At 37.4% G+C, this 288,358-nt stretch overlaps 12 protein-coding genes and 1 non-coding gene across 29 annotated transcripts in view; 8 read left to right on the top strand and 5 right to left on the bottom strand.

Annotated features, from left to right (window-relative positions):
- The window catches only part of phka2 (phosphorylase kinase, alpha 2 (liver)), a 30,998-nt gene extending 9,668 nt beyond the window's left edge, over positions 1-21,330 (bottom strand). For 3 of the 5 annotated variants that reach the window (XM_034011649.3, XM_034011651.3, XM_034011652.3), the window contains exons 1-22: positions 20,908-21,123; positions 20,473-20,618; positions 16,848-17,006; positions 15,951-15,998; positions 15,414-15,582; positions 14,728-14,810; positions 14,142-14,222; positions 13,722-13,820; positions 11,547-11,693; positions 11,333-11,386; positions 10,728-10,850; positions 10,079-10,174; positions 9,574-9,681; positions 5,807-5,885; positions 5,454-5,588; positions 4,902-5,011; positions 3,076-3,220; positions 2,794-2,872; positions 2,318-2,487; positions 686-862; positions 355-437; positions 10-143 (exon numbers count right to left, since the gene is read on the bottom strand). In XM_034011649.3, coding sequence (XP_033867540.2) covers positions 10-143; positions 355-437; positions 686-862; positions 2,318-2,487; positions 2,794-2,872; positions 3,076-3,220; positions 4,902-5,011; positions 5,454-5,588; positions 5,807-5,885; positions 9,574-9,681; positions 10,079-10,174; positions 10,728-10,850; positions 11,333-11,386; positions 11,547-11,693; positions 13,722-13,820; positions 14,142-14,222; positions 14,728-14,810; positions 15,414-15,582; positions 15,951-15,998; positions 16,848-17,006; positions 20,473-20,550 — 2,357 coding nt within the window. In that variant the 5' untranslated portion in view covers positions 20,551-20,618; positions 20,908-21,123. Of the gene's footprint in view, positions 1-9; positions 144-354; positions 438-685; positions 863-2,317; positions 2,488-2,793; positions 2,873-3,075; positions 3,221-4,901; positions 5,012-5,453; positions 5,589-5,806; positions 5,886-9,573; positions 9,682-10,078; positions 10,175-10,727; positions 10,851-11,332; positions 11,387-11,546; positions 11,694-12,437; positions 12,539-13,721; positions 13,821-14,141; positions 14,223-14,727; positions 14,811-15,413; positions 15,583-15,950; positions 15,999-16,847; positions 17,007-20,472; positions 20,619-20,907; positions 21,124-21,290 lie in introns of those variants that run through there. The other 2 variants (XM_034011650.3, XM_059028937.1) reach the window with 2 other exon arrangements.
- Positions 21,331-25,240: 3,910 nt separating this feature from the next.
- On the top strand, positions 25,241-43,288 carry LOC117406597 (AP-1 complex subunit sigma-2-like). Of its 4 annotated transcripts, XR_009329375.1 has the most exons (7): positions 25,241-25,396; positions 26,654-26,832; positions 29,285-29,393; positions 29,703-29,840; positions 35,633-35,738; positions 38,760-41,879; positions 42,296-43,288. XR_009329375.1 is itself a non-coding variant. In XM_034010741.3 (5 exons), the coding sequence occupies exons 2-5, from the start codon at positions 26,654-26,656 to the stop codon at positions 42,341-42,343; spliced, it is 474 nt and encodes a 157-aa protein (XP_033866632.1). In that variant the 5' UTR covers positions 25,241-25,396; the 3' UTR covers positions 42,344-43,288. The 4 variants fall into 4 exon arrangements, 1 of the variants encoding a protein (XP_033866632.1); XR_009329376.1 differs by lacking the exon at positions 35,633-35,738; XR_004544969.3 differs by lacking the exon at positions 38,760-41,879.
- A 927-nt stretch (positions 43,289-44,215) lies between these two features.
- LOC117406595 (U2 small nuclear ribonucleoprotein auxiliary factor 35 kDa subunit-related protein 2-like) lies at positions 44,216-53,573 on the bottom strand. The gene is made up of 11 exons (XM_034010739.3): positions 53,475-53,573; positions 52,700-52,779; positions 52,100-52,169; positions 51,686-51,794; positions 50,532-50,618; positions 49,245-49,283; positions 48,741-48,856; positions 47,956-48,169; positions 47,608-47,663; positions 47,148-47,257; positions 44,216-45,618 (listed from the first exon to the last, which is right to left on the bottom strand). Exons 1-11 carry the CDS (start codon positions 53,513-53,515, stop codon positions 44,696-44,698), a joined length of 1,845 nt encoding a protein of 614 aa, XP_033866630.3. The 5' UTR covers positions 53,516-53,573; the 3' UTR covers positions 44,216-44,695.
- Positions 53,574-62,475: 8,902 nt separating this feature from the next.
- On the top strand, positions 62,476-70,552 carry LOC117406502 (collectrin-like). The gene is made up of 6 exons (XM_034010579.3): positions 62,476-62,628; positions 62,975-63,033; positions 63,902-63,987; positions 65,930-66,046; positions 69,294-69,488; positions 69,694-70,552. The coding sequence occupies exons 1-6, from the start codon at positions 62,562-62,564 to the stop codon at positions 69,833-69,835; spliced, it is 666 nt and encodes a 221-aa protein (XP_033866470.1). The 5' UTR covers positions 62,476-62,561; the 3' UTR covers positions 69,836-70,552.
- A 3,070-nt stretch (positions 70,553-73,622) lies between these two features.
- On the top strand, positions 73,623-91,233 carry ace2 (angiotensin I converting enzyme 2). The gene is made up of 18 exons (XM_034012285.3): positions 73,623-73,810; positions 75,998-76,153; positions 77,532-77,625; positions 78,095-78,238; positions 78,682-78,797; positions 80,656-80,761; positions 81,588-81,685; positions 81,954-82,123; positions 83,506-83,732; positions 84,244-84,388; positions 84,931-85,029; positions 85,390-85,512; positions 86,106-86,284; positions 86,675-86,733; positions 87,470-87,570; positions 88,064-88,180; positions 89,314-89,508; positions 89,814-91,233. Exons 1-18 carry the CDS (start codon positions 73,634-73,636, stop codon positions 89,920-89,922), a joined length of 2,415 nt encoding a protein of 804 aa, XP_033868176.3. The 5' UTR covers positions 73,623-73,633; the 3' UTR covers positions 89,923-91,233.
- A 101-nt stretch (positions 91,234-91,334) lies between these two features.
- LOC117406507 (uncharacterized) lies at positions 91,335-98,471 on the bottom strand. Its single transcript, XM_034010586.2, has 7 exons — positions 98,409-98,471; positions 97,756-97,874; positions 96,672-96,768; positions 94,213-94,582; positions 93,034-93,171; positions 92,650-92,789; positions 91,335-92,003 (listed from the first exon to the last, which is right to left on the bottom strand). Exons 1-7 carry the CDS (start codon positions 98,421-98,423, stop codon positions 91,779-91,781), a joined length of 1,104 nt encoding a protein of 367 aa, XP_033866477.1. The 5' UTR covers positions 98,424-98,471; the 3' UTR covers positions 91,335-91,778.
- Positions 98,472-101,295: 2,824 nt separating this feature from the next.
- LOC117406727 (cytoplasmic tyrosine-protein kinase BMX-like) lies at positions 101,296-118,382 on the bottom strand. The gene is made up of 21 exons (XM_034011003.2): positions 118,181-118,382; positions 116,968-117,128; positions 115,186-115,290; positions 114,573-114,654; positions 113,781-113,900; positions 112,200-112,261; positions 111,171-111,352; positions 110,209-110,268; positions 109,927-109,986; positions 109,642-109,683; positions 107,584-107,649; positions 107,039-107,093; positions 106,482-106,561; positions 105,996-106,123; positions 105,802-105,867; positions 105,262-105,433; positions 104,317-104,533; positions 103,811-103,875; positions 102,931-103,049; positions 101,542-101,699; positions 101,296-101,361 (listed from the first exon to the last, which is right to left on the bottom strand). The coding sequence occupies exons 2-21, from the start codon at positions 117,103-117,105 to the stop codon at positions 101,296-101,298; spliced, it is 2,043 nt and encodes a 680-aa protein (XP_033866894.1). The 5' UTR covers positions 117,106-117,128; positions 118,181-118,382.
- A 905-nt stretch (positions 118,383-119,287) lies between these two features.
- zgc:113276 (uncharacterized protein LOC553748 homolog) lies at positions 119,288-138,316 on the top strand. 4 transcript variants are annotated; one of them, XM_059028933.1, is made up of 10 exons: positions 119,288-119,442; positions 121,846-122,063; positions 125,933-126,105; positions 128,541-128,756; positions 130,639-130,942; positions 131,335-131,468; positions 134,048-134,287; positions 135,290-135,451; positions 136,587-136,676; positions 137,475-138,316. In XM_059028933.1, exons 2-10 carry the CDS (start codon positions 121,874-121,876, stop codon positions 137,652-137,654), a joined length of 1,689 nt encoding a protein of 562 aa, XP_058884916.1. In that variant the 5' UTR covers positions 119,288-119,442; positions 121,846-121,873; the 3' UTR covers positions 137,655-138,316. The 4 variants fall into 4 exon arrangements, with proteins under 4 accessions (XP_058884916.1, XP_058884917.1, XP_033866444.2 ...); XM_059028934.1 differs by having other exon boundaries at positions 121,866-122,063; positions 137,475-138,315; XM_034010553.2 differs by having other exon boundaries at positions 121,863-122,063; positions 137,475-138,315.
- A 1,704-nt stretch (positions 138,317-140,020) lies between these two features.
- Positions 140,021-178,618, top strand: pir (pirin). 2 transcript variants are annotated; one of them, XM_034010425.3, is made up of 10 exons: positions 140,021-140,331; positions 141,536-141,663; positions 142,320-142,412; positions 145,971-146,051; positions 150,676-150,882; positions 159,976-160,060; positions 164,817-164,861; positions 174,514-174,596; positions 175,029-175,095; positions 176,642-178,618. In XM_034010425.3, exons 2-10 carry the CDS (start codon positions 141,571-141,573, stop codon positions 176,755-176,757), a joined length of 870 nt encoding a protein of 289 aa, XP_033866316.1. In that variant the 5' UTR covers positions 140,021-140,331; positions 141,536-141,570; the 3' UTR covers positions 176,758-178,618. The 2 variants fall into 2 exon arrangements, with proteins under 2 accessions (XP_033866316.1, XP_033866314.1); XM_034010423.3 differs by lacking the exon at positions 140,021-140,331 and adding an exon at positions 140,364-140,539.
- A 675-nt stretch (positions 178,619-179,293) lies between these two features.
- Positions 179,294-191,412, top strand: vegfd (vascular endothelial growth factor D). Its single transcript, XM_034011106.3, has 7 exons — positions 179,294-179,934; positions 187,543-187,744; positions 188,189-188,379; positions 188,739-188,872; positions 189,544-189,638; positions 190,516-190,708; positions 191,050-191,412. The coding sequence occupies exons 1-7, from the start codon at positions 179,842-179,844 to the stop codon at positions 191,153-191,155; spliced, it is 1,014 nt and encodes a 337-aa protein (XP_033866997.3). The 5' UTR covers positions 179,294-179,841; the 3' UTR covers positions 191,156-191,412.
- Positions 191,413-192,993: 1,581 nt separating this feature from the next.
- Positions 192,994-193,065, bottom strand: trnae-cuc (transfer RNA glutamic acid (anticodon CUC)). Its single transcript has one exon. It is a non-coding gene; the product is annotated as a tRNA-Glu (tRNA).
- Positions 193,066-193,510: 445 nt separating this feature from the next.
- LOC117406946 (phosphatidylinositol N-acetylglucosaminyltransferase subunit A-like) lies at positions 193,511-202,694 on the top strand. 5 transcript variants are annotated; one of them, XM_034011413.3, is made up of 6 exons: positions 193,511-193,697; positions 195,791-196,572; positions 196,940-197,072; positions 197,254-197,386; positions 197,878-198,084; positions 198,449-202,694. In XM_034011413.3, the coding sequence occupies exons 2-6, from the start codon at positions 195,858-195,860 to the stop codon at positions 198,740-198,742; spliced, it is 1,482 nt and encodes a 493-aa protein (XP_033867304.1). In that variant the 5' UTR covers positions 193,511-193,697; positions 195,791-195,857; the 3' UTR covers positions 198,743-202,694. The 5 variants fall into 5 exon arrangements, with proteins under 5 accessions (XP_033867304.1, XP_033867305.1, XP_058884913.1 ...); XM_034011414.3 differs by having other exon boundaries at positions 193,514-193,625; XM_059028930.1 differs by lacking the exon at positions 193,511-193,697 and adding an exon at positions 193,780-193,947.
- Positions 202,695-203,445: 751 nt separating this feature from the next.
- On the top strand, positions 203,446-219,525 carry LOC117407468 (ankyrin repeat and SOCS box protein 11-like). Of its 2 annotated transcripts, none has more exons than XM_034012539.3 (8): positions 203,446-203,813; positions 212,090-212,169; positions 213,577-213,684; positions 214,069-214,219; positions 215,850-215,984; positions 216,409-216,600; positions 217,594-217,714; positions 217,955-219,525. In XM_034012539.3, exons 1-8 carry the CDS (start codon positions 203,636-203,638, stop codon positions 217,962-217,964), a joined length of 975 nt encoding a protein of 324 aa, XP_033868430.1. In that variant the 5' UTR covers positions 203,446-203,635; the 3' UTR covers positions 217,965-219,525. The 2 variants fall into 2 exon arrangements, with proteins under 2 accessions (XP_033868430.1, XP_058884911.1); XM_059028928.1 differs by lacking the exon at positions 203,446-203,813 and adding an exon at positions 210,089-210,403.
- The last annotated feature ends 68,833 nt before the right edge of the window (positions 219,526-288,358 follow it).

Genomic DNA, 288,358 nt, shown 5'->3' with positions numbered 1-288,358 from the left:
CAGACTTACTTTATGACATAAAGGATGTATAATATATCTGCTTGATCTTGCAGAGTAGGACATTCCTTCAGTTGTTCTGCAAGGGACTGACAGTCAACATTGCCATGCCTGTCCCTGGGCAAGTGCAGATCAGAGTCTGGATCCTGTAAGACACACACACTATCAGCTTGGTTTCAATGTTTCAATCTTCCTTCTCTTATGAAACATGCAATAACAAAAAGCAAAAAGAGAGGCCAACGATTTGGACTGCTCCAGGGCAGGCTTACTGGTAAATTAAAGATCTACATTTTAGTTCCTATCTGCATTAAACATAAATTACCGTTCAAGCAGTTAGTCAAAACAAATCCCACCAACCTTACGTGGCTGTGCGTCAACCAGATTCAGTGACTTCCGGTGTTTTTTCAGGACATTAGCAGAAGGCAAATACATTGAAACTTCTATATAAAAAATAAAAAAAGGAAAAACTATAAATACAGAAAACATTACCAGGCAGAGTCTATAATTTTAAAAATAAACACAACTGTACTCTAATGTTGTTTAAAAACTCTTATGGTGTTTAAAGGTCAGCACACAGGGTAAGCAGTAGCTGGTCCCTAATTGAGAATTTGTTTTCCTGGCTGGCTGATATACAGTAGGAAACAGTCATCATAGCCTCCGAGTCCTACAGAAAGGAAGTGAACCTTACTGGGTACTTCGAGCCCCTTGGCCTTGGCCACCATGGAGAGAATGTCCCGGGTGGTGTGCTCCGCACTGAACACGTGGTGCTGTCCGGGCGTCTGGCAGATCGGGGGGAGGTGGGATTTTGGAGCCGTGCTTTGAAGCAAGTGTTGAATATACTGATCAAGCTCATCCTTGACATTATCTGAAAAGAGCACAAGTGTACTGAAATCTGAAATGTTGATTATAAAAATCAGAAAACACATGTCATACACATTAGGCAACTCTTTCACATACCAAGCGGAAAATAACGGAAAACCAATATCTTACCATGTTGACAAATGTTCTATTTTCTATTTAGAGAGGAAAGATTAGCAGCTAGATGCGTAATGGCTTCCATAATGTTATTACATCAGAACTTGCATTCTTGTTATGAGGTGTAAAACAAATAGCAATAAGGGTCTGGAGTACAGTGTTACATAGGAGGGTTGCACTGGACTGTACAGAGCAACTTGCCTGGCTTCCCTCTATAATCAGTTATGAATATGATGGATGAATAATGAACATTACATTTCTTCTTTGAATGTGGAAAAACTGTAACCACTACACCACACACACATGATTGGACGGTATAGGAAGCACACATGCTTAAAATCAGAACCATGAGATTTTTAAACATGTGGAAAAAACTTTTTTAACCTATATGAGTATATGTGTAGCAGTGCCAGCCAACTGCATGATCCTAATCGAGGTTGTTACTTTGTTTTCTGAACTCGAGTGTGACCCTTCAGCATGGTGATTATATCAACAGGTTATACAATAAATCAGTGGAGCAGTGCTGGTTACCCCAGAGAGCAGAGCATAAGTGCAATTGAAAACACACATGGAAATCCAGCTGGCTGCATTTCCAACAAAGAAGCAAAACAAAAATGGAAGAGCTTTTCAGCTTATTCCAGTTAACATGTTTTATTTTTTAATGTTGGCTGGGAATAGCTTACAAACAAGTGCACAATTATTATCCATTTACAATCAAAATAGTATGACTGGGTGGGAAATGTGTTCTTCACTTTACCACCCAAACTGCGTTCCTCCAATGGTGATTGCCAAGACCAGTATCATATATATATTACATACTAGCTGAAGTACCCGCCGTTGCCCGGGGAAATTCGATATTTTAAGATTTCATGCATGACAAATTGGGGAACGGAAGCCTTATGGTTTCCTATAAGTTACCGATCTTGGGTGTCGCACAATGCACTCTGACCCCTCCCTTTTTTAAACTTTATATTTTTTTGTTTTTTTCCAATTTCTGATCTTTTTATTTATTTATTTTTGGTTTTGTGGGTTTCTTTAATTTGAGATACATGTTTTATCTTGGCAAGGTGTAAATTTGATTAAATTAACTCTTAAGTTTCTTCATTGACTTTATCAGGATTGTAGACGTGCTGAGAGATCTACAAGCGTTGAGAGATCTAGAATCGAATAAATATAAGTGCTGAGAGATCTAGAATTGAATAACTACAAATGTTGAGAGATCTAGAATCGAAAAACTAAGCGCTGAGAGATCTAGAATCGAATAACTACAAGTGTTGATAGATCTAGAATCGAATAACTACAAGTGATGAGAGATCTAAAACTGAATAACAGGTTTTGACAGTACCTTTATTGATATCATCTTGTGGATAGCCTCCGTGCTGGTATTCATCGTTGTCGATGCTGTCACAGTCCTCCTCGTCCACTAGCAGCTGGTCGTCGCAGCCCAGGTCCAGAAAGCTCAGCTCAGTGTGGAAGGAGGTGGTAAGAAAACTGGACAGCTTGCCGGTCTGGACCCTGCACAACAAAGGCAACACATCAGGCACTGGACAGCCAGGGCCGTCCACATAACACAAACGAAAGGGGGGTTTCTACAGCATGCAGTCATTAAGAAAAGGGCATGGCCTAGTTATATATAAGGATACAGTTACGTTTCACAACATGTATTATTACTATTTGTAAATATTTCTCTGTGTATAGTCTTTGCTTGTCTACAATTACTATAATACAGCAATCAATGCTGTAGTATTTAAAATGCTCCAGTGTGCTCAACAAGATTAATCAGCAACAATGAATCAACAAAGCTCTGGTCCGGATCGTGACCTTGCCCCGCCAAGGTACCCATCCTGCAGTTTTCTGAGTGTGGCGAGGATAGCAGGGTCAATGTCAGTTCCGCCCTCAGCTGAAAGAGAAGAGACAAATCTGTTATTCAATCACACATAACATCAAATCTAAATTCATAATAACAAAGTGTCATTTTTGCTTTGCTTTCTGAATACAAAGAATATCAATAAACAAGGCACTATGTTTGAGTGTTTATGAAGTTACATATCTTTCTTGTTTCATTACCAGATGGTAACAGATTAAAGAAGCGAAGATCCTTACTGAGCATGCTGTGCGTGATGGGAAAGGTAAGGGTGGGACGCCCAGTCATCCTCCAGCAGGAAGTGAGGTACGCCAGCTCAGTCCGCAGCATCTCTGCGATCATGCGATTGTCCAGAGCCAGGTAGAAGTGGTGCTGGTCAATGAACTGTGTGGATATGGGAAGGTCAAGGCATATCGATAAACAAAACACGAAGAACTGGCCTACTTTAACAAATATAGATAATTTTAAAAGTAAAAGGAATACACCATACAGGAAATACAGGATAAATGATGGTTATGCAATCAGCATGGAAGAGGGGGTCTTGGTTTCAGTTCAACTCCTCCTACATGGCACAAGGCGGCCCCAGCTCAAAGAAGGAAGCTGGTAGTCAACGAGGTGCAAAAGCAGGAGGAGAGGATGAGGTGTATAAAGGCCATTTCCCAGGCCAAACAGGGAGAATGGATGAGATGGGAGAGTGTGGAACAATGCAAGATTGGCTGGCAAGACCTATGGTCAATGGAACAGAGCAGGATCAGTTTCCTCATCAGGTCAACATATGATGTTCTCCCATCACCACAGAACCTAAATCTCTGGGTAGGAGAGGATCCCACATGTCCTTTGTGTTCATCACCTGCAACATTAAGGCACATTTTGACAGGATGTAAGGTGGCTCTTAGCCAAGGACGGTTTACTTGGCGCCATGACCAGGTGCTGCGATGTTTGGCCTTAGCATTGGAAGACAAGCGTAACATGACCAATAAGTTGCCACCTGTTCCATCAAAACATAACACACAAAAGACAACATTCCTCCGCCCAGGAGAGCAACCACCAAGAAAAGGTGTTAAAACCAATCCTCGCCCAGGACAACTGGAAGCTGCTAGAGACTGGAAAATGCTGGCAGATGTTGGTCAACGGCTTATTTTTCCACCTGAGATTGCCACCACTAACCTTCGACCAGATATTGTCTTGTGGTCTGGATCAGCACGCCTTGTTCACCTGGTAGAGTTAACAGTGCCATGGGAGGACGCTGTAGATGAGGCGTATGAGAGGAAGAAACTGCGGTATGCTCAACTAGCCACTGAAGCGGAACAGCGAGGATGGAGAGTTCGGGTTTACCCAGTGGAAGTGGGTTGTCGAGGATTTGTGGCACACTCTACAACCCGGTTTCTCAGAGACGTCGGATTCCGTGGCCAAGAGTTGCGTCGCACAGTGAAGAACTTATCTGAAGCAGCAGAGAGGAGCAGCAACTGGCTGTGGTTGAGACGGAAAAATTCTGGCTGGGGACAGGTAAGTAAGCTGGGCTGAGTTGAGTGGGGGACGGAGGGGGGTGATGCTGGGACGCCAGAATCACCGTCGAGCCCTCTTGAGGTGTCGTGGGCTAGTCGACGAAACACTGAGGATGGAAGGTGCCCACTTGAAAACCCCAGAGATGTACCCTACTTAGCTCAATCCAGACGGTTGTCATGCTGATGCGCTGGGGAGGCCGCACTTTGGTTGATCCCCGGAGCCAGCATCGCAGCCGTTGTGTGTGCTGATGCGCCAGGGAGGCAAAATAAGCTGATCCCTGGAGCCAGCATTACACTTCAGCCATTAACACCAGACAGAAGGATATCTACATCATCATATGGAAGGAAACGTAAATGGATGGAGACGCATATGGATCACATTAGTTTACTGTAAAGCTACGTCTTAGTTGGTGCTTATCTTGGCGAGAGCCGAGTTCAAATCAGCATGAAGTTTTAACATCTACTCTCGTGTAATGGAAATCATAAGGCTATACCCCATTGCTGTAAAATGCTCTAAAAAGTATAGCTATGTCTTACCCCTTAGTGCCCCTTATGCTTACCTGTGGAATAAATGTATAGATGCGATTTCTAATAACATACACCTTAGAGGTTCCAAGAACACCAATGTGTCGATACGGTCGACCACTCAGCTTTAACTTCTTGCTATTACCTAACAAAAAAGTGCAAGAGAAAAAACAAAGCATTGCTCATTATAACCTAATCCAGTTGTTTCAAATGAAAATACTCTTTAGTGATCTAACACTTTTGCCTGAATCCCTTCATCCCTCCCAGAAAAACCTACAGGGAGTTAACAACAAGTATATCAGAAGCACACTGTACATATCAGTGGCCACAGCTGTAGGTACACAATTACTTACTATCAACACAAGTACTACCAGTATCATGAGAAAGTAGATCTCCATGAACCTACCGAACCCTTATACACGTTTACCATGGTATTTTTGCATGATATTTTGCACTTTTACCATGCTTTTCCTATGGTTATACTATGTACAGTATTTACCATAGTTGACCATGGTTTGCCATGTTTTTATATGCTTTACCATACCTCTCTGTTTACAATGCTTACCTATGTTAAAGGGATTACTTACCTAGCTTTACATAGATGTGACTGAGAATGCGGGCAGGCTGGACTTGGATGGGGTGCACCTCAGCAATGGTCTCCACCTTAATACCATACTTCTGCAGGAGTGTCTGGATGTCTTTGGTTTCTGCCAAGATGGACACTGAACACAAAAAAAATTAAGATTTATACAGGAATACACTTAAACATGTCACCTGTTCAATGTTTTCAGCAACTTTTTTAGTTTAATCATACCAATCAGTCTAAAAAGAATAATAGTCTTTTTCACATTACCCGAAAGCAAGGCATTCATATACAAGCACAAGTAAGTTATATGAATAAAAACATGCACAATGATTTGAAACAATATGGGTATCAGACCTTGCACAACAACATCCGGTTTGAAAGATGTAGAAAATCTTCTGTTGAGGGGGTCAATCTCACCTGCGGCCAGAAACCCCTATAACAACAAAACAAAATGTGGGCTTATTGTAGGAATCAAAGTCGTCTTTCTTTAAAGCAAGTAGGAAAGGTAAGTGGTTGTGGTTTTGTTGTAGTTTGCCCTGTTAGTTTCTGTTTTTAGTCTGGTCTTACAATACCAACAGTATGCTTTTGAATCATAAGAACATAAGAACATAAAAAAGTTTACAAACGAGGGGAGGCCATTCAGCCCATCTTGCTTGTTTGGTTGTTAGTAGCTTATTGATCCCAGAATCTCATCAAGCAGCTTCTTGAAGGATCCCAGGGTGTCAGCTTCAACAACATTACTGGGGAGTTGGTTCCAGACCCTCACAATTCTCTGTATATCCATGTACACAAGTCATTGTAACAAATACACACTATCAATATCACACTATCACTGGTGCTGTTGTTTCTGGGCAAACATTGTTTCCTACAATAATAATAAATTTACAACCAATAATGACAAACAATGTATGAGAAAATACAAAAGCCAATCACTTTGCAAGGATTTAAATAACACAATAAAAATAACAGTTAGTTTTCATGAGAATAGCACTCATAATAAACACACATGCAGTGGTTCATCAAAACTGAACACATCCTTAACTATAGAGCTTTTATTGTAAGATACTCATTCAGTTCATGGTCTGAGAACTTGTGCTAAGTCACGACCATACCAAACACCATCAAAATTGATGGGTGTTTCCTAAGACATAGCTAAAAGTGTGCAAAATAAAACTTGTTGCTTCAGTAGTCAACAAAACTAACCATCAGTCTGATTTCAGAAAGTGAAAGTGAATTTCAAAGATAAATGCGCTTTACAAATCCTTTAAAAATACGGGTTTGAAAAATGATCAAATGTATTTTTTTTTACCATATAAAGACAGAGGGACAGTCAAATTTAAAGACATTTGTTCCAGACATGTATGCCATTAACTAGTTTTTTTTAAGTGTTTTTTTTTTCTATTTTTATTTTTAATAAAATCTGATATAAATAGATACTACAATAATTCTGAAAACATGTTTATACCAGCACATGCCCAGCTTGCTTTACCTGCTGTATGTACGTTATTTAGTACAAACAGGAAACCGAATGCTAATTACCCGGAACGTGATGTTGCAGGATGCAGGCCGCAAGGCTAGATAGAGGCCCTGTCTCAGGAAGGCTCCTTCCTGTTCATGTAAAATCGTGTCAGACTGCTGGTTTTCTTTTACAATTAAGGAGCAATTAGGGACACAGTTCTTGAGGGAACACTTAATGAAGCTCTGTCATAGTTACATAGCCTCACATTCTCACATGTGTGCGACAGATGTAGAACCGTTTCATTTAAGTTCTCATTTTATGGCCCCCTAGCAACTCTTTTTACATGCCAGGCCATACATACAGGTGCAATTAAGGCTTTTTGCTAAAGTTGTCACTAAGCCTCCTTACTGCACAACCTTAATGCTTTGTTAAAATGTTATTTTGGTAAGGATATCATTAATACTACTACTACTACGACTACTACTACTACTACTACTACTAATAATAATAATAATAATAATAATAACTGAAAACCTGCAGAACTGCTCTAATGCATCATGACCTACAATACAGAATATGTTGAATACTCTCTTTTACGAATGGTATTAGCCCTTTATGCATGCTTAAATGCAAACGCATTCCAGCAATACAGTAGTCCAACAGTACATATCGTGTTTCTTTCTTTTTACATTTTGTTTGTGGTAATTTGTGTTTCAAAGCTGTTATTACATTTAGCAAAATGGTGCACAAGTGAATCCTGTTGCACTTTTTCCATTACATCCATTATAGAAGAACAAGGAATTATGCTGAAATGAAAAAGCAATGAAAAAAAAAAAAGAAAGTTTTTTTTTTTACTTAAACTTTAATTATTGACCACATCTCATTTAAAGTGAAAATTTGATTGTAACACAGTTAGCAGCTGTGTGGGAATTTGGGACATGACCCAGCAGTAGGCTGGCTAGGACCACATCATTTGTAAAAAAACAAAATTACAAAATGTTACAATCAAATTACCTTGTTAAGATTAATTAATTTGATTAATTTCACATTTATCCAAAAGTGTTGCCAACAGCTTGATAGCTTGGAATTGCACTTGGCAATCTGAAATTAGTTGCACCAAAAACTTTCATACATGACTGTCTTAAATCTAAATGTTTTTTTTGCATTAGACCTATTGTACATTACTCCGCAGTCCACAGTATGACTCTTCTAATTTTCAGACAGTGCTGCTGCCGGTAACCATGGAGACAGAAAGAGCTCAGTAACAGTACCGCATGTTCAGGAAGTCTGCTGGGAAGGACATTAAGACCTGGCAGGATGTACTTTGTCCTGGCTAGTTTATTTATTTATTTATTTATTTGATAGTTTTTGGTCAAAATAACAAGAGAAAAAGTCTAGACATGCATTTTAATTTTTTTTTTCTTCAAAATACTGCCTGAATTGCTGTCTGGTTTTAAATTTGCAACACTTTGATTAAATAAATCTGTCATGAAAGACAGAAATAAGGATGACCATTTAAGATTGGAGGCTCTCTTTGTAGGGCAAATGAAAATATTTTCAGAAAAAAAAAGATGTACAGCATAAAACTAGCCAGAAAGGACACCAGCACAATCTTTTAAATGCTCCTTTCTACAACAAATTGTACCTTGATTGTTTTAGACCAATTACACATATTTGTTTCAATATTTGATTTCAAAATATGGCCTTTTAGGACGACATGTTAAATGGTTACATATCTTTTTAATTGCGCAAGCGCATCTACATTCTAGCAGAAGGTGATAAATAAGAACAGAACTTGCATGGTAACTATAGCAACAAGTGATAAAGACCAAGGCCAGGTTGACCTAGAATTTCCAGGTATTGGTGCCACAATTATTTTTGTTATTGAAGCAACAAGATACTAACGTGTGTGTAAGTTGTAAACACCCTCAAGGTCACAGAAAGAGCAGTCTTCATTTCTGTGAGATTGTCTAAGTCAGACAGAGGAGAAAAGGAGAACGCACAAAACAAGAACTGGAAAATATCAGCTCTCACTTAAATCCAGCTAAACACCCCAAATAATTAAATAACCTTGGAAGAAGACCTGAATATTGTTAAAAAGGACTAAAATGAACTATATTAATTGGAATCACCATTGAAAAAAAGAAAAGTGAATATAATAACGAATCAATTAATTATGAACTGAATTGGCCTCCCGGACTAGTTATTTCAATGTGAAGAAAATCTTCCATTAAACAAATCGAGTTCTCCATTAAAGTAAAAAAAATAGAAAAGGGTTACAGAAAATATTACAGAATGTTATAAATGTACATTTGCAGAAAGGTTGATGTTTGTGAAATGTAAAAGGGTGTACTATATCTTGTTGTTTCAATCCACAAAGGAGCTAAAATAATACTTTATGTTGTGTGATTTACTGCTCAATTGTTTCTCTCAGCAATCTTAAACTCGAAAGGAAGACGTTTATAATTACAGAGTGCTAATTAACTTAACAAACCATTACACCTATTAATTAATTGTATCCTTAATTTGGGTATTTAACAAGAGTTCTTGCTACAGCCAGAGGTGTCCAAATACATTGAAGGCCAGTGTAATTCACCACTCCCCAGATACTGAAGTAAATAAATGTATTTGCATACTCCAACCCTACAGGCCCTGTATGTACCTCAGCCAGCAGACTGCCCAGGATGTAGAGAGACTGGCCCCACATGTGAGGGAGTTTTCCTGCTGGGACACGGTCCACTGTGTGTGGGTTCCTGTACTCTTCCTCAACCTGTAAATACACAAACACACAGAACATTCATTTCTAAATATCACATTTCCAAAAGTGTCCTGCAAAGCATACAATAATAAAGGCTAACAAACAACTCAATTTGCTGTTTCATTTCATTGACTTTTGACGTATCACTCTAAATGACTTCTGTTGCTCCAAAGAATATCTCCTCATACTTCATACTTCCTGTGAGATGAAACAGGATGTGTGGCTTACTTCGTTACCACGGTTACTTCAATATGATGTTGATAAATTCAACATTACAGTGGAACACCCATTTGAAGATCCATTTTACAGAATAAAAAACAAGAGAAGTAACTGAAAACTGAAACCTGTGATTGCTGTCCCTGATCCCATTTATACTAACACTGAAACTGAGAGAGGTGATGGCTCCTACCTTGTCTGGCGGGACTGCGTAGAGTTCAGGCACCAAACGTATCCCATGCTTTCCTCTAATGAGAATACCCTCAAGGGCGTCTCTGTACTCCTGTACCTGTGAACAGCCAGCAAGAAATCAAGACGCTAGCAACATCAATAGCTCTAATCTTAATGTTGAAGTGAAATTGTGTTAATAGGGCCCAATGTAACCGATAAGTAAACATTATACTAAAAAACGAAACTCTTGAAGCTCAAACACTGTAAAGCCATAAATATTTGCAGCCAAAATATTTGGCCAATCACACCCATAAAATCTGTTTTGCTCTAAAAACGTTGCCAACCTGTTGCAATATACGAAGTATGCATTGTTAGTGGAATTTGATATTCGTGCCAAAAATGATTGAGTTTTTTTTTTCATACGTGAAAAACGCATAATAAAAGGCTTGCAGATATTTATGGCTTTAGAGTATATAAACAGCATACGCAGTGTGAAGTTAGTGCAGCAAATGTTATGAACAAGGAGGTAATAATGAAAACAGCAGGATACAGCCCCACCTACTGTACGAACAAGTGAATAACAGATTTCTACAAACTCATTTTAATCAATCTAGTTATCCAAAAATAAAAATAGCCTGCCTATGATTTTTGGTCTACAGACTCTATCTTACCTGCACCTGGTCACCATTAAATATACCATCTAATATCAGGTATGTCCAAAAGATTGGCCATTCACATTCTATGTTTTCAAACAGTTTCAGCTCAGCAGGGTCATAATGCAGCCTGTTGGGGTCCTAGGATAGAAATATTTGTTTTAATCCTTCAAAAATATCTAGATACCAGAACTACAGGGGCTTGCTTAAAATGGTAGTGTTTTTACCTGTGTCTGAAATGGATTGAAATAAAGTATTCTTATATGGTTTTTATTTTATCTTCATGACATACTGTATGTGATAAATGTAGGTTTCATTTGGAAAACCTGTACAATGTTACCATTGTTCTCAATAGAAAGTTGTATAATGATATGATAAATTAGCCCATTTCAGCAAACAGATGTATCTTTTCAGATCAATTAGAAAATGTGGATATGTGTATACTTAATATGAAAAAAAAAACATTTTCAAATTCTTTTAGATTTTTCTAGACATTATTGAAAGCTACAAATGTTGAGAAGATTGCTAATGTATGTCCACCTAAGGGGTAATAATATCTACATTAATTGGAGCATTAAGCATAAGCTTTATATATCTGGTTAACCATTTAACAAGTTCAGTACCTCTCTTGGCGTTTTATATCCATCTCTTAGAAATCGGCAGCAACCATGACGTCCCTAAAGAAATTATTAATAAAACATTAGCAATTAAAGCAGTGTAAGGTCTCTCGTCAACTGCAAACAAACACAACTAGGTCAATAAAGTTAAAATAGCATTTCTTGTGAGCAGATTGGCAGATAAATAACAGAGATTTCAATGAAAGAGTCCCTGGCTTACCTGCAGTTTAGTTATGATTTCATTTTTTGTCACATTAACAAGGTCCATGTTTTCCACTGCAAAGGCTGGGAAGGAAATAACCGACAGGAGTCCAGAATCGATCTCTTTAGATGTTGAGGCTCTGGGCAGCATTGAGCAAAGAATAGACTGCAAAAAACATAATCACAATACAATATACTGTATAAGCACATAATCACAATACATTATACCGTTCAGACCCACATAATGATGTGGTACAGCCACCTGAAATGTCTTTTATAATAGGAATGACATACAATCATATTTGAACAGCTCTGGAGGTCTGAACTTCAGACACCAACTATCATCATTATAAGTGATGATTCCCAAACCAACAACCACCAATTTATTCATTCGTTCTTTAACCAGGAAAAAAACCATTGAGACTGAGGCCTCATTTTCAAGGGTGCTCTGGCAAGATGACCAGAAACAGACAGCAGTAATTTCATATCATTAAAAACAACATCACTCTAAAGACAATATCATATATTCAATCTGTGATAAGAAACATTTACACTTTGACAAATTCTTGGAACCTACTGATTAAAATAAATGTAATCTTTATTATGTATCCTAAAATAAATGGGTTATTTACCTAATGCACTCATATCCCAGACACTCTGGTCCAGACTGTTCCATGCCCTAAACGGAGCTGTAACTAAATGCTTATCAGCCAACACAAGACTGTCACTTGAAAAATAAGTGTAAGACTAGGAGGTAAGTTTACTAAAGCGTTGCACCTGGCACAATAGTTGCAAACCAGTTGCAAATGAGTCTGAAGTCTAGGGTGAAATGTACTAAACAAGCGCAATGCTATTAGCGACTTTTTAGGGAATGCTTTGCGGCAGCAGTTTCTGTCTGTGGTGTACTTACAAGCCTTGAGAACACATTTCTGGTTTCCCCAATGTGTTGGAAGCAATAGACTGCACACATGTGCCACTAACCCCTCCAGCTCATTCTGAGCATCTGTATAGGAATAGGAAACACACCTATTCAGGTGGTTTGTTATTGTGCATAATTTAGCACCGCACCTCTGACTAACTAAAATAAAAATGGACAATATACATTTGGTTTATAGGCTACTAATGATAATATGAATTAGTGGTATAATGCAGAATGTATGTATGTCTTTTGAAATTTGTATTAGCAAGAATTGACTGTCCTCCTGTAAATATCATAACTTGTCAATGTGGCACCATGGTCTATTTTGTGTTAATTATCTAGGCTGCCAAGCTATTAATAATAATAATTAAAAAAAAAAAAAGTTAAAATCATTTAGTTTCAATTTAAAATAATCTTTTATTCGTGTACAATGCAGCAACATGATTTATTTTGTGTTACCATACTGATAGCCGACAGGCTAAAGTAAAAAGAAAGTGCGCTAGGTACTCATTTGATTTTACTACTGTACTGTATGCTGTATCGGCCTACTGTACAGATTTATATTTTTACATAATGTAATGTGTCATTGGTTTTATTTCAGTGCAATGATTTGTACATTTAAAATACAATGAGCACTATAAATTTATGTGTGTGCAACTGTATGTCGGATAAACATATCTGGTTTAGCGAGGGGCTACTGTATGACTATGCTTTTTGATAGAAGCACATTTTTTATTTAGGGGTATTAAAATAGGTAAAATGAAGACTGAACAGAATCCATTGTGCAGATGATGTTTACATTTAACAAAAACAATGTTGTTTTATTCATGCACTTCTATTTTGCTAAAGTTAGTCCTGGTCAGTATACAGAACGTCTAATCAGTGCTGCAGTGAAGTTCAACAAATGTCCCAGTTAGAAGGGTTAGAGGGTACCTTGCTATAATGTAGTACAGTAGGTGCTGTCATTCTGGTAAGAGGCTAAACAACAGTCCTGTCTGGGCAGTAATGATCCAATGGAGCTTTTTCCCTAATGTTCTCACTAAATCCCAATATCGGTACAGTACAGCATATGCAAATTGCATGTTATTGTGTGATTTTAGACCTGGTTTGGCCTGTGTGGAGCAGTATAAGCTAAAGCTGTTGTCCATTGTGTGTCTGTGTGTGTGTTTATATTACTGTATGTGACTGCATATCCAACGAGGGCTAGCGTTTGACACATGATGAAGCTCTTTAGTTTAACTCATCTTGAATATTGCATTAAGGTTGTGCTGTTACCTGGCAGTGTTCTACTTCATCGGGAAGAACGTGAATGACTGACTTTGGCCCCCCGTGTGCTCCAAACAGGTCCAGCTCATCGATGGCTTCAAGGGCTGCCTGTACAAACACACACACCAAACACACTGGAGTTAACAACACAGGCTTGCACTGTGCCCTGCATTCAATTTATGTAACAACAGGCAGGAAAAACAGTATAACAAATACAAAAACAAACCAAAAAAGGAACTAAGTTTTCTTAGTTTTGAGATAAAGCTGCATCTTTACTATTTGAATTTTTTATATATATACATGCCTGTCATACATGAAAACAGTTTTACCCTTAACTTTTGCAGTAGAGACCGCCTTTTGTGGAAGTATTAACAGAGGCTACATATCCATGTTGTCACATACTATAAACTATATGAAAGGTCCCAGTACCTTGGCCATTCCCACAGAGCTGCCATTCAGTTCTGCTATTCCCTGGTTTGTCTTGTCTCCACGTTCCCACATTCCATAATCCTGAAGAAACAAACGTGACTTTTTTGTTTTAGCTGCTTCTGGACATATTGGAGTATTATACTATCGGTCATCACCACACACCACTGTTTTAAACCTGTGTTTTCAAGAGTTGAACACTACAAAAATGAGTAAGTACAGTAATCTAAAGTCTATAGAAACACTGCCACCTCCTGGAGGGAAAAAGAACTTCCCCTTCATGTTTGATATGGCAGTATTTGGAAGCAGCATGGGTCAGGGACATAAGATCAATGGAGTCATTTCCAGAATGCAACTGAAAGATAAAAGTGCAAACACTAACCCTAACCTGAACCCGAACCCAAACCTGATTCTGTAAAAACTGAAGTGATTCATTTAGTGCATCATGAAGGACTTCAGCCTCCATTCACTGATAGTATAAAGCCTTTGTAAGCACAAAAGCTCATAACTGCTAGCTTAAACATGTAACAACAACAAATAATAATCACAATGAGAATTAAGAAAAATAATAACATTTGTGTACACTTACTGCAACTTTGTAGGCCGCCTCTATATAAAATACAAGGTTCTGTACAAAGGCTACTTCATCCAAATTAGATATGATGCGTAGACCTGAGGGGGAAAAAAAATGGTATCTATGTACATCAGAGAACATTTCAATATTGCATGAGTAATTTCAACTATTTCATTTTACTTTTTCGTTCTGCTCTCTTTCTTCCTACGTGGCAATACACCTTCTAATATGCACAAGAGTAGTAAGCAAGACCAGAACAGCATTCTGTTATTATAATGTGGAACATGAAAATTAGTGTATCTCAAATGAATATAGTAATAAAGCATGGGAAGAACAAACATATCTTTACAGTAGCACATCAACAAGAGTAATAATGTTGCTATTGCTAGTAAGAGTTAATATTTTTTGTTTTCAATCTTCATTTAACACTTTGAGTGTCACTGACGTGTTTTGCTTTATAAAAAAAAAAAAATTAGATGCTGTTTTCAGGTACAATATATTCATGATGTACCCTTGTGTCAAGACTTTTAATAAAAATTAATGATTTTGTTTTAAAATCATTGCTTTTAAGACTAAGAGGCAGGAACAAGGAAACAGCACCTGTTCTTGCACTGGACTAATTGCATGCTCCTGTTCGCTTGTAAAAGAGTTGTGTGTGTTCACTTGTACTTTTGTATACAAGGTAAGTCAGTATCACTGACCTGCAGCTGTCATCTGTGCCAGGTAGAGCAGATAGAGAGAGGTGGCATCCACTTGCAGATGCCCCCACTGGTCATCCCCCACCACAGTGCTGCAGGTCGAAGTGTTGTACTTGGCATGGAGACAGTCCTTTGTACTCTGAGTGTGTTTGAACTTCTCCACTTTTTCTACCTGCAATGATATCAGCACTGAGATTCTCAACATGACACAACTTAGACTCTTTCTCCTATTCAAAAAGTTATATATTATTACTTTTTTTTACATTTCTTTATGGCCATTTATCAATACAGTATTGTATATTTTGAACTGCCTTTATTATATATATATATAAAAAAATGTCATTAGCACCATGTTTTTCTGATAAAGAGAAAATACACCTGTCACAAAACTAGAAATAAACAATTAAAGAATACCTAAGAGCCCTTGAGTTAAGTTGTCAAAGTGTTATAACTTCAATGTGTGTTTTCCTCCTTTCAGAAAGTAAGAGTGCCAGTGGTGCTTTGGAATACATTTACGTTTCCCCTCTGTTTGAAGCTTACCTGTCTCATCATGCACTGCAGTAGTCCCTGCATTAGTTTAACAACACTCTGTAATACAAAACAAAATCATTTCTTAGTGCCTTTTCCGTACTCAAACTGACAATGGGATGGGTACTACTGAGGGCTATATTTATTAAGGTTTTTTACACCATTTGTTTTGTTTTTAATGAAAGGAAAATGTAACTCGTAAGGTTACAAAAATAGAATAAACCAAACAACTTTGGCACTTTGAACCTTGGAACCTTCACAGTTGTATGGTACTATTTTTTTGAAGGTACAATTGTTATTTAGCTACAGCACTTGCGGTTCTTCAACACAATCTGAAATATTCTTGTAAGCCCATTTTAAGAAAGCTGAACGTTTTAGTATTAATTATGTCATTTGAATTTTTAAGGAGAATTTCTCTACCTACAAGAAAACTACATGTAAACCCAAATTGCTGAAAAGGTACTACAAAAATACACTGGCAAAAAGGTGAGACCTGTTTTTATTTTTGCATATAAACCAAGCGATCGATTGCTTTTCATATGAATGTCTACAACCTGAGAACTAAAATATGTACAATACAGGTGAGGGTTGGGTCAATGTGTTGACTGAACTACTGTAAGTATGGTTATAGTATACACAATGAGAAATAGACATATTTACTATTATCAGTTCTTCCTATTAAAGGAGTGCTACCCAAGATTTTAAAATACATTGCTCTACCTATTATTAATATTGGCATTTGGTTATTTTGCTTGTTTTGTTTTATACTTTAATCAATGATATACTGTACAGTAGAAAATCAAAACCATCAGAAATCGGAATGGGTCAGAAATCCGTTTAAGCTTGTAATACATTACGGACATGTAAAGCACCGTGCAGAACTGCACAATGTTCTGGCTGCTGTTGTACCTGTTCCAGTTCGTACGCTTTGGCTTTGTCTTCGTCCCGGTCAGCGTTTTTCCGATAAGCCATTCCCAGCCCCCAGACAGCCAGTATGCTGTACACGTTGTCTCGGACCCAGGCATCTTTCTGCTCTTTACTGGCTGACAAAAGCCCTGTCACAGGATTCTGAAATGCGGAAAACAAACTCCATTTTGCAAAGAGCAGCTGTGTTGTATCCAGCAGAAACATTAAGGGTGCTGTTTGTTGGTTAATGCACAATTAAAAAATAAGAGGGGGACATTTCATTTTTTAATGATGTCAGTCACAATGGGGTTAACTAAAATGGTTTCTACTGAACCAATTTAAACAGTGGCAGATCTAAACACTGACACTGTTTAGATGATTAAAATAAGGCTCCAGAAATCAAACATTTAACAGTGCATGGATGTGAGTCTCTTCAGAGTATTTCTGTCTATAAAAAATATAAAACCAGGAAGGCTCCTATTTGAATTATTTAAGCAGCAGAAGGATTTGACTTATCACTGCTGTTTTGATCACCCGAATAGAACCCAAAGGGGGTTGTGCATAAGATCAGGCAGTGTTTCCAGACAGTACTGGCAATTCCCTTTGACAGTTTTTTGACCCATTCATAAAATAAGTCAGGATACAAATTATGATTTGTGGAGACAAGACAGTGGTTTATCGGTTTATTTCCAACATCCAATGAAATTGTGTTTTTAAATGACTCTTCATATAATTGACTATAGATACCAAGCAGTTCACAGATAAATGGAAAGAAATATTAAACAGTTAACTTAATAAATGAATGTTACATCAAAGGTTGTGCCTAATGCTAAAATGATATCCCTTTTGAATAAACACTATTATATCATTTACTTTCAGAAAAATGATGTAAGCTTACTAGACATAGTACTTAATATATATATATATATACACACACACACATATATGAACATGTTACACATGAAAAATATTTCCCATGACCTGTTTTTCCTGTATGCTTTGCAGACATGCCCTGTAGCGACATGTTTAGTCCCTATTCTGGCCCTCTGTGTTTGCCTAGGCTTTTCCAACGTTGTCAACAGGACTTCAGAGCTGCACATTCCACACATAGCTCCCTAGTTAAGTCCAGTGAGGAATTAACAGTCGGTGTGACTATACATAGATCAGCGACAGGCTTATTCCTTGATTCGCCTTGGGATTGTATCCAAATAAATACTCAAACATTGAAACAGAATATCATGTGGAAAACTGCCTCTCTGGATCGTGCAAGCAGCCAGGGATTTCAGTGATGTTTTTATACTACGTCCTTACCTGGGATTTCCTCAGGGAACCATTCTGGTTTTAATGCTAAACATGACTGCTAGCTTTCTGTAGTATCATTATACTAGCTTATTGTAGTGAAAGATATATAGTTATTAAGTTAAGGCAAGGGACCAACTAAAAGTGGCCATAAAACTAAAGGTATAGAGAATTTCTTGTCACAAATGAGGTGGCTAAAGCAAGGTTTTACTGCATCATGAGCATATATATATATATTCAATTTGAATTTAGAAAAATCTACTTTGTGATTCATATTTTGTATGGTTAAGCCTCTGCCTTCCATTCTACAGCTGAGATTTCACTTTGCTGGGACTCAGTGGAAGATGCTAAGAATATCTTCCTATTTCTTTCACTGCTATACAATATTACAGTATTATATTACAAAGGACAACACTGAAATATATTTCTGAAACATATGTTGTACTTCCAGAGTAAGTCTATACTAAGCTGAAGTGTATTTGACATCTGCCACAGGTAAGTCGTTTTGCTCAGTACTATCTTTAGGGTGAACTTTGCTCAGGATATCTGTGCATGTTTAAACCACAAACAGAAAGCCCTAGTGTTGTAGTGGGGAGTTCTACCTTACTTTGTGGTATAAATGTCACCTCCTGCAATTCTGGCTGTTCCAACAGAACTCAAAGATTTTGTACTGGAATTTTGGAATTTTGACAAATTCTTAACAGTGATTGTTTGATTTATAATCATACATGATTTATAATTCAAAATACTATTTCTGTTTTAGCATTTCTGAACGCTTTGGTAGTTCATGACATAAATCCTGTACAGAAGTACTTTTGGGATCTGATAGCCAGGATCTTACATAGCGACTGGACTGTGAATTAGTGGGACACGTGGTCAGTGGAACTTAGTTTTGTCCAGTGACAGTGGGACAAAAAATGAGAAATGTCTGCCTTAACTGTCAAAAGGGTGTCGTGAACCCATGGGCTGGTTTGCTGAACCCCCAGGGACTATAACTAGGTGTTATCCCACACAGTTATACGAAACTATTTGCTTAAATGCTTTAGAACATTTCCTTCAGTCTGCTTAACATATATGTGTATACTATATTGTACAAAAACAGTGCTAAAAATCTACCAACGTGTTGGTATGTATATAACCAGAGGGATTTGTGATTGCATGACATACATTTTTACTGTATACAGGAAAAGGGCTGTATGTAAAGATCTGTCTGCTGCTGGGGGTGGGGGTTGGTTCCCAAGGCCGGGGAAACATTCATGTCCATGAACACTCGTTAGATGTTTGAGTTTACTGTATTTCAAATGTAACACTTAATCCCTGGAAATCAACTCTGCTGTACATTATGGAGGCTGTGTGGTCCAGTGGTTAAAGAAAAGGGCTTGTAACCAGAAGGTCCCCAGTTCAAATCCCACCTCAGCCACTGACTCATTGTGTGACCCTGAGCAAGTCACTTAACCTCCTTGTGCTCCGTCTTTCAGGTGAGACGTAATTGTAAGTGACTCTGCATCTGATGCATAGTTCACACACCTGAGTTGCTGTAAGTCGCCTTGGATAAAGGCGTCTGCTAAATAAACAAATATATAACAGTGTGTGCAAATTGAAAGGGGTTATTGCAATGAATACAATTTCACATTTCAATGATTTCATTTAAATGGAGTCCTCAATTATACATAATGTCACAGGAGGTATAAACCTACAAGGCAGTCTTGCATATATCATTAAGAAGTAAATGGATTATTAACATTATCATTAACTGCATCACCTGTACTGTTACTGCACCTTACAGGATGATGCAAAAAAAGGTAATTTGCACAGAAAATACAAAATCTGTGTTTTAACCAGGGACTAAATACAATACAAAAAACAAGGAACCTGGAACCTGGCTAATCCCAACACCAATCAACACAAACGATGATTTGCTATTTTGTTCCCCATTAATATCAAGTACCTGTAACGCTGCATTAGCTAAATTATTATTATTTATTTCTTAGCAGACACCCTTATCCAGGGCGACTTACAATTGTTACAAGATATCACATTGTACATTATTTCACATTATACAGATATCACATTATTTTACATACAATTACCCATTTATACAGTTGGGTGTTTACTAGAGCAATCTAGGTAAAGTACCTTGCTCAAGGGTACAACAGCAGTGTCCCCTACTGGGGATTGAACCCACAACCCTCCGGTCAAGAGTCCAGAGCCCTAACCACTACTCCACACTGCTGCCCCTTAAATAAATCTCACTGACTGACAGCACTGTATGCAACGACCTACCTATATTGTGGCGAAGGAAAAGAAGAGAAGGCTTATTGTTACATACCTGGTGGCATAGAATTGTCTGCTGTACCAGCCTGGCATAGCCGTCCAACCTCACTCCCGAGTTACTGCGGCTTCGCATCTCTGTTGCTTTTTCACCTGCCCAACTATACTGGACGCACTCAGTCCGACAAGTTCCTAGGCTTTATCCTAAGGAGGAAAAAAAAAACAAATAAACACAAAAGCAAAATGTTACTGTGGCCTTCCTGGCATACGTGTAGCAACTCACAAACGCTTAAGTGTCAGTGACATTTCTGCTGCAGCAGCAGCCGCAGTATAGATAGGATTGTATCTACTTTTACATCACACAGTCGTCACCAGCTCACAAATCATCTGTCACCGCTGTTGTATTAAAATATTTTTTTAAACGGAAGCAGAAACATTATTTATAGAATATCCTTGTTGACAGCTAAATATGCAGTGAATGTACGGAACTTACCCAGCCGAAATCTAATTTTGACATAACCACGGACATGTCATGCTGCTCATATAAATGTATTATCGGGCTACAGCAAGCAACGTTTGCGAGGCTGCCGTTTCTTCATAAATCGACAGGCCATTAGTAGAGTTCTCGGAGGTATTCTGCAACAATATGGGTTGAGCCCTATGGTTGAGCCTCTCCAGCATAGTACATGCCAGAGACAAAGTGGACAGCGCAAAATAGACAGGTCCTGTTTTGTAGAACTTGCAGTGCAAATAGATAACCACAATTTAAAAAAAAAAAAAAAAAGAAAAAAAAGTCTTCCAAGAGGAACTCTGCAAGTAGGTTCTATCAGATGCCATAAATAAATCATAACGTTAGTAAATAGCAAATGAGATTACCTTCTCTTGACGTTTTGGTTTTATTCATCTACACCCCTTCCCAGACCTGTGATACAAAGTACAGTAGTGCCTAGTATTACCAGCAGAGGGTGCGCCTACCCACGAAACAGAGAGGATTTGGATACTATTGATCTCACTATGTAACACAGTTTTTGTTCCTGGGTAGTAAGTGTTATTTCCTAATTGCTTATGCCTCAAAAGTATAGAAAATGACTATTATTCCCCACAAACTTTGCTTTTGTGACCGGACAGTGATATTTTGAAATATACCTATTTCCAATGAGAAAACGGGCAAATTTGTGTCTTTTCGTCCACATAGTCAGAAAAAAACAACATATGAATCCAAATGAACATGTATTTATACTAAAGTAATACAAAAATGACTACAAAAGATTTAGAAGTGAGTAGTTTTTTGAGATTTACGATCTCAAAAAAAGCTCCTTGGGGAATTCATTGCACTGCAGGATCTTCTTTATCTGTGGTCCGACGAAGACACCGGCTTTGACCTTTGCCTCAGACAGTTTAGGGAAGAAGTCTTGAAGGTACTTGAAGGCTGCCGACTCCTTATCTAGAGCTATGACAAATTGTTTCATAAGGCCCCATTTGATGTGCAGTGGTGGCATCAGCACCTTCCTGGGGTCCCAGCCGTACTCATCATACTTCAAGGCGTCCAGCAAGGTCTTGAGGCTGTTGTAATCCTTTTTGAGGTGCACCGAGTGAGCCAGGGGAAGAGACAGGTACTTGTTACCATTATGCAGCAGCACGGCTTTGAGGCTCCTGGATGAGCTGTCAGTGAAGGACAGTATAACGAGAACATGATGGGAGACTACATTTGGGGGCTGGTTCGTGAAAGTGATTTACAGTATAATCGTAAATCTCGAAAAACTACTCACTTCTAAATCTTTTGTAGTCATTTTTGTATTACTTTAGTATAAATACATGTTAATTTGGATTCATATGTTGTTTTTTTCTGACTTTATGTGAACGAAAAGACACAAATTCGCCCGTTTTCTCATTGGAAATAGGTAAATTTCAAAATATCACTGTCCTGGTCACAAAAGCAAAGTTTGTGGGGAATAATAGCCATTTTCTATACTTTTGAGGCATAAGCAATTAGGAAATAACACTTACTACCCAGGAACAAAAAAAAAAAAAAATTGTTACACGGTGTCTTTATTGCTAGTGTTTTGGACAATTATTATTATTATTATTATTATTATTATTATTATTATTATTATTATTATTATTATTATTATTATTATTTTCATCTCTTATATCAACAGGAAAGTGGTGCAATATGATAGAAGGCAGCATTGACATATACAAAGCTCATGGGTTATAATAAAATTACATTTTTATGAGATTTGTCTGCAATCAAAGTCAATAAACTACCGTCCAAATTGTTACTAACATTATTTCTATTAGCTCAAATGTATTAACTTCCTGGAAGGGCACTGAACTCCCATGATGTAATTGTCTCAATGAATGTATTGTGGAAGTAACTGTTTAGGTTGATTGGGAGCAGGGCTGCTCTGTGTGTGTGTGTGTGTGTGTGTGTGTGTGTGTGTGTGTGTGTGTGTGTGTGTGTCTGTCTGTCTGTCCTAAACTCCACTTAATTTCCAACTGTTTTCTCTCGTACTGGTTTCTGTGCTGCGCTTAAAGTATTGGTTAGGGTTAAATCATGCCCTACCTAATTCTTCTTTGTTCTAGACTAATCAGATTCAACCTATCTTCATAGCTCATTCCTTTAAGATCTGGGATTAGTCAGGTTGCTCTCCATTGGACTCTGTCCAGGACCACAATGTACCAGAAACTGACACAGTGCTCTAAGTGTGGTCCTATCAGTGCATTATACAACGTCATGATAGCTTCCTTGGATTTGTACTTGATACGTTTGGCTATACTGTATACCTAAGCATGCTGTTTGTCTTTTTAATTGCCTCTACACACTGGCTGGTTGTTGACAGCGAGGAGTCTATTTCAACACCATGCTCTTTCTTATGATGAGCCTGTTTCAGTTCTATACTGCAGCCTATTCTTTTACACTGATTGTGATGAAAGAAATGATAAACATTCTGATAGTAAGGGTTTCTTATATTAATAGAAAAGCTTGGAAAATATGTGTCACGATCTCACTTAGATTGGTACATGTGTGTGTTTATTCTGCTTCATTATATGTATTACACAGATGCCTAATGGAAACAGAGAACTCCACCAGAAGCGAGTACACAAGCCTGTGTTTCAAACCTCAAACACACACGTCATCACCCAGTGCGAGAGTTTGATGAGACTGAAAAGGCAATGTTTGTGTTGTACATCTTGGTGTTTTGATTCTGATAGTATAAATACAGTGAGTTACTATGCATGTGTTACCTGATGCCAGACATGGAGCTATAAGAAGTGAGGGGCATTAGCTCTTGAATCGAAACCTAAAGCTCACATCACATCAACACCACTAACCCCCTGACTGCGTGCATCCCAGTTTGCTACTTAGTTACAAAGTCAAAGGAACACATTAACCTTTTGAATCCCCTGAGCAGTCATTTGTACAGAAACAGCTGACGGGGCTACAAGCCACATCAAAAAAGACAACCTAAAACAATGTTCCAGTAAAAAAAAGGGAATATATTTTTTGCTTTTCTGTAGACACGAATTCCAGTCCAGTTCTCTGAAAGACAAGACTGTTCAAGACATTGTGTCATCATGATCCTCCTGGCTAGTTGGCACACACTCTGAGGATATCACAAATTATTTGTACTTTAACATAAATAATCTTTCATGTTTGACAAGGGACAACTGTGAGACCATCAGGTGCCCACAGAGCTAATTTAAATTCTGGCTTCTTTACAGAAGCAACTCTGGCATAGAATGTATGACAGGGATGGACAAATCCTTTCCCTCACACGAGTTCTGTTTTTAAACCTTTCCAAATTAGGTACATTATTACAATCATCAGATCAGGTGCCAGGTCATTATCTTGTGACACCCAAAGTGCTTACAGTTATAGGCTTAGGGTTAAAGTTGCTTAACCTATTTAATTTCAGGATGCAGTTGTGAAACAAAAAATATGAGACATCTGATGGCAACACCACAGTTTACAGTCATAAAAATGGGCAATCTTAAAAAAACGAAATAACTGTAAGTAAAAACTTGGGCACCAAATCTAACATAAATGGCTCTTCCATTATGCTTTACTTTACTTGTATTGAAAAGCTACTGCAAATGAAAGCATAACAACCTGCAGTACCATCAACTCAAATGTATTTTTATTTTTATTTATTTATTCAAATTATTTAGTTGTCCTTCAGGACAGGTTTACTCCACTGGTGAATTATTATACATTTTGCTGGCAATAACTTTAGCATGCTCTCCCTTTAGTTTAAACTTATACCACTACATTAGACACTGCTATTATTATTATCATTATTTATTTCTTAGCAGACACCCTTATCCAGGGCGACTTACAATTGTTACAAAATATCACATAATACATTATTTCTACATACAATTACCCATTTATACAGTTGGGTTTTTACTGGAGCAATCTAGGTAAAGTACCTTGCTCAAGGGTACAACAGCAGTGTCCCCTATTGAGGATTGAACCCACAACCCTCCGGTCAAGAGTCCAGAGCCCTAACCACTACTCCACACTGCTGCCCGAAAACAATTCTGTAATAACAATTCTGTAATAACAGTAGCAAATTGCATGACCTTTATATGACGCAAGTGTTGCGAAAACACCATACTACACTTGTATTATTTTATATTATAACGGGGATGGAACAGTTGACGGTGGCGATGATTGACATACAGCAGAAGAAAGCCTACCAAAGACAGAACACCACCAGCCCCTTCTCAGCGTGAGGGTAAAGGTTGGAATAACGGATTTTGAGGACCAATTAAAAATCGAATACTGAGGGGCTAAACCAATCAGTGAAAAGGTGGTTCGCTGACGTCCCTTGCGTGATCCATCTACAAGGAAGAGGGGGACAGACAGGAGAGAGAGAGAGAGGAGGGGCATTGTGCAGATACAATTAAGAAGTAGATAATTGGTCCTTTTAGATCAATGTATGTTTTCTCGTAGGCGGCTATAAATAAAGGTTACGGTAAGTTATTTTAATCTTCAAACGTTATTTAAATTGCATTCTTTTGTGTGTCTCAAACGGCGTGACAAATTGTATGTTGTGTCTGTCAAAAAAAAAAAGTCTAGACGTTCTTTTTGTGTGTGTGCGCGCTTGGCTCCGACTACGTACAACAACATGGGGATTGACGGGGGAGGGAAACTCAGCTTTATAATGATTAATTCATTTACATGCTTTCTTATGTTTCTGTTTTTTTATTTTTTATTCTGTTTATAACCGTGTGAAACATACTTGGCCACTTGCTCTGTGTGGCCTGCTCGCTATTTTCATTTTTCAACAGCACTAACGTAACCGTCCTGAACAAGAAATAGTGATTGATCGGTTCTTGGATGGTACTGCTGGCGTACACATTCATTTTTTTGTTTTGTTTAGTTTTTGTTGTACCTTGTTTAAATGGAATAAAAACACACACACACACACAATTAGATAACTTGTGTGCGTTCTAGTAATATCGGTTAATTTAGCCTAGTTATAGATCATAAACAAATAATTAAAACGAATGCCGAAATTTACATTTATTTTTCCTGCTGCATTTATCTAGGAACGTAAGTAATAAATGCACTTGTAATTTTAAATGCAGTTATAATACGTGCATATGCACCAGTATGGGGCATTACACGACTCAGTTTTCATTAGCCAGAGTGCATGTGCAAAATAGTTAAACGGTAAGTGAACGTAATAGCCACATCACCGTCGATAGCGATGTGAACCACTGGAGAGCTTTACGTTAACTCGTATGGATTTAAGTTTTATATATATATAAAATATACGCGCAAACGGTTTATTTTGCTATGCAAATCTAATATGTGTAATGTAACATTAAAACAAAACGACAGACTCTAAAAGAGGAGTGATGGTCGACACACCATTGCCAGGTGCTTCAGAATCCTGGTCTGTATTGATGAGAAACGGTCAATGTACCAGATTGTGCAATGTGATGCACATATATTGTATGATGTGTATGTAGAAAAGCACAGCACCAATACAGTTCCCACTCATCCTTGAAGCTATTAGTAGTTATCTGCCTACTTTTCTGTTGGGTCATTTTATGAAAGCATAAAAATCCTTTTTGGTGGGTCCATGTCAGAGCTGAGTAATTCAGAGGTAACATATTTTATTTTATTTTTTTTACACAAACTTCCAGCACAACCACTCCATCAAAGTAGCAACTTGTGGTGCCGCTGTAAACAAAGCCTTGCATGTATTTCATTCCCTTCTCAGATGCAGTTCATGCTGCTTTTCAGTCGCCAGGGGAAGCTGAGGCTCCAGAAGTGGTATGTCCCGCTGTCAGACAAGGAGAAGAAAAAGATCACCAGGGAACTCGTGCAGACAGTATTGGCCCGGAAACCCAAAATGTGCAGCTTCCTGGAGTGGCGTGACCTCAAGATTGTTTACAAAAGGTTTTGATATGTGCTGATTTATTACTAAAGCAGTTTTTAAAGAAAAATATACAGTTTTTAACAATATATAGAGAAACTAGTCTTCAAAAAGATGTATATTTAATGCTTAAGAAACTAATATTTAAACACTTTAACCTTTTCCATTGGAGTAATGTATACTCTTATACAGATGAAATCCCATTCCATATACAAGACAAGACAAGATCCTAAAATTGGCAGTTTTTAAAATGTATGTCTGTTAAATTGCTACTCAATGGGTCAACAGCTCCACTGTACTGAATATTGCAAAAAAATGAAAAGCATTGATTATTTTTTGGGGTCTAAATTACTTACTGTGCTAAAAAATTAATTTCTGTGAATTATTTTTCTGATGGTCATGTAGAGTACCAACTTCAAAATGTTTTGTTCCTTCACCCACTAAAGATGGGTGATTATTATAATAATCAGTGATTTTTCTTCGCATAACCACTGATATTTTCATGTAAGTAAAACTTAGCTAAAGCTTTGATTTATTTTAGATTTTTTTAGTGTGGAATAAACCTGGTGGCTTAACCAGGAAGGGTGTTCCAGACTTTTACAATTTGCTCAAATTCTAATATGATCCTATCCATGTCTGTGTTAGTTTCTTTGACAATGCTAGTGGTGAGGATCGTCATAAGCAAAAGTTGCTGCTGCTATGAGACATAAGCTGAATCAGCTGATTTCCAGATGAGTGAGGATGGAATCACATGCTCTGATGCGCTCACTGAAAAAGAAAGAAGCAATTGCTTGGGGATGAATATTTCAGTTTTGGCAGCTCATCCGTTGAGATGAGGGGCAGGGAAATGGTTACATCACTATTGTACTGCTACAGATTTGTCTTGAAATAGCAGATATTTTGATCACTGGTTTATTAAATAAAAAATCTGCCCAGTGTGTTCTTTTGTAAGTTGGTATCAATTTCATGAAAGCAAATGTGCCTTCTGGTAGTAGCACAGCAGCTGTGCTGCATAATGCCACAATAAATCATTTTTCATACTTCATACTAATGATGACAATACAATGTATTGTTAACCTTGAAAAACCATACAAAGGAAAATGGAAACCAAAGCAATAACTAATTCTGTCTGGCTCACTGGTTTCCAGCATTTAAGCATCTGGCAAAGTTTGAAATGAATTAAGAGCTGCAGTGACCCATAAAACTTTGGATGAGCATGTAAACAAACTAGAGAATAAAGTTCTTCTTTATAAATTACAGTGTATAAAAGGATACGTTTTAGGAAAACCCTAAGAACAAACCACAAATTCAAATACATTTAAAACACAAGTGTGGTGAATACACAGCTTGTAGTCAATCAATAATGGTGTCCATCTTATTTGCTGCAATATGCGGATTATGGTTTCTCTATGTCCCTTTATCAAACTGTCAACTCCAGCAAACATTTGCATAGAGCCAAGGGTACGTTATACCTGGAATTTAGGCTCAATATTGATACAAATGGTTGTAAAACAGTTGTATGAATTACCATTTATCATAATATAAAAAACATATACCTGAATTGAATGGTTAGCTTATATATACATATACTGAAACCAAATGGCTTGTTATATCATTAATGACCTCAGGATGGATTACTGTTAGTTAATGCATGATGGCTGTGTGCCTTCATACAATAACAACTTAAACAGTATAAAATTATTCATACAGCTTTTTGAATGTTAATAAGGAGTGCACCAAGCACATTCAGATATTGAGGAAAAGGACCATATAGGGTCACCAAACTAAAAAAAGGTTTTTATTAGGGCTCCCGAGTGGCGCATCCAGTAAAAGCACTTGCGTAGAGTGCAGGATGCGCCCTTTAGTCTGGACGTCGAGAGTTCAGAGTCCAGGCAATTCCTTTGTCTACCGAGGACGGGAGCTCCCAGGGGGCGGCGCTCAATTGGCTGAGCGCCGCCCGGGGGGAGGGAGGGTTAGGTCGGCCAGGGTGTCCTCGGCTCACCGCGCATCAGCGACCCCTGTAGCCGGTCGCCTGCGGGCTTATCTGTAAAGCTGCCCAAGAGCTGCGTTGTCCTCCGACACTGTAGCTCTTGAGTGGCTGCATGGTGAGTCCGCAGTGTGAAAAAAAGTGGTCGGCTGACAGTGGGTGTTCGTCTTCACCCTCCCGAGTCAGCGCAGGGTTGGTAGCGATGAGCTGAGCATAAAGGTTTTTATTTGCCGAAGCTTAACCAGCGCAAACCAATTAAAATGGATGTACTGTGTCTAGTTAAGGAAGGAGATGAGCCAAGACAGTAACAGATTAATTGCTTTAACCAACGTTTGCATAATCGGTAATGGGTAATACTGAAAAGTGATAACCAGATAAGAAAAAGGAACAGTGCTGTGATACATGACCCATCACAAGATGTATTATAATTTTTTGTAAGTGTTTTGGAACAAGTCTTATTTTTTTAAATATTTATTTGTAATTTTCAGGTATGCTAGCTTGTACTTCTGCTGTGCAATTGAAGATCAGGATAATGAACTCATAACTCTTGAGATAATTCACCGTTACGTAGAGCTGCTGGATAAATACTTTGGCAGTGTGAGTTGAGAGATTTTCTTTTTCCTTTTTATCTTTGTTTTACCCTAGGTAATTAAATAACTGCAAAATATATAGGGGTAATACCAATGGGGCATCTTTTCTAAAGTCTGTAAAATGCAGATGGATAAATTCAGCTAGTAACATTGTGAGTCTGCTGTGCTACCCACTATTTGTCATGGTGGGGAAAAAATGCCACATTTCATGTATGTTCTGTTTTACAAAAGAGAAGTTTCTAGAATTGGAGACCCTCTGCAGACCTTAGTTTGATATAGACGCATCCTGTAAGTGTGCTTGTGGTTTACCTTGCAGGTGTGCGAACTTGACATAATCTTTAACTTCGAAAAGGCGTACTTTATCCTGGATGAGTTCCTGCTGGGTGGTGAAGCTCAGGAGACCTCGAAGAAAAATGTCTTGAAAGCCATCGAGCAGGCAGACCTGTTGCAGGAGGTAAGATATGGAGAATTCCCTCACCTCTGCACCTTCGCATGCAGTGCCATTGAGAGGAACCCCCACCACCTCCTTATTTCTAACCCTGAGTTAACAGTTGATTTACTCAAACCGTACAGCAGCCCACAGCAAGTGTCTGCTTTCTGCTCCCTTTCTTTCAAGCCTCCCCTGCTTCTCTGTACAGCTCTTGCTTTGCTGCTTCAAGTTGTCCTTTCTGTTGCTAGATTCCAAATGGAGGCAGAACTGTCCATACAGTGCATATCACTTTTACTCGCATGCTTAAAGTGCTTTTATGCCCACTAGGTGTCTTTTTATCATTTCAGTCTCACTTTCAAATGGACATTCTTTCCATTGATGTATTCAAAACATATTTATGCAAAACTAGATGGGAAAACTGCATTTAGTACGACAGGATTTAAATGTGTTTTTTTAATTGACGTCTTGAGATTTGTGCCTAACCTCCTCCTGCTTTATCCCAGCGAGCTTGGCATATTGTATCTTGTTTCAGACCTTTTATAAGTGAAATATACTGTACAAGCCATAACATTTGGGCTTTTCACCTGACACCTGTGCTTCTTTACTGTTCTATCGCTGAAATCCAGAAGCTAGACTCACTTCTTTGAATCTCTTCAGGTATACTTAATTAACACTGTTTAATAAAAACTAAACATTATAATACCCTAGATTTATTAGTAGAGATAACAGGTTGTATGGAGTAGTCATGTGTAGTAGTGGTACATAGATAACTTTAGATTAACAGCTATATATTAAGGGTCTGAATCTGTTTCATTGATCTAAACAGCGGCTGATACACACACTGTTGCCTTTAAAGGTGCTGCTTAGTGATGTTAGTAAAGGTGTCAAAAAGCCTGACTAATATGATATTAGAGAGGGACTATTTGGATCTGACACTGATTAGATCATTAAAATAGACCCCATTTAGTAATAATTCAGAACGGTCCCTTAAATAGTTTTTTTTTGTTCGTTTTTACAATGTGCACTCAAGTAAAACACTGTTCCATTTAGAAAGATGTATATCGTTTAGCTAAAACTAAAATCAACACATAGGAAATGTTGGTACATTTAACAGTAGGTACAAATAAACATACAACTGATGTATGAATAAGTGTAGAGTGATTAATTGGAATTCATTAAGAAATTGTATTTAAATTAAACAACATTTAAACTAAAACTACCTTTTGAATAACATTTCTGTAATCAAATATATGAAGGTTGATTTTTAAAGCAACATTTATGTGTGATTGTGGTTAGTGTTGGAAAATGCTGTGTAACTTTTATAATGTGTTTGCTGTTTTGATTATTTTTTTTTAGATTCATTTTCCCTTGTTCACATATCCTGTGTCATTAAACAGTGTTAAATTGGAACCAATCTCCTTGACTGGCCAGCGCATCAGTTAACAGTTACAGTTACTGGAGCCTGTTGCACATCCAAACATCACATTTACCCAGACTATGCCACAAGTCCCCTATAGCCAATGCTTTAGTAAGATATGAAGAAAAGGTTGTTCTATGGAGACATTTATTAAATTTTAGACTGAAAATGTTCATCATGTTCCATAAAGGTGCTAGTAGGTATTAGCATGTGAATACAGTCTGTGTTCAGAATTGGTTATGTTTGTACTTTGTATATGCAAAATTAGAAGAAATATTTCATTTTGAAAACCTAGACCCAGCTCTTCCCTAACAAGGTTAAACACGACTGGGGGAAAAACCATTGAACCATTGTGTTTTTGTTTTTTTTTCTAACTATACATTTTTCTATTATGTGGATTTTAGGCAGCTTTTTTTCTTCCATTTTAACCTTTACATCATTGGCGTATACCCGTCTTCATACCACCAGATTTCCTGGTTGTGAACTGATGACTATGATTGCAGATCCAGTATTGCCAGAAATAGTAATGTATTTTGAAGAAAAAATGTGGTGTAATTAGATTGAGAGTATTAATTGAGCCTCTTCCTGTCTGGTATTCACTGTGTTTATATTTAACAGGATTACTGTGGCTGTTGCACTATTAAAAAAAAATGACATAGAATGAGATTTTCATATCTTAATCAACAGTAAATAATACACCATAATAAAGCAGTAATTAGAAAGGGATCAAACAAAGCTCAGATTTAGATTATATACTGAAAGTTATTTGTAATGTTTTTTTTTTTTTTTTCCAATTAGATTTTCAGTTTTATACATAATGTTTTTTAAGGGCTGCTAACTGATGTACTTTAGAGTAGTTGCTGACTTAGCATAAAAATGATCAATAACCTATGTTGCACAACAGTAACACTTACATTCTTTTTTTCCAAAGCTGAGTTAATTTGCGAACATATTGCATTAACAGTATTAATAATAATAATAATAATAATAATAATAATAATAATAATAATAATAATCTTTTTTATATAGCGCCTTTCATAAAATAATATCGCAATGCGCTTAACAAAAGTGAAAAACAGAAAAAATAAAACAAACATACACAATATATTAAAACAGTTAAATTAGGATTTTAGTAGTTAAGCAAACCCATTAATTTGGAAGAAAACCTTTTTAACTGGTGTGTCTGTATGATCTTTAAATATCGCAGAAATGTGATGTGAAAATATAAGAACGGTAAGATTACCATCTGATAAAATTGGTTTGTCATCACCAGAAGAGAATACATCTGCTCAGAGTACCCTGAAATCAGGAACAGAACCAAACTAATTACTGACACACACCCTCATGAAACTGAGGTTTCATCCAGCTAATAAACTGCTTGGGTACATCAATAGGAAACTGCTTGTACTTGAGCTGTAACTAGGTAGTGTTTGAGAAGAGAATTTATTTCTTAAAAGGCAGGCAATTAATTGTTTGCATTTCAATTCTTTTTTTTTTGTAATACATCACACAATACATTTATTAAACAGGAATAACATAAACGGTCTTTAAAATACACAATAGGTAAGTGTATCTTTACCATCCCTAATTAGTGATTGTGAATTTCACAATAATTAGAAAGGATCTGTTGTCCGTTTTAAAATAATAGAAAGACATTGGCGTTACTAAAGTAGAATTGCTTTTATGTTTTCAGGAAAAAGGAACACACCCTTTTAAATAGTTTCTTCTGTGGTAGAGCTTAATGTGGCTCCAGTCTTATTGCATAAGAGAAAAAAAAAAACTCTAACGTAATTGATTTCCGCTTTTCAAAGTGCTAAGCTCTGCAAGTGTATTTTAAAGGATGGCATGTAACCACGTTCCCAGAAGCCTAAGTTTTTGATCTTGTAATGCCTCTTCACTCTGCAGTTCCCTCCAGGACTCCTGGCTTATCGCATTTATCGCTATAAATGAAAAAAAGATTTTGTTTGCTATCCAACCTTTGGTGTACAGTATAGATGAGGCTCTGTGAAAATCCCAGTGTCACGGGTGAAGTATCATATTTTGCGGAATGTGCACAGAACTATTTTATAAATTTATGCGTACAGATTATTATTTTTTTTTTTAAACAGCATCATCAAAATGAATGTCAACATTTTTCAAGCACTTTACAATAGCTTGTGAAACAGTGTTAACAGCCTGTAGGTAAAGTGCATCTGCAAGGACAGCTTTCAGTTCTACATCTGATGCATGTTCACCATTTAGGCCTTGCAAAACAAATACAATGTGAAACACATACTGATCTTGGGCATCAGTGGACTCGTCGCTGACCACTGACAAGCAACTATGGAATTGGTAAAACAGTCTCCTGATTGTGATACTTGGCACCTTTAGGTAAGTATTCACGTCTCAGCTAGGCTGATGAAGGAATCGTTCCACCGTTTGCTACACTCAGTATGAAGAATTTATGTAAAATTTGGTTGTCCAATTTTTCAAGAGGGATATTTGCACGAACAAACGCCTCTAAGAAGTCAAATTTGAATGCGTTTCGTGCTTCACAGTTTTCAGTGGACTTTTGGAAGTCGCTTTTTGTTTCTTTGCAAGTAAAGCAGTCGCGGTACTGCTCTGGATTTCTGCCTTTCTCTTTCAGTGAATATTTGAATCTAAATGCCTGTCAGCAGATGATTTTCGGTAGTGATCTACAGTAACGTTGCAGAACGTACAGTAGAGCTTGCCTCCATCGCTGTGTAAAGTCCAGGACAGACGGGTCCGGCAGGTTACCGCTGGACATTTTCAAGGTGTGATACCGCTAGTCTGCACCTGGACACACAGGAGTGGTATGCACTACGTAACTTCAGTTTAGCGATCAGTTTAGCAAAGAAACATACAATACGTTGCTGACCGCAAGTAGCCTACTACTAAAGTGTTAGAAAATATATCCTTTTACAGCCAGTTTAATAAAAATAGTAGTGAACTACAGAAATAATAAAGGCAAAACATAATAGTATCAAATTGGCTACAGGAAGGATGCTTATCAGGGGCGATGTATAAAATATTGACTTGCCTGTCCTTGTATGAAATATGGGAGGAATTAAACGCTTCAGTGTGCTTGGACACCTCCGTAGACAATAGTTTCATTCGTGAGTTTTCCTGGCAAGCACATGTTGTCAGCCCTTAGTTGTGATTGGTTAAGCAACCGATGATGCTGCGCGACAGCCAGAAAAAAATCGCTCTGGATTCAATTTGAGCGGTGTGACGGGACTAGCGGTATCATCCTACGCTGATCTGTCCAACACAATATGAAAGCAGTGGCAGCAATACAGGCGGCAAAATGCCTCGCGTGCCGTGCCGCACCGCGCCTCTCTGTCCCGGGCTTAAACTCCTGCTGGATATTGCTTTATGCGATCTGCTGCAGACATGTTTTTAGCCTTTTTAGAGACATCCATTTTCTTGTTTACAGTGTGTAGTATTTTAATTTCCCACCTAGATTGAGTATAGTCACATGACATAATCAGTACACAGCACTATGCATGGCGAATAGTACACGCAGGCACACAGCAGAGCTGTACGGTTTAGTTAATGTAATTTTTTTTTAATGAAATACAGATAATTATGAAATTACTTCTTAAGAATATTGAAAAAAATTGCAATATTTTTCAATATTCTTAAGAATTTCCGCGAAGTGGGTGAAATCGCGATTTACACAGGGCCTTGAATAACCTTTATCTACACAGACATGTATTTAAAGCATATTGAAGCAACTAAATTATAAAACACATTAAAGCAATTTAACTATAAAAGCACATTGAAACACAATCTAAACATAATGAAAAATGTATCAATCAATAATCTTTTACATGATTAATACCTTAAGAAGAAAGCCATTACGACAATAGCTGCTGTATGAGTAAGGCTGCCTATAAACTCATTCATTGGCTATAGAGTAGTATAGTACAATGGTTTATTGACAAGTCTTTGTCAGTATATTTAAGTTTCTGTTTCATAAAGTTCCCAATGTTATGACAATGGCTTTGTTACACCTGGTAAGTTTAAAATCCAGAAAAATGATTTTATTCTACACATTCTCTGACAAAATTTGTTTTTGCTTTTTTGAATTCCAACGGAGAAAATAAAACATTAACAGCAATAGCTAGCTACTAGTGTTTTTTTGCTAAATGGTAACATTTTGCTTATGTCGTTTTGATGTTAAAAAAAAAAAAGGACTCTTGACACTACCTGTTCCTCTATGATTAAAAATCCACATCCGTATAGGAACTTGATTATTATGTTAAGATACTTATCTTGCAAGATATTTTCGTTTTATAAGCGAGGTGCAAGCATGAAAAGGTTTGACCTTGGTTCCAAGATCAAGTCACTGTGTCATTTAAACTGAGCACAATCTTGCTTGATTTTGTGTTTGTAGAGCCAGAATGAAGACTGGGGAAGTATATCAACCGACGATGTCTTATAATTGGGAGAGATCTGAGGCTTTGACCTCTTATGCTCCCCATCCCCCTTCCAGACTATTGGTAAATACCATATTGACCCATTCAAGTAGCATGGGTGAAAAGGGGTGCTATGCAGTTTGCATGTGGCATTGGTTGAAACATTGCCTGATAAGACCGGGCGAATAGAAAGCCTCTGTCCAGGTGTTGGAGTTTAAACCTGTTGCATGATGACATTTGGAGAGTGCCTGGGGGCCTTTTTTATATTATTTTTCATTTTATCATTAACATCTTTGGTTTGCAGTGGTGTTCTTATATTGTCCCTTTTTAATAAACCTTTTAAAGGTCTCTGCATTGGTGGCTACATATTTCGTCTGTTTCATTTTACTGATGAGGCCAAAACAATCATAATCCTGTTAGAGGTTTTTGGGGTCTGTCAAATACACTTTTCCAGCTGACTTTATATGTGTCTTTTAGAGTATGTCCAATAAAAATAAACAAAATTGCATGCTTTTATATTTTTCGTTGTTGAATTGACATTGTTTTTGCCTGTGTTCTACCATCTTGGTAAGGCTATGTTTTTGCAGTGGTGTGGCGTTTTAATCTGTGGTTTAAAACATAATGCTATCTGTATTGTATTTACAATTTTATATCTGTATATATCTATTTATCGTCAAAAGAAAGTGCACCAAACAACAAATATTTGATCTGAGGGAATTGTTTCTTAAGCCTTTAAGGTTGTCATAGAATGATTGTTTGCTCAAATCCTTTCTGTTCTAGCTGGTTCCATTTACAAGGTTACACAATGTGCTCTGTGAGGAGAATACCCTTGCTGCATTGTTTATAAAAACGTGGTGGGTCAGTGCATGCAGTCAAAAAATGTGACCTTAACTTTAGCAAATTCCTGATAGCACTGTAAAAGCATCCACACAATGTAGTTTGTGCTTTACATTTGGGGGACCCTTACGCACTGTTGCCATAGCTCTTTCTACTCAAGCTATTCCAAAGTCTGGCATAACCATTAATCTTGAACACCAAAGGGGTTATTCAAAACTTGGTAAGTAGATTTTGAGTAACTTATTTTTTTTGCAAAATCTATTTCCTTATTGGCATTCTGTTGGAATTCAGATGGAATTCACCTTTCGTTCCAGGCGTTTCATTAACTTGTTTTAACAAAAGCACGGTTATCAGGCTTTGATAATAACCCCCAGTTAAGGAATTGGTATGGAGTAATTATTTGCTAGCTCTGTGACCTTAAACAGTGTAACATCTGCAAACACACCTCAATATCCTGGGTACCCAAGCTGCTGCTGTAGGACTGCAGAACGACTGGGTGGGACATTATTATTGTTATTATTATTAATAGACATACTGTACTAGTCGTGACGAAATAATGTCTCACCTATTGGTTGTAAATGTATCATTTTTGGGGTACCTCTACACTTGTTAATTAAAACAGTTTGCATGGGACAATCATCTGTTCAAATATTAATAATATAGGGGTCTGTAACAGGCAAAACATTCCCTTCACCCAGTTGTTATGTATTAATTCATCCACTACTGTTCCAAAACCTCTTGGAGGGTAGTGTAGTGTATGTGCACCATCTTGGATCTTTAGAAGCCAACATCAAATTGTTTTCTCTGCAACTTGGCATGTTTTGTTAACACTGAAAGCAGCATTTTTCTTCCTTGCCTTGTGTGCACCAAAGCATCAAATGTATATGGAAATGCCCTTTTAGTTAAACTGATGACGATAATCTGGCATAGAAGCATGACGCTATTGAGATTATCTGTTGACGGAAGGAAGCTTTGAATTATAAAACAAATCACCACAAGCTCTATGACTTGACTAACTTTGAATAAAAACGGTGTAAGCAAAATGTGCATAGCAACCATTTTTTTTCTTTTATGAAGTAGGGGCATTTAATGAAACTTAAACAAGGATCATGAAACATATAAGTCGAGACATTTTAATGGTACTTTTAGTTAATATTCCGGTGAAACAACATGGTGCTTATTAAACAGTCTTTGAAACTGCTTGTTTGGAAAGTCCAGAGGGGTAGTTGTAAATCCCTTTTCGGGCTTCATAACATTTTGTTGGATGAGGTTAGAGCTGTGCTGATTATTAATAGCTGGTGGCATGGAAGGTATGCAATCGTATAACAAGTCTTTGGAATGGTTCCATGCAATCATACTTGTTAATAGGCCTGGTAGGAAACAATAGCAGGCCTTTCTGCATTGCAGTGTCAGTACTGGATGTTCACAATGCTGACATCTACTGCTCTTTTCCATGTCCTGTTTACAGATCTAGGGGCGAAAGGGTCTCAACTTCACATACAAAATAAATCGAAACAAAGCGGTTTCATGCTTGCATATCGTGTGTGTAATAAAAAGGAGCATTTTTCAATAATATTTACATATGGCATGTTAGATATTGCATTCAGTTGTCAGTCATCATCTTAAAGGAACAGACTGTTCCTAATAAAACAACCACTGCCTCCATATTTGGTAAAATTCCATCCTGTGTAACTCCATACACCCTGTTCTGGTTGACGCAGCTTGTTCGCTACCTGCATTCAGTGTTCAGGGTTTTGTGTGCATTGATTTGTGTGTTGGAGTTGTTGCAGTCCTGTAGCCATCTATCCCAATCCCTTACCAGTCCTATAAGACTGCATGTAGGCCAGTCAGTAGATAGTCAGACATATCTTTAATTCTACCTTTTTAACAACCAACAAACTAACAGCTAAGCACTGCATGCCTTATCACAAGCACTCCTATCAGAACCTAGATCATAGTGACCCACGTTTCTGAGTTCTAGACTCTTATTGGTTTGAGAAATTAAGGCTGTTTTTTGCCTGGTTATGCTACCTGGTCAACTATGGCTTTAAAAGTGTGCCCACCTTGTGTTTACATTGAACCCCTAGCCTATTTACTCCTGTATATTAAACTTTAAAAATGTACAACTGCCGTAAAGCAAAGTTGTGCTGAAACATGCTTTGAAATGTTTTTATTTTTGTGTGTTTTTGTAAGTGCATGTCACTGGAGGATTGTTTGTTTGAATCTGCATGCACTGTAAATAAGAGCTTCTGTATTTCTTTTCTATAGCCCCGTCATGAGTATTTTAATGTCCCTGTGTACTAAATGGCTCTGCTGCTCATCCTGCATGCTGAATTCCCACGGCACTAGAGGGCTGCTTCCTTATTGGCACGACGCTGTCTTGGCTCTGGGGTCCCTGAAAATCCGTCCATTCAAGCAAAAAATGCACATTCTGTCACTGCTACTACGTCATTTATGTATTATCATTTTTTTTTCTTCCTCCATCTTCTTGCTGAATGCTGTGCCAGAGAATCTACATTACATGCATTATGTGCTGTATGTATGTGCTCTGTTTTAAGCTGTTGGTCTGTTTTCTTGGATATTAGTGTGGTGTATTTTCATGGACATTTAGTTATGTTTTGTAGAACTGAAATATTTTTAAATGCATGTTTAGTGGATATTTTACTTTGCTTAAATGTCCTTAGGCCAGACCATATTTGGGTTGGGGAGGACACAACACCTATTGTTTTGTTTCAGTTTGAGAAAATGGTCTAAGGGAGCATAAACATTAGTGAAGAGGGGTATAGGAAATGCTGAGATACCATAACAAATGTGTAACTGAAAAAGGAATACTTAACAGACTATTTTAATTATATACAATATACATATTTTTATATAGATAATTTCTTAATCAATGTGCATCTGGTTTCACAGATTTACTGTAGCACTAAGATTAGTTCTAATTTGGGTCTTTGAAACTAGCTTTCAATGTACACATTTGAATTCTTAATGGATTTTAGTAATGCTAAGAATTAAAACCAACATTAACTCACTTTAAGTAGAATTTTATTAAAGCCAGATATATTTATAGTAAGTGGGGGTGGGGAGAGCTTAACCTTCTTTTAAATGTATCCCTGCATTCTTTTCCCTGCATTTCTGTTTCATTGAAATTTTGCACATGGGCTGTACTGGGGTTATCTATTCTGCCGTGTCATTATATAGGCTTTAATCTTAAGGTTTTGCTCATTCCTCAGTCTGTCTTAATAAAGTACTGCATGTAACATCTCTATTTATTTCTGTGAATGGCTTTTGTCTTTTATATGTAAAAAAAATAAAAATCATGATAACATCTATCAAAGGAAAAATATAACTAGGGCTTCTGTTTTTCGGTTTATTCATTTAATTTCTTGTGTTTTAATTTTAGCTATTTTAGTTATGTAGATACCCTGCAATTATTTTTTACCTCTTCCTGACAGTAGGTCTGCACTTTTAACTACACATTTACCATAAAAAGCAGCTAATACAATGATTATAAAAAACACTAGCCATTAATGGAAGGAATTGTCATTTTCCTTCAGACTAATCCCAATGTAGTCAGAATAGTACAGTGTGTATGAAGTCAACAACTGTAATGTCCGTCTTCAAGCAAAATGGAAGACAGAAAAATAATTTATTTCCACTGGTAGAAGAAACTGACTCGAAACGATACACAGTTTAATCTGTACTCTTATCCAACGCTGCAAACAGCCGTGCCTAATAAATAAAACAAAAACCGTCAAAGTGTGAGTATTATGATTATTATTTATGTTTACCGGAGCATTTCTACTTCTTAAAAAAATGCAGAACGATTATGCTTCACTGATTTAGTATTCAGTTATACAATTAATCAATTAAATATTTGAAAACTGCAATGTTCATGAGCATCACAGAGCACTCTGTAGACAGAATCACCAGACGTCTGCTTCACCCACCCTATATCGGAGTGGAAATCAACTCAATCTAAATCATGAGTGCGTACAGGGGGATGATAACTTTGAAACTACACTATACTAACCTTTGAGCTGCTAAACACATTTTTCTTTTACTTTTTTATTTTATTTTTGCATTTCTGAGTCGTCCTGCGTACCCCCTGTAACCCTTAGAAGTACCCCTGGTTGAAAACCCCTGTCCTTGGTCATTTCACCTGGACAGTGAAGTTCTCTCCAACTTTCTTTCCTAATGATGGATTGCTTTACAGCCAGTGACCATGACCTTTTCTAGACAAGGACTCCAAAAACCCTGAACAAATGTAAGGAATTATTTTTCAGGTGTAAGATTACCATCAGTAACACATTTTAGTTCTCCTAATAAACGTGATACCTACTCGGGGAGAACACTTAGAGCAAAACTGTATAATGCTCATCCTGATATCTTCAAACAAATAACCATCAAGATATTCAACCATTCATCATTTACTGAATAAATACATTGAAAATAAATGCATTTTAATGATAGAAAGGAGTCCTATACATTAGAAAGTAGTCTAATCTTTTTAAAGAGCTGTGTCCATCTTGCACACTTTCTAAGTGAGTTGTCCGAGAGAAAGAATGGCAAATACTATTAAAAATGCTTAAAATGTTCTTTAAAGTTTCACAACCCTCTCCCCCATCAAGATTAAAACTAAAATGTACAGCTGCCAAGAGCGTTCTTGATTTCCAAGAGTAGTTGAAAAACACTGCTGCAAACGCTGGGCCTACTTGCTGTAACATATAAAACTCATTTAACGGTTTCAGGAGGATCATGGCTATTTAAATGCATAGTTAAATACCCATTTTGGCATTAAGTCAGCCATTAGCTTATTGCTTTGTTATGTGAACTACCCAATATCTTAAACGATATTAAGTTTGTAACTGTAGATGTTTGTGTGCTTCAGACCATTTTTTCAGTCCATTACACACTTTTCTTTCAATGTAATAATGTATGATGAATGTATGATGTTGCGTTTTACAGTGTGCATGACACAGTGGGTAAAAGAGCAACCTTTCCCTCCAGCGAGGTTCATCAGGTTTATAGTTACAGACAAGGGCTGAAATGGACACGCTGTAAAGTTATCCAAGGGGTTTTTAAAGTCAGTATTTACATAAAAAAGAAAGATAATTATTTAGCAGTGTGTGGTGTCTTATGTCAAAAACATGACAGCAGACAAAGTGTTATATTGGAGAGAGAACTTATGGCAGAAGCTTTTTGGTAATATTAAGCTTAAAAATGCTTTCCAAATATAGTATTATTAATGTACCACCAATATATGCTAAAATAAATTGTATTGTGCTTTCATTCTCCAGTGTGTAAACATTTGATTCTTTGTGACTTTCTTGTGCTGATGCAATTCTTCTCTTTGCTTTGTGGCAAACCTCATGTTAGGATGCTAAAGTAAGTTTTGCTGGTTACTTATTCATTTTAAAGAGACAGTAACTTTTCATATTCCAACAATTCTGTATCACTAAAGAAATCACAGCACAAGGTGTGAAGATAATTGATTTCAGTGAGTTTCAGTTGTTGAACAATAAGGGCTGCTGTCTGTTTAACCTCAATAACACTTCCACGCATGCCATTTAGCACATCATCCAGACATCGCATTTCGCCATCAGTCTAGCTAGTTCACGACGGATTACAAATCCCTTAAGTGTTCTTTGTTGTCTTAATTGTGAAATCTCATTCCATATCGATGTTTTGCCATCCTGTGCTTAATCACTTTATCCATTTACCTGTGCCTGGGTTCCAACCATGTAGATAGTGTGTAAGCAGGACATTTGTAATGTATTTTCTTTTTCTTTCTATTTCTACAGGAAATGGAGACCCCACGCAGCGTTCTTGAAGAGATTGGACTGACATAACCCTGCACTTCTATCCCAACACACTATTTGTTTACTGCCTTTGTTTCCATGTAACGCTAGATATATTATGGTTGTCAGTATTAACATCCATCTTGCCCACTACTATTATTTCTTATGTATACATGAGATTGTATTTCCCCACAAGATTAGTATGAGGAACAAAGCGATTACCAGAAGATTTTTTTTTTTTTTAAATACTGCCTTAAGATATTTGAACATCAGTTTATAAATGTATTGGTACTCTAGTGTAGGAGAAAACATATTTCAGGGCATCTTAAGGGTTTACAACCAACGAACACTGTGCTAGTATTTAATTAATATTATTTTACTTTTTTTTTAAACTATTATACAAAAATAAAACATTTTGTATAGACCAGTGTTTTAGAATATCAAAAACTGGACATATATATGGAGGTGTGAAAGGAATTTGTTAATGAAACCAAAGAATTCTAACTGTTGTAATTTTTTCCTTAGGCAGATTTATTACTATGGGTAAAAACTATGAGCTGTGTATATGGAAGCAAATATCTTTTCTCAATTATGGTGTGAACCCGAAAGTACAACTAAATGTTCAAGACTACTGCCTGAGACATGTTTTGAAATATGTCTTATTGTATGCATTTTGTTGTTAATAACTAACCATCAGTAACCTCATATCAAAATATGGTTTTCACAAGTTACATTTTTAGTTTATTTCTTTTTTAACCCTACATTAATTCAGCAAAACCTTGTGTGTATTTCCATGAGATAGTCTGTTTATTAATGTAGTTAATCTCACCCTCACCCTCCTGCTGGAACAAACCAATTTGGGTTTACACTTAGTCATCACCTTGTATGTTATGCAGTGAAAAGCTGAGGTGTGTGTTGTTTTGTACTCCTGTCTCTGTGAACAATGTGTTGCAATGTTTGGTGTTCAAATGGAAATAAAGTTTATTTACATCTTGAGCTTATGTAGGTTAGTTATACAAAACTGCATCACACATTTGACATGCATGCTATTTGAAATGTGATTTTATTTTCAAACTAAAATACACAACAGTAAAACAAACCTGCGTGGAAGTAAAAAATTATGTATTTTATACTGTATAAATGTTATCTTTACTATATGACATTTAAATACAGTATCAAATACAAAATAATGTTATTAGGTAGTCTGTTAATTGCCCAGAGCTTTGGCTTGGCAGCAGTAAGTTGGTTCACTTAATGCAACTGTACACCAAATAACTTTTTTTTTGGTGATCAGTTACTTTTAAGAGAGAGAAAACAAAAGTACAAAAACTATCTAGAAAATCCAGAGCTCGCACCAAGTAAAATTAGAGCCGTGGGGAACGGTCCGATAGAACAATTGGAGGGATGTTGGTTTTCCACACTTACATTGTTGTTTCTCAGGTGCCACATATCTACTATATTTAAATAATTTATAGTTACATAGGGCCTGGGATGAACAGAGTGTTGAAGAGTCTGAAATGGACTTATCCAAATTGGGGCTGCTTACTGTGTGAAAACCCAACATAGTATCAGCAACCCCTAATAAAAAATGCATGTTAATAAATATACACATCAACCAGAGTCATCACCCCCAGACACTTCAATAGATAACTGCAGTTTTCTATCTATAAGGTTAAGTACACCCTTGGTTTTTGTTTGTAGCACAGGAATGGGCAGCAATTCAAAAAAGTATATTTTAATAAAATGGACATTACAAGATTTAAGATGTGTTTCCTGCAATAAGGCTATATATATATATAGATAATGCACTAACAATGGTTTAATAAGTTGGGAGTTATAGACAATGGTTCCTCCTATTGGGCAGAATAAGTTTAACTATATTCTTAAAGTACAGCAAACAGTCCATTTTTAAAAAAAAAAAAATTATAAATCTCCATTACTTTCCTGTGTACACAAGACAGCTCTTCCATAACTTATATCCACTCGACTGGTTTCACAGACCCCTGATTATCAGTACTCTTGAACTACCATCCCTAAAGGAACATGTGAATTTGTGAAATCAAACCTTACTCAATTAAAACTATAGTACATACATTTCTCCATCTGATACACAATCTGCATTCTGGTAAGTGGCTACATTATGAAATAATGTAAATAGACCAAGGAAATATTTGAGTAAAACGGACCACTATTTTGGGAAACTGCATCTCTCGGCTTTAAAGTGTCATGTGACTATAAATGAAACAACTAGATCAATAATAAAACATTTATTTATGTATCACATAAAAAGTATATACAGTACTATTTGATAAATGTTTCTTCTTCACACAGAAGGGGCTTACAACTACACATTTGACTGGAATACTACTATAAACAAATTACTCTAGGAAAATATGTTTTCCCTCAGGTTTTACATTTATGAACATTATCTTCTTCCTGTTGGTTCTCTGGGATTTCAAGCGCAGGATCCAATTCCAAGACTGTCCCACTATTTTTGCCAAGTGAGGAGACATCTTGCTGTGTTCCATCTTCCATCAGACAGTCTTTCTCAACAGGACTAGGAGGAGAGTTTTTATCATCTTCTGACTGTTTCTTTAAGGAATCGGGGGATTGCTTCTTGTCTGGTGACCGGTTCTTCTTTTTGTCTTTCTTCTGTTTCTTCTTCTTGCTCTTCTTGCTGTGTTTGTGCCGGGGGCTCTTGCAGTCAATCCGTTCTGAGCTGCTCCTTGCCTTTCTTATCTCAGTTTGGCTTGGAGACCTGCCTTTGCTGCAAGACCTTCCATCACCACTACCACTGTGGCTCTTTGATCTTGACCTGTTCCTGTTCCTCTTTCTAGACTCCCTGGGTGACTTGGACAACCTCTTCTTATCTCTACTTTTGGATCTTGTTCTGCTCCTGTTCCTGGATCTTCTCTCTCTCTTGGTTGAGAACCTCTCCCTGCTGTTGGATCTCCTCCGCTCTTTGCTCCTTGACCGTTCGGCTCTTGACTTTCCTCTCTCCTTGCTACGGCTTCTGGACCTTTGAGATCTCAGCCTCTCCCTGCTCCGACTCCTGTTCCCAGTCCTTCTGTCCGATTCCCCATTCCTCCTTCGAGAACTCCCTGGGCTGCAGCTGTGCTGCCTCCTGAATTTGTAATCACTGTGCTGAAACGATCTGCCCCTCCGCTCAGAGTAGCGTTCAGAGAACCGTCCGGAATACTGGCTGCTTCTGTCAGGAGACATGTGAAAGTCCCGGTCTGCCTCCCAGAACTGGTTGTCAGGGTTTCTATAAACGTGTAGGAAGTTGCAGTGTTTGCCTCTTGGACACTTCTGCCTGTCGAAAAGACCTGCCAAAGAAAGTCAAGGTTCATTACTGAGGAATTACGAACAACTGATAACCTTTACACCAGACATACTGAGCTAAAGGGCCCTATTTCATGAACATCTTAACCTTCAATAATTTTGCCTAGTTGCCTGTCCATAATAAAACAAAGGATATCAATATGCAAATCTATTGCATCTATTAATGGGACATACTGGAGGTATCAAAATAGTACTAAAGGGGTTAATCATCATTGTTAATGTCAAGCTGTTTTACTGAAGAGTATAAAGTGGTTTGCCGGTTACACAAGATGGCCTGAAAAGGTGATATGATTAATTTCTACAGTACGTCAGAGGTGGCCAAATCGCTGCAGTTGGGAGTGTGGCTCCCAGTGAAATGCTGGGTGATGCACACTTTGCAGCTCCAATGACCTGAAGAAAGAATAATAAACAAAAACAAAAAACAGAGAAAAAGTAAGTGTATTACTTTTAATCTCTAAATTAATTTGTGTTTACTATTCTTTCTTCTCTCCACTTCTCTCTCTTCTTTGAGCCTGCATGTCACTGCAAGGACATTCAACACCGCGTGCTGGTGAATGCGTATTTCGATCATGTCGAGTGAAAGCCGGATGTGCAGTTTAAAGTCAATTTCATAATTTTGAATTAAGTGCTTGTTCGTTTTGTGGAGACAATGGCATTGAGCAAACCCTCCACGAGTACATGTTCGCGCTGACAAAAAAACATACTGAAAAATAAGAGACACATTAAACTAAAACAAGAAAGTGAACTGAGAGACGCAATCCATTTATGCAGCTTTTACACACGCTTTAATAAAAAGAGAGCGCAGAATGACTGTATTAATGAGTTTGTCAGTGCGCTGTGCTTTGCTGGACAGCCACTGTTTATTGCTGAGAGGTATTTATTGGTGACTTTGTGCGACAGTACTCTGTCCATCAGCTAAAACACTGCCTAACGCCGACAATCTTAAATCGTAAATATTTGACAGAAAATGGTGATGCTTTAGTTGGTAAACTTACATGCAACGCATTGATGGAAATGTCCAGTGTGATTTGTGATGTGTCAACCGATGGCTTGCTCCACCCAGTTCTGTCAATTTTATTTTATTTTTATGATTTCAAGGCAAATAAACCTGGCTTGTTTTGTGCTGATGTCATGTTCATTCCTTCTGTAGATACCGTTTTCTGTCAGCACAGCGATTGCCCAAACGTTCGCAAAGTACCAGTTAACTTGGGAAAATGTGGCCTCAACTTGCACAGATTGTGCTTTATCAGACATGCCAGGACATTAAACCTAATCAGAAACCAGAGCTGCTACGCATCATATTCCACATGTAAAGTGTGTATACTGAGATATTTTTTCCCTCCTGATTTTTACCGATGTTTCAATTAAAATCTATTTTTTTGACCGATTTTATCCCTATTTTAATATATGTAAAATAAATACTTGACCCCTGCCTGGCAGTCCAAAGCCATCAGACAAGGTACGATTTAAAGGAAGAGTCTTTGTTTTGTTTTCAGATGGCCTGATTACCTACCACATATTGCTGTCTTCCACCTCGTTACTGGACAGAACTCACACTGAAGCTGCCTTCCTGCATAGTAGCGGCCATTAAAGAGCATAAAGGCTTCCCTGCACTCGTCGTCCCTGAAAATTTAAACCACAAAATAGGTGTCATTAAACAGAGGTCTATTAAACCAGTTACGATACACCTGTGGGATGAACCAGTTAGTAATTTGTGGTAAAAACTTACTAGAATCAACTATTGATCTTCAAATGCTTTAAATGATACAGCATCTCAAGGTTAGACAGCTATAGTGATTCACTACTAACACTTTGATGATCAAGTGACTCATTAACCATGTTTGTGTTCACCAGAACAGTTACCGTAATGAAATTCCAGTGATCAATGCCATTACTAAATGTCTGTTCGTATCACTTCTTTTTATATAAAAAAATAAAATAATAATAATTATGTATTTAAAACAGCAACTTACGTTTGAAATTGGATATACACATTTCCTCTCAGGTGAGGCTCAAAATTACAGCTAACCTGAAAAATAAAAATGAAAGAGATGGGTTAGGACATTTCTGGCACAGCCTAGTTATAACAAAAAAGGGAATACAATGTTAAGATCCCAGCTCAGTCACTGAACTGAGTCAATTACCTTTTAGTCTTTATATTTCAGCTAAAGAACAATGGCCCTCTATAACATCAAGAAACTCTAAATATATACAAAATTGTTAAATGGATGCCTTTAAATGGGAGGCAGATTTTTAAATAGGTCCATTTCAGACCCAACAGACAAATGTAAAGTTGCCTGAGGATATCTGTCTGCAATTACCTTGAACTGAAGGACCTTGCCCACACTTTTAAACTCAGGAAGCACATCTTCATAGAAATCCAGAAACTGCTGGTGAACCTCCTCCTCACTGTACTCCAGGCTGGCGTCTGTGTCATAGTCATCTCTCCTACTCTGCTCAATCCCAAAGGTCACAAACATGCCTCTGATCATGAGCGTTGGGCTCGAGGCTGGATGAGCGTGCTTGCGAGAGCACCTGTGTAAAACAAAGTGAACTCCTTTAAATGATGCTGCAAGATTTTTATTGAGCCGCTAAGTTAAATGGAAAGAATTAACACTCGATCTTGAATGTAGTGTAAAAAAAAAAAATAAAAGCATTCATCCCACCCAGTAATACAAGCATACCTTTTTTATGCAATGCGGGTCACCTAAATACAATGTCCAGCATCGGTTTATAGAAGATATTTTTAAAGAAATATCTTTACCAGCATAATGTATTACAAGAGATACTTGGTAGACAGTATCAAGCCAGGCTTTGTTTCTTGCATTTCTAAATGTATCCCCCTTGCTCAGAAAAGCCCTCCCACAATGCTGCATGACTTGTCATTGCACTTTGACGCTGCCTCCACATAGCAGAGAAAACAAAGAAAGTGCCTTGAAATTACAGAATACACCACAGGCATGCTACATCACAAAATTTGTTTTTTTACAGTCAAACCACAAAAAACAATAAGGAAATGCAGATAATCAAAACGTAATGATTAGGGTGAGCTGCACAAAATACACGGTATATGCTTTTAAATAGAGTTAAAACACAATGGAAATACCTGTCTCCAAATCTGCACGCGCCTGTTTTCAGATAGAATGGACAGTTAGCCCTATCTTTCTCTGTTCCGTAATCCACTGGAGCCTCTGGGTTATGCCATGTACCACCGTTTTCCAGCTGTTACCCAAAGCACAAATTCAAGTTAAACACAATAACTTGTTTTTTATTCAGAATAGTCAAAAATATGCCAGCCACCAAGTATATATATATATATATATATATATATATGAGAGAGAGAGAGAGAGAGAGAGAGAGATATGCAATAAGGCAGCATTGAACCTACAAATACATGTATGTCTTTTTAATTAATTTCTATGACAAAAACACACAATATCCAGCTCTTAAATTATACTTCACCAGTACTTAAATTATTATTAGAGTTATTATTAGGGGCTTGTAAACTGTATGTATTAATACAGCAATGTGAAATAGCAAACTCCTGAAGCCCGGTGTGACACCAGCTCCTGCTTGTGTGCAGTAAGACTTACTGTATCAGGGTACATACCTGGTTCTCAGCTTGATCCAGCATTTTCTGCACAGCTTCCTACAAATGGTGCAAACACAGGACTGGTGAAAACCCTGCAGTGAGTTAGCAGATATCTGACAGCCTTTGTTAAGAACACAGCAGATATGGTTATGACTTCTTTTTGAAAGCAGTTTGAGCATCAAACTAGGGCTCTAAAAAACTGTAGCCTTTTACTAAATTAAATTAAAATCTCACAAATGCGGGTAAACTGAAGATGTTTCTACTTCAGTCCACAGTAAGCAAGGTCCCATTGACAAAAGAGTGCATTACAATTTATAATCAGCATTCACTTTTCCAGTCTAATTTCCATAAACGGCAGTGTCGCAGGAGCACATTTAGTGGAATCATAACATTTTCTTCATAGAAAACAAAATGTGCAGAAACAGTCAATCTAAAATGCATACCATGCAAACTTCATTTCTGAAATTTAAACACTGCTAGAAATTTAAAACAAAAATACTAAATTACAATGACCATATTATATTAAGACTATCTAGACAGCCAATATTTGTGAAATCCCATTTTGCTACGAATGCAAAAAAGAAAAAGATACGTCCCCATTCTGTAGAACCAGACGATCTGCAGCACTGTACCTTTTTGTGTATATCTTAGTTAAGGAATAGCATTGGAATATTAAAAACAACACATATCACAACACATAGGTCTTCTTGATTAAGGTAATACATATTACATTGACTTTAAAAATAGTTAAACCAAGAATATAAAGACGCATTAGTGCAATTGGATCCTCACAGGTTCCTTACGTTTGTATTAATATTTATAAATTTTATTTTTATATTGACTGAGGTCAAGTCAAGTTTTCCTATCACAACACTATAAATTCACTTTCTGCGTGTGACAGAAATCACCTGACCCCATATAAGTGTCTAGAACTGAAATGCGAGGCTTAGGTGGGGCCCCCAATACAGTAAGTGAACTAATTGCATTGTGGCAAATTTGAGCCATACAATAAAGGCAAATTCTATAAACAGTCCATCCATTTAATGTAATACAGAAATTAACAAACCTATAAATTGCTGCATGTTCTTACTATTCTTACCAATACTGCTTAACTAACATAACCATAAGTAGCTAAGAGAAAATAAACAATTGTACATCTATAATTGAAATTTTCTTTAACACATAACTAAACAGGTCTGAAAACTTGCACCTCAGGCGGTATCATATTTTATTTAAACAACCCATGTGTTAGCTAATGCAAGAGGATATGTTGTGCATTATTTATCCTCCTAGGGCAGGAATCACCTCTCTGTCTCTCTTCTCCTGCTGTTTCTTCTCTTTTTCATGTTGTTCTTTTTTTTGCTGCTCTTCCCATTCTTCTTTAATTCTCCACTAGGAGGACAAAAAGCAAAAAGAGTCGTCAAAGCACACGCTGAACCAAGCATACTGGACAAACAGTTCAGGACAAAACTGTTTCACTGGATGTCATTTTTAATACTGCTTTCGTCTGACCATGGCAGAAACTGGGAAAAAGTTATAAGACAGAAGTGCAAGCTCCTGGTAGATTTATCTGGTAGATTTTTGCTATTTAAAAATAAATAAATACATAAATAAATAAATAAGCTGATTTACCTTTAAGCAATGATTGTCTTTAAAATGTATAAAGTAACATACAATAGACATATATTTTTATTTCTTATAACACACTTATTTTATTTAGCAAATGCATGCCTGTCTTAAGGCCACTACGCACCAGATGTGATGCGAGAAGCGAAATTGTGCAGCGATGTGACAAAATAAATAGAACCTATACTTTTGATAAGTATCTTTCACACCACAGGCAACACGACAGGCGACGCGGGAGTGACACCAGGGTAGCGCAAAAAATAGGATTGAATCCTATTTTTTGCGATTTGTCGTGTGACAACTAGGAACTGACCAATCAGAGAAATATCTTCAATGCATGTGGTCCAGCAGGGTGAAGCAGTATCCACAATGACAGAGAGAAAAAATAATACTTGCCATGGAAAAATACCCAGAGTTTTACGACAAAGTTAATTACAGTTCTACAGATACAGATTTGAAAGATAATATATGGGATTCCATTTCAAAGGAACTGGATAAGCCTGGTATGTATGATTTATTGCTATGTATGTTGAAATACCGTCACAGACAACACTCAGTTTCCACATCATGATGATGAATATGTACCAGTCTTGATCATAGTTTTGTCAACAGCAATTTCTACTTTTGAAGGTCTGGCAGTTTTCAAATCTGTCTCATCGCTTCACGTGTGTATGGTTGTTGCTGTGAAAGTATCTTGTCGTCCGATGGAAAAAATAGCATTGCGTCTGGTGTGTAGCAGCCTTTACAGAAACTACAATAAAGCTTAGCTGTGTATTTGTTTATTCACTGTAATAAGCACATGAAAGCAATCTTCCCATTATTAAATCTTATACCTCCTCTTCCTCTCTTTTCAATCTGGCTGCTTCCTCCTTTTCTCTTCTCAGTCGGAATTCCTCCTGCGCAATCTTTTCCTTTTCAAACCATTCAAGGTGTAAGCGTTGCCTAAATAGAGTGAAACAAGAAAAGCTGCTGTGAAAAACGTCACTTAAGAATAAAGCACACATCTGTATAACAGTCCAAATTTCTTGAGATTACAGGAGAAATCTAGCTGTACATTTTGTAAGGTCTAATCCACACAATAATTAATGCATAAACTCTAATTTATGTGGTCAAGAAATACAAAGCCAAATTGGTTTTGGCTCACTTGTGAAGTAACAACCAATTTTAAAGTTGGCTGTTACTTCACAAGCTGTTTCTACCGTTAAACGTCACCGTTAAATACTTGTGCAGTGGCAAAATACACAAACCTTTCCTCTTCAGCCCTTCTCTCTTCCTCGAGTTCATCATCTTGCAAAGTATCCTCTTCTTCAGGTAATTCTAAAAAAGACAGTTAAGATACTTTCTGCTGTCTTGCTTATTTATAGAACATACTTGAACAGTATATGAATTATTTATCCGTTGTTTATCAATTACACCCCCATTTTTCTATCCAATTTGAACATCACTTCATCGCTGCAACAAAACTTCCCAACCATGAATATCAACATGCAACCTCCATTACCAATGTCAAGACAAGCCAAGCCAAGCACCCATCTTCACCCACAAACAAAAGCAATGGATGACACTGAACCCTGGAGGCAAGGTCCTACCCAGAGAATGCTCCGTCTGGTTTCTTTGGTCACCTGACTAGTAAAGGGTTGATGACGTACATGAAGTACACAACACCCAGATGTTCCTCCCCGAAACATGGGAACGCAAACGAATACACAACACAGAACATACAGTACAGGGAACATCATTAGAAAACCCTGAAAATACTGACATTCGGAGATGAACTACCTCCCTACGTGATCTGAGGGAGGCTCACATTCCACTACAGAACTGTAGCTAAGCTATCACCTGCTTACCTGCATCTCGTTGTTTAGCAAAGGCTTGACGCTTTTTTTTCCTTCTCTCTTTCTTCAGGGCAGCTCTAAATTGCTTATGGCTGAGAATATGAGACAAAAACATAGTTATTTTCTATCATGCATGTCATATAAAAGCTTAACTATATTCACTAAATATTCTCTACAGCAATTAAAAGCAATTAAATACCAATGCATGGTATCAATAATGGCCTAAACCTTGAAAACTAAATCTTACTTAGGATTTCGAACGCATTAAGTTCTCTGTAACACCAGTCGTAAATACAGTATTTCTATTTTTTTTTTTCATTTTATTAAAAATTCTCTGAAATGGTATTTCAGATTTTGCTGGAGTTGTCGTCTGTACAAAGTCAGTCAGTCCTAGAACAGCGATCACAACATACATTGTGCAGTGCAGTTTGCTTGCTAAATGAAAAGTCCACCGTGCTTGCTAGTACTGTGGTCGGTTAACAAAACAGGATGCCTAGTCACGAGACATCCGCTTTAATCGCCGTTTATACTTTAGTCTTAACAAAGATAATTGTGTAATACTGTATGTATAGTTTTGTCGCCACTGCAATAGATTAAGAGCAAAATTATCCCAAGCGTTTGATGTACTACGACACAGGCTTGTATTCTTCATCAACAACAACAAAAAAGTTGACCTATTGCAGCGTAGATAAGAATATTCCTTAATTCATCTGTTTATGAGTGTATCTGTTAAGCTTTATATTCTGTAACTAGCATCATTATAATTTATACCGTAATTACAATTTACCTCAGTTTCTGGTTGCATTGGGCTGCCACGGGCGCCGCCATTGTTGTTTGTAATGTCGTCACTGCCGGGTTAAGGGTTAAGCAAAAAGAGGTGTGGTGGGTGGAAAGGGTGATAGATGAAAGAACGGGCAGTAGCTGTTACTTTTTAGTTTCAAACTATAATACATCTAGGGAACCATTTATTTATTTATTTATTTATGTATGTATGTATGTATGTATGTATGTATTACTTAAACATGACATACACTAATTACTTTTCTAGGCTACGTAACTAAAATAATAATTGTACGAGTGCCTATATAGTCAGCAGGGGGAACCAACAAGTTATACGGTACAGACGGTACAATAATTTGCAAAAGAGACAATTTGCCAGCGGGCTTACTCGTACCTGTTTTTTTGTTCTTGATTTGTTCTTAATTCTGTATCAAACCTGTATCAACATTAACTTCCCTTGGGGTCTTTTTCAGTACATTTTTGACGATTACAGTCAAACAAAAACAAAAATAAAAGGTCAAGCTAAAAGTACTGCTGCTAAGAACACCTGTGTATGCCTTTCTCATTTATCGTCAGTTGCAATGCCATCTCATCGATACTTGATGTATACTGACTGTTCGAACACACAGTTAATATGATTTAGTAGTGACAAAGTAATACAAGGATATTTGTATATACATTAACCTGCTTTATATCAGCACATTACGAGTGCGAGAAAAGAAAGAAAACGAACTGAATTAAAGCGCAGGGTTTTAATAGTGTACATTAGACGGTCTTTACATTTAAACGAATGTATGTAGTTTACTACAGGACAAATACGTTTTGCGTCATTAACTGGAATGAAACAGTTTGTGTCATTATCTAAAAACGACATGCATTGTCGACTGATGTGAGGTACCAATTAGGAATTGCACTAGGCGTTGTGTGTGTGCATTTGTATAAGACATTTGGTGACGTTGGTGTTTTGTAACGGAACTGTAGCCAGTTAAGACCACCACGCACCATTTAACAGGCAGCACAAAATCTCAGTTTATCACCAGAGATGATTATTGGTTTTTAGTTGCGCTGAAAATTAATTATATCATGTGGTTACTTAGGGTGCGTTTTCGCGTTATGACCGGGTCGTCAGGTCGTCTGTGCGTTTTCGCGATGTGGTCACTGGTCCTAGCGGTGGTCTACTGAACCAGTGAACCTGGTTCTGGGTTGTAACCAAAGGTATTGTAGGATAGATGTTGGTGCTCCTGGTGATGATGTATGTGTACCTTCAAGCACAAAGGCTGCATACAACTGTGAGCTTCGGTGAAAGTGGGGCCTTGATATATCCAGCAAGGTTAAATCAATTAAAATAAATTAAAAAGAAACATCAGAACACATTACATTGTGTGTACCGTAAAACTTTAAATAATTGCCGGGTCTCAAATAATCTCCTGTATCCAAGCGCAGAGTCTGCTGACAGATATTGTAAATAAACTCCGGGTCTCTATTAAACGCCGGGTCTCTGTCATTGCCATTGAAGCTGAGGAAGATGAGGAGGAGCTTGAGCGTAATGAACTGATAATAAGTGACAGCGATGAAAGTGACTCCCAGGATTAATACATAATAATAATAATAATAATAATAATAATAATAATAATAATAATAATAATAATAATAATAGAAAACGTAATTTAAAATATGCCTACATGTAATGCATATTTGTTTAATGCAGTTATTAGGGCAGCAGTGTGGAGTAGTGGTTAGGGCTGTGGGTTCAATCTCAAGTGGGGGACACTGCTGCTGTACTGTTGAGCAAGGTACTTTACCTAGATTGCTCCAGTAAAAACCCAACTGTACAAATGGTTAATTGTATGTAAAAAATAATGTGATAACTTGTAACAATTGTAAGTCGCCCTGGATAAGGGCGTCTGCTAAGAAATAAATAATAATATTACATTATTAAGTTTTGATAATTTTAAACGTGCTGAAATTAGGCCAGACACAAACCTCTTGGTGGGGTGGGGTGAGGAGGCTTGTTAATGTTGAGGTGAGCACACACATTAGGCTCAAAACAATTGATTGATTGCTCAAAGTAGATGTTGATCACAGTTTGTATTAGTATTATTATTAATTAAAGGTTTCACATCACTGTTGTGAAATACAATTAAAGCACTTGACCTAAAGTCCGTATATATTGCAATGCAGTCTAACACATTTGCCTAGAGATGTCTAGAGATATATTTTGCATGATTTATTGATATAGAACTTAAAGACATATCTATGACATCAGTCTCTGTTATATACATGACCAACCTGTTGGTTCATCAATAACACTCATAACTGCTGCGACAACATTTTTAATGACCATATCCGTTTTTGCGTTGTGGTCACGGTCACAGGTTCTTGGTCAAAGGTCGTGTAACCCGGTTGTGTTGTGGTCAAATCGCGAAAACGCACCCTTAGTAAAGCTCATGTTGCGCAGCATTTGACAGGCTGCACAAAACGTGACAATAAACGGGTTTGTGAGATGATATTAAGAGAGGTCATTTCTCAAAGAACCTATGGTGCATGGAGAGTGTTTTTTGAAAAACTGTGCTAATAAATGGGGTATGATATTAAGCGAGGTGATATAAAACAGGTTCATCTGTATTTGCCTTATGTGCTTATTCTCTGTGCTTCATTGACTCCAACAGAGGTCTCTTTTAAGGCTGGTCTTGGAGCTGAAGGCACTCTCTGCCATCCAGCCTCTATATAACTATGAGCTGATCTTTTTCAAACTGGTCAAAAAGGAGTTAACTATTTTATAAATGATGTTATTTTGACTGTTGATTGCTGTACCACGTTCAGATGTACTGTAGTTAACTGGAAACTGTTTTTATTTATTTATGTATGTATTTATTTTATAAATACAGTATTGCATTATTTAAATCCTGTTGCCAGCTAGAGAGAGAACCTGTATACTTTGTAACTTTCTATAGAAGGGTGCGCTGCTAATTATACACTGTGATTGAGTCATTTATTTGAATGATTCCTGGCAGACCGTGGAGTTCCCTAGACTTAAGACTGTTCTTTTGTTATCAGTAAAAGCCTACAGGGTTAAGCACAAATACTGATTCACCTGGGGTAGGGTCCAGGAGCCAGTTTCACAACACTGCTAGCAAGCTATCTTATTTAAAAAAAAATATATATATTAAGATAGAACGATAAAGTTTAATAGAAATCCACTCAGCAAATCTATAGGATTAAAGGATAAATATGTTAAGTGAATTGGATTTAGCAGACTGCTACCTAAAAGTGCTTTGTGAAATGAGCCCCAAGAAACCTCTGTCTGTAATTTGTAATTATTTCAAATAGTTTAAGAGACTACTCTATTTACAGTCAGGTTTATCCATACAGTAGACTCTTGATAATCCATGCTGAAAGCAGTGGTGGAAACTGAATTTAAATTTGATTGAAAAGTGACCTACGCATGTATAGTATAGAGCATTTAAAAGTAACATGCAATATAGTGTAACAGGAAACATTTACAACTGCCTCCATATTTGTATTTATTTATTAATTGATTTCAGGTTAAATATACATTTTGAGAGTCAAAAACATTAAACAAAGACCAGGCAATGCATTATGGTACAGATTACAACCAGCACTCTGAACAAATCACTGATCTAAACACCATCTGGTTACAATTTGATCAGATGAGGAAGAGGCTCTTAAAGAGTAAGTAGCAGGGTTCTGAAAGATATAGCGTTAAACATCCCCACGTGCTGCTACGAATGTTTAAATAATGTACCTGTCATTGGTCTTTTCATTGTTAACATCCTGAAAACCTTTTACACTTATGAAATAAAGTCTGTTTCAAAGCTCTGTTCAAAATGGACGCTCTAGTGCACTGGGGTTTGAGCTCTGTCCTCTATCAGTGCAGGAAAAGCAATACTAAAAAAACCAAACATAACAAGTATTCTGGCTTCTCTGTTCCATACCACATCATGGATTGTTATTGTTGTAGCTTTGAAACAGACTTAAAAGTTATAATTGTAAAAAGTTTTCAGGATGTTAACAATGAAAACATAAATTACAGGTTCGTTATTTAAACAGTTGTAGCAACACGTGGGGACGTATAACGCTATATTTTTTGGAACCGCACTTCTTACTCTTTAAAAGCTTCAGTAATACTCTTAAGAAACTAAGGGCTAGATTCTCAAAGCTATTTAAGCACTAATGACAGTTTGGAGTTTGGAGTAAATCTGTCCTTAAGTTACAGTTTGCTTATGTTCTTGGTGTTCCAAATATGAAGCATCTAATTATTGCTAATGTTTCTACTTAGAACCCTGTAAGAGCAGTCTGTGGTTCCGTATATGAAGAGGATTCGTTATAGAACCCAAACAAAGCAAGAGTTCCAGTGAAAGCCCAAAGGTATACGCCTGCAGGAATCTACTTTGAGAAAAAATAATGGTGCTAATGTCAATTTAGAGTACATTTAGATTAGATTTCTCCCTCTGTGATGTAATGCTGAGGCTAAAAGACTGAATGTCTTGAAACAGAGCACTGTGGCACATTTAGTGACTTTTACTTAAAAACCAAGTGGGTGATATTTATTTCTTTGATTTATTTTTAAATTTACACACAAAAACACACACACACACACATATCAGGAAAACACAGCCAGCTTGTTTTTCAAAAGGGACCCAGGAAACAAAGCAGACAAATGTACATTTAGACTTGTAAAAAAAGAAAAATAATTGTCTCGGTAGAATTTCCTGCATTTCAGAATTACTTTTTTTTAAAGGTGAGTGACTTGCATGTACTGTTCTGTCATGATCCTTATCATGAGGTTGATAAACTCTAACAAGCCAGCCCTGAACACTATAAACAGGTAGGTACAGTATATCTAGATAAGCTGCTGTGAGCATTAAGCTACCTGAACCAAACCCTCCTGTTGTTAAATTCTTGGCAGCCTGTAGAGTTGTCAAGGCAGCCCATTCATTTCTTCAAATCTGCTGAGGTAGGGGTATCAAGAGTCAGCATTTATGAGACAATAACAGCTAAATAAAGAAACGACAGCTGAAGGCATGTGATAAGTTAACTATATCTATATATATATATATCTTGAGGCAGGGCCTAGATAAGGCACATACCAGAAAAAGTGGGTTAATTAAATACTGTGAGGCTGTAATAAATACTATGAAAATATACATATGTGTTGTGTGCAGGGATATTGCTAGGGATGGTTTATCTGAAGGAGAACACTGGACATGGTGTACTTGAAAGTGAATGGGTTTCCTGTGATAGCTTTGGGTTTTGTGTCACTAGATATTTCAGGTTTGTTTTTGTATCTTCTACATTGTCCATTCGCCATTTTGATGAAGAGACATCCAGTATGTATTTCTTGTGTAAATTTTGAGACACTTCAGGATTTTCTGTAGTGCCCAAATCGTCTCTGCCCAGCATTAAGCCAATATATACCAAATGTTTAAGGTGTATTGATGAAAAACCACTTGATAACCAATGAACAGTTTTTATTATTATTATTATTATTATTATTATTATTATTATTATTATTATTATTATTATTATTATTATTATTATTATCACTACCTTCAATTAATAACTATAGACAGTTACAATACCCCTTCCTCAACAGATTTGAATGAATGAATTAGCTCTAAGAATTTAACAACAGGAGAGTTTGTTCAGGTATTTTAATGCTCACAGCAACATATCTAGATGTACTGTACAGTCAATTATTTAATTTCACTTATCTAAATGTATATTTGTCTACTTTGTTTCGTGGGTCCCTCTTGAAGAACTAGTAAACAAACAGAAACTCAATGTAAAAGAAACAGGCTTCTAGCTAGTCCTCTGATCACAAAGGACATTCAGATGGATCAATGTTACATCAAGGGCCTTGTTCACAAAGCTGTAGTTTTTTGGGTTTTTTTAAGTATGTTTTACTGGATTATATAAAGTTTTTGTAAGTCTTTTTGCATGCAGCGTTTCTAGACTGTTGTAAAGAAATCAACAACAGTCTATTTCCATTTACCATTTAGTCTATTATTATTATTATTATTTATTTCTTAGCAGACGCCCTTATCCAGGGCGACTTACAATTGTTACAAGATATCACATTATTTTTACATACAATTACCCATTTGTACAGTTGGGTTTTTACTGGAGCAATCTAGGTAAAGTACCTTGCTCAAGGGTACAGCAGCAGTGTCCCCCATCTGAGATTGAACCCATAACTCTCTGGTCAAGAGTCCAGCACCCTAACCACTACTCCACACTGCTGTCAGTCTACTGATAACTGCTAATAGTTTTTAATTAGCACTTATTAATCAGTCTATAATCTAAATATATATATATATATATATATATATATATATATATATATATATATATATATATATATATATGAGAAATGTAAAAATACATTATTTGTTATTTTGCTTTGAAAATATGTGTTAGTCTGGCGTAAATGCTTTGAAAATATGTGTTAGTCTGGCGTAAATGCTTTGAAAATATGTGTTAGTCTGGGTAAATGATTTGAAAATATGTTAGTCTGGGGTAAATGCTTTGAAAATATGTTAGTCTGGGATAAATGCTTTGAAAATATATGTTAGTCTGGGGTAAATGCTTTGAAAATATGTTAGTCTGGGATAAATGCTTTGAAAATATGTTAGTCTGGGATAAATGCTTTGAAAATATATGTTAGTCTGGGATAAATGCTTTGAAAATATATCCCTATTTGGTACTCAGCCCTACATTTAGTTCTTTTATCTAGCAGTTACTTCATGGAAACATGTATTGAGTATGAAAAAAAAAATTAACTAAAAAATGTGTTAAATTGGGCATGAATAACTTAAAGTGCCTACTATAACCATTAATTTCATGCTGTACCACACCCACCAGTAATCATTGTACTGCACTACTACAATATAGATTGTTAATGAATGTTTTTTTAATTAATATATTCCAAATAAAACATGTTGGATACACTTTGAAATACAGGTACATTAACCACATGTAGTTACACTTGTTATCATTCACTAATATTTACCACATGCACTTCCACACAATTTCAAAATTGCGAGGATGGAACGCCATACATTCACAACATAAGTATTTCACAATGTTATTTTCCCAATTATATCATTTTGTTGTACGTCCATATGCCAGCCTTAAATATTGTAACAAAAGTGTGTAGTTTGTATCTTGAATTGCCCAACACTTGTAGTTGAACCGAAACTTTTAAATGACATTTTGTCTCAACTGAAAAAAATTGCTGTAATGAGGATCGGTTAATTATGGTTTCTTTGATGAATCTACAAAATCCTAAAAAAAAAAAAAAAAATCATAAAATGAATTAACTGAAAGATCAGAGGACTGTCTCACTCAACTTCAGATACTTTAGGTCCTTTAAAAAATAATAATAAAAAATTGCTCAGCAAAGTGTGGCACTCATTAAATGGAGGAAATTGTGTGCTGAAAGCTGAGAAAACAAAAACTCAAAAGGACCTGTGTGAACAGGCTGGCTGTAGGGGTGATGTCAGGCCAGAAAGAAACACACAGACAGGCAGTACTGGCAGGTGAAACTGAGACGCTGCGGCGCTCAGTGTTTTATCACACACACAGAAAATAAAAGCTTGAACAAAACAGAACACAGCACTTGCGGCCAAAATAAATAGACAAACAAAACAGATAGTGGACGAACACTAAACAAGTATCGTGCGAGTCCTCTCGCACGAGTAGTATTTGTTATTTCATATTTACGTTTCTCCTCTTTCTCTCTCGTTCTCCACTCTCAAACACACAACCCCGAGTGAGTGAAATGTGCATCTATATATACAGTTGTGCCGGGATTCAATTACTAATTAATTATTCACTTGAATCCCAGCACGTGAACTAATTTGTGCAACCCTGTGCTCACAGATTATTAGATACTTTAAACGCACATGAAGTGACCCATTTATATCCTGTGCACCAACTACAATACACTAACATTAACACACCACACGCAACATAAAACCAAAAAATACACACTGGGCGGGGCACATTGCCACACCTGTTAAGTAGTTTTTCGTTATTTAAACATGGAAACAGAATGTATAATCCCAATGAAAGAGAGAATGTCAGAGAGAGGTCAGTTATAATCATATACTGGCAATTGCACAACAATCCATTGTGTGAATATTGGTGAAATACTATATGCAATGTTTCCAAAGGATATTTAAGCAGGGTAAATAGACTAAATGTGAAATCTGATTTTCAGGGCTGACCTAACCTCAGTTTACAAGGATTTCTATGCTACTGACACGTTGTAAATACTTGTGATTCTGCAACACCCCACATCCAAGTGGAAGAAAGTTAATGGGTAGTCCTGGTGAAGAATTAACAGTGTTGAAAGCAATACCTCAGCAAGATAGTGAAGCTTCGTGTCTGTTATCCTGTTACTCTGTTTAAACAAAGAAAACAAACTATTTACTGGACCTCATCTTCGAAGTTTAAATAGTTTACCTAAAATGTGCAGCTGTGTAGGTAGGACTGTGTGCACAGGTATACAGTTTGTGATATACAGCATACACTGGCCAACCAAAAAATTAAAAACAAACATGCTAAATTATTTTAATGAGCAAGCCATCTTACAAGAGCAGTTGTAACCCAGCATACCTTTTCTAGCAATGACGACCGGCTGGTTGGGGCACATGTATTCATGGACCATACCCTCTTCAAAAATGGGCAAACAATTTGAATAATTAGCACTATATTCCCTCAAATGCACCACACATGTTATACATTTACTACCAGTGCATAACGGCTATGTGGGATATCTGATCTTTGTTTTACCCCTCAATATGATTAGTTTTGCAATGGTGACTTACGAGACTGGTAAGATATTCAACTCTTAGCAATCAACATTGGGACAGCCTAACAATGCACAAATCAGAATCATGTGTTTGCTCAATCACGAGATAGGTGTGTGTGTTTGGAGTTTAATCATTATCCCAAACCTCCCTGTGTGAGGTGTTTTTGACTGTGTGCTGCTCTTATCTTGGTTCACATGGTAACACTGCCTTGGTTTGGAGATTTTCTCTTTTCTTCTTTTCCCAATTGAAAAAGGATGTTAGCAAGGGTGCTGCTCGCTCTAAGCTTGGTCCCTGCTCTTGCACTGGCTCTGTGTCAGCCCGGTAAGTAGAGTCACAGGTTTTAGATTTAGAATGAAAACTATTGATATTTCAGAATAAATATGTACTGTATAACCGTAAGGAAACTGCGGAAAATCAGGTTTGGTATTAGTCTTTGCTTTTGGGTTTAATATAGTCAGCGTTTTATTGTATGATTTTAGTTGTCAATACCCTTTTAGCATTCATCTGTAGGAGCTCACCAAAAATCTCTAGTGTCAGTGAGTAATATTCTGCTTTGTACACAAAAGGAATTTAAATTAGGGTGATGTTTCTGATGTTGTAAAAACATATTTCTGAAATGCACGAATGTCTACAGTACACAAACATCTTTCCCTATATCTTTCTTCAGATGGACAAGATGCCTACAAAGTACGGCTTAGTATCAAAACAGCTCTTGGAGCTAATGCGGTAAGTGTTCTAGGGGGGGATTTCCAAAAGTTTGTTAATGTTAACTGATGATGATAACGGTATGTAGCATTCATTTTGGCATTTTTTCAAGAGGTCATTATGAGAATTTGAATGAGTTTCATTCACTTGTTTTAACCATTTGTAACCTTACGGAATGTTTGCTGTATTGCTAAAACTATATGCTTCTATTTGCATCAGTATTACTACCAATTAGCAATGTAATTATAGCCTAATCATCTGAACTCTGGATATGTGCATTATATGACAACTGTCCTCTACTGTAGATTGTATTTTACAAATAAAAACTTAACAGTAAATACAGACATTTTGGGTATAGAGAAGTTTAAACAGCATTCTACTGACTGCAATAAAGTTTCTTTACAGGTGATGGTGGATTTGCAATGCGTCTTTAGCTTTTAACACCTGTAGCTAATCCACAGAGTAATGAACAATAGGCGTACAATAGGGCACACAGGTCCACTAGGAATGTGATTGAGCAAACCTTTGGTTCACTAAAAATTATGTTTCAGTGTCTCAACAAATCAGGGAGGGATGTTTCAGTACTGAGGAGGAAGAAGTGGCTCATCCTGAACTGCTGGAGCCTCCTCAGAATATTCCTCCTGTGTATATTGTTACTGTGTGTACAATATACACTTCTATCTTCACACGTGTCCATGCATATAAGGATATAAAATGTTCCCTTACATTACTGTGAGTGTTCGGTTGCTGCTCCTAATCATGTTGAGTTCATTTTGTCGCAGGATTTGGGATCCACTATCGTAAAGAGGATCAAAGCTTGCATTGTGAAACTGGGAATCGACTGTTGTTACAGTCATTAAAATTGAAACTTTGTTCTCTTTATTTGCAGTACGAATGGAATGAAAGTGAACAATTTTTATTCAGAGCAACACTGGCATTTGCCATGAGAAAATATACAGGCCAAGAAACTTTCAAGTAAGATTCTCAAAGATGTGTGTTGTATGCGTTTTTTACCAGTATGTAATATACCGGTAATGTTTTTTTTTTACATTTATTTTTATTTTTAATTAGTAATCTCAATTAAGATCATCCAAAACCTGTGTCCCAAGTGATTTAAAATACCAAAACCTTGAAAACCCTTTTAGTTACAAACAGCATATCAAGACATGGCTGGTTCAGACCCAAATGCATAGCTTGGTCAGGAAGTGTGATTATGGAATTTTCTATGGATTCAATAAACTCCACACGGCTGTCCATCAGGATGATTTTCTTCATGGGGTCCCAGGCCTATGATTGTTCCCTATAAGACTGATGAAAACATTGCCTTGCTTCCTGGATACATCAGCACTGTAAAGAACACAAATACAACAACCTTAATAGAGGTCAGATTCTTTAAGCGTGAACAGATGTCCAAGTATCAAGTATGCTTTGTGTCCAAGTGTCAATACACTATCCCAGTAGGTAGCAATTTCATCCCAGAATTTGGGAATCTACATTGTGTAGGATAATCTACTTATCACAATGCCCCCACCCCACCTTCCCTCCCCAAATTCATGCAACTGGTATGTTTTGGTGATGGTTTGGCAGGAATAGGGTTAAAAACTACTGTCTCTGCATAAACATTGGCTCCTCAGCTCTTCCCATTCCAGTCAATGCAGCTTTAATGGGGTGAACTAGGGCCTAGGCATAAGTCAATTTGCATAGACAGAAAAAGACACACAAAAAAGATACTGGGTGTTTTGGTAAACGTTTTTTGTAGAATTTCCCAGGCAAAATAAATTTAAATTATTGTTTTTATGTATATTCATTACCCTCCAACAAGCTGTCCCAACAATATCTTGGTACTTGGTAGTACTGGTAGTGTGTATTGTGTATGTGTCCTTATTGCTTGTTCAAGTCTATAGTACCGGTTAGTGCAAGGTGTTACTGTAACAGCCCACTGTACGCTTATCTAAGGCCTCACAGACCATATCTCACAAAATGTGTGAAAAGCCATTTTCAACCTTTGAAGTGGTCAGGGAGAGGTATGGTATAACAACAGAACCCTAGAAAGATTCTAAGGTTTCAAGGGGTATCCCTGAATATTTCAGGGTCAATGAACTCAGCCCGAATAATTGTCATGCATTTGGGGCCAATACCTTTATTCCAATCAATATATGTTTTGTAAATTTGCTTAATATGGGACTGTAATTCAGATTTGTCTGACATAGTTCCTTCCTGCTTTGCTTAAATTAAACATTAAAAACTGCCTTCGATATTTTTTATAAAAGAAAAGATAATATTGTAGTGTGTCCATGCACTTCAAATTGTCCAATAAAAATTCATATAAATAATATTTGCTTAATCTGTTACTGTGATTCACAGTACTATTTTTCTATTTGTACTCTGCTTGGCTAAATTGACACATGGAAATAAAGGCTTTGGTTTTGTGTCATGGAAAAGATCATATTGATCCAGTTTTATGCAGGGGATCTATGCTTTATGCCATAATATTTCCTCAACGAAAAGTATACTTTTATATAGCATTATTATGTAGTATTTTGTAAATGACTCCTCTAGATAAAAACTATGATTTCTATCTTATTACATAGGAATCCTCAAACATTTTCTCAAACATTAATTCTTTGTTCTTCAAGGATTCTTTTTAAGGGCTGTACAGTATTATCTTTACTACTTAATGATATACAGTAAAATGGAAACGATATCTAATTTTTTACGCAATATATTTTTAGTTTTTTTTTTTTTTACCATGCTTCTTTCTGCTTTACAATGCTGTCTTTCATTGCCCTGCTTTTACCATGGTATACCCTAGAAAACTTGTAAAAGGGGTGCTTAAAGAGTTAATACTTTCCTATGGATGTTGCCGGGAAGCAAGTATGGGTAGTGATCACTTTATCATTTTTCTTTGCTTTGACAGTGTTTCCAGTGTGATTGTCTGCGATGAAACACCAAGGGTTTCATTCTGGTTTGTGGTGACAAATCCCAACGATACCGCCACACTCATTCCTAAGAACGCTGTAGAAGAAGCTATCAGGTACGTTCTGGAACATTTTGTTTCACCGAGTTCAAAGATCAAGGTAACCGCTTTGGATACATTTGTCGTTTAGTAGCTTCAACCTTTAACCTTGGGTTGGTTAACATGCACAAATAAAAGTGAGTCTCATCTTTTTGTCGCGCTATTTTGGCAGTATCTTTTGGGCAAGTTGGGTTTGCATGTAGTTTTATTTTAGGGAGAGCAATTCTTAGGTTGTGTTGAAGAACCGCGAGTGCAGCGTGCCTAAAACCCAGACATTGCATTACACAAATACCAACAAAATACCAGCATTCCTTAGGAGAGTGCTCAGCACTATCTATACATTATTTGCTAAACATTTTTGACTGCATATATATTTCTGTACATATTATACATGTTCATATGTAATATATACATATTCCTACAGAAGGTTAACTTCAGCAATTCTGATCCTTAAGGTAGTCTACAACCTGAGGTAAAATGCAGCTATTTAGGTTAATGATATAAAAAAAAACATCCAGTCCAAATGTTTAACAGTAAATCTAGAATACTGGTAGTAAATCTACAATGAGCTATCCTACTCTCCCACATTTCCTACTATATAACGGTCTAATAATAATAATAATAATAATAATAATAATAATAATAATAATAATAATAATAATAATAATAATAATAATAATAATAATACATGTTTTTATTCTTGTGAAACAAATCTTACCTTACGAATTAAGTTAAAGAGATTTTACTTCAGCTCTGTACACGGTCGCTAAAGCCTGGTGCTGAGGTCGGTAGCCTGCAGCAATAACATAGGAGACCACTGGCACTTCCCAGTTATGCTAATTTAATACATTTTGTGGTACAGGTACAAACAGGACTTTTTTGTTCTTGGTAGGTACCTATTATAGATGCTACTTAAAACTTGTGTAACATGAATCTTATCTTACTGCTAAGGGACTGAAAAGTAAGCTTAAAGAAATCAGCTATCTGATCACCAAACATGAACATAACTAAAGAATAAATTGACAAAAAAAAACCTGCTTTTGGACGTGCATTTCCTATAGTGTGAGGAATGTGCACGATACGTCACATTCTCATGTCAATGGAAAGAACATTTGGAGTTTCTAAACTGCATGAAAACCAAGGCCTTTAGTAATAGCCGCATGTCCAGAGCAACAGCAGTGCAATTTATTTAATCCGCCTCCAGCATGTACTGCAAGAGGGTTTATACAGATTAATGGCTGTTTGCAGTAGCTACAGAGGTTTGTGAATGGTTTTTAATGTACAAGGAGATATTTAAGTGTCAGGAAGACACATTGGAGATAATAATCAGCATATATAAACTGAGAAGTGAGGATAAAGGTGTTTGTGAATGTAAGCATGTGTGATTATTATTTATTTATATAAAACCAATTTATCTTTGGTGAGTCAGCTGGAAGAACAGATTCAATTACTGCAAACCTACAGTAGTATCCAATAATACTAGTCAAAGCACAGTTAGGGAGCACAACATATGGTGGTGCCCATGTCACAATAGCACCCTTTGCTCCTTTGACAGGAAATTGTTTTGTTTTCATGTGCAAGTAAACATTAGTGCTAAAGAAAGATGTGAGACAATGGCGTCGTCAAGTCTATGTGATCTTTCCATGCAAAGCTACAGTGGGTCACATCAATCTAGACATTTAGGGGATGATGTGAGTATAGGCACATTGCAAATAATTGTGGATACAAAAGTAAAATTGCATTGCGACCAGGCAATTATTTTGCACTGCGCCCTATGTAAGCTTAAGAGCAATGCAAATTACTCAACACAACAAATAATGATCTGCAATTATGATAATGAGGGTCTCAATGAGTGCATCAGTCTATTTTCCAGCCGCATTTGCAGAGTTAGGAGTACAGAGAGCAGTAGTTGCTGTATGACATTTGTGGAGCACGAAAATACAAACCAAACAAAATGTCAGAGGAAGGGTTTTCTGAGAAGGAGCTGAGAGTTAAAAAAAGTGTTTTGTGTCCTTAGCAACTCACCTAGTAAAGGCACTGCCGCATGTTATGTGGGATGAGTCATGCAACCCTTACTGGTCAGGGCTAGATTTGCTAGACATTTGTCCATTGCTGTCCAGTCCACCTGGGCTGGGACATGGGTGCAGCAGTGAGGTAACAACTTATTTGAACATTTGGGGTTAAAAAACAAAATCAGTGTGCCACTGTAGCCATTTTTTCTGTTGATCTTTTAGGTGGGTCAAGGATATGTGAAGGAAATAGAACACAATGTTCTCCAGTTTAACTTTGTTTAAAAAAATAAATACATTAAAGAAATAGAAAAAAAAGCTGACTTAAAGTAAATACGCAGCTTCTGAGAAAAGAAATGACTTGAATGGTTCTGCAAGTTTGATCGTGTTCCTGTCTATAGTATTTACTCTGTAAAACCTACTTACAAACTATTTATGGTAAAACAACTTCAAATAGGTGCATTCCATGATACTTGTCAGCACTGGTAATTCAAATGAAATTTAATCAAAACCAATCTTATAGCAACCCCATGCATTGTAATGTAAATCTGAAGCACCAGGTAACCATTCAGTTCATTTTAACTTAACATATAGTAGGCATATAGGCCTATATAAAAGGTTACTCCAAAAGGTTATTAGCATGATTCAAAGTGGAATACACCACGTCGCCATCAGCAGTATAATTATGCGTGAATCAATCAGGAAAGCTTTTCAGATGCTTATACCACTTGATACTGAGTAATTATAGAAATGTATTAGATAACAAAACAGATCACGTTTTAGCATGGTACATAAGAATTGGGAACAATTGTTTTCTTTTTAAACATTTTAATGCAGTTTGAATAATTCCTGTCTGAGGAGATTAACCAGTAGGTGATTAAGATTACTGCATAACTGAAATAACTGTGGTCTATACTATTCCCATTTAATGAAATCTCCAAAAATGTATACACGGTTTGCTACAGTCTTTAATTCATGATTAATTATTATTAATGAATTGTATTATTGATTCAATTTTAATGTAAACTGTGAAATGATCAGCGTGAGAGTGCACCTTGGATTGTGTGAAAACTTTGAAAATTGTAAAATTAAAGAGAAACAACTTCAGACTACCTAAAAATGTTCCCAAATGAAATGTCAGAGTTGTTCATTTTCGTTAACTTTATTGGGTGTCTTTTCTTTTTAAAGTTACTATACAATAAGGTCTTACTTCTGTTTGTTCTCTGCACTAACATTGCACCCTTTCATTTCCCTAGACTGTCCAGGAACAGAATCAACAGTGCATTTTTACTGAGCGACAAAACTCTGCAGTTTCTGGGTATCCCCCCAACCCTGGCACCTCCAAGCCAACCTTCGTTACCTGTTTGGCTAATTGTATTTGGTGTCGTAATGGGCATCGTGACAACTGGCATCCTAGCACTCATAATATCTGGCTTCATTCAAAGAAAAAAGTAAGTCATTGATAGGCAATGCTACTTGGACTTAAAAACAAAACAAAACAAAACAAAAAAAAACACTTTATCATTTTTACAGAATTATTTTCTTTGTATCGACTTCTCTTACACGTAAGTGTAGTTTTTAGTAGCATTTCTTAAACTCTGCACAACCTTCTGTGGTGCTCCAAATCCTTAACTACGGGTCTCTTTCATTGCATAGGAAAGATATAGAAGACGAAGATGAAGAAGAGAAACAAGAGGGAATTATGGAAAACGGCATCTCGTGTGAAACACTGGAGGGAAAAGAAGGCGTGAACAATGGAGCATACTCACATGACGAAGACCGATTAACACAGCTCTAAACACTCTAGACATACTGGGACTGGGATTTCCTGTCCAATAGCCAGCAAGGTTACATCGTGCACAAGAAAGCACTGTCAAGGTTGAGTTCAATGGGAAAACTTTCGAGCTGCAAAGTCAGCTGCTTAGACTGAATGACAATGTTGTTTATTTTAAATGACACTACTTGTACTTTGATAACATTTATATAGTATCTGAACTTGCAACATAGACAGTATGTCTAATTAAATTCACTTTGATCAAGTGATGGTATCTCTGATTTCCTTATCTGTGTTCCAGCAGCCTATCTATAAAACAAATACACTTTATATCCTTTAAGAACTGCAACTAGTCAATAGGTTACCAAGTTATATTTGCAGTATACCTTGCGTTTCCCATACCTATAATATCTCTTTTAATGTTTTACCAGTTTACCACAGCTGGTACTGCTTGGGATCAACTGTGTAAAGTGTAAAAAGTGGGTCATTTTATTACTTTTTCTTTTGTACATGAAATGGCCACACGAAAAAATGACATGTTTTCTTTGATAGCATAACATTGGATGTATCCTTCACAAAAAATAATGTATTGGTTAAGGTTTGTTACAACAGTTAATGTTGCATTCCTTTTAAGACACTTTACTACAGGAAGGGTTGAACAATGGATATGTAAGCTAGCAGGCACGTTTGCCTCTGTGTAATTGAGTCTTACTAAATAAACAGTTATGCTTAACGCTAAAACATAGTACCTGAGTTTCTTTCAGTTTATTAGGACTTGTTGACAAACACAGCATTTGGCGACGACAATGGCTGAATTCTGAGTAACCACGTCAGCACCTTTTCTCTCTCACCCTGGCAATCCACCTATCCCTTGGTTAGATTCATTTACGACTTACCTCTTAGCTTCTGATCTGCAAGACGTGAATGATGCTAGGAAAATAGCTATATTAATCCAATGCCTGGGTCCGGAGGGCCAGCGCATTTTCAGAACCCTGGGTGACTCGCTGTCTTTTCAAGATGCGAGCTGACACAGCATTTTGGCCCCAGACATGGTAGAGCGTTTTAAGTTTCGCCGCAGAGCACAGTTCAATGGGGAATCAGTTCGCCAGTACATTGTGAATCTTCAGGAGTTTTCAACAACTTGCAAGCTTGGAGATCTTGTTGATCAAATGATACAGGATCAATTCAAGGAGAAAACGAACAATAGTAAAACAAAGGAGCGTTTTCTTATAGAGCCTGACACTCTCACTCTGGATAGAACACTGGAAATAGCATGTCAGATCGAAGCAGTCGTACCACAGCCTTCATTGTCTAAAAATGAATCTGCAGTACAAGCAGTAGCTTCCCATGGACGCACGGCTGCATCTGCCGCATGACGTTGCAATTGCAGATCCACCCAACATAAATTTGGAAGCCTGGATTGCATTGCTAGGGGTAAGCGATGTCGCAATTGTGGCAAGTTTAATCATTTTGCAGCCCCCTTCAGTTGCCACAGAGACTTACTGAACCCTCAGACCCAACAGTTATTAATACAGTGCAAGAAATGGGACTACAGTCACCACCGCTTAGAACGGGTGCATTTGTGTTAACGTGATTCGCCCACAGTAAGCGATGGACGGTATAAACTCCCACACAATAACCTGACATTCAAAATGTCCCCCAATCACCAGTACAGTAAACAAAACAATCAAGTGTGCATGCGGTTCAAAGTCTTCATTAAGACATACATTACACTAATACATTTTTTTATTAAAATCTATGAATGTAATAAAAAGTGCAAAAAAGTAATGCACGTGCAGAAATGTACAGAACAGGTAGGCCACATTACTGCAAATTGTTTCCAGCAAAGAACTCTGTGATACGCATCTGAACGATTGTTATTATTATTATTTATTTCTTAGCAGACGCCCTTATCCAGGGCGACTTACAATCGCGACTTACGATCTTTTTGTGCAAGTATGGATGGCAAACTTTGTCAGACTTTTCTAAAAAATCTCAATTCGGCTCTATTTCCGGATGCTGCTCCATAGCACGCTGCAGTGTTACAAGCGCAGAACACACGCTTACATCATCGGTGTCTGTTTCAGGCAGAGCGTCCTGGTCGCTAAGGTGACACAGCTGAGAATTCTTCCTCTGACATCCCCTCTGGTGTTGTCAGAGTTTCAGTTTTGGTTGTATTTTGGTCAGCACTCTCCTCCTCAACTACAGGGATTAAATAGACAAGGTACAGTACAGGGGTAATCGCTCAGTAACGAGGTGCAAACAGCTGATTGATCGATCTGTCAAGCTTTTACTACAGTGAAGTGCTACCTTTTGTATTGAAATCTTTGTGAATGACAAGGTAACGAGGTGAAAACAGCTGATTGGTGGATTAGTAAGAGTGATTACTACAATAATGAGTAGTGCATTTGTTATTTAAATCTATGTGAATGGCACTGTGGGAAGGTGGTTTGCAGTGCGCTGGTGTAGGGGTGATGCAGTGCTCAAGACAAGGACAAACAACAAAGTACTGGTGAAATGATGGTTTATTTATTTATAATCAACAGTGTGATGACAACAGTAAACATTAAATGATAACAGACAATACACAGCATGATGTATTGCTCCATTTAATCCACGGGTTCAGTCCCAAAATAATAGTCCTGATATTCCCTGCTGCCCCTCCCGCTCCAACCCCACCACCCTCTGTCTCCCCTACTAACTCACCCTCCTTCTCCTCATTCTCCCCCCTCTGAGACTCTGACCTGTCCTCTCTCCTCCACGGCGTGCGCCCTGGACCCCCTCCCCACTCACCTCTTTCAAGCTGCTGCTCCTGCTCTACTCCCCTTCATCTCCTCCCTTCTCAACACCTCTCTCCTCTCTGGTCTTTTTCCCTCTGCCTTCAAACAAGCCTCTATCACCCCCCTCCTCAAAAAACCCCACCTCCCTCCAGAACTAGGACACGGCACTTATGCCAAAATAAACAGATAAACAATACGAACAGACACTGACACACAGGGACGAACACTAAACAAACACGTACCATGTAGCAATTTGTTTACTTTTTACTTTAATTATCTCCTCACTCTCTCCCGTTCCTTCGCACTGAACACACAACCCCGAGTGAATGAAAATGTGTCTATATATACTGTTGTGCTGGGATTCAATTACTAATTAATTATTCACTTGAATCCCAGCACGTGAATTCATTACATGCAACCCTGTGCTCACATATTACATTTAACCAGCACGTGAAGTGATTTGTGCCCTCCTCGTGCCTAAATACAAATCTACATTTTTAAATACACTTGAAACACAGACCCGTTTATATCCCGTGTACCAATCTCTATACACCAACATTAACACACGCAACATACAACACATAACAAACACATGCACACAGGGGCGGGGCACATTGCCACAGTAGCCAAAACACTTTTTATGACTTCTGAGACCTAGGTATTCTAAGGTTGGCTATGTTTTATGACCCACCAAACACAGAGGACATGTGGATTCATTTGTAGCAAACAACATACTCTAATATAAATTATAACTGTTATATAAATAAGCGCCAACTGGCCAACATTTCAATCTGGTCAACATATCTTTCTAAGGGGGTGTTTGACATGTGATATAACGTTATTATATATGTATATACATCCTGTATATAAGTAAGAAGGTGTGAAACTATTATCATAAAGGGTGTATGGGTCCTCCTCTGATTTGATTGTCATATATGACGGTGGTAACTTTGTATTTTGTTCAAAGGTCAAAGAGATATGCTAGTTGATAATTGCGACAGGTACAGTCTTAGTCAGAGTTACATGCGACCATTGTGGGAGAATGCCTCTCCATCTTGTGTTAATGTTGGCTTTGGCTACATCAGCTGTGGCCCAGACCGAACAGGATGCTGCAGCCTTCTTGGATACATTCGACAAAGAGGCTTCAGCTTTGTACAGTTATTCATTGGCATCATGGGAGTACAACACAAACATCACAGACGAAAACGCCAATAATCTGGTGAGTACACTCTGGTTAACACTTGGCTAGTAAATTACTCAACATGTTTTTTTTTATACTTATCAATTGTTTTAATTGTTTTTTTAGTGATAAAGTATGCTCCATTTGCTTGATTTCAACATTCAAAATGTAGATACAGGTATTTTAATTCCTGAACTGTGGTTGGTTGCTAGTGGCCAGATTCTACTATCCAAACCTTGTTCTGGAAACCATTCTCAATGAGAACTGTACCAATGATTGTCCTTGCTCTCTGTAAGTGGGTTTATTTGGGCCTCTATGACAACAGTTAGTAAATCATCAATGTGGGCTGAGTGAGCGCACCTGGCTCACAACAGGAAATATGTCATTTCTGAGGCTTGTGGTCAAAAGTCTTGATTTAGAGAACCATCTATAATATTTAACTAATCTGAAATCTGTTTCCCAAAACCTTTAATCTGTCTCAGAGAGGAGTTTCATAAGGGAAACCTTGAGACCTTGAGACCACACATTTTCAATAGAAACAAACGTCAGTGGCCCGCATTTACCAAAGCCGAATAAGCCTACTACAGCAGTATATGTGGTAAAGTGGGGCAGCAGTGTGGCGTAGTGGTTAGGGCTCTGGACTCTTGACTGGAGGGTTGTGGGTTCAATCCCTGGTAGGGGACACTGCTGCTGTACCCTTGAGCAAGGTACTTTACCTAAATTGCTCCAGTAAAAAAAAAAACCCAACTGTATAAATGGGTAATTGTATGTAAAAATAATGTGTTATCTTGTAACAATTGTAAGTCGCCCTGGATAAGGGTGTCTGCTAAGAAATAAATAAATAAAAAAATAAAATAAAAAGTTACCAAATGGAAAATGGAAAAATGTTTACTATGAGATCTAAAATAACACAGCAGCAATTACATTTCATACAGTACTTTCCTTTAAATAATTATGACCACATTTTAATTAAATATATACATTTGTTTGTTTATTTATTTGAAATTTGATTTAAGATTTGTTTTAAGAAAAACACATTTTGTTAGGCTGTCCAGTTTTCTTTACCTTTTTCTGTGTTTTGAATTTATAAGCAAAGCAAACCAAATTGAGTGTCGTTGTTTCTGTTGCAGTATGGTGTGTGAAAGGCACAAAGGTGACTGAGATAAGTGAAGCCAGCACATTCTTCAAAATTATAACAGGAACAGTTGAGAAATGTTGCAAATAATTAAACCAAAAAACTATTTTAACAATCGTAATAAAAAAGGGAAAATGAAAGACATTCTAAGATGATTGATTAAAATGTAACAATATAACATATAACATGTTACATAACATTCAAATAATAGTGATTGTATACTGAGATATTGGCAAACCTTCAGACTAAATACATTACTGTACCTATACATACTATATACAGATATGTTAATTGTTCATCCTATATTAACGATATCAAAAGAGTAAACAGCCAACTTCAGAAGAACCAGCAATATACAACACATATATAAGGGCTAGGCACAAAATTATACAGCATTTATGTACTGTATGCTTAGGCTGTAGAAAATCCTAATTAAGATATGTAAAGGTCTGCCATATCCTAGAGCAGATTATTAAAAACTTTATTTGCACTACGATCGACAGCCAGGACATCACTGATTACAGTTCTAATGGTTTGTCCATCTTCAGTATAACAAGTTTTATTATGACCTTTATGTTTCTATTGGAGTAATATTTCAGTATAAAATGCCCAATGCAAATTGTGCCTCAACACTGCAATCTATTCACTGATCAGAGAGACTGAAGATCAACTGAAAAGCTGCTCTGTACCAGTTTAATACAACTTATTTATTCAGTAACAGAATCAATGGTATCAAAAATGACTGTATTCTATTGGGAAGATTATTTAACCTCATGCAAATTCTTTGATTTACTGCACAATAAAAGGTCTGCTGTCCAGACTGAAACCTTTTGAGAAGACATGCTATTGTTATTTCTATAAACTTTGCATCAATTCAATTGTCTTCCTGTTTAGAACATGTACCATACATATTATATTACAATTAATTTTCTATGACGATTAGGAATTGTGAGTTGAAGAATGCCTGTCAATTTGATAGACCTAATCTCCAACATCTTTTATATACAAATGTTTTCACAAATCCTACTGTATTTATCCTACTGAATCATTTCTCGTTGACTTCAACTAAATGTTTTGCTTTTCCTAAACAGAATGTAATGGGCACCAAGTGGTCTGAGTTTTACAAACAAGCATCAGAAAGTGCTTCCCGTTTTTCTCCTGTGACAATTCAAAACCCCACTATTAAACTCCAGTTGCAGCTTCTTCAAGAAGGTTCCACTGTCTTACCAAAGGAAAAACAAGATCACGTATGTTTTTTTTTTTACTGTACTCTATAGTTACTGAAAATCTTTTTTTTTTTAATTCAGCGAGCCATGCAGTAAACTTTATAATACCACGTATTTGCATCAGCAGTTGTCCCTGTAATCTACCCTATATGGAAATTGCAGTTTCTTTTGGACAGTCAACCCCTTTGTTACCGTTGTCTCGGTTTTTCTTTTGCTGACTCATTATGGAAATGTTTGCTATCTTCCAAATCAAGTGCTTGTCTGTTCATGCATTCACTTTAAAATTAAAATGTTGAAGTTGCTAAATTAGCCCCATATTTATTTTGAGTAATCTACTAAATATTTATAAAAAAAACCAAAACATTTTGCACAATCAGTAAAACAAATTTATGAAATACATTGATGATGGTTTGATATCCTTGCATTTATGCTTGGGTCCTCTCTCTACAAACTAATAATTAGTTATTTTAATTAACCATATTCAATTTATAAGACAATAAAAGCATGATTGCAAGGCATTGAAAATGTACATACCGATGCCCTTGTTTCTTATAGTACAATAAAAAGAGGTGGGGCAATAATATGATTTGCTGTATGTTAACATAATATATTACGGGGCTCCCGAGTGGCGCATCCGGTAAAGATGTGCCCTATAACCTGGAGGTCGCCGGTTCGAGTCCAGGCTATTCCACTGCCGACCGTGGACGGGAGCTCTCAGGGGGCGGCGCACAATTGACTGAGCGCCGTCCGGGGGTGTGTGGGTGGGGGGGGAGGTAGTGCTTAGGTCAGCCAGGGTGTCCTGCGACCTCTGTAATCTGGCCGGGCGCCTGCGGGCTTGCCTGTAAACTGCCCAGAGCTGCATTGTCCTCCGACTGTAGCTCTGAGGTGGCTGCATGGTGAGTCTGCAATGTGAAAAGAAGCAGTCGGCTGACGGCACAAGCTTCGGAGGTGTTTGTCTTCGCCACTCCCGAGTCAGCGCAGGGGTGGTAGCGGTGAGCTGAGCCTAAAAATAATTGGATATTCTAAATTGGGAGTGTAATATATATATATTACACCACTATTGGCCCTTTTTTTGTTACAAGTGCAATGACAAAAGCAAGAATTATTTAAGATTATTTTAATTGTATAAAACTAGAAAGATACATTAGTCTGAAATCTCCTACCTACAACTAATTTGTTTCTTGCTAATGATCTGCCATTAAAGCTAAATATAGAAATGCCTTTTCCCTGTTCACTTGTTTCTAAGCAGGAGCCTAATGAATGTAATGGTGTGCATGTGTTCATTTTTAAACTAGGCTTCTGAACAGCAGTGTTTACATACAGAAGGTAATACACACATGCTCTAAACAGTGTTTTAATGCACATTTGGGTTTAGAACTCTGTTATCGGTTCATTGCAGCTAAATCGAGTCATGAATCAGATGAGCACAATTTACAGCACTGGAACTGTCTGTCAACCAGATGACCCCCTCAATTGTTTAACACTGGAACCAGGTAATAGTATCTTCATTGTATTTTCCAAGAGTTGAAAAGAGATTTCCATTCTTTAAATGTTGTTCACTTTCTACCTTTAACATAATGCAAAACAACTGCTGAATGTATAACCTGCTAGAATGCATTATAACAGACCGGCAGTCTTGAAACCTTGGAGCTTCATTTTGTCAGTTCTTCAAAGCTAAACAATGTTGGGCACAGTTAGTACAGGTACTTGGATGGAGACTGTTAAAAAGAAATCAGGTGTTGGTCCTCTCTCTGAACTGTGCTGTAGAAAGGATCTGTGATCAGAGTGCTCATTTAGGATCAGATGGCTTCTTTCAGTCATGACCAATAAAAAAAATTAAATACAACTTCCCCTAGCCTTTATCACAGGAGTCTCCATTCTCAGTCAGTCCAATCTTGTTACATTAATGATTTGTTAGATTGCTATTATATTACAGTGTAATCTCAAACTGCATCCTTCTAGGACTGGAGAAGATTATGTCAGAAAGCAAAGACTACTACAAGCGTCTGCATGTCTGGGAAGGCTGGAGGGTTGAAGTTGGCAAAAGGATGAGACCGCTGTATGAAGACTATGTTGACCTGAAAAATGAGGCTGCAAAAATGAATAGTAATTCTAAAAAATAAAATAAAATAAAAACTATTTTCAAAATAAAGTATACTGTTAATGTTTTATTTTAGCAGGTTCCAGGGGCTGTAACAGGGGCATATCATCTTAGGTCACGAAATTTGATTTATAGAGCTGCTTAGCATCTGAGAATTGACCCATAGTACAATGAGCAGTGCATCCAATACACTGTGCATTGCTTTTTAATAGTCGTGGTCTTGATACAGCAAGAGCTTGACTGATAATTATCTGATTATAATGATACCAGGATTCACCATTTTGTATATATGCATACTTCTGTATTTGCATATAACAACATGTATTTAACAACAACAACAACATGTAATAACAAAGAATAATAATATAATTGGCAAGCAAAAAAAATAAATAAAAATAGCATTGGTATTTAGCACAGTACTGTAACTATGTTTTTTTTTGTATTAAAGAGTATAAAGACTATGGTGATTACTGGAGAGGAAACTACGAAACCCTAGACAAGGATTTTCCATATGCCTACACCCGAGATCAGCTTATGGAAGATGTTCGAGATTTATATAAGGAGGTAAGATAAGTGTTCTAGTTTTCTGTTATTCTATTTTCTGGTGCTGTTATTAAAGCCTAGGTTGGTAGAGGAGAGACCTCTAGGGAAAACATATAAAAGGTTTGTCTTGCTCGATGAGGAGTGGCGTGGCCTCCAAGAATGTGCACAGCCTCCCTCGAGGATGGAATAGGTAGTGGAATGCAAACCTGAATCCCTCGAGTATGGAATAGGTAGTGGAATGCAAACCTGAATCCCTTGAGGATGGAATAGGTAGTGGAATGCAAACCTGAATCCCTTGAGTATGGAATAGGTAGTGGAATGCAAACCTGAATCCCTTGAGGATGGAATAGGTAGTGGAATGCAAACCTGAATCCCTTGAGGATGGAATAGGTAGTGGAATGCAAACCCGAATCCCTCGAGGATGGAATAGGTAATGGAATTCAAACCTGAATCCCTTGAGGATGGAATACTTAGTGGAATGCAAACCTGAATCCCTCGAGGATGGAATAGGTAATGGAATGCAAACCTGAATCCCTCGAGAATGGAATACGTAGTGGAATGCAAACCTGAATCCTTCGAGGATGGAATAGGTAGTGGAGTGCAAACATGAATCCCTCAAGGATGGAATAGGTAGCGGATGCAAACCTGGAAATGAAAGGACAGAAGGATAGTTACCTTGGCTATTGGAGAGCTACTCACAGTGGAAGCAGAGAGCCTCCCTCAGGGAATCTGAAAAGGTAGAAAGTAGAAAGGTCAGTTAGGATATTGCATAGCAGGCTGTCCCAAGCGGATAATAGGAAGAAAGAACTGAGCCTCTGTTTTCGAGGTAAAGAATAGCACATGAGCTGCGAAAGCATAGGTGTGGCCAGGGGTGCCCACTGACTCATACGATGAGAACTCCCCTTATCCAAAGGCAGAGGTGACGTAGCCTGACTCGAGATCGGGGCAGTGAGATCACTTGCCCCCCAGCGGGGACTGATAACAGAGACATGTGGTACAAAAGGAGGAGAGGAGGAGGGAAAAGCAAAACACTTGACAAGGGAGATAGGCGTGACTAGGCTTTAAATATGAAGTAGATGATGATTGACAGTCGCCCCCTGAACCTCACATAAAGGTTAACTTTCAAATAAAATAGAAATATTTCAGTTTCTTTAACTCTGATTTTAATCAATGAAACACTATCTAAACTATCAAACAATGCTAATATTCAACTGATTTATGATCAACAAGGAATTATTAATAAAACACAAAATATACAAATTAATAAATACATCCTTTCTACAAGTAAAAGCCCAGGACACTGCCCTCTGCACCGTTTGGAGCAATAATGAAACAACAACTTAAAAGCTTAAAGGTTTGAGCCTTAATGATGCTGAGTTTGTGTATAGATGCTACTGCAGTCACCGATGTTCCCAGAGCCTTTTGCAGTGGACACACTTTTCTTATTATGAGTGTGCAATTCTGTAAAACAGCATAAAATCCATTATTGAAATGCATACTGTATCTCTCACTCCAGAACTTCTTTCTACATGTGCTGATTGTTCTAACCGCTTACAGATACTTTTTGGGCCCAATTTTGAAGCTGGATGCAAAGGTGTCTTGCACCCAGTTTAGGATTGTGAGCTGCAATTCTGGTACATCATTGGTCTCTGTTTTTGAAGAGAGTTTGAATAAAGCCCATAGAAACCACACTATTCTTATATTGAATTTTTATATAGCTTTAAAAAAGTGACATTTTGATTAATTCTGGTTTTGATTTGCATGAGTGAAAGTGGGCTTCAAGGCTTCTTACAGCTGTAAACACATGGGTACTGGCAAGATGGCAGTTATGTTTTACATGTTTCAAATAACTTTTATTGCATAAAAATGTCAATTTCAGACACTGCCTCTGTATCAACAACTACACGCCTACGTGAGGGCAAAGTTGCATGACACCTACCCCGGGCATATTAGTCAGACTGGAGGTCTTCCTGCTCATTTACTTGGTAAGATGGTGAAATAAATATGGGAGTTTTTGCAGTACATATTCTATTATGCTATAAATAGATAGCATATTAGAATTGGCTTACTAGTAACTGTATATGGCACATTTTTTTAAGAATGTGAATAGTTGAGCCTTTAGTTACTTCTCTTTTACTTGTAATTTTTTTTTTAAATTTCCCTTTCAGATAAATGCTTTTTTTTGTTGCATACATAACATTTTTTATTTTTTTTTATTTTTTTTACAAAAAACAATAAAATACATTATTACAACAAACACACAACGAAGTGGTGTACAATAAGATATGCCTGTACTGTATGTGTTGTGAGGCATGAGGCCATAACCATACAACCACACAGAAGTGTGGAAAGATTACACCCTTTCGTTTTGTGTTTGTGCTTATAAAATAACTCTATACTGTAATTAAAAATAATATTTTTCATAGTTTGTGCTTAAAACAGCACTACTACTTACAAATTATGGTGTAAAAAAGTTTTTAAAAAAATGTTTTATGTCACCATGCTACATTTGATCAACTGGAATAATGACATACTTTTGAGCAGAGAAAGGAAACGGTTTTCAGGAGATGACATTTTAAGATGAGCAGAAGAACTGTATTTTATTTATTGATCTATTTATAGGAAATAAGTACCTAGAAAATATTTGAAAACGACATTATTATGAGTATTATTCAAGCACGAGTAAACAGTAGTTGTAATCAGAGGGCGGTGGGGGGTTACAGGCTTGGGGCTTTAACTCAAGACCATATTACAATGAAGCTATGCATACTGATTGTATTTACTCTAGAGTTTCCGTGTTTTTATGTTCAGGTGACATGTGGGGGAGATTTTGGACAAATATGTATGATTTTGCAGTACCGTATAAAAGCAAACCAGACATTGATGTGACCTCTGCAATGATCAGTCAGGTAAACATTTGTTCATTTTATAAGGCCAGTAAACAATGAACACCCAACTTAGACAGTCCAAGTGAAGAATGGGATGAATTTTCTTCTGTAAGTATTTTTTTTACTTATGTTTTATTGGAAATAAAACGAAACTATGCCACATTTTACCTAACTTGTGCTTTACTATGTAATAGTAAGAAGCTTCCAAAACGTATTCCAAAGCACCACGTCTGTTGCCATTTTCCTAAAAGAGTTCAAGTGAATAATTCTAGTGGTCCTGCTACTTCAGGGCTGGACTGTCGATAGGATGTTTAAGGAAGCAGAATCTTTCTTCACGTCTGTTGGCCTGTATAAAATGAATGACGAATTTTGGAACAACTCCATGCTTGAGAAGCCTGATGACAGGAAGGTTGTCTGCCACCCAACTGCGTGGGACATGGGCAATGGAAAAGATTTCAGGTACAGTAAAATAGAACAATTGATTAATCACACCTTTTTGGTAGTAATATGATATTGTATTGAATGACAATTCCAAGTAATACAAAATAGTAACATGCTACTGCAAGTGTTTCATAATGCCAGTTAATGTTTAATGTACACATATTTATTTACATGTAATTTGACAGTTTGAAAATATTTTCTTACATGTAATTGGAATATTAACTTTGTTTTTAATGGCTGCTTTTTGGTATACCATAAGCTTTCACGTTTCATACTAACAAAGCTATTTTGTTTTAGAAAAAAAGATATAGCTGTTATTTTATGAAGTTAGCTAAAGAGAAATTATTATTATTATTAATTTCTTAGCAGACGCCCTTATCCAGGCCGACTTACAATTGTTACAAGATATCACATTATACATTATTTCACATTATACAGATATCACATTATTTTATATACAATTACCCATTTATACAGTTGGGTTTTTACTGGAGCAATCTAGGTAAAGTACCTTGCTCAAGGGTACAACAGCAGTGTCCCCTATTGGGGATTGAACCCACAACCCTCTGGTCAAGAGTCCAGAGCCCTAACCACTACTCCACACTGCTGCCCATACTCCACCCTGTAATTTATTGAATGCTATTTTGTTTTAGAAAAAAAGATATAGCTGTTCATTTTCTGATACCGTTTGGAAAAAATAAGTTGAATTAAAAAAAAAAATTATAAAATTACTTTTGTATGTCGTTCAGCTGCCCTTTTGCAGTACCCTCTAATTTTTCAATATTTCTTTTTCGTGCACTATTTCTTAGGTAGACAATATATATCAATCAATCATTTTTTAATCGACCAAAGCCCACAGGTGTGATTAATCGATTAAAACCTGTAATTTTTTGGATGGACACAAAAGATTTAAATGTTTAACAAATAATGTATTTTTGTGTACATCCCAAAAAAACTTTAATTGTTCTCATTTTTGTACACTAGTTATACATCCTTTCAAATATATATATATATATTGCTGTGGAACCATCTCATGATTACGCCAAGGCGACGGAGATGGAGGGAAGGATATACTACCAGGAATGTTATCTTCCAGAACAATCGGAAAAATTTAAATTGACATTAAAATTACATTTGTGACTCAATTAATTTGCTACCAGATCTCTCAGTACCCAGCTGACCAGATCAGGCTCAATGATGTAGACCTGTATGCTCTGTACAGCCAAGAAAGCTGGGCTTAGTCAGTACTTGCATGGGGAGGCAGAGCCAGGAACCAAGAAGTTGCCTCACAGTTTACCTGGCTTGCTTAAATATCTTCATGATGTCACTATAAATACATGTATCATTTATGAGCTTTTAAAAGACTGCACATCTTAAATAGATTTTTTATGTGTGTGCAGGATAAAGATGTGCACTGAGGTGAATATGAACCACTTCTTGACTGTTCATCATGAGATGGGACACATTGAGTATGACATGGCTTATGCCAATCAGACCTACTTGCTGAGAGATGGTGCCAACGAAGGATTCCATGAGGCAGTGGGGGAGATCATGTCTCTGTCAGCAGCCACCCCCGAACACTTGCAAGCTCTGGGCCTTTTACCTCCAAGCTTTGTGCAAGACCATGGTAAGAATCTGTATAGCATTCACTTTTTTACTGTGTAAAACACAGTATTTGGAATCAATAAATCAATAAAGTTGTTTTTAAAGACCAAGCTTTTTCAGGGATGCTCCCCCAGGACCAGGTGTTTTTTGGCTGCATTTGACTCTCTTCCTATAAAGAAAATCACTAAAACTCTGGGGTACATTATGGGGTACTTTCTGAAGTACATTATAAAGTATTTCAGAAACCATAAAAAAGCTCCCTCTTTTTTTTCAACACTATTTAGTATTTGTATTTTTTTTTAAAACGTTAAGTATTGTTTTATTATTATGTATTCTGCTTAGTGTTTTCAAATAAATTATGCCTTATCATTACAGCACAGGCAAATAGAGTCTATTTAGTTTGTTCTAAACAATGGTTGATTTGAAAACTTCTATTAGTTAAAAGACCCCATTTAATGATCTCCTAAATTAACTTGTGGAAGCGTCCGGCATTATAATTCTTCACCCTCACCACCACGATCCTTTCTGTCCAGAGACTAGCATTAACTTCCTGCTCAAGCAAGCCCTGACCATCGTTGGTACACTGCCCTTTACTTACATGCTGGAGGAGTGGAGATGGCAGGTCTTCCAAGGAACCATCCCCAAGGATCAGTGGATGCAAAAGTGGTGGGAAATGAAGTAAGTTGTCTGCTTCTTCACGTTGGTAAAGAATATAGTAATTCACTCAGTGCCCAATATAGTATTCTACAATTTTCTTTTCTAAGTATGTAATTCCTCTGGAAGATGAAAAGATGCACAACACTTGCACTGAAATGGCCACGTGTCACTTGCTTGTCACTAGCCAACTGGGATAAGCCACGGCTGTAGCAGTTCCCATGTCCCAGGAAATCCGGGTGGATTGCATCAGCCACTTGTTTTTAAGGGGTAATCAATCCCAGGATAATCACATATAGGTTGTTGATGCAATCCATGGCTCCATAGTCGTGTAAATTGTTGTACAAAACGCAGCTGGGCAGGGTATAGGTTGATCAAGTCAAATAGACAAGCATTTCAGGTAGTGTCTTAATCAGTGTTTCTTTTCAATCTACTAATTAGTGTTTTTTTTAAGCTATGGATACATTACTTATCAATAACATGATTCTTTCCTCTGGTTTCATACTTCTGAAACACCATGTTAAATTAACTTCAAGCCTATATACCCATGAAAAATGTATTTTCAGGAGAGATCTGATTGGTGTGGTGGAACCACTACCCCACGATGAAACCTATTGTGATCCAGCTGCCTTGTTCCATGTATCTGGAGACTACTCTTTTATTAGGTAAGGCTGATTACAGTTTTGTCCAAATTCACCTAAAAGGCAAAGCAAGGCATGAAGTCATAACAGGCTTGAAGAAAGTAGAAAATAGAGAAAAGTCTTTGACTTAGTAAATATTTGGTAGACACTGTTGCTTGGGTGACATTAGTTCAGATATGGAAGCTCACATGATTCACAAGCACATCTTGTTTTAAGTCAAATAAAATTCAAAGAAAAAATAAGTATCTTACTGCAATAATGTATCATCCACAAATGGAGGGAACACCGTCCGTGGATTTGTTCCACTGGAACTGCAAAGATAACTCTGACAATGAAAATTTGCTGTAGGCAGAATTCTTCCTGAAACCTTTGATCTGTCTGCAGGTACTTCACAAGGACAATTTATCAGTTTCAGTTCCAGAAAGCACTGTGCGAGGCTGCAGGCCATAGTGGACCTCTTTACAAATGTGACATCACCAACTCTACGGCCGCTGGTAACAAGCTAAAGTAAATGAATATTTTCTGTTCTTGATAATGCATAAATCATTACATAATTAGGGGCCTGAAGTGTTTTGTACCATTTTTCCTGAAATGAAAAAAGGCACGTTAAAAACTCTTATTTGGCTCTTACTTTTCAGAAGGGGTTATTAGAGGGGAACTAGATTTTCCTAGATTATGTTTTTTGCTTTGACTAAATTGATTCCTCTATGATGATTACAAGGTTGTGAGCTGGGAAACTTTTTTTGCATTGCACAGGCTTCTCTACACAACACGTAATATGTTACAATGGTAATCCCTGACCTCTCTTCCTAGCTAAGCTAAAACAACAATTGAGTATTGTAAAAAAAAACACAACATAAAATGTAATCACACTCGAAAGGTGTGAGAGAACAAATAGGCCTTCCGCCATCACTTACACTTTGCCAGGGAATCAGCATTTCTGATGATCCCTGGCAAAGCATTCCAGAGAGCCACAGCATGGTGGGAAGAGCAGTGACCTCCTAGCGTGACCTCCTAGCGTGACATACCTGATATAGAATATCCCTTTAAGAAAGAAAGAAAAAAATTGCATTTTACACAATGTCACCTTCTTCCTGTAGGGCCATGCTTCAGTTAGGAAAATCTGAATCCTGGACAAAAGCTCTGCAAAGTATAACAAACGAGACCAGAATGAATGCCCAGCCTCTGCTGGATTATTTCAGTGAATTGCACGAATGGCTGAAAACTGAAAACACTATTCACAATAGAAAGATTGGTTGGGACTCAAAGTGGGTTCCATGTAAGTACATTGCATGTTATTATGCAACATGTTGTAATGTGTTTACTGTATATGTACAAGGCAGTTTGACTGTAGCTGGTCCCCAACTGGGAGTTCGTTTTCCTGGCTGGCCAGATTAGAAATATGGCCTGGCATGCTGAGACCAGTTGAGTCGTAGCATTGGAAAAGTCAATTTAGAGGGCACATAGTAAGAATATGGGAGAGCTGGGTTCATGATTTGGGTTCATATGCACAAAGGATATAAATCCACTTGTTATTTTGACCAAATGCCTCCATTGACCAGAAATGATAATAATTTGTTTGTGTTGAGCTGTTTATTCTTAATTAAAGAGCTTGGCTAAAGGTTTCTCAGTAGTATCCTGACCCATGTATTACTTTGTTTTCTTTCAGATTCAGAGAATGCTTTAAAAGTGAGGATCAGTCTGTTCTCAGCATTGGGAGATGATGCAGTAAGTTGCTATAAACATTCCAGTGTAACTCTAAATGTGATAAAAGTATTAGTATAATTAAAAATGTATTAAAATCATGTATAGAAAAGCCATAGATGATCTCACAGTGAAATCCATTGCAATACAATTAGATTTTAATTTAATTTCCTTATAGGTGAAAATATGTTTTTAATGTTTTAGGCATTAATATCCAACGCAACATACAGTACAAATAATTGAATTGCTGAATGTAAAGAGTTCCTTGCTGGAGTCATGCGGAGTAGAATGGTCAATTATCTAGCCAGTATAAACAAAAAAAGAGAAATGTGTTTTTACTTGTATTCTTTTCTCACTGTGAAGCTGTCAAGTACAACACTATGCAGCAGACTTGGCCTCCTAGTAGAGTAATGCATTACTTATTCACAGCAAGGTCCAGTGCTACTGATTGGTCTCGTCAAGACAGTAAAAGAACAAGAAATCCACAAGGTTCAAGGCTGTTTGTTCAATAAAAAGTACACTACATTAGTACACTACCTAATGTATCCAAACTTGATGAGAAAACAGAAATCGTAGTTTGCCGGAACAGTGGTGCAAAATCATTAAATAAGTAGGTTCTCCTGAAGCATTGCTTTCAAATCCTCACTCACTTACATGATTGCAGTATTGCTGCATAACGACAGCCTCTGAAGAGTGACACTATAAAATCAAACAAACAAAAACCTGACCTAATTCACTTATGTGATGTTCTTTTTTCTAGTACACGTGGGATGAAAATGAAGTGTTTTTCTTCAGATCAGCAGTAGCCTATGCCATGAGGAAGTATTTTAAAGAAGAGAAGAATCAAACAGTTAACTTTGGGTGGGTGATCTTTTTGATCAATTCCCTGCAATTACGGTTCAGTGCATTAATATAAGAGTAGACATTGAGGTTAGGGTTAGGGAGAACGTTATGTTTAGATGGGGGGTAAATTAGGGTTAGAAATGAGGTTGGGATTAGTTAGGGTTGGAGTTTGGGTTAGGGAAGGGATGGAGCTAGGGTTAGATCTGGAGTTAGCGTTAGGGTTGGATTTAGGGTTGGAGCTTGGGTTAGGGTTAGGGATAGAGGTAATGTTAGGGTTAGAGTTAGGGTTAGGGTTAATACTATAGAGAATCTGATAGATAGAGAACAAACAAGACACTCTCCAGTGTGTATCAATTCCTTCGTTAACCATTTCCAGGCAGTTCTGGATATCAAACTTTGCTGGGCCCCTATGGTAACTAGTTATATGTACTGCATGTACATTTATATTCATTGTGAATATTGTGGTGTTCTTAGAAAACATCATATTGTCTTTTCTTGTCTTTTATTCCAGTACGGAAGATGTTATTGTCTATAATGAGAAACCAAGAATCTCCTTCTATTTTATTGTCAGAGAACCGACTAACAATTTAACTATCATCCCAAAAGTGGATGTGGAACGTGCCATACGGTAAGATATGAGTGCACTTGGGTCCTGGAATAATGAGGATGGGGGTTCATTTGGGTTTGGATCTGACACAGATGCTAGGGACTAAACAGCATTCAAAGTATTGACCATATTTTGCAGGGTTGCACTTGCACCATCTAATTCAATAAACCTTTTTATGAACTTGTTTTACAGATTAATGAAGAGTAGGTGCTTGGAACAGTGGTGTCACAAGGGTCCTTTAAAGGACCAGCGTGGATTGGACACCCTGCCAGAATTATGGATTTTAAATTATTTTAATACCAAAAACAAATTAGTGATGTTGTTGTTATATATATAGCAAATTATATATTTATAATAATAATTGTATTATTCTTTTTTTTTATTTATTTAGTCGTTGCCAATTAGTTTTTATTATTTTCTCCCCCATTTGAAATGCCCAATTATTTTTAGGCTCAGCTCACCGCTACCACCCCTGCGCTGACTCGGGAGGGGCGAAGATGAACACACGCTGTCCTCCGAAGCGTGTGTCGTCAGCCGCCCGCTTCTTTACACTCTGCAGACTCACCGTGCAGCCGCCTCAGAGATACAGCGTCGGAGGACAATGCAGCTCTGGGCAGCTTACACGCAAGCCCGCAGGCGCCCGGCCAGATTACAGGATTCGCTGGTGCACGGTGAGCCGAGGACACCCTGGCCGACCTAACCCTTCCTCCCCCCAGACGACGCTCGGCCAATTGAGCTCCCGTCCACGGTCGGCTGTGGAATAGCCTGGACTCGAACCGGCAACGTCCAAGCTATAGAGCGCATCCTGCACTCTAGCGAGTGCTTTTACTGGATGCACCACTCGGGAGCCCGCTAATTGTATTATTCTAACATTATCCTACATTTGCCACAACCACCCTCATTTTTAATTACAAACTTGATTCTACTAAAATATTCCACAGGTATATCTTTACAGCAAAGCTCCAAAACCTTTGCTCTACTCTCTTCAACGTATCTACTGCACCAGCAGACCATCATACTGTTTGTGTCTCCACATGTTTTTCCTTCCTGAGCAGCCATTGGCTTATCATGGTTATCTTGGTATCTTTTAGTATCACAGAATCACGCTTTAAATTAAGTCTTTATAATTTAACCAGTAAATGTTTTTTTTACAGGTTGTCAAGAGGCCGGTTTAACAGTGCTTTCCTACTTGATGATAAAACCCTGGAGTTTGAGGGTATCCTAGCAACATTAGCCCCGCCTCCTGAGCAGCCTGTCACAGTGTGGCTCGTTGTGTTCGGTGTGGTTATCGGGATTGTTGTGTTTGCTGGAGTCTACCTGGTCATCACAGGATACAGAGCTAGGAAGAGGTAAGTATGAGGCTTACTGTCTTCAGAATTATCTTCCAAGGAAATCACCCAAGGATAAAACAGATTTGTGTTCAGGACTTTGAAATTCACTGTTCAGTTTGGGTACCTGAAAGTGTGAATCAGACATATACAAATTGATGGTAATACAATACTGGAATTAATTTGTCATGTATATTTTAATGATTGTATTTAAAAAAAATATCTGAAAAAAGGGAGCTGATCTTAAAAAAAACTGTTGTGTATTTATGGTCATGATATTGATTTAATTACACAATGAACAAGTACTTATTTTTCCTCTCATATAGAAAAGCGAAGGAGCAAGAAGAAAAAGAAGCATCACAAAACCCATACGAGGAAGTTGGAATTGAGAACAGTGGTTTTGCCACGGAAGAAAATGGTCAAACACAATTCTAAATCACTTTTGAAATATTTAAATTGCTGTATAACACACATCAAAGTATTCATAACTATGTTTTTATTGACTACCGCAGAATTTAAGATTCTTCTGTTAACTGAGGAAACATGACATTGGTATTACCTACATTTTCATATTAGAGCGAAGAAAATTTGAAAAATTATTATACAGCATTGACAAAGACATCGTGTTGCCATATTTACATTTGAATTACATTTTTTATTTTGTATAAAATGCTAAAAAATATAATGATCTTTATCACAGTTAATATTTGTTTTGTAATTTGGTACTTTTTAAAAGAACTCAGCACGCCATAACATAAAAATTGAATCATCAGGAAAGTTTATTTTTCAGTAAAAATATATTTTATAAATAAGAGTTAAACGATATAGAGGAATAGTCAGTGGGAACCTTACAAATTATCTTTATAATGTTAAAATGTCTCAGTTTGTAAAGTTGTGGGTGGGTAATAGATGATCAAGGTAACCACGTAAAGATACGTATTTACTCCAGTTTACACAACGAACAAACACTGGCCTAGATTTCAGGAGTATTTTTTTGCATCTGTGTTATGCCAGCATGTAATCAAACTTTCTAGGTGCTGTATATATATATACGTTTAATTTATTGCTGTCTAGAATTTCAGTATATTGTGTGTGAACCAGCACAGCTATTCACACATTACCCTTTTTTTAAACTCTTTTGCTAATGTGTGTTTGTTGTATGTATTTTACACATTTATCTATGAAATGATTGCTGTCGCTAGTACTGCACTGTAATGCTCATTTGTGTGTGTGTGTGTGTGTGTGTGTGTTTTTTTCTGGCTCCCCTAAGCCTATACATTTACACTACATACTGGACAGTGCACATATTCCACAGAGCTGTTACTTGAGTGTTGTCTGCAGCTGCCATTGAGATTGAGCTGAGAGTGATTTCAAATTGACACTGTTCGTTTCTATAGTCAGCAGAGCAATATACATGCAGTTTTTTGAACCACAAGTTTGGAATTCGCTCTGAGAAAATTCACCAAGGAATTGACTAAACAAACCATTTGCAAATGACTTACAGTGACATAATACAAGACTCTAGACCAGTGCTGTGTACAGGCCCAAAACAAAATAAACCCTGTATAACACGATTAGGGGAAAAGCTGCTGTTGAAATGTGTTTGCGTCTCTATTGTGTTCACCCTGAGAAAATAAATAAACACTGCTTGCAATACTACTGATGTGGTGAGTTTCCCTCCATCAAGACAGAGACATTTTCAGAAGGGAAATCATCAGGCATTAGTAGACAATGTATGTTTAAGCTTTAAACAAAGCGTGTATATATATATATATATATATATATATATATATATATATATATATATATATATATATATATATATATATATATATAATGTTACTCACACAGGTACCTCCACAATTTTATTTGTAGTTCATTTTAGTTAACTTATTTAAATACCAAAAGTAGTGTAAAGTAACATCTGCAGAACACACATAATTTGGTTAAAAATCCACTCCAAACACAGAGATATGTCAATGTGAATCAAAACACATTTCAACATTGAGAACATTGAGAAACACAGTCAAAACAATTTAAACCTTTCTTTTTGTATTACTACATACACCACCATTAAGTATTTCATTGCTGTGGATGGCAGAACTAAATATCTCAAACAGGAAGTATTTGCTATAGGATTTCGTTTGGCTATAAAAAGTATATTGCCTATAGAATGATTGGTCACATCGAGATTTAAGAATACTAGAGGGAAGGCCATATGAACCTCGTATTAATGCAGGGGACTGCAGTTAAGAGGATTATATACTGCAGTTACATGTGGAACAGTGAGGTTACCCGTTTGCATTTTTTTTTATAAAGAAAAAGAAAGACTGCTCAGATTCGATTTCCTTGGATTTCATCCTCACAGTTCCCTTCAAGGGCTCGCTTAAAAACCAATTCCTGTACTTTGCAGATTCAAATCGTCGAGCGTTATCTGCATTTGCTTTCATGTAGAATACAAATTGCCAGGTGGGGAGGTCATTTGAGATGTGCCTAAGCTCTTCTTTATGGCAAGCCTGGAAAAGAAATAACAATGGAAAACACATTAAACTTTGATAAACCCATAAATACGGTTACTGTTTGTTTCCTAGCTTGCTATACAACCCCCATTCTGTGTCATGTGGTGTACTATACAATATATACCCAGAGGTTTGTCTGCCTCCTCACACACACACACACATTATGAAGAATATTTGTGTTGGTTCAGATCTTCACTTTTATAGGTATATGGTGCAAAAAACTGTCAAAATAAACAGTAAATTAATATAAACAGTTTCATATTTATTCAGATGTTACATACAGTAGCAGTTTAGCTTAAACTTCTCTGAAAGACATCCAGCCATTGGTAGTACAAATAAATATGAATACATTTAGTAGTCAAATACAAAATACTTGTATCAAAGTATCAATCATCTGGTCCACATTCTGGTAAATACCCAACATTGAATAAAACATCCAGCAGTCCTCGATTATGATTTGGTTTGGACGAAATAAAAACTCCTGTCGTAACACTGTCAATATGTTGTTATGAAAAGTAGCTTTTTGAATGTCAAAATATTTATTTTGGTATCCTTAAGGAATCCTAAAACAAAAGTAATCTTACCTGTTCCTTTTTAAAATTTTGCTAACAGTATATTTCCCAGGCATAGAAAAGCTACTTACATCAACTTTAAGAATCACTTTATCTTTGTCTTTATCGCAGCACAGAAAACAGTTGCTTTTGGTGAAGTTCAGGACAACTGGTGTTCCAAGAAAGGGTCCGTCCACGTAGTCAGACTTATAATGATAGATGGTCATGTTGGCTGAAACATATGATAAGCACTTTCTTAAAAATAAATATATATTATAGGTAAGAATAACATGTTGATGAGCAGTTTATTGTAATTTGCATTATTTGTTTAATTTATTTTAATATCTTTTATTTATAATTTACAGCTTTATTAATTATACTGACAATCAGGACTCTGAGTGTCTAATATGGTCTCCTTAGCTATCGTGCCATGCAAATAATATACTTCCACATAAGATATGTTTTTATTGACCAACCTAAATCTGGGTTTCTTAGTGGTCGAGATGACACAACGGAAGGGAAGCTTTGTTGTATGTAATTCTGGCTTAACAGGCTCCGGATTATAATATTATCCTGTGTCCTTTCCAGCAATAAATTAGGGCATCCTCGTGACACTAAAGAAACAAGAAAACAGAATAACATAATTAAAGTAAGAATAAAGAACCTGTTATATTGTTGTTTTGTTAACAGCCTGGAATAGCTCACTCAGGTAGAGTTAGGCCAATGCCACTTTCTATCTTTATCCCCTTCTGTCACTGCATGCATAGTTGTTATGTTTTCCATTTATGTATCTAGTAGTTATAATGCATATATGTTTTTTCAAAGTTTTGACATGGCAACTTCTCGAATCCCATAGAGCTCACACACAGTTTTAAGCATTTCTAAAAATGAAATAAAAAAAATCATGACAAAAGAGGATGTGTAAAATACCAGAGCTGAGATTATAAAAATATCTATTCATCTGAAATGTTTATGAGCTTTTGAAAAAGCGATTGCCATTCATTTCTTAAGCGGCAACACCACAAACCAAGTCCAGCTATGAGTACGTAACCAAAACCATCCAGTTGTACTGCCTGCAATTATACTACAGCCCTGGATGATTTTTTATACCTCAATTGAATTACAGGCAACATAGGTGCTTGGTTCATTTCAAACACAGCACCTATTGATTTCTTTAATAAAGGTTTAAGGCCCCTGTGCTGGACCAGCCACTGAGCTCACAACTGTCCTTTCTAAATCTGCACAGATGAAAGAACTATAAACTTTAACATTCAAATCGTTGCATAGAGTTGCTAATAATACACCATTGCAAAGTTTTTTTCTCCAAATAATTTTACTTCCAAGACTGGTTTAAGCAATGTTTTTTCCAAGGAATTTTTTGTCAAAAGGTTAAACAGTTATTTTTTAAAACTGAAAATAAACTTCTAACCTTCTCTAAAGCAGTTGAAAAAGGTTTTATGTACTGCATAAACAGATTGGTTAATTAAAATGGGCTTTAAAAAGCAGTCCTCGACAAATCATTCAGTATAACACCCCTTCAAGTTTGGTGAATAGGGCCCAACATAACAATGAAAACAAACAGTATAACAAACAACATTATTGGAAGCTCATGTAACGGATTCTGTCATATCATGGAAAAGTGCAAATCTACTGACCGAGTGTCAGCGTGCTGGCTTTTGACAGCACAACAACGTCATGCAGATTGCAGTTTTTACTGTGGCAGGTGCTGCAGCGGGTTCCAGGGGGTCTCTCGTGGCCTCTCCCCCTCACAATGGTGACACTGGTTTCAGAGAGGGACACGACCAGCAGGTCCTCAGCCTCACACCTGCCTTCATCAAGAGGACCACTGGCTCCAGGGTCCTTCTTATCATCTGAAGTACCAGCTGTTTCTTCCTCTTCAGTTTTGTCTTCTCTTTCCATCTCCATCTCCATGCTGATGTTCATGACCGCCATCTCTTTGAAGTAAGCCTGGTAGGCGGCTTTATTCAGGGCTTTCTGCGGAGTCTTACTAGGCTGATGCACGGTCTGAAAAAAATGAAATAAAAACACAATAATCAGAATGTATTGCATTTGTACACGTATAGGTGGTAAAGAATTAAATGAAAGCTAAAACCACCCTTCATTTTAAAATACAAACGATTGCACCAGTTAGTAAAATAATTAACCCAGACAACATTCTTTAACCTGCTAATAATCTTGTGGGGTTGTATTTTGTTAGCTGCCATAGAGTTGCTCAAGAAACTGTTTTGGAATTTGAGAGTGGCAGGAGCTTCTCTGCGCCTACAAGCACACCTCTGTCCTCACCTCAACTCCTCCTGCCGTTCCCAGACTGACAACTCTGTCAAACTGTGACAAACTACTGTGTGCTACACAGGGCCCTATTTTCAAAGCATTTACTCCAGTCTTTGTTTTTCGAAAGATGAAAATTCAATGTACATAACTGACAAACAAACAACCTGAGAGTCAATTGCATTGCTAGTTTTTCTCTTTTTTTGAAAAGCAGGAGTTAGGTAAAGACTGTGAAATTATTTTTCTTTAACAAAGAATAAAAAATCCAGGTCCTTAAAAAGTTAAACACAATAGAAGCAAAATCATTTTTATCATTATAGGAACTGCAGCAGACAACACAGTAAGTGGAAGTAAGGACATTGTTGGATGTGATAAGGGGAAATACAATTAAATTAGACTGGCTTTGAACTTCCAATTCATAAATTGTCTACTATACTACAGTTCCTCGAAGATATGAAAACATCCTCAATAGGGCCATTGTATTTATATATATATATATATATATATATATATATATATATATATATATATATATATATATATATATATCACTGCCAAGGATACAAGATGGTCAGTACCTTCTTACAAAATGTTTCTGTTATTGGACAGTAACATAGTGCATGGACATAGCTGTCTATCTCATCTCCTGAACAGCATTGACATGTCTGGGTGTCTTAAAGATCCATCAGAAACAACCTTCTGCTGGAAAGGTGTGCTCTGTGAAGAACCTTATATTGGATAAGGTTTACTTTAGCATTCCTAGAAGCTAAAAGAGTATCATTGCATAGTTTACCACAGAAAACAGAATCATGTGGCAATCTAAGATCCCTCACCCACTTGGCAACAATCTCACCTTCATTTGATCCCAAGAAACGATAAGGCCAATATTTTGATTTTGAAATTTAACTGATATATTAATTAATTCAAACCAAGTTGCTACTTTAAACTCAGTTAATATAAAAGACGATGAATAAAGGTTAAAAAATTAGAAGAGAAACATGTAGGATTTATTTCAGTGAATTACTTAGGGCACTGAGGGTAACATGTGGTTTTTACAAGAAGACAATGGATAGCATTCTGAAGAAAATCAGCAGTGAAAAGGGAAGAGCCTCTTGTGGCTTTTAATAATACTTTCACTGCTTTATTTTGAGAAACAAAGACGTTCCAACTGTCAGCTCTGAACACGTACTGCACAGAGACATTGCCAGAATACAGGGCAGGTTCTCCCGAGACTCCATGTCAGGGAAACAGACCTGGGTTATGAGAAAACAGCAAGCAGAGCAGTGAGAGTCCAGTGAGAACCCTACAGTGGGTCACCCAAGCTTGTCCGGCCACTATGGCCATACCACCTCACTAAGTACTTGAGCATTATTACTATCATTTATTTTTCTTTTCCAGGGTAAATCAAATACAGATTACAGAGCTAACAAACAACAGTGTAAAATGTATTTCAATTAGGGAGAGGGTGTGACTGCAATATAAATGAGACACTACCTGGGACATTAACTGATACTTATGATGTAATACTTGAATAAGGGGTGATTTGGCACCATGATGGGATAAGCCATTGCTGGATTTTATTAAAGCATTTTAGAGCACTGGGGAATCACCCTGGATTGCATCAAACACTGATCAATGGTTATCCTGGGATTATCCCTAAAATAGGGCTTGATCCAGCCTAAAATAGGGCTTGATCCAATCCAGGTTGATTCCCCAGTGCTGTAAAATACTTCAATAGAAACCAGCTTTGACAAAGCGAGGTATAGGTTCATCCAATTGACTGCTTAGTTAACAGTTTTGTGATGTAATATGATCAGTCACTTACCAGCAAGATTGAACCTTCACCCAGCAATTCTGTAAAAGATTCTGGGTTCAAATCCTCCAGATTAATCCCATTAATCTTCAGTAGTTTATCACCTTTACTGAAAAAGAATAATTGGAAAGATTGATTTATTTATTAGTGTCATCTCTAATTATACTAAATGCAGCAGGGTCTCGCATGGTGCTCTACTTTATCAGGAAGTTGGGCAGCTGAGTTTCATTCAGTTTCTCCTACAGACCATTGAAAGCTGTGTCACTTCTACTACCTTTTATTACAGTACTAGAGAAGTGAAGTAAATAAATGTGGTTTTCATTGTTTTTGCAAATGTAAAATGAATACGTGGTGTATAGAGTGTCCATTATTATTATAAGAGATGCCACTTTCAAGCAGTTTGTCTGCTCAAACTGTACAGAGTGATTTCTGTTATAACAAGAGACACCCTTCATGTGTTAACTTATTACAAATCACAGAAATTGACATGTTACTTACATGACTGCGGACGGAGTGCTTTAAAGAAAGACTCAGTGACTTTTGTAAAATAGCATGTGATTTTACAGTAGTGTCTTCTGTGGCCCCAGAAATTGTAGTTACTAATGTGACCCACCACATTTTTTTTTAGTAAAGGCCACTGATCTAAATCTAAATAACTCTAAAAATTAATTGGCTTGTACCAAGATGCTATTGTGTAATTACATTAGGTAGCTTTTTTTTCTTCACAAGGCTATTTCCTAAACTCTATTCAGTGAATAAGTTTAAACACCCCAAAGTACAATAGGTAGCTTAAAACTGTCACCTTTATAAAACTGTAATTCTGTCTATGGCTATTGCATGGCTATAAACCATCTATAATGCTTTATTAATACTTTACAACATAGTTATTAAGCATCTATTATATTTATAAAACATGCTTAATGCTTAATTACTGGATAGTAACAGAAAGATTGTTTATAAATTCAAGATAGCATGATTTTGCTTTGGTTTTGAAGCACTGTGTCGAAGAGAGAATACCCATTAATCGTTCTGTTCTCATATTTTGGAGTGGCACCATTGTTTATTTTGTATGAAAAATAAATAAATATAGTACTACCTTACAAAAGAGCTGGTCTTGGACTTGTCTGTGTATTTCACCACTTTTTCCACTTCATATTGATGTTTTCCATCCACAAGTCTGTGAATAATGGCAACTCCTCCTTTCAGAGGATTACTCTGAAAAATTAACAAACATTGTCCTTAAAAACTCCCCTTGGGCTACAGGAGCATAAGGCAATGGCAGTCTTTAGAATTTAACATAAAATACTAACATATTTACAAAATGATGCCCGTGCAAAATAAACACTGGAGGACAAGCAGAGGACCAGTATGTTACAGAAATAGAAAATAAAGCAGAGATGTTAATGTATACAACACCAACAGTATTATAAATACCAGTAGTAAACATTTCTAACAGTATACAGTACATGTACACCACCTTCATCTCAACAACAGACAAAATATATATGCAATATTACAATCACATTGCAGAACCTGCTATTTGCTATATAGTTGCTACATAGAAAGCAATATTTATTTACGAGTTGCAAACTCCAGTTCCAAGGGTTACATTTGTTTCCTCATTGACTTAAATGCAAAATAAAACAATTCAATAAATCAAGGCAATCACATAAAAAAAGACAGAATCCTATGGTAAATCTCCTCTGTGGGTCTTCCTACATTGTTAATTAATAACAGGAGCAATCATACCTTTTCCATAGCCATTTTCTTTTAGCTGTACTTTTAGTAAACTCTGTTTCATTTATATAGCGGTGCTAATTGGAATAACAATGTCATCTTGCATTACTCTTCTGCTTTTATGTAAAGCAGAAGTACAGGGTATGTATAATTGGTCAGGTACTCTTCAGTGGTCAGGTACTAGGTTTGGAAATGGTAGTTCATTTTTGTAGGGGGCTGAGTAGTGGTTTTAGATTTATCATGTAAGCCAGTTTTTTTTTTCTTCTGTTTGCTTATTTGCATATTTGGTGCAATGTATTTAATATTTTTTATGTGATATACACTATCACAGTAAACTTTTCTATAGCAAATAAGAAACAACTTGGCTTATTTATCATGATTTGTAGTAAATAGCTTTAAGGATCCAGCCTTGTGTGTCCCTATTCGGTTATTATCAGACAGTTGACTTCACACATGTCACAAGCACCTATTATAATGGTTCCATTGCTTCAAGTGTGATCTTCCAAGTTGAAGCGCAGGTTATTGATTGGTCCGGTACTAAAATCTATACAGAATAGGATTGCTTATATAGAAAATATTACACCATGAGTCTTCCTGGGGGACTGAATTTTTGCAAAGTGATAGTGACGTTAAGGGGGAAATTGTGATTTACTGTAAGATTTGAGTAGATGCTCCTGAAAGTGTGGCTATTCTTTGAGAATTTGCCTCTAGATGAAGCAACAATGTGTGGTTGAAACGCATCTCTTCTGAAAGTTTCATGATGTTTATTGTGCTAAAACCATAGCAAACTGCAGAGCCTACTGAAAGCAAGGTAAAATATAGACAATGGGTTATCACGGTTAAAAAAAAGTGAAGTGTTTATTCTGGTTTGCTCTTACTTGCTTCACTGTAAAACATCAGGTCATTATCTATAGCAATGTATGAATCATCGTGAGCTTCCTTTGTTAAGGCAGAAACTACTATTCAAAATGAGGAACCATGGTGGGTTTTAAAATGCCAGATTTTTCTTTTTTCATTCATTAGCAAACAAACTTGGCGTAATTTATTTGTACATGTTAGAGAGGGTGAGGTTGACTGACATGCGTTTAGCCCAGAGTGTTTAACTGTTAATTATACACCCTTACCATAATATTGTAAGCACATTAAAAGTTTACGGTAACATTTAAACTAAAAAAGAGATCAAAGTTTACAAAACTTTTTTTTTTTCTTGGGTACATTCACTTCTTATAAATTACCCAGTAATTCGTTTTCAGATTAAGCCAGATAGGTGGATAGTAAAGGGCCTTTACAATCATTAGAAGAAGCAGCTAGATGCTAAGTAAGCAAGTAAGATGGAGTGAGAGATTTTTATCCAATAAGATCACTCCATGGCAATGATCCTGTTACCATACACACAATTATCCAGCAGTGTTTGAGAATTATATTTAAAGAAAAATATTTCACTGGCATGTAACTTAAGTATAGAAAATATCATCCTGACTCCTAAAAAGCTCCATAGCAAACAGAAGCCCTGTAGAAACACTCAAGACTGCTCACAAACTACAGTAATGCCACTTACCTTGAGACTTCAGCAGCACTCAAAAAGACTCACAGTTAAAAAGGTACTCAACTGGGATATAGAGACAGAAATGAGTCAGGTTTCTCAGAACAGAACATCGTTTGGATTGTCTCAAATAGCTCCCTAGCTGTGACACTAAATAATAAATATAGATACTCGAGCTGTACCTGATAGATGAGATGGTAACAAATTGAAAATTGCATCAGTGCCTAACAGTGTTCTTAGAACTGAACACACAAGACACAGACAAGATACGCGATTATCACAGTGACAGCAGGGGAAGTTATGGCAACAGAATCAGCAGAAAAGACTAGAAATATTTTAACTATAAAAACTAGACAGTGAGTCAGATAACATAAGAGTGAAACTGAAACATATTGCACAGCACATTATTGGTAAAAGGTGTAATCGTGAAATTCAAGTTAATTTAAACCAAAAACAAACCGTGAAAGACCTGCTCTGAAATTAAATATTAAAACAATTTAATTTAGAAATCTTTTCTGACTGAACGCTGGATTCATTGAAAAAGTCTGTTCAATTCTAAAAAAAATAAAAAAAAAAAGTTTTTTGCTATACATTTCTGGTATAGCACCCATTTATTTTGAAACATTTACAGACACTTCAAAGAAAAACAACATGCGGCAATACATACAATGAAGATCCTTAAATTCTTATAAATTATTTTACCTCACTTTACTCCCTGGTATACAGAAATTAAAATAAATAATAAAATAAATACATCAACGACAAAAATTGACTAAACTCCCTTTTATAACCTTATCTTTCTAAATTAAAGTTTATATTTGGGCCCGTTTTATCTGGGTTGGCATATCTGTGTTCTAAACCAATAATCCCCTTACCAAAATATCTTCAAGGCAATTAGAACAGTGTTTTTTAGAGTAGTTATATGCTAATGGTACCCATATGTACAAAGCAGGGTGAACATTTCTAATATGCTGATATACCAATGGTATCACAAAAATAGGTTTTCATTATAGATTTATGCATGACATTTGTTCACACAATTGTATATTTTTCATTTAATACACTAAAATTAACAGAAGAATATTTATAAAATGACAAAAGTATTTGCTGTACAGGTCACGTAGTAGCAGGTGTTTAAAATACAATGCAAATGAAGGTGTCAAAAGAAACTTCTGAGCAAACGTTCCATACCAGTATGCCCCCCAAAACATTTGAAATGTAAGCTTTCTACTGACTACTGAGTTGAGTCGTTCAATTAAAGAATCACTGGCTGTCATTAAATCTCTAAAAACAACAGGTGACATGCTTCTGATTTGTACTGCATGTAAAAAGAAGAAGAGTTTCACTTGAGGAGCATCATTCCTCTAGAAAGCTTTGGATAGTTTCCAGCAGCTGCTGGAAAGTAGGCCGCTCTTCTGCTTTCTAAAAGAAAATAAAAATGGAATTTGAATTTGCCGAACTTAGGCCCAGTCCATTGAAAGATATAAACATACAGTAGATGACACTTAGTTTAAATCTTGGGTAAACAGAGCTTTGAACGCTGCAAATAAACTTATATCTCTCTCCAAAACAGTTTAATGAACATATCAAAAACATACTTGCCTCATGCCAGCAGCTTTTGATTACTTTATAGAAATCTTCATTCACCATCTGTGGTCTGTAAAGCCTGTATCCCTGCATGATCTTCTGAGCCACTTGGGTATTATCATAAAGATCGTAAGGCTGCTTTCCCAAACTGAACACCTCCCACATCAGGACCCCTAAAGATAAAACACAACAAATCAGAGGTAAACAGAGAGGGGTATTGCTGCAGAATGAAGGCTCCCACAATGTAGCTCCCACAGGGTAGCTCACACAGGGTAGTGCTGCGTGCGCAACTCGTAATAGACATCATCATTATATGCTACAGCCTGATCACATGATAAGGGTAATAAATTTAGGTACTAAAATTACAAAGTTTAAAAAAACTACAAAAGTTTAATAAATTTAGGTACTAAAATTACAAAGTTTAAAAAAACTACAAAAGTTCAAACTACAAAGTTTATTTCATAACAATAACCTAACCCTAAACCTAAGGTTCGTGGGATATTATGGTCACGCGGTAGGGGTGTTGAGGGTCAATGAAGTACTACGTAAATTACGAGTTGCACACGCAGCACTACCCTGTGTGAGCTACCCTGTGGGAGCTACGCTGTGTGAGCTACCCTGTGTGAGCTACGCTGTGTGAGCTACCCTGTGCGAGCTACCCTGTGCGAGCTACCCTGTGGGAGCTACGCTGTGTGAGCTACCCTGTGTGAGCTACGCTGTGTGAGCTACCCTGTGTGAGCTACCCTGTGCGAGCTACCCTGTGTGAGCTACCCTGTGTGAGCTACCCTGTGCGAGCTACCCTGTGGGAGCTACCCTGTGTGAGCTACCCTGTGGGAGCTACGCTGTGTGAGCTACCCTGTGTGAGCTACCCTGTGTGAGCTACGCTGTGTGAGCTACCCTGTGCGAGCTACCCTGTGGGAGCTACCCTGTGGGAGCTACGCTGTGTGAGCTACGCTGTGTGAGCTACCCTGTGTGAGCTACCCTGTGCGAGCTACGCTGTGTGAGCTACCATGTGTGAGCTACCCTGTGTGAGCTATGCTGTGCGAGCTATATATTCTTGGGTAAACAGGTGCTCTGCCCCAGTGAGGCTGTCACACAGAAAAAATAAATAACTATTCAGAAAGGGTTTAGCTTCCTAAAATAAACATAAGTCTTCTGCTTTCCACAAAGAGACGTTGGCCACAATTACTAAATGTTTAACAATGTTCACAAACATCAAAATGTATTTCATTTAGCAATATGGGGAAAATTCAGACAGCCATTAATCCAAAGTGTCATCTACACTACTTTTCTAAAAGGAGAGTAAGACTCATTGAAGTTACAAAATGTTTAATGAACACAGTGTTGTCAGTTTACAAATCTTTGCTGTTAGAAAACAAAAAATCTAAACCAAAAAGTACATACCAAAAGCCCACACATCAGATTTGCTACTGAATCTGGTGTAATTCAGAACTTCTGGGGCAGACCACTTCACTGGAAACTTAGTACCAGCTGAACTTGTGTACTGATCATCCATCACGTACCTATGCAATGAATCAGGCATGTTCTCTTACCAACAATACTGCACACAGAGGACATGGTATCACTTTATTTCACAGGACATGCATAGCCATGTAACTACATTGTAATAAATGGGTTATACTAATGGTTCTGGTTCTTACAAGGTAACACGTGTAATTACATGTAAAAAGGTAAACAACTTGTTAATTGATGTAACTCCATGGTAACAGCATGGTACACATTCCTATGTTATTAGACACGAATTCCCCCATTAGTTACCATGTACATGCACAAACCAATGGATTCTTTATAAACTTTGTTTTTAGCAAGCCCGCATTTTTCATTCACATACAACACGGATCACATACAACACAGTGTACAAAAACTTTGGTAACTAATCTTCTGTGTTCAATAATAAAGTAACGTTGCTGAAGAGGTTGATCATGGCATATAAACGGTTAGGGCAGGTATGTGATGGGCAGAGAAGTGATGGATCACTGTACTTATATTGCCAAAAAAGATTGTGATGGTCTGTTTTGAAAGATATGTTTTTCAGGTAATATATATTTTTTTTAAACATAAAAAACAGTACAGATATTGCCAGAAACAATAAAATAAACTAAAATAAACAAAAAGGGTTACCATCATTTAATACAGATATTTTGAAACACTATATAACCACACATGGAAATACAGTGCAGTTATGGTGCAGTTAGAGACAGTCAATGTTAAGTGTTACCTCTATTTGTTAGACAAATTGATTTAATTTTGTTTTTCCTTTTACCTGGCCATTCCAAAGTCAGAAACTTTTACTGTCAGGTCTTTTTCAACCAAGCAGTTTCTGGCAGCCTGTAGTAGAAATAAATGTTTAATGACTCATTGAAGTTACAAAATGTTTAATAGTGATGCTCATTTTCAACATCATGTACATCTACGATAATAAATAACGTTGGCAAAGTCTGGATAATGCTTAAACAGACCTCAATCTTACAGAACATTTTTGGGACATTTTTGATTACAGTTAGTGTTAAACTGACACTTACAGTTGCCAGTCCCTTTACAAGTTACTTAAAGCAATCAAGGTTAATTCAAGGGAAATAATTACATTTTAAAGGAGAGCAAACAAATATTTTTTGCATTACTCAAGCCGGATATGTGGAGTATTCAATGGCAGTCAAGTGGTGACGTGACGTGAAAAATCCAGCCTGGTATTATGAAATGTTTTAAGTCAAGCTGAAGATGTGCTGTATCACGATTTACAATGCACATTCCAGTGGCTTGCTCACTTACTAAGTCTCTGTGTATAAACTGCTGGCTCTCCAGGTAGGTCATGGCATCACAGACGTCAAGACACATCTCTAGCAACTGCGTCTGCTGCAACTCCTTCCCATGAGCCTTCATGTAGTCTAGCAGGCAGCCATTGGACATGTATTCGGTCACAATATAGATGGGGTAGGCTTTGGTACAAACTCCATAGAGTGACACCAGCTTTGGATGTCTCAGTTTCCTAAAAGACACAATGATTTGGTTATGAAAAAACCCAATTATCTATTTATATTGAACATTTTTACTAGCTGAACTTGTTTTTTGTAACTGGAAATTAATCAAAAAAGAAAAAATGGAACCATGTTATTATTTGCTAAACATTTTTTTTTTTTAAATTAGACATTCCAGATCTGCAAAAGGACATGGGTGGGACACATACAGAAGTTTAAAACACCTGATGCAGAAGTCTAGAGCTTGTAAAGCAGAAGCTACATTACGTTATGCAAAACAGTTCTGAGAAATGTGTTAGCTAGCTAGTACACTAGGACATGCATAATGTTTAGCATGGCAGGGCTAGGGTTGAATAGAAATTCACTAGTGTATATAGGAGGGGATTGAATGGAGTTGCTTAGAGTAAATGTATGAGATCCTGGCCATTCAAACAAGACCAAGACCAAGAAAGACGTTAACTGACCAACTATCTCCATTGAAAGCATATTGTCTAATAGAATTTGTCCATGTGTTAAATATAATCACATGACCTGATTTCCCCCACCTAGTTTTACATAATACTGTTCTAAAAGTAGCATGCTACGAATCATTCTGTGAATGAGTAAGTACAAAAGGAATGTACAGCAGGAGGAGAAAATGTATATGAGAAAACTAATGGACCAAGGCTGACTATAAGAGGCGCTGTTTACAGTGTATGATGAAATCTCTTTGTCCTACTGTTTCAGTCTTTGAACGCACATCATTATTTGAGCTTCCTCAATGAATTCATCCTCAGACATGGAGCCCTCTTTGATCATTTTGATAGCGACATCGTACTTCCCATTCCAAATCCCCAGCTGCACCACTCCAAACTGCCCGCTGCCCAGCTCTTTCAAAAGGGTTATTTCTTCTCGATTCAGCTCCCATTTCCCTAATAGCAGAGAAACATAACTGGTGTACAGTGCTGTACATACTAGGGGGAGGGTTCAATCAACACCTTATAAAGCAGAAAATAAATGACTGATGCTTAAAGTGGTCATTTTTGCATGGGCCTCATTGCAGCAATCCCAGCATGCTCAGGATGGACAGAGACTGTCCCAAAGGTAAAACATATTGGTGATTTTATTAAACATGACAAACTTTCTCATGTTCATAAACATGCCAAATATCCATGAGCACAGAAATAGTAAAAAATGATGATTAAGATCATATATAATGGGATCATAAACAAACATTACATAAACATTATATAAATGAAGAATGTATAGAGTATTGCTTTACTGCAAGTTAGGAAATTACCATAAGCTGAGGATGGCACCTTGTTCACGTTTACTGCTGCTGTGTGGCGTAGTCTAGTAACTATTCCTAAAAAAAATTATAATATAAAAAATGTTTTAAAAAGCTGTACAGGTTCCTAACATTCACAAATATTCACCATAGTGTGTCCTGTATTTCATTCCTAATCCTCCATCTCCCTTTTAAAAGCACTTTACCTCCTGCATTGTGCTGGTGATATTGAATCATTTTCGGGATTGAGTCAAACAGGTGATTCTCTGCCAGGTAATACTGATTGTCAGGAGTAACGTTTACACGGTAATGCCGAATTGAACCATTTTTATCTCTGAAACATAAAACGTGAAATCACGACTTAAAGACTTTCCATTTGATTTATAGACCAAAAAAATTCAACTTGAGAAACTGAGAAAAAAAATGAAAGTTGTAATTATGAAAGATTTTAAAAACACATCTTCCCTTGCCTCTTGTTCCCTTATTGCTTGCTATAAATTATTTTTCAACCCTGATTTCCTGTATCCTGTAAGCACAGGAATTGAATGGGAATTGAAAACAAGCTTACAGTGATGTGTCAATTTTACTTATGTGGGCTTCACATGAGTCAGAGTGAAAATAGTCTGGTATTCAAAATAATTAGCAAAACACCACAAGCTTAAAAAAAGACAGTAACTGTTTTTCTTACTTACTGAAGTGCCAGGCTAAAGACAGACACTGTATATATACCCTGTTGGCTTGAATCTCGGACCAAAAAGGCACCTTCTTTCCCCTAAATGAAACAAGTGGTCAATTTTCATGACAAAATATAGTACATCTAAAAAAAGCTTCCTATTAAAAGGTTTAAATATATAAGCATTATTATTATTATTATTATTATTATTATTATTATTATTATTATTATTATTATTATTATTATTATTATATAATATTCTGCCATTGGAATTTTAAACAATGTTTGTTAAATCTGTTTTAATAGTTTTCATAAAGTTTTGCATGAAACTGTTCTAGATGGTTATTAAAAGCTTTTTGCATGTGTATCCAGATTGCACAAATGACTGATGTTTCAAAAGGAACAGGATCACAAGGGATGACTCTATGGCCCATTCTAGAGAACAAAATCATTGCAGATTTCATTTCATGCCACATTCTCTGAAGGAATTAGAGTTGGTAATCACTGAGCAATGGTCACTATCCCTCCAGAATAGATTGCATTTGTGTCAATGTCAAGATTTTTAAGATGCTATACCTTCTGCTTCAAAAGTTGTTCTGCTTTAGCTCGAGATATATTTCCTGTGTACCAACTAGAAAGAGAAAAGAAGGTCAAATAATAATAATAATATGTTGGTATTTGCGTAGCATGAGGGGGGCTGTGCTTTAATTGGCCAACACATGGAAACTTTAATGTCATGTATACTAGTTTCTGCTTTTCAATATGGAACAATTCTATCTATCTATCTATCTATCTATCTATCTATCTATCTATCTATATATATATATATATATATATATATATATATATATATATATATATATATATATATATATATATGACCTGTCCTGTGCCTTTCTTATCACCATTACAATACAATAATCAATTTAATCTGTGAAACCAGTTGTGTATGTGATTTCTGGATGATTTTAAACTAATTCTAATATATATATAAGTACTCTCTTAATAGCATTTCAATATCTATTGCCAATGAAAGTTCATAACACTACAGTAACTCTGTAATGCTAATTTGCTTCAATGATAAATCATCTATATAATGCAGCAAACCTCAGAATACTTACTCATAGTCTTCAACATTGACTGATTGCACGCTTAAAGAATTGTCTGAACTGTCTTCACTATCCTCACTAAAGCAAAGCAAAACATTGCAAAATTGAAAATCACTGCACAGAACAATTAAAACAAGCAATCAATCAAAAAGTTTAAACGATAATAGAAATAGTGATTGATTTCGAAAGAAAAAGCAATTAACTGTTCAGATATTCCGATAATGAAAAGCGGGATAACTATGGTTACGAGCATTGTTAAATGATCTAGACAGCTTTTGTAAGCTGATAGTGATGTTTACCATTTACACCTGACAAGATGAAGCATTTTTTTGTTTTATGAAAGCCTTGTACTTTTTTATTAATTGAAGCATTCATTAATTCTACACTCAGCAATATATTATGCTTAGTATCCACATAATCTTTCCAGTGCAATGGTACGGTATGAACTATCCTATTATCTGTCAAGTAGCAAAAAAAAAAATACTAGGCTTTTGACAGGTTTATTTACAAGTCATGCTAACAGGATCTGGCATTAATAGAACCATTGAATACACTTACAACGAAAACAGAGGTAGCTATGGTTGTTACACTATTATTCCTGAGAAAACAAATCCCTTGACCCTGTCCTTTTTTATTTTGACAAGAGTTTACAAGACACTAAGTGCTGTGACCAAGGGTGTCATTATATGATAATTAAAAAGGGAGCCATGCTAATACAGTATTTCTTATAACACGCATCATAAGAACATACCAATAATTGTTTACGATGATTTTGTAAGATTTTAGAATGATAAAATCATGGCCACCTGGGTTTACAACAGATGTAACTGAAGTGTTCTACTGGTCATTTCTGCTTTTTGTATTTCCAACGATGGTTAAATGTAATTATTTGTTAAATGTTTCTATTAGGACTCTTTCGTTGCACAAAAGGGATTTAATAGAAGATAAGTCTTTTAAAATATTTTTCAACAGTAGGATTCGATGCTATGATTTTAAGGACCATTAGCTAAGGGTTTATTAATTGATCTGAATGGGTGCTAAAAGTCGTTGTAAACATATCCATGGTGATTATTAGTTTTCAGTTGCTTGATGATTTAATACATTGCACAACTTCTGAATCACCCTGTATAAAGAGACACTAGCGCATGGCCTGTTTAACCAGAAGTAAGTAGTAGGATTACTGATCTAGAAATGCACTGATTAGCATTTAAGAGATAACTAGGGAGTCAGTTACTGTAATTAAAAGAAAAAACTAAACAAATTCATTAACTATTTAGTTAAATAATTAATTAACTAAAATAGTGCCGCTTCAACAGAATCAGTAATTCGGCTGCTGTGTCATTTTATTGCAAGATAATAATGCAAGTGAATAGCTATGGACATTGACAGAAACTCTAGCACACCGAAAGGAACAAAAACATTTTAAATGCACAAAACTGGCATCGAAATGCTGACAGCAATGCTTAATTTAATTTTAAAATGGGGTTATTCCTTTCAGAAAATCATTTTCAGAAAATGTGTCTTTCTCCAAGCACTTCTTGTTAGATAGAGCCAGGTAAGTGAATGAGTTTATCTTAAAGCCAGTGAAAGCCCTAGTTTAATTAATTAAAATTGAGTCACATAGACTGACATTATAATATAAAAAGAAGACCCTTTGTGTGAAATCATTTTTATAAAATTACAGAATATAAATGTTTTGCATATACAATTTGCCTACAGATAAGTTTCATTATTCTGTTATGTGTAAAAAAATAAAATCTAATGAAATCTTAGTTTTGCATTTTCAAAATGACATAAAAAGACAAAACTAGTTTTAAGTAGAAGATTGTTCCTGGTGATATGTATATCCAGACATGACCACATGCTGTGTGCAGGAGAGTCATATATTCAGGAGTGTAGGTTCATGTCCTGGCTGTGCAAAGCTTTTGTATCCATCTGAACAGTTTTTAGATTATGCACCAGCCACTAAACTACTGTAAAGGCTGCTTAGGTATTTATGAATGTTTTACCTCTGTAGTATTTTTGGTCCTCGACATAATAGTTTGACATCAAATGAACTCAAACACTTACTGATTAATTCCATGTGACCGTCTGAGGGTAAAACGTTCTGTTCTGTAAAGTATTATATTGAGGATAACATTAATATTGAAGATAGAAAGGATTTTCACAAGTATCACAAGAAAGTCTAACTTCCTGTGAGAGTGTGTAATCTCTATCATGGGAATACTGAGAAAAATAAGGTGAATCTAAAATGGTGGGATAAAATGATAATAATAACAGGCAATCAGCAAAACAAACACTGGAAAACGAGATGAATCACATGAAATTACAGGGGGAAAAAAACTCTTCACTTACGCTGTGCTCTCACTGAGTGACTGCGCTTTCAAGAGTTTACTGGGAGCTTGCCCTTCATTACTGTAAAGGGAACCATACAAGTATTAACTAAGAATGCCAAAGGACATTATCAATGCAAATTTAAAACGTGTTTCTAGAAGTACAATTCACATCCACATTGGAACCGTTCTGTAGCAACTACACTTATAAATCCTTACTGGTAACATTAATTATTGTTTAAATCTGTATATGTTTTTTAATAGCTTCCCCATGTTGTGTACATCCTTACGCAGACTCACTTACCAGATTACTAGACTTTGCCACCTTTCTCGTATTTGGTTGGTGGGTACGTAGCCTTCTGTCCTGTAAATAACATTTCAGGAGTGAATTGCCATGGGCTTTATTGTATTTGTTTTATACTGTACATCAGTCACACCATTTCTTTTGTTATGACTAAATGGAAAAACAAACAACAATACAGAGGTTAAGTGAACATCACAGTGCCAGTGTATGTTTGCAAACGCACCCTCTCTTGAGACCAGTAGGGCAAGTCAGGCACTATATATTAGTAATTAGTAATTATTAAAAAATAATGCACTGATTTATTTGGAGAATGCAAGCTCATCATCAAAAAGTAACCCAAGGACAACGTTTACTTCTACTAGCCTTTGTATGTATCATATATAGGAAAATAAAATTAGAGCCAGTAATTCGGATACCCGAACGAAAAACCTATTCACACTACTGTGCCCAAACAATGCACAATCAACACATGTAGAAACCGCATGATTGCCATTCACTTCATTCACAATCAACATGTGATGATCGTGCATGTTTAGGTGGGCGTACTCTTTGGTGTCTCTGATAATGTAAATTCGATTGCAAAACAGCCGTTAAAGGACATCAATTGTCTATCAGCATGAGCCACCTGGCCCCTATTTCTTTGTGATGAAAATGTTTCCTTTCTGTGTTTTTATTTATTTCCTTTAATACGAATACAAATATTATTATTATTATTAATAATAATAATAATAATAATAATAATAATAATAATAATAATAATAATAATAATAATTTATTGCTTCCTGGTACGAATCACTTTCCATGCCATAGGTCACATGTTCAGCTCAGCTGGAGGGATGTTATTTTAGGAAGTTTTTTTAGTGTACTATTCAGTTGTCATTGTTTTTTGTAACTCCAGGGCTTCCTTGGAAACGAGATGCAGGCTTCAATGGGTTCTCAGTATCTCCAACATGAATCCTCACCCTTTCGTGTCTCTGACTTTCCACCTGTCAAGACTATGCTCTTCTAAAACATAATACTTGTCTCCTTTCACCAGGCTGAGTTCAGTGTTGTCCTGTCTGTTGTAATTGTACAGCGCCACCACAATCTTCAGGGAGGTTTTCCCGCTCTCCGGGATGGGAGGAAGGCATGTGTGTTCCCTACCCTGTAAAACATGGATATTTCATGTTGGGAAATATCCCAAACATAATGTAAGACTTTAAGTAGTCAAGTAATCAAGAAAACCAGAATAATTCTACCTAAGAATATCAAAAGGCCTTGAACTGGATACAGTTTAAAGAAAATCGAGTATGGGTCACATTTCAAAATTGTAACATTTAACACATACAAATCTGTGATAAAAAACCCACATCCACAATGTGACAACTGACAGGCCCTGTGAAAAATATTAAAATGTGCATCATTGTTTGTTAATTGTATTATTGATAATTGACTTTTTAATTACTGTCAGCTGGCGAACATTATATTTAGAACAGCAGGCAGTCTGCTCGAGGCTCTGCTGTGGGAAGAAGCCCGATTGAGAATGCGTTCAGTCGTATTCACAGGTACTGTGTGAGGCCTTTTTATTTTGTGTTGTGTGAAACTCTGTACTCTGTTTTGTCAACCGATAAACAGCTTACCTGTCCGGTTATTTAGATAGGTTCCTGAATTGTGTAGTTAGTGTTCAAAAAGAGCTAGGTTTTTGTTTTAATTTTTGTTTATTTTGTGAATTAAAAACACTTGTGGTTTCAAGTAAAGATGGGTAGCGCTATCTCACAATACATACACATATATACACATTACCTTTACTTTATATATTACCTTCACATTTTCCTACATAAAGACAGACTTTTTATGGTAAGCATATATTACATTTTTTTTGTTGTTATTGTTTTTTCTTCAAGCTACGAATAGACAATTATATTTCAACGCTGCTTTTCTGTCACATCCTACATTCTACTACAGGCATTGGAAAATGGACAATGTTCACTAAAAGGTCAAAATTCCCTTACCTGTCCAGGTATAGGAGGAAGATGTTTGTTGGTATAACATTGATCTGGCTTCAATTTTCCTGCTATAAAATGAAAAATAACACATTATTTGAAACTTATATTAAGTCGCTCCAATTGCATACTATACTTAAAATATAATCAATTTTATTTTTGTCTCTGCCTCCCTTATCGCTAAAACTGTAAGTACAATTAAAATAGGCCCTTAATGCTGTTTTGCAGTTGTAAATCCTCTAAAAAGAATATGGTCATATAACACAACAAGTAGGGCCCTGGTCTTGAAACAGCTGCTGAACATCTAAAACTACATTTTATCAGCATTTCTCATTATTTACAAAATATAGTCCACACATTGAAAGTGATACATGCAGACCAGATACATGAGGAAATGCAAAACCATAAATAAATAAATAAATAAATAAATAAATAAAGGGGAAGCCCCAGAACACAGTTTTGACAAATGTAAGGATTTTGTGACATCTAGTGCCACTGATACAGTACCTCACACACACAAAACAATGACTCTATCGGAGAACAATACTAAAACAAATGACCTCTCACTGGCAAAAAAACTTACTTCAAAGACCCTCCATTTTTTTTTTTTTATTTGCACAGTAGATCGTTTAGCTGGCCAAGTTAATACAACGTGTGATGGTTGTCTCTTATTGTATAAAAAATGTCATCCTGTGCACTGTGCATGATAGAACTGCAAAGTGAAGCAGCCAAATGACATCACACCTGCCCGCTATAGACATTTGCGCAGTTGCCCACAATGCCATACATGTGGCAGGGTTCCAGTATAAAGTAGCTTTGGAGCAATACCGAAGTCGCCCCGTCAGAAATGACAAACAAGATTATTGTTTTGTTACCTGTTGTAACAGCTGAATTGAGGGAGAGACACATGTGTGGTTCTCTGTTTTTAAACCTTACCCTGGTGTTATCTGAAAATAATAGATTCTCCCAATGTATGTCAGAACAATATTTCCTGAGCATCCCCTCCCTAGTTTCTTCTGAGCAATAATATCAAGATCAGCTATTTTTCTACAACATTTACCCGTTTTTGAGTCAGACTCTTTATTTCACTGTAGTTGCCTTGGCCGTTTAATCTGCTCTGGAACCCCACCCGCAAGGTATTATGGGCAATTGCAAAATCCCAAATGAACATGGTCTGGGACACCCAGCAGAGCACCAAGGTTAAACAGTAAGTAGCATGATTCCGAAAGAAATAGTGGCACACGTTCTCACATGTTGCTACAACTGTTTATATAACGTACCTGCAATTTTTCTTTTCATTGTTAACATCCTGACAACTTTTTACACTAGAACTTTAAAGTCTGTTTCAAGGCTCTTCTCAAAATGTCTGCTCTAGTGCACTGATATTGTACTCTTTAAATTACATCCAACTTGTAAGACGCCAGATAACATCAATCAGAAAATGTGGTGGTTTAGCTGTGGAGAGTTTACCTGTGTCAGATACTGAACTCTACATGGCAGCATTTCAGTTTTCTAGTGAGGGTTTTTGCCTTAGCGAGAGAGCAGTGTATTTTTTTTTGTATTCTTAGTAAAAATAGAGAAATACATTACATGAATCCCACAAGGTGCATCCTGGGGCATTTTTCACTGCCTGCTTACAGCAAAGAAACTTTTTATCTGCCCAGAAACCGCTGTGGTACTTCTTAAAAAGGTTTGAATTGTTCTTGATTTCTGTAAAGCAGAGATTAGACATCAATATACTAAAAAAAAAAAAAAATCTTTGTACAGAATCTGTGATGTGCAGTATTTAGGGTACTTTGCAGTAATAAACGGTGGGAACAGCCAATGAAAGACACACACAGACATGTATTTATTCTACTAGACCCTAGGAAAGGTGGTTAAGGACCCAATTTCAAACTGAGACAAGAGCCTAAGACCTGTCACATCCTGTTCTTCCACCACATGCTCACTGCTCGGCTCTTTACCTCAATCCCCATCGAAACAGAGCAGAAACCCTGATCCCCACTCCCTATCCAGTTTTATGCCTGGTCTTTTGAAGTTGGAGCCCTAGTTACTTCCCTTTTTGCCAGTCAAACAGTTTTCCCAAGTGCCCACTCCTTCTGCAGCCCAATAGTAAACAAAAGGGGTCACATGGACCCACTGCTGAATGTAAAAAAGCACTTTGCTCATTTAGAAAGTAATTAGCGTCAGTAGTGACCAGTTATCGCTTGACTGTTACCACACACAGGGTTGTGCACTCTACTGTATTCTACAGTGCACAGGCTCCATGGATACTTGGGCACTTCAAAAACTATAGCATTTTCATTTGAAGTCCAATGGGGTCACAAATGCTACACTAAACTGTTGGCATAACATAATAAATAATAAAAAAAAATTTTTTACCGTGTTTTAACGCTTCCAACCATTTTATCCGACTGCTTTCATTGTTTGCAAATATGTACAGAATTCCCTCATCATACACAATCTGAAAGAAGATTTTTTTTTTTTTTAATATCATTAGAATTAGATTTAGGTCACATAATCGTTACACAACATTTCCATTATTAAGATTTTGTTCAGTCCCTGCTTTGGGTTATTTACTCAGATAATGGAAATTACCTTATTCTGATCTTCAGTTATGTGCAGGTGTACCCACAGTGCTTGTATTTTTTAACTTTGACCCTTATTGGCATCATATCACAGTATTGTATTTAATAAAATGATAATATTTAGTTAATTTCGATCAAATGGTGAATTTTTTATTTTTATTTTCTTTAATCCCAGCACCTGGGTTTCAATACTATTATTTTAGCTATATGCAATTATTTTTCCGATTTCAGGAGTCTGTACTGACACCACTGACCATGTATTAAACTGTAGGCTGGTTTCGCAGACCCTGATTAGCACTAATCTTGGACTATAATGCTACTATTGATGGCATACTGGAGCTCCAATCAAGTTCTAACTAGTTCTACTGAAGGGTTGTGAAACCAGTCAAGTATCTCCTTTAACAAACCTGGAATGGATACTGTCTCTCGACCGGAGTCTGTTCTTCAAGATGGACGGTCTCAACACAGCGAATTTTTTCGATTAAAATTGATCCTTTCTTGTTTCCTCGTTTCTGGAAGAAAAAAAAAAAGTATGAATATATATTTGCACCAATGGATATGAAGTGTCCTTTCTATTTTTTGGGAACGGTTTAAAAATATGAATACAGAACAGATCAGCTTGGGTACAACAGCAGGATGTTTTGTCCCCTTTTTAGAGAGATGTGGAATTAGGATGTTCCCATTAAATTATCAGAATTGTTTGACATGTTGAAATTAGAATTTGGCGAGCCATCAGCTTTAATACACCTGCAAAAACGATCACAGGACTCGTAAAGGCTTACCTTTGGCCATCTACATGCTTATAATATTTGATTTCTGACCTGTTTATTACCCTATTACTGTACTTTATGTGTGTTCTCTATAATTTTCTCTAGTTTTTTTCTGATTAGATAATTATTTACCAGGCCTATGAACAATGCTCTTTTTCAAAATCCAGCCTGCTTCTGAAAAATCTCCTAAAAGTTCAATTTCTTAACAACCTCATCGACTCAATTTCAAAGCATTAACGGAACGATTTTATTATTATTATTATCATTATTATTATTATTATTATTATTATTATTATTATTATTATTATTATTATTATTATTATTATTTATTTATTAGCAGACGCCCTTATCCAGGGCGACTTACAATTGTTACAAGTTATCACATTATTTTTACATACAATTACATTATTTTTTATGTACAATTACCCATTTATACAGTTGGGTTTTTACTGGAGCAATCTAGGTGAAGTACCATGCTCAAGGGTAGAGCAGCAGTGTTCCCCACCTGGGACTGAACCCACGATTAGTTTGAAAATCACTTGCTACTAAAGCTGTTGTTACTGTGCTGCAAATAATTATGTGGTGATTTATGTAATGTTGTTTTATGTATTTTTTTAAAACAAGTTCTCACATCAAACACCTACAGTACCATACAGTAAAAAGACACAACTGTTACGTGACCTCACATGACCAGAGAATGCCAGTTCTTTTGTAAATATGTCTCAGACTATCTTTTGTTCATTACGCACTGATGCAACCTTTATTTTTAGCAATATAAGGCATGCCAAGTCTTCTCTTCATGGGCACATTGGAAAACACAATAAAATAATAGGACTGAAGACACAATAAAGGGGTCAGTTAAGAATAAATAACATATGTTGTTTCATGGTGGCTGTAAGATAATTTAATTCCCTTCCTGAAATGTACCATCCAGAAAGTCACATACACTAACACCTGTTTCTCTCTTGCCTATGGGACAATGATCAGGACATTTGTCTACTTTTAATTTCTCATACATGTTTTACCTCAGAAATTATTATTGAGCACATGAACCTATTATATTGATAGATTACTTACGTGTGTTATCCATGGGTAAAATAAATTGTTTGCTATACTTTACACAATTCATGAGGTCAAAATCTCACTCTCCATATAAAAAATCAATTATATGCAAAACAAATATATACAAACAACCCCACGCCATACAAATGAAAGTGCACTTCAGTCCCGGCACTATTGAAGTCTTTAAAGAGCAGGTAGCATCAAGCGCCACTCCAGACAAGCTCATAGCAAGCTCAAAGCCAGGTGAAGACAGATTTAAAGAAATATATTGGAGCAAAAGAATTGTTGAATAGTAAGGGATATGTTAATTACTTTAAAATATCATCCATAGTACAAAAAAGAAATACAGATTCTTACCCCTTTCTCGTGCTCGTAGTATGAAAGTGTTGTTTTTGTTAACTCAAACAGTCTTTCCTTGTAGTTTTTTGGTGATATTTTCTTTTTTTGCTGTGACATCTTGAGAAGAACTTCTTCCATTATAGGGGCTATATCCATCTTTTAATGACTGGAATACAGTACTGCAGATGACAGTATTCAGCACCATACAAATGTGGTAACATTTTATATAAGAAGACAAAACTAAGACAACGTTTATTCAGGAACAGGAAGTGAAATGCAAAACACTGTGTACTGTAACCACGGTAAGAGGCCAAAAATAAGAAAAAAGGATCATTATGTTAAAAAGAGTTTCATTTATTTTAATATCATATTTCAAAATGGTTGGGTTAAGCAAAGCAGATTCAGAGGTCTGTGAAGCAGTGTGTTTTTAAGAAACACTTCACTTGTAATGAAAACACATCATTCTGAGAAAATACCAGTTCTCCAGTTGAAACAGAAACACCTTTCACTTCTTCATTTATTCTTTTCCATTTTTGCAGCTGCAAAAATTCTTACTGAATCTGGCTATTAAAGCAAAAGGCACACCCCATCATTTTAAAGACAATGCAAGCATTTCCAAATCTGGGAAGAAAGCACTTTGTCTAAAATGAAAGCTAATAAAAATAAATATTTCTCATGCTGCAGTCGGTGATATTAAACTGCTGACTAGCAGTAGAATTATTACTGATAATAACCAACCCCAAAAAGGCTGCTGATAATAGATTTTCTTCTGGTTCTAGTCACTCTGTATTATTAAAACCATTTAACATGTTTTCATTACCTATGTTTGTTTTGCCCTTAAGCTACTTTTAATTTACACCAAACATACAGAAAGAAGAGATCCTGATCGGAAGAGACTTTTTGGTAAGAAGCTCTTAATCCATTGGTTGGTACTGTGCCCTGGGACTTTTAAGTTATCAGTAAACATTTAGGCCTTTGTAATATTTTAAATATTGTTTTTAAACATAGGTATTGTGTTTAATACCACAAAGTTGTGAATTCGCTCAATTATTACCATAGCATTATTTTAAATATTACAGGTCTGGAAGACAACTTATTGATATTTCTACAGGCTATTGCATTTTCCTCATCAGTATAGCCTTTCTTTTCATGCAGGCTACACTTCTTGTACAATATTATACTATAACAGTTTACAAAATTAAAATAGTAATTAAAGAAAAAGAATACTTACCTACAATTACAATTCTAAATAATTAGTATCTCTTTGTATCTCCAAATCTATTTATATATGTTTTTTTTTTCTGGTTTTAAACAGTGGCACTGTTTTACTTCCATCAACAGCCTAGCAAAATAAACTAAGCTTAAACAAAGGTGCACTGTACTTAAAGTATTGGCAGTCAAAGAACTATTTGCATGCAGTTCATAGCTCGCCTTCTATCCACACAGAGTCCTTTTGTGTACAACTGTATCTTTATCATTAGCGTTGCTATGTCACTCACACTTCCTTTTTTATTTTTGAAGTTGTAGCAGACTTAGTAGACCATTACCACATGATAATCAATGGCAAATGCAGTGACAATGACAGTACAGTAAATACTGTACTAATGGGCAGTGGTGTCACCAGAGCTAGATGTAATGATGAGCCTTTCTTTAGATGGTACTACAGTAGTAACATTTATTTTGTCAGATAGAATGTACAGTTGACCTGTCTCTCAATGAACTGGAATACATAGAGAGTCACATAACGGGACTTATCCAGACATGAATATGAATATATTAATATTATTGCTTAAAACATTCTGAAGTGAGGCACTTATACTTAAAAAGTGTACGCAGCCAGAGGGGTCTGCAGTTGTAATATAACACCTACACAACCCTGGTTATCATTTTTCAACCCACCTCCCTTCAGAAGTTAAGCTTTTAGGAGTCTTTTGCTTGCCACAATTTGGTACAGGTCATATTTTTAAACAGAAATTGAGGGGAAAACAGCTGGTCACCAGTTGTGTAAATTGGGAGTATCAACCAAGTCATACAGTAATTTGCTGTCTAGAGGAAGGTTCCATATGGTATTGCTCCCAAGCAAAGCTATATGGAATGTACTACAGGAACTTCTGTCAACTTGCGTGTTGTTAATTTTCTACATGTATCTCCTATGGCTGGTTTAGAGTGGTGCTATTTTTAAAGTACTGTATGTACTGTGTGGTTCAATCTATTTATAACCTGAACCCTCCCTCCACTTACGATTGCCACCTCAAGAATCCAATACAGCCTGCTTCCAACACCCCCCCCCCCACCCCACCCTCACCGAAGCTGCTTGAGTTACGAGAATATCTTTTCAGTGACAGCTGTCAGCTCAGCTGCACCCTCTTTTTTCCCTGCAATAGTTTTCTCCCAGGATTGCTTGTGTCTGTGTCTCTGTTTTGTAAAGATAAGTTTCTTTCTATTTTCCCTTTCAAATCCTTCATGCTTCAGACCAAAATCTGCATCTTTCAGGTAAATAGATATTGATTGTTTTACTAGTTTACGAAGTTGAATTTAAACTCAAATACAAGATCAAATGTAAAGTCTTCTTGAAGGTGTTTAAACTTCTAACATACATGAATTAAGTAGGGAGGCCATTTATAACCCAGAATGTATCATTTGTAGTGAAGCATAAGAATATTCTTTAGAATGTGGACAAAGTTGTATTTTATTAAGGTATTTTGACTGCACCATAACTTTGAATAGTGTGTTCTTACCAAAGCTAATCTAACTATGCTATTAATACATTATTTATCTTTTCTTACACTTCTGGCAGTTATAATTATACTATGTGCTACTACATACTACATGTAAAACATGTGTTTGTATTACGTTGTTGCCTTGAAGCATACGTGGTCTAGTAAGTTTATTTTTGTCATTCAGAACTTTTAACAAGATACACTGTATAGGGCCATTCTCACAAAGCATTACTGAGTTTTCCCTGTTTATTTTGTTTTTTTAAATCAAGAACTTTTCAGCTTTTTCATTGTCAATATTTTAACTATATTGATTGAGTTATTAGCTATACGGAAGCATATATCTGCCATGTAGAACAAAAATATTTATTATATAAAAAAATAATTATTTCGTTATTATGTGATACTAATTATTATGTTGTAATGAAAGAATTATTTTGTTGCAATGTTATAATTATTATGTGAAAATGGAAACAGAAACCACATTTTATCAGGCTTCAGAACATCATGCAGGCTAATGCAATATCTCACTAGCACAAGTAAAAAATCAGAAATCAGGAGAGACTCACGCATGGCTGATGTAGTAAACACAATCTGATTCTATTGTGGATTAGGCTTGAACTATAATGAAATTGTGGAATGTTTAGCGCATTTGGATGGAATTGTTATAAGCATTTAAACACTTAGACTGTACTTGAAAAGTGCAAGACTGCTTTGGCAAAAGCACCAATGATATACCAGTGGTGCTGTATTTAATGCAAGAAATTGAACACTGTGGACTATTACATGGATAGAGATGAATGCACTTGAAATGCATTCAAGAAGGTTTTGCTGTCAGCCAGAATGATGTTAGGGAAAAGCCAAAACAGGCAGAACTCGGTACTCTTGCCGACAGCACTGCTGTCTGAAGCCTCAAATTCACTGTTGTGCTGTCATAAAATCTAAAAATGGGCATTTCTAGTATGAATTCATTTTCCAGCATATATTATAGAGTCATATCTGTTTGAAAAAAACAGCTAACATTTGGAGTAACCATGTTTTACGCGGGATTCATCAATAATTAAATCTACATTATTTCCTGTTAGGCAATTTCCAGTTTATAATGAAGGCTGTTTTATCAATGAAAAACATCTAGCCCCACCATAATTGATCCTTTTTATACTGCAAGCATTTTATACATCTGCATCCAACATGAAAATGCCCTCACCACATCTGTATATATGAGTTAATTGGCTTTCCTATGTAAAGAACGCCTTACCCCAAGACAATGGCACATGTTTAGTATATAATAGACTTATATCTCTTAGGTTTGTGGCAATGTGATGTACATACTTGTATTAAGTATTCAAAATACGTCACCTCTATCTGTATATAAGGGTATAAGGGTTCATTAAGGGCATCGTTTCTATATGCTAAATGTATTGCCCCAGGATAATTTCATATTTTCTATACAGCGAGAACTAATATCCACTAGAAAAAGTAGTCAGAGATTTGGGGCAATGTTATTTACATAATTTTATTGACCATTGAAATTACTTCACCCACAACTGTATATAGTGGTTCATGTAGGCTGTTATTTACATATGAAGAACACTTTGCCCCAGTATATTGCCAACTGTATAATACAGAATGGACCAATATATCTTAGAAAAAATAGTTAAACATTTGGGGCAATGTGATTTACATACTATTATTAACTATTGAAATTACGTCACTCATGTGAAACTTAAATCAAATTATTGAATACCAATGAATATGATTAAGATTATGTCTTTTATGTCTGCAGATGCATACACAATAAAAGTTTTTTTTTTTTTAAAAACAAAGTGTTTTAATGATTTTTCATCCCGCAAATGACGATTAGCTTTGAAATAGCCATTTTATAAGTGGTATAAACCGCTTCAGGTCATGTGGTTCTTAAATATATGCACACCTGGGTAATCACCACCCAGGTGCACGTAAATTTCGTGGTAACCACATGGCCCAAAATGGTTAAACCTTACATAACTAAATAATTATTTTGTTAAAAATAATTGTGTTTTAACAAGATCATTATTTCGTTAAAACTTTTTTTTTTTTTTTAATTTACATGGCATCAGCCTCTTATCATTTGTAACATGTTATATATTATCAAATACAAAAAATGCTTTTAAGAAGACGTTTGTGTTTGTATTTACAGTTTCCCTTTTTCCTTAGAAGCTATTGTGATGCTGGATGTACTGATAGTAGGGGGAGGTCCACATGCCTTAACCCTGGCCACCCTCTTAAAGAACCCCTGCTTTCAAACAGGGTCTCCTCACTCCGAAGTATTAGATGGGATTGTGTTGAGTAAGAAAAAGTCTAAGAACGGGAGAGCCAAGACTGCTGGAAAAAACAGAGCCAAACAAACCCAAGCAGGTGAGAGACTATTACAAATATCCCTTTGCTAAAAGTGTGTCTTTAATCTACTAATCTCTAAATACAGTATGTAGGAAGATATACAGCGGGCCATATTCTGAAAGCTTTTTTTTTTTTTTTTTTTACTTCAAATTGTTATTTGCGCAATTTGGGATGGATTCACAAAGGTACTCCAAATTGTCATTAACGTAATTATTTTCTGTAATTCTAAAAAAAAAAAAAAGAAGTTTACTTCTGTTTTTGTTATTTGGTTTTATTTTTGTGTGTGTTATACAATGTGCTACGAACAATTTGGAGTAAATAGCTTTGAGAATCTAGCCCTTTCATTCTGAAAAGGATTAAGCATCCATTACAATCCTAAAACATGTTACCGGTAATAAGAAAAATGAAAGACTACTTACAATACCAGCACCTGAATGACAGTAAAAGTCTGTTTGTTGCAGTTTGATAGCTTTATTTGTGGTCTGTGGCAAAATGATTTATAGTGCACAGGTGTAGAGGTAATGTAGGGCTCCAAACAATGACAAACACAGTACTGGTGATACGATGGTTTCTTTTATTTATAATCCAAAGGTCGAAACTGACCAACAGAAAAACAATAACGAAACACAGGCAGTACCAAATGCTGGGTACTGCTCTGTATAAATAATATACGGGGAAGTCCCAACTGAATGAACAAATACACAGTAAATAAACACACAGACAAAACATGGTCACCAGTCCTTTAATGAGTGCAGTGGTGCTTTAGTGCAGTAAGGTTCCGGGTGGGTGCTGGCCTCTGACGACAGCTCCCGAACTTTGTGTCTTAGCCGTCTGACAATACAACAAGCAACAGTTTAGACAAACGAAGACAAACACTCACAATACACTTAACACGGGTCCTTCCAGTATCGACACACATTTAACATTTTTATGCTTTCACACATGACCCCTTGGTAAACGGGTGCAAACACGTCTCCAGTCTGTGGATGCCACATAGTTTACCTTCCGGGTCAATGCGTTCTTGCAACGGAGTCTTGCCTTCATCCAGACTGGCCGACTTCCCGACCCTGAGAAAGAACTGTCAGACCAGCCCGTCAAAAGAACTCGGTTCTCGCTGCTTAGCGCCCTCACAGGTCGGGAGGGAGATTTACAACCAAGCATCATTGTATTTCTGTCACATGGTCTTAAAATAATTTTGGCTAGCTGCCATAGAACTAGCATATAAAAAATATCCGGTACTATGGCAATAAGATTATTATAAACCTGCTTGGAAACATCCTGCTCTGTGATTGGTTAGCTGCATTCCATCAGCCATACATTAATCCCACACGACCTTTCAACAGACACTTCACCTTTGATTCAAATTCCTCTGCCACTTACCTGTCCTAATTCTATATCATTTAATATCTATCATTAGAAAACGATTCAGTGTCAATCAGCTTCCAGGTATAGCGGGCATTAATACACAGTAGATGCCTGCTGGAACTTCACCGCATCACCTGCATATCAAATTTAAAATCAATCCGCACAAGTACTGGCTTTTTCATTTTGATTTGCTGTATTTTTAAGCGTAGTTCACATCTATTGGACTAAATACTAAACATAGACACAATTGGTCCAAATAAAAATTTGGATCTGCCAAAACCAGCCAATCAATACTATGAATCGACAAAAGCAACAACTGTCAGCTGCCGAGTCAGCCAATCACAGCCTGTCAGCTCAACTGCATCTTTCAACAATAACAAAGCGAGATGTGGACAGTTCAGTAATATTGCTCCATTCAGATATCTGGACTGTTCAGATAAACTGTAAGTAGCCCTGACAAGTAAAACATGTATTTGTTTAATAAAGTATTTATTTTTTCTCTAATTATGTGTGTGATCCTTTATGACATTTTTTTGGCAATAGTGGCAGAGCAAGAGCCCTGCTTGTAAATAGTGTTGGTGTTTGTATGTGTTTTGGAGGTGGTTGGCAGGGATGTGGAGAATGTGAGAATGTGGCTGTTCCCAAATGGAACTGGTGCTAATTGGGAACAGCCACATCCTATAAAAAGAGAACCCAAAGCTCCATTATGGACAGGGTACCAGGGAGCTGGAACAAAGAGAAGGTACAGTGTTTTGATCCACTTGTAAAAGTATATGGGTTTTTGTGACTGGAAAACAGCTTAGCTATCTTGTATAGTTTAGAACTGAAACGTTTAGTTAGCACTCCTGGAAGGAATTGGGTTTTTGTTTTGTGTTACAAACCTGCCCTGTTTAAAAATCTACCTGTGCTTTTGGAGTGCTGTTCCTTTTTACAGAAAAAGACAAGTGAAGTCGGTCCTGCATGTGGGAAGTGCACCCTGGTTTGTCACATATGGTGTCGCTGACTGGTGTGGACTACCTGCGCCCGAGGAGCTGAGGTGCGTGTAGGAGTTTTACCGCCTGCCACGCCATAAGCAGGCCAAGTTCAGGCAACCACACAATTGGGAAGAATGGCTGTCCCACCACCCTGAACTGCTCCCAGTGCCTACTCACTGGCTCTACTGTGAGTATTGTGGTGATCCCAGTCACCACTGGAAGGATTGCCCGGATAACAGTTTAACAGGATGGTATGGACTGTGTGAGCACTTTGGACATGGTGGCGAGAATGTCTGGAGTCAGACAGTGGGAAGATGGAGCTCCTGATACAGGAAGTGCTGTTCCTAATGTCTGTGAAGGAGGAGCTGCCGCCCAGTGTGACAGTCAGGGAGGAGTTGCCTGCCCAGAAGCGAGCACAGGAGCCCGAGCGTCCAGCACCTAGAAGAGGGGAGCCCAAGTGTCCAGCGCTCAGAATAGGGAAGCCTGAGTGTCCACAGCCCAAGAAAGGGAAGCCTGAGGAGGAGCCACACCACTCTCCAGGCTCCCGCCTCCACCACAAGAGGGAGACTGCCTGCTGCTCCCGCCTCCACCACAAGAGGGAGACTGCCTGCTGCTCCCGCCTCCACCGCAAGAGGGAGACTGCCTGCTGCTCCCACCTCTACCGCTAGAGGGAGACTGCCTGCTGCTCCCGCCTCCACCGCAAGAGGGAGACTACCTGCTGCTCCCGCCTCCACAGCAAGAGGGAGACTACCTGCTGCTCCCGCTTCCACCGCAAGAGGGAGACTGCCTGCTGCTCCCGCCTCCACCGCCAGAGGGAGACTACCTGCTGCTCCCGCCTCCACTGCTAGAGGGAGACTGCCTGCTGCTCCCGCCTCCACCGCAAGAGGGAGACTGCCTGCTGCTCCCACCTCCATTTTGATACAACCATTGGGGCAACCTTTCCCAGCACAAAGCAAATAGGCACAACTGTAAAACCGATGGGGGTCAAGGTTGCCCCAATTGTTTCTACTAACTTAGCTTGTGTTTTTCAGGCACAATAAAAGCAGATTGAACTTACATTTCCAATGTGTTTTGTTTCATATACATATGCGTTGATAAAACTCCCTGGGGTGGAGGTTTTTTTTCCCTGCGATGCATGCGACTAGTCAATTTTAAAATATAAAAATAAATGCATTCCCTAGTATATTTCCATGTAGACAAAACAAGTTAATTGTAATTAAACTCGGATGTCCTGTAATATACATATGCATGGATAAAAATGCCTGGGGTCTGCAAGAATCTGAAAAATAAATGTTAGGAGAAAAAGGACATTTTTACCTTATTTTGGCGACTCACTGTATGACAGGTATAGACTTTTTTTCTACATTTCACATAAGAGTGTTGAGAACTACAAATTAAAAATGAAATGGTGCTTTTGGCTTATTTACTTTTGCTGCACCAATACCCTGAAAACACTTAAACTGTCCTTGCTGTCTGGCAGTTCTCACTGATAACTTGGCGCAAGGAACTACTGTTGGTCTCAATACTTACACCATCTAAAAAAAACAGGTCAAGAAGATGAACCAATGGCACACAAGGATATGCCATCATGCCCCCCTTTGAGTATAAAAGTCGTTGATCTTTACGGAGAGTGGATGACATTATGGGAGAAGCAGTTTGCAGCATTGAATATACCTCATCTTCGCTCCCATACCCTGGTCCACACTGATCCCTTGAACAAGGTGAGGACAACTTTATTTTCCACTTTCTTAACATGAAGCTTCAAGTTAGGACAATTCAAATCTGTGACCAGTCAGAATGTTGAGAGTCCATGGGGCTCCAACAGTGAAAGCCAAGCACTTCATCATAACTGCTGTAAAACCCAACAGGTTTAGAATATTTGTGATAATAGAATAAAAAACGTAATTGGTTGGAATTGATCTAGCTCTCGACTGTCTGGTTGTTCTTTTGGTGGTTCGAAATGCTTTCTGCGTAATGTTTTCTTGAGGCATAGTAAATGGGCATACCCAAAAAAACTATTTTGCCTCGGAGGATCTACAGAAGGCAGTCATGAAAGGGATACAGCAGCAATAGAAGACATAGGTCACTGACTCCCCTGAACAGCAGGTACATTAATATTTGTTTATTTAGCAGATACCTTTATCCAAGGTGACTTATAGAGACTAGGGTGTGTGAACTATGCATCAGCTGCAGAGTCACTTACAAGTAGGGCACCACAGCAGTGTGGTGTAGTGGTTAGGGCTCTGGACTCTTGAATGGAGGGTCGTGGGTTCAATCCCTGGTGGGGGGGACACTGCTGCTGTACCCTTGAGCAAGGTACTTTACCTAGATTGCTCCAGTAAAAAAAACAAAAAAACAAAAACAAAACCCAACTGTATAAATGGGTAATTGTATGTAAAAAAAAATGTAATTGTATGTAAAAATAATGTGATATCTTGTGACAAATGTAAGTCGCCCTGGATAAGGGCGTCTGCTAAGAAATAAATAATAATAATAATACAAGTGCATCTCACCCAAAAGACAGAGCACAAGGAGGTTAAGTGACCTGCTCAGGGTCACACAATGAGTCAGTGGTTGAGTTGGGATTTGAACCGGTGACATCCTGTTTACAAGCCCTTTTCTTTAACCACTGGACCACACAGCCTACTTATGCTAACACTGTTTATTATGCTAACATTATTTCCTTAGCAGACGCCCTTATCCAGGGTGACTTACAATTGTTACAAGATTTCACATTATACAGATATCACATTATTTTTACATACAATTACCCATTTATACAGTTGGGTTTTTACTGGAGCAATCTAGGTAAAGTACCTTGCTCAAGGGTACAACAGCAGTGTCCCCCACTGGGGATTGAACCCACAACCCTCTGGTCAGGAGTCCAGAGCCCTAACCACTACTCCATACTGCTGCCCAAACATCCCTATAACAGTGGATGTCATAAAGTAGGGATTATGTGGAAATGTATTAACCTGTCATTCAGAAAACTATGGAAACTTCTCTGACCTTCAACCCTAAAAAATTATCTGAGATTAATACCCATCAGTCATTATTAATGTCCATCAGTCATTATTACTGCCCATCAGGCAGTGGGGTCCAGTGGTTAAAGTCCAGGACTTATAACCAGAAGATCACCGGTTCAAATCCCACCTCTGCCACTGACTGACTCATTGTGTGACCCTGAGCAAGTCACTTAATCTCCTTGTGCTCCATCCTGTGGATGAGATGTTAAATCAATGTCCTATTGCAAGTGACTCTGCATATAATGCACAATTCATAGCCTACCTCTGTAAAGCACTTCGTGATGGTGGTCCACAATGAAAGGTGCTATATAAAGATATATTATTATTATTATTAATATCAGTAAACCAACAAAATATTTGGCAGACTTAAATTCACAAAAGAAAAAGAAAATTTGAGAAGTGATATCATTTTTATTTGGATTACATTCTTTTTTTGTGTGGATTCAATCTAAAGTACTGCACTCCTTTACAATGTGTGTTATTTCTTAATTCAGGAGATGCAGACACACAGCCTAAAATATTAAATTATATTAAACAGATTGTAAATACAATAGAAAATGGATGCAGGTAAGCATACATGTATACATTGCAATGCCATAAAATAATATCCTGAACAAACCCCTATATTAGCAAAAATGTCATAAAAATGTAAAACACATGCACTCTAGCACATACTGTTAAACTTCAGGTTATTTTAATGCTTTCATTATTATTTGTTTATTTAGCAGATGCCTTTATCCAAGGTGACTTACAGAGACTGTAAGATTTACTTACATCAGCTGCAGATTCACTTACAACCATGCTTCACCTGATAGACTTCAAAGGCGTTTTTCTCTTTTTGAAAAAAAGTAATTTAAAATAACCCCCCACTGAGTCTTGGCTGTTTTGGCTCATTACTAAATTTTATTAGCCATATAAAATATTTTATATATATATATATTAATACTTTACCTATAGGTTAAGGGAGAACATAAAAGTGTTTGTTGTTTTGATAAAAATGTTTGCTTTAAGCCATTGTTCAAATTATATATATATATCATTTTACACTGTGATCTGTATCTTTCCACTATTGTATCTATAAAGAAATGTCTAAACGAATGAGATCAATTTAATGTGATTTAATTTCACAGAAAGCTCTGCAAGAATTTGTTATTGAGCATGAGCGCATGGGGGAATTACACTGTCTGCCCGAACACATTTACATTCAAGATGAAAACGCCTTTTTCAATGACAACCGTCTGGGCAAGAAAGACAAGAAAAAGCTCTCTGCTAATAGTAGCCTGCGGAAGAGCCTTTATTTCAGCCTCCCGGGCACAAAGCTCAGTATGGACTTCTTCATGGAGCAGGTTTGACTGGAGGCTTGCTGGGTGTGAGCATGTTGCTATGGCATCAACTGGAACAGTGTGTTGCACCTCCCAAATAATCATACTGCTCTGCTATACCCTATCTAAAAGCGTGCATGTAAAAGGTACGTTGTTTAGCATGGATTCCTACCTACCTATCTACCCTACAACAGGTAATGTTGGACCAACAACTAGAAAAACCAGCCGAAGGTGGCAAACCCTTGGCTACCCTTCACATGACTGATTAATGTTAAGCAAGACTACTAGGTCTGACCAACATTGATAGAGCAGGGGTGTAAAAAAATCTGGACCAAAATTTAACAATTTACATTGGCCAAAATAAAACTTACATAAGTAAGAAAACAACTTACCTCAATGTAATAAGCTGTTCAGCAGTTCAGCAGCTTTGAAAGGCGGAGAAAGAAAACTGATATATGTTGAATGGGAGATACAGTTACTTTCACAACTGTAATAATAATATTAATAATGATAATACTCAAAATTTAAAAGGGGAGTATAAAGCTCTGTTTTTCACAACTTTATCCATAATAATTCAACGTTTAGATAATTTTTTTCTAAACCCATCTGCGGTCTGTACTGGTGGATTGTAGAACATTATTCTTCAAGACAAATTCTTGGCACATCCAATTAAACATTAAGATGTCATACTTGATCGAAAAGTGTTACACCGTCTGTCATCACACAAGTATTGTAATTGAGTAACGCCTTCAGGTTAAACCACGAAACAGCACTGTCTACTGTACCTCATAAATTAAGACTCATTTTCTTCTGTGGTACTGCAGCTGTAACTGCAAGACATATATTCTTTCCCTCTGATTATAACTTTTCTAGCATGCAATGTCTTGTCTATGAAATATTAATCATAAACAAACCATTATAAAAAACAAATACATTTCTTCTGCCACATTTGTATCTGTTCCATTAATCCAGTCTGTAACAATCTGCTGGCTGAATGTTATATAAAGGTTAACTGTAGCTGATACAGTACTGTGACAGGGTAGCCGAGGGTGATGACATACCCAGACCAGACAGCTGACAGACAAACACAGACAGGTGCTGCAGTGAAAGCACTCTTGTGCGCGGTTTTTATTGCACAAAAATAAAATAAATATTTAAACAGAAAACACTTCTCACAGAGCAAAATAAAAAAAGGTAAACAAAACAAATCACAAACACATAAAAACAAAACAATACCTCAGTCAGGCTGGGCAATAGCCTTCACTCTAGTTTTATTTTTAGTTTCGTTTTTGATTTCAATATTCCCCCTCTCCCTCTCCCTCTCCCTCTCCCTCTCCCTCTCACTCTCGCACACGTTCCTCCTCCGAACACTGAAAGCTGCAGGCTTGTATACCGGTGACCATCACCAGACTAGCAATAGCATGTGGAAAGCATGGTTGCTCAGACACTGCAAAATCTTTAAGGAAAATTGTTTTCAGCGATTACACTTAAAAGCATGCGGCAGTGTTTGTATAAACTACAAACTCAGACTGTCAGAAACGGTGGACTGCCTCAATGGAGGTAAATGGCAACTAATAAATCATACTTGCATGAACACGAGTAAATAAAATTACTGCCAGCATGGTATGTTATCAACGCATAAAATTACATTGCAATCTATGAATTACTCACTATTCTGACACACTTCATGGATATATATGTCTTGCTCAAGGCCAGTTACTTGGAATAAGTTGTATAATTTCTCCATGTATAGTATGTCTTTGACCTGTATTTTATATTATTGAGCAACTTGTTGGCAAATTGCCCACTCCATAGTAAATGACTGAAGTGGGTAATTTGTCCACAATGGAAAATCACAACAGGTTTACACAACAGTTATGACATTGGGCTGTTCTGTCTTGAGCAGGTCCAGAAATACCATCTGGAAAGCATTCTTGTCAGAGGTACTGTGGATAGAATCATCCCAGTCCTAGAACCCGCCACTGATGTGTTGCAAAACCAATGTGACCACAAAAGGGCACTGTACTTTAAAGTGGTATTGCAGAGTGGAGAGGCTATTGAGTCAAAGCAGGTCGTCATGGCAACAGGACCCACAAGAACACAAATGGCAAACATTCCGTCCTGGGTTACCGCAATCAGTGAGAGTTACCCAGAGGAGCGGCTACAGCATACCGTGCAGCTAATGCATCTTCACAATGTCCATCAGCAAAGTAAGTCAATGGGTGTGACGTTGGAATATAGACACTTACTGGTAAAAGTGCACATTCTGTCCATATGTCATTTCCATGTAACTTTCATAAAGATTGTATTATTATGAGTAAATTAAGCTAGTGTATAAAACATTTTATCATGAACAGACACAGTCAATATTCAAAATAAGACGTTTTGGAAATAAATAATTCAATTCATGTTTGTGTACATCAGCAGGCTAATTCGAGAAAATGTTAAAATGACCTATACTGTAGTATTTCTCCATATTATGACTTGCTGCTTACAAACTAACAAACCTAAACATACCAAAACTGTGACTGTTAACTAACATGAAAGCCTTGGTAAAAAAAAAAAACAAGCAGTACATGATATCTTCATGTGTTCTTTTTAGACCAACCACATGTGTGCCAGAAAGGGGATCGGCTGATGGTGGTTGGAGGAGGCCTGACGAGTGCTCACATCATCTCCTTTGCCTTACAGCAAGGGGCCAGTCAAGTCACTTGGGTTATGAGAAAACATTTGCAGGTATGGACTGAACAGAAATATGTTTCATTATTTCCACTAATACTGATTATGTTAAAGATTAAATAGCGGGGTTGGGAAAAATATAGTTTTACATTTCCCAACGTGTTGCTACAACTGTTTAAATAACATACCTGCAATTTTTCTTTTCATTGGAGTTTCCATGCGTGTTTTTTTTAGCTTGAGACATTTGCTCAAGAAAAAATGTCTCGTGCAAAATGCTTTTTCGGGTTTCTATTCGCTCAGTTTATTTTACTCGAGAAAACACGGCCTTTCACCCGACATCATGCAAATGAAGGGGAAAGTTGCGGTTGATATGTAAATTAGCTATGCCTAAAGTTCTCGTGCTGTTTTTGCAGATGGCTCGAGAACTGGTACACAAGAGAATCTAAGCTGCGATTTCTAAATACCTAGTGCCTGGTTGTTTAATAATATGTTTTACTGCTCTTACCCAAATTGTTTTTCAAATGTCATTAGTGGGGTGTCAAGTCGTTAGTAGTGAATACTGTTTCAACTAATTTATTTTATGACTCATTAATTAAAAATGAACTCTGAGGTATAAAATGAAACTGACCAACAGGTATTGCAGATCACCATGGCTGAAAAGCGGAGGAGACGTTATATATATTTCCCTTTCATTCAGGCAATACAGCACATAGGGGATCAGGTGATGCTTCGTATACTACCCTGGCTTAGAAACCCTACCCGTCTGGACGGCTCAGCTGCTGAGGAAGCATTCAACACCACGCTTGGGCAAATACGGGTAGTGGGCACTTGAAAGGGAGGTGGCGGATACTGATGAAACGGACTGAAGTGCAGCATTAGTTTGTTCCCAAAATTGCCACTGCCTGCTGTATCCTGCACAAACTCTTGTCAACAACAAAATGAGGTGTTCTGTGGCTGCCTGTGAGACAGACAGGGGGAAGGTTACCTCAGCCGCCAGTTTCAATTGGACAGCAGCGATCTGAGGAGGCTCGTGCTGTCAGAGATTCTCTCCTGTCTTTTAAGTTGTGCTGGATTTACCGTTGTGTTAAATATTAATGATGCAAACAAATAAAACACAATCTATACGTTCATTTGCAATTTTATGTGGTCAGTTCTGAGAGGGCATCAACAACTTATTGGTATATATGTTTGTTGACTCATGACATCCAGTTCACCAGCTATATTTATTAAACGTGGAGGGCAGACACGCGTTGTCTTTGGACATAGCTGGGATCAAAAAAAGGACGGGAATTAATTGAGTTAGACATTTAAGCTGCTAACTTGCTCTTGGTGTTTACCTTTAGCATAGTTTTTACAGCAAGGATATTCTCAAACAGCTGCTTTAATACTATGTGTACACTACAGTTCATGGTATATTTGTAAGTGGTTTTATACAGCACTGTAAACCCACTTGAGCTATTCAGCATGACAGGACAGACACACATCAAAAAACAACAATAAAAAAAGCTACCTGCATTATCATTAAGGTGAAATACACCACTGCTAACCATAAAACCGCCCACTTTCTGCCGTCTTGGAACCCACAGTAACAACTGACCTGTTCCCTTGCAATATTTAGAGCTGTGTCACATACGGACAACACGCTCATTTACATTTTCACATGAAATGCAGGTTTCCATGTGAAAATGGGTGTGGTTTTCCCGTGTTTTTCGTCATTTACACGAGTAAATGAGATTTACCCTATCCCTAGGGCTCGTGTACAACAAGCTTGGAGGAGGCGCCGGCAACCTGTGCTCCGTGCAAGATGTTTATTTTTGTTCCATTTGCCCAAAGACTGAGCAACTCCTGGACCTCATCATCGCTCCATAACACTCTTGCCATTTTTTATCTTTTTTTATTTACAGCTGCGCGCAGATCTGTGAACCTTGCCTCTTGATGTTTGTTTTTGGCTACTGTCATGCGTGTTTTCAACCTGAAGCGAGTGTAACCCTGTTGCATTCACATTTAATTTTTCAACCCGAGGTGAGCGCTTTGTCCTGGGTTGAAAATTCTCAACCCTACTTTCTGTCAGGGGTGAGTTCACCCCGGTAAAACAGTTTTGTCTCGGGTTGAAACTGGCAATGTGAAAGCGCTTGCTGTTTGACCCAGGGAAGCCCTTATGTTTGCTCAAGGCCCCCCATATCATTAAGCATTCTGACTGAGGACCCCCACTCAACATTTTGATTTTTATCCCCATTTGTGAGAGAGCTTGTTTGTTTGTACCGGTAGAAGCATTACTGCTTTCATTATGTTTAGTGTCATTTGGGAGAAAAACATTTTGTATGTGCTGCGGCCCTTCTGAAACCATCCCGTGGCCCCCCTGATATAACATTCTCCAAACATGGCACTAGGATGATTAATTAATCAATTAATTATTGCATCTCTACAATTTACCAACTTGGTTAATGAATGTATACCCCTGAACCACATTTAAAGCAGTAAAGGAGAATGGGTATATGTTTTATTTAGTTTTAGCCCATATATATATATATATATATATATATATATATATATATATATATTCATGCCAGTTTTGTACAGCGACTGGCAATAACTGAAACCAGCAGCTACTGAAGTGGTGTTTGAATATTTTGCAGTTGAAGCAGTTTGATGTTGGGGACATTGAAACTCTAGTTGGACGGTACTCCCACGTTGAGCATGGCATTAAGCTAGATGGGCTGGCTTATCTCCGTCAGTTCTACAACGAGAGAAGCTTACACAAACGCCTGATTATGATACGCCAGGCCAGAAAAGGAGGAGCGGTAACACCTGAGGCCTATCAACAGCTGCAGCCCTTCATCAGCAGTGGCAATCTGATTGTTAAAACATACTGTCAGGTAAGAGGTTGTAAAATCTGCCAACTATATATAGATAGATAGATAGATAGATAGATAGATAGATAGATAGATTTATAAAACAGCCTAATTGAATTAAAAAGTCTTGTGACTCCAGACTGAATTTCTCATGTCGTAACTTCATAATAAAAAAGATAAAACACGCACATTTGTATGCTCATGTACCTATCAGTGTGTGGTTTTCCTGGTTTTTGTTAATTGTAGTTTTAACAATTTACAATTGTGCAAATTCTGTGACCTCACCATTATAAAGATATTAAACTAAAAAGGCTATATACATATTGATTTGTTTGTTTAAGTATGTATTAGGTTGTAAGAAATACATGAGGGACGCTGGTACCTCCAAAGGTAGTTTCATAATACAGACATAATAGAAAATGACAGCAAGTTAGAGCTTTAACAATGCTGCCACCAGAACTTGATTCAGTCAGGACACAATAAAATTAAAAGGATACATCCAGGTAGGACATTTGACTTAACATGGTTTGGCATTTAGCCTCACCTTTTAAGACACAGTGTAGCCTTAGGTAAGTAGAGAGGTAGTTTGATTATCCTTTCTTCTGCATATTATTGATGCTGCAGGACAGAAAAATTGCTATTTACAGTATATCTTTGAATTTCAGGTTTGAGGTGATTTGCTTTTGCTTTTAGACATTAGTAATGTGAGAAAGTAATGTGGGTAAGATGTGTGTTAGGGAGCAAGAAATGCAGCTCCATCATTTTTTGCTCTGCACATTCCTGTAAATGTGTACTTTCCTGAATAAAGCCATTTTGCTGACTCTATAGTTTCACATTGCAAGTGCAGTGGATCAGCCAAGAAAAGGTTTGAAGGGCCCCTTAATCCTATTCATAATTCAATAATCCAGTCAAGAAACCTTGATGAAAAAACAATGACTAGATAAACCAACCTAAACTGTGAAATACTAACTCCTCTGTCCTGAGATAATGATTATTTAACTGGTTGTTTTGAAATGTTTACTTTAGGTATCTGAAGCCAAGTGGTCTTACAAAGATCAGGAATGGGCCATCTCTTTAAGTACCAGTGAACGCTGGAGTGGTGACAGAATCTGGCTAGCGACTGGCTGTAAACTTGACGTCACCCAGGATTCTTTACTGTCTGATGTCATTAAAGAGTTCCCGATTCAGGTACCAGAGCTTCCCTGCAGTATGCAGTACTATTATTATTATTTATTTCTTAGCAGACGCCCTTATCCAGGGCGACTTACAATTGTTACAAGATATCACATTATTTTTACATACAATTACCCATTTATGCAGTTGGGTTTTTACTGGAGCAATCTAGGTAAAGTACCTTGCTCAAGGGTACAGCAGCAGTGTCCCCACCGGGGATTGAATCCACGATCCTCCGGTCAAGAGTCCAGAGCCCTCACTGCTACTCCACACTGCTGCCCACACTGTACTAGTAAGAGTTCCGTTGGGTTTCTCTTTGGGAATCTTGTTCCCTTTTTTGTCTGCTTCTATACTTTAAATTGTAATTTCGTTTATTTTTGTATTATGCTTCTGTTAGATTTAAAGCCATTGAGGCAAGATCTGGCTTAAAAACAGCTGTGTAAGATATTCGTATTTAACATTTGAATAAGATATTGACAAGTAAGCAAGCATCATTGTTTATGCATGCCAACTACAGCAAACGTGGCTGTGAATAGCTCCACTCAGTATTTTAGTTTTAAAACATGCTACTTGGTTACTGTGCTTGGGTAGAAAAAGCTCTGCCTGCAAGCCTTTTCAGTTATTTTACTGTACCTTGATCATTTTACCCTACCCTTCAGGGCCTTCTTTCCTGTCACTAACCAACCAGCTCCTTCTCTTATTGACTGACATGATTTACTGCCAGTAACATTTTCTGACCCCAAAGCATAAGTGTACCTATAGTGTGTTGTTTTGCAACATTTACAGGTGCCATATGTCACTTTTGAAAATAAGGCTAAACACATGGATATCTGCTGAATATGCTTGATTTTATAGTCATTAGTGTTAGACAATGTACAGTAAAAAATAAACATCACAGTGTTAACCTGATGCCATGATATCATTTCACTTTTTCTGATTACAAAACAGTACATTTATTTGAAAAAAAGTATCTTTTTTGGAAAACCTCTGGTACAGACCTGTAGTTCACCAGTTTAGAGTATCGAGTGTGTGTGTGTGTGTGTGTGTGTGTGTGTGTGTGTGTGTGTGTGTGTGTTGTGTGTTGTGTGTATGTGTCATGTCCGTGTGTTGTTGTGTTTAACCATTCTGCTTACTCTGTGGGTTATTCTAGATTCTAGATGGCTGGCCTTCAATCTCTGAAAATCTCCAATGGGCTCCTGGCTGTGACCTCTATTTAATGGGGCAATATTCAGCACTTCAGGTTTGGTTTGGTGTCTTGCATTCTTGCATTGTGATTTCTGGTCTTGTGAGTGTACACATTTCAGGATCAGAAAACCTTTTGAGATCATCAAAAAAGTCCTGCGAGACAACACCACAAGTTGTTTTATACAGAGAGTGAATGTTATTGTGATTCTTCTACAGACATGCAGGATTATTCCCACAGCAGTGGCAAGTTTATCCAATTATTTTAATTAGAGGATTTTTGACTTATCTCATGAAACATGACTTTAGATTGTTATAAAGCCTTGGTGAACTGAAAAATGTCTTGAAGACTCGTAAAGTGAAGGGCTGTAAACCTCTTACAGCTTTTAAATGGACGCGGGCTGAGCTCAGGCTTACTGTGCACCTTCACGTACGGGTCTATTTAAATAACTGTCACTTCTGTAAAAGCTGCTGCAGTTGTGAGTCTTTCAGCTAGGTCCTCATTCAAGATGAGTGAGTGGTTTATTTATTTCTGTGCTTCCTATTTATTTTCAGAAGGGAAGTTGCACTGACTCTAAAGCTTAGGGGTTGATCTGAGTAACCTACACCCTGTTGTATTTTCTGAGCATTTTATGGCGCTGGAGAATAACCCTGGATCGTGTCAACCAACCCAAAGAAATAAGGGGATGCAATCCAGGTAGCTTCCGCAGTACTGTAAAATGCTTTAGAAAAACAGTTGTGGTTTATCCCAGCAGGAAATAGGTTAATCAGATCAACCTCTTTGTAAAGCTGGACCAATCAATAGGAAATGAATGATACTATGGCTTATTATGTTCCTATTGTTTGTGTTGTACAGATTGGACCTCATGCAGTCAACCTGGCTGGGGGACAAGCTGCGAGCGCCCGGATTGCCAAAGCCATCCATTATAAACACAGAGAGCCATGTGAAAAATGTACTGCTCTGGACACAACACAGGCTGAACAGACTCAGAAAGAGGCATACATTCAACAGATGCACGGGCTGATGTGGCTTTGATTTCATGACACTTTCCAGCTATAAAACAATGATAAATAGCCACCCTCCAGCAAAAGGCCAATAAACTTTAGTTTGAAATGATGTCACTGCAATCATTATTTTCTGAATGTCTGCCCATTGTAAACATCATAATTTCAACCAGGTCCCATTATTATACTGTGTATTTTTCCCTAAACAATTTAACAATGACTCTTCTTCTGTTAAAAGTGTGCAAACCTGTGCTATCTCTTGTAGAAGTTTACACTTACCATTTAGTGATGTTTTTGACCAATTAATAAGAAAAGGCAAGTCTTAAGGCCTGGTCACAGGGGCAACTTTTGTTGACGGCAACAAGGGGACGACAGCTGTTGCCGGCTTGTCGCCTCGTGTGACCTCCCTGGTCAACACCCCGGCAACGTGTCTCCTACTTCAGGACGATGTTCTATTTTTCAGGCAACACGAGGACAACATTTTCAATACCAGACGATCAGTTGCACATGATAATAAAATGTTGATGTAGATTTGGAAATGAAGCAAATAGATAATTACATATAAGAAAATAAAAAGGTTCCTGTGGAGGCCACCTGTTACTTTGTGTTTCCTTTGTGTCAATTTATTATTATTATTATTATTATTATTATTATTATTATTATTGAAATAAATAATTGAAAACAAAAGACAATAAATGATAAAAAAAAAGGTTGTAATGGTTGCGTTTTTGTAAGTTTACAAAAAATTACTACTTTTTCACCACGTTTTAGAAAAGGTTTGTTTTTGGTGCAAGTTTAAAAACAGGTGATACAATAATATTTCTTCACGTCTCATAACCCAAGACCGAAGCCAAAGCTTTTTCTCCACTCTCCTCTTCCTCCTCTAACATGCGGGAGCAGCCTTCCTTCGCAGCATGTTTACATTGTGACAAAAACGTGGATTATGATTGGTTTGCATTACGTTGCTGCCTGTGTGTTGCCAGCTTGTCAACTGCATGATTGTCTCTCCTGTGACCACCGCAAACTGCAAGTCAACACACGCAGGCAACAAATGTGTTCCTCTTGTTGCCGTCAAGAAGTCACAGGTGTGACCGACCAGGCCTTTATACAACAAGCACTGCTAAATATGTCGGTGAAACCAGTTATGCAAAATAAAGCTGCCAATGTACAATTGCACATTAGAGACCTATATGTAGCTAAAGGAAGTGCAACGTGGCAACGATTTATATAATTATTTTGTTAGCTACAATAACTTTAAATTGAATCTGCTTTTACAACAAAATTAGATTTGTAATAATAATAATAATAATTAATAATAATAATAATAATAATAATAATAATAATAATATTGTAACGATCCGTGCATTTGTGTTGTACTGTACTTCTGCTGTGTGTGTCTAATTTGTTCCCGTTGTTTGTAATTGTGTTCCCTTCCCTCTCTAAATTTCCTGCCGCTGTTTAACTCTGTCTCTGTTGCTGTGTGACCCTCCCTAGCCTGCGCGCAGGGGCATGTTCTGTGTCTCCCCTGTGATTGGTCCCGTCTGTGAGTCACTGTGTGTGTTCACGTGTTCCGTGTGCTCCCATTAGCCCAAAATGTGCGGCGGAGGAGCGATAGGAGGTGTACCTCCGGTACCGATTATAATTTAAGAAGGCACAGCGCTGCCATTTGTTGTTGTTGTTGTACTGTGGTTGCCATGGTTCCTGAGTAACTGACAGGGAGCTGTGGATCTGCGGAGATTCTGTGCAGAATCTGACCAATTTAGCCAATGATCTTATAGGATCTCCGTGAATGCACCCATTGACTAAATTGGCAATTTCTGCACACAATCTGTGCAGAATGATCTCCGTGAACACACACGGTGTGTGTGACGCTTAGGGAAAACGGTGCTGAATTCAGCTTTTGGAATAAGGAACACGTTGTTTGTCTCTGCTGTTTTCTGGCTGCCCATCGAAACGCTCCAGTTTTTTTTTAACAACACTTAAGAAGGAAAATGACAAGAACCATGTGTTTCTGGTTTAGTAAAAACGTTACTTACCGATATAATGATCGTGTTTTCAGTCTGTTAACTAAACTTTAAACATTCAATTACAATAATACAATACAATTACATTGACAAACACTATTTGCCTAAATGTTTGTTCTAATTTTATTTCCAAAATTATTATTTTCACTTCTGAAGCACTGTAAACAGTGAATTGAATCATTGTTGTGCCAACCTAAGAAAAACAGTCTGGGGCATACATAAGCCTAACCTTTATTTTTTATTGTTTATACAGTATATGACACGAGAAAAACAACTGTGAATTTCACAAAAGTGGAACAAAACAAATAAATACAAGATGTGTACCAGACGGCGCGTGAACGCGCATCTTTGAAAACGCGTGCGCGTGCAAAAGTAGCTCACAACACAGGAAGTCAATATCAACAAGAGAATAAATATAGTTTACACATAGAGACCAATTATATGGTTGTACGTTTCGTATTATGTTGTATATTTTCCCTCGTTGTTAGTTGTATTAATGAGGAACTTACTCCATTTCTTTTGTAAACAGCTTCTGTTCGCGCCTGTGTCAGCTGACCTAAGAATGTCAACATCTTTTCACCGGCAGCCGGTTTTGCATGTTAGTAAGTTAGGTATTGTTAGCATATCGTAGCACACAAACCTACATTGTTTCTGTGATTGAGATTCGAGCTGTAGGACAACGAGGTTTGTTATTTGTATTTAATGTTGCATCATATCATTGCTGTAGGTGTAGTTGCAAATTGAATTTGCTTAGTCACGGTAATGGTATAATAAAAACAAACAATTTGCTGAATCATTCTACGTTCGCTTATATTAATGGTCGGTAGACGCACTACTGTGCTGCCTGCATACAGTCTCATTCTCGGTTGTCATATGCAAAGACGTGAGACTGGTAAGTTGTGAGCATAAAAAACATATTTAAAGAAGTCGCAGGTTTCAAGATTGAATGCTTATAAGCAATAACTTGGGTGTTACTTTATGGAGATTTTGTGTAGGCTAAGCGTGATCGTGGTCGATTGGTAGTTTATTTATTGTCTACTCAACAAGAAATGCTACACATTTAAATCTTGTTAATACAATTGCTGTATGAAGCAGCGTAATGTTATGTATACCTATTTGAGACCGAGGTCCTTATGACAAGCATTTTATATTGGAGCTGGGTTCTCAAGAGGTTAGTTAGTTTGTTGTTGTTGTTGTTTTTGTTGTTTATTTATTTATTTATTTATTTATTTATTAGAAGACGCCCTTATCCAAGGCGATTTACATTTGTTACAAAATATCACATTACAAAATATCACATTACAGACAGTAGCAGTTATAAAATACAATAAAATCAGTAGTAAGAGCAAATTCAAATGAGAAAATAAAAAATAGAGTAAATAATTACATTTTAGTCTGATTACGACTAAGAGCAGTTAAACTTAAAATATTTGGTTATAGGAGTTATTACTTTATATATATATATATATATATATATATATATATATATATATATATATATATATAATATATATATATATATATATATATGAGCTTATATATATATATATATATATATATATATATATATATATATATATACACTATCAAATTTAAGTATTAAAAAAAGTTTGAAACAGGCTTTTATTACTGTGGTAGGAAGTTTTTGCGTGGCATATGAATTGTCACAGGCTTCTTCGATAGCTTTTAGCGAAATGTAATCGGTACTGGGTTGAAAAAAACAAACAAACAAATGTTGGCATCAGGGCAGTGGAAATGGGGGTGGGAGTCTGCAGGGAAGTCTCTTCTCTCTTTGAAGACTGAATATCAGTTCATTTATAATGTAATAGATTCAGATATTTGACAAAAATTAACCCATATGTGTTTTTAAAATATTTGTTCTTAACAGGTGTGAGTAAGGTCTAGAAAATCTCATTCTTAACAATGGCCCTTCGGAAAGTTGTCAAGACTGTCCTTAGTGTGGAACAACAAGAGGGCGTTGGTGCCCGTGTTCGCAGAAGCATAGGTCGGAAAGAGGTAGGTGGTAAGGCATTGCCAATGTGCTGTATGCCCTTAACTAATTACTTGTAGCAAATCTCCAGAGATTTGAACAGGTGCCGTGTTAAATTCCATGTCCTCCCAGAAGTCTAACCCTAAATTGACTGCTAAAAATAATGAAGCGCTTATAAAAGCTGAGGGCCAAAATACACTGAAACAGCGCAGACCACATCTCAATTACAAGAAGATCCTCTATTATTTAGTCCTCCTAAGCCTTTTGTTTTGTGGCGAATTGTTGGGTTTTGTGATGGATTAATGACCACTGGGGGCGTTCAGACCACCAAACTCATTTCAGTTGTAAACCAGATTTGAATACATGCCTCCTGAGGTGAAAGGCATTAGAGACTAGGCCATTACTGCCCTGCTGTGCCACCTTGCTCTCTTAAGGACACCCCACTGCAAAAAAAAGATGTGCAGTTATGTCTCTGAATAGCCTTTTTCCTGATGCTGAGTTCCCCTTGGTGCCTTTGCAGAGCTTTGAAAATTCTGTTAATTTCTCTCAGGGATTTCATTGCTAACCAATGTATCATTAGTACCTTATTACAGTAAATAAACCTAGTCCCCACTACATTGCTTTACAATATGACATCCTACAATAGTATTGATTACATTGGTTCTTTTCTCTCTAACTTCAGCTACAAAATTTAGATCCTTTTTTGATGTTAGACGAATTTAAAGTCTGCAAGCCAGCAGGCTTCCCTGACCACCCACACAGAGGTTTTGAGACTGTAAGTAATTTTTTTTAACCATGTTTTATTTTTATTAAGCAATACTTTATCTCTAACCCTCAAAGGGGAGGCATCTCTATTCTTCTCCTTCTAATGCATTTTTCTTTCTTGACACCCTATAACTTTTGAAAAAGTTAATTGTTCTAGACATCTACTGATTTCCTATTACTGGTAGCTCAATGGAAGGGGTGGACATCATTTTTGTTCACCAAAACAACTTTTCTAGGTAAACCTCTCCTGTGACAGGAGCTTGTACACTGTCATTACATTGTCATATTATAAACCTCTCGACATATCAATGATACTTTTCCACTGATTAATATAGCTTCATGTTTACAAATCATTCAATCGGACATGACATTCCTCTTAGATGATGCCCCCGGGGGTGCGTTTCTATTTATAGTTGTTTTTATGTTACAGTACATTCATTTGTTTTAATATGGAAGCATATACAATATTAATCTTAAACTTACATCTGAAATGATCAGTATGGTAGTTCAGTTTCTAACTTTTCCAGCAGAGGGTACATGTAGGTCTGACTTCAATGAAAAACTAGAATAGCAGTTCCATAAAAAGTTAGTATGCACTGGAACAGAGATGGACAGTATCTAAAAAAAGCTAACAATAATACAAATTATAAACCGTATGTAATCCTGCAGCCAATCAGATTTCAAGTAGACTCGTCATTATTGAAAAAAAAATAAAAGCATTAAGTTAATTTTGTCTAAAACAGATGTTGGCATTTATTACATTCTAGATAGCTGTTATTCTGTTATTGTCTTAATTGTTTCCACAGTCAATTACCCAGTAGTCATATTAATGGTTTATTTTACATTTTGATGGAATTTGCCATGCCATTAACTCATATTATGCTTTGCATGCAAGCGGGAAATCCAGACTATCCACTATGATTTAATTTAGTGGGTTCATTTGACTGAAGTTCATTATAATAGAGAACTGAAATCTGATCAGTAAGAAAAAATATATAATTATTCTCTTATGGTTTTCAAGCACCTGGGAAGATACTGTTTCTGAAAGAGCGTTTTTTGTGTGCGGAGCATGCCTTTGCGTGCTTGTAAGTGTGTGCTTTTTCTGTTGAGAAAGGAGATCCCTGTGCTGCACCCATTGCTTATTTTTTTTTTTTTGTGAACTTAACAACAAACACCTGCTCTTACTTTCCCGTAGGATTTAGTTACTGGAAATTTTAAGACCACAATGTAGTCATGTACTGATGTATAACTGTAATGTAATCCTTCCATCCAAGCATTGTGCGTTCATGGCTTTTCTTCTCGGTGATGTCAAAGTCTTACTGAGATTTGATTTATCTTCCACAAATTCTGCTCCCCATATTAACGATGCTCCCTCCCCCTTAGGTTTTCACAGCTCCTATTGATTCCTGGTTCACTGACATAAACAATAGTCAATTTCTTCTTCCCAGAATGCTATGTGAAAATGACACTATAGTGCGGTCTTCCTGGTTTCTACTGCATTGCAACACAATTTTGCATTCAATGTGGGATCTCAAGGCTGACTGCAGAATAGCAGTCAAAACATGCACATAACAAGTGCAGACATGCACAGATATACTTTATTTGCCATTGCAACTGGATACATTTTACACTTGCAATTATTCTTAAAGAAAAATTGTTAAAATTCTTTAAGAACTTTTAATATGATGTTAAGCAAACATGGACACATTTTTCAAACAGGGTTTTGTTCACTGTCTAGTATTTGTCAGTGGTCAAACTAGCTGACTTGTGGTCTGCTTGTTAATGTTTTTGAAGAGCATATCTAAACATTCTCTTAGGTTAAACGGTGCTTTGAAAAAATAGAATAGGTTATTAAATCCTGTGTAAAACAGTTGAAAAGTGTTTTATAAATGGCAAACTTGATTCAATTAATCAAAATGGGATTAAAAAAACAAAACAAAACAAAAAAAAGTTGTTAACAAAACAGTCTTTAAAATAGGCCTAATAGTTTTGTGACTAGGGCCCTCCATTCCTAATCAACACAGTTCGATACAAAAACAGTACCCACTGGAAACAAGGTTTAACTTACCAAATGGGCAACCTGCGGGAAGAACTGTAAAAATTCATGGTATTAACATAAATAATTAAATATTATTATTTATTTTTTTAAATCTTGTAGCGATGCCATGCCAGTCTAAATATACTTGCTGAAGATCAAAATGTTCCTGGATAAACAAACTTGTCAACAACATTATAGAATTATTCTCACACTTCTTTACATTGTCTACCTGCACCCATCTTAAGCCAAAGCGTCCTAGTTTTCTGGCACTTGACAAGCCTTTAATAGCCCTTTTGGTGTCACTTTCTTGTTCTGGTATAGACAATACCTCCCCACACACTCGTTTCCTTCACTTGCATGTAATCATGTGTTCTGATTGTTTGATGCAAAATAGTGAAATAATTTACAGAAGGCTGATTTGAGTAGCCTTTTCACTGCCCTGTATGCTTCTGGTGTGTTGTGATTTTCCCAGGTTGCAATCCCTTTGGCGTACTTAGTTGCAGTTCTCTAATCCAAGTTCACAGGATACTCTCAGCTTGAGCTCAGGAAACTGCGCCAGACACAGCTGCTGACCTCTAACTTGTGGCTTAATTCAACCTGCTGGGTGCCAGCAATGGCTGGGATAATACATACAGCTAAAGAACATTATGTTAATGGTGTTGATCGCAGTGATTCCATTATATTTAACACATAATCACGTTACAGCTTGCTTAAATGATATACGTTACAATTGCAGCCAGTATGTCATCGGAATTACCAGTAGGCTTGTTGTGCTTCACTATGTATAACCTTCTATAATAGACACATATGTAGCCAATTTTAGGCTCTTCGTTCACTGTAAATTACTGGATGGGTCAGACCAGTCTGTTTTTGCAGATGTATATTTGACTGTTTTAAGAATTGCCTTTTATAGTGTGAGTTAAATAAAACAACATTTTCTTGGACCTAGAGCAACGTGATTAGAATATAGGCTATGTTTTTGTAATATTCAACAGTTTATGTAATTTGGCAAATTAAAATGTTTTTTGTACAGATATGTCAGTTATAACCTGTAACAGGCTATCATATTAGGCTTTACAAACTTTACCTGCAGAAACCAATTCTACTAGGAAGTTGAGTATGTTTTACATTACACAATCTACAAAGGGACTCTTTCTGAGAAATGTTAGTTAAGTCTGCCATATATTACGATGGCTCTTCCAATTGTACATTGATCGCAGTAATCCCATTATATTTAACACATAATGTAGTTATATGTAATTGCTTCAATTTATTAGAAATAATATATCTGATACCTACTAGGTTGAAGTAACTCCCCCTTTGGTATGTAATACCTAAAGGTGCCCCCATTCAATAATATCACTTGTATTGAATAGTATTCTGTCTGCCAGAGGTTAATCTACTATATACATTTAGATGCACAGAAAACTTCATATGAAACTACTGACTGCACTGTGTATTTGTTTGATTGTACAATTTGAGTTTACAATATATTCTGCAGTGTTTCACTGTTCTCTTCTAATCCTTCAGGTTACTTATTTAATACAAGGTACTTCTGCCCATGAAGATTTCTGTGGTCACAGCGGTACAATGAAAGCAGGGGATTTACAGGTAAAAAAAAATAAGTATTTTTCTTTTATATGGTTTCCATAAATCTTACCTGTTGTGCACATCCATTCATTATATAGGTCTCAAATGTGAAGTTGTGAAAGCAACATGTTAAAGTGAACATGTAATTAAGCAATAAAGAACACTGGTGTGTACATTACGTGCGATTTTAGAACTGCAAAAAAAAGATTGTGGGACAGTGATTGAATTGTATTTTAAAACATGATATTTGGTCCTTTTTCATGAAAATACATGAAAAGATGTCTGGGATTACTGTATTTTGTTAGCTACAGTCGCCTTAAGCAAAAAGATAATACATATTTGAAAAGTATGTTTTACCTTTTATATATATATATATATATATATATATATATAATATGTTTAATCTGAACTTGAAACAGTATTTAATAAAAGTCTTGACTGATTATTACTGTTGAACAGCTATTTAACTTTGTGCTTAAAGGGAGGTTACCATACTCATTACTGGAATAAAGAGTTGTATGTTTTTATAGCCTTATATTTTCAATTATTTCTGGCCAACTAAGTCTTCCAACTAACCTGGGGCAATTTCTTTAAGCTTGGTCTCCAGTCTGGTGTATGGTGGATCGGTGTTTTTCATTCCATTATGCAAGTGATACAATCTTTCAATAACAAAAACAGCAGCAGCAGCTTGTGTTCATGTGCAGTAGTACTGATTTTACATTTAATCAGCACTTCAAGGTCCTTAAGAGTATTTATAAACAGCAGCCACAACTACAGCTATGGCCAAAAGTTGTGTGGAGTAGGGTAATGCAATTCTGGCCACAGTAGCTGTAGATTGCATTTATAAGCCCCATTAAATTGCTAGTTGTTCAGCATGCTTCTAAAACATTTAAGTGAGGAAATAATGTACCCTAACTCGCCATTCCCACCCCCAGCCAAAAGAACCAGACAACACAAGCAACTACAAACTGCCGTAATCAGGTAAAACATACAACTCTTTCCAGATCACACAAGAGACAATGTCAATTACATCACGGTCTTCCGGTACTGATGTATTGTTATAAATGTTCACTTCAACACACAGACATCCACTTAAGGTTGCAGAGCCATATCATCTTATCAACAAAAATGAAACTATACTTACATGCATGTTTCATTCCAATACACGTATGAAAATAACTGACATTTGTACTGTTACCATTTTCTAGCACTTCAAAGCATTCAGTATAACCATATTGGTTGGCTGGTAGGGAGCCTGCAGGGCTTAAGGGTTATTCAACCAGATACTGGGGTCATTGAACACATACTGTTACCTCAGTGGCTACATCCAGGGACATTCCTACCCAGAAGTTCGCACACATATCTACCTCTCATTAGCATATTGTGATACTGTATTTTGTTATGCCGTCTCTTTTTCCTAAATAGGGGTTGTGTGCCTTTATCTGTACATTTGGTGTCAGTGCACGGAGCTCGATCCCTAATCCTGCCCAGTGGCAGGGAATACAGAATGACCTCTGGTCCCTCCCAGTTTGGCCTGTGGTTGACAACCCAAAAAGTGCATTCGGCAACTATCTCTTCATATCAGATGTGGGCTGGTTTGCTGACGATGGCACAGAATATGGGAGACCTGACTATTTGTCCCTGTCCAGTGCGCCAGCCCCACCTTGGTGTTGGCAATACTCACTGGCAATCCTGGCCATGACGTAATTGACATTGTCTCTTGTGTCATCTGGAAAGAGTTGTATGTTCTATGTCTTACCTGATTACGGTAGTCTGTAGTTGCTTGTGTTGTCTGGTTTCTTTGGCTGGGGGTGGGAATAGCAAGTTAGGGTTAAAAACCCTATCCCTTTTGTGGTGATGGGTTCAACCCTAACTGCTGCATTAATGCCGTTTTTTGCAATGAATTTCCTTGCTTTTTGAGCAGTTTTTATTTTTATTATAAACCACTTCTGGGGAGGTGTTACATACATGACTGCTGCATTTTACTACATTTTATTTATACAAAGAGTGCAAACGGCATTTTATTCTTTCATATGGCTTTGGTGGATTGCAACAGTTTTTAAAGATTTTTTTTTTAATTGTCCAAAATTCTTGAAAAAAACAATATGGCTGCCAAACCATGTGACCTTAGTTTTCGCTGTCTTGGCGGGCAGGTCGTCCATTTAGGTGAGTGTTTTTATAATGTAAATTTCCTATTTTAAATAATTGTTGTTATAAATGTTGCGCTGTTATTAAATTTATTGCTGCCCTCATATTGAGTGACACTCCTGTCTCTGTGTAACCTACAGTATATAAACACTCATTCGCTGATTTTTAATTAGTACAAGGCTCTTCCACGTTTGTGAAATTAACACCGTTCATTGTGTATTGTGGGAGCTGTAGTTCAAACTGCAGAGAGTGCCTGTGTGATTACATTGTTACAGAGGTACTGTCAGAACTACATATCCCAGAGTGTTGTGGCGTGTACTACAAGTACCCGGATATTATTATTTATTTATTATTTTATTTATGTGATGCTCTGCCACGCTTGTGAAAGGCTTGAAACATTACATATCAGCCGTTCGGTGTGCATTTTGCGAGCTGTAGTTCAAACTGGAGAGTTTTCCTAAGTGATTGTACTGTTACAGGCCCTGTCAGAACTACAGATCCCAGAGTGTCGTGACGTGTACTACAAGTACCCGGATGCCAGGCGGCTATCTTATTTTTCATTATAATTCAAAAATTGGTTAATATTTTTAAATCGTACCTTCAAAGGGCCCTACCTTAGAACAGACCACATGTACCTTACCATGTTTGGTCCAGAAATTCATTTCCAAGTAGCCTGTATACTAGCGTAAAAAACGCAAAAAAAAACACATGTTAAGAATAGGGTGAAAAGGGAAAGATTTTCAAAAAAACGGGTATCCAGATCTCAGAAACAACATAAGGTAGCGACATGAAACCCCCCATGTTTACACAACTTTACAATTGGATCTAAACATTGAAATCGGTGTGCAATTCTGACAAACACAGCCAAAGTTATTGAGGCGCACAGTAGAGAGTGGCATGAAGACGGGACTCCCGCTGTACGGGAAATAAATTGTGTTAAATTTTGCGGGATGAGGGGCTCCCGAGTGGCGCATCCAGTAAAGGCACTCCGCGTGGCGTGCAGGTTGCGCTCTATAGTCTGGATGTCGCGAGTTCGATTCCAGGCTATTCCACAGCCGACCGTGGACGGGAGCTCCCAGGGGGCGGTGCACAATTGGTCGAGTGTCGCCCGGGGGGAGGGAGGGTTAGGTTGGCCAGGGTCTCCTCGGCCCACCGTGCACCAGCGACCCCTGTAGTCTGGCCGGGCGCCTGCGGGCTTGCCTGTAAGCTGCCCCAGAGCTGCTTTGTCCTCCGACGCTGTAGCTCTTGGGTGGCTGCATGAAAATTAATCACATTAATTTTACCAAATTATGTTTAATCACGCTACAATGAATCAAATAATAGCCGGAAATACACAAAGGGAGATCTCCATTTCCTGGTGTGGGGCCAGGAGACTGTGACCTCAGGCTCCTTTGTTAACAATGTTGATACATGAATTATTGATACTAGCAGAATAACCAAACGCTGTGGACTGCTACTGGCATGTATTTAACATATCTCTCTCTATATACATATGTACAGTATATTAAGGATGTGCAAATCATAATGCAGAGATGTCAAAGGCTATGATTTGGCCGTAGCAGCTACTATTTTTTTGGAGGTACTGCTTCGGAGCTACGTTGAAGGGGTATGCATAATACCCCTAATAAATAAATAAATAAATAAATACATGAGGGATACTCCCTGAACATTTATGAAATATTATTTCAATACCATGTTTTTTTGTTGTTTATTTTTTTAATGAATTAATGGTTCGTAATACTGTATTTCACTGACAGTTTATTGTGGCATTGACATACTAAAATCTCTGAGCCGGGTTGCTTAGTAACCGATTTAGAAACTGAAACTGCCGCACAAAACTCTAAACAGTTGTTTTTATAATACCAAATTTATATATTACATCATTATATTGCACAATGTGCTTATAAAGACCCTGTGCTTGCACTGTATTTTTTTCTGAAAAAACTAAAACTAAAAACAAATTACTAGTAGTATACCGGTAGTATACTACTAGTATAATGCAAAACCCTATAAACCGTAATTTTATACATGAATACGAAAATATCTCTACCTCCAAATAATAGTTAATCTCTGTTTATCACAGGACAGGATTGGACAGGAATTAAAAAAAAAAAAGTTACAGGATTGGAAATAATTACTCTGTCATGGGATGGGATGGGACAGGAACACTTTTGACAGGACAGCATGGGACAGGACTGATGTTTCATTCCTGTGTAACTCTCTAGCGCACAGTTAGGGGTTTAACATTGAGCACCCAACTCAACCCTAACTATAACGGCGCTACCGCATTGGTATAATATGGAAAAGAAAGAAATCCCTGTCATTGTTGGCATATATATATATATATACACACACACACACACACTGTATATATAATAATATATATAATTGTACATAAGCTATTAAAAAATGAGTGCCGGAAATATTTAATGTTTAGGTATTTCATTGAGAAAAGGTGCTTTTACAATAGGTTTACTTTTTTAAATGTATTTTGCAGTGGATGACAGCTGGCAGGGGAGTTGTTCATGCTGAAATGCCTGTCTCAGATGAACCTGTCTGTGGTCTCCAGCTCTGGGTGAATCTGAGAAGCTCAGAAAAAATGGTGGCACCACAGTACCAGGAGCTGAAAAGCAAGGAGATCCCAAAACCCAGCAAGGGTGGAGTGACAGTTGCTGTCATCTCTGGAGAAGCTCTTGGAGTCAAGGTAAATGTAGTTATACTCCATATGAACCATACATTCATTTAAATTTAAACATAGTTTCCATCCCATTCAGTGTTCACAAATGTGATCCCATTTGCCAGGTAGTTTGAAAACCATCTGAAAACTATCTTCACCACCCTTGCCAAAGAAAAAGACGTTATGATTTATAAACAGAATACAAAATGAACGTACACTGAGTGCTGTGAATGTGTTGATTATACCCTCAGTCACGTATCCTCCAATCCATGACTGATACATCGCCTACCGCATTAAGGCGATAACTTCTGGTATTGTGACTCCGCCCCCTTTCTGGATGGCCTACTTCTGACTTACCCTGGAATGAACTGCCAAACCATCCAGTCCGGGGCACACCATTCCTGTTATACCATGCCTTCACAGGTTGGGAGGGAGATTCATTCACTACAGTGGATATAGAATATTCTATAGGTTGCTATAAGACACAAGTTGATATCCACCCCTAGTGCCTTTCAGTGGGGTGGAAATTAACTTGTATCGTACAACACCCTACAGTACACTATCCTTTATAGTATAAAGTTCAATAAGAAACAGTATAGCTACTCCTAACTTGACGTCATGTCCATCTGATAGACGGAAAGTCTGGAAAGTCTTGGAAGGCTGTTTGGGCATACTTTTGGCATACAGTGGTAACGAGTGCATCAAAAGAGGACTTGGTGCCCTGTTATTCTGAAGAGAACATGTCAAATTAATTGTATTATATAAAAATTACAAACATATGGCTTGATGCACAGTTATTTTTAGAGGGCTCATACACACACCTTTTGTCTTTTTCCTAAGACTCCCTTATTAATCAAACATGGTGCTGCAAAGGGCTTACCCAAACATTAAACAAATTGGGAAGATAATATTATTTAAATGTACTTTTTTGGCATTTTTTAATACAAGGTTTTGTATAAATACAATAAATGTAAGGTTAGGTGTAGCGGGTGGCCTGTAAATCTTTTGTACATATGGTATCAAAGGCAGACAGGCTTCCCAGCGACAGCGTGTAGAAGCGACATCGTGTGAGAAGTACGAGTGGACAAGTACAACGCAGTTAGAAGCAGTTTGAAAGCAGGTTGACAGTTGCAGAAGCTACACTAAACAAAAAAAAAAAAAGGTCTTCAAGCCAGTAATCTGTGACAACTGCATGATGTGGGAAATCCGAGAAAACCCAACAGAGCTCAACCAAGTTTGTGTAAAGTGCCGCACCATCCAGGACTTGCTTCACCGATTAAGCCTGCTAGAAAAGGAGCTGGAGGAAATGAGACAGCAACAGGACCTTGAGGAGCTGACACACCCACAATTCATGGAAGTCTGCACCCCTAGCAGACTGAAAGCCATCAGGGAGATGGAAGAGAGTCGAAACAGCTGGGTTCAGATAGGCAGAAGCAGGGAAAAAAAGAAACTTCGTTAAACACAACCACCAGAAATCCAGACATCCAACAAATTTGAGCCACTTCAACATTTAGATGACCAAAACCAACATCAAGAGAATGAAAGAAACAACACCCAGGACCCTATAAACAGTGCTGGCCAGGCAGCAAAAAGAAGGGAGGTCATGATTGTTGGGGACTCCATACTGAGAAACACAGCAAGTTCAGTTCGCAGTTTGGACCCCCTTACTACAACAGTGTGCTGCCTTCCAGGAGCCTCAGTCAAGCACATCACTGAGAATGTGGACAGGCTCCTAGAACGAACAGGAGACGACCCGGTAGTAGTCATCCACATTGGTACAAACAACATTGGTAGAGACAGGCCAAGATCCCTGCAAAACAAATTCAGAGAGCTAGGAAGGAAATTAAAAGACAAGACCCAAACTGTGGTATTTTCTGGGATACTGCCAGCGCCTTGCAAAGGACCATATGGACAGCTGGAAATACAAAATCAAAATGCATGGCTGAAATCATGGTGCACAAAGGAAGGCTTCACCTTTCTTGAACATTGGAGCACTTTCTACAACAAGGACTATCTATACAGGTGGGACGGACTGCACTTAAACAGAAAGGGAACCAATCTACTCGGAGAAAGGAAGACAGAATAACTAAAACAGAGGTCAGAGAGCCATTGGCAAACTCAGACCACCACATGGTCTCATTTGAAATATTTTTTAAAACACCAAAAGTAATTACTAAAGCTAAGGTTTACAATTTTAGAAAAGCAAACTACGAAGGTATGAAACAGAGACTAATAGAAGTAGATTGGAGTAAAATAGAGAAAACATCCACAGAAAAAGGATGGCTGTTTTTTAAAAATGTAGTACTAGAGGCACAAAACAATTACATCCCAAAAGTAGACAAATCTAAATCTAAAACAAAATGGCCAAAATGGTTTAATAAATCAATTTAAAAAAATACTCAGCGAAAAAAGGCACTTTATAGAGCGTTTAAAAGGGACCAAAAACAAAGCATACAGAAAGAGTACTTGGAACTGCAAACACAAGTCAAAAAGGAAGTTAGAAAGGCCAAGAGAGAGATAGAAATCAATATTGCTAAGGGGGCTAAAACCAATTCCAAAATGTTTTTCCAATATTATAACAGCAAGAGAACATTCAAAGAGGAGGTTAAATGTCTAAGAGACACAAATGGCAAAATCATAGATGAAGAAAAAAAAATAGCAAATATATTAAATGATTACTTTTCACAGGTTTTTACAAAGGAGGACACGGACAACATGCCCCACATGTCGACCTGTTCCTATCCAATTTTAAATAACTTTAGCATAACAGAGGCAGAAGTGTTAAAGGGACTAGGAGCTCTTAAAATAAACAAATCCCCTGGGCCAGATGAGATCCTCCCAATAGTACTCGAAGAAATGAAAGAAGTTATTTACAAACCGCTAACCAAGATCATGCAACAGTCTCTTGACACAGGGGTTGTACCGACAGACTGGAAAATATCAAACGTAATACCGATCCACAAAAAGGGAGACAAAACTGAACCAGGTAACTACAGACCAGTAAGCCTGACTTCTGTTATATGTAAACTTATGGAAACTATAATAAGATTCAAAATGGAAAATTACCTATATGGTAACAGTATCCTGGGAGACAGCCAGCATGGTTTTAGGAAAGGGAGATTGTGTCTAACTAACCTACTTGACTTTTTTGAGGATGCAACATTGAAAATGGATAACTGCAAAGCATACGACATGGTCTATTTAGATTTCCAGAAAGCTTTTGACAAAGTCCCGCATAAAAGATTAATTCTCAAACTGAACGCAGTAGGGATTCAAGGAAATGCATGCACATGGATTAGGGAGTGGTTAACAGTTAGAAAACAGAAAGTACTGATTAGCGGAGAAACCTCAAAATGGAGTGAGGTTACCAGTGGTGTACCACAGGGATCAGTATTAGGTCCTCTGTTATTCCTAATCTACATTAATGATTTAGATTCTGGTATAGTAAGCAAACTCGACAAATTTGCAGACGACACAAAAATAGGAGGAGTGGCAAACACTGTTGAAGCAGCAAAGGTCATTCAAAATGATCTAGACAGCATTCAGAATTGGGCAGACACATGGCAAATGAAATTTAATAGAGAAAAGTGTAAAGTATTGCATGCGGGCAATAAAAATGTGCATTATAAATATCATATGGGAGATAGTGAAATTGAGGAAGGGAACTATGAAAAAGACCTAGGAGTTTATGTTGACTCAGAAATGTCTTCATCTGGACAATGTGGGGAAGCTATAAAAAAGGCTAACAAGATGCTTGGATAAATTGTGAGAAGTGTTGAATTTAAATCAAGGGAAGTAATGTTAAAACTCTACAATGCATTAGTAAGACCTCAACTAGAATATTGTGTTCAGTTCTGGTCACCTCGTTACAAAAAGGATATTGCTGCTCTAGAAAGAGTGCAAAGAAGAGCGACCAGAATTATCCTGGGTTTAAAAGGCATGTCGTATGCAGACAGGCTAAAAGAATTGAATCTATTCAGTCTTGAACAAAGAAGACTATGCGGCGATCTGATTTAAACATTCAAAATCCTAAAAGGTATAGACAATGTCAACCCGGGGGACTTCTTTGACTGGAAAAAAGAAAAAAGGACCAGGGGTCATAAATGGAGATTAAATAAAGGGGCATTCAGAACAGAAAATAGGAGGCACATTTTTACACAGAGAATTGTGAGGGTCTGGAACCAACTCCCCAGTAATGTTGTTGAAGCTGACACCCTGGGATCCTTCAAGAAGCTGCTTGATGAGATTCTGGGATCAATAAGCTACTAACAACCAAACGAGCAAGATGGGCTGAATGGCCTCCTCTCGTTTGTAAACTTTCTTATGTTCTTATGTTCTTCTTCTTATATTTAATCCTCTCTCTTGTGGTTTATGCTTCTTTTCAGGCTGGTTATTTTAAATTGGAAGTTTGCGTTATTTTAGGCTGTTTACCAAGAAATATGTCTGACAAGAAATATGTATTGCTGGCAAGAGTACGCAGCTGAACTCTCATTTCCAGGTTATATTTATCCAAGGGGTGCTTTTCTTATGAATTCAGTTGTCTTTCACTCCTCGTCTCTCTTGGGTTCAATTATGGGAAAAAAACTAGATGGGGAAATTCAGGTTATTTGAACCAGGAGACGTTTTTAAGTGACTTAAGGAATTTAAGTTAAATTGCCTTCAAAGAATAATTAAACTGACGATTACACATTTACATGCAACAATTTGGGTATGTTTAGTGAAGTTCTAGCATCATTTTAATGAGTAAGAAAAGCAGCAGGGCAGCTCAAACAATTATACATTTAATTTACTTTATGTCATGTTGCAGAAACCGCGAATTCATGCTTAACAATAAGTTCTCATTATTTAGGACCAAATAAAGATTTTGTCTTATCTTTAGTTTCTGCTTGTGAAAACTCTCCAAGGTGAACTCGTGATGAGGACTTTTCAGTAGGCAACATCAATTCCTGCAATGCAATGCAATGTTAATGCACAGGGAAAACAAAACTTTCCTGCCGGCGCTTTGTTTCATGCAGTTTCTTAGAACAAATGTCAGTAAAGTTTTGGCCGATACCGATATTTATAAAAACCCAAATATGGGCCAATGATATTGGTCGACCACTATTTGGGCACACTACTAAAAAAAAGTTACTTATTACACATTACTCATTTCTTAAGAAAAAAGTAATATAATGCCCTTACTTATCACTTAATATTACTTGTTACATGTTACTCGTTACATTTCTTTCTCTTGTCTTGTCCTGCAAAACAGTTGCTGTGACTATTCCTTACTTTTTAATTGTACGTCTCATAATTCATTTATTACATGCGTCAAACAGGTTTTTAAAATTGTTGTAGTATAACTAACAAACAACTGTGAATAATGTATCGGATATTGCAAATAGTAAACTGTAATCATTATAATAAATGTGACTTTGCAGAAGTATAACAATGCATGTCTTTCTAACTTATACATAAGGAGTGAAAATGTAAAAAAAGCAACTGAAGTTACAGAAAGGCTTTTTATAAGAGAATAGCAGTTTTTAAATTTTTTGTATTATTCCTCGCACATAACAAACCCGGGACCTCTCGCACTAAAGCATAGCGCTGATACTGCTGTACAAAAGACCCGGCAGCTTTGCAAGGAGCATATATCGGGCTTATGTCTTTGTGTGTGATTATGTCACCTACCAGCCCTGCTGCTGCCTTCCCCCGTGCACGCTACACTATTATTACTCCCATTAAAAATCTAACGTGTTATATATCCTTGTTATTGACAAAAGTAATGTTATTACAGTAATACATAACTTAAATAAAGCGTTACCGCCAACTCTGACTATAAGTGTATCACAGTGTGTAAGAAAACGTCACCATTGCAAAATAAAAAGCCAACCGACTGAGGTACATTATTTATTTTTTGTATTTTTTTTCCCCCAGAAAGCTTATTCTGCTTAAATATTTTAAGATATTTGTGATTAAAGCAGTAGGTACCTGACAGGGTTTGTAATAAACAAATTATTTTTATACAAAAGCTTCATTTACACTCGCCTTCCTACCAAACGCTCATTCCTTTCGCACGTAGGGCAGCAGTGTGGAGTAGTGGTTAGGGCTCTGGACTCTTGACCGGAGGGTCGTGGGTTCAATCCCAGGTGGGGGACACTGCTGCTGTACCCTTGAGCAAGGTACTTTACCTAGATTGCTCCAGTAAAAACCCAACTGTATAAATGGGGAATTGTATGTAAAAAATAATGTGATATCTTGTAACAATTGTAAGTCGCCCTGGATTATATATGCACAGCTCTAAAAACTACAATACCCATGGTTCCTGAGATCATTTGTTCCGTTGCGTTGATTGACATTTCAGATATTTCGCACTGTATTTTCTTTCTGAGATCTGCCTAAATATTTGTGTTGTAGGTATTGCCAGTGGAAGTGGTTTTACCTTTGGCGGTTACTTTTATTATTTTATTTTACTAGAGTTGCTGCAATATTGTACCAGGGCAGTGTGTATTTTATAAGCCTCCAGAAAATAACAAAAGTAGAATTGTAGTCTTTGGTCTCGTATAAATAAGAACAATATCTACATTTAACATATTTTTGAAATTCAGTGTATTAGTTTGAGGTACCTTTTTCTATCAGTGTACAGTCTAAAAGTTGCTCTGGTACAGTTTTTCTTAAAGCAGGACTACATGTTTCCTTCCTTAAAGCCAGAATGAAGTTGCTTAAGTAAATGTAATAGCAGGGCAGATGGGGGATGTGCTGCAGTCACGCTTGCTGTATAAACCACAGGGTCTCTTTAGAACAATGATGATTTCATTATGATCTTCAGGTTGCATGTGGTAATGGTTTGGCGGATATAATTGATAGGAGTCTCAAATAAACCCTTTACATGGAAGAATTCAGAGGGTTGCTGCGTTTGTATGCTTTTCACAATGTAAACAGTGCTAGAAAACTTTACTTTTGTAGCTTAATGTAGGTTATATGATGTAAATGCATTTCTTTAAGAAAAGTTTAGAATTAGAATAAAACTAAAGAAACATCTGAATCCAAAAGACAGAGGCTCGGACAGAGTGGGTGACATTCTCATACTGTACAGTAACTTATTACTCTAATTCGGTGTGAGCATGGTTTTTGTTTACTGAAAAAAAAAATAATAAGAAGAAGAAGAAACAACTTGGATGCCATATATTTGTGACTTCATGTTTTCTGGGTATAGAGCCACTACACACAAAAAAAAAACCTTTCAGTGTTTCAATTCAATACAAGTTCAGCTGCTTCATCTCAGATTTGTTCGAGCCATTTGTACCAGACAAAAATGTGTGCCCCGTTAGATCTTTTATTTAGAGACAGAACATCATTTATTACACATTGACATTTCAAATGCCACATTTTAACAACAGACGTCATGCCCGATGAGTACAAATACCAGAAATAATAACTGCTGAATATAAGTACTGCAAATAGGTAAGTGCTGATTGATAGGATGACTAAGGCTGAGGGAGGAAGTTTTTTTTTTTTTTAATTGGATGAAGTTTTTTTTTTTTAATTGGATGGAAACAGGAAATTCAGAACAGGCATTGATGGAAGCAAATGTTTTTAATTAAGAAAAAGAAAAACGTGTGTGTGTTCAGCTGGTCAAACATAACTGAAAAACAAAAAATATAAACTCGAATCAATGAGGAGGCTGTAGTTGGAGGTAATAGTTATGCTAGGTAAAGCTGATCTGTGTTTCATAGCACAGTCTTAAAACAGGTGAGTCTGTGGGCCATTCTAGTGTAGAACAGGTTTCGGGTTATGCAGCACTTGGGTCAGGTTCAGGTCGGATCTATTCAAATAATGTTAACGTCTTACAGCGTATCCCATCTCCATAATTTCAAAAAGCTATGCATTACTATTAAAAATGTGATTTTCTTTGCTAGTATTTTTTTACTGTTGATAAACTTCTCATAGTACCACTGTCATACCAGATTTTACACCCTGACGAATCGTATTTTGGTGTCAGAAACTGCTACCCTTGTTTATACAGTACAATGGGAAAAAGATAGTAATACATTCTTTACGATTAGGAATACACATTGCCCATGTTTTAGAAACAGGTTAGATGAATTATCTGTGTTTGAGAAGTAGTCAACAAACACCTACTACCTTCATACTACATATTTTCATTTCAGTTAAATAATCTTAGCAAGGTAGCGTTACCCATGTTAGAAAAATAGTCAATAGTAATCAATTTATCAATTTATCAATTTATACTTAATACCAATAAATTAAAAACAATTAAAGTAGGGAGCTTTTTCTGACTTAGTAAGCTGAAGAAGAGAAGTAAAACAGTGGCGAGCATACGCTGCATAGGAATTTGGCAAAATTAAGCAAAAACTGATGAGAAGCTGTCACAAATAGGCTTGTGAGTGATGTCAGACCAGGAAGGAGACACACAGGACTGGGGTATGGAAGCGCTGATCCGCACGTTTATTAATTAAATAAAAAGAGTCACAGCAGCAAAAAATGACGGAACACTGGTAGTACACTGGAGAAACGGGCCATTGTCTAAATGTATCTTTTATTTTTGAACAGCAAGATGAAATGAAGTGCAAGTATATGTTTTGTTTGTTTGATTCAATTATGTGTTTATTTTTTATTTTTTTTAATATTGTTTGTGTGTGAGGCAAAGGGCCTCAGGAGTGGAGTTCTGGACTCTAATCCCACTGTGTGCCTCCGTGTGTCTCTGTCTACATCCCCTATGTAACGTTTCTACTGCCATGTGTAGTTTACATTTCTGGGACTGCACTCATTATGGGGAAAGCCAGAAAAGCACATGAACCATTATTCTTCCTGTTCGGGTCGGATACAGGTCTATTATTACAAGTTTTACTTTGGTTCGGTTTCATTTGAAAAAAAAACAATGACGACACCGGGTAGGATCGGGTTCATTATTTTGGATCCTTGAAAACCTCTGGTGTAGCCCTCTTGATTTGACATCAAATCAGTGCTAATCTGGAGAACAGTAGAGATATAGTTTGGGTGTTATTGTTATAAGTATGTATTAATTGTTAGGAAATCTATGGTGCAAAAATTGTAGTCTTATAAAGGATTTTAAGATGAATATTGTCTTGACATACTTTTCCTCTTTCTTTTTTCCAGTCCAAAGTTTATACAAGAACCCCAACCATGTATCTTGACTTTAAACTGGAGAAAGGAGCAAAACATGTGCAACCAGTTCCTATAGGTAGGTAAGCAAATAAATAACCTGGTTGAGAAGATAAGTGGTGAATGATTGTCCATAACAATCACTTTTTGTAAAATAAGTAATCCACATGATGTCAAGTACATAACATGCTTACTGCTTCCATCTGGTAAACACACATTAATTAAAACAATCTCTAAGTTTTTTGTTGCCTTATTCAGTCATATGTCAGGTAAGCATGCCTTAAACAAATCACAGCACTAGAAACGGAAGTCCCAAATAATCCACAGCTGTGGTACAGTATGGACATTTAACAAGATGAGTGTTCTTCTTGAATTTACTTTCTAGTGTGTCAGTTCTGACATGGGAGACCACCCACAACTGGTGAAAAGATAAGCCTCTTTACATGTGAAGCATATTTTCTTATGGGAATTCCATTTACTGCAACAGATGGAGTTTAGAAGCCTTTTAGTTATAGAAAATTGGACACAACTAGAAGGTCACAGCTGAAAACAGTATTGTTGAATTTGACCTTATTGTATGTGTTTGAGCCTTGTTTAAGTCTGTTGGTCTGCACAGAGCTTTAAAATGAGAAAATAAAAAATTAAAAGCAAATGGCCAGCAATGTAGTTCTTGCACTACCTATATTATTACTTGCCATTACATGTGTCTCTCTCTAATATGTCCACACTTAATTTGTATTACGGTGATAATTCATTTAAAAATATCTTATACAGTAGGCCTCTCGACATTTTTTTACTAAATAAGTGTGCTTCCCTTGGAGGTTTTCTCTCCCAAACTGACTCCCTATACACAATGTATTAATTAATATAAGACTTTTTTTTGGAATGCAATTTCAATATTTGTATTCTGTGCGCTAGGCATACTGAGGAAAATCATTTAGGATTGGTTTGCCAAGCAAAAGAAGAACCTCCCTGCCCCTAAAAACATATCTTTGGTACGAAAATGTCTATCAGCGCTATAAAGCCCTGGTCACACCTGGAATGATAATGATAACCATAAATAGTTTATGGAGAGGTCACACCAAAATGAAAAGGGTTCTGATCTATTGTACAACAAATGCCAATCAACTTTTTAGGTGTAGGAGACAGAGAAGACTTTTTAGGTGTAGGAGACAGAGAAGTGTGGGTACACGGAGTACTACAGAGTAGGGAGGAATTCCACATGCTCGTTGGTATAGTCAAGTGCTGAAAATTACACTGTGGGTATTGCCTCAAAGAAGTATGCACGGTCGCCTTGGGTACAACCACTTCCCATTAAAGTAAAACATAAAATAAGAATATGGTGTTGTTACGGAGTGACCCTAAAACCCGTCTTTCCTTGTACATCTTTTTTGAGGGAAAGGTATATATGCGGCCGAGATGTCTGACTCTTTGATAGAAACAATTTAATTGATTTGAAGTCTTCCCACTGATGATGGGAATGGGAATGTAGAGATGGGAGCCCAGCTAACAAGATTTAAGTTTTTGCAGGTGTCAGGCTTTTAAAGACTCATCCACACCTGTGGTGGTTTTGACAGACTCACTGAGAGCACAAACTGACCCAAGACTGTCACAGCTACTGGAAGCAGGCTGATCAAAGATACAAATTGAACATTTGTGAAACTGCAACAAATATTGTAATGACTGTAATGTGTTTTAAAGAATATAAAACCAGCATAAATAATATTGCAGCAAATTATGAACAGGTTACAATGATTTGAACTAAGAAAACTGAACAAGTGTTAATGCATGTCTATGTGCCTTTGTTATTCGTGCATATACACTCTTGGAAGCCGATCAGACTTAAAAATAGGGTTTTCCCCTATCTTTAAACTAATAAAGACTATCATGCGTGGAAGCCTGTAACCTTGACAGAAGCAGGCCTCTGGGGGAACTAAACACGGAGGCTAGGTATTGAAAATTAACAAAAAGAAAATAAAAGGAAACCTTTCTAGACAGAACAAATGTTTAAAACTAAAAAAGCTATGTTATACCTATTTGATTTTATTGTAACTAAGCACAGAGGTTTTAAAAAAGTAGTTTGATCTAATAAGAAACAGAATATTTAAACTAACATATATGCTAGCTATACTAACATATATATATATAGTCCATATTTGGTTATTTTTTTTAGCAGTCATTTTTAACGTTTTAGCCTCTCGAAGTACTTAACACAGAAAACCCGCCCCTTCAACTCTCTGATTGGTTAAATGTTGTGTCAAGACGTAACACAGCTGCCATGTGGTTCCAAGATTTTTTTTCTTTTTCACCCAGCAACGCGCAAGTGATCTAGAAGTGCAATCAATCCTTATTGTTAAAGGCACAGTAGCATCTGCAAGACGGGATTGGGTTTTTTCAGCTGGGAGGCGACAACCAAAGGCCTGGGGAGAACCCTGTTATGTATATATTTATACCAATTATTATTTATTATTATTATTATTATTATTATTATTATTATTATTATTATTATTATTATTTAAAGAAAAAAAAAGCAACTACAATATACAGACTGACATGTCTTTATGGAGCATGTAGGATCATACATCGTGCTTGTGTTATAATAATACATTAATGGCTGTTTATCAAATAATTTATAATGCATAATTAATAATAAAAAAAAGATTCCTTGATGTATACTAGGACCAGTTTTCCGACGTGATGTTCTGCGGTGAACAGTGGATGGCAGTCTTCTCTGTAGTAAATCATTGCAATGCATGTATTTACTGTTTATCGTGTTTAATATATAAAATAACACCAGGTAGGTGATGATGATTTAATACAGCCCTGATTGGCCAGGAACATTTATCATTATCATTGCAGCAGGAAAACAAAAAAACGATAGCTATCGATATCGTTATCATTGTGGTATGACCGCCTACATTAATTTGAACTGGAACAATTTTTAAAAATCGTTATCGTCATCGTTCCAGGTGTGACCAGGGCTTTAATCACTAAATTAGATCTAAGTTGAGTTCACTACTGCGACTGGATTTATCAGTTGTACTAAATACCTTGGATGACATTATTATATCAGTTTTCATAGTTTGTTTTCTGTACCTGTGTATTTCTCCAGTTTGTTGAAAAATGTCATAGTTCAGGTCAGTTGGAGCTAGCAACTGTGAAATTCAACTGTTTTAGTAAGATCGCCTACACTCAGTTTAAACCTTTTTTAACTTTGAACGTCTACAGGTGCTTACCAAACAATGCTATTGTAATTACTTATGCTTACAAAATTTTCAAGTTTTTGGCTTGCTCTTCTGCAGCATCTTAAGAAGGTCATCAGTAGGGTCTAATTTGTAATACTGTGTTTTAAATTAGACTATTTTTTTATTCGCTGAGAATGCCAATGAGATCCGAATAACCCCAGCATTGTCAGGCGTGTATTGTGTCTATTCTTTTCCACCCCCCCACCCCCCATCATAATTCAGCTCCATCAGTTGCATTTCTTTTGTATTGTTACTATTTTACAATGCTTTCCTAGTTCTATGAAGTAAAATACTTATCTCTTATACTTTTCTTTTCCTCAGAAACTCACAAGTTAGTTTTTTAAAGTTAGGTAATTAAACTAACTTTAAAAAATGTTAGAACAGGTAATGCACTGGCCTTCCAGGCTTAGAATGTTGTTTTTCTAAATGAACTGACAAAAGACTTTGATTATGTTGTGGGATTGACAAAATAGCCCAGCAGTAGTATTATTTTCCGTACGAGAAAAGAAAAACTAACACATAGTATCTGTGTGTTTTCCCCATTTTACGTGACTGCAGATGCAAGCTATTTAAAAAATGTATCCTTAAGATCTTAGTCATGATGTGGGCACCCATTGTATTTATTTATTTAAACATTTCTCATGATAATATTAATAATTAAAACAGGCATGGATTGTTACAATGCTGTCAAATACAGTAATTGTTAGCCATACAATATTTCAACAGAAGGTCAGTATATTACAAAATGCTCCCCACCTATTTTGTACGTATGCTGACACCCAATTTTTAAGAAAGTGCAAAGGCGAAATGCGTCAATGAGTCAATAAAACAATTAACCGTATAAAACTAGCAATTAAGTATTGTCCTTGATAGTGCCTTAGGAGTTTTACATTTTAAAAGGCTTAGTGATTATCCTTTTGTACAAGTTCAGTTATATAAACTGGTTGTAATCCATGTACATTTAATGAAGATTATTGACCAATTTAATTTCAGTTTTGCTGCCAAAGTTAACAGCCTAACTTTACAAGCAATAATGTTCATGATGATGTTACCTACGCATGTTGTTAAAGTGGATTAAACCTGGTCCAAAGCAGTTCCGGGGATTGAAATACGCAGGGTCCAGTGTGCATGTGGGCAAAATAAATAAATAAATGTATGTATGTATATATGTGTGTGTGTGTGTGTGTGTGTGTGTGTGTGTGTGTGTGTGTGTTTTTTATTATTTATTTATCAGACCAATGGACCTGGTTATCCACTGTGGGCAGATTGTCCACTTCCTACATTTATTATGGAATGAGCAACTTATAGTGGAAAATACAGGCCATTGACTTTTCTTAAGAATATTCTTTTCTTAATAAATCTTCAGAAAAAAAAAAAAATGTAACGAAGGGTATAATTTTCAAAATAAGTTGAAAATCCACGCTAGGGAATCAGTGAACAAGATATTAAAAATGTTTTTTTTTTGTTGTTTTTTTTTTGTTTTGTTTTTTGCCTGTCAGTCTAATTGCCTTTTTAATTACATTGTAAACAAAGATATTTCTTTTTCAATAAACAAAGAGTTGCAATTACAAGGATCTTTTTCTGTTTCAGGATGGACTGCATTTGTCTATACCCTTTCAGGATGTGTTCATGTTGGTAAGTGAATACAGTGTAATTGGTGATATTGGAATGAAAATGTAAAACCCTTTTCATGTGAGTTGAAATGGTTCATCAGTGTAAATTTCTGCACATTACATTTTTTTGTTTTTAAATGCCGTCTTGAAATGGAAAGATTGGGGAATGACAATTTGTAAAATTAATTTTGAGTTTAAATTTGAGGCTCTAATTATTCTGTCGTAAAATAAATGTCATGCTTATTACGATCTAATGACAACATGATTTCGAGACCTCTAGTGACACCAAATAACAGGAAAATGTGTCTTCATTGTTATGTGGACACGTTCGAAAACTGACTTTCCTGGTAACCTGGACCCCAGCAATAAAACAACATATAACTAACAACTGGAGTAAATGAATGAATGAAAATGTGTATATGCACACTTTATTTTGCTGTTCCTTTACTTCTAGCCATCGTTTGGTATAATGTGTTGTTTATGCTATGCAAAATGGATGACGCCCAATGCACACAGTTGTCTCCTAGCAAGTGAAGGAACTACTGTATTCTGGACGCTGTAGTTTATTCTAGGAACATGTCATCCGGGCAGGTGAGATATCATTGGAAAGCCACAAGCCTCCTCATTTCATTTGACTGTGTTCCTAGCTCTTTCTGTTTTTGAGTTACAGGCACTTGTACACACCTACCGATTTGCTGCATGACACAGCACTGGAGCACTGAATGCGGGGGTGGTAGAAAGTATTCATATGGGCATGCCTGACATCAATGGAAAGCGCAAGGCCTGCAGTTTTAAATGATGTTGAAATCGGAATGCTATCTGTTGAGTAATAGGCAACAAACGAAACTTAGGAGCTGACTCATGTCACATGACTCACGCCTTAGTTTCGGTTTGCTGTAGTTTCGCTTAGGAACGTGTGTTCAGGACATACAATACATCATTGGAAAGTCCTGAATCTGTACTTTCAAACAAGCCTTGAACCAGGAAGCCTGAGATATTCACATGAGAAGGTCGAGCCCACCGATACACTACGCCTGGGATCCATATGGACCCCAAACCTAAAACAATTTGGGAAATTCAACCAGGCTACCTGGACTAGAATGATCCTTTGCATAGTATAACAGGATGGGTGCCTGACAACTACCTAAAAAGAAACATAAATCAAGACACTAGATCCACATAATAACTGAATGGGCCCCAGGTTACCTTATGAGGGTTAACCATATGACTGTAAAGTATTGGTTCACCTGAAAACAACATAGTTTTCTGTTGAATTCATTATTCCCATCAAGGGTCATGTTGATGCCCATGCATTCAAGGCATTGTGAAAGATCACATTCACCCATTTTTTCCATCACATGTTTACCAGCTGCTGTTTGCTCTAAAGGGAACCCCACCAAGTACTGTTTGTTCCTTACAAAATGGCCATACCCTGTGTAAGAATTAACCTAACTATACTCTAAATGATGCCTTTGCTTTAGTGCAGAGTAATTGTTTTTAGTGAAAAACAATTATATATATAATATTTACAGATATAATTACAGACTAGGGGGAGGAGGAGAGAAAAATGTAGTCCAGGAGGGGCTGTTAAACTCTTTTGTACCTGGGAAACGGCTTAGCCGTCCGGTTTTAGTTAGGGATTAAAAGCAGAGCAGTTAGTGCTTTGTGTGGGAATTAGGTTTTTGTTTCTGTTTTTATTTTGTATTTGTTGTAAATAATAAAAGTGTGCATACGCACTAAAACGTAAATCTTGTGTCTGGGTCTGTATTTCAAAAGGGTAAATCGAACCTCAAGCGAACAAGGCTGTGTTACCTATGGTGGCAGAGGTACCGAGCCCTACAGACCCAGCACACATTTAAAAAAATAAATAAACAAACATGGAAATAGAAGACCTGATAAGGAATTTGGAGGTCGACTGCTGCACAGCAGGAAGCCAACCGCCTGCAGCGAGAGGCCAACCGGGTAAAGAGACAAGAGTGGGGTTGCCAGACCCGGAGGTCTCGGAACTGCAGCGGGTGCTGGCAAGAGTGGTGTGGCCTGCACCACAATAAGAATCGCCTGCAGTGGACCTAGAGTCACTGGGGGCGGAGCAGTGATCGCTGGTGGTGGAACAGGACTTGCCTGCGTGGAGCTAGAGGTGCTACCGTCGGCTACAGACAAGGGGGAGGAGGTAAAGAGCACACCTCCACCACAGCCCTGACCACCACCCCTGTGATCCAGTCTAGCACCGCTGGGTGCGGTCCCTTGCCCCATCCACTCCGGGACACCCTGACGGAATGCTTGGACCTCCCTGTGCTGGACCTAGTGCCCAGGTCGGTGTGCCACCAGGTTAGGGTGACCAGATAGCAAGTTAAAAATCGGGACACTCAGTTGGTGAGGGGAGGAAAGAAACCTTGTGAACTACTGCACAATTCAAGCGACGCAAATTACGTATATTTCTTATGTAGATAAGATAGGCTTTTTTATTTCTTAGCCTTCCTGTGTGCATTGCACTTAGGCAAAAACACCAACTTAGAGAAATATAATAATAATAAAAAAAAATACTCCAAAGCGGTTAACTTTCTTGTTTACTGTTCAGATGACAGCGATGTTTTAATCAGCCTATCAGTGCGTCTGTACTGGCTTTTCTGTGACCTGCTGTACTGTACATAGCAGGCGGGACAAAGTCAGTGCTGCATTGTTTTGATTTAGGTTGCTAAAATCTAGTTTTCAGCATTAGACATAAAATACCAAAAATGGACGACAAAGCAAAACAAGCAAAGTATATTTCGGCTGAGGATTGTGTCAAGACATTTCCCAAATAAACTGTACATGCAGATGGAGGTAATTGTTTTGCACATCTTGTAATGTGACTTAAAGAAAATACGATTGATTGCTATAACTTCAGAATCACACATTAAACAAAAGACTACTACAGAGGCTGCTGAACAGAACGTAAAACAAACAACAGCTTTCAGAAAACAAACTGGAAAGTCTGCGCAGACAAAAAAGTAAATCAGCACTACAGGTACAATCAAGCACAGCTACCTCGGTTCAAACAACCTGCTGTTTACTTTGTAAACGCAGTTAGAATTTTAGACCTGAATAGGCACGTTTTCTTTGTTTTGACTCGGTACTGATAAAATAAATTCCTGGATGGGACAAATAACATGACAACGAACGTGCTGCATATATGGACTTTATTAAAGAATGCCAGATACCTTTGGGTAACTGAGTTTTGGGACTGTTTCTAATTGATGTCCACATCTGTATAACTTGGCAAAACTTTGCCTTACACTTCCAACCAATTCAGTGGATGCAAATGTGCAGTCTCAATGTATGGGCAAATCCACACCAGACAGAGAATGTCGGCAGCAACTGTTGGGAGAAGTTGCATGCTTGCCTTTTAACAAATGACAGCACTCTGTTTTAGTAAGGAAGCAAGAACTACTATTTTTAGGCTTTTATAGTGCTCTGAAATATTATGTGTATTTAATCTTCAAACAGGTCCGTGAAATGTCTGTGAAATCCTAATTATAACCCTAATTCTAATTGGATGACTTGACTGTGGGCATATGATTGAATCCATGTTTTCCCCAGTGCATTCGATGCTTATCTTTTTTGCTTTTTAGTGATAGGCTCGTCAACAACACCAGCCATCATGACACTTCGCCAGTAAAACCAGACGCACAAGCGCACGCACCAAGAAAAACACATTATGCATACCGCATCATATGACTGCAGGTTAACGTGATTGGATAGCCGCATAGATGCAATGCAAACAACTCACTCAAACAACATGCCCTAAACCAGTAGAGTATGCTGTTGCACTGCAAGACAGTACAGCAGGCACATATACAAAATTTCCTAATGAGAAAATAAAAATTTCACATTTTACGCCCGTGTTTTCAACGTTTACTCTAAAAATCGGGACAAATGGCTTCCCTACAGTACCTCGATCAGGACATGGGACAAAACCCCCAATATTGGGACGATTCCGATTTTATGGGGATGTCTGGTCACCCTACACCAGGTAAAGTTGGTCGCCTGGTCTCCCACTCTGCTCCCCTTGAAGCTCCAGCTGTCACGGCGCAGTCGGCTGACGTCACTTACATTCCCCCTGCCTCCTACTGTGTTCCCCCTGGAGAATTGGATGTCACTGCGCCGGAGCCGAGACTCCCACCTCTACCTGCTGCTGCATCTACCAGGTTACTGGCCTGCGCGTCAGTCGCCCTGGTCATCCCATATGGGTCTCCTGTCACAGGTTCACGGCCCCTTCCTGAGGTCGCCGGAGAAAGGATTGACCTGCCCTCAAGTCCGCCCACAAAGGATGAAGAGGGACAGTGTAGGACTTGAGGGAGGGTGGTGGAGTTTTAAAGGTGGGGGAAGTGGCTTTGGAATGGCCTGTGTGATACGCACAAGGGTGAGGAAATGTGGCAGACTAGGGGAAAAGGAGAGAAAAATCTAGTCCAGGAGGGGCCAAAAGACTACATCCCCCAGAATGCCATGAGAGGGAGCCAGGATGAGGTTCATCTGGCTTTAATTGAGAATGAATGCCACCTGCCTGCGATGAGCAGGCAGGTATATAATTAAAGAAAATGTTTGTTCTGGCAGTCTCCAGTCTGTGTGAAGAGAGGCTGTCATGGTGAACAGATCTGTGTGGTCTAAAAGAAAAAAGTTATTTGTCACTTGCTTGTAGGAGGTATTTAAACAGAGGAAAATGTTTGTTCTGGGTCTCCAGTCACAGTGAAGAAACCTGTGTGGTTTTAAAAAAGGTACAGTGTTAACCTTTTTGTGTTTTGTGTGTGTGTTTTAAAAGCTGTTTTGTTTAATTGGTAAATGGCTTAGCCGTCCGATTTGAGTTAGGGTACCAAAACAGTTTAGTTAGTACTCCATGTGGGAGTTAGGTTTTTGTTCACACAGTACCTTTTTTAAAACCACACAGGTTTCTTCCTAAATCCCTTGCTTAGAAAGATACAGAGTATTAATGTTTGTGACAGAGTAGCCGTCTGCCGTGTGGGTGCGTGCATTCGCTGCAGAGTGACAGGCAGGAGATCGAGACGGAGGTTGAAGTTGATACGCCCTGCAGACGAACAAGATTTATTTACATATCAACACACTGAACAGCTCATGTGAATGGCAGCACATGGAGCACATACAACACAGTGTAAGGAAACTTTGGTAGGAACTACAATATCTGAACTAATCTTCTCTGTTCAATAATAAACTAACGTTGCTGAAGAGGTTGATCATGGTGGATACAAAGTTAAGGTGGATATGTGATGGGCGGCTATGTGACTGATTACTGTGTGTGTGTGTGTGTGTGTGTGTGTATATATATATATATATATATATATATATATATATATATATAATATATATAATATATATATACAGTGCCTTGCAAAAGTATTCAGACCCCTGACCAATTCTCTCATGTTACTGAATTACAAATGGTACATTGAAATTTCGTTCTGTTTGATATTTTATTTTAAAACACTGAAACTCAAAATCAATTATTGTAAGGTGACATTGGTTTTATGTTGGGAAATATTTTTAAGAAAAATAAAAAACTGAAATATCTTGCTTGCATAAGTATTCAACCCCTGTGCTGGGGAAGCTCCCAGTTTATACCGATGAAAGAAATTGCCCTAACGAGGACACAATTACCTTACCATTGGCCTCCACCTGTGAACATTTTCTGGATAAAAACCCCACTGTTGAAGGATCGTTGGTCAGGCTGTGAATCTGAAGGAAAATGAAGACCAAAGAGCATTCTACAGAAGTTAGAGATAAAGTAATACAAATGCATAGATTAGGGAAAGGGTACAAAATAATATCCAAGTGTTTGGATATCCCAGTGAGCACAGTTGGATCAATAATCAGGAAGTGGAAGCTGCATCACACCACCCAGGCACTGCCAAGAAAAGGCCGTCCCTCAAAACTCAGCGCTCAAACAAGAAGGAGACTTGTGAGAGAAGCCACAGAGAGGCCAACAATCACTTTGAAGGAGCTACAGAGTTCAGTGGCTGGGAGTGGAGTAATGGTGCACCAGTCAACCATATCAAGAGCTCTGCATAACACTGGCCTGTATGGGAGGGTGGCAAGAAAGAAGCCGTTACTCAAAAAGTACCATCTGAAAGCACGTCTGGAGTTTGCCAGAAAGCATGAGAGTGACCCAGCTGCGATGTGGGAAAAGGTTTTGTGGTCAGTTGAGACCAAGATAAAGCTTTTTGGCCAAAACTCAAAGCGCTATGTGTGGCGCAAACCTAACACTGCCCATGCCTCAAGACACACCATCCCTACAGTGAAGTATGGTGGTGGCAGCATCATGCTGTGGGGATGCTTCTCATCAGCAGGGAGTGGGCATATTGTTAAAATTGAAGGAAGAATGGATGGAGCAAAATACAGGGAAATACTGCAAGAGAACCTGCTTCAGTCCGCTAAAAAACTGAAGCTTGGGAGGAAATTCACCTTTCAGCAGGACAATGATCCCAAGCACAAGGCCAAAGCAACATTGGAGTGGCTCAAGAACAAAAAGGTGAATGTCCTATAGTGGCCCAGTCAAAGTCCTGATCTCAATCCCATTGAGAATCTGTGGCACTATTTGAAAATTGCAGTCCACAAGCGTTGTCCAACCAACCTGAACAACCTGGAGCAAATCTGCCAAGAAGAATGGGCCAAAATCACTGCAACACTGTGTGCAAAGCTGGTACATACTTACCCCAATAGACTTAAAGCTGTTATTGCAGCGAAAGGTGGCTCTACCAAATATTAATGTGTGGGGGTTGAATACTTATGCAAGCAAGATATTTCAGTTTTTTATTTTTCTTAGAAATATTTCCCAACATAAAACCAATGTCACCTTACAATAATTGATTTTGAGTTTCAGTGTTTTAAAATAAAATATCAAACAGAACGAAATTTCAATGTACCATTTGTAATTCAGTAACATGAGAGAATTGGTCAGGGGTCTGAATACTTTTGCAAGGCACTGTATATATATATATATATATATATATATATATATAAAAAACAATGTTCTATTGGCGAGAGCCTTGCACTGTCCCTGCGGAATTCAGATTCAGCTATTTATTAATGTTGTTGTTATTATTAGAATATTATATAGTGGGAAATGTAGGTGAGTACGGTAGCCTGTTGTAGATTTATTAGCAGTATTTTGAAAATGTACTGTACTAAACATTTTGACTGGATAATTGTTAAATCATTAACCATAAGTGCTGGATTTTAGCTCTGTCCAACTACCATAAGGATCAGAATTGCTGCAGCTATGGTTCTGTAGGAATATATATATCAATCAAAAATATTTAGCAACTAATACATGGATAGTACATAGTGCTTTTTTATGGAATGTTGTTATTTTTTTGTATTTGTATTTATGTAACGCTATGTCTTGGTTTTTGTTTTGTTTCCCATGTATTTGTTTGGTTGGCCAAATGAGGTAACACAACCAAAAAACTTAGTGGAAACCCAGTTTAAGAAAGCTACACTATATCAGTCGTCACGCAAGGCCAAATTGGAACGCAGACAGAAACATTTAAATATACCTTCCTGTATTTGAATATAAATTAGGTCATTTGCATGAATTTCTCTCCCTAAAAGAAACTACATGAAAACCGAAATTAATCGAAAGGTATTACCAAAATAGTGTGAGAAAGGGTGAGACTTTTTTTTTTTTTTATGGAAACCACGCCATTGTGTGTACTGTAGATACAAATTTAAATGGAAAGTATTCCTTATCATATTTGGCAAATTAGGTAAATAGACAGGAGTAATATGCAGTTAATACAGAGTTTATTGTTGAAATTGAGCTGTAAAGAAGAAAATAATCTTTTAAAAAATATATAAAATCGGTAATAAATCAAATTTTTTGCAATTGGAAACTTGTCTTAAAAACTAGCTATTGTAGTCAAGTATATGGGTGTTTGGATTTGTAACAGGGCGAGGTGCCCTGTACATTGTTTTGTTTATTTATTTTTAGATCGGGGTCTCCCCCTCCGCCCCTGTGCAGATTGTTTTATGTTTGTTTATTTTTATGTTGGCGAAGCGCCGTATGTTTTGTTATTGTTTTGTTTAAATGACGGCGTAGCCGATTGTTTTGTTTAGTGTGGATGGGTAGCCCCATCCACAACACAATTAATAAACCTGTGCAGATTGTGGCCGAGGGGTAATAGGATGATTACTAATTAGTTAAACCCCTCGGCCATGATATAAAAAGCCTGCAGCTCTCGGCACTCGAGGTGGGGTGTTGTAGGAGCGGAGAGAGCGAGAGTGGAGAAAAACGAGTTTAAAAAGGTACAGGATCAGTGAAGGCTATAGCTCAGCCTGGCCTGTGTTTTATTTATTTATTTTGTGTTCGAGATTCTTTTTGTTTAAACTTGATTTATTTTTGTATTTGTTAATAAAAAACGGTAGCCAGCCGATTCTTCACTTTACCTGCAGTACTCTCTGGTGTCAGTATTTTTTCCCTTCCTGCTTCTGCCGTGACGTCAGACCACTCGTCCAGCCTGTCACAGGATTGCATTGATAAGGGTGTGTGACAAAGTGGCTGAGTGGATGCAGGTGCAGGGATGATGCAGTGCGGTAATGAAACAGACAGAGATGTTTAATCCGGTTTGGAAAAGAATGCTAATACAATAATAATAAACAATAATGGGTTTGCAGACCCAAACAATAATAATAACCCAACACATATCCGCCCCACAATTATACACAGACGGTCACCAGTCCTGGGTGAGTGCAGTAGTGCTCGTGGTGGGTGATACAGGTTATAGTAGTGACAGTAGTGGTGATGTTCCGCTTTTAGTGCTGCCCCTCGGTGACAGCTCCGGAATCGTGTTAGTCATCTATTGTGGTGTAACAAACAAGACGATTACACACAGACAAACAAATAAAAAACACTCACGAAACTGCTTTCTTTTACAGAGGTCTCTCACCGTCCTTCTCAGTTTGTCATTCAAAAGCAAATGCGAAGGAGTAGATTGCGATTCTCTGTCCCCTTTTATGCTATCAAGCATGACCCCTTGGTAAACGAGTGCAGCTGTCTCTACAGTCTGCAGCTGCTACGTCATTTCCCTTCTGGGTCAATACGTTCCTGCAATGGAGTCTCGCCTTCTTCCAGACTGACTGACTTCCCGACCCTGGGAAAGAACTGTCAGGCCAGCCTGTCCAAAGAACTATACTTTCACTGCTTAGCGCCCTCACAGGCCAGGAGGGAGATTTACAACCAAGATTCATTATATTTCTGTCATAGGGTGTCACAGTACAAAATCTTTAACCACTCCCCACCATGGAAACGTTCCAAGGCAAGAGTTAAACTGGATACTGACCCTGACAACGATTAATTTGTGATGCTTTACTGATAAGCCTATTCATTTTAAAAAATGTCGTTGAATCCCTATATTATAAAAAGTAACACATGGGACTGAAGTATATTACTTTTGATTATAATTGCATCTCATTGTTCTTGTGAATTCTGTTGAACTTGAGCTTTGGTCTCGTGGTTTTGATGTCAACAGAACCCTTCGATACAATTATAGCCTTGTAATTCACTGCAACCCATCTGTTATTCTAGACGTTCACTGTATGCGCTCAGAATAATTGCTTAATTTCAAATATGTAAGATAGCTATTGTTTTAAAGTTTCAATAATTTTACTTTTTTACCCTTTTGCAGGTCCTGACAACGACCAGAGACAAATTGAGCCGCACCATACAGTTGTGTTTGATGATGGAGAGGGTATACAAGTGGAAAATAAGGTATTTCTCCTAATCCATTTATATTCCCCTTCCATTAGATTGTGTTTGCTAGGTTTTGCAGAATTATGTTTTATTGGCGTCTTGTATGGTTATTTGTGACTAAAAAATAAATAAACTGTCCTAAATTGTTGTTAGCGTTTTGAAATGTTATTTTTCTTCTTGATATTAAAGCAAATCATTGTACTGAGGTTTGGCTGAATGAATAATTTAATGTTTGTAGAAATACACGCATGAGCTTTTTGTGGGTCAGCAAGAATGTAGCAAAGTATTCATAATGTAATTCATGGTTGTCTTAGACTGGTATTCTACTCATTAAATTACTGCATGAATACAAATGCTAAGAAGATTGTAGCCTGTGTTGGTCTGTGTCTTTCAAATTCAGTAGATCAGTTCCAGATGTGTAATACATATTGTTTTTCTTGTCTCATTAAGGATCCTGAAGTAGCACACTTTGTAATAATTGCAGGAGAACCAATTAAGGAACCAGTTGTACAACATGGTAAGTAAAGTAACATGATAAAAGTTAAGAACATGATAGTTCTGTGACTATGGTATCCAGTCCTTGGTGACAAAGGAAACACATAACCAGTCATTTGGGGAAGTAGTAATATCTGCTTTTCCAGTGACTTCCATGTTTTCATTGCCTCTATGTTATTTTATGCAGGGACCTGTCGGAAGTGCAGGTTTACAGCTCCTTTTCTCTCTCTCTGTCCATGAGTTGAGAAGCTTAGAAAAGGAAAACGATGTCATCTTAACCAAAGCAGGCCTTGTTAGCCTTTGGATTTTCTGGTAGGGCCAATTAAGCTACAAATTATCCAGTAGTAGGATAAAAGTGAAACAAATAGGCATAAAAGTTACAGTCCCATGAGATATATTTTATAATCTATAGACACTAACAACATGTTAATATTTTTAAATTGGCCTTTATGAGCACATTTTTCTAACAAGTGGGTAGGTGTATCGTTTGTATTCTAATATGTTCCTTTGATAGCTGCCTGCAGGCAAGGAGTCGTGATCATGGAAGACTAGTATTGTTAGGAAAACATTTCTACCGATATTACGGTACCAAGTACAGACTGTGCAACTAATGAAATTCGACCTTAAATGGCTGCTATTATGTTACTAATCAGTTACCATAGGAATGGAATGGTTTTTTTTTGTTGTTTGTTTTTTTGTTTTTTTTTTAAAGTGCTGTCAGAATTGTATTGTTCCAAAAATCTTCAAATCAACCTAAAAAAAAGGTTCTCATAAAAAAATATCTCATAATTTAAAAAATAAATAAATAAAATAGTGTCTCATAACCACATAATTAGTTCTGTAAACTTGTTTAGTAATAACAAGCATCACAAAAATCCTATGTTCCTACTAGTCTCCCTTAATCTTGTGGATGAGATGCCTTTAATAAAGTAGGAAACTCTGTCTACTGTTACCATGACAACTAATGTGACCTATTTACAAGCTTTTATCTAGCATCATAAAGATTCATTACTTACTGCATAGTTCTTCTTAGTAACTTCTTTAACACATAAATATATTGAATTATTTGTTTTTCCAGTTATCGATTTGTTTTTAGACTTCTTAAGAACATGTGTGTAACACAGTTACATAAGTTGAGTAAATCCATGACCAGAGAATCAAAAACATTGACTTTATTTCTGATATTTCTGATCTAGAAACCACTGTAGAACAGGTTTAAAGGATTCTTACATGCAACTAACTTATTTATTGCTAGTTTTATATTTTTTAATATTGTCCTTGCAGAATAAAATGGGGGCTGTCGGTTTCTCACTCAATACATTTAAAAACCCTTATCCGAATAACAGTTTCATCTAAAAAAGTAGTTTGTGTCTTCAGCTGCTGACCTGGGGGTTTAAACGGAGTGCAGCTCACTTTAGTATATGTTACGCAAGTAGTTTAGTGCAGAAACACAACTTGACAACTATCAAACCATCTTCCCTTTGGCCCAAAATCATCACAGTCTGAAAGGTAAGATAAATACAAGCTGTTTATATTATTTATAATGGCATTTTTATTTCATTTACTAGGTCCTTTTGTGATGAACACTGAGGAAGAAATAACACAGGCAATCAATGACTTCCGATCTGGCACCAACGGGTTTGAACGAGCTAAATTATGGAAGTCAAAAATACGATACAAGTGAACATTTTCGGCATATGTTTGTGTTAACAAAATTTGACAAAAACAATGAATGTGTGACGCTTGTCTAACAACTCTTTTGGGGTTTTCTTCTCTACAGTGCATTATTTAATGAGTAAACAAATTCCAAGTTTTTGAAAGGGGCCTTGGTAGATAATGGGATAAGGGTGGTAAATATATCTTCAAGCTCTGCTTTTATAAATGTGTAGAAATAGCAGCCTTAGTTGGGGGTCAGTTTCTTAATTTTTACTGAGTAAGATCCATACAAGCATCTTTTCAAAGTGCTTTGCGAGTCTGTGATTCTTTTTGTTTATTTGTAAATGTGAAAAACCCATTAAAAAATATAGGAATGATTATATTGAAAATTTGCCTAGAATGGATGGATATAATTCAATCACATGAATGGCATTTCATATATTGTGGTCTATTCAGTTGATATAAAAAATGCCAGATCAAAACATCTTACAGTTCATACTAGTCCTTTAAGTTATTTCTGTCAGCAGAGTACAATTTCTTGGATATTCAAAGCCATCTATTTTTGTCTTTTTGACACTTAATTTCTCTTTCTCAGGACCAGCACCATGTTTTAACAAAAAGATCACGTACTGTATGTTGTTTATCTTCACAACTTACATAAATCCGTGTTTGGTTACAAGATGGCCTTCCATATTATTTTTTAATTCTTTGTATGTTGTAATGGTAACAGAACTTTTGTTTGTTTGTTTGTTTAATTAATAGGTTTAGTGCTCTTTTTGGTTTGGACATATGCAAATTACTGGGTATGTAAATTTATCATCATCCTTAATCGATTATGTGGTCATGTAACGTGTCATTCACTACTAGACCTATAAGCTTTACTTCACAAGGGGCATGGAAGTGGGTGCCAACCAATCATGACAGATCTAGCCCATAGACATTTACAAAATATTGTGACAAGCAACAGAGGTGATACAGTAGCCCAAATTACAGAAACCTTTAACACTGGAACAATGCGCTGGGAGCTACGCTTAATGGCCAGTTAAGGCATTTCTTACACTTTTTGGGCAGTCAATGTATTAGTTGTCGCTTAGTTACAGTATTGTAAAATTGTGAGGTGTTGTTTTCTCACATCAAAAACAGGATTGCACTCCTTAGTTTTGCCACAATTACCCCTGTTGGCATATTTGATGCAGAAGGTGGAATACAAAACAAAAAACCCACCATTTTCTTAATAAGATTTGTGTTCTCAGTAATTTGGACGTATGTTTAACTGGTGTGTGAAAATTATGAAAATGACTAGGTATGCAATTTCTCTATGGTATCTTAATTCCTTTATGTGGTCACATGCTGTGTCATCCACTTAACCTATATAAGCTTGTGGGAGGTGTATGTGCAACAAATCGGCGACCATGCAAAGGAGAAAGGACATCAGTGACTTCGCTAGGGGGTTTATAGCGGGTGCATGTTCTCATGGCGCTTCTGTAGGCAAAGTCATTAGAGCTGTCAATGTATCCAGACAGACAGCCTCACGGGTGTACCAGGAATGGAGATTTCATAGAAAACGCTGCAATGCCAAGAAGGGTCGAAAACGGATCATCAGTGGCCCAGCCAAAAGACGTTTGAAAATAATTACGAGGAGGAGGAGGAGAGGTGCTTCAATAGTTGAAATTACAACTGCCTTCAACAGGGGACGTCATATTCTTGTTTCTACTTCAACAATAAGCAGGGAGTTACGTCGTATGGCCATTTAAGGTCATTTGCTAATTCTTTATCCAAGCAATGTAATAATTGGCGGTTTCAGTATTGTCAAATTGCCATGTTTTTCTTCATTTAAAGAAACGAGTGAAAAACAACATACTGAATAAAAACCAATTGATCCTCGTTAAGCATTAGTTGTATTTCTGAATTTTTGGATCAGTTTGTTAGAAGTAAAAATTTACATTTTGAAGAAGATATGATTTAACTATTAAAATATATTTTTTATTTGTACCTACAGGTATAGTACAGTACTTTTTTATGTTTAATAAATAAGAAATTCAGATATGAGTGTAAATATCTACCGGTATATATGTTTTACATATTGCTGTTTCTTGTGTTTTGAAAAGTGAGTCAGAAGCCCAGTCACATTGATTAGGTTTCTGCCTTGTTGGGAGTGTATTATATTAGCAGTGCCATACTGTACACTGAGGAGGTGACGAATTTACCTGTAGATTGCATTAGTTCCAGATCACTTCATAATACATCTGTTAGAAATGTTAATGTAAAATATAGTACATTCTTACTGCATTTTTTTTTTATTGAATTCAGATTGTTGGCTACTTTTAACAGGGTTTTGGGTGCATTGCAATTTTTATAATAGTTATCTTGTTTTACATCAGAAAAATGATGAAGCGCATGTCATTAAAAACGTGGAGGCTAAAACACTAAGCTCCAAGTGTGGTAGTTTCATATTTCAGGTTCATTACTCCCCAGGAAGAATGACAGCATGCACCACAAGTCAGTAGGTTTCAAAGCTGATTCCATTGGCTGCTGTGCATGAACAGGGTTTGGGTGGGATCAAAGCCAGTTTTTTTTCCTTTTAACTTCACTGTCTGCTGTGGTCTGGATCAGATTTAAAACACATGTTTCTGCACGTTCTACAAGGGCAGTGAATTCAAGGAAAATATCACAGAATTGGATTAAAGCTTTCAGCAGCTAGAAACCTGTGCCTGTTGAGTAGAATTTCAGCAGCAAAAAGAAAAAGACTTATCTCTCAAAGACGGAATACATTCTCTTATGAATATTCGTCTGTACAGATCACAGCATTCAAGGATTGAACACTAGCTTATGAATTTAACAAAACCTTGAATGGGAATCTCTGAGGTCTGTAATTACTTATTTTTGATATTTGAATTCTTCAGTAAATTTCCATACTTATCAGTTTTCTCCTTGCTGAGAATCTGAGTTGTGTGATTACAAGTTCAACCCATTCAACTCATGTGCAAGTGTAAGCGTATGTCTGCTGCCTGCCAGGCTTCAAAAGGCTGAATTTTCTTTTCTAAGGAAATGTAATACCTGTCTGACTGGTCCTGCTACAAAATATACACATATTGGAGTTCTAAATAACACAATGAAGACACACTGCTGTATCATTATGCACCTATTGGCGGTTTCGTTTGTACGACTAATGCAAGGGGCAGAGTATGATCATGACACTCAACAGGTAAGGTGGTTTTATGTACATCTTTCTAATATACCATATATGCACTCTTTTTTTGTAGTTCTATTTTACACTGTTACTTACTATACAACATTGACAGCACTGAAGATTGAATAGCTAGCAACATGGGCAGCTGCATGTTGAGGTTTATTCCCACCCACTGCCCCGGCAGTGAACCTCCACCCACGACAAACTGCTAATTGACATCTCAGAAAGTACACTGTATAGGATGTTGAAAAGAAAGATGTTAAAAACCCTTAGAATGTCATAGAAACTCATTGGTGAAAATGTGTCTTTTGACTGTCTTTAGCAATAGATTTTTTTTTTGGGGGGGGGGGGGGGGTCTTTTTACATACGGTACTGTATCTGAGAGACTTCCAATTAGGTGGTGTCCATTGTGATAAAAGTGGACATTCACATTTCAGTAGACAATACTGAACATAGGAGATAGCAGATAATTTTTTTCTGTTTTACAAAAACTGCTTGGAGTGGTTTATTACTATTAACTTTATTTTGACATGAGACAAAACAGTCATTTAATATATTTTTGGATTGAAAATACAATAACAATTGAAATGTGAATGCAAAACGTGAGAGCAAGATGGGCTGAATGGCCTGTCATTTGTAACCTTTTTTATGTAAAACCTTGGTACATAATCAGAATAACACAACAACAGCCGGCAATAACTTAGCTGAAAAGTAAAAACATAAACAGCACACTTTGAAGCGATTAACTAAATCAAAATGTTTGTCATTCTTAGGAATTATTAAAATGAAAGTGTTGATTTTAAATCTGCTTGAAAACAATGAAGGCTTAAATTGTGAACCCATTCTAAACCCATTTAAAGCTGCCAACCATGCCATCCTCTTCTCCCTGGTCTACTATTGCTACCTGCAGAAGTTACCAACTCCACAGTGCATACTTTTCCCCTGGCATACCAATGAATTGCTCAAGTCAAGCAACTTTTGTGTTTAATATATCTGACAGTTCCTGACATTATTGTTTGGACAGACAACTGATAAAACATTACTTGGTAACTACATATCATCTGAATAAGGGGGCTTACCTGTGCATTATTATATAGCAGTAGTAACAACCTGATTACATCATTAAATTCAATTATCATTATATGGGAATTTTTTGGGAATGGCTTAGAAATTCATTACTACGTGTGTGACTGAAAGTGTACCTAAAGGCTTAAACTCCAGTCAGCTTATCGTAAGTTACCATGTTTTCGTTCTGTAAAAATAAGCAAGATATCTGTTCATAGTTACTTGACCGTGATTTTGAACAATTGGGCCCTAGGGAGGATAAAACTGGAGCCAACCAACTTCACTTCCCACAGCTGCTGGGAACTAAATTCACCTTGGAAATGGCTAGTTTGCAACTTAACTATTTACAACCATTAACAGAAATTCTGTTGTAAATGTTAATCCCAAATGCAATTTCAGAGAAAACAATAGTACAAATTACAAACAGAATGTTCAATAAACTGTTTCATTCACACCCTCTACAGTATAAAACTACAGCCGTCAGATGTCTGCACAGCTGCAAACGCTTTAATATGCAACTGTTTCCTGATGTAAGCAATCCAATTTGCTAGAAAATGGTTGCATGACCCAAAAATACTATTGTCTCTGATATCATACCCTAGCTCAGGGCATACTTTTATAATATACAGAAATTAACATGTTTCATAATGGTATCTAGCGCAGAGCAGAAAATATGTTTCACATATTTCACATTATATTTTCTCAAAACTTATGATTAATTTAAATTGATATCAGAATTATCATTGTGTTCTTATAGAATAAGCCACATTAAAACATGGAACATCACATCTAAAACCGTATCCATCATAAACACCAGGATTAACATCACGTCAAATACAAGCCACTAGGTAGTCTGCTTGATAATAAAACAGTTTTGGAATGTATTGGTATGCCAGCGCACAGCAGGTGCATGTGCTATACTATAAGTGGGATCTAATTTCAGTCATAAATAATGATGTCAGGGTCCTTGTTCCCCACTGCAGGAGGGTGGTTTCCTGTGGGTGGGGCAGCTATTGCTTCCCTTTGCTACAGTAGGCTGTAAACTCAGGGATAATGATTTTGCACATTTATAACAATTACCTTTCAACGAGTCCTGCAGCTCCCTTTCTGACAGATTTTATGTGATGTGTTTTATTACACATGCAAAACTAATTTTCAGACAGAAATATTGTGTCATTTTAACACTGCTACTTGTATGTGTCATAAAGATGTGGGGAAATGGGCCTGGGAATGATGTGTTTGAGGTTTCTAATTTAATTGATTTCCAGTACTCACTGTCTCTGAATATATCTGTGGTATTGTGTTATTCCGGGTGCACCATCAATTTGGGGGGAGGGGGTATCTCTTGGCTGCCTTGGAATTGGATGTATTTTTCAATTTATCACACATACATTTTATTTTATTGTATGTGGTTAATCTAAACCAAACAGAGAACCTCAAAAGTATTTGTTTGAGGAAAGGCCCACTCACCCAGGGTAAAGACACAGCTTTTAGTAAAGTCCAGGCCGATGTTTATGGAGGAAAAGTGGAAAGGAGCAGTTCGGGAGGGAGGCAAGTTTTCTGTAAAGGACAAACATTCCTGATTCATGCACCATCTTCTTCTCTACACTCGAACGATCAGCTTTATATTTTTCTATTATCATATAACATTAGAAAATTGTGCTCTTGTTTAGTAACTTGTTTCATCCATAGCTGGTGTTTTGTTTAAATGAAAACACTTAAAAGTTAGCTTAAAAGTAAACGCTTTATTGGCTGAACCACACTGTAGCTTACACTACTGTATTGTTTTTCTCTTGTACCTCTGACCTGGCCCCCTTGCTCAGTCCCTCCATAAGGCCATTGCCTTAATGCATTGTCTGAGAAATGCAGCAAGTATAACAATAACTACAAATCACTCAATGGTGGCATGTAGCATTAAAAGATACAATTCTAAGACAACCATTTCACCTCAAAGTCTTTCTCTTCTGGTACTTCCAGCACAACATTTCTCCCACAACAGTGACAGTGATCAGCGCTATCAAATCCTCCATGCAGTGAGGATAAACAGCTATCAGCTATCAGCTATTGACACACCGATTCACCACTTTTAGTTCTTTGACCCACTTAAAACAATTCTAATTCAACTGATATTCTTTCAAAATGCAACTACCACTGATAATATAAAACGTGCTGTCATGGAAATGTTTCAAATGGGGATATTTCACACAAATTCACCTGCTCTTCCATTGCTTTAAACCTTTTTAAAATAGCAAAATAACACCAATTATACTGCAGCCACCAGCACTTTAACTGGGAGCTGAGGAGTTTTCTCAGTTCTATATATATTCTGAATTTGTAACCATTTAAGAAATAATCAATACCAATATTCAACCAGTTGTATAATTGGTTCATTCAGCACTACTTTCTTCAGCCACCATGCAGCAACAGTGCAAAAGAATGACTGTCAAAACCGCCTCTGCCTGACTTGCCCTGCAGCATCACCATTATGCAGCTATTCTACTTACATCCTCTGCCCTACAGGCTTCTTTAAGCTCTGATTGCTGCATACAGTGCTAGGTTTAGTGACTGTATTTTAAAGTGGGGACAATGATTAGGTCCTAATATAGCTAATGATAAAGATGTAAATAACGAAAGCACACTGTAATGGTGTATTTCTAGGAGGTGAGTAGTAATTATAAAGATGTGTCTGGTACGCATTGACTGGCACTAGCAGGGGGACATTTCCTGAACCAATATGCTGTCTAATATATATATATATTTTTAATATAAGTCACTACAGTTTGTAATGCTAACAATGTGGGCATACCCTCTAATTCTTTTATACCCCTTTAGGGTCTTTAATATGCTAGCAAGACCAGCTAATTTAAAATTCAGCACTCAGGACACAACACAATGTAAGGTTAATGTTTTCCCATGCTGGAGGAAATCTTTCTGGTTATGGTGGAAGTAGGCACGTTTGTGCCTTTGTAGTTGATGCCAGGTAACAGTGTTTGGCGTCATCCCAGCAACATGTATTTTGCCAGCGTATTACAGGTTAAGGACTCGCATTCATGGTTTAACTGCCTGTTCTTGCAAACCACTATATTTTCTTTTCTGCTTTCTTTAGAATGTACACACTCGTTTTTCTTCATGCATAAACATGTTGAGAAATTGAGGTGTGTTTAGTTATGTGTGGTTTTGTTTGAAGTTTCTACTTCACACCCATAAGCAATAGAGAGATCTGCCTGTCTATATATATATATATATATATATATATATATATATATATATATATATATATATATATATATATGCTTGTAGGCCTGTAGGCCTTGAATTGACCCTCAGGCATGTATCAGCATGTTTTGTAATATGATTAACAAGTGATCACAGAAGTTACTGGGTAGCATTTTTCTGGGTACTGGTCATCAGATTCTAAAAAATAAAAAATAAAAAATAATAAAATAAATTCTGCAGCCACAAGCCTCCAAACAGCAGATTTTGTAATGGAATTTGGTTTTAGAAAAAAATTATGTGTTTACTTTTTTGTGGCAACCACCGTGGTCAGGAACCTCCTAGGTTTGTATAATAAACATTAACATAGTTTACACTGAAGATTCTTACACAGATTCCTGAGGTATTTTCTGCCCATAAAATACCTGTACGAGTTTCAATCTGCATCAACTTTTCTTTTTTTTAAAATATATATGATAGTAAATAGTTGACGCAAACTATTGAGTACAGTACTTTGAGGATACTGTGAACACCTCCTTTGCTTGTTCTTCTTTCAAATATATACTGCGTACTGACTATAAATGGGTATGGCCACTCTAGTTTAGAACTAGCTGAAAACACAGAGCATTTGTTCAAAGCTGTGGTATTACTGAAAGTGAGTCAGGAAGAACATGAAAAGTTATGCACAAGTGGAGGCCATTTGTCCAATCATTTCTTGTCTGGTGTCTAGTATCTTGGTCTAGTCTGCCTCTCAAAGACCTCAATGACTCAGCAGCTACAGTGTGGCTTTGTAACCCATTCCATATACTCACCACTCTCTGTATAAAAAACGGTTTCTCTTTTTTATTTAAACTTTTTCCCTTGTATTATCCAACTGTGTCCTATTGTCCTGGTCTCTGTACTTGAAATAGCAAGTCTTTTTAGGAGGCTAGTCAGCTATACACACACACACACACAGATCATTTAGTCAAGGACACTGTTTATCTGTTTGTTTAGAAACAATATGTATAGTTTAGGTTTTTTCACATATTTGTCATATATATTATACTTGTACTGATTTAAACAAGCAAATTAAACTATATATATAGAGAGAGAGAGATTTCTTTTCACACTGCACTTTCATGTGCTAGTGGGTTAAAACAGTATACACCAGTATAAAACATTCCTATTTGTGTAGGATTAACATTCCTATTTGTGTAGTGGTTAAACCAAAATACACATTAGCTTACTCTATAGTTTCCAAAAAGCAAGTCTGGGTGACAGTTGAAATGTTTTATTTTGTTTGTTTTGTTTGTATTACAAATACAGCTCAGCCTGAATCTTTTTTTTTTTTAATTTTTTTTATTTAGTTTAATTTGAAATAAAAACCTATAATGTGTCTGATCTGAACATATCTACAATTTAGAGTATTCATTTCTTAGGAAGGACAATGCCATCTAGAGGTAAGGAGAGAAATTACAGAGACTAGCCTTGTAATCCTCATTTCCACTGATCATAGGGCATTTTCTGTTTCACTTATTCCTAGTAAAAGTTAATAACATATTGTAATGTTTTGTGAGAATGGAGACAGACAGAGACAGGGATTACAGTTCTCGAATTCACGGTTTATTATTTACTGGTATTTAGTCGCTGTCAGCCGTGACCCATGCCTCCAAAACAATAAACCTTGCTGGCTAATGATGTCCCTCTTTTAATTGTACTACTGGATTTTCTAGCTACTCTCTTTCCTTAAAAAACTCTATTGGCCCCTCTCTCTCTCTCAACAACCAAACCTTTCTACTGTTTTACCGTTGCCAGCTCAAGCTGTCTTCTTTGAATATTTAAGACTGGAGTGTTCGCCTGCCCCATGCTGCTCAACACTCTCACCATGTCCGAACACCAAAACAAGTACTTAGTTACGCAGACTGCCAGGTCGTTACACAGCTCCGCCTCAGGGACCAACAAAGTCGCGAAAACAACCTGGGAGTCTGGTAGTGCTGGTGGCCCTGGGCTCCCAGCAGTCGTGGCTGGCGGACTGTCAGGCCTGGGAGAATTAGAACCTCCTGGTAGGGGAGTAACAGGGATGAACGAGAAGCAAGTGGGGAAAGGGGGCTGTCAGGCAAGGGGGAGACAGGAGATGCTGGGTCAGGTTCTGCCGGGTTCTGTCCTCTGGGAGGTAGCTGAACCCGGTAGACCACTTCCCCGATCCTCTCCAGGACCCGGCATGCAGGAGTTCAGGAGATTGAATCTTGTACTGCTGTGTGGGTCGTTACAATATGAATACATACATTTGATTATACAGTGCATTGTCCAGAATCATTCATGTTTTTAAACTAAAATAAAGAAAAGGACCATTTATAAATACAGCACCATGACACAGATGGTAGGCTATATTGTGAAATAAATGTATTTATTGATAAATCACAAATTACATGACAATTAAAACATGTTATTGGGCAATATGACTTGCATATTGTAGTGAACCTCAGTTCCCGCAGGCAGGCGCATCACACAGGTCGAGGCAATCCACACACAAGCGGAGGGCAGGCGCGAACTCGGGACCTCTCACACTAAAGCATGGCGCCGATACCGCTGTACAAAAGAGCTGGCTCCCTTGCAAGGAGCGTATATTGGGCTTATGTCTTTGTGTGATTACGTCACCTACCAGCCCTGTTGCTGCCTTCCCCCATGCACGCTACAACATTAAAGGGCTTTATATAGCCAGTGTGAGGGGGCCCATACAGAATGTAATGCACGCTGTTTCAAAATGAACAAAAATAATTCAAAAGAAAGAGCATTGTTAATGTGTTTGTTATTAGTGGCTTTGTCTTACAAAAACTTTTGAACAGCCGCAAGAACTGAATTTCTTTTTTTTAATTAAACCTGTACCATGAAAGCATGGTAAAGCATAGGCAAGCATAGTAAAGCTTCAAAAATACAGTGTAAAAATACTGTTGTAATCTTTTATAAGGGCTTCCACCATTAACTTTGGAAAATACAAAAAGAAAAACAAGAACACGGTTAGATTTGGTTCACACTGACATAATTGCGGTGAAAAAAACTAAACTATACACATATTGTTTCTAAACAAACAGATAAACAGTGTCCTTGACTAAATTGTCAGTGTTTATTGTTAAGTCTGAAATTAATAAACAAAACATCAAACTCACAAAACAAAGATAATTATGCACTATGGGCATACAAGGTGTCACTGAGTTGATGTGATTAGCCTGCAAATATCACAATGATCCTTAATGAAAACTGCCTATAAATCCCTTGGGTGAGGGAAACACCACTTCACCTCAGTATCTTGTTAGTCTGTCTGCCTATCATTTATTCCATGTTTACACCCCACTACATAAAAAGAGCAGGGAAGCCTTGGAGCACAGGATTAGATCTACCTCGAATCTCGAGGAGCTGCTGCAGACCACTCACTACGAGGACTGGAAGCTGTGGAAGTGCAGACTGAAACTCAAGGAGCTCGCGACCAAGAACGATTCCCCCTTGCTGACCTCTCACCGCTCCACGCGGTATGCTGCTGCCGTCTATGACCTGGAAATTCTGAAAGGCAAGTGTACTGTATGAAGAGACCTGGAGTCTGGGATCATGGCAGGCTCACTTGGCCAGAAAATCTGCTGTAACTCACTTGAAGGGTGACAGATGACACTCCAGATGACATGTTGCTATCACCCTTTATATTTAAATTTGGCAGACACTTCTGTGTCTGCGGGTTAAACTATTTGTCAAATTATACCCTATAGCAGAATAATAACAATTTTATAAAATAAAAATAAAAATAATCACATTGTCAAAAACTACCAATGAGGCAGGTGCCTGTTTAGCAAGAATAGTTACTACTGGGTGAGACAAGTTTCTTTGAAATAGTACAAGACACACCAAAAATACTTTTACTGTTGATAACATATTCCTTTACTATATGGCTCTTACTGTATATTTTATTTCTCATACTATGACTTGTAATAATCACATTACCATTGTCCTTTTCTTGAAGCCATTGATGATGAGTGGCAGAAAATCCAGTGCACGCCCCGGGAGACCTGCGTAGATGTTGCCAAGGAGCTAGCCACTAACACAAACGTGTTCTTCAAGCCACCTTGTGTGTCTGTCTTCAGGTGTGGTGGATGCTGCAATGAAGAAAGTCTGTCATGCAGAAACACGAGTGTCTCCTACATCACTAAAACAGTAAAGAGATGTATTTATTTATTTGCTCTGAATGTACAGTTATGGTCTCTCAACGCAGCAAATGCTCACAAATACCTAAGTCCTATTGCCAAGCCGATTACCGCTTTGCACCTAGGAGCTCAACAGCAATCTACTGACCTCTTGAGGACAAAGGACAGTCTAGCAGGATGCTCATCCTTCATCTGGCCAGTAGGGGGCTGCTGTATGGCAGTCAGGTGACGCAGTCCGTGCCGTCAAATCCCAACTTGGCAGAGCCAGGACATCAACCTGCGCTCCCCTGACTGTGTAAGGGATATTCAAACTGCTTGGATATCAATGCCATTATACCTAATTCATGTATGTTTGCATTCTCTCTGTAGCTCTTTCAAATAGCCATTCCACTGACATACATGCCACAGCCTGTGACCTTTGGAGTAGCCAATCACACAGCCTGCAAGTGTATGCCACCTACAGTGATCCGAAGACATGCGCCCCACCACCACAGAGGCAACAGGTATGTGAGTGTTTGTGAGTTCAATGAGTGTCTGGTGTTCAATGAGGAGGCAAGGGTGATTGAGTCCTGATGAGAGGAATGATCATTGCTGGGTCATAGTTTAGTCTTGTTATAAAGTGATGAAAAGAGTAGAGTGGATTTTCTGTCTAACTCTGATATTACAGGTTTTTTTAAAAATATTTTTTACAATGAACATACTACTGATGCTACAAGGCTAAAATACATATTTGTTATTACTATTATTACAGAATGTAGTATGGGGCAACACAATAAGGTAGCTGAAAGTTGTGTTAAAATTGCCCTTTTAATTAATTTAAATATTCCAGTTTTTAAACTATTTGAGATAGAAACATCCTGTTTGCATGGTAATACCTCGGGAATCATGTGACTTTTTGCATCACGTTGCCCTCTCCTTTTTATATCCCAGTCTAAAATTGCAATTCATATGTGAAAAATAAGTTTAAAAGGAAAATATGAACTAGCCTTACTAATTTATTTATTTTGTCATTTTTGTTTTCTTCACAAAACTCTTTCATTTTACACGAGCCCAGGTTTAATAGGTTTTTCGACTCAATAGTAATCTAGGTCAAAGTTTTATTAGACCGTGATACTCACTAATGATACATCAAGCTAAACCAATTCTTAAATAATTTTTAATGCATCTCTTCCAGTTGCCACCATTCACCAAAACCATGTAATAATGCTGAGTTCTGGGACAGTATAACATGTCAGTGCGTGCCATACCCACAGAGGAGGATGAGAGCAGGTAGGTGTCAGCTTGTTGATAACGTGTGGAGGATAACTAGTAATGTCCATTTCTGTGCCACAGTTCCCCGTACTCTATATAAATGATAATAAAATAAAATAAAAGTTTATTTTATATAATTTAAATAGCGTCTGAAAATGGAATTGACTGATACTTCTAATGTTTTCATAAGCTTCAAATGCTTTCATGTGCCTTAGAACCTTTAAACAGACAACATAACCAAACAAAACAGATCATTGATAAGCATTTAATTAAAGGTGAAATTCAAAAACACATCATATTTATACTTTTTTAATTGATAAAAGCGACTCATATTGCAGGGCCTTTCTTAAGTTAAATAGCTCTATTTCCGGAAAGCACAAATATATCAGGATATTTTTTTTTTTTAATTTAAGATCTCCAATTATTTTACCCCCGATTTTCTCCCAATTTGGAATGCCCAATTATTATTATTATTATTATTATTATTATTATTATTATTATTATTATTATTATTTCTCCTTCACCGCGGCGATTCCCCACACAGCTCAGGGACCCGAGGCTCAGTGGGCGTCCTCCGATCCCACAAGCCAATCGGCGTCTTTTTTACACCCAGGAACTCGAGAGTGAATGTCAGCAGGCTACCAGCCTCTGGGGGACAAAGACCAGCCCTGCAATCTCCGCCCCCAAGCTCACTCGACGTCTGGCCTGTAGGGGTCACTGCAGAGCGCTGAAAAGAAACAGTCTAAGCCAAATCCCACCTCCCCAACCCGGGGAGCGCCAATGCAGCGCCCCCGCGGAATCCCCAGAGCCTCGCACAACCAGAGGATTTTATACTTAAGATCCGCTAAACTACTTTATTGATCTTGAAATTAAAACTTTTGACATTCTGTTCTAGAACTTTCTCCGATCGCAGAGCTGGCAGTCTGTGGACCCTTTTTGGTGTTTGATGAAGATTTGTGTGAATGTGTCTGCAGACGAGAATGTCCCGTAAACTACTCCATGAACTTTGGGAACTGTACCTGCCAGTGTTCTGAGAGCTCGGAGACCTGTGCCCAAAAAGACAAGCTTTTCGACCCAGAGTCTTGCAGGTAACATTATGACTGTCCCATGAATATTCAATCAATCTTTACCAATGACTGCGTCACAAGCCAATGCTTCTGTCCTCCCATGGTGGATCAGTGAGGCCACAGGGATGTTTTTGCTCACAAAAAACAAAACAAAAAAACTCTTTTGAAGGGAAGCCTGGTCAAAGGGGTGGCAAAAGAGATGATTTAATTACAAAGTAAAAAACAAGAGCAAATCTTTGTTTACTCCTTTAGAGTTATTAAGGCCCCAAAGTTTGAAGTCGTTATCAAATTTTGTGTTGATTTTAGGAACCAAAAATAATGTGGAAGCTCATTTTACACTTTCATTCCTCTTTTCTGTGCAGCTGTAGGTGGGAGAGGGAGTGCCCAGTAAAACACTGCCACCTTGGAAGGTCTAACAAGCTGAAAAACTGCCACTGTGTCCGGGAAAGAAAGTACCGCAACCCCTGAAACAGGGAAAGACTGAGCTAACTCTCTTCAGAGCACTGCTTCATAAGCTTCACTTAATTTATTAATGTGTTTGTATTATTATCATTATTACACAATGTACACCTAACCTAACTCTTAATCCCCTTACATGCAATATTAACATATGACTGTTGTATGACTGTTGCTCGTCCATTAAGTAAGCACTGAACATTTAATCTGATATTTTTGTATTTTTTTGTATGTGTTTAAAATGTCTTTTATGAAAAACATTACTTGCACACTTAAGTTGTACCTTCTTTCCTTTGCTGTCTTCCACAACGAAATCCTTATGGTCACGGGCACATTCTGGAGTTTTTGTGTGTCTAGGCTTTTTTTTTTTACATTTCGCCACAATTTCCAATTCTGTTTTAAATTCCCCCTATCTAACTATAATATAGCTTTAAATCCCCCGAGCAAGCCTTCTGATTGTAATCTTGTTTTAAATCTCACAAGCGGAGTCTCCAATAGAAATGTAGGAATGTGCTGTTACACAGTAGTTGGGGCGGGTTTAAATATTCAGATCGAATCAATGATAGATACAAGTCAGGAAGGAGGGACATTACCCAGAAGCACACTGGGAAAGGCAGTTTGTTTTAGTTTTTTTGTAGTAGTTGTTTTTTTGTTTTTTTTAATGGGAAAGGGATGAAGTCAACGTGAACTGAGTAACCATTTCCAGTGTTTTTCCGGTGTTTATTGGCTATACACTTGATTTCATTGTTTTTGTGTTGAGGTTGTTTTAATGGGTTTTATCTGTTAAAACTGAAAATCTGAAGTCCTAGGTATTATGTTAATTTTCTTTTCACTCGTTAAGCTACTTATTTTTGGTGTGGATTGTTGTATGCCAAAGTTGTATTAAAAAAAAAAAAAAACTTCTGGCCAGTGGACACTGTGAGAAATGAATCCCAAAGTAGCCATTACAGTATCTTGCATCTAGCCAGTCTCCTATGCCAGAGTCCCACAAAGCTGTGAATCAGGATACAACAATGACACATTTTAGATGAAACACCTTCCAGAGAAATTCATGCAAAGTTATATGTGGACTAGCATAGTTCTAACTGCCTTGTGTGTTCTGCTTCCAGAGACCCATGGAGTGTTCTGTCACTGTTTCATTGGCAAGTCTGCTACTTTGTGTACAGTTTAATATAGGAAACGTCTGCAATGAGACTGTCGATTGGGTGTAGGGTCACTATGGACAGCCAGGGTGGCCAAGGTGTATAAGATGCTCACACTGTTGTGGAGGGATAGATGATCATCCCCCATCTAATTAATTAAGAGTCAATACTTGTGAAACTTCAATAATTTGGTAGCACCAGCCAACTGAGTCTAGTATCAGCCCTCCATCAAAATCTGTCAGCTTGCAACACAGAAATTCAGCTTTTCAGTCACCATTTGGATTACAAATTAAGTGCCCCATTTACACAAAACAGCGTGCGTCAGATGGCATGTTTTAATTGTTTTATTTTGTAATACCTGCCTATTAACAGATAGGCCACGAGATAGTAAGACGTGCGCAAGAGACATATTCTTTTCTCTCATGTCCGTTCCTGTGTTTCGTAGAAGTTAAATCGAAACAGTAGTAAAAGTGTAGTGAATGTTACTTAGAAATAGAAATGCATGAATGAAAAAACATAACAACTGCTGTAGCGTACGCCGTACCCCTAACTAGTTATAACGGTCACAATGTGCATTACCCAATTGAAAATTAACTGATATATTGTATTCAAATAAAATGAAATATTCTCATTAATAAACAGTATAATATTACACTTCTGATTGAGTTCATAGTACAAGGATGAAAGACGGGGTTGAAAAATGTTACATTCCCTGACCGGGAATCGAACCCGGGCCGCGGCGGTGAGAGCGCCGAATCCTAACCACTAGACCACCAGGGATGCTTCCACTAAGTAAATGAACTATTTTTCTAATTTGATAAACGTTCTGGTTTTTTTGTTTTGTTTGTGTGGTAGAATCTCTATTTTTTAGTTCTGCGTTAACCTCTTCCCTTACCATAGCCAATCATCTCGTATGGCCTGACAACCTCGACGACGAGATAACCGTAAATGTAAGAGTATATGCGTCCACACCTATGTGCGGGAGAGTTGAAGCAGAAGACATTTTAACTTTTAACAACATTCCTAATTACCGAGTACATGGATTCCTTAGGGTCAGTTCGACATACACACAATATACAGATCTTGATATGTATGGAATGAACATGTTTTATCTTTACAGTGTAATCATCATTTCCAATCTCAGTCCATCTAGGAACAAGCGAGAAAAAAAATAAATAAAAAAAAATATCGATGTGGACTTTTATTCTTGATAATACGGTAGGTGCTTCTTTATCCCATTCCCAACACGCTCAGCGACATCGTTGATAGCGGAAGGGACTGAACACAACCCGGAAAAACAACAAAGGATTCATCGAGACTGAACAAGCAAGAAAAAGCTAGTATGTTTCTTTCTTGAAAAACATGTATTAACTTAAGAAGCACCACGACACAAAAGTAAATACTACTCCTTGGTAGGAATGAAAAGATAATTATTTAAATCTATATCTAAATATAAACCGCATGATTTCATTTGTACATCATTAACGACAGTTATTTGCAGCCGTCTTGCTGCTTACTACACACATATGCTTGACGAATATTAAATTGCCATAATGTTTTAATAACATTTAATTGGGAAAAGCGAAACCATGTACTAGTTGTAATTACCGGTACACATACACACGAGAAAGACGGGACTACGGTACTCTTCCTTCCTTGACGGTTGGTAGAAACAATTATGTCATATCATGAGTAGTTTATAAATGTATTGATATGGCATGTATATAAACTTTCATTTTCGGTTTATACATTCGCTGCTTTAATTGTTTATGCTGTTTCCGTTTTCACTTTTAATTTGAAGCATAGTCTTCCAGAACTGAATTAACTGACCCACCCATCGCTAACACATGAATGGTAATGTAATGTTACAGTAGCGTTTAATTACAGACGGTACATTACTATCTTAATATAATATGAAAGTATCAATAACAACTAGGTACTACTGAATGTATTGTTCTGCAAGACTCTTATACTGACGTCAATCGTGTGTGTGTGCAATATAATGATTGATACCAATTTAAATAGTTTAACCATTAGAAGCCTAAAAGTAGCGGGGTTTTGAAAAATATAGCGTTATACGTCCCCACGTGTTGCTTCATGTTCATTGTTAACATCCTGACTTGTTTGGTTCAAAGCTATTTTCAAAATGTCTACTCTACTAGTGCACGGGGGTTTGAAATCTGTCCTTTTAAATCCAATTACTTAATTAAACCCGTAATTGAATTGCTAACTTGCTTAATGAGACCTTTTTTTCTTTTTTCAGCTCTTAAATAGTTGTAAGTTTTACGTTAGCGGTAACATTTTATAAGTAACTTGAACTCTGCAACTGTTTACGAGCTGAAAACAATTAAAAAGGTCTAATTAAGCAAATCAATGAAGGGGTAGTTAAGTAATTGAGAGCTCAGTTGAAATGAAAACCATCAGACACAGTGGATCCCCAGGACCAGGATTGGAGAAACTCTGCCTAAATCAGTGGTTCTCAAACGTTTTGGACTACACCCCCCTCCTCTTGTCTGTGGTATTTCTAAAAATCAGTTACAGTATTTATCGTTCTTATATGGCCATTACTTTTATGCTACCGGTAAACTTTGTTATCTCGCAGTTTTAAAACTTAGCTATGGTTCACAACATAACACAATGGTATGATCAAAGTCTCATGCAGTAATTGTAGGACCATAGCCACGTGTGAAAACTTGAGTAAGGTTGTGTTTTCGGAACATCGTAGTTACCACCTTTAAATATAAGGTCAATAATATATTTATTTTTCTTTCTTCAGTCCTGATGCTCATCATTAAAAACCTTCACAAACTACCTTTTTATTCCTAATCATTACCTATAATGTTAACAAAAACATAAAAAATAAATGTTTCATATTCACCCATTTTGGGGTAAGGATTGTGATAATAAAATTGAATAGTTAGGGGTGTTTTGCCATCAGTACTGTAAAGGAATGCCACAATATTTGCTCTACTGCTGTGTATATAACACATCTTAAGTCATGCATATGTTCTCACGCTTTACATATAATAGTGGTAAATAGCCTGATAGTGCTGGTCACAATTCTTTTTTTTATATATAAGTAGTCTGGTATTGTTAAATGTTTAAAATATACTTCCTTTTAATTCTGAGGAATTGCAGGGAATGTCATCTGAGCTTAGGGTAGCTTTTGATCTTATCGACCATTGAAGTAATTTCAAAATAGATTCATTTTCATTTACTTTAAATTGGGCTTTATCTTTGCCTGTTATAAGACCACATGGTATACATTACTATTACAATATGTGGAGGTTCAAATGGGCTACTTTGCATAATTTATAGTAAGATAAAGTAATCATTAAAAAGAAAAAAAAAAGAATGATAATGTATTTGTCATTCAAGACATATTTGGTGTGCAGTACCTGTAGCTATGTGGCACTTGTTTCATGTACCAAGATTGTTTATCCTCATGCCAGACTCTTCAACCTCTCAATTGGAAAATAATGAACATCCTCTATTTATATCCTAGGTACATTTGTGTCTGACATACCGAAGACAGGATGAAATAGCTGCGACTGGAGAGCTTGTATGAAACTATGGGTCGGAGGAAGGGAGAGGGGCAGAAGGGACCAATCCCTGACAGTTTCTTGGATTTTGCTGCTATGAATCTGAAGGAAGTGCCTCGGAAGCAGAATGTATGCATGGTGTCTGATTTCTTTTATCCCAATATGGGAGGAGTTGAAAGCCACATTTACCAGCTATCCCAGTGTTTGATTGAAAGAGGACACAAGGTGATTATTGTAACCCATGCTTATGGAAACAGAAAGGGTATTAGATACCTCACTAATGGGCTAAAAGTGTACTACCTACCTCTGAAGGTCATGTACAACCAGTCCACATCCACAACAGTCTTCCACAGCCTACCTCTGCTTAGGTATATCTTTGTGCGGGAGCGGATCACAATAGTTCATTCCCACAGTTCCTTTTCATCCATGGCACACGACTCCCTGTTTCATGCCAAGACGATGGGACTGCACACAGTTTTCACTGACCATTCGCTTTTCGGGTTTGCTGATGTGAGTTCTGTGCTGACCAACAAACTGCTGACTGTCTCTCTCTGCGACACCAATCACATTATCTGTGTGTCCTTCACTAGCAAAGAAAACACTGTACTCAGAGGTGCAGTGAACCCGGAGATAGTCTCTGTGATTCCCAATGCTGTTGATCCTACTGACTTCACTCCAAACCCATCCAAGAGGGACGAAAATAAAATAACCATTGTGGTTGTTAGCCGACTTGTTTACAGAAAAGGTAATTTAGCACAAGTACACTTTCACAATAAAATGAAGCCTCAAAGTTTAGCTTAATTTAAAACCAGATAGGATAGGGAGGTCAATTTAATTGGAGGCTGTGTGGTCCAGTGGTTAAAGAAATGGGCTTGTAACCAGGTTCCGTTAAGTAATTAAGGGTACAGGTGGAATAAAGACTTCGGCTTGATTTCATTGGTAAACATTTTGAAAGAACGAAAGTAAAAACAGAAAAACAATGACACCTTATCTGAGTTACTGTAACAGATCTATGTGCCCATCAATATGTTTATTATGCAGTTCTCATTTATATTTTAGTTTCATTTGAAAAACAAGATATTTTATTTATAAACAATATCTTTCTTATTTAGGAATAGATTTACTTGGTGGCATAATTCCTGAGCTTTGTCAGAAATACCCTGACTTGCAATTTCTTATTGGTGGTGAGGGACCCAAAAGACTTGTGCTTGAGGAGGTCAGAGAAAAATACCAGCTTCATGACAGGTAAAGTGAGATCTCAATTCTTTGCAAATTTCCAAAAACTGTCCTATTTATGAATACTGTATACATTTATGCGACATTAAATAAGCCCTTACATTTAATACAACTGTAAGACATTACATTGTTCACATACAACTTCTATGTCACAGCCCAAGTGAATAACATTGAATAATGTCTTTTATAGGGTACGTCTTTTAGGAGCCTTGGAACACAAAGATGTTAGAAATGTTTTAGTTCAGGGTCATATTTTCCTCAATACATCTCTAACAGAAGCATTCTGCATGGCCATAGTAGAGGGTGCAAGTTGTGGGCTTCAGGTAAGTCTATTTTTTAAAGTTGCATTAATTATGATTTAATACTAATAATATATTAGTTTGGTTTTCTCAAATTGATATACAGCCCTTTAAGTCTTGCATAACAAAGTTAATCAGTGTTATCATTATGCTTGTTAAAATGTGTTTCTTAGCGGGTTATTACATGTGGTATAGCTTGGAAGTGACTTGCTGGAGGAAGGCCATGCAGCCTGCAGGTATTACACCCACACTGCAGTGCGTACAGCACAGAAGAATCAGTCTTCACATCATCATTTAGAACAAAAAGATCACTGGTCGAGAGCAAGAAAAACATAACTAACAAAATAAATAAAAAATAGGTTAATGTAACCATTTATATCTGCCATCAGATGTTTCTTCATTTTTGGGAATTTTGTTCTTACAATCTTGCCCTTAGCCTACAAAATTGAACTCTCATTATAATTTAATGTCTGTTTGTGCAAATCAACTCATTTCAACATGTTTGTTTTGTCCAGGTTGTTAGCACACGTGTCGGGGGCATCCCAGAGGTGCTCCCTGAGGATCTCATTATCCTTTGTGAGCCTACAGTGAAGTCTCTGTGTGAAGGACTGGAGATGGTTATAGCCAAACACAGGGCAGGGAGCCTGCCCCCACCTGCTGCCATTCACAACAGAGTAAGAACCCTCTACACATGGAGGAATGTTGCAGAGAGGACAGAAAAGGCATGTATATAATGTACATGTGTCTTATGTTTGTGTGAGATTTCAAGTTTGTGATCTGTGACAGCTTACTGTCAGAGCAGGATTTACTTCATGCTTAACAATTTATTTCTAGTAGCTAAATCATATGGTGATGGTACAGACTAAGATCGTTGGACAATATATGCCAGTAGACTGAGATTCAAGTATATTGAAGATATCCCTCCCTTTCTTATGGTCATTCTAGTTATAACCAGTGACCCCTGTCAACTACTGATGATACTTGTAAATTTCATTATAGGATTGTTTCCTGAGTGGCTTAGTAAACCATTGTACAACCAATGTCCCCTAGCTTGAAACTAAAATACATGTTTTTCTATTACTTTAGGTTTACGACAGAGTGGCTAAAGAAGTTGTCTTGCCTATGGATGCACGGCTTAACAGACTGATGTCTCGCTGCGGGCCTGTTGCTGGCTGTATTTTTTCACTTTTCGCTGTCTTGGACTTCCTGCTCTTGGTGTTTCTGAGATGGCTTGTCCCCGATTCCAATATTGACATTGCAGTGGATGCTACAGGAGTTCGAGGAGCTTGGAGACGGATGTCCACTCCTCCTAACACATGCACAAACACAGGTTATGATTCAAACTACGATGTAGCAAGAGACTTGAATCACACTCAATAAATCAATACTATTGACTCGGTGGGTACCTATGGGAAATGATTGCATGCTTTCATTCCATTGAGTGAAAAGCTTTACATCTGATGTTGAACACACATCTGAAATGTAATTTATTAAAATGACCTCTTCCCTGATAGTTTACAAAACATCTCCTAGTTTTTGTTTCTTCTCAGGTGGTAGAATTTTATGTGTGCCAAATTACATTTGAGTTAATTATGTGTGTTTTTTTTTTTCCTAAACAAGTAAGACTTAAAGGGCTAAACATTATAAAAAGCTGTCTATTATCGGAACTATGATTTTTTAATGTAGAAATATGTGTGCTAAAGCAGGATTATATTGTCTAAACTAGGTACAGTGCTCCCTCGCTATAACGCAGGTCTCAAGGGACACACAATATGAGCTATAACTGAAGAGCGTTATGAACAGGGGAGGGGGTGGGGGGCGCCGCGGGACACATAACACACATCTGACTAAATACAAAATAAAATAACTCCCTTTCAAAAAAAAAGGTAACATTCCCATTCGTGGATCATTTTAATTAGTAGTTTTTAAACTATAAATAGCCTGGCTAAACGGCGGTCTGGAGTTCAGTTAGAAGCGACAGACAAGCAAACCAAGTGTGAGAAGGAGAGCGGGTCGGTAGAGGGGAAGAGGGAATGGACTCGTCTCAGGTTCGGCTGCCGGATCTCATCTCCTGGGAAAGCCGTAGCCCCTCTCGCAGCAAAAAAGTAAATGCATTAGGAAAGATAACCATGTAATAGGCCTAATATTCATTTAGTTATAAAACGAATGCTGAATAAGATGTCTGTGTTATTAAGTGCCAGCGCAGCTTTTTTTCAGTTCAGATACTGTATCAAAAGGGCGAGACATAAACAGAAGTTTGTTTACAGTTTGAACAACACTGGCACTGTATTTACTGTAGAAATATTGCATGAATCACTAGTATAGGGAATTGGGGGACATGCTGTAGGTGCGTTATATCCGAGGCATGTTATAACTGAGAGCCTTATAGCGAGAGAGCACTGTATATACATATTTAAAGTGATTGTAGTTAAAAATATATATATATAATATTGTGCATTTACATTTGCTATATAGTTGCTATATTCACTCAAATGTTCAGTTTAGAAAGAAACGTATTTTTATTTTTAAACATGATGCAGGGATCTGCGACTACACTAGATTAAAATAAAATCTCAGTTCTCTTGCTTTATTTTTATTACATTATATCCTTTTTATTTTTTTAAGGCATTTCACCTCTGAAGCATCTTTGGGGTCTAAGCATGTCAGTCAATTGGGGAAGCAACATTAGGGCATTTAGAACTTTTACTGCGAATGTCTGACATGTATGATTTTTTATAGAATTATTTTGTTAGCTACCAGCAATTTAAGTGGGCAAGTGAGTGTTAACATTGGCAGATGACCAGGTCGCTCAGGTGGGCATTACTAATGGAATATGCCCACTAATCGGGTATTTTTTTCAATTCAACTTTTTTCCATCTTACCTTTTTTGAAAAGTTGCAGATTAGCTGCGGTTGAGTTATGAGAGGGACAGAGCAGCCGCACAATGAGATCTAGAGGGTTTATTACACGATAAATGTGGTGCTGGGCATGTGTGGCAGTGCTAAACACAGCTCTTTGACTGATAAAGTAAACTGGTTTTAGAATGGAAGACTGATGAAACACAGTAATGTTGAAACTTTGGAAGCTTGCTTGACAGGTACTACTTGTATAAAGTATTATCTAGCAGTTCAAATAGGGCTTTATTATATATTATATATTGTAACAATAATTTAGGACCTTTGTTTTTTCAACAAAAAATCACACTTTGGTTATGACACAAAATGCCACAAATACAGGCAGTGAATAGATATATTTATTTACTTGTTGCAGCATGGTAGACTTGTGTGGCACTTAGTTACACAGGACTCCTGAAGCCTTACGATGCGTGAAAGCAAGACATTCGGTCATTAGCCAAAGGCACTTGTCCAAAGTAAAGCGCTGTTATGTTTATTTTGTAAAGACATTCGGTCATTAGCCAAAATCACTTGGTGGTTCTTGAGATTTACAGTGCTCCCCCTTTATAACGCTGTAGTCAGGAGCCATAGTTGAGACAGTGCTATTTGTGTTCCGCCTTATAACGAGACTACTAGTGTTAGTGTAATGGCATTGTGGGGCAAATGGGAGATGACCGCACAGCCTTATAACCTGTTCCCCAGTATTAAGGGCCGCCTTATAAAGGGAGAGCACTGTATATTTAAAATAGTTATGTAAACCTGTTGATGTTTTTCTCTGGAACTCAAGACCAATTTGGTCTTTTAAGTTGCTGTTTTTTTTTATTGTTTTTATTTTTATTTCAACTGGATAAAAACTCCAAACTCAGTAAAACAAACAAATAACAGAAGGTCAGATTTAAGCCCATTGGAACGTAGATGTTTCTAATGACAGAGGCATTAGACAGAAGTTTGAACTATTTTGACTTTTGTCATTAAACCAAGTAAAAAATAAATTGCATCCTGCCACCAAAGAGCAACACTTCTACTGACTGGTGGCAATGTGGAGGCTTTGTGGTCCAGTGGTTAAAGAAAAGGGCTTGTAACCAGGAGGTCCCCGGTTCAAATCACACCTCAGCCACTGACTCATTGTGTGGTCCTGAGCAAGTCAACCTCCTTGTGCTCTGTCTTTCGGTTGAGACGTAATTGTAAGTGACTCTGCAGCTGATGCATAGTTCACACACCCTAGTCTCTGTAAGTTGCCTTGGATAAAGGCGTCTGCTAAATAAACAAATAATAATAATAAATATTTGCAAAATACCAATTCATTTTTATAATTTCTAGGAGACTGAAAAAGAGACTTTTGCTCACTTACAAACCGGCATGTACTGTAGCTGTTAGCTAAACTTGCTCATCTTTCTCATATACAGGAAATTCAGATATTGTCTGGGTGGGAACCGTGAAGTTTAAAAGACCCAAATAAGGAATTCATAGAGTTAACCATGCATTGATGCTTTGTCTATGTTTTGGCACAATAGTTTATACACTGTGAAGTTAGCTACCAAAATGTTATACAAGAAAGTAGTGTTTTTGCTTCAGTAAATGAATATTCACCGCTTACTTGTATGCAAAATATATGACCTGATCATTAAAAGCAAGTTTACGACTGGTTTCACAGACACCGATTAACACTACTAGTCTTTGACTACCCAGTGTTACCGTAGGTAAGATGCTTTATGATAAGTCAAGGTCTGTCAAACTAGACGTATATCTTTATTAGAACCAATTATAATTATGAAAATGAATTGAGAGTAACATTTGTGTACTGTATATACAGTACATATTGTACATACACCTCATAACTTGAACCAATAACATTTTATTGACATCTGGTTTATAACAAATTTGTTATTTACTTAAGTTATGCTACTGTCATTTTATAATATTTCCTACAACCAGTTAAGTTCTCAGAATTATTTTACAACTTAACCTTACTACTTAAATAATTTTGGAGAAGCAAGTGTAAACCTGCCATTTTTTCAATATAATTGTAGGAAATGCCAAATTATACACTTAAAAAATAAAGCTTGTTTGTTGTTTTTAGTTCTAGATCTGCTTTAAAAAAACTTCAGTGTAAACCTAGAACAAAATAAAGCAAATCCAGCTGTCTGAGTATGAGTAATTGTACCAAAAAACAAAAAGGAATTGTTTTTGGTTGTGCAGCTGTTTGTTTGATGTTTTTATTTTATTTTTGAGGTAATGTTTGAACGTTATATCTTTTCTGCTCCACAACCATAGTAATTGCAAGGAAAATGTAAGATTTTGTATACTTGAATATATGTTGAATAAACAAACGATATTATGTGACTCTATAAAGGGATCAGATTCTCCTCATGTATTGATTGATGAAAGGCTTGTATCGTAACGGTTTGTAATAAAGTGAAAAACAGTTTGTAACCAAAGTCCATTGTTTCTCTCCATTTTAATATTTAAGCATCACTGTTAAGGGAGACTTGTTTTAAATGCAGAGGCTACTTATTCAATAACTCAGAATAGTGTTAGAGATGCCAACTTTATATTTTCAGTGTTAAGGAGACCTCTCAGGCAAAATCCACAACACCTTTGACGTTAACCTGTGATCTATACAGCGTTTTATTCAAGTATCCATTTGTCTTGAATTGAAACTATTTAGTCAGAATATGTCTTTCTCCTTTATTGAGATGTTGCACAAAGCAAAACAAAAAATGAGCCAACAGAAACATCTTGGTCTGTTTTACTCACACACACAAAATAAATAATTGAAGTAGCGCAAGAAAGCAGTAATGAAAGGTTTTATGCTATGTCAAAGAAAAATTAAAATGAACATTAGACAGCCTGGATAATGAACAGCTTCAACTTCCTACAATATTAAATACCAATAATTTACTTTATAACTTAAGGACATATTTTCGATGTCTTGCCTGAAAACACAGACCATTAAGTTTCACAAAGTCAGTAAGTCTACCATAACTGTGCATCAGAAATTATCAATTTTAGTGAAAATCCTGTTCGTAAACTAAATAAATCTGTTTTTGTCTGTTTAGTTAATAGATAATTGGTATTAGTTGTTTGTGAAAACTGTTGTTCCCTATGGCTTTCTTCTTAGTACTGGTATTTACTGTTAAGCACTGATCTATTGTTGTTAGCTAAACATATCCAGTGAGCTTTTAATATCACCACCTGCTTAGTCACAGTCTACAACCTAAACGGAAACTATGTAATACTTTTAAAAATGTATGAACTAATTATATTCTTAGCAACAGAGCCACACCAACTGCAGCAGGATTTAAAATAGAAGTCATATGATTCCAAGAATAGAATAGCAAAACACTGGAGAGCTAGTTTAATATCAGCTCTAAACAAAATGGAGGATACTTCTATACTGGCTGCTTTTAACAATATTTATGTTGCTATCTTTACTTTGTTTTGTTTTAAGCTGTTTATCAAGATTTGCCTTGCTTTGCTGACTCAATTTTACATCGTCCAAGGAAACAGAAAGGAGGCTGCGAGAATTGCTGAAGAGATTTATGGAATAACTCCAGGTAAAAATAGAATATTATTTAGCAACATAGCTTGCAATTGAAGCTTCATACTAGGTCCTTAATTTCAGTGTATACGCTTTAAATATTGTTTTAACAATCTTCAGATGAGATTACTCTGTAAAAATATGTCTTGGCACATAACTCTCGATGCTTTCATTTGGGGGAGTGGAGAGGGGTTCTGGGTAAATAATTAAACTTTGTAAACAAATGTACACAGACAAGTAATTCTTGATATTTCCACTGTAGATACAGAGTCAAGTTTAAATTCACAGCAGTTTAGTTAAGAAGCAGTTATTATTTTCCTATGCTATGTGGTTTTATTTATTATTATTTGTTATTTAACATTGTAATAAGATAACATAAATTCAAGTTTGACAATGTTTTTGCACAATTTTGGGATACCTCCTAAGGTTCGTGTTTTAGTGGAGAAAACACTCTAAATTGTTAAATATGCAGTATTTGTTGGATCCCTGGTATAGAAAGTCATGTTGGATTTCTAATTAGTGCCAGTACCTGTACATTTATTTGCAAAACTTAAAATATTCAGCATTTCATTACCAAGGTGACCTGGTTACTTAATATGATATTTAATTACCAAATATTAGGAACAGTCTAAAAAAATAAATAAACAAATACATAAATAAGTAAATACATACATATGATATCTCCATTGGACGGTATATGTTGTTTTACTACTGGTCTTGTTGATCGTTATTGTAGATCATTGCAGATCAGTTCTCCATGTGAATAGTAGCTTATACAGCAGTTAAAAAGCAGGTTGCTTGAAGGAACTGTTTATATCATGTATGTTGGGGAAGGGGCCATGACCCGTATTGTTAGTTCCCATAGTCTTGTCACCCATCATATGATGCCCCATCCAGCCAGTTACACTGTACTGTAGTGAATTGTCTTCATAAAAAATGGCCAAGGGACTATATAAACAGGTTGTTTATTGGACTGTTATGCATTGATCGTGTCTCTCTGTCACACTGACACACTGGCAGAACTGGATCACTCCAACTCAAGACCATGGTGGGAGCTACCTAATGAGCATCTAATGCTAAGGTTTTAAATTGAACTCTGAATGCAGAAAAAAAAATATGTAGGCTGAACATGAAAGTAATGGTATATATATTTACAGGTGATCTTGGACTTTTGAAGAGTGTCCGATTGGATTACAGATTTGATTGTAGACTGCAGATGTAACTGGCTGCAGTACTGGTTTGATATTGAAACAAGTTGAGATTGAGGTTTACAAACTGATTTCATGGTACAGGTGGAAATGTGATGTTCTACACCTTGTGGCATTTAGGTATGATCTGATAAACTTGATTTTATGCACATTTATATATTGACATCTACTGTTTATCCTACTGTGCACATCTTTACAAAGATTTTCCCTGTAGAATAATGCAGTTTGAGATTATGAGGACCTCCTGTATACTGTATGTTCACTAGTTTTTAATACTGTATTGCTGTCAGCCTGCGAGTGTGGTTGTCATGTTAGAAACTTCAGGTATGTTATGGTACAAGCTTCATTTACAGTACTATAAGGTGTTTGCCAGATGTCTCCTTAAAAGCTAGTAGAACATTCGGCTGTCATACAATTTTTTATTGCTCTCTGGTAAAACAGCCATTAAAAATAGATCCCTCCTAGAAAGCAATGCACCATGTCTGAAGACTTTACTTCAGTCTTGGATGGTTTTATAAAAAAGAGAACTGCTATAATAGGAATCTCTGCTTTATCTTGGAATGCTAGATATGACCTGTACGGGAATTACATCTGCCATCCGTTTCAAGGGACTAAGTTGTTTAAATGATATTACCGGAATGATTGGTTTTTTGCTCAGTATACTGCTGCAATGAGATCAAATTAATCCTCTCGTGCTGAAAAGAAAAATGATAATGTAAGTGCAGCACTGTATTATTATTTATACAGTAAATCTTTACACACTAAACACTCACTGCCTCTTACTTTTTCGTTTTAAATACAAATGTATGAAAAAACAGCCGCCAAATGATCAGGCCCATTGTTGGCTGGTTTTAATGTACATTTACAAATACATTGAAATGGCCGCTAAAAGGAGACAGTTGAAAGGATCACCTAGTTTAAGAATATTTTTCCATTTTAATCCATGATTAATCAGTGTGTAATCTATGCTGTCTATTTATGATACTTCTGTGTCCTCCTGTAGGAGTTTCCAATACCGTACCCTGGTTTCTTTTAATCATTGTAACTAATACAAACCAACTTGGTGCAGTACAGGCAGAAGGTTTCATAGACTGAACAAGCTGGTGTCTGTTTTTAAAAAACTATTGAGCAATAATAATATCTCTTTTTAGATCTGTACCAATGAAGAAATGGCAGAAGAGGTTTTTGCAGTTGACTTTGTCGAACTGCCAAAAGCAATTGGGGATTGATTTGTAGGTTGGGGCTTCCAATTACAATTGCTAAGGGCAGCAGTGTGGAGTAGTGGTTAGGGCTCTGGACTCTTGACCGGAGGGTCGTGGGTTCAGTCCCACGAGGGGGGACACTGCTGCTTTACCCTTGAGCAAGGTACTTTACCTAGATTGCTCCAATAAAAACCCAACTGTATAAATGGGTAATTGTATGTAAAAATAATGTGAAATCTTGTAACAATTGTAAGTCGCCCTGGATAAAGGTGTCAGATAAGAAATAAAGATAGTAAATGCAGTGCAGGCAGTGTCCTGAAGGTTTTCTTTTTGTTCTGCAAAATTGTTTTCCTTCTGTAAAATGCTTCCCACACCCAACCTCCCCCCCCCCCCCCCCCCTCCTAATCATGATGGTTGTGGTTATGTGCAAGATAAAGTATACCTCCATACTCGTGGCAGTGCTAGATGGAAATCATGGTTTGAACTAATGAACTTCTGGCTCTGAGGTGGGTGTGGTGCCTGCTAAACCTGATACAATCTGCATTCCATAACTCTATGGCCTGGGCATATCAAGCCACAGATGTGTTTTTCCTCAGGGGACGTGTGTAATCTCCTTTCAGGCTGTTGACCTCGAGGCTAGGAAAGCTCAAGGGAGTGACCCCATTCAATAAGAAAACTAAAGAAATAAAACCATAGCATATTAAAAGCTTAATGGTTCATATGGCAGAGTTGGTCAGTCAGGTATTTATTAATTTACTTGTTTGCCTATCTGTTTATTTATTTATTACCTGCAATATTCCACTTACATAGCCTAGGCCCTTTAGTATGAGAGCATCTCAGCAGGACCATTGCTTTCTTCATGTGTGTTTAATTAGCCACTACCTATCTCTGAGCTCTTCAAATAGCTTTGGAGGTTAAGTCAAGAGAGTTTAAATCCTCGCATGAAATATATTTAATATATGAGGGGTCCTGCTGGAGTGGAGTACACCACTTATTCACCACTGTACATTTTGTAGTTTCCTGTTGTTTATACTATGCATTTACCATAGTTTGCCATGGTTTACAATGCTTTCACTATGCTTTATTACACTTTTCTATGCTTTTAAGAAGACAAGTTACTAAAACATGCTGCATTTCTACTGAAAATAGATATGAGGTCAACTCACATAAACAACTATTTAAACAGTGCGTGACCTTGCAGCATAAGACAGTAATTGCCTAGTCCTTAACAATGTTTTTAAATCATGTTACCGTAGAAGCTTAGTTTTTAGTTAATCATTTTTTGTTTAATAGGGTTTCCAATTAAACTAAAGTAAATGCCAACTGAACAGTTGTAAATAAACCAACTTTCTAAATGGCTTTGTTAAAGGTACCGGTATGTTAAACATACCTGATTTTATTTATATATATATATATATATATATATATATATATATATATATATATATATATATATATATATACAGTGCCTTGCATAAGTATTCACCCCCCCTTGGACTTTTCCACATTTTGTAGTGTTACAACCTGGAATTAAAATGGATTTAATTGGGATTTTTACCATTTGATTTACACAACATACTTAACACTTTGAAGGTGCAAAATATTTTTTATTGTGACACAAAAGTTAATTAAACAAAAAAAAGACATTTGTTGGTTGCATAAGTATTCACCCCCCTGAGTCAATATTTGGTAGAAGCACCTTTGGCAGCAATTACAGCTGTGAGTCTTTTTGGGTAAGTCTCTACCAGCTTTGCACATCTGGATCCCGTAATTTTTGCCCATTCTTCTTGGCAAAATTGCTCAAGCTCTGTCAAGTTGGATGGGGACCGTTAGTGAACAGCAATTTTCAAGTCTTGCCACAGATTCTAAATCGGATTGAGGTCTGGGCTTTGACTGGGCCATTCTAAGACATTCAGGTTCTTGTTTTTAAACCACTCCAGTGTAGCTTTGGCTGTGTGTTTAGGGTCATTGTCCTGCTGGAAGGTGAACCTCTGCCCCAGACCCAGGTCTCTTGCAGACTGAAACAGGTTTTCCTCTAGAATTTTCCTGTATTTGGCTCAATCCATTTTGCCCTCAATCCTGACCAGTTTCCCAGTCCCTGCCGATGAAAAGCATCCCCATAACATGATGCTGCCACCACCATGCTTCACCGTGGGGATGGTGTTCTCAGGGTGATGATCAGTGTTGGCTTTGCGCCACACATAGCGTTTTGCGCTAAGGCCAAAAAGTTCAATTTTGGTCTCATCAGACCAGAGAACCTTTTTCCACATGTTTGTTGTGTCTCCCATATGCCTTTTGGCAAAATCCAAATGGGATTTGATATGGGTTTTTTTCAGCAATGGCTTTCTTCTCGCCACTCTTCCATAAAGCCCAGTTTTGTGGAGCGTCCGGGTTATAGTTGTCCCAATAATGGATTTAACGGTGCCCCAGGGGATGTTCAAAGTTTGGGATATTTTTTTATAAACCAACCCTGATTGGTGCTTCTCCAGAACTTTATCCCGGACTTGTTTTGATAGCTCCTGGGTCTTCATGATGCTGTTTGTTTAGATATGCTCTCTAACAAACTCTGGGGCCTTCCAGAAACAGGTGTATTTAATCTGAGATCATGTGACACTTTAATTGCACACAGGTGGATTCCATTCAACTAATTATGTGACTTCTGAAGGCAATTGGTTGCACCAGAGCTTATTTAGGGGTGTCACAGCAAAGGGGGTGGATACTTATGCAATCAAGACTTTTCAGTTTTTTATTTGTAAATAATTTTGAAAAATATGTAGATTTTTTTTTCCCCACTTTGACATTATGGACTATTTTGTGTAGATCAGTGACAAAAAATCCTAATTAAATCCATTTTAATTCCCGGTTGTAACTCTAGTTGGAGACTAAAACCCCAACCCTTCCCCCGATGCCCATGTCTGCCCTAATTCCTTAGTTTGAATAACAAGTTTAACTGGTCCTCTTCAGAAACATTGTCAGGCCAGTTTTCTTTGACTAGTTCTTAAACTTGACTTTACATTTAAGCTGTCTTCTGAGAGTGCCAGTTTCTAATTTTTTTGAGATCAGAAAATGCTACACTTTTAGTTGTTCCAGAAAATCGTCTTTAATCAGAAGAGCTTTCTGCTGTTGTGCTCCTTGTTTGTAGAACTCTATTCCAGTTGACACTAGGCAGGCTGAAACTTTGGATTCTTTGCAAAATTGAAAACATACTTTTTGGAATGACCTTTTATATAATTGGTTGAAGCTGGGAGTGTATTGTACAGCTATGGCCAAAAGTTTTGCCTCATCTAGAATTTGAATTGAGACATTATTAAAAAATAAATAAATAAATAACATCATGTAATCAAAGAAACTACAAAATGATATCGCAAAAGTCTCCCAGAAGCCATAATAGTAGTACAGTATTTCATGTTAGATATTGAAAGGTAACATTTTTCAATTTTTGCCCGTTTTTTTGTATACGGAAAACTGCAAAGCGGTATGTAATTCAATATGTTCACATTATTAATTCCACTTTATGAAGCAAAATTTGTTAATTCTATAGGGTGATGCAAAACTGCCATAGCTGTTTTACTTTTAATTTAAGTACAGTGCTCCGGGATGCTATGGCAGGAAGGGTGCTATATAAAAATACATTTGTATTGTATTGCATTATTTTAGCAATTGTTGATAAACAAGTCACTGGCATTCAAATGATGAAATTCCAGTGAAGAAGTTTATTATACAGCCTTTTAATGAACTTCAGATTTGAACCATTTAGTTTTGAACAGCTGCTTACAGTAAAGAGGTGCCAGTTTGACATATTGCAAATTTAAAAAGTACCTGCCTAGGTAGATGTACCTTTTATTGATTCCATACTGTATAATGCAGTTTCATAACTCTGAATGCATTTAACAAACTGACTAAATGAAAGGATACTGTAGTTGGTTTTTTAGTGTCCATGTGAAAGGTCAGATTGAAAATCCTCCTCAAAGCAGCTCTTTGTCTAAGTCTAGACAGCTTTAGGAGGCGGGTCAGTTTTGGAGTGGATAAGAGGACCCACTAGAAGAAGACATTTCAAGTCAAATTGGCCGTGGATCAGTTCAAAATGCTTTGTTGGGAAACATCAGAAATGCTCACAGAAATCACACTCTCAAAGGAATACTGGTCCAACCAGCATCACATATATGGAGGGTATATTTGTAATACTTTAATGAGTGGTAAGTGCTGTTTTCTTTTTTTTCTCCAGATGTTGGTTTGTCTGTTAACTGCAGTCTTTGTTCCTCATTTTGTGTTCACCTTGACAGGAACTCACTTACAGCAAACAACCTTATTTGCTGCAGTCCTTGAAAATGAAGATAACGTGCAGTGTCACAGAAAAATATACACAGAACTTTGTTTTGCTGCTGGCAGAGCCTTTTTTTATCAGTGTGCTGCTTGTAGGAGACAGCTAATAACAACTTGAACTTTTCTGCAGCTGGTGGGAATAGATATTCTATAACCAGCAGTTACCAAAAAATATATTAAGAGCACTGCATACAATCCATTTTGTTTTTTGCAATTGTAGGCTAAACTTTAAATCCTGTCTATTATTTCATTTGGACATCTTGGTCAATGCGGCAGTGCATAGTGAACTTTGCATCAATAGTAATAAACATGATTTTCAAACAACACAAACAGTATTTTTTTTTAGTATCACTCAAAATGTACATGGTATTAATCCAAATAAGTAATACCGTTTCCTGACTTCTGAACACTGTTTGTTTGAGCAGCAGTAGTGAAATGCAACCAGGTCTGTTAGCCAAAGAGTATGACGCTCATCAGGACCCTAAAGACTGTTTGCAATTTCCACACAGACACTGCAATGCTAGTCCTGAGTTTGACAGGTTACTAAACAGGGTTTTTGTTTATTTATTTAACCTTCCACAACGTTTTCTGTTACTGTTGTTTATGCACGACAAACTTGCTTTGTATCTCCGATTTGCTGTCCCATGCAAGAGCTTTGGAAGTGGCAGTCATAAAAGCTCATTACAGTATCATTTTATTACTTCCAAGTTCCTTTATTCCTTTTTTTTTACAACAGGCTATGTAATTAAAGTTGTTGTATCCTGTTTCCGGCATTTTTTTTTTTTTGTTTACACATAATTGTGAATCTGTGTTTATGTCCTGGCTCATTAATGACACACCTCTGCTATACTACCACTAATACTGACATTGATAAACACAGACGTCGAGATGTCGCATTTCTGAGTGCTTTTGTCTAAAACCTTAAAGGTAAGACTATTGTGGAATCAGACAAACAACAGTGTGGTTGAGAGGACTTTTTCTTTGGATAAAAGCTTGCAGAGAGGTGACGACTTTACAGAAAGCCAGAGGTTTTCAAAGCCAGTCGGGGTGGTGAGAGAGTCAAATAAGTTTGGGAGCAGGTTATCTGTGGCCCAGGAATTACCTGGGCAGAGGAACAGTAAGTAATAATGAGCTGCCTATAAAAAACTGTTGCACAGTGATACATCATTTAGAAGAGCCATTTTGATGCAGTTTGAAAAATGTAGATTCTACCTTTATGATTTCATTTATTTCTGTTTCGAACACTTAATTTGGCTGACAGTTTTTAAGAGACTCACCAGCCCATTATTGACAGAAGGAAAAACACGAAAAGACTGTAAATGGATCAGTCAGGTTCTTGAAGTATTTACCATAGTTAATAGTCATACATATATTGAAGCTGCAGTACTGTTGTTATTGGTCCAAATTAGTAACAATTAAAGGGGGTTAAGGTAGTAAGAACACTCCAGTATGCAATACTAACAGACAGCTTGGTTCTAGTTAATCTGTTTCCAGAGTAGCCTCTGACACTTTTGTCCTCCACACAGTCACAGAAACACACTGTATTTTCTGCTTTGCAGGCTCCTGGGCAGATAGATCCCCACTTCATGAGGCTGCATTTCATGGCAGACTTTTATCACTCAAGACCCTGATTGCACAGGTATGGGTATGATTTGAAGTCACATTAAAGAAGGATTTTTTTTTTTTTTTATGACAATAATCCATAGCTAATTATAAATAGCTTGGGTATGTACAGATGGGGACACAATTATTAATCCACCTGCTTAATGTTTGTTAAAAGTGATTACTAATTTAGTTTCTGTGACAAAATCATGCGGCAACCTTAGCCATATTTGATGTACAGCAGAACCTGTCATAGCTGATTAAACTGGCTCCAGGGGTCCATCAGATTTGTAAAAATCTCGGAGGGAGTCGTTACATTATAATGTAGCTGCTTTATTAACCTCTGGGTATTATACATTTGTAATGTCAAACACATCGGTGTTTCTAAAGCCATTTCTGATTTTCAATTCCAATTCCAATTAATGTTCAATGTGCAATCACAGGGTTGAGTGGGTGGGGGTTGTGCTGTGATCTTTGTATTGGTTTTCAGCTTGGTAGTGAAGGTTAATGCCCACCCTACAAGTGATTTATTTTTTTATTTGAACCTTTTATTTTCCCTTGTGCCGTGTTTATTTTGTTCCTGTTCTTGTGTTTGTTTTGTTAATAAACATGTGCATACGCACTTAAACTGCAGCTTTCTGTCTCTGGGTCTCTTTCCTGCCAGTAACAGCTTGGGCCGTGACGCTACCCTGTCACAATCCCCAATTCCAATTCCAATTCCAATTCCAATTCCAATTCCCTTTTAATCAATTCCAACACATCGTTGATGCAATTAGAAGTTTTCTGTTGAAATAGCTTCTCACAGGGACAACAAACTACTTTAATTGAAGTCACTGTCAATTAAATTGGATTCAAATGAAAGAAGTTGAACAATCACAACAATCATTATGTCTCTAAAATATTGTAATTGGGAATTTATTTGAAAAAGGAATTGGAATTGGAATTGGAATTGAAAAACAGGAATTGACCCCAACCCTCCGTGGAGTTTGTCAGATTTTTAACACTAATAATTCTATCAACTCCTTGCTTTCTTGTTTTCTTTTATTGAACGTTTTGTTTTCTGCAACTGAATCCATTCTGTCCTGCTGAGCTGTTGAATTTACTGATTTAGACCTATAATAATATGTGCATTGATCTGCACCGTTCAGTTGGTAGCACAGCAGCACGTGTAAATGGCACATGCCAGAGGTCCATCCGTTAATAGAGGGTATTGTATCTTGCAAGATTGGATATGACAGGTTCTGCTGTATTTGAAGAATACTTTCAAAGTGAGATTGCAATCCTTCAATGAAAGGATACTCCAGTTCTTGAGTAATGCAAGTTCATTAATAACAAATTCCGGTTGCAAAACAGATTACTATTCAGAGCTGCTGAACACGCCAGTAACGGGCTAGGATGCAGTCCCTAATATAGCTTTCAATTGTGACTTTCTATTTTATTTTAGGGTTTTAATTTGAACATCACCACCATAGATAGAGTCTCTCCTCTTCACGAAGCCTGCTTGGGAGGCCATGTTGCCTGTGCAAAGGTTTTATTGGAAAACGGGGCTAATGTAAGTCAACAGAAAAATCCTGTGTATTTCCTTGACTTGGTGCACCAGCTGCTTCCAGCTGAGCTTACTGTAGTTATGTTTCTTTTGCGAGTTAAATGGGACAAAAGACCAACATTGACTGTTTTATTATTATTGTGGATTGTATCCATATTCACTCAATAATAAGATACAGAAGCAGTAAAAAGAAACTTATTAGACAAATGTTTGTTTTTCAAGACAGTGTTGAATAGGAACTCTGACACAGCTTGGATAATTCAAGTGGATCACATACCATGTTGCGTGACCCCAAAAATATTCTTATATTGCAAACCAAGGGATTTTCCCATTTTTTTGTCATAACGTACATGTCAGATTGTTTATTGCTATTTTTGTGGCTTTTCCCAGGTAAATTCAGTCACAGTTGAAGGCATCACTCCTTTGTACAATGCCTGCTGTAGCGGCAGTGCTGCCTGTGTGAATGTTCTACTGGAGTACGGAGCCCATTCCCAGCCTGAATGTCAGCTTCCTTCCCCAGTACATGAAGCAACAAAGAGAGGTAAAACACTGACTTTAGCTGGATGCACTTGTGCACTCTGACAAATGCATATAGGGTTAGGTAGTATGAAGTGGGGCTGGCTGCAGTAAGTTCTAGAAGAAGAAAGTTAGAACTTGCAGCTGTGAAGACAGCTACCCACGCTCACCTATTGTGCCAGGGTACAATTTAAAAATAAAATGATTAATTTTCCATTTCACAACAGGCAGCCTGCTTTTGGATACTTTTCCATTGCTTTAGTAATAAAAACTTTTTTTTTTTTTTTTTTAATTATTTATCTGCTTGGGATACCACTATCAATACTTAGATATGTATGCTGGTTCTGCACTGTAAAAAAAAAAAAAAAAAATCTGGGTTGTATTTAATACATTTTATTTAATTAAATAAATACCTACATATTTTCTTATATGATTTACCTGGCTATCATGATATTTATCTACTGATTATCAGTAATGGAAAATGTCATTATTTTACAACACTAGTTTAGGCAGAGAAATGTCAAGCTTTCACATGAATATTGTTTACAAATAGAGAAGCATTGGCTTTTCCCTTAGCCTGGTTAGCATCTTGCTGTTACAGAAAGGAGGTTGAAAACACTAATGTGCTTTTCAGTATCTGCTCGAATTCACTGTAGCTTTATTCATTAACCTGACTGCCAGCATTTGGAGAACAATTTGGTGCTTGAAGAATGGGGCTGACCGATTTTAAGTAATCAATTGATAAATTCTCCCTTTGTGGTATTTTCAAATAAATAAGGATCGGAAATTATTTGTCTCTGGGTATTTGCAAAGATTAAAAATCAGTGTAAAAAAAATATTTCATACCTTAACCAAAATATTTCAAATCATTTGTCAAAGCTCAGTAAACTTCCCAAGTGCAGAGATGATTTTGCTAATCAACATTATCTGTACTTTTTAATAATCTGCCAAAGAAGGATAAGGGGTGGTGTTAATGAAACGTTTACATTTCATTACATCAGCAATCAATGATGTCATTAAATTGTAGTGATTTACACCTTTAATCAACATTGTATTAACTGCAGTTGTTAACTAAATGTAGTCATAAGCCCCTAAAAGCTCATAACATAAGTAAAAACCGTATTCATAAAGCTTGAACAACAGGCCATCTTTATTTACACAAGCTCACTCCACATCCCCGGTTTCATAAAAACAGGAGTATTTATTATTATTTTTTTTTACATTTCTGTGTGTTTGTGTTTCAACCGATTCACAGCAATTTACAGTCACACCAAGGGGTGCGAGAACCTGTCTTCCACACAGTAGGAAATGCAAACACACACAAACAACTCTATACATCCCTAATAGGGCTGAGACACAGTCATACATATTGAGAGATAGGGCAACACGCCCTGCTGTGGCGTGGCTCTGGGGCCTGTCCTGTGTGAAGTGTTAATGGTGCTCCCTGGGGTTAGGAACAGGGTAACCAACCCACACGATACAATACAAAAAATGCAATGTTTATAGACAGCATAACAATAAAGGAATTCTGTGGGAATGATATTGCAATACTATAGTCACACATCACCAGCATGGATTTAGCACAGGTCTCTTTATTGACATCTTTTTGTGCCCTCTTAATCATATTTTTAACAAATGAATATGTTTTTGACTAGGTCATAGAGAATGCATGGAGATTCTGCTTGCTAATGGGGTAAATATAGACCAAGAAGTCCCCCACCTTGGAACCCCACTTTATGTGGCCTGCACCTGTCAGAAAACAGACTGTGTGAAGAAACTTCTAGAGTTAGGTAAGTGCATGTTTTCTGGAAAAAAATCAAATAATAATTAAAAAAAAAACTGCATCACCTGTGTTATTCCAGAGCAATAATATATAAAACAGCAAATCAGCTGTTAGTATTGATTTCTATTATAGAGAGCACGGTCCGTGATCAACATAATTAAACTATATGAGTTCCAGGCGCATTAGAGTGCATATTAACATCAATGTCAATGAAAATAGCATAACATGATATAGGCCAGGGTCTGGCTGCCAAGTGCATTGCGAAATCTGAAAGGCATAAATCAATACAGACTAAACCACAAACCGAATGCTGGTACTAATGAAGTATGTATCAAAACTCAGGGAGGGAAGCTGGATGTATTTTCACAGAATTCCAGGGTTCTGTGAAATGGTACTACACTGTGTAAAGATGCCTTTTTGCACCTTAACAGGAGCCAATGTGGACCTGGGCAGGTTGCAGGACACTCCGCTTCACGCAGCAGCCAGAAAAACAAGCACAAAAATAGTGGACTTGCTAATAGATTACGGGGCAGATGTGAAATGCAGAAATGTTGAAGGGAAGAGGCCGGTGGAACTCGCTGCTCCAAACAGCATGGTGGAAAGAGCACTTTTACAACGAGAAGGTATCTCTTTTAAAGAAGACGTGCTGTGATACAATAACGTGCTACTGTTGATAGCACAGCAGAACATTCTTGAAGAAACAGGGTGCCTTCTGTATACATTTACACATTTATTTTGTATTTTTTATGTACACTTGTGTACGATGTGCTCTTTTTTGTGACCTCCAGGTGTCAGTGTTACTCAATTTTCTTTTTAATATTAAATTGGATCTATTAAAGGAGCTGATACACATATTTCCTTTTGTATTTAGTCAACAAATAATGAAGAGGGTCTATTTTACATTGTTGTTCCTCATTACAGATTGTTTTACATTTAGAAAATGTGGAAACAATTGCAACAATGGAAACTGAAAAGAACTGTTTTTTTTCTTGGCTTTCCTTTTCTGCTTGTCAAGTATTAATTTGAACATTGAGTCACTGGGTAGAAGTTACACCTTTGATTCGGCCAAGGTATAGCTTGTTAGTCTTTTTTATAGTCAAACTTACAGTATTTTTCATCAAATCATTTTAAATTCCATACCAGATTTTCTTCAGTGTGGTGTGTGACCTTGTTTAAATTGTATTATACCAGACACACTGTAGATGTAGGTTGTGTACCAATATAATGCATGCAGAGTGATATATTATCCGGGCCAAGATGTTAAAGATGCCATGCCCTTCAATCATTTATTTTAGAATACAAATGTTTTTGTTCTTCTTTATATTGCTTTTCCGTGTGGGATATTCTTCTTTGTGCATGTTAGCCAACATTTAAATCATATTCTCTATTGGAAAATTGACAATTGAGACCCAAAGAAATCAACTATTAGCAAAATGTAATACCCAATGGAAAACAATCTACACTCCCCTAGTTTATGATATAGTGAAGTACCACTGAATAAGTGTACGAAGCCTTGACATCACTTTTAAATGAACAAATATAGCTCAGAAGCCCCTATCATACATGACCTACTGTAGCTACATGGCTCGTCTGTTGACCTTATTTGTTTTCAACAGGTCCTGCTGCTCTGACGCAGCTTTGTCGACTTTGCATACGGAAACATTTGGGTCGATCACGACTTCAAAAAGTTTCCAGGTTAGAGCTTCCAGGACGATTGAAAGAATTTCTTCTCTACAGGTAATTAGATTTGAAATCTATTTGCTTATCTGATCTGTATTAACCTTCTATTGCCAGTATTTTACATGCAAAATGATGTACTGCATGTAGTCTTCCACATTACTTACTACAGCTGGCTCTTTAAATTGGACCAAATTGAATGAATGTAGCTCAAGATTATCACATTATTATTGAAGTGTTAAAATGATGCTTATTGAGACAACTAAAAAAGGAATAACCAAATGTTTTTTTTCATTCCAGAATTTGTTGAATTTAGCAGAGATTTGAAGATCTCCTGTAAAATGCAGACCATGGAGCCTTTCGTCAATCTAATCCAACCTTCCGCATATCATCCAAACACTCTGTCATCAGTTCTGTTGAATACTAATAAACTAATGTAGCTAATGTCTTCATAAGTATTACGATAACACTGATGAAGGCATTAGCTGAAACGTTTGTCTACTTGACTTAGCTGCTTCTAGTTTTACCACGTATTTACCATTATTCTCATAATGCAACTGGATTGACAATAAATGCATTGATTAAAAGGGATGTTCTCAATCGGTACACAATTATTCCTTGCTCACTATTACACTTGTATAAAACACAACAGAAAAATAGATATCCAAGTGGAGATAGTGAATATTTGTTGTGTTATTAACATCACAACACATTTTACAGTGACCAGTGCTTTATGATTTCATCATCCATACTTCAAACAGCTTTTTTCTGAACTTATCAGAAAGATAACATACTGGGTTTCAAAGTGGCTTAGGTCACACATGAAATGAATTTGATGGTTCTTAGTTATTAGTAGGTCACATCACAAAATCATTAGACATTATATGAAACAATATTGGCACTGGGCTGGGGACGGATGGGCAAGCAGACTGAACTTCTCCATCATCCTTCAACAGGATGTGAAAACTCACATTGTTACTACAAGGATGGAAATACTGCATATAGCTTTTCTATTGCAGGTTATACTATGAACAGACATGCCTGAGCTTGTTACCTATAGCCACTGCTTATATGTAACATGCTCTGGCATGTCTTTCAACATGTAGTGCCTAAATTGCTTTACATCAGTTGGAGTCTTATTTCCATGTCTGTACCACTTGCACTGTACCTTCTTAAAATCTCCAGAAACACCATTTACAATGCTAAAACAAATAAGAGACTAAGACTATTCACAAGTCATTCAATGAAACTGCTGAGTTGTTTATTTTTGTACTGGTACTGAATTGGGTGTGTTTTTACTTTTTGAAAAAATAGCGCTCTTAACGTTTTTGAGTAAGTAGCTGCACTTGGAAATTTTGACAGTACAATTAAAACAAACTTTCTAATTCAAAAACATACATTAATGCCACAAAGCTAAGGAACACTGTCATTGATTTTATAAATAATATATATATATTTAAAAAAACGTTTTTAATACTTGTTTCACCCTGGAGGGTGTTCAATATATTTATATTTAACTTCGAGAAATATAACTGCTATTTTTTCTGTTAAATGTCGTGGAAATCTGTAAGTATTGACTAACAAGTTACTCTGGTAGTAAGACTTTTTGTTTTGTATTATTCAATTGTTTTTATTGTTATTGAATTATCCTGAAATACTATTATACAGTAAAACCCATTTGTCTCAACTGAATCACCTCCCGTATCACATGTAATGAGGCCTAAACTCCTGTTTATCCAAACGGCAGTATCAACATTTTCTGTCTTTAGAGCAGTTCAGATGAAGGGTGTTCTATTGTAGTTGCTTACTGATTCTGTAGAAAAAAAATCTATGAAATTGATTTCCAGTTAAATAAACAAAACAACAAAACAGATTTCTTTGTCTTGTTTGAAGTAGTAAAGCTGTTTCAAGTTATTTTAAAACAAATGCACAGCAATCAGTAAAGCACAGTTGTGGGTAATACCAATTCTGAATTGAAGTACCCAGAAATGTTTATGCCAGTGGTGTTTATTACACATTGTCAATACACAAATCTTCAAATGTTATTTTTATATTTCCTCTGTTATGATGTCCGCAAACATTCAGAGTGGTCCTGGGTTCTGTTGCTCCAGTATAGAGTTTTTTTTTTTTCTGTGTTTGTCTTTACCTGCCTTTGAGCTTGCTAAGAGCTTTGTGACCTACTGCTGGGCCCAGCTACGCTACAGATACAGAGAGGATAGGTGGGGAGTAGAAAGGGGAAAGAAAAGATTTTATTCAGTCAATAGTGCTCAATGCTATATATCTAGTGCTAGTAACAAACAAATTAGGCACAGTATGGAGTAACAAAATCAACCTTCTGAGTTCCTTAATTCTAGTTTTGTAACATTATCCGTTTTATTTTTCATTCAAAAAATGCACTCTCGAGTAAAGAACTTAATTCATATTTACAAACATTATACCTTCAGAAATGGATTAACTTGTCCAACCTTCTCATGCTGTAATAATCTGTTAATGGTTCTGCTTTATTTTTTCAATGTTTATAAATAAATAAACAAGTTATCCAGATGTGCAAGTGCTAGAGAACAGTTCCAATGTTGTCTGCTAAATACAGTAAATAAATAGATACTTGAGCCATTTAACAATACTTTTAAACCCATTTTCACAATGCAAGTAAAATGAGCTTAGATAGAATCAACTATGTTTGAATGGAAAAAAGAGAATCATTTTACAGGAAAGCACAATTTATATACATTTGATCATGATCGTTGTTGTCAAAGGCTGGATAAAAGGGAACATTCTGGAAAATTAAAAATGAGTTTACACTGGGAATGCAGTTGTCTGCAAGTCATAAGCATCACTGCTAAAAAAAATGTATGTAACTGATTGGTGAGCAGTAGAACATACCATACAAAACAACACAGTCTGTCTACTATTGTGTGTCTCTCCACTACTGTAATAGTTGCCAAAATGTTGATTGACAGTCACTTAGGAAATATTCAGTGTGTATTATTTGACTGAACAATCACATTCGAGATGCAAGCTCCCATCCATCAACTTTTTTTAAATAGTTTTTCATCATTCATCAGCAGGCTGCCAGTACATGTATTATTTCATTTAGCCATCAGATGGTACTATAACTACACATTAGAGTGAGAGAGAGAGAGAGAGAGAGAGAGAGAGAGAGAGAGGTGGAGAGGTGGAGAGGTCGGCACGGGTAGAAAATCCAGAACCGGGTACCCGCCATGAAAAATAGTCACACTGTGGAGCCCTTTTATGTTGGTTTCTTTTTTCGATCTAGTTTCAGTTATTATTATTGAGGTGTACTTCCTGCTGTGTGTTATTGTTTTCTGTAAAACATAAAAAAAAAAACATAAACATATATATCTATCCAGTATATTATTGCAGTTACACTACCACTATTGCTCTTGGATTAACTTTATGCCCTCTGAATTTTTCATCTGTTTATTATCCCATGATATGTGCTCTTAATCATCATTTATATAATTTCTCCACTCACAGATGTCTGGTAAGTTTAATAACGTTACCAGCATATTTGACCCCTGTGCAGTCTCTGGTCAAACCCAAGCAAGCTGAAGAGGCAGGTATTAAAATGACCACTAGGGTTCACTGGAGGGAACCAACTGCAACTGAGTTTGGGGGAGTTTCCATGTGTGGTTATTTACACATGAAGTGGCGATGTGCGTGAAAGTTTTGGAGAACATCTCGAGAGGCTCAGGTTTGTGGCCGAAAATAAAGGCCACAGAGAGGGATAGGGTAAATCTCATTTACTCGTGAACATGACATAAAAAACGGGGAATCCACTCTCATTTTCACATGGAAACCCGCATTTTACGTGAAAACGTCCATGGCTCCAAATCCAGATAGTCTTGGGAGCATACATGCAAGGTGTCTGGTACAGATCTCTATAATCCTATGTCTCCACCGGTTTTCAGCCATGGTGATCTGCAATAGCTGGGTTGGACAGTTTCATTATATACCTTGGTGTGACAGACTGGCTCGCTGTGGTGATGTGTGATGACGTCACGGACCAGGAAGTACAGAAACCAAACAACAGTGGATGGGCGGGTGAAACTGAATGCTATTGCGTTCAGCGTATTTAATTAATCAAATAAACAAAAACAAAAGATTTAAACAATAAACAAAACAAAGCTCTCTGCCAAAACAAAAACACTACGCATGGCTAATTTGCACATCGACCTCCTCCTTTTCCCTTCATTTGCATGACGTCAGGTGAAAAAAGGGTCTTCTCGAATAAAATAAACTAAGCCAATGGAAACCCCAAATGTTTAGGGCCATTTTTCATTTGGCTCCAGCACAATGTTTCGAGAGAAAATTAAAACACACGTGGAAACTCCTCCTTTGATAAAGATTTCCAATGGAAAAATTAACACATAAAAATAAATATTTAGCACATTTTGAGTTTAAAATTCATTAAAAAAAAACTAAAACAATATGAATGATTTAATCGACTGATATCAGATACTTTTTACATTTATTTTTTAAAGTGACCTTGTTTGGAGTTGTAGATAACTACAGGCAAGCAGAAACCAGACACCTTTTTTTTTGTTTTGTGTTTTTTTCACAGTGCTCCCAATCTGTATTCCTGTTTGCAGGTTTAGATCATGTATGATATCACTGATGACATCTGGAACCTAAAGGCAATGATTTAAAAAGTAAATCTAAAATGTCAAAAGACATGGCTTTGATTTAAGTCCTGGCACTTGCTTATTTCTGTAAGCCTAAAAGGAACTTAATCCCCAGGCAGTGGTGGGCCCTGAGATAGTGTCTGGAAAGGGCAGAGCATTCGCTTCTAGAAGGATCATTTCATACAAAGTTCTCCCATTGTCAGTGCACAACATATTGCTATACTTTTTACATTTCTATAGCACCTTTATATGAGGGAACATCAAGACACCCTGTTTAAGATTTTACAATACCGTAATAAAGTAAAAACAGGAACCGGAGAACAGAATCTAAAATACCCGCAACTCTAGCAACACTTCTGTTTAAAGGACTGTGGGTCGCATGACTGCAGGTATTGTTTAATATATAAAGTTGCATCACCCTATTCAAAGTTAGTTTCAGTCACGAAGGGTAGACAACAGCATCCCTGCAGAAATCTTGGAGACCTGTCAGATGGAATCTACAGTATTTACCTATTTACAGCGTTATGGCAGCTGTTGCCATTTTATTTTTTGCCTAGTGAAAGTGTGGTAAAGTACAAAGGTATTAAAACCAAGCCTCGCTCAGGACAACTGGAAGCTGCTAGAGACTGGAAAACGCTGGCAGATGTTGGTCAATGGCTTATTTTGTCCACCTGAGATTGCCACCACTAACCTTCAATCAGACATTGTCTTGTGGTCTGGATCAGCACGCCTTGTTCATCTGGTAGAGTTAACAGTGCCATGGGAGGATGCTGTGGATGAGGCGTATGAGAGGAAGAAACTTTGGTATGCTCAACTAGCTGCTGAAGAGAAACAGAGAGGATGGAGAGTTTACCCAGTGGAAGTGGGTTGTCAAGGATTTATGGCACACTCTACAACCAGGTTTCTCAGAGATGTCGGGTTCAGTAGCCAAGAGTTGCGTCACACAGTGAAGAACTTATCTGAAGCAGCAGAAAGGAGCAGCAACTGGCTGTAGTTGAGATGGAAAGATTCTGGTTGGGGATCTCAAGCACAATAGAAAGAAAGTAACGCTGATGTACGGTTATGTAAGCTGGGCTGAGTTGAGTGGGGTATGGAGGGGGGTGAAGCTGGGACGCCAGAATCACTGTCGCGGGCTAGTCGACGAAACACAGAGGACGGAAGGTGCCCACTTGAAGACCCCAGAGATGTACCCTACTTAGTTGATGCGCTGGGGAGACCGCACATCAGCGTTGTGTGTGCTGATGCGCTGGGGAGGTAAAATAAGCTGATCCCTGCAGCCAGTATTACACTTCAGCCATCAACACCAGGCAGAAGGATATCTACATCATCAGATGGAAAGAAACGCAAATGGATGTAGATGCAGATGGATCACATTAGTTTACTGTAAAGCTACGTCTTAGTTGGCGCTTATCTTGGCGAGAGCCGAGTTCAAATCAGCATGAAGTTTTAACATCTACTCTCATGTAATGGAAATCAGAAAACTGCAATACCACAGGGGTCAGGATTATTTTCAATAGGGTGGTACTTTAATGACTTGGCATCTCAACCCACTGAATTGAATGGAAACCATAGAGAATGTGTTGTAAAGTACAGATGATAAACTATAATAAAGCATGGTACTGGGGGAAATACATATGATAAACTTACCATGACAAAGTTTTGTAAAGGACAGTACACCACAAAAAAGGAAAGCATGCAGTCTGAATAGATAAGTGACTGAACATGTGAACCGAGTGGCAAGTGCATCTCGAATGTCTTTGGGAATTGAGGTCCATAGTCTTGGGGCACAGTAGCTAGAAACGATCAATGAAACACAGTTTTCAAAAGTGAAATCAAAGTTTTTGAGACAGGCCTGGGTGGTTTGAATTGGTGTCAAGCAGAAAAACAATGTAAATTCCCTCCAGGTATGAAGATTGTTTGTTAACAAAATAAGTACTGGTACTATACTATCCAACCTTGACAAACTCAAAATATGAATGGACATCCTTGATCAGTTCCTTGATTTTGAACCCAGAAAAATCTTAACTGAATTGATAGTGATAGGAACAATGATTGGTTGTCAGGTTGACATTTTGCTAAATTAATATATATATTTTTGGAAATTATACAAAAAAAGTATTAAAAGCTATGCCTGATAGCACACAATAACAACAGTGCGTTTACATGGCCAGTAATATTCCACTAGTATTCGGAATAATCCAAATATATATTCCGCCATGTAAACAGTATATTCGGAACATGAAGAGGAATATTCTATCCCTGCATATTCGTTATACTGGAGGTGGTATTCCACTATGCGGAATACTAGTGGAATGTAAACAGCACATTCCGACTATGAAGCGTAACCCACAACAGACACGCGCAATAACAAATACTGCCAGCAGTAAACATGACGGCACGTGCGAGAAAACGCAGCTACTTTTGGTCTGATGAGGCGACATCACTTGTATTAAGGATTTTAAAGTCATAAAACAGCTTGATGGCAAGGAACAGAGATGTGCAGAAGCGTTTATGAGAGAACTGTGGATCAAGTTTGTCATCGATGTACAGTTTTAAAAGCACAGGACTGTAAAGCAAAAAACAAACAAACAAACACAAAATAAAGAACAGAAGTGAGGCGAATCTAATTGTTCCTTACTTCAGCCTTATGAATGGCATACGGGATAATCGCCCTTTATCTTCACCGACCCGGTGTAGCATGTGAAAGTTCATCCCGTGAGTTAGTGCACCCCTCAGCGTAGCAGTGTGCCTTAATTTAACATGCGCACGTCAGGCGATGTAAGCGGAAAAAACCCCGGAGTTTAACATTTTAAAACTAGAAGAAACAAGCACATATTGTACATTGTCCTCTTTGCAAGCTTTTCCCACAGCTGTACTTTTGCTGTAGGTGTGTTTATTCACACAACTGTTTACTCGTGTTACAAAACTGACGGTAAGTGTATAAAAAAACTAGATGTTGTATTCTATGTTTTATTAAGTGTAGCGCTAGTGTAGATAACTAGGAAGTAGCAAAAATTACAAAACAAAAAGGAAAAATGTATTTCTTATGTAATTCTATCAGTATGTCATCACATACTATATTCACTGGTTGCCTACGAGGGCTTGAGAGGAGGCGAAATTGGGAGTGAGATATTAAGAGTTTAAGATGAGACCAGATGAGAGGATTTCTCCGGTTACTTAGGAGGCTTGAGAGGGGTGAGACATTTGAGAGTTTAAGAGTGAGACGAGTTTGAGGGATGGCGAGATTGAGGGCTGGAGTTTGGGAATGGTGCTTAGTAACATTGAGGTTAGATACTGATAGCAGGACAAGATAGGGGGGAAGAAGAGTTTTCCCTTCTCGTCGGGTCAGGCAGCATCCTCTGGCTGCTGGGCGACGTAGAGAGGGAGACATGAGAAGAGCAAAGGATTAGATATAAACACTTTCCGTCGGGTCAGACAGCATCCTCTGGCTGCTGGGCGTTTAGTAGAGCAAGAGACAGGAAGGGGACGAACAGGACAAAAGGACAGATCCTTCGCAACTCAGTGCAGCATCCTCAGGCAGCTAAGCTGGCAGCTGGGCGGCGTGGAGAGCTTAGGAAAAGTGTCTCGGGTCCGTTTAGGAGAGACGAAAACAGAGAAACCCCCCCCCCCCCCCTTGGTCGGGGCCCGCTCGGCAGGTGGAGGCACGGCCTACTGCATGAGGGGGCTGAAATGGTCCTGGACCTGAAATAGAAGAGAGGAGATGGGACAGCAAGGTTGAGGCCTGGAAGGCTTAGCGCATAAGCAGCAGAAGAATAGGATGTGGCCGGGGGTCCCCTCAGGCCGACGAGGAACAGCCGGGCAGCAGTGGTTGAGACAAGAGGCCGACCCGGACAGCCGGGGGAGTGAGACTCACTTCCCCCCCTGAGGGAGCCCTGTGCGGACAGTGCGATATGGAAAGGAGCAGAAGTGGGGAGGAGGAGGAACAAAAAACAAACACAGACAAGGAAGCGGAAATAGTGCTGGGTTAAAGTAGAAAAAGAGAGCGAGATAGACAGGAGGGGCAGCCAATAACACATACGTGGAGCAGTGCTGGCCATGCCCTAATAATTGACGTGGCGAGCGCTGCATTGTGCGATTGGCTGGAAATACTAAATGAGGCTGAACTGGGATCAGCTTCCACCCGGAAGAGATCGCGGACGCTACCGGGCAGGATGCCACGGAGGGAAGGTAAGACAGGCTAAAGGAAAGGAAATAGGATAAGAAGAAAAAAGGAGCGCAAAGCGGGAGAGCGCCCTCTACGGCATCCCCCGAATTACGCCTAAAGGCTAACATTTAGTAGTCACATACATATTATCTATGTATTTATTTTTCAAAATTTCTAAAGTGCCACTCACCAGTAGGTATCGGCGCATTGTATAGATACAGTATAAAATGGTCTTACAATTTGAGTACAAAAGAATACACAGAAAACAAATATCCATACATGCTAGATCTGCAAATTTATATATATATATATATATATATATATATAAATTTAAAAACAGCATACATTTATTTATTTATATACAATTACAGCTCTCCATAACAGAAATTCAATCAAATGCTCTTTGAAAAAGCAACTATGCATGTGTTGACATAATTATATAAACACACACACAGTATTTGCTTTATTTATTTATTTACTATGATTATTATTCTACTTTACATTTGTTTACTCTAGGCTCTGTTACCAATGTGCCTGGCTAAACAGGGGCAACTCATCTTCAATCTGTCTCCTTGTTATATTAATAAAGACATAAGCGTGCATGTCTGCGTGAACACATTGCACTGAATTAAGAACCACAAGCATCTACACAATCTCAAAAGATCAGATTCCATATCTGAAAAAACTAAAAACAAATGACAGAAATATACGTCCACACCACCAGCTCTTTACAATAAAGAACAAACTATTCTACTACAATCAGCTCTCTTGGTGCAGTAGGAATAAGAGAATTCTGCCTGCATGTATACAGAGCATTCAGAATATTCTAGTATTCCAAATCCTCACTATTCTGAATACTTTTGCCATGTAAACATTCTGAATGATGAGCAAAGCAATGGTTTAACACTTGCAGACAAGACTGAAGTCATCTTTATTGGCAGCTTTATATCTAGCTGTCAGGAGAAATAATGACCAGTTGATTTATTGGGTGTCAAATGCAAATAATGGTTTGCTACTGTAGTGTCAGTTTATTTGCAGCTGAGTGTATGTGGTGAGGGTGGATCTTGAAACACTTGGTAATGGATGCTTCCTATTCCAGGCTTACATTTCACATCTAAATGTAAATAAAACACTGTGCTTTATCATTTTTGCCACTCTGTCATTGTCTTTAATTACGTTTGCACTGGGGGCTGCACTTGGAATTGCAACATTACATGACATAGTTTCACATCAATGCACACACACATTTTAGATATAGCTCTACAGCTCTGAGAAGCCAGGCAGATTTTACATTTACTTTGTGTCTAAAGTGTGTTTTTTACCACTTGACTGAAAAATAAATAAATAAATAAATAAATAAATAAATGGTGAAAACATAACACTTTTAAACAATGCAGCACGATTTTTTCTGGGGAAAAAATTTAAAAAAAGATTAATGGCAAATTGCTTGATAGAAACCAAATGGACAGAACAGAAAGCAATGTCGGGGCAAAGGAAAGTGGTGATGTATTGGCAGTGGCATGCAGTGACTTCTATACCAAGACATGCAACAACATTTAAGAGGACATAAACAAAAAATGTTTTACACGTGCACATAGCAATTAATTAAATCAAATACATTCATATTGGCAGATACTAGTCAGATATTATGAAAGCTGTTAGATTTCGTTAGAGAGTAGAGTAAATTAGTTAAGTGAATTGGAAAAGGGGATGTGAAGGGGAGGCTGTTCCCATACCTCTTAGAACCACAACGGGGCTTTATTTCAAAATATCTTACTGAAAAATATTACAAAATATGAATTGCATCTTAACATTTTTTTTTAGTCAGGAAACAAAAATACGGATAAATATGATTTTCTGTTACAATACAAGAATGTAATTGTTGCAATAAGTTGGCCCATTGGTCTCACCCATAAGAGCCTTCAATGCAGCCAAATAATATTGCCAAAACGAGGCAGCCAGGGAGCTTATGATAAGATCGAGATGAAACTTACTGCAAAGTGGAGAAAGGGGAGGTGGTGGAAGAAACTAAACAAGATGACATGGGAGGGAGTCTCAAGTAAGAACAAATGGTATGTGTTGTTTTCTTAAAGACTGTAAGATAATTTAGTTCCCTTCCAGAAATAACAATATACTATTTTTTATTTGTATCACTACAACTGATAGGTGGGGGTTAGACAGAATAGCAGAGAATCAGCAGGTCCACTATTGTTTCAAACAGTATTGTAGAACAAAAATATAATTGAACAGATTCCAGACGTAAAGCAACACACTTTTCCAAACACCACCTTTTCATTTCCTGTTTCCCATGCATGGTATTTCCCATCACAACTGTGTAATTCCAAATTGTAACTTCATTTTATATTAAATATATCAATGTTGAATCATTAAGCTGTTTAAAATCAAGAAGGCCGTGCAGTGCAATACAATGCAGTATCAATCAAAATGAATAGGAACAGTAATATAATAGACTTGATTTGGATTACTTCTATTACAATACAATTCAATAGAGGTAGAGGCACTCCAAAGATTAGTAGCTGACGGGTATCCATCTGTGATAGATATAATTGAAATATGCATGGTCTGAGGGAAATACTTCAATATTAGTCTGGGGGATAAGAAGCAATGAGCTCACTAAACATGCCAGTATTTCTTGTCTTTGGCTTTAAGGGTGAACAGTAAATAAAAGCAGTTTTATTAGATTAGATATTGATGTTTGATTCATTAACGATTTCTATGTAACTAATTAAGCAGCCAGCACAGTTTACAAATTGCTCAGAAAAGGTGCCTTAAATGGCTTTGCAAAACAGACAACTGCACTTCTCACAGATCAATTCTGCAAGGTATATTTATCTAGCTTTATCTTGCATCCCCCACAAGCTTACAAGTTAATTAAAACCTGCCATAACTTAAGTGACAAATTAGCATGTTGCAATGCTGTTATACCACCTATTTCTTGTTGCTTAAGCGGTTTTCTGTACCGTGTTGTGTTCTTCTAGTGGCAAATTTCATCTGCTGATCAGTAAGTTTAAAAAATATATATATATTGGTCATTTATTGTGGGTTATTTGCTTAGGTTTAACGTGGAATAATGTACACGCATTCATGTTGGTTGTTAACAATCCTTACATATAGTATTAAATAGGATAGAGCTTTTTTTTTAAAAAAAGGTTCAGTTGTGCACAACAATATAAACAATTCTATAGTTTTTCTGATAGTGCCCTTTATTAAGACAAGTAGGCCCTGTTGAGCTGATTGGTTTTTTTTTTTACATCTGTAGGAGACACAATAGGCTACTACAACGAAAGCAGTGCCAGCTATAAATTACACCTTTAACCGTGTTGAAGCACATGACACACAGCAGATATAGTAATGAAAAGGCTATTGCCTTTCTATGTTACTAAACCTACACTGCTTATACTTCATAATATCCAATAACAAACCCTTTTAATGTTCAAATGTTTAAAAATAAAAAGTCTTCCCTTTCTTGATTCTCTGTATCATTTAATTCCTTTTGCAGCAAGTGATCCTGAGCTAATCAATGTACAGTTTCCTAAAAGATACAAATATCCAACAAGAAGCAAGGCAAGGCATTGCTGCTAATCAAAGACTTGGTTTCTAAGCTGTCAGATAACACAGGATGGCCAACTGGATTGAATAAAAGCTCATTTGTGTTTTGTTTAAGTTGTTCGATTGAGTGCTTACAGTTATTGATGTGATGTATAGTATAATGTGATATTCTAACATAATGCAATTACCACCAGGGCATTTATGTAAATACGGTAACAGAACTATATTTTACTGAGCATGTCTTGGTAAATAATAATAATAATAATAATAATAATAATAATAATAATAATAATAATAATAATAATAATAATAATAATAATAATAAAAACTGCCAAAAATAAATCATATTTGTTGAAACTTGACATTATTTACAAAGATTTTTTTTTTATTTTTATATATGTTTATGCATATGATGCATGTAATGACAGTTTGGTGCACCATGCTAGCCAGATCCACATATTATTTAAAGATATATCCAAATCATTTGAAGATATCTTCAAATAACTTCCTGTTCATTTGGAGATATCTTCAAATGATTTAGAGATATCTCCAAATGAACAGGAAGTTATTTGAAGATATATTCAAATGATTTAGAGATATCTCCAAATGAACAGGAAGTTATTTGAAGATATCTTCAAATGATTTAGAGATATCTGAAAAGTATTTAAAAATATCTCAAAAACATTTAGAGATATTTTTAAATTATTTAAAGATATCTTAAAATTATTTAAAGATATCTAAAAATGCATTTTAGATATCTCATTTAAAGCTCCATTTAAATATATCTAAATCATTTTGAGATATCTCTAAATGTATTTTAGATATCTTAACATGATTTAGAGATCTCTTTAAATATTTGAAGATACCTTCAAATATTTTGAGATATCTGGAAATGATTTAGGGATATCGTCAAATATTTAGAGATATCTATAAATAAATTTGAGATATCTCTAAATGATAATTTGGCTTGCCATACGCCCCTGGTTCGGCTGCCGGAGCAGGGCTGAAGCAAAGCTGAAGCGTCTTGTCTCCCGGAGAAAACCACAGCTCCTCTCGCAGCAAAAGACAACCACGTAATAGGACTAATATTTATTTAGTTGTAAAACAAAAGCTGAATAAGAGGTCTGTGTTATAAGTGTCAGTGCAGCTTTTCTTCAGTTCAGATACTCCATCAAAAGGGAGAGACAGAAATGTAAGATAGACTGTGAAGTTGTTTAACAGTTTAACACCACAAAGTTGTTTAACACCACTGGTACTAGGGGCTCCCGAGTGGCGCATCCAGTAAAGGCGCTCCTCGCAAGATGTGCCCTATAGCCTGGAGATCGCTGGTTTGAATCCAGGCTATGTCACAGCTGACCGTGACCGAGAGTTCCTAGGGGGTGGCACACAATTGGTTGAGCGCTGCCCGGGTAGGGAGGGCTTAGGTCGGCAGGGGAATCCACGGCTCACCGCGCATCAGCGACCCCTGTGGCCGATAGGGCGCCTGTGGCTCTGCAGCGGAGCCGCCAGATCTGTGTTGTCCTCCGGCACTATAGGTCTGGTAGCATTGCTGTGGATCTGCAGTGCGAAAAATGACGGCTTGGAAGGAGCACGTTTCGGAGGACGCGTGTTTCAGCCTCCGTTTCCTGAGTCGGCGGGGGGGTTGCGAGCGGTGAGCCGGGGATACAGATAATAATTGGGCATGCTAAATTGGGGTGAAAACCGGGGTAAAAATAATTGGCGACGACTAAATTAAAAAAAAAAAAAAAAAAAACACCACTGGTACTGTATTTACTGTAGAAATATAGCATGAATCACTAGTATAGGGAATTGGGGGACATGCTCTAGGAGCGTTATGTCCGAGGCGCGTTATAACCAAGAGTCTTATAGCGAGGGAGCACTATATAATCAGCAGATTATATATATATATATATATATATATATATATATATATATATATATACTGTGCAAAAGTTTTAGGCAGGTGTGAAAAAATGCTGTAAAGTAAAAATGCTTTCAAAAATAGACATGTTAATTGTTTATATTTATCAATTAACAAAATGCAAAGTGAGTGAACAGAAGAAAAATCTACATCAAATCAATATTTGGTGTGACCACCCTTTGCCTTCAAAACAGCATCAATTCTTCTAGGTACACTTGCACACAGTTTTTGAAGGAACTCGGCAGGTAGGTTGGCCCAAACATCTTGAAGAACTAGCCACAGTTCTTCTGTGGATTTAGGCTTCTCTCTTCATGTAATCCCAGACAGACTCGATGATGTTGAGATCAGGGCTCTGTGGGGGCCATACCATCACTTCCAGGACTCCTTGTTCTTCTTTACGCTGAAGATATTTCTTAATGACTTTCGCTGTATGTTTGGGGTCGTTGTCATGCTGCAGAATAAATTTGGGGCCAATCAGGTGGGAGCAATCAACCCATTAATCATTCAATTAAGGACTCAGCCACCTGGCATAAAAGGAGGCCTCAGCCTCCCATTTGGAGGAGAGTTCTGGAAGGAGAAGAAGAGTGGTTTTGTTTGTGCTATTGAAACCAGTGAAGGCAACGCCCTGCCTGGAAGCTTTATTTTGTAAGTTTTGTTTTGTGTTGATTGTTTTGTGTTGTTGAAACCTTTTTGTTTGGCCCTTGTGCCTATTTATTTTGTATTTTTGTTTATTAAAAAGCTTTATTTTGAACTTTAAAACTGTCTCTGAGTCTCAAACCTCGGTCAATCCTGTCACACTGTCTCATTGTCTTATATAATCATGGTCAGCCTTCCAACTACATTACTACCGAATCAATGACTTCACAAGTGACAAAATGTTTAATAAAAAGCTTTTTTATTAACAGGCCAAATATATTGTCAATGACAGGTTTGGGGAGGGAGCAACCAGGAACTTTTACACCGATGGGAAGCGGGCATAGAGGTGTGCGTTACTCAAGAGGTGTGAGTTATACCCAAGTGTGCTCAGTCAGGTACATTACCCAGAGGGCATGTGCTATACACAGGTATAGATTCATCCACGAAGAATAGCTCCAGGAGTCCCTGGGGATTGCAGCTTCATTATTACTGAAAAGATATTCTTGGAGCATCCTGTACATGTTACAATTATTTTTATCTAAATAATCAAAGCAATCATAGATCAGAGTGAAGTCTGAAATCAGTTTATTTCTTATTTATTTTATAAATAAAATTATGATTTCATATAGTGTAAGCAGTATATTAAAACTGTTGAAAACTTTGCATGGGAGCAACAACTTTTTAAATCTGGTTCTAATTCTGCTGTTTATTTTACTGAAAATTTAAATGTCAAACCTCTTACACATGAATTGTCACTTTTATACAGTATAGAAATATTTTCTTTTCTTATCATCTTAACCTTAGGAATATCACCCCCTTATACACAGTTTTCTGGGAAACAACTACTCCTAAAGACATTTCATAAAGGTTTACTGAATTAAACATGCGTTTCAGCAAAAGCCACAGTATTGGATTGATAAATATATGCATTGAAATAGACACCTCAAGAGGGCTCAACGGTGATTCTGGCATCCCAGCATCACCCCCCTCCGTCCCCCACTCAACTCGGCCCAGCTTACTTACCTGTACATCAGCTTTCCTTTCTATTGTGCTTGAGATCCCCGGCCAGAATCTTTCAGTCTCAACCACAGCCAGTTGCTGCTCCTCTGCTGCTTCAGATAAGTTCTTCACTGTGCGACGCAACTCTTGGCCACTGAATCCGACACCTCTGAGAAACTGGGTTGTAGAGTGTGCCACAAATCCTCGACAACCCACCTCCACTGGGTAAACCCGGACTCTCCATCCTCGCTGTTCCGCTTCAGTGGCTAGTTGAGCATACCACAGTTTCTTTCTCTCATACGCCTCATCTACAGCATCCTCCCATGGCACTGTTAACTCTACCAGGTGAACAAGGCGTGCTGCTCCAGACCACAAGACAATATCTGGTCGAAGGTTAGTGGTGGCAATCTCAGGTGGAAAAATAAGCCGTTGACTAACATCTGCCAGCATTTTCCAGTCTCTAGCAGCTTCCAGTTGTCCTGGGCGAGGATTGGTTTTAACACCTTTTCTTGGTGGTTGCTCTCCTGGGTGGAAGAATGTTGTCAAAATATTGAGATTGGTGCCCACCCCTAATTATATATATATATATATATATATATATATATATATATATATATATATATATATATATAATTATGTCAGTGCTTAGAAATTCTGGCCTTTGATTGGTTAAAACCTCATTATGCCCTCACATCCTTATGATTGGTTCACATCACTGTCAGTCCCAACCCTTCCACTCCTAAACAACAAGATAAAATGGCTGAATGAAAAAACTGCTGTGACCCAACAGAAAATGATAAGATACTACAAAAAAAGAAAGAAAAAAACTTGCAGTATGAACATCAAAAACATTTTCTGTTATGTATTTATGTTAGTTATTTACTTATGCTGTATCAGCTATATTTAAACAAAATAATGTAAAGCCATACATATTTGCAACCAAAATATTTGGCGAATCACCCCCATAAAACCTATTCTGCTCTAGAAATGTTGGCGACCTGTTGCACTGGTAGTAGTATATCACTTCATTATATGTACATCACTAAGATATGCGTGCCAAAATTGTTTACGTTTTTTTCATAAGCGAAAAACGCATAATAAAAGGCTTGCAAGTATTTATGGCTTTACAGTATATAAAGTCATATTTACTATCCAACCTTGCCTCTGTCATTATTTTGATTGACTCAGCTAATAGTGGAAAATGAAATGCCCCTCGGGAAGCCTACTGTTACCTCCAAGGTGCAATGCCCTCAGCTTCGGGCATTATAGCCCCCTGTCGGTAACAATAGTCTTCCCTCAGGTCAATAATTTTCCACTATAGCTCTCTGCTCTCCTCTCTCTCTCTCTCTCTCTCTCTCTCTCTCTCTCTCTCTCTCTCTCTCTCTCTCTCTCTCTCTCTCTCTCTCTCTCTATAGTGAGCTTGGAGCTCTGTTTTGGGGTGGTAACAGTGTGAGAGACCAGACAGAAGACAATAATTAACACACAGGGAGGGTTTTATTTACAAGTGCACTCAAGGGAAAAATAATAACCACCATAAGGGTTAAATAAAGAAAACAAAAACCTAGCCCACTCCTGGGCCCTACGCTCACTTCTTCCAGGCCTAACTAAGAGTTTGGGTAGGGCTAGTCCCATCCCAAACTAAAAAACTTATTCAGGTACTATATTCAAATACTGGTCTGGTAATCTTGCTTTCTTTCTTTCACAGGTGCTGCCAGTAAGTATAGCACCCCAAAAACAAACTGGTTTGTTGTCTTTTGTATTTCTTACCACAGTCCATTAATATAGTTTCTTTACTGCACATACACCACAGTCTCTTGCAATACTCCTCCTTGTCAGTGGCGTGCCGTCAGGACCTTCAAGGTACTCTCTGCTGACCAGACAGTGCCAAGTAAACCGTCAGTCAAATGACATTATGTTGCCTCACTCACTTGCGTACAGTGTGCTTGCTTATACTATGAAACATACTACTCTAATTATTATTTGTTCATTTGTCTGACGCCTTTATCAAAGATGACTTACAGGGTTTACTAGAGGTTTTTTAAGAGTCTAGGGTTTTCATGAAGGGGATGTGATCAGCCAATAAGAGATCTGCATTTCCCCTGCGTAAGTCTAAAACAACGACCAGACGCTAGAAAAAAAACAGTTGAGGGTATTCTCCGTTTCAGTTGAAGGGCTTGAGTGAGTTTAACCAATAGGCGAGTCAAAGAATGTCCTTTTTTTTTTTAGACAGGCGACCAATCAGGAGTGAGCAGAGGCGGGCCATAAATCTCCCAGGGTATTCTCTGCCTCACCTGAAGGCCCTGCTTTAGGAACCAATGGGAAAGTCAAAGCTCTGACAGCTGACCAATCATTACTGAGCAACCCCAAAACATGAATATTCCTTGGTTAGGCGACTCTGCTACCCCAGTCCATTTTGTCACGGCACACCACTGCTCCTTGTACGATCTAGTTGAGGGTATTATGCTAGATTAACCAGTCCAGAATTAAAATAGCAACCTCCCTTCAGCAGTTCAAAAGGGTTATTTTAGTAACCCACACACTTTCAGGTAGGTAAAATAACACAGTCCAACTACTTTTCTTATGTGTAGTTGTCCTCCTTTGTTCGCCATGTTTAAAGGTGAAATTCCAAGGCTGTTTTGCCATTCTCTTCTTGTTCTTTGTTTGGTCGGCATCCACACTCAGAGATGCCGGCGTTCACAACGCTGTTGTCGGTAATATCCACAGTGCAATTCTATGCTGTTCTCTTTCACTCTTCAGTATGTTTGGAACACACACACTCGTTCTCAGGAGCAGTATACAGGTTTATACACAATTTGTTGCCGGTGCCAAACACTATGTGCACTCTCTATAATGTTTCAAGCCCCTGTTAGCCAACACTTCCACACTTTTGATTTGCTCTGTGTTAAAATATTTTTTGTTTGCCTTTTCCCGTATCCTACACAACTGCCACTCGCTCACTGTAGTTTGTGTCTATGATACCCCTGCTTACTCCAACTCTCCTCCCTTCAGCACAATTAACACACCTCTTAAATAACACTCCCCCCCCCTTACCAGCTGCTATTAATTAATCAATGTGCACCCTTGGCAAGTGGAGTCCTATGGCAGGTTAACCTGTAGGTTATTTTAAAAACACTATGTAATTTCCCTGTGACAAATCGATCTGCAATAACACAACTGCCCGTAATGCCCGGGCAGTTGGCGAAGTGCCCAGCTGCAGTGGGCAGATGCTGAATTAGCTTCGAATTTTATGTCATTTCGGCATCTGCAAAGGCAGTTAGTCAACTGCTCACGGCCACCCGGGCTGATGGTGAAGAAAGACTTTTAAGTTGCCTTAATGCCCAGGCAGTTGGCGAAATGCCCCTGCACACAGCCACCCGAGTGAAGAAAGATTTTTAACAGATACAGTATAATCCAAATAGAGAGTGAGTTACCTTTGTTGCCTTTAAGTGCAAAAGCGCACTGCCACCAAGCCACCCGTTGCTAATGTTTATTTAAATAACTTAAATACTTTCTGACAACGCTATAGCAATGGAACTAAACAAAATATCAATGCACAGTTTATTTTCATCATGGGTTAGATATAGAGGTTAGAGTAAGTGGTGGGGGAGGGGGAACGCTGTGCCAAAACTAATTTATCATAGCATTATTAATTAATCATTAATCAACAGCATAAAGTTTGTATTTTTCTTATTTAGAAATATGAACGACAATTTGACTCAGAAGAAAACATTTTCTTATAAAAAGTTTAGTTTTCGTTTGAACATATTTTTTACACATTCAAACTATATTATTTCATGTCTAACATTAGTTGACATCGGATCTTAGACAATTAGACATTTGCCTCAGCGTTTCATTAAAATAAATAAATAAAAATAAATATAAACGATTCAGTCGGTCTAAATAAAGTTATTCGACTGACGAACTATTATTGAGAGCTGCAGTAGATACCCAGAGGATGAACACTGCTGTGTTACTTTCCATTAGCCTTTCATTTCTTACAACAGGGCGCACTAAAGTCTTTCTTCGCCATCAGCCGGGCAGATGCCAAAATGACATAAAATTCGAAGCTAATTTGGCATCTGCCTGCTGCAGCTGGGCACTTCACCAACTGTCTGGCCATTACAACAATGGTCCATAACATATATATATATATATATATATATATATATATATATATATATATATATATATATATATATATATATATATATATATATATATATATATTACAGAGTCTATAAAAAGTAAATTTAAAAACTGTTCAGTTTTGCTGTTAACTTAGCTGAGCTTTTTCATGTTTAAATTTTCACGAACATCAGCTACAGTTTATGCAGTTCATCTAGACAAAGAGTCTTACTCAGTCAGAATGCTGGATTTCTCCACAGCATGACTGGATAATACTTCTTATAAAAAAGTCTCTTTGAAGGCTATGCTACTGTAAATGCAATTATGAAATTGAGCTTATGTTTATATTGCTGGAGGCAAAAATGACTTTTCTTCCTTGTACCAAACCACTGGTAGAAAAAAAAACACCTAATGGGGTTTTCAAGACAAGCTAGTAAACGCTAGCAAGCTAAGACTGCAATGCAGATTATCTATCCTCAAGCAAAACAGCATATCCTAAACAAATGTATCATTCTGTGATGCAAAAACTAAAAAAGACTTTCACTTTCTGGTAGCTCCATTACTGTGGTGTTGTTAACAGGATTTTAAAATGTAATCATCTTAGAAAATAATTGTTTTAGGATGGGTTAGCACATTTTAAGAGGCTTAATGAATGTAGCTTAAAAGGTGAAATCAAATATTCATAACTTTTTTTCCAGAGCAGACAATAAGATTCTGAGAACCAAAAGATTATGTTTACCGGCCGGGTATGTACTGATGACAAATTAAGAATATATTTGTGTACTGTCTTAAAACCACATCCCCAGCATCGGTTAACAGTGTAAGGTTTTATCAGTATTGAATCACACAAAACCCTTCTCTGCAGCCTGAAGAGTAAAAATTGTTTGGAAACAACTAGAATAAGTCAACTTTTTCCATTGTACATCATAATACAATACTTTAGTCTAATAAGTTGATGAACACCCCAGCACAAACAACATAATAATTAAGGACTAGCAGGTTTGCTCTATAAAGTGTTAGGCCACCAGCTAAGAAACAATATCAAGTGTTGATATGGTAAGTATGTCCATTCTCAGATCTGCAGACTGTCAATGTACCCTCTCAACCCCATTTGTTGATCTTTGCATGCATTTTTAAATATAACAGCATTTAACCTAGACACTGGTTTCAACATGTGATAATGACCTAATCTGGTTATTTAGAAGTTTAGGTGTTATCTTTATGCAATAATACCTGTTTTAGTGGTAACTGCTGTGGAAGATAATTCTTCCATTATGATATGCAAGGGACATTTTATAGGCCGTGCCTGATATGGAGGATTTAATAATCTGTATATAACTTTAAACAGTACATTGAAATTTGCCATAAGAATGATATGAAAGTAATCACCCTTTACTTTCATATCATTCAATCTCATTACAATTGTATTAGTCTAAACATTTTGATATGTGTTCAACCCAGAATCTGATTGACCCTGGAGAATCCATGAGGTTTATAATTAATACACTTGTCTTCTGATGTTACTATTTCAGTACCTTCTTGTTCCTTGTAGCATAGCGGTGCTTCAGGATTGAATAATTTGCTTATACATCCTGCTGGCACTATCCATCCCCATCTCTTCTCCAACACAATCCTAGACTTAAGGAATTCAGTTAAATAAATGAATTAAAGAGAGGGCCAGATGTGTATCTGTGATGTGAAGGAAGTCAAAGGTGAATAAAACACGATTCACAAAGCTGATATTTAATAATTTAGTGCATTTATATGTACTGTGTTTATATATAGATTGGCAGAATGGTTTAAAGAATATTAGCCAAGCTGTGATTCAAGTTTTCCAGAGTTTATTTACACAGTTTTCACAATCAAACAAAGACAATCCTATCTCCCCTTAGAGAATCTAACTAAAATTATTATTAATAGTTACCCTTGCTAACCAGGACAGCTAAGCTGTTTACCTGTAGAACTCTTTAATGATATATTTACATGGATTCTTTTCTTTTTCTTGTTCACTGTTAGCACACCAGCTCTCTTCTGTCTGTCTTTCCTTCCTCATTTTTCCTCAGACTATTTTTTTATACCCACACCTGTTACCCAGTTACCAATTAATTTGATTACCCATTATCCCCGTTAACCATTTTATTACCTACAGGTGTTGGTCGCAAGTGTAGATTGCTGTAGATCAGCGGCCTCTAGTGGTCATCCCGCTGGTACACCAGGCTGTTTAGTTACCACATTTACAACATAGGGAATATATGGATGGCTCCACTTAAACAGAGGTTGATATATTTTCCCTTCGTTGCCCCGCCACATGTCCCTCCCCTTAGCTCAAACCCACAGTATTGAGCGGAATCAGCCAAGAGGCAGTGAATTCTTGGCAACCCATCAGCATTTCAGGGCTCCTAAAACTTTTTGCCTTAGGCTCTAATGGCTCCTAGGCTGAAAATTTTGGGCGAGAAATCTGTGTGGTCCAGTGGTTAAAGAAAAGGGCTTGTAACCAGGAGGTCCCCGGTTCAAATCCCACCTCAGCCACTGACTCCTTGTGTGACCCTGAGCAAGTCACTTAACCTCCTTGTGCTCCGTCTTTCGGGTGAGACGTAATTGTAAGTGACTCTGCAGCTGATGCATAGTTCACACACCCTAGTCTCTGTAAGCCGCCTTGGATAAAGGCGTCTGCTAAATAAACAAAATCCAATTGTTGGGCGCCCAAAACACTAAAATAATACAAAAATAGAAATGTAATGTTTGTGCTCACTGGTTTGGTGCCTCATTGTTCATCTATGCTCCCTGACACTGACTTGCTCTGCCTTGCCTGTCCTCCATGTGATTGGCTGTTCTGACACTACACCTGCCCTCAAATGCTTTTGCTACAACCGTTCTTTCTCCTGCTGCCATTTTACGTATTTGGTTCTTTAAAAGTGAACTTCAAATTTCCTGTAGTTCTGCCTTTTAGCAATGTGTTCCTTAACTCAGCCCTCTGAACTAATTGAAATTTGGCCTCAACTTAAGCCTGTGAACTATATACAACTATCAAATCTTTCTTATTCACAATCTGTCAGCGTCAGGATGTGTAATTTGGTCTTCCTTTCCTTTTACCTGAGGAAAGCCAACACAAGGCTCTGGATCAAACTTTTCAAGGGAAGGGCCCTCTGCACTGATTCTCACAAGATCTTCAACAGTTGCCACATTAAGTGAGTTGCGTAGCTCGGATTTAATTTTGTGCAAAAAATCCATGTTTGCATTAGGCTGCTGATATTGGCAGCACAAGCATGATTTCCACAAAATTTAAAAATCTGTGCAAAATGGTTCTTTTATTAGCATGACCTCCCATAAACCAATGTAGGATGTATACATAAACTGAACTGACTAGTGTTTTAAGCATTCTCCATCCCGGGTGAACTGCATCAACATTGAATCCATTCCTTGCAAGAAGTTCACTATACCCATTCAGTAAGACTTCTAACTGTTCATCACCAAAGTCCACAAGATCATCAGGCCATGCATCATGGCAGAAAATTGAAAAACACTGAATATTTTGGGGTCGTCCTGAAACCCTCTCCTTAGCGGAAAGTCTTTCAGCCAGTGCAGTAGTTTTGTTATTTCCTGAGTTTCACAGCATCTCTACTGTCACATTAGAAAACTGCAAGCAAATTGCATTGCCGTTTCCCTTTCTAAAAATGAATAATTAATAAACACAGCTCACTGCAATTGAGACAGAACAGCAACTACAGTGACAGCCCAGTGAATAAAAAAATCAATAATAATAATAATAATAATAATAATAATAATAATAATAATAATAGCAAACCAATGGTACACACAGTGCATAGCATTTGTATCATTATGTACACAAATGGGATCAATAGCGTAACCAGTGGGGGGATGAAAACTACCATCTGAATCATTAATGCCAGACTGTTGGAAAATCCTGTCCTTTGTCAATCAGATCATCTGTCATTTGTTTTTAATGGAATATAATATATTGATAACATTTTAGATTTAGATCATTTAAAAAGACCTCAACAATCAAAGCAGATGCCCTTTTGATGAACACAGATTCAATTTCAAAAATAATATTAATAATGTGTCTAGATCTGTGCTGTGTTGGTAGAATGAACATAGAATATTTCCATTGTGTACATCTATTTGCCCTCTTTTTAAAACCAGAATTATATTTTGCTTTAAACAATTATGAAAACTTCTCGCAAGACGTTCTGTCGAACATCTGATGCCACCTTGAAGGCAATTATAGTAGATGCTTCCTTTTTATCAGTTGGGCCACATGGCATTCACCAATTTAGTCAAAAGTGACGTGCTGCCTGCCTCCAGCGGTATATATATATATATATATATATATATATATATATATACACCGTTACAGGCATATTGTGAAATCAGGCATTTTGCGAAAAGCCTAAAATTTTCAGGCATTTCGCAAATATGAAATGCCTAAACATTAATTGCATTTCATGAAATGACTGGCATTAAGGGCATTCTATTACACTGATTTTTTGTGTTAACATTGATTACATGTATTTTTAAAATGTCAACTCTTCAGAATGTCTATTGTTTCTTGATTATAATGAGAGATTATAAATTAGGGATTCACATAACTTTTATCATCAGGTTCTCACATGAGTACCAGCAGAAATAGTTTGTTACTCACCAAAATTAGGGGTCATTATCCAAGTTGCTGTCTAGCTCCACCTCCTCCTCAAACAACTGTCAAGGATCAGGGGTTTAAATTTGGAGCTAGATTCTAGTGACAGGGTACCTCACATAGCGTGAACAACCTTAAATTCTGCCTACAGTAGACATGTTTAATTTATTGTTATTTTTATTTTTTTGTATTCGTTAGCATCCATTATTATTATTTGTTTATTTAGCAGATGCATCAGCTGCAGAGTCACTTACAACAACATCTCACTCGAAAGACGGAGCACACGGAGGTTAAGTGACTTGCTCAGGGTCACACAGTGAGTCAGTGAGTGAGACAGGATTTGAACCGGGGACCACACAGCCTCCATAGATGATGATAGTTTCTCATTGGGTCTGGACTACTCAGATGACCCACCCACACTCATCCACATGACAGAAAGTTTGTGTTGTGTGAGAAGTTGTAAGGGGAGCTTGATTAGGGCGGTATTTAATAATTTAGCACCATTTTTCAAAACGATTTGCACCCCTGTCAAGGATGCTGGGTTCAGGACAAAAGGTTTCAGTGGTCATCTTACACATGAATATGCATCAGGGTAGAAAGGCGTGAGGCTGATAGGCGGGATGAATATTTGTTTTTTGAATTGTTAACATGTGCTCTGCTGTTCTGGGTCTGAAGTAGCCTTGTTTATTAAAGATGGTTCTGATTTGGATATCAAATAAGACTAGTCATGCTTTGGAGCACACGCTGATTCCCAACGCATTTGGTTTCAGAGGAGTTGCAGCTCAAAGATATCAACAACAAACAAGGAAATGGTTTGTAGAAATGAAAAGCGTTAGATAGCCATCAATGGCAGGTCACTTGAAGATGTACATGGGAATTGTGTACAAATTTAGAGAAAATTCAATCCCAGGGTATTTAAACCCATCTCGCTTGTTGTTTCATCTCCATATTCCTGCTTCTCCCCTCTCCACCTCTGCTGCAAACTCTTCATCTGTAACTTCAGAAAACACTCAATCATATATTCTGAGGTACAACTTATAATTAAGTCAGTAGATGAATGTTTCGTGACTAGTGTGTGATGTCATTGCTTGGCATCCTGACATTTATTTCCCAAAAGCATTTGAGAAGCACTGGTATGTCCTCCAGGGGGTAAGACCCCATGCCAATTCATGATTGTAATTGAGACCATGCAATTGTACTTATTTTAAAGTATCCAGATGAGAATAAGATGGTGCTTCAGTCTATAAAAGAAAACATGTGCAATATATCAATTATACAACATATTTTTATCAGTATCAACCCCGTGGTGATTAGCAGATGCTTGTTCTGATTAAACTAGTTCATGGAATTTGACTTATGTACAATGTGTGCAATATATTTAATCTATCACAGGAATGTGTATATTCACTGTATAAGATGTGGAGTGAAAGTGGGGACTCAACTTCTGACTAAAACTCTCATTCTTGAGAGTGCAAAAAATGGATGGCTGTCAGGAAATCTCATTATCTGTCTCTCACTGTCTCTCACACTATCTCGCCCACTCTCTCTCCCCCGGGTTTCGTGCGTCCCAGGTCTTTATACCCCTCCTGTTCCCTTGTCCTTGTCCGGTCCGGCCAATCGCACCTCCTCCTTGCATGCCCACACACACTTACACTCTCACACACACACACACACACACACACACACACACACACACACACACACACACACACTCCATATCTAGGTGGCGTGGTCTGAACCCTAACAATACACAAAACACCAAAGCACAGGACACACAAACAGGACAAACAACCAGGACAACACAAAAGTCCAACAAGGTCCTCATCAGGTGGCTGGGTCGCTACAGTATTATTCACTTAATTACTTAATGAGTAGTAATTAGTTTCTCAATTATTTCACTAGATGTGTATTATATTTATTATAGATTTTTTCACATGTATTAGTAATTGTTGTTTTTTGATTATTAGTTAATTGGCACTTCTGTAAAAGCTATATGTCTATTAAAGCTGGCCTTTCAGCCATTTCCAGGGGACAGTCATTAAGGTTATAAATGGGACATACACATGCATAAATCTACCTCGATAACAGTTGTATTAGTATTGTGTAACTAATTAGCTATTTTCCCTGCGAATATGTGTTTGATATTTTTCTTGTTTATTTTTATATAAAAGTTTTGAACTTATCCCTCTCCTGGTGTCTTGTTTTTAACTGTCGCTTCCAATGACATTGACATGTTTTTAAAGGTAGTGGCAGAAAACGTGCAACCAAAGTTATTCCATTTGACATTTGACATTTATTCTTGCAGTAATAATCCTTGAGCTTTAAGCTTAAAAAGAGACCTTACTGATTTAGAGGGTTTACTGTAGCAACTGGAAAAGAGAAGCACAACTGAATCCAAAAACATTAGAGAATGGGCTGGAACATATTAAGACTAAGAGGTACTCTTAATAGGCCAACAATAAGATCTTAAAATCAATCCTAAATGAAACAGACAGCTAATGAATGCTTCAGTACGAGTCAGTAGAATTTATAACCAACTGGAGTTTTGACAGGGATGATTTTGGAAGCAACGAGTTACAATAATCTCATGGAACAAGGTTTCAGCAGAGCCTTAGAATTCAAAATCCAATTTACTGGACTTATTTTGCTAGCACCATGTACTTATATCGGAAGTTAGGTTTGAGCCATCTCATGACGTTTCTCCTTTTTAGTATACATTACAAATCGCTCAACGAATGAGAAAAAACTGTTTATATGGGAAGACTACTTCACTATCTCCAGTGTTGGTTGCAGGGGACTTTCCATATTTATTTGCTGTGTACTTCTATAACTCTCTTCCTTTTCATGATTTGTACTGCTGAAAAAGAGTAAATGTGCTACAATGAAAGTGCAGGGCTAAGGTTATAATTCTGCAAGGTTACAACTTTCTCTACTGTGGATAATCAAACCTGACGTAAACAATAACAGCTTCTAAAATAAAATACTTTTCTCTTTGAAAAATAAGCATCTGATGCATTAAAGGCTTCGAAAATCTTTTTATTTACGACAAGGGTACTAAGAACAGTATTGAAATAGAAAGACAACCGTTTGGTTGGGTTTCCAGTAGGGGTGAGCTTGAATTTTCCTATTAATTACCTTTAAGAAGTATTTGTCAGCAGTAGAGGTGTGCCCGAGTATCAAGCACAAACAATATTCGTAACGAGTACGGCCATTTTTCGAGTACGAGTAATACACAAGTAATTTTGCTATTAATCATTATTCAGAGAAAAGAAAATACAGTGCATGTAAAAATTAAAAAGATACATTGAATCAGCTACTGGCACCAATAGGGCAGTGACAATTGTGACTCTCAAGTCTAGAGATAGAGAGCCAATCCAGGGATGGAGGAGGAGGGACCATCAGTACAGCATTGAGTGACAGACCTCCATTAGAGGCCTTAGAGGCCATCTAGAATTATCAAAATTTTCTGAAAACAAAGATTTTTTTTATGGCAAAGATATGTTTTTTTCCCACTAGTTGTGTGCCATGTTTAAAGGGCCACCTGCATCTTTTAATTTTTGTACACAAGCACCTCTCCATCACAATAAATATCAAACATCCCCCAATAACACTCAAATAATAAATAGTATGTCTTGTAGACTTGTTGGTTTCTCTGATTGATCTCGTCATACTTTATTATGTACTGCACACCCCCCCCCCCCCCCCACACACACATCACACTAACTAGTAAATAAATTATAATAAATAAATACATCTTGCAGATTTGCAATCAGGTCAAAATGGTCACCACTTCAACTGTGTACATTAATCACCCCTCCATCACAGACATCCCGTATAATTTGAGAATAAAAAATAGCACCAAGAACTAAAATGACACATTAGGACTTTGAAGCGATCAAAATCCTTATCAAATAAACATTGAACCACTGTCTGGTCACTTTCTGGGTGAAAATCAGGGCAAGAAATGCATTTTAACAACACTTCTGCCCACTGCCTGCGAATTCAAAATCCAAATAAAATCCAAGTGCAGGTATTTTTACGAGCATCGGTTTCCAGATACAAGACAGATTAGGACTACAAAAGGGTTTGTACACCCCTATCGACAGGTATAAAATAAATTCAAACATATTATTCATTAAAGTGTTGATTTCAAAACAAGAGCTGTGTACAATTGAGTACCAATCAATGGCAATTAACTTCAGCACTGAGTGTTTTAAAAGCCGTTTGAAAACAACGTTTTCTCTCATCCTGGGCATTGACATTTTTACTGCCAAGGCAGTAAACTGACAATGAAAATTTGTCACAAATCTAGCAAATGCAACTGATTCATCACGTAAACGTGACCTTTCCTTAACCCTACTCAACCCGCTGTGTAAACTATGATATGTATTTCTTTTTTACCTTAATTGGAGATTACATCTTGCCCAGGAGTACAATCCCACAATCCATTACTACAGAGATCACACATTTTAAAGGAAAGTCAGATCAAAATAATGTCATATGAAACGGATAAAGGTAAGACAAATAAAAAAACGTATACAATATAAATATGTTTTAGTTAAATTGATCGAGGCAAGTTCTATGTATATGAATATAATATAACTTATTTGACATATTGCACACCTGTCACATTTCAACAACGGTTACTAGTTGCAGGAAAACTACCCGACTGCAGACAAGAGAGGCGACTTGGTCCTTGCTCTCATTCAGATAAAACATTTTTTTGTAACACTGTGTCACAATATAATTACCAGTTTGCTTACGTTTGTACATATGCTAACATCATAAAATATACAAATTCGCCATGGCAAAATACTTTAACTTTTTTTTTTTTTTACAAATAAACACTCAACAAAATCTATGTCAATAATACTTAGTTTTATTGTGTATAAGTAAGAAAAAATCGTTTTTGACTTAACATAATAATTTAAGATAGTAAAAAATAAGGGGAGCTTCAGAGAGTGTGGGCCCTTATTAAGCTTTTGCCAGTAAAACTGGGCACTAATAATATGAATAACAGAAAACAGTTGAGACTAGGGTTACCTTCTTTTCCACAGACTAAAGCCGGACATATTTCTCAGTCAGCCTAGGTCTATCAAAACTACAGTATACTGTAATACAGTTCAAAACAATACCATCAGATCTTGGGACAAATGTATAATCATACAGTATACTCAGTGCACTTGATAGTTCTAGCAATCGAACTTGCAAGCTAGAAAAATAGTAGCGACATCATGGTACATTAGAGTCTAATCTTACCTGAGACTAATACAGCCAGCAATGTTCTGATTATGAGGTCGGAGTGGAACACTTTAATAAGCACGTCAGTCAAGTAATTACTTAAAAACAATGAACTTCCAATTGACGCTATTAAACTACCTCTCCTGGATCTCATGGACTCACCTGCTACATTCATGTATTTAATCACATGCAGATCAATGTAATGTAAAGCAGCGAAAGATGATCAATAACAAAAGTAAAACAAGTATAAACATTATGGTTAAATGTCAATACAAAATGGAAAAATATGCTTTTGTTTTTACTCTGTTGACTCTTAATCACAAAACTGAATTGTTCAAATGCTGGGGACAAAGTAGAATGTACAGATCAGTACTAAACAGTACATTTCTAATATAATAGTGGAAATCCTTTAAGCAACTAATGTATGTCAAAGAAAATATTAAAGAAAGGCTGGTGTTTCTTATGCGTTTTTCTTATACCCGGACATTAGGGTGTCTGGGCTTGTTAATTCCAGCCACTCGGACAGATGCCAATTCCCAGACTGTCCGGGTCAAACCCGACAGATGGCAACCCTAGCTGACACTGGGTGCTATTTTAAGCATATACGATATCAACACAATGCCATTTTCCAGTGTAACAAAGTCCTGGGCTCAAGTGATTTGACCTACACAGGGAACTGAAAGACAAACCTCTTCTACTGCATCAAGACTAATTGAACTCTGACAGCAAAAACAAATATTTCATTATTGTTGTTTAAACATTCTTGAAAGCAATTATTGTTCTCCTCAAAGTCATGAAACTCAGAGACAATTTAGTTCTTATCTTTTAAACCTGTTCCCGCTAATCTGTTTTACCTTTTTTGGTAATTTACTTTTAGCAAGAGGGTCACTCCATTTAACAGCTCAAGAAAGAACAGTGCCAGGGGCATTACAGTGTACGCTTTCTAGTGCAATTACTCTCCAAGCCATTGTTACAAAGTCTGGAGTGTATTGTAATGAGTCAGGGTGCATGTCCCCTGTTTGAAAATGCTGAGTGAGTTGGGTGGCACAAGTCCCCATATTAATTTTTTATATATTTTTTTTATTGTTGCTTTGCGATATCAACTGCTGCGGTGTATTTTGTGTAATTAGGATGGACGCTTTCTTAATTTAATAACCAACTGATTGCTTCTTATTGGGTTGTTTTAGGTCAATCACTAGCAAAGTACATGACTTTGCTTGAAGAGTCCAGTCAGGGGGGCAGGAGTTAGGGCAGTATATGTACATAAGGGACACACAGAGAGCTTGTGTGGACTGTAAGTATAGGCTTATGTAAAGGGACTGTAATCGTGCCTGCACAATGAGATCAAACAGGGAAAGTTGGGGATTATAAATCTGGGTTTCTTGAATTTTATGTCACAATATCGAACATCTGAGCATCAGGCAAAATTCATTTAAATGGATTTAAAAAGCTGTTTTGGTTAATGTAAAAGCTTTACAATGATATTGCTTTTAATGGAGTAATTTCACTGCTGACAAATAATAACCAGAAAATGTTGACTCACAAAAACATTCACAGCAAAGACCTTACAACGTATCCATGTTATATCCAAACCCAAGCAGGTGGAGGATCCAGACCATTTTATACAGCTAGATCCCAGAACAAGCACCATGGCAACAGGGGTGCTATAGTCAGTAGTCAATATGGCCACCATTCATCTGGATTAGTTTAGTCTCCCAGATTGTTAAAATCCCAAAATATTTAAATAAAAGCATTATGTATTCTATAGTGGAGGGCTAGACTGGATGTAAAAGTACTTGTATGTAATAGCATGTTTAAACAAAGCAATAGTTTATTGTTTGTATATAATTACTTGCTTAGGATGTCCATCCCCTGTCAGTAATGTCACAGGTAGCCTTGGCGTGTCCCTTTTGTGCTAGAAATCACTGGAACGCTTTGCATGGCAGGTCTCAGTTGCTAGGGCGAGCGGTTCTTTAATGGACCCAGATTCAGTTACAATGAGTCTGCCCACTGATGACGTGCAAGACAAAATAGGTTGTAAACCAAGTGGTATGAAAAATAGTGAATTCTGGCCCACCCCTGTATTCTGGATGGAGGGTGTGCCTCCTAAAATGACCCTCTGTGAACAACATGAAATGTATCAAGGAAACAGTTATAGATCCAGAACCATTGTTCATGGTACAGAGCTGACTCTGAGCAGAGCAGTTGAAAGCAATCCTTTTCTAATGTGTGGATGTGACAAGTGCAGAGGTGGATCACCAATGACCAGGTCCAAACCTTGCCCAGCCTGTAATCACTTAGTCAGACACTGCCAAATTCTGTTTGAATGTAATATTGTTGAATGTGAACCCACGATATGTAAAGAGAATTGAATGTGTGGGTTGTGACAGTGGTCATCCAGTGACATGGGCTCATTTGGGTAAGCTAGAATGTGAGTAAGGTGTTCCTGCCAAACGTGTACAAGTGTCTTGCAGGTATCAAGTGAAGACCCTGGTTGCCCACACCTGTGATGTAAAGCATTGGAAGAACCGGTCCGAGCTGAGCCTGGTGCAGAGTTCGAATCCTGCTGGGAACGCGCCGATTTGTTAGACAGGAATTGGATGATAATATGTATTGATGGGAATAATATGATATACTTATTTGTCAATAATAATATTAATATTGTCTGTACTCTTTTTGAATAGATCTGTATACAAAGTAGGAAATATTGTAGGTAGCTTTTGTGTGCAGCTTGTGTGAAGGAACCTGCTGGAAGAGGTCGAGCTGACCTGCTCTTGGCAGGCTCTTATCAGATGAAAGCAACTCTTTGAATCAAGTGCCAAACCTTGTTAGCACATTCCAGTTTGATGGAGAGAATTGCTGTGCTGAGCAAAAAAGGAATAACATAAATCTAAACAAATGAATATGTGTGTTTTACTAGTGTAAGTTTTTAAAGTAATAAAGAATGTAAGTCTTAAAGTAGGGAAACTAAAAAGACTTAAAAAAACAAACCAGTATACAGTTTAACTAGTTCAAGAACAGACTCACAGTTTTCTTGAATTTGGGACTGAATTGTTTAAAAGTCAAATTTCTTACAGGTCTCTAAAGGAAACATAGGAAACCAATGTATTATCACCGGTCTCTGGCCCGCCTGCTCTCGATCTGCATAGGTATCCGCCCTGGACTGCCAGCACAATCTGAACTTTTCAATGATCTAATTCACTTGGGCTTGTAAGTGCCAGAAGATCAAACGGCGCTTAACCGCACCAAAGCAATGGAGCAAAGAAAAGAAAAATAAACGGTACCCCCTGGTGGCATAAAAATCTAATAAAAATATCGATATTGGTGCCCACCCCAAATTAATTATTATTATTATTATTATTATTATTATTATTATTATTATTATTATTATTATTATTATTATTATTATTATTTAGTCATTTAGCAGACGCTTTTATCCAAAACCCAGCTAGCACACAACGTTGCTACAATGTAGAATTGTTAGCTGGGAAGCGACTTAGAGACTAGGGGTGAAGTGTGCATCAATAACACTGCTGCTGCAGAGTCACTTACAAATAGGACCTAAGTTTTACGTCTCATCCGAAGTGTACATGTACATACATAATATATACATATTTTCCCACAGAACCGTAGCTTCAGCAAATTAATGATATAAAAGGATAATGATATAAAAATGATCCAGTCAAAATGTTTAGTACAGTACATTTTTTAAATACTGGTAGTAAATCTACAATAGGCTACCATACTCGGTCTTATTTCCTACTACATAATATTCTTAATAATAATAATAATAATAATAATAATAATAATAATAATAATAATAATAATAATAAATACCTGACTCTGAATTCTGAAGTGACAGTGCAAGGCTCTCACCAGTAGGATGTGGTTATATATATATTTTTGTTGTTCCTGTTGTTAGGATTCAGTATATTAGTCCATACGAGTTCAACACATTTCTTAGAAGATACTGTTCTGATCCACGTGACTTCCTGGAACCTTGTTATGTAGTACAGTGCAGCAAGCTGATGTTAGACACATATTCGTCTTTTTGAACAAAGTTCTTTTTCATGTTTTCGTACTATTAAAACAAATCTTGCTCAATGAATTTGTTCAAACCTGGTGTTGTCAGTAGACGGCAGTAATAATACAGCTATGCTAATTTAATTGGTGCAATATTTTGGTACAAACATGACTTTCTTTCCTTTTATAGTACCCATGCTACTTAAAGCTAGTGTACAATGAATTGCATTTTATTGCTAAGGGCCAGAAAAGTCTAATCTAAAGCAATAAATGTAAAGGGCTTCGTTATTTATTTATGCATTTATTGTAAAGTATATTTTTATATTTGTAGTAGGTTCAGTATTTTTTATAACATTGGTTACAAAACAACTTAACTATAAAGCAAGTTTTATGAGTCAAATGGCAATAATCTAAAACGTTGTCATGTAAAACAAACAAACAAACAAACAAACAAAAACACTGAATGAAGAGTTCTCTACACCTGTATGCTTTTTTATTTCAAAAAAGCTTGCCAATAATTGCTTGATACGACTTCCGGACAGGTTTCCATCCAAAAAATAAATAAATATGCGGCTTTTAACCACCCTTTAAGTCATACAATGTTTTAGATGTGCACTTCCTATAGAGCATGGAATGTGCGTGGTATGTGTGCGCTACGTCACAAATAATGACTTTCAAAGCTGCATGGAAACCCAGCCATTGACTATTAGCTCTAACTGTGTAGCCAGGACTTACATTATCAGGGAACCTCTTCAGATGCCCTTTTCATTTGCAATGATGTATTTATCGGCAAAATATTTAACTACTTCAATGCAACCAAAGCAAACTTTCCACTGTAATTTTATTGTATTCACTGATGGTAATAAGAGGGTCTGTAAATCTCCCTTGGGGGAATACTGGATGGAGCCTGTTTTCAGTTTCACTGCTGTTTAGATCATTGCTTGTTTTATTCTTTACAGTTGTAGTTGGTCACGAGTCTTTTCAGGTATGACACAAACACTGTTGTTAGAGTGTAACTTTCAATGGGGAATGTGAATAGGAGTTGTGGGGATCAACTGACAGATGGAGAACTAGACAAAAAAGTGATGTTGCAACACCACACAGGCACCCAATATCTATTTACAATATTTACATTGTTGGTTTTCTCACACAATTGCAGTTAGCTGCCGCTAGGGTGCCAGCAACCCTTAGGGCTGGATAAAACAGCTGGAAGCACATTACACAAAGAAAGGTGTAATTAAAATAAATAAAAACAGATTGAAATCCTCGGCTAGTTTCACAGCCTCTTCCAGGTTGTCGGTGTTGTGGCGCCGTATTCATGCCTGGGTTTCGGTGCCGACCACATGGCAGAACTACTCAACCACAATCGCCTCGCCCATGTCCAAGCTCGTTTTCTGGGCGGGGTTGAGCCAGTACACCATGTGATCACACAACTTCTGTGCGACAACCCTGGGGCGTGTATCCGGGGAGCTCTTGTACTCCCAGAGCTGTACACAGTGTGTTTCCCCCGTGATGTTGAGACGGCGCAGAATGGCTTGCTTTACTAGGTCATACTGGGCGGCTTCGGCATCCATCGTGGCCTGGTAGGCTGCCTGAACCTCCCCGATCAGGCAGGGTCCCAGCTGGCCTGCCCAGAGTTCCTTGGGCCATCATTTTTCACTTTTTTCACTTTTTATTTAAAAAGCTGTCTTCTTGCCATCTCAGATTACATGTTAAATAATGTAGGTTTAGTACAATCATAAGAAAACAAACACTGTACTCCCGCCACCCCCAAACCACCAACATTTTTTTCAGAATTCTTCAGCACGCTCTCTCATTTGCATATTGCCCAACAGCAGCCAAACTGCGTTCCCAAATTTCCCATTGACATGAATGCGGTGTCCCACCAGCTCTCGTTTTATGACTATATTATTACTCAGAATTTTAAAACCTATACTTGAACTCCCCTTACTTAATAAAGCAAATTCATTTTGGTAATTCCTGTGTAAACAAAATGGTTTTAACCATTTTTGGATGTAGTCATTCTTTACTATTTTTTTTATTACATTCAGTTTATTCAAATGTCCGTAGTGTGTGAGTCTAAGGGTATGAATTCATAATGAGGTCCTTTTCATACATAGCCTCCTTTATTTCATTTTTGCGCCCTATGTGCAAGACTTTACATTTATTCACATTAAATTTCATCTGCCATGTGTCAGCCCAAGCTTGAATCTTGTCTAAATCTCTTTGCATTATTAAAGTTGCTGACTGGCTCCCAGTTTTGTGTTGTCTGCAAATTTTCATAGTTTACTGATTATGTCTTGGTCCAAGTCATTTATATAAATTAAGAATATCAATGGTCCCAATACTGATCCCTATGGTACACCACTTGTTACGTTACTCCAGTTTGATGCCTGGCCTCTAATTATAAATCTCTGCTTCCTATCTTGTAACCAGTTATGAATCCACGCTGCTACTTTACCATTTATTCCTACTGATTTAATCTTTAGATATAGCCTTTAGTACAGTAGTTTGTCAAATGCTTTTTAAAAATCTAAGTAGATTCTATCATACGCACTATCCTTGTCCACTCTAGTAGTCACCTCCTGAAAGAAATCTAGTAAATTAGTTAAACAAGATCTACCCTTCCTAAAGCCATGCTGGCTGTCTCCTATAATGTTGTTACTATATAAATATTCCTCCAGTTTGGTCCTTTTTATAGTTTCCATGATTTTACATATGATTGATGTTAAACTTATCGGTCTGTAGTTCCCAGGGTCAAATGTATCTCCCTTTTTAAATATAGGAACAATATTGCCAATTTTACAGTCCAGTGGGATGGCTCCTTTATTTATAGATTTATTGAATATATTGGTTTAAAAATGTGTTCTCTAATTTCCCTAAGGACTGCTGGACAGATTCCATCGGGCCCTGAGGATTTGTTTATTTTAGGTACTGCTAGCTCCCTTAGTACTAAATTCCCTTTTATAACACACTCTGGTAATGATGTTTGTGTACATTTAGTTAGCCTTGGTATATTGTATAAATCCTCATTTGTAAATACTTGTACAAAGTATTGATTTGGCGGTCTTTAGTTACTAAATTACCACTGCTGTCACGTAAACTACTGACCTCCTCCCAGTCTATGTTTAGAAGCTCCTGTTCCATTCCTTTGAATCTGCTCTCCTGAAATTGTCAACCAGTTTCTTTGATTTATGTACTGCCCTTGATTTATTTGCCATAGACTTTATCATATTATGGTCACTTATTTCTAGTGGTTCTATTACCTTTGTTATGTGTCCTTGCTTCATACTTTGTTAATACCAAATCGACACATAAATTGTATCTAGTCGGGGCATTCACCATTTGTATACATTGAGTATAGAGACAAACATGACCTGCTTCTGTACATACCAATAACTTTGTTGATTTGAGCAGCTGTTGCAACTAAGTGGGAGAAGCTAACTTGCTTCAGCACATAATCAATGAGTCACATGCTAAAAGAATCTCCCCTGATAGTTTTGATTATATATATATATATATATATATATATATATATATATATATATATATATATATACACAGTATATATATGTTTCAAGCTTTTTTTCACACACCATAGGTAAATAAACAAGGGAATTGCTTTCTTTCAACTTTTACTCTGGAATGTCCGCCAGGAAAACCAGGAGAGCATGTGATCTGGATACACTCTGCTTCTTACAACTGTTCAAATAACATCCCTGTGATTTTTCTTTTCATTGTTCTATATCCCATCATGGATCGTTATTGCTGTGCTATCTGTTTAACAATGTGAGCAATAATCCTTACACTATCACTAGAGAGCCATTTTGAAAAGAGCTTTGGAACAGAGTTTAAGTTATAGGTGTAAAAAGTTGTCAGGATGTCAGCAATGAAAAAAAAAATTATAAGGCAGTAAATAATATGTGTGCATTGAAACGATTTCTCATTGCATTTATATTTTACAGCAGAGGCTTTTAAACATGCATCCCAAGCTCATTCCCAGTAACATAAAATATCTTTGACAAGCTTTCATAGCAGGGGGAATTTTATACACTCAGGGTGCATCCGTTCTTATTATTGGAGAGTGTCAGAGGGAATTAGGGGTAGATGTACTAAGATGGGCCAGTCACAGCGCAATCATACCGCAATTTGTATTTTGGTTCCGACAATTTACAAAGTGCACATTTTGTCGTATGAACTAAGAAGAAATATGTTAATGATGAGAGACGCAATATACTAATTTAAATATTATTTGCGTCATCTTAGCGAGAGTTGTGCGACATTTTTTCAAATAAAATAGCGGCAGTTCAGTTGTGGTTTGCTGGAGCAGAGTGCCCGAAGGATAACATCTATACATGCAAGGGTGCAAGAATCAAAATAACATTATTTTTGTTAAATGTCATCTGTACAATGCATTCTGTTCCATCTTCATTTTACCTATTTTAGTACTATATATATATATATATATATATATATATATATATATATATATATTATTTATTTCTTAGTAGACACCCTTATCCAGGGCGACTTACAATTGTTACAAGATATCACATTATATTTTACATACAATTACCCATTTATATAGCTGGGTTTTTACTGGAGCAATCTAGGTAAAGTACCTTGCTCAAGGGTACAAGAGCAGTGTCCCCTACCAGGGATTGAACCCACGACCCTCTGGTCAAGAGTCCAGAGCCCTAACCACTACTCCACACTACTGCCCCTATATATATAAATGAAAGGCAGTTTAATCCCATCAGATTCTATAGTGGGGCCCCAACCTTCACCCCCAAAAAGCTTTTCATATACAGTAGCCCCTCGTTAAACCGGACATGTTTGTCCGACATAAGGAGGTGTCGAGTTTAAAAACAATACAATAAAATCGCACACACATACATTTACAGTTCTCAATGTATTTTAAATATAAATTATTGCACTGAAATAACACTAATGTGTTTTGGGTACGCTACACCTTACATTTTGTAAAAATATAAATCTGCACAGTACAATAGTAAAATCAAATGAATACCTAGTGCACTTTTTTTGACTACTGGTTACACAAACTAAATCATGCTGCTGCACTGTACACATTGGTGTACAATGCAAATAAAATATTATTTTAAATTGAAACTAAATGAATTTAGGGTTTTTTGTATTTTATTTTAATTATTATTATTTTTAACTTAGTCTTCTTAGTATTATTATTTATTTCTTAGCAGACACCCTTATCCAGGGCGACTTACAATTGTTACAAGATATCACATTATTTTTTACATACAATTACCCATTTATACAGTTGGGTTTTTACTGGAGCAATCTAGATAAAGTACCTTGCTCAAGGGTACAGCAGCAGCGTCCCCCACCTGGGATTGAACCCACAACCCTCTAGTCAAGAGTCCAGAGCCCTAACCACTACTCCACACTGCTGACCCAGTAAGCCAAGACAATTAGCACACAATACATCATGGTCCGATACAGATGATGAGACAGGGCTGGAGGGGTTAGTGGCACATGTCTATTGCTCCCAACACGCTGGGAAAACCAGAAATGTCATAGAAATTTGATTTCAAGGCTTGTAAGTACACCCTGACTTTAGTGAAAATTAGGTCCTTGGGTATTCGTCTCAAAAATACATTGAGCACAACTGGCAACACACGAGAAAAAGTGGACTGGGAAATGCCAGCAACAATTGCGACTGTTTAAAACATGCTTTCAAAAGATCTTAACAAGTTGATGCAATTGTAAGTGTTACAGTTGCCCGCAGCTTTAGTACATCTAATTTAAATATTTTTGATCCCTCATTTGCACTGTTTTTGCGAATTTCTGCAGGAACGCCCAGAATTACACATTCATTTAAGGCTAAAATGCAAATAAGAACTGCGGCTGCAAAGCATTTGTTAAAATGATGCTAACAGCGTTGCATTTGTTTAATACATTTCACTCTGCACTTCCGACTGGTTTGCAACGATTGTGACAGACACAACACTTTAGTACATCTACCCCTTAGTGTTTAATATTGTTCTCACTGCCTATGACGCAAAAAGGAGCCAAGGGGACTCTGACAGTCATGCATTCAGTTGTCATCAATGTCTTGGCACTAAACACTGCAGACTATATGAAGGTGTTGTCCATAAACAGAGGCCCATTCCAAATCCCCTATCAAGAATAGTTCAGAGATAAACATCCTTACCTGTTTTTCTGAAGGTTAATAATGATCATATTAAACTAGAAGAAGAAAAAACGGACTTGTCCCCTTGTCCTATAAAAAAAATTGTAATTGTACCAGGGGTTCTCAAACCTTATTGGCTAAGGGCCCCAATGCCGTTAAGCATCCTGACTGAGGACCAATGAATCCATAGAAATGTAGAAATGTACTTTCATTGCAAACAACATTTTGCCTTCCTCTTACAAAAATGTCAGAATGGACAGCTTCTTTGGGTCTTTTTGCTGTAAATGACTGGTGTTTCAACTTTGAAGGTTTGAGGCACTGATCACACACTTCGGGTAATGAAGGCCATCTTCCTTTAAAACACACGCAAATATACTCAGTGTCATATTCTTGAAATTATGATTTTTATACCTTTAGTGAGAAAATGTATTAGTTTGAACTGGCAGTGGTAGACACACGACTGCTTTCTTTATATGCATTTCTTGGATGTATGAGAAAGTGCTCTCTCCCTGAATACATAGGTGTAAGGTTGTCATTGCCTAATTAACCGCTCCCTGCCAACCCTATATTCACAAGCGCACACACACACACGCTATTTACATTTAGGGCTTTCTCCCTGCCAAACATCCCTGATTAATTTGACAAAGTCACAAGAGCAGAAAACCCTAGTAGAATATTCAAGGCAGTCCCTGACTAAGCAATCTAAATAAAATATGAAAAAGAAATATAATTTTCATTTGGAAATAAGAGGTGACAGCCAAGTCTGAAACTGTCAGGATGTCAAGATTATGCCATCCAGCACTCATCTAGTTTATTTTAATTTTATTTTTAAATCAGGCTTTCTTCACGGATTGTATAAAATTGCGAACAGGTGCAAGTGGTGTGGTAACATTTCATTTCTAGAGTGAATGTCCAAAAAGTATTGTACTCCCAAAACGTCCATGTTTATTAAATAATAACAAAAAGGGCTGCCCCTCTACCAACGATAGTATTGGGGGGTATACGGCTGGCTTGCAGGCCAAAACAAAACAACAACAATAAATCCACAATCCACGTCCCTGTGCACAAAATTGTGTTCTTCAAACAGCGCGGTTGTGGTGAGTGTTGGTGTCGTGAGGTGAGTGTAGTGCTCAGTTGGTTGGGCTCTTCTACAAGACAGAATAAACATGTAACAAAAACAAACAAACAAGCAAAAGCTCCGGCCTTATGTTATGTTTCAGCACAAGGGGCCATACTCACGCAACTGCATCCCCTTTGCACCACCAAACTCCTCCCTGCAATCAGCCCGTTGCCATGGTTTATCCAATCGCTGCCTGACCCATAGCTGATTGCAATCGAGTTGTTTAGAGTACTTGCAGTTATGCACTTTCCCCAAGATGGCTGACTTCCAGTTTCCGCCCACCGTCAAGTACTACCAACCTTACCCAGCGCCCTTTCCGATCGGGAGGAAGATTTACAGCATCGATTCTTCCTCTCTTTATCACAAAAATGTATACAACTTTTAAACAATTAACAGTTCAAGAATGGAACATCCCTTGGTTTGAACCAGGGTCTTTATAAATAGGTTTAACAATCCAGTACAGGGGTATGCATTATAAAAAAGGAACTGGGTTCAAATACATTTTTTTGAGCTCAACTATGCATATTTTTTGCATATTTTTTGCATATTATGCATAAAAGACACAGGTGATCAAATTTCTACATTTACAATTGTGTTGTTAAGGCATTGCTTACTTGCCTTACTGCAAGTTACATAGCAACATGGCTGCTTATAGCTCTCCAACTGAACATCAACTGACAGCAGAGGTCTCAATATAGTTTTAGGAGATGTTCACGTGACTACCAGGAAAAAAATATTTAAACATTATTTTTAATCACTTACTTATTCCCGATATTGCTTGTCTGACAAAAATGTAAACAACTCTTGTTGAAGAAAACTGGCTTTCACTTCCTCTGGCTTCAAAATCCTATATCCCATATGAAGCAGGATGTGAAGGCCCTGCCCCTCTAACAGATCACCATCATTGATAGTGGTCATCTGGTTTGGGGTGAGGCAAGGGTTTCTAAACCTAAACTTCAGACCACTGTTTTAATCGTTCAATTATGTGTATAAAATACACAATTACCAAAAGTTTTACAACCATAAGGGTCCTTACCTATATAGTTTTTATTGTTCAACTTACAAAAAAGATAGATAGATTTAGAAGTTTGCTGACTAGGGGCGCCATTTAGGTAGGGCAATTGCCCTCCCACCCCTATGCTTCATACCACATGTTAATTTTAGTAATGATACATATATCTAAAATGTGTAGTTTGTGTTCCTGCTTCTATTTCACAATTGCCAGCCTGTGCCGACTAATCCCACAATCCATCAAGTCAAGCTTCCACCTATTAACACTGAGAAAAGGGTCCATTGCTCTAGTTTAGGAAGCATTCCTTCAGGACAGTACCAAGGACAAACAACGGACAGTTGCTGGTCGTGGATTTTCGTCGCCCTCCTCCTGCAAAGTCAAACATTTAAAAACTATGTGTCATTGGCAAATTATTTTACTCTGGCAATGCTTTGATGACAAAATCAGCCACAGAATGTGTTAATAAATGCTTCACAGGCAGTATCTCAAAGTTTGTTCAGTGTTTTTTTTTTTTTTTTTAAAGTCTGGTTTTGATTCATAATGTACCATGTTGAATACAAATGTTTATCTTTAAATTTTTGATCAGTCACAGATGGAAATAAAGTTGACTTAGCTGCTTGCCAGAGGAACAAAAGACAACTCTGTATTTATTATTGTGGCAGGACGGCTTGGTGGGGGCATCCCCAGACCAGGAAGCTGACACACACACAGGTAATGCGAGCTGAAGCGCTGGTGCGTGTATTTATTAAACACAAAATTAATCAAAAAGACAGACACTGCTCACAGAGCAAAATAAAAGGTTTGAAAAAAACAAATCATAAACAAAAAGAAAATAATGTGTTACCCTTTTATAATAACAGGTGCACACATTTCCAGTATTTAACTGAGGGACCCTGTCACACAAAGTAATCGTCAGTTGAGTTTCATTTGAAATCCTTGTCCTCCACAATAATAGAATCTGCAGCTAATTTAAAACAAAAAGAGTGTGCCAGTGGTTGTGCCACATACTGCACATGTCTTATATCCCTTTACTTCCTCCACACATTGAAAACATGAAGTACTATTACTGTGTGGAGTGGAAGAAGACCACTGATCAAAATTAACATCCCACGTTTTCTGTAGGAAGAACAGAAAGTACTTTGGAAACTGGAACACTGGGTTTCATTTTAATCAGAGCCACTACCAGGACCTGTGTATTTCTTTAACAACATCTCAGACAGTTGTTACTAGTAGCATATTTAAAGTTCACAAGGCTTATAAAATAAATCCATGAATCTTATCTTCGGCACACTGACATTCCCTACATAGCACTCGGATTCAGGGTATTTCTAAGAACACGCATGTTGTTTTTATTTTAAAAAACTGGGCTCCGTAGCAAGAAGAAAATAATTGCAAACACTTCAATATAACAGCAGTACTTGCATGATAAAATTCTACAAGCAGAACAAAGTTTGTTTCAGGGTGGTCTAATAATGTCATTGAAGAGCTAGGCGACTGTATTATTATTATGTGTTTATTTAGCAGATGGCTTTATCGAAGGTGACTTAAGGAGACTAGGGTGTGTGAACTATGCATCAGCTGCAGAGTCACTTACAACTACGTCTCACCCAAAAGACGGAGCACAAGGAGGTTTAGTGACTTGCTCAGGGTCACACAATCAGTCAGTGGCTGAGGTGGGATTTGAACCGGGGACCTCCTGGTTATAAGCCCTTTTCTTTAACCACAGGACCACACAGTGAGTGAGTGAATTATTCAGCACACACACTTGGTTAAATATATACAATTGTGTAACAATAACAATAAGGGGGTTATTTATTACCAAGAAAGTGATGAGAAACCTTTTCTGAGAAACCAAGGACAAATGAATACATTTTACAATGATATGAAAGACCTGTGTCAGATCTCTATTGCAAATAGTTTTTTTGTATAGTGGTTAAGATGCTTACTGGCTGTGTGTGTGCACCAGTATGCACCCAGTCTTAGCCCTATAAAATCGGCTGTCAGGTTCTAATGGTCTATGAAACCTATAGCCCTGCTCCTGCCTTTGAGGAGCGTTGACCGATCTCCCTATTGGCTGTGGATATGATGTTCTCTACACTTCTGTTACCTTTTTAAAAAAAAACTGGCTCCTTATGACTGTATATTCTGTTTTGGTATCTTATTTTTTATAGGAGAAATACTTTTTGTGGTTTACAATAATCTCACCTCATGTTTTCACTACAGCTCTGCATTACTTAAGAAAACAGAAAAATGTAATACAAATGTGGTACTGTCTGTCAAATCCCCACTGGAAGCACACTATAACTAATCTCTCCCAAGGAGGACTGCAGAGATCATCTGCCTGTTTAAAACCTGTAAATCTTTAAGATTCTGGGTCATCATTAAAGCACCAACAAAGCATTAGCTGTAGGTTTTTTCATCAGATAATGTGTCATTTCAGAGATCTGCTTATGAATAAAATATGAATAGTAAGTCAAACCAGCCATTGTATTCAAAATGAGTGAAATTCTGATTACGTTTACTAAAAACCTGAAGCTGCTGGGTTCCCATATGAATAGAAAAAAGTTACATTTGTTCAATGAAGATCTATTCAGCCAAAGGACATTATTCTGTTCAGGTTTAGTGAAGGTGACTTTCAATAAGTGACAGGATATTGTGCTAATGTTTCACGTTAAATTGTCTTCACAGTTTATATGGGCTAAACAGCATATTTTTTGAAGACTGCGTGTTTATATATATATATATATATATATATATATATATATATATATATATATATGTATATATATATATTTCCATGAGAGTAGCTTTTATTTACTTTGTGTTAATATTGGACTCAGCTTTCGCTAAAATTAAATAACGTAGCTTTGCTATAATATATGAGTCTTTTTCTATTGTCCTGGTGTTGATGGGTGAAATGTAATGCTGGCTCCAGAGACTAGCGACTCAGCAAGGCAACCATCTGGAATGGGCTGGGCGGGGCACTTTGCAGGAGTCATCAGGTGGGCAACCCCCGTCTTCGGTGTTTCATTGACTAGGCTTGATTAATGCTGGCATCCCAGTACCACTCCATTCCATCCCCCACCCAACCCAGCCAAGTTTACTTACCTTAGCCATCCATTCCTTTTCATTGATGTTAACTTCCTCCATCACCTCTCTAAGATCCCCAATCACTCTTTCACCCTCAACCTGAGCCAGTTGGTACTTCTCTCTGCATCCTTGGATAGAGCCTTCGCTATATGCTGCAACTCCTGTCCACTGAATCCATTATCACTGAGAAGCCAGGTCATGGAGTGTGCAACGAATCCCTGACAACCCACCTCTACAGGGTAAGAGGTGCGGAGGTGATGGCTAACAAAAAGGCTGTCTTCATAGAGAGATACTTAAACTCCATGAAATGCATAGGCTCAAAGGGGGCCTTAGTGAGAGCCTCCAGTACTACATCCAGACTCCACTCGGGGAGGGCGTCCTTTCTAGGAGGATGTAACCGCCGAGCACCCTTGAGAAAACAGGACATGAACGCCTGGGGACATGGGGATATGGCAGCATAGAGGGAGATTTACCCGTTCTTGCAGGAATTGTAAAATGACTGCTATAGGGTAAGAGATAGGGTCATGACCCCTGGTCAGACACCAATCTTGAAAATACCTCAATTTGTAGGTGTACAACGACCTTGTGGAGGAGGCCCTAGCATTCTGCAGTGTACTAACGACTGCATCTGAGAGCTCTAAAGGCGAAAAAACAGTCCCATTCAGGGGCCAGACCCATAGTTGGAGTCTGCCCGTTTTTGAATGCCAGAGAGTGCCTCTCGTCTGACTGAGGAGATCCAGGCACAGCGGGATCTCCCAGGGCTGGCCTTGCAGTAGCTGGCAAAGGGTTGAAAACCAGATTCTCCTGGGCCATCTGGGGGCCACCAGGAGAACTATCGCCTTCTTTCTCCGGAGCTTCTCTAAGAAGGCCGGGAGCAACAGTATTGGCGGGAATGCGTACAAGAGCATCCTGGGCCACTTGTGGGCTAGGGTGTCAAAACCTAGTGGACCGCCGTAGCGGTGGAGGGAGAACCGTAGGGGCAGTGAGTCATCTCTGCCGTGGAAAATAAAAACAGGTTCCATTGTGCCAAGTCTATGTGATGCAACCCCGGGGACCAAAGTCCTCCCTGACGGTTGACATACGCCACTACCGACATGTTGTCCATCCAGACAAGGACATGTCTCCCTTGGAGTACCGGAAAAAAAATGCTGGAGAGCAAGGTGAACCGTTCGCAGCTCCAGCGCATTTATATGCAGGGATGCCCAACGGCCTGTCCAGGAGCAGCGGACTCCTCTGCCTGACCAGACTGCACTTCAACCTAAGTTGGATACCCAGCCTCAACAGATGCTCCGACACGATTGCTGTGTGGGCCATTGCTCCTTCCTGTGACTATGAACAGATCAACTAGTCATCCACGTAATTCAACACCCTGATCCCTTGCAGCCACAAGGGGGCCAGGATGGCATCTGCACACTTTGAAAACTGCAGAGGGCTAAGGAGAGGCCGAAAGGCAGCTCGGAAAACTCGAGGACGCTTCCCTGAAAAGCGAAGCGGAGATATTTCCTGTGTGCAGGATGAATAGGGATGTGGAAATACGCGTACTTTAAATTCACAGCAGTGAACCAGTTGTCCGGCCAGACAGACTGGAGAATGTGACGGTGTGTGACTATTTGGAACCTCCTCTCCCTCAAGAACTCATTGACGTGTCTCAGGTCTAGGATGGGGTGAAAGCCACCATCCTTCTTTGGCACCAAAAAATACCTAGAGTAGAACCCTTCGTCTTGGGATGTGGGTTCTACGAGGTGGATGGCTTGTTTGAGAAGTAATGAAGCTACTTCTCATTTCAGGGCCAAGACCTGGAGTGGGTTGCTCACGGATGTAACCATGATCCCTCAAAAGGGAGGAGGACCTGCGCGAAACTGAAGCATATAACCGGTGTGTACTGTAGCTAGCACCCTGTTGTCTGAGGTACAAATGTGCCAATACTGTAGCTGGTGTTGTGTGAAGGGTTGGGGCTGAGGCTCTGCAGGTTCTGATTCTGGGGAAGTGGCAAGCCAACGTACAGCAATATAAATATTGCAGGTTAACTCCAGAAAAACTTGAGTAAGAGCTCTTTGAAACAGACTCACTCACAGCAACTGAAGAGGTTAGTATACCTACCTTACCTACCTGATGTGAGAAGCAAAAGAGGAAGTGAGCTCTGTGGAGTGACTGTTTGTTCCCTCGGGAGGCGGGACCGAGGACGTCACTGCCCGGAGGGGCCTACCGGCAGCTCTGACATAAAATGCTCAGTAAATACATGACCTCTGGCAGGCATATCCCAAAAGCATTGATTGGTGGTCGTCTTCAAATTGAAAGGGAACAAATCTTAAAAGCATGGAATAAAAGACCTGGTCGCTTTCATATTCTGTTTCAGCTTTTTCAAAGAGTCTCTGAATTTTGTAGCCAAGAGGTGTGCCATAAAACAAACAGAATAATTTCCTTCTTCTGTATTTCTTGGGCTTATTAAGATGTTTAGATTTGTTATGTTGTTTACTATGTATGTTGAGATATCTTTATTTCCAACAACTAATGAAAAGATTATAGTCAAAGAAAGACCACTCTTATCTATAAAAAAGGTTGTTTGAGAGCATTAGCTACATTCCTTCTTGGTCACCACAAAGTAACATAGATCTCCATTTACCAATTATAGAAGGAAGACCACATTAACTAGCATAAAAAAATGAATAATGAGTATTTATTTTATAACACTGAATTTAACAGACTGACAAATAATAAAGTCGGACTCATTCTTATTAAGAACACAACAAAAACAATAATACTGTATATATTTAAATGCATATGAATTGTTTTAAATCATCAATTGCACAAAGTATATACATACAAAAAGTACTGCACTTACCTGTGGGGCTGGAGGAGGCTGCGGGTGGACGCCAGGATAGGAAAAAAGAAAGACAAATAGAAACAAAAAGATTTGAGGAGGTGTTTAAGGAGGTGCTGAATGCTCAGTGTGTGTTTCCCTGTGAAGGTGCACATTCGCAGAGAAGTGTGTAGTTTGTTATTCAGTAACTTTAATTGCCTATCCAAGTAAAACCAAATTAAAATAGAGATTAAAAGCAAATACTTATCAGTTTGTTTGTAAATGGTGTTTGTTAGCATCAGTGTGGTGCATAGGCGGCGCCATGTTTGTGCGAGGCAGATCATACCTCGGTTGTACCGTAAAACCTGCTTGCAATGCGCAAGCCAAATTGAACGTTACCGGTGTGTAACTGAAGGGCAGACCATGTTGGCATCTAAGTGTACTCCACGACACTTTCAAATTAGAAATGTAGATGTAGAAATGTAGAAAGAACATTTCAAAGGTGCTGATTATCCCTCTCAGCACAGTGAAGTCCATCATTAAGAAGTGAAAGATGCATCATACCACCCAGTTCAGGTCGCCCTCCCAAACTGAGCAGCCGGGCAAGCAGTAAACTGGTTCGGGATGTCAATCTGAAGCCAACAATGACCTTGAGCGATCTCCAAAGCTGTCCCTACACAAAGCTGGCCTGTATGGATGGGTGGCAAGAAAGAAGCCATTACTCAAAAAGCCTCATCTTAAAGCATGTATGGAGTTTGCGAAAAAGCATGTTGATTATACTGCAGACATGTGGAAAAAGGTTTTGTGGTCAGACGAGACAAAAATTGAACTTTTCGGTCTAACTTCCAAGCATTACGTCTGGCGCAAGCCCAACACTGCACATCACCCAGTCAACACCATCCCAACTGTCAAGCACGGTGGTGGCAGCATCATGTTATGGGATGCTTCTCTTCAGCAGGGACTGGGACGCTTGTCAGGATAGAGGGGAGAATGGATGGTGCAAAGTACAGGCGAATCCTTGAGGAAAACCTGTTTGAGTCAGCCAAGACTCTGAAACTGGGGAGGAAATTCACATTTCAGCAGGACAATGACCCGAAGCACAAAGCCAAAGCTACACTGGAGTGGTTGAACAAGAAGAGAATTCATGTTCTTGAATGGCCCAGTCAAAGTCCTGACTTGAATCCAATTGAAAACTTATGGCGAGACTTGAAGATTGCAGTCCATCGACGATCCCCAACAAACTTATCAGAACTTTCCCGTGACGAATGGGCAAAGATTTCATCATCCTACTGTGCAAAGCTAGTAGAGACCTATCCAAAAAGACTCATAGCAGTAATTGCTGAAAGAAGGTGCTTCTACCAAGTACTGACTTAAGGGGCTGAATACTTATGCAACCAGTACATTTCATTTTGTACATTTTCTTTGCAAGTTTTGCTGACATTTAACCTCCTCCTCATATAACAGTGTTTAGTTTAACCACTACAGCTTTGAATAAAAAAAAAAGTTTGTTTGAAAAATTGTGCATACATTATTTGTAATTCAACAAAATGTGACATTATTGGTAGGGGGTGAATACTTCTGCAAATCACCTTTTTTTATTATTTTATTTTGTAAAAAGTTATTTTTTTCTTTGAAAATTTGTTTTGTTATGATTTTGTTCAGTTCAGACTGAGTAGAGAGAAAAATAATCGCCATGTGACAAAGAATAGTTGATATATTTTCTCTTCAAAGAGAATTTCTTCTATAAAACACTCAAAAATATTGATAGAGAATTTAACACTCAAGCTGAAAGTATAGTAACAGTACAGTTAGCTTAAGTATGTATGCTTCTGATAATCTCAGAGAATAATTAGCAGGAGTGTGTGGTATGACTTGCACAGTCAAGCTGATTATACTCTGCGATTATTCTAAAAGTTTCTGAGGGATATTTAAAAAAAAAAAAAATGAAGCCAATGCAAGGAACTTGTAAAATGCCTTCACTAAGATGAGGTCTGCAGAGCTTATAATTAAACATTAAAGAATTTGTTTTTATTTTTTATAAGGGTTCTGGATGACATTAATTGTAAGGACCACCCAACATTAGAGATCACACAAAGGCAACCATCATACAGTAACCAGATTAAAGCATATGACTGAAATAACCCCAGTGTTCAGAGGTAATACATTTGGTATCTATTAAACACCAAATATAAAGTCAAACCAAATGTTGCTTGTTTAACAACATTTGCAGTAGTGGGATATAAAACATGTAGATCAAAATATGGCCATTGGCAGTGGCCATAATATACTTCACATCTTTGCCTAACATTTACTTACAATACAAGATAACTGATATACTGTAGATTGTTGTTTAATTTAATAAATACAGTTGTCTTCTAGCATGTTCAAAAAATGATCCTCTACCATACGACCCATTTAAACTAACAAACATAGAAACCTTTCAGGAACTTTCACTGATGCAAAAATGCTGGTGTGTACCTTGAGTCACAAGGCTTGCTGTATCACAAAGATTGTTTAAAGACGTTCCTCAGCACCTCAATAAAGAGGTGAACAGGTTAACCCTAAATACTATTCCATGATGAATGTCAACGGGGCATTTTTCCTTGCAAATTGTTCATAGCTAAGGTTTTACATTATCGGTAAAGTATTTACAACCCATATTATCTTTATTGACATGTAATTAAACTGTCCACAATTAGTAGTGTGAGATTTATTTTTCATTATTTAGTTTGGTTAATGGACAGTTTATTTGATGTGAATAGAAAGTGCCACTGAAACTAATTTACCTGTTTAGTCTAAATTGACCTTGTTAGTGTTATTTGCTTGAGTGTGGGGAATCTGCAGTGCAGAATGAAGTGTGAACTTTTACCGGTGACGTCAGAGGGGGGGGGGGGACGGAGTTTGTGGGGAGACAGGTTTAGTCTTGTTACGAGTTAGCTGCACATTGATCCTTCCATTTGTTTTGTTTGAATAAACTTGCCATGTTCTTGTGAAGTGGCCTGCTTGCATTTCACCCCCGCCTGGTCTGTTTTTCTTTCGAACCCTCTTACAGTAGCAATCATGCAGCTATGTCACAAAAGGCTTTTATCTACTTACATGCAAGACAATGTTACTTGCTTCTCACTGCTCTCAAGAATATTATTTCCCTCTCTATACCAGACAGTAATGTAAGCAGTTACATTAAATCCTAATATTGACCTCTAATCAGTATGGTTTGACTGATTTCAACACACTCAACAAAATGTTTAAACTAAGAGCTGTGAGTATATAATTAAATAAAGGTAATTACAGGACCAGGCTTAGCTCATGATGGTCTGTTTAAACTTCAAATTATAGTTTGCAATACATACATTCTGGGATAAAATGTAATGTCTTTTAATAGCTTGATTGCACATATTACAATAACTGTCAAAAATCAAAATTTGTCTTCAACTTAGTGGTCAAATTAAAGTCTTTTCCCTTCTGCAGTAGGGTTCTTCTGCGTAGGGTGAAGAGGGGCAAGTCCATTACCTTAAGCTTTCTTTAGATACAACACAAAATATCAATGTGACAGGATACGTTGGTATATGAAAGAAACACACAGAGATTAACATAGAATACTGTAGAACAGGTTGAAAACGCAACTGCTTTTTAAAAACTGTTATACTGTACTTTAAATTACTTTCCTATCCTATAGCTCCATATGTGGAGGATGTTATTCTTATTCACATAAACAATATTAGCATATTTTGCAGCCCAACTGAACAAGACGTTTTAGCCTACCCAAGCAGGTCAGTATTAAACGTAGCACACTGTATTATATTTGTGTTTGTATTTTGATTCTTTGTTCTTTGGAACATTTTGAATATTATGGATGCATCTTCCTGTTGTCTAATGGGAGTGGGAACATTCTTACTTGACACTGTTGTTATGGTCTGTATTCTACTAGTAAAGAACAAAGACAACTTCTTTAATAGAGCAACAGCTCCAGGCTGATTTAGTTGGCAGTTATAATTTCATTTCATGAGTCAGTTGTTTTGTAATTAGGGATAATGTGGCCCTGCAAGATTTAATACAGGATCTGATTCAGGGTCATTCTTTGATATAAAAACATTCATTGCATTGTGTTATAAAGATATACATGTAATAGTAGTATAATCCTCAGGGGTGATATTAAAAACACATCAATAATGGTAGATCCTCAACAAAGCAAGATCATGGTTGTCATTTTTATTCTTACATACAGTGCCTTGCATAAGTATTCACCCCCCTTGGACTTTTCGACATTTTGTAGTGTTACAACCTGGAAATAAAATGGACTTAAATTAGGATTTTTGTCACTGATCTACACAAAATAGTCCATAATGTCAAAGTGCAGAAAAAATCTACATATTTTTCAAAATTATTTACAAATAAAAAACTGAAAAGCCTTGATTGCATAAGTATTCACCCCCTTTGCTGTGACACTCCTAAATAAGCTCTGGTGCAACCAATTGCCTTCAGAAGTCACATAATTAGCTGAATGGAGTCCACCTGTGCGCAATTAAAGTGTCACATGATCTCAGATTAAATACACCTGTTTCTGGAAGGCCCCAGAGTTTGTTAGAGAGCATATCTAAACAAACAGCATCATGAGGACCAAGGAGCTATCAAAACAAGTCTGGGATAAAGTTCTGGAGAAGCACCAATCAGGGTTGGTTTATAAAAAAATATCCCAAACTTTGAACATCCCCTGGGGCACCGTTAAATCCATTATTAAAAAATGGAAAGAATATGGCACAACCGCGACTCTGCCTAGAGAAGGCCGTCCACCAAAACTCAGTGACCAGGTAAGGAGGGCATTAGTTAGAGAAGCAACCAAGAGGCCAATGGTAACTCTGAAGGAGCTGGAGAGATCCACAGCTGAGATGAGAGAAACCGTCCATGGGACAACTATAACCCGGATGCTCCACAAAGCTGGGCTTTATGGAAGAGTGGCGAGAAGAAAGCCATTGCTGAAAAAAACCCATATCAAATCCCGTTTGGATTTTGCCAAAAGGCATGTGGGAGACACAGCAAACATGTGGAAAAAGGTTCTCTGGTCTGATGAGACCAAAATTGAACTTTTTGGCCTTAGCGCAAAACGCTATGTGTGGCGCAAAGCCAACACTGATCATCACCCTGAGAACACCATCCCCACGGTGAAGCATGGTGGTGGCAGCATCATGTTATGGGGATGCTTTTCATCGGCAGGGACTGGGAGGTTCACCTTCCAGCAGGACAATGACCCTAAACACACAGCCAAAGCTACACTGGAGTGGTTTAAAAACAAGAACCTGAATGTCTTAGAATGGCCCAGTCAAAGCCCAGGCCTCAATCCGATTTAGAATCTGTGGCAAAACTTGAAAATTGCTGTTCACTAACGGTCCCCATCCAACTTGACAGAGCTTGAGCAATTTTGCCAAGAAGAATGGGCAAAAATTGTAGGAGCCAGATATGCAATTGTTTTGGGCAGCATGACAGAGACTTCAGACATATTCTATGGCCACCACAATCCCTGGGATTCAATCCAGTTGAGCATGTTTGGGATAACATCTTTCTGCCTATCTCTTTGCACCAGTTGCATAAAATATTAATGACTGGAGGAATTGGCATCCCTCGAGAGACCTTCCAGCATGTCAAGGCTGAGTACAGTTACTAATGAAGCAGCCAGGTGCTGTATATATATATACACACACACTTGTCTATTATATTATAAAAGTTTTATTGAGAGTTGATTCTGTTCCTTAGTACATTATGTGCCATTAATGCAGATTGATGACATTTCATTATTGTTGATTAGAAATTCTTTCCTAGCTCTGAATGCTAATTTATAATTCAAAGTTTTAAAAGTTGCAACCCCACAGCCCCTATCTCTATGGCTACTGCCAGGTCTGCATGCAATTCTTCAAATTGGAAAGTATTGTGTTTTAAATTGCCTCATTCCACTCAGTCAAGCCGGCTTCCAGATAAATGCATTTACAGAATACTATAACCATATCTATTTCTACCAAAGGTGTCATGGAATGCCGGTGCTGAACTGAAAGTTAAACATCTTTCTTTTTTTGGAACAATTTTCAAAGCAGCCAAACGAGAAAAAAATGAGGTTCTTGATGGTCGCTGTTAACACTGCTCATTACACATCATCAGAATGCACTCAGTTCATTCAAATCCAAATGAGAAACAGATGTGGTGCATTCAAACTACTGTTTTAAAATCAACACTGTAAGGCATTTTGTGCAAATGATCATGAACTTCAATTTAGACACAGGCTATTAAAGGGCAATACAACCCCCCCTCCCTAAAATACAGTACTGAAACACAATTTAAGTTGTAAGCAGTGCACACAATAAGTCATTTTATTTAACAAAGTAAAAGCATGCATTCTTCAATGTATGCTTTAATAAGGAGATAGAGTGCTTTGTTAAAAGTATGTTGCCAAGCCCATGTGGCTTTTCACCTGTAAAGGTTAAAGCCTGGGGACTGAATACAGACTCACAAATTTCTAATCACTTTGCAAGCACATCTAACTCAACAGTCCCTCTACCTTCCTTCCAAGTTACACTGTTTTGGTATAGTTAAGAGTTTTTATATTCAGTGTTTTCTGTATTCACAGCATCACCTGCAAATCTTGGCTTGCAGCAAGTTTGTTTGTTTCTGTGTCAAAGTGGCAAGTGGAACGTGCAGGGGTAATGCAGTGCAGTAATGAAACACAGAGAGTTATAATCTGGTTTGAAACAGTTTTTATTTTTATCCAGGTCTGGTGACCAAATAATAAGCTCCGGCAATACACAACAATTGCACAGAGTAAATAACAACAGGGTTGCAGTCCCAAATAATAAACACTAATATCCGTCCCACAATATACTGACATGGTCACCAGTCCTGGGTGCGTGCTGTATTGCTTGTGGTGGGTGATACAGTTTTTTTCGTGACAGTGGTGAAGTGCTGTTCCGGCTTTGTGCTGGCCCAAGGCGACAGCTCCGGAATCGTGTTAGCTGTCTGGTTATTCACAAACAAAACAATTACTAAGAGACAGAACAAAAAACACTCACGATACTGTTCAGAGGTGGCCAAACCACGGCTGCCGAACAGTTCAAATGTGGCTCCTGGTGAAATGCTGGGTCACGCAAACTTCGTGGCTCAAAAGAACTGAAGAAAGAGAAGAAAGAATAATAAACAAAAGTGAAAAGAAAAGCCAAAGTAAAAATACACAAGTTTATTATTTTGTTCTCTGATTCAGTCGTGTTTATTTTCTTTTCTCTCTTCTTTCTTTGCATGCAGTGTTGTCAGATCATGAAAAAAAAAACCACTACAAGTTCGAAAAAACCTCTAGATTTGGACTGAACCCCTCCAGATTTCTATTTTTGCAACACTGATATGAAATGATGGAAAAGGGCTAATAGTCGCCTGAGGCTAGATATAGAGAATATGTCAAAGCAAACATATCAATGAAAAGTAGGTAGAGCGGAAAGTAATAACTACTGTGCTCATTTAAATGTTTGATCTGTTTTGTGTTTTGGTGTTTTTATACTGTTTTGATGCCTAAAAAGTACATTTAATATATGACGATGAATAAATGAATATGAAACGCTGACGTATGCGCATATCTTAATGCAAAATTCGACACGACCGGGAACTCACAGAAATAATTGCTCGCTATGACAAATTACTTGCTGCTGACATCGAAAAAGTAGCCGTATTTACTAGGATGTCAAAAACCATACAGAATGACTTGATTTTATCCATTTCCTATAATGTGCTAGAAGAGATCAAGAAAGAGATTAATGAAGCTCCGTTTTTTTCATGGCAGATTGGTGAAACAACGGGTTTGTAGTTGTCCTCCACTGGTACAGAACGGTATATAATTTTTACGAAAGTCATTTATTTACGTTTAATAAAATAAGTCAATACGATGTGCTTGATTTTTGTCTGCCTTTTTCCTGCCTTAACAACTTTGTTTAGACAATATTGTATGCAAAGTATGTTAGCAAGGTGCAATTTGATAGGGGCCTGTCCCTGGCCCTGTCCTTTCTATGTTCATCCCTGCAAGGAAAATAGATGTGGTACTGACAATGTCTTTCTGCTGGAAAATGTCATTTGTACAGATGATATTCAAACATTTTGCATATAGTATGTCAATTCTGTGTACGTTTTGTTAGGCGAATTTAGTTTTTAACATTTTAGTGTACGTTGTTATTGCCTTTGAGTAATCGATTATACTACTAATATTATTAATAATAATAATAATAATAATAATAATAATAATAATAATAATAATAATAATAATAATAAATTGTGTTAAACTGCAATAACATTTGCATATGGTAGAAATTTGACAAATCGCACCCTGTATGTTAGTGACGTGGTCTTGAAATATATTAATGTTGTATACAGTGCATTTTTAAATATACACTGGCAGTGTGTAACAGTTATGCTTATTAGAATAAACTATGATGGGCTACTGTTTTATTTTCTCTGCTGGCTAGTGGAGATAAATTGATGGAATACATTTTCATTGTTATGCTGATGACACACAATTATATCTGCAGGCTAAACCTGGGGCAGGACTGGGTGTTTCTGTTCTACATGACTGTCGGAAATTACAATATGGATGCAACAAAATTTCTTGCAGCTAAATTAAGGCGGTGTTAATTGGCTCCTCAAAACAGCTTTGCAAAGCCAATAGTGTAGGTTTAATTGATGGTGTGGAAATAAATTCTACTGCTATAGCAAAAAACCTTGGTGTAATCTTTGACTCTGCATTGTCTTTTCAGTCTCATGTTAAAAACATCACGAAAATGTTATTCTTCCATTTGCATAATTTTGCATGTTTAAGATCGTCTCTATCCATATCAGATGCAAAGAAGCTGGTTCACACTTTTATTTCCACACACATTGATTATTGTAATGGTCTGTTGAGTAGGGTGTCTGGCAGGGTTCTTCAGAGACTCCAGCTGGTACAGAATTCAGCAGCTCGGGTTTTAACTAGAGCTGCTGGATCTGAGCATATAACCCCAGTCCTGGCCTCCCTCCATTGGCTGCCAGTGAGGTTCAGGGTCGATTTTAAGATTTTACTTCTTACCTACAGGCCACTTAATGATTTGGCTCCTAAATATCTAAAAGACCTCCTACATGTTTATGTCCCCTCTCGTGGTTCCTAAAGCTAAGCTGTGGTCGATGGGTGACCAGGCTTTTTCTTCTTGTGCCCTGCGCCTATGGAACTCACTGACACTTTAAGGGATGTTTAAATCTCGCCTGAAGACCTCCTTTTATACTAAAGCTTTTTTAATTTTTTTTTTTTGTATTGTATTGGTGTTGATTTTATTTTTGTTTTTTGGTGGGTTTGTTGTATTGTTACTGTTACAGTGCCTTGAGATCTCTTGAAAGGCACTTGAAAATTCAACAAATTATTATTATTATTATTATTATTATTATTATTATTATTATTATTATTATTATTATATATTAAAGTAAACAAAACAAAATAAACACCTCGCTCTAATGAGCACTAACTAAACACAACACAGGAACCTAACTATTAAACAGGACAGCTACGCTGTTTACCTGTAACACAAAACAAAACCAAAAACAAACACAGTTTTATCAAAAACACGAAACACGGTTTAACACTGCCTTCTTACACACTCCCAACTGGGCTCTACACTCTTCAGCAGTCTCGAGCAGACTGGCTGCCGTTCCTAAATACCCTGCACTAGGTTCTAATTTAGAATTACTTCCAGGTGCAGAGGATAATTAACCATTACACACAATGTGAAAACAGTGACCAACAATTAAATTAAACAAAACGTCCATTCACACGTGTATTTTCTTCGGCAGGGAGGAATTTAATTTACTTTCTCCCTGCTCACAATATATATATATATACTGAGTGTACAAAACATTAGGAACACCTTCCTAATATTGAGTTGCACCCCCTTTTGTCCTCAGAACAGCCTCAATTCGTCGGGGCATGGACTCTACAAGGTGTCGAAAGCATTCCATAGGGATGCTGGCCCATGTTGACTCCAATGCTTCCCACAGTTGTGTCAAGTTGGCTGGTAGTGGATCTCTACTCCGAATAGCTCATTCCATCTCATCCCACAGATGCTCAATTGGATTGAGATCTGGTGACTGGGCAGGCCACTGCAGTAAGCTGAATTCACTGTCATGTTTGTGGAACCATTCTTGGACAATCCTAGCCTTGTGGCATGGGTCATTATCCTGCTGAAAAAATCCATTAGCAGATGGATACACTGCTGCCATGAAGGGATGCACCTGATTGGCAATGATGTTCAGATATCCTGTGACATTCAAACATTGCTCCACTTTTATCAAGGGGCCCAATGTGTGCCATGAAAACACACCCCACACCATCACACCACCACCACCAGCCTGCAATGTTGACACGCGGCATGATGGATGCATGTACTCATGTGGTTTTCTCCATACCCTAGTCCTCCAATCAGCGTGAAACAGCAGGAACCAGGATTCATCAGACCAGGCAATGTTTTTCCAATCCTCCAGTGTCCAGTGTTTTCGTTCCTTAGCCCACTGCAACCACAGTTTCTTGTGTTTTGCTGAAGGAAGTAGAACTCTGTTAGGTCATTGGCTGCCATACCCCATTCGTGTCAAGGTACGACAGTTGTGCATTCTTTTATGGGTCTTTTGGCACCAGTGTTGTACTGGACTGTCAGTTGACTAACTGTAGCCCATCTATTGCTCTGCACAATTCGTGTCAGCCTCCTTTGGCCTCTTTCATCAATGAGCCGCTGTCGACCACTGGCCTGCCGTTGGCTGGATGTCCTTTGGGTGGTGGTTGACCATCCTTGATACTCACAGGAAACTGTTGCGTGTGAAAAACCCAGCAGCGTTGCAGTTCTTGACACACTCAAACTGGCGTGCCTGGCACCTACTACCATTTACCCTCTGAATGGCACACATACAGTACACAATTTATGTCTCAATTGTGTCAAGGCTTAAAAATCCTTCCTTAACATCTCCCCTTCGTCCACACTGATTGAAGTGGATTTAACAGGTTATATGTACAGTCAATTCTCGTTAAGACGAGCTCAGAACGAATTTCCTGACACTATGAATTTTCTACATGGTCCTGGACAAATTTATTGTAAATTACTTCTTATAATACGAATTCACTTAACACAAATTTCCTGTTCGTGTGAATTATTTTGGAGTCCTTCATTTTGGAGTCCTTCCAGGGATTAAAAAAAAAAAAAAAAACTTGCCTAGTTCCATTAGCACAAAGGATATTGGGGAATGCATGTACTTGAATGGTTTAAAACATGCCACAACATTTTAATTAAATCTGTGTGTGGCGAATCTGAATTTGTATCTAAGGAAGATATACACGATTGGAGCACTACAACTTTGCCCTCAATATTGAAAGATTATACTGCTTGTGATGTGTACAACGTGTTTTGGCGCCTATTACCTAACAAAACTTTAGCTTTCAAAGGAGAGCCTTGCCACTGAGGAAAGCAAAGCAAGGAGCGCATTACTGTGTGTGCAAATATGGTTCAGATAAGATCAGAACATGTAGCCTGTATCGCACACCGATTATTTTATTGAATTATTTCCATTCCTGGGTGCTACCTCAGGGATCAGTCTCCCAAATATCCCAAAATAGTTCATGATAAAAATACCTTATTTCTTTTTAGAGTTGCCCGATCATTTTAACTTATTAAAAAAAAAAAAAAACTACTCCAGAGAAACTGCCTCTGTCGAAGATGGAACCAGATACTCCCTCCCCATCCTTTAAACAACAGCGGGGGAAATAATCGACAAAACATCTTACCTTCTCGGATACTGTCATGGCGGAGAAGGAACAACCTGGATTTTCTGATGTCCAGCGTCAGGAGCTGAAAGTCTTCCTTGCCGAAGCAGAGGCTGAAATGAAGGACGTGTTGGCAGCAGTCTCCGCTATTATTAAAGTTTAGTGAGACGAACTAGCCCAGACAAAGTTGCATTGTGCAGAAATCCCTCAGCTGGTTAAATGTGTTGATATTACCCAGGCAGCCCAGCGGCAAAATCGCAACTTTATACGAGACAACTCTACAGATATAAAGTCGCTTTTTTCATCTTCAGGCTGGAGGGACTACCAGAATCAAATCGAGGGGATGACATTTTGTCTTTTCTTCAAGCTAGCATGCTCTTGGTTTTACTATATCTAAACTAGAGATCAAATGCGGCCATAGGATCCCAGGTGCCCGCTCTGACATACCTCGCACTGTCATCTTTAAACTTCTGCGATACAATGATCAACAGGACATACTCAAAGCGGCAAAATAAAGACAAGCTTTCGATCGGTGGCAGTGCGCTTCACTTCTTTCCGGATCTGAGTCGTGAGACAGCTGCTCCGAACAACACATTTTCATCAGTGATCCAAGCTTGCAGACAGTGTGGGATACCTTGTTTCCTGTTTTACAGTCGAGCCTGGCTGAAGATACTGCACTCTGTTTCAGAGGATGTTGCAAGCTTCATATCCAAGTTGAAGACTCCAGACACTTCTATGTAAATATCATAGGGTTCCAGTTCCTGGGCTTTGCTCGACTGTTTCCTATTTGAACTGATTTTGATATTTCCTTATTTTGTTAAATGTTTTCTCTGTTATCTTGTATTTGTCTATACTGCTCAAGATTGGGTACTGTTCTCTATTTGTATTCGAGTCATCACTCTGGCATAAGGGCAGGCACCGGGCTCAATGACTGGAGATTTGATAACAATTTTGCATTTCTCAGTTGGGTTTCTGAGACTTGCATGCTCTATCATTTTATATAGGTATTGTGCACTGATATTTACAGTGCCTTGCGAAAGTATTCGGCCCCCTTGAACTTTGCGACCTTTTGCCACATTTCAGGCTTCAAACATAAAGATATGAAACTGTAATTTTTTGTGAAGAATCAACAACAAGTGGGACACAATCATGAAGTGGAACGAAATTTATTGGATATTTCAAACTTTTTTAACAAATAAAAAACTGAAAAATTGGGCGTGCAAAATTATTCAGCCCCTTTACTTTCAGTGCAGCAAACTCTCTCCAGAAGTTCAGTGAGGATCTCTGAATGATCCAATGTTGACCTAAATGACTAATGATGATAAATAGAATCCACCTGTGTGTAATCAAGTCTCCATATAAATGCACCTGCACTGTGATAGTCTCAGAGGTCCGTTTAAAGCGCAGAGAGCATCATGAAGAACAAGGAACACACCAGGCAGGTCCGAGATACTGTTGTGGAGAAGTTTAAAGCTGGATTTGGATACAAAAAGATTTCCCAAGCTTTAAACATCCCAAGGAGCACTGTGCAAGCGATAATATTGAAATGGAAGGAGTATCAGACCACTGCAAATCTACCAAGACCTGGCCGTCCCTCTAAACTTTCAGCTCATACAAGGAGAAGACTGATCAGAGATGCAGCCAAGAGGCCCATGATCACTCTGGATGAACTGCAGAGATCTACAGCTGAGGTGGGAGACTCTGTCCATAGGACAACAATCAGTCGTATACTGCACAAATCTGGCCTTTATGGAAGAGTGGCAAGAAGAAAGCCATTTCTTAAAGATATCCATAAAAAGTGTCGTTTACAGTTTGCCACAAGCCACCTGGGAGACACACCAAACATGTGGAAGAAGGTGCTCTGGTCAGATGAAACCAAAATCGAACTTTTTGGCAACAATGCAAAACGTTATGTTTGGCGTAAAAGCAACACAGCTCATCACCCTGAACACACCATCCCCACTGTCAAACATGGTGGTGGCAGCATCATGGTTTGGGCCTGATTTTCTTCAGCAGGGACAGGGAAGATGGTTAAAATTGATGGGAAGATGGATGGAGCCAAATACAGGACCATTCTGGAAGAAAACCTGATGGAGTCTGCAAAAGACCTGAGACTGGGACGGAGATTTGTCTTCCAACAAGACAATGATCCAAAACATAAAGCAAAATCTACAATGGAATGGTTCACAAATAAACATATCCAGGTGTTAGAATGGCCAAGTCAAAGTCCAGACCTGAATCCAATCGAGAATCTGTGGAAAGAACTGAAAACTGCTGTTCACAAATGCTCTCCATCCAACCTCACTGAGCTCGAGCTGTTTTGCAAGGAGGAATGGGCAAAAATTTCAGTCTCTCGATGTGCAAAACTGATAGAGACATACCCCAAGCGACTTACAGCTGTAATCGCAGCAAAAGGTGGCGCTACAAAGTATTAACTTAAGGGGGCTGAATAATTTTGCACGCCCAATTTTTCAGTTTTTTATTTGTTAAAAAAGTTTGAAATATCCAATAAATTTCGTTCCACTTCATGATTGTGTCCCACTTGTTGTTGATTCTTCACAAAAAATTACAGTTTCATATCTTTATGTTTTAAGCCTGAAATGTGGCAAAAGGTCGCAAAGTTCAAGGGGGCCGAATACTTTCGCAAGGCACTGTATTTGTGTCTTCTGCATGGATGGGTGCCCGCTTGCCTACATCTTGGTTCTCAACACGACCGAAGCACATTGTTTTCCTCTATTCTGTGGTCCTAATGGGATTGTAGTGTTGTTTTTTCTCAATCCCGGCTGATCAATATGCTTCCAATTTTTTGTATTTTTTTCATTATTATGTATTTTTTTTTTCCTTGTTGTTTCTGGTGCGGTTTTGAGTCTTTTCTGCTACTGCTTGGTGTTGTTTGCTGTGTGATGGCGATGCATCGTGTAAAGGGAATATGTGTGGTGGATCTGTGGTGGTGGTGGGAGTTAGTAATCTACTGAATTCACTGCAGTGTCTATCTCACCTACCTTATTGTGAGTAATTGTAATATAATGTCTTGGAATGTCCGCGGACTGAACGGCCCAATTAAGTGCTGTGTCTGATCTTTTTAAATAAAAAAGGGGTGGTGTGGCAGGGCGAGGAGCGCTGCATATGCAATTTATTATTTTGTATTTGTTTATATGACGGCAAAGCCGTGTGTTTTGTTATTGTTTTGTATTGTTTTGCAGCGTGGATGGAAAGCCCCATCCACATTAAAAACCTTGTGCAGAAGGTGACCATCTCCCGAGTTATTTAATTGTTGCTAACCGGGAGATGGTCACCTGTATATAAGCCTGCAGCTCTCTGCACTCAGGGTGGGTGTTCGAGAGGAGGAATGAGAGCGGAGGAGACGACAGAAACAAAACTAAAATAAATTAGATCTAGGAACAGTGAAGGCGATTTGTTTGTGATTATTTTGTTTAAACTTTTATTTTCGCTCTGTGAGCAGTGTTTGTTTTGTTAAAACCTTTTATTTGTTGTTGTTATTTAAATAAACGGCGCATGCCGCGTCTTTTGCCCTGCAGTATCTGCCTTTGTTTTCCTTACTGCTTCTGGCCTGACGTCACCTTGTCAGTCATCCTGTCACCGGTGGATATTGAGCTATTGCAAGAGTCACATCTAAAATTGTGTGATGTAAATAGGTTTCAAGATAAGCATTATACGGTTACTGGTCATTCCTGTTTCATAATGAAAATCAAAAGGGGTTATAATTGTAGCAAAAAGAAAGTCAAATAGAACTGTACTTTCTAAATGCAATGATAAGGAAGGAAGGTTTTGCTATGTTGTAATATCTATAAATGGCCACATATTGTGTCTAGCAAATAACTATGCACCTAATGTTTTTGACCCCAGTTTTTTCGATAAAGTTAAATTTACTCTTAGCACTTTATTGAACATTCCAGTTATCTTGGGTGGGGACTTTAATATGCCTTTTGATCCTGAGATAGACTTGTAATACTGCTAATTTGTTACCTCAGGCCTCTAAAGCCTTTCAGACGTTCACACATGATTTAAATATAATAGATGTTTGGCGCTTGAATAATTCAAATGTTAAACTCTTTTTTTTCTCACAGACACAAAACATTCTCTAGGATCGATTTACTATTTATTTCTCCTGTTATTTCGCAATACATTGCCTCCAGTGATATTCTCCCAATTTTATTATCAGATCACGCCCCGGTTTTATATTCAATGGAATATTGTCCTGGTTTACCCCCGTGCCAAGCAGTATTTTTTTTTTATTTGATTAAAGGCACTCTAACAGAACAGAAAGGTCCTCTTTTTAATCAAATCAAATGGCTGCCGAACTGAACTTCACTCAGTCTCAAAGCAGACGTGATATAAAGCTTTATCACATCTACTTTTCAAAGTTGAGATGGAAATTTAACTCCTTCCTTCTGCAAAATGAACATTTTGTCAAACATTTGTCTGATGGCCTGAAAGATTTTTTGGAAATAAACTCTGGCCCTGATATTAACCCTCATTCAATGTGAGAGGTAAGCAAGTGCTGTATTAGATAAAAGAAATAAACACATTTCTCAATTAGAGACGGAAGTATTGAAATCAGAAACAGAACTAAAAATATGTTTTTTCTGAAAACAAAGCTAAAAAACTTGCTGCATTAAAGGCGGAATTTAAAAGTCTGACTAGAACTAAAGCAGAATGTTTAATTCAGAAGTCCAGCCAGTTATATTATGAGCATGCAGAAAAGCCTAGTAGATTGCTGGTGTTGAGATTAAAACAATCTGAACATCTGGCCTCCATTAAAATGATTAAAGATTCTAATGGTACTATTTCACAGCCAAAGCAGGTTAATAAAGTCCTGAAAACATTCTATTCTAGTCTGTATAAATCAGAGGTTACTGGCAGTGCAAATAATATTTCAGAATTTTTAGGTAAATTGGAGCTGCCTCGGGTCTCTCTGCAGCAGGTTGAACTTTTGAATGGCCCTATTTCACTCGAGGAGCTGAAAACAGCTGCTTGCTCCTTGCAGTAGCGCAAATCCCCTGGTCTAGATAGCATCCTCCCTGAATTGTTACTAGCTGTCCGGGATATGGTTGGCCCTCTACTTCTAAACTCTATGAACTATTCACTAAAGATTGGCACATTTCATAGAGATCAGAAATCCGCTCTTATTTCACTTCTCCTCAAAAAAGGGAAAGACCCTCTGGAATGCGTCAGTTATAGACCTCTGAATTCTGACATAAAATTATATGCTAAAAGTTTAGAATCTTGTATTTTGGATTTGATACACCATGACCAAACATGATAACCTGTGTCGTCTCCTGCATATCATTGACTTGGCCTCTCATCAGCTTGTGTCGTGTGCAGTTTTCTCCCTGGATGCAGAGAATGCCTTTGATCGAGTCGAGTGTAATTATCTATGGGCTGTTCTTGAGCGCTTTGGATTTAGTCAGCCATTATAATCCGCATACTGTATAGCAGCCCTAATGCTTGCGTTCAAACTGGCTTGATTATGTCTTCTCAGTTCATCCTGGGTAGGGGTACGAGGCAGGGATGCCCTCTCTCCTCACTACTATTTGCCCTCTTTGGAACCTCTTGCACAGGCAGTTAGACAGAGCAATAATATTACCCCGATAGAGGTACAAAACTCCAAAAATCACATCTCTTTATATGCTGATGACATATTGCTATTTCTCATTGATATATCAAATTCGATCACCCATGCTCTAGAGCTGTTTGAACAATTTGGTGCTATCTCTGGTTACAAAATCAACTTGTCTAAATCCATACTTAGGCCGTTAAATTGTGCTGCTCTGAAGCCTCTGGTACGGCGTCCAATCCCCCTACAGCTTCAGACTTCAGGTTTCACTTATTTGGGTGTCAAAATTCATACTAATTTCCAAAGGGTTCGTAAAGACAATTTTACTAATGTTTTGACTAAAATAAAAGCTGACTTAACTAGATGGGCTCCACTACAGCTTACTTTGCAGGGTAGAATGTGGGCCATAAAGATGAATGTTCTCCCTCGTATAAATGTTCTGTTCTCTATGATTCCATTGGTTCTTCCCCCAAAATATATAGAAGAGATTAACTCAGTGTTCTCTAAATTCATTTGGAATAACAAACGCCCAAGAATAAAACTTACCACTTCACATCGTTTAAAGACGGATGGTGGTCTAGCTTTACCAAAGTTTTATTATTGGGAGTTCCAGTTGAGAATATTTAAGTCATGGTTCGATCCAAATTCACAGATTACAAGATCTCCCCTTCTCTGGCCTTAAGGAACACTTTGTTTCTCTACATATGGGTCATATCATTGCCAATAGATTGGATGTCTGGAGAAAGGCTAATAACTTTCTTGGTATAAATATAAAGTTACTTAAGTTATCCCCTATCTGGAATAACTTCTTGTTAACTGGCTCTCAACCCTTTGTATACCCTCCCTGGTCTAACAAAAATATTCATATTCTGCATGATGTGTTTGGCTGTCATGGTCTGCGTACATTCCAAGGCCTTCAGGAAACCTATCGGCTCCCTAGCTTTTCTTTTTTTCTGTGCCTCAGGCTTCGCTCAGCCCTTAACGCGTATGGTGTTCCGTGGGACACTGCTTTCTCCTCTCACCCTGTCACTAAGATATTTTCCCAGATTAACCCTAACACAGTTTAGTATCCTTACTGTATAATCATTTTGTTTCTCATAACATAGATCCCTTACTGATTAATAGCATATGGACAAGGAAATTGCACTCTTATAATTTTGCTCCTTCTTGGGAACACATCTGGGAGAATAATTTTATGTCCTCTAGAACCTGGCTTGCCAACTTATACATTTTAAATTTCTACAGAGAGCCTATGCAACTCTGTACAGAAGGTTCCAAATGAGAATTGTAGATGACCCACTTTGTCATACGTGCACCCTGAGAGCAGTGGGCACCTATATGCATGTGTTCTGAGAATGTCCCAAAATTTGAGATTTTTGGAAATATATTGTTCCAATTATGTCAGGATTGATTGGCACTCAACTGCCCCAGTGCCCTGGGATGCTTCTCTTGGCAGATGACTCATCACTCAATCTTACTATTCACTCTAAATTGATTTTTCTTCTGGGTTTGACTGTGGCAAAAAAGGGGCTGAGTGGAGCCTGAAATTTGTTTGAGGAGTGGGTACGTAAATTAGACAGGTGATTTGTACTGGAAAAGCGCACTGTGCTGCTGTTAATTAATAACTGCCCAGTACATCCTGTTGTAAGTGGACTGAAGGCAGTAAAGATGATTTTTCTTCCACCCAATAACACAAGCAAGCTTCAGTCATGTGATCAAGACATTATCTACAACCTGAAGTTGCATTACCGGCGCATTCTCATTGATCGCATTATTACCAACATAGATTCTGGTAAGGCCAATCATACCATCACTACTGGATGCAATTAACTTAGCAAGCCATATGGCAAGTCTCTAAATCATTTCTAGATATCTCTAAATATTTGAAGATATCTTCAAATATTTAAAAAGATATCTCTAAATCATTTTAAGATATCTAAAATACATTTAGAGATATCTTAAATTTATTTACAGATATCTCTAAAAAGATCTTTAAATGAGATATCTAAACTGCATTTTGAGATATCTTTAAATCATTTAAATATATCTACATTTTTTTTAGATATCTTTAAATCATTTAAAGATATCTGAAATTCAATTTAAGATATTTAAAAATAACTTCCTGTTTATTAGAGATATCTCTAAATAATTTACAGATACCTCAAAATAACCTCCTGTTCATTTAGAGCTATCTTGAAGTAACTTCCTGTTCATTTGGAGATCTCTAAATGGACAGAAAGTCTAGTCAAAACATAACAGCATTTTCACAGGAAGTCATTTTGAGATCTTGAAATGGCTTCCTGTTCATTTGAAGATATTAGAGATATCTCTAAATGAACAGGAAGTTATTTAGAGATATCTCTTAATGATTTAAAAGTATCTCAAAATAACTTCAAATGAACAGGTAGCCATCTCAAGATATCTCAAAATGACTTCCTGTGAAAATGCTCTATGTTTTGAATGTACTTCCTGTTTGTTTATAGATATTTCCAAATGAACAGGAAGTTATTTAGATATATCACTAAATGATTTAAATATATCTCTAAATGAAAATGACGTTATTTCAAGATATCTTCAAATGATTTAGAGATATCTCTAAATGAACAGGAAGTTTTTTCGAGGGAAGTTACAGCAGCCTCAGCTGCTTTAAGAAAGCGGGTTTCACACGACAGCTCACTCTTGACAACGATAACATGCCAGTCATGGATGCAGGCACAGGGGAGCTGAATTCTGATCAGGGTGCAGGCAACTTATGGGGTTCACTACATGCCTCTGGCTTTGGAGTGCCAGAGAACGTAAGCCTGACTGATTTTGTAACTGTGGTTGAGGATGTGCATGTCGCCAGTGCAGCCACCGATCAGGACACTGTTAGTTCTGTTCAACAGAAACACATTGCAAGCCAATGCCCGACAATGTGACATGTAGTAACACGGATGATGACAGTGATGACTGTGAAGAGGAACTTCAGCCAATGAAGCACTTACTGCATTTCACACCATCAGTAACTTTTTGCTGTCCAGACGTGGAACTACAGCTGGTATGTACAGTGCACTTTTGGGCCTGGAGACCAGTGTTATTGGGCTGATTGAATCGAGAAAGATCCAAACCAAAATAACAGACTTTTATTCATCTAAATAAAGTTAATTTGTAGTATAATTTGCACTGTACGCCTGTACATATGATCTGCTCAAATAGTCAACAGCACTGCACGTTCAATATACTGTTGCTGTTACCTTTGCAACTGTTTTTTGAAGAAACCATTTTTGCCATGTATAGTTCTTAAAAGTTGACTTATAACCAAAAGTATTTTCATTATTAAACCAATCGGGCAGTTTCATTTTGGCATGTGTCACAGATCTCCACGAGAGAAGTGATGTGAAAACAGCAGTATTGAGTATATTTAGTGCGGAGAAACTAGCTGAATATGTGAACGAACGATAATAAGGGCCTCATTTACTAAGCAGCGGTGGTAATTTGGCCACAGTTGCGGGAGGAAAATTGAGATGACTGCGCATGGTATTTCCCAAAGTGTCACTCCCTATTTACTAACTAATTAGAAACAAAAATACAGGTCAGAAAATGTCTAATTAGCATACAAATTGTGGGTGGCAACAAGTCTGAAGTTACGCACAGTATTTATTCTATTGACAACAGGTGAAGGCTTACTTACTGGTGGAAACACAAATATAAATATGAGAGAGGTAAAAGAATATATGCTGTAATAATTTAGTTTCAATTTAAAATAATATTTTATTATCTACACATCCTACTACAATGCATCAGCATGGTTTGTTTTGTACATGTAGGATATATATATATATATATATATATATATATATATATATATATATATATATATATATATATATATATATATAAAGCCTGCTAGGTATCAGGGGTGGCTCCAGAAATAATTCCTAGGCGGGGCTTAGCCCCTGGGGAGTGGAGCCAAGGAGAACATTTTGGGGTTAATAAGCTCTATAGCAGTTGTGATCTCTGAAGTCATTATGACTGAGCAAGAAGATAAATACATACATTGCTAATGTAGCTGATCATGTATATTGTGCTGTTATTGTGAGTGTTTTATATGAGAAATAAGTTATGCCACACAAGATACAAATGAGAAATAAAAAGACAGCATTTGTTTTACAAGTAAATGCATTATATTACCTTATTAAACTAAAATTAAATTAACAAAACACATTTGTTGTATTTAACATTTTTCACTGTGTAAAACTGCATATGAACTTTTGTTCAACTTTCCAGTTAACAATATTATGTGTTGGGTGATAAAGCTTAATTTAAAAAACAATTGGGTGTAGGCTACGAAGAACAGTAAAACATACTCACAAGCTTTGAGTAAAACTGTTATACATCGCATCCATTCTTATAATCAGTTTTCAGAACATTTCTGCAGTAAATGTCCACTAATACTGCCAACAACTTAAGGTACAATTTCAGTATGTCTTTCAGCACCAAGGAGTTACACTACCCTAGGAAAATTAAATAAACAGTATCCATACTGAAAACATAATTAAAACAGCCATAGATATACACATAGTATATGACATCAGTTTACTGCTATGTTATTTTCCTAGACCTGTAAACAGGTCTGCAGTGTTGAAATAGTTAAAACATGAAATAACTTTACATGATTTGCTTAAATGGTAAAATGCATTACACACATATTGGTTACAAATTGGATTAGCTACTTATTTAAACAAAATGTAAATTAATATAAAAAGCACCAGAACACAAACTTGATAAACACAAACTCATGAAAGTAAACTGATGTACAGTATATTAATTCTTACCGTTGTGTCTGGTTCATTTATTTATCTACATTCCAAAGACGTAACTCTCTGGACGCCCTCGCGCTGAGCTTTTTTTATTATTACTTAATTATTTAGCAAACACTTTTATCCAAAGCGACTTACAGAAAATTAAACAAAATATAAAAGTATATATATGCAAAAACAAACACATATATACTATATATATATATATACTATATATCAATTCCAACACACACAAGGTGCTTCATCCCAGGAAAAAAAAAAATGAAAGAAAAAATTCTTCATATGATGTTTCCACCACTGAAAAGTGAAGACGACAACTCTTTGTCAGAGATTGAATGATTCTTGGTGTTAGATCTCCCCCC

The sequence above is a fragment of the Acipenser ruthenus genome, chromosome 8 (assembly GCF_902713425.1).
Source record: "Acipenser ruthenus chromosome 8, fAciRut3.2 maternal haplotype, whole genome shotgun sequence".
Taxonomy (NCBI): Eukaryota; Metazoa; Chordata; class Actinopteri; order Acipenseriformes; family Acipenseridae; genus Acipenser; species Acipenser ruthenus.
The sequence above is the reverse complement of the archived record's forward strand: the minus strand, read 5'-3'. Positions and strand labels throughout refer to the sequence as shown.

Excerpts from the sequence above, each read along its gene's own strand:
- LOC117406597 (XM_034010741.3), top strand. The coding sequence starts at position 26,654 with ATGCAGTTCATGCTGCTTTTCAGTCGCCAGGGGAAGCTGAGGCTCCAG. Across the intron at positions 29,394-29,702 it reads TGGATAAATACTTTGGCAGT|GTGTGCGAACTTGACATAAT; the intron begins GTGAGTTGAGAG and ends TTTACCTTGCAG. Across the intron at positions 29,841-42,295 it reads AGGCAGACCTGTTGCAGGAG|GAAATGGAGACCCCACGCAG; the intron begins GTAAGATATGGA and ends CTATTTCTACAG.
- LOC117406595 (XM_034010739.3), bottom strand. The coding sequence starts at position 53,515 with ATGGCGGCGCCCGTGGCAGCCCAATGCAACCAGAAACTGAG. Across the intron at positions 52,170-52,699 it reads TGCTAAACAACGAGATGCAG|AATTACCTGAAGAAGAGGAT; the intron begins GTAAGCAGGTGA and ends TGTCTTTTTTAG. Across the intron at positions 48,170-48,740 it reads GCGTGCAGATTTGGAGACAG|GTGCTCTCGCAAGCACGCTC; the intron begins GTATTTCCATTG and ends TGTTTTACACAG.
- LOC117406502 (XM_034010579.3), top strand. The coding sequence starts at position 62,562 with ATGTTAGCAAGGGTGCTGCTCGCTCTAAGCTTGGTCCCTGCTCTTGCA. Across the intron at positions 63,988-65,929 it reads ACAGGCCAAGAAACTTTCAA|TGTTTCCAGTGTGATTGTCT; the intron begins GTAAGATTCTCA and ends TTGCTTTGACAG. Across the intron at positions 66,047-69,293 it reads GCTGTAGAAGAAGCTATCAG|ACTGTCCAGGAACAGAATCA; the intron begins GTACGTTCTGGA and ends TCATTTCCCTAG.
- ace2 (XM_034012285.3), top strand. The coding sequence starts at position 73,634 with ATGCCTCTCCATCTTGTGTTAATGTTGGCTTTGGCTACATCAGCTGTG. Across the intron at positions 78,239-78,681 it reads TGAGGCTGCAAAAATGAATA|AGTATAAAGACTATGGTGAT; the intron begins GTAATTCTAAAA and ends TTTGTATTAAAG. Across the intron at positions 86,734-87,469 it reads CAGCATTGGGAGATGATGCA|TACACGTGGGATGAAAATGA; the intron begins GTAAGTTGCTAT and ends TCTTTTTTCTAG.
- LOC117406507 (XM_034010586.2), bottom strand. Across the intron at positions 93,172-94,212 it reads AGCCAGCACGCTGACACTCG|TGTCACGAGGATGCCCTAAT; the intron begins GTCAGTAGATTT and ends TTGTTTCTTTAG. Across the intron at positions 92,790-93,033 it reads ACTAAGAAACCCAGATTTAG|CCAACATGACCATCTATCAT; the intron begins GTTGGTCAATAA and ends CATATGTTTCAG.
- LOC117406727 (XM_034011003.2), bottom strand. The coding sequence starts at position 117,105 with ATGGATATAGCCCCTATAATGGAAGAAGTTCTTCTCAAGATGTCACAG. Across the intron at positions 113,901-114,572 it reads GTTGGAAGCGTTAAAACACG|AAATCAAGAACAATTCAAAC; the intron begins GTAAAAAATTTT and ends TCTGCTTTACAG. Across the intron at positions 104,534-105,261 it reads GAGGAAGCTCAAATAATGAT|GAAACTGAGACATCCAAAGC; the intron begins GTGCGTTCAAAG and ends TGTGTCTTTTAG.
- zgc:113276 (XM_059028933.1), top strand. The coding sequence starts at position 121,874 with ATGCTGGATGTACTGATAGTAGGGGGAGGTCCACATGCCTTAACCCTG. Across the intron at positions 122,064-125,932 it reads AGCCAAACAAACCCAAGCAG|GTCAAGAAGATGAACCAATG; the intron begins GTGAGAGACTAT and ends TAAAAAAAACAG. Across the intron at positions 134,288-135,289 it reads TTGTTAAAACATACTGTCAG|GTATCTGAAGCCAAGTGGTC; the intron begins GTAAGAGGTTGT and ends TGTTTACTTTAG.
- pir (XM_034010425.3), top strand. The coding sequence starts at position 141,571 with ATGGCCCTTCGGAAAGTTGTCAAGACTGTCCTTAGTGTGGAACAACAA. Across the intron at positions 164,862-174,513 it reads TTCAGGATGTGTTCATGTTG|GTCCTGACAACGACCAGAGA; the intron begins GTAAGTGAATAC and ends ACCCTTTTGCAG. Across the intron at positions 174,597-175,028 it reads GTATACAAGTGGAAAATAAG|GATCCTGAAGTAGCACACTT; the intron begins GTATTTCTCCTA and ends TGTCTCATTAAG.
- vegfd (XM_034011106.3), top strand. The coding sequence starts at position 179,842 with ATGAAGACACACTGCTGTATCATTATGCACCTATTGGCGGTTTCGTTT. Across the intron at positions 179,935-187,542 it reads ATGATCATGACACTCAACAG|AGCAGGGAAGCCTTGGAGCA; the intron begins GTAAGGTGGTTT and ends CTACATAAAAAG. Across the intron at positions 190,709-191,049 it reads TTCGACCCAGAGTCTTGCAG|CTGTAGGTGGGAGAGGGAGT; the intron begins GTAACATTATGA and ends TTTTCTGTGCAG.
- LOC117406946 (XM_034011413.3), top strand. The coding sequence starts at position 195,858 with ATGGGTCGGAGGAAGGGAGAGGGGCAGAAGGGACCAATCCCTGACAGT. Across the intron at positions 197,073-197,253 it reads AAATACCAGCTTCATGACAG|GGTACGTCTTTTAGGAGCCT; the intron begins GTAAAGTGAGAT and ends TGTCTTTTATAG. Across the intron at positions 198,085-198,448 it reads TTGCAGAGAGGACAGAAAAG|GTTTACGACAGAGTGGCTAA; the intron begins GCATGTATATAA and ends CTATTACTTTAG.
- LOC117407468 (XM_034012539.3), top strand. The coding sequence starts at position 203,636 with ATGGAGGATACTTCTATACTGGCTGCTTTTAACAATATTTATGTTGCT. Across the intron at positions 213,685-214,068 it reads TATTGGAAAACGGGGCTAAT|GTAAATTCAGTCACAGTTGA; the intron begins GTAAGTCAACAG and ends GGCTTTTCCCAG. Across the intron at positions 214,220-215,849 it reads ACATGAAGCAACAAAGAGAG|GTCATAGAGAATGCATGGAG; the intron begins GTAAAACACTGA and ends GTTTTTGACTAG.